General features: G+C 40.5%; 1 protein-coding gene across 6 annotated transcripts; it reads left to right on the top strand.

Moving 5' to 3' along the window:
- The first annotated feature begins 22,480 nt into the window (after positions 1-22,480).
- CHL1 (cell adhesion molecule L1 like) lies at positions 22,481-213,072 on the top strand. 6 transcript variants are annotated; one of them, XR_012640166.1, is made up of 29 exons: positions 22,541-22,795; positions 69,086-69,167; positions 133,633-133,817; positions 136,551-136,656; positions 138,549-138,739; positions 147,682-147,804; positions 149,220-149,390; positions 152,580-152,627; positions 155,986-156,106; positions 159,231-159,415; positions 166,005-166,136; positions 167,669-167,806; positions 168,818-168,929; positions 169,359-169,525; positions 171,370-171,535; positions 172,534-172,658; positions 176,901-177,002; positions 177,234-177,431; positions 178,539-178,609; positions 182,202-182,424; positions 185,949-186,064; positions 186,225-186,429; positions 186,808-186,930; positions 188,384-188,563; positions 198,880-199,041; positions 199,757-199,888; positions 202,417-202,489; positions 202,603-202,681; positions 206,524-206,643. XR_012640166.1 is itself a non-coding variant. In XM_074957512.1 (28 exons), exons 3-28 carry the CDS (start codon positions 133,727-133,729, stop codon positions 206,738-206,740), a joined length of 3,678 nt encoding a protein of 1,225 aa, XP_074813613.1. In that variant the 5' UTR covers positions 22,481-22,497; positions 69,086-69,167; positions 133,633-133,726; the 3' UTR covers positions 206,741-213,072. The 6 variants fall into 6 exon arrangements, 5 of the variants coding, with proteins under 5 accessions (XP_074813613.1, XP_074813615.1, XP_074813611.1 ...); XM_074957512.1 differs by lacking the exons at positions 22,541-22,795; positions 202,603-202,681 and adding an exon at positions 22,481-22,497 and having other exon boundaries at positions 206,524-213,072; XM_074957510.1 differs by lacking the exon at positions 202,603-202,681 and having other exon boundaries at positions 206,524-213,072.
- Positions 213,073-288,358: the final 75,286 nt, after the last annotated feature.

Raw genomic sequence — 288,358 nt, forward strand, 5'->3', positions numbered from 1 at the left:
TGGTCCCTTCTGACTTTATAATCTATAATTCTATATTTCCCCTTATTATTAGTGAAGTTATTAAATTCATCCCTTAAAACTTGTTTTCATATGCCAACAAAGAACAACCTAGTTCTATGGTCTGGTTTGTCACAAGTTCTGCCAGTGTTTTATTGCTGGAGGCAACCTATTTGTCATATTTCTAACAAAATCTTTGTGTTCTTTGCTTGGTCTGTGCCAGCCCCTTTATTTACAAAAGTGCTACAAGAAGTAACGCCCCAATCACCATCCATTTGACCAATGTAGCTTTATAACCCATCCCATCCCTTCCCATAGCCCCTGAAATAGTGCACAACAGACGCTGCTTGTAGGCAGGGAAGAATTAGGATTGATTTCTGCTGTCTTGGCTGCACACATGGATTCCCCTATAATTGAGAGAGATCTCATCCACAGTAGAATTAAGATGATTATCCTGAACAAAGAAATGTTCAGTTTTTTTGCCATTCAGTCATCCATCCATATGAAACCTGTCCACACATAATTATTATTTGTAGTAGCATAACAACTGAGATCAGGGCACCATCATGCTAGCCACTGTTTAGACACATAGTATGAAACGGTCCCTGCCCAAAGAGCTTGCACTCTAAGTTGAAAAGACAGACAAAGGATGAGAGCAGAAATAGAAGCACAGAGAGAAATAACTTGCCTGAAGTCACGGAGCAGGCCAGAGGCAAAGCTAGGAATAGAACACAGGTAGGCTGGCCCCCAGTGTTGTGCTCTATCAATTGGACCATGCTGTCTCTCTACACCAATATCACATGGACTTTCCCCACTACTTTAATCTAAAAATGTCCCATGTCCATATTGTCTTTAAAGACTTTGCTTTAGGGTTATAGGTAGTGGATGAATAATGAAAATCTTTTTTTAAAAAAATAGATACCGGTTTGCAGACTTGGTGCTTCGGAAAGGTGCTAAACAAAGCTCTTATTTCGCTGAATAATGCTGTCTCTTCAGTATTGGTGAGGTGAAATCCCACAATGCAAACACAGATTAAAAGAAAGCTTTTTCCATCATTTATTTGGGTATTTGAAAGCTTTACAGTAAATGGAGTTTTGCATAAGCTTCTTATGTGAGACAATGCCATTGTTATTTTCTACATACATTCTATGATTCTATGATTCTATGTGAGGCTTCCCCCCCCATATTTAAATTTGGATTCACGTTTGGGGATGATAAAAAGGTTCAAAATTAAGCCGTTACTATGTTAACTACAGTACCTTGTTTCAATTAGGCATTCAGGCATTATAATAATCCTTATTCAAAGACTATGCCTCTATTTAAATGAGTGATTATAAGAAAGAACATCTCTGCTCCCACAATGTGTTATCCTCCCAATATTTTCATGTAATACCCTCCAGTTTATTAGCACCAAGTTCCAGTTTTACCCCACCTAAATCTCTCAGATGTAACTCTCTGATGGAATCAAGGGCAGTTATGAATATTTCAATACAGTTGTTTCTCAGTTAAATGTTAGTTACCTTTACTGTTCTCGGCAGCACCAGAGGTGTGAAAGTTAACATGATGAACAGGTTAGAACCAGGATATAGAAAGTAATCCAAGAAATGTTGGGCAGTTCTCTGTGGTAATCCTTATTTTGTCAATATTCTGTGGCGCGCGCACACACAGACGCCTACTGGGAACATGAGACGTTCATTTAAACTTAACACTGGTTTCTTTGCCTATTTTAGTTTAATACTGATCAATAACAGGCATACACACAAAACAGATATAAAATCTTTAAGTAAACTGAGACTGCTGCTTAACTCTTAAGTCCAGGCCCTGGCTTCTGGGGCAAGCAATCCTTTTGCTGGAAAAGGGAGCCTGCTTGGGTTCCTGCTATCACCTTGCCCTTCTCCCCTGCTGTTAGAAGAAACTCATCACGGTGCACTTGTAACTCATACTAGGAGAGAGTGTGTCTTTGTCTGCCTCTATTGGCTGTTCCACATGTACTGACAACTGCTCCTAATTCTAGCAATTGGTCCTTTAGATCAAGTATTAGCAGCTCATATTACTAGTAGTGGCTGGCTAGGGTTCAAATCCTGTTGTTGGCCCATGCAGGAGCAGTTATATGTTTAACCATTTTGTGCCTGTAACAGGGAACCTGTTCCTTTGTGGGCCAGGAGGCCTTGAGACATCAAGGACTTTGCAGTTAACCCTATCTGTGTCATGATTAGCTGCTTCTTAGCCCGAGGAGGTAGGACTAATGGCATCCAGTGATAATATGGTGAACACCTGAGCCTCATAAACAGGCTTGAGAGAACACAATTAGGAATAGGAAACTGTAGAGAGCAGAGGCTGCTGCAAGGAGAGGACCTATAAGGTTCTGTGGGAGATCCAGAGGGAAGGTTTGTAAGAAGTGTGAGCTCCCTGGAGAAGCTGCTAGAGTCCCTGCTGAGTGGAGGCAGTAGGAAACCTGCTCGGAAGAAAACAGCCTCCAGGGAGAAAGCTTGGAAGGTAGCTTGAGAGGCAACGGCTGACTCTGCAGAGCCTGGGAGTAGGGACAAAGAGCAGGGAACTTCAGGGTAGCCCAAGACTAGATGTTTGGATTTCCAGTGGGACTTTCCTTATGGTGGAAGGGGACTGAAGTGGAAGGGTGAACTGAATGGAGGGCTGGGCCATGGAAAATGCAGGCTGCTGCAGAACCAGATTAACTGACAAAAGCAGGTACTACAGTGGAAGAATCCTGGCTTGAAGGGTTGCTCTAATGAGTTCCCCTGATGGCTCCCCCTGGCTGAGGCTTGTCCCCAGTGAGCAGCTGCAGAGAACTTGAGTGTCACATTCCCAGACCTCACAAAAGTATGGGGTTTCTCAGGGCTGTCCTGCTTTGACACCCACAACTCTCTGTCCTGATTGAAGGGGAACTTCTTCTGCATTTAGAGCTACTGGATGCAAACAGTTTGGCCCATTGTTCCCTTCTGTAAATGGAGACACAGAGGTAGACAGGCCAAACTGACTGGTGGTGAGTCCTGCTGTAGCCAGTTGGAAGGTATGCATTGTAAACATGGGGAACCCTTAATAGAGAAAAAGTTTGGGCAGCTAATGTCGTCTTAGCTCCTTAGGCTGCTGCTACACCAGATTGAATCTCTTGTCTTGCTGAGCCTGAAGGAAAACTGAGGCTGAAATTTAAAAAAAAAAGGGAAAAAAAAAGGTTCCCAGTGGAGGTGTTGACTGGGGAAACTGAGGGAGGAGGTGGAACCAAAACTCTTTCAGATTGCATGCCATTTCCTTGATGGACAGCAGAGGAAACATCTATTCTCCCCATTGGTTCCAGCTAAGCATATAAATGTCCAAGTACCTCACAGTTCATACAATTCCTTAAACAAAGGCAAGTACAAAAATCTTTGTACACGTTAGAAAACAACAACAAAACCCAGCCTTCCCTCTGCTGTCCTCACCCTCACGCAACTCTGTTCTCTCTTCCTGGCTTTTGCTCTTTTCATCAGTAATCATTTGCCTCAGCTCAGTCTATTTTTATTCATCTCCTTACTCCAAGACACCAGCTGTTGAAAACTGATTTCTGCAATTAGTACAATCTTGCTCGTGCATGGTAATCTTTTCTCCAAGGTGCAGGCTGCCCTGTGAAACTGGCTTTGAAGGAAACTGATCCTCCAGTTCCATTCAGATTAAGTTAGGACAGTGCTACTTTTCAGGAGCAAACACAAGATTACTCTGCTGGAAATTATAGTCAGGTTTTCCTTCTCAGATTAGAGGCAAAAAGACAGAGGCAGACTTGAGAATATTAGATTCCACTGATCCTGCACTGAAATTCAAGCCCTGTTATCGCTGTAAGGCAATAGAATACCATCTCTTTGTCTGAGAATTTTATATTGCTGCCCATCCCTACAGATCAGACCCCAATTCACAAAGGTACCTAGACACCTAAATCCACACCTAGGCTCCACTGTGATCCACAATCTCCCCTAGCCTCCCAAACCTTCCTAGGCACCGAAATTCATGCACCGCCTAAAGATACGTCTACACCGCAATGAACGCTTGGGATGGAACCCAGAAGCTGAGAACCAACCCCCTTATGGGGTTTCGGTCCAGCCTGCGCCTGAACGTCTACGCTGCTATTTTTAGCCCCGTGTTATGAGCCCATGTCAGTTGACGTGGGCTCTGAGACCTGCTGCTGCAGGTCTTTTATTGCAGCGTAGGCATATACTAGGTTTTCAGGATAAAATGTCCCTTAGTGCCTAAGTTTCTGCCTCTGGGCATGTGCACTGGCTGCCTCACTCTCGATGACCAGATTCCTACCTGCTGCCTAAGCCCCAAGTTAGGCATTTGCCTGCCTATCACCCGAAGGGCCCAATCCACTAGGCATGCTCAGAGGGGCCCTACTGGATCAGGTCCCATTCTAAGTCTGGTAGGAGCAGGTGATGCTGCCACCACCCACCTTATAGTTCAGTGGTTAGCACACTCAGCTGAGATGTGGAAGACCCAAGCTCAAGCCCACTCTCAGACAGAGCGGGAGAAAGGTTTTGAACAGGGATTTCCTACCTCTCAGTAGAGTGCTCTAACTGTGGAGCTATGGGATAGTCAGAGGTAGGGCTTCCTCACTCTCTTGCCTGTTGAAGCTTTGTTTAAATACTTAAAGCGTTACTGGAGAAGCAGGAATTAGATCCTGGGTCTCCTACCTCCCAGGTGTGTGCCCTAACCACTGCACTGTAGTGTGTGTGTGTGTTGTCCCCAGAGTTCAGACACACCTCAGGATCCAGCCCTGAAAGATTTTTTATCAACCATAGCTCTCCAGGGCCTGGAGTGAGTTGAAGTCATTCTCTCAGACCAATTTGTCATGGAGAAGCGTTCACATAACAAAACCACCCCCAGAGCTGATACTAATTGTCACACTGATTAGCATTTTCTGCAGAGAGGCTGAGGATTTAATTGGTCTGCAGGATGAACTACAGGTACTCTCATTTTACTAACATAGTATGTGGCTCATTAGCAGGATGGTGCTGGACAGCTCATCCTGCCTCTGCTGTGTTATGGCATGATAGTGGACTCCAGTGCCCTCAAAACAGACTTATCAGGCTGTGGTCACTGGAGGGTGGCTATACCAGTCACCCTCCTGATGCCCAGCCTCACCCCCGACCCACCACCGATTGTGCTTCTGATTCTCATCTCCCTCTCTTTTCTTCCTTCCTGCTCTACCTCTTTCCCCAGTCTCCCTCCCCCATTAACCACTCCTCTACCTTACTGCAGTGCGCCCTTCATTTCTTAAAGCCTGAGTGCATCCCCATTTCAGAAGACAGCCAAGAAACTCCCACTAAAGGGACATTTTTTGGTAACACAAACAATATGTGAAAAACAAATATATTTTAAAAAGACCTGGAGCTACTCTGTGATGTGCCTTCACCACCTTGATCCCTTTGTATGTTGTGTCTCTTTCCCCCACTCTTTGTATGATATTTGTCTTCTCAAAGTATATATAGAGTAGTTGTAGCTGTGGTGGTTCCAGGATATTAGAGAGAAGGTGGGCGAGGTAACATCTTTTATTGGACCAACTTCTGTTGGTGAGAGAGACAAGCTGTAGGTTATAAACTCTTTGGGGGTAAGGGCCGTGTTTTCCTAAACTCCGTTACAGTGGTCCCCAAACTGTGGGGTGTGCTCCGCCACCAGGGAAGCACAAAGAAATGCCTGCGGCAGGGCGCATGGCAGGGCCCAGGCCAGCCCCCCGCGGGTGGGCAGGGAAGGAGCACCACCCAGCCCCTTTGTATTCCCAGCTGTGCTCCAGGCCCACTCCTGGCCCCAGTCTCCAGCCCCTGGCCCCCTTCTCCAGCCACAGCCCCACTCCCAGGCCTCAGGCTGCAGCCGTAACTTGGCCCCTGGCCATGTCTCGGTGCTCAGCCCCCTTCCATGGCCCCTGTCTCCAGCCATGGTCACCTGACCTTGTCTCAGACCATGATTCCACTCCCGGCCCCCTGGCCACAGCCCCACTCCCGGCCACGGCCCTGGCTCCATCCACAGCTCCACTCCTGGCCTGTCATGACTCTGCTCCTGGCTGGGGCAGGGCAGGGGCATGGTCCCATTCCATTACTGGTAATGGGGGGCATGAGAGGAAAAGTTTGGGCACCACTTGCCTAGAATAACAGAGCCCTAATGGTCACTGAGGCCTATGGTCATTACTGCAATATAATTGATAATACTAATAAGTAACTAATAATTTTGTGTGTCAAATGAAATCATGTAAATTGGCACTTGAAAAATTGGGTCTGTTCTTGGGCAAATTTAAAGGGCTGTTTGTTTCCCTCTTGAAACAAAAGGTATGTGTTCATTTATGCTGCAAACTTAAGCCTGATTCTGATCAAACTTGTCGCAGTTTTACAGAGATGTAACTTCAGTGGAGTTATTCCTGATTTACACCAGTGACAGAGAAGCAGGCACAGTTCCCCTTTTTTTCCCAGCTTGACTTTGCCCTTTTAGGGATCTGCAGTTCCTGGAGGAGGAGAGCATTTTATGCAGTTCAGATGAAAAGGGCTTTGCTAATTAAGAGCCATTATTCATCATCACTCCTACATGAGATAAAGAAGGTGCTAGTATAACAATTAATCTTATTCACTACCGAGGTCGCAGTCCAAGCTACTAAACTCATCAGAATAAACACCCATAATCATTCCTTATCCACTTCATCACAATTCAAGCCATATTTTGCTCTCACTTGCCTTTCAGTAGCATGCACTCTGAATACACTTTGTGAATTTCTCTGTTGCATTCCAGAACTTATCACAATGGCTTGCATACATCTCAGCTGAGGAGCAGGTTTGTCAATCCAGACAGTTACTGAAAATGTATGGCCTTTCATATTTCTTCTGGGTAACTTTGTCATCTTCTGCACGGTAGAGGTAATACTTTCCTGGGGACATTAAGGCTCACATTCTCTTGGGGATGGCAGGTTGACCTACAATTGGGATACAGATTAACAGCACATCCCCAGATCCAAATACTTTCTGTAAACCAATATAGCAGGGAATATATACTAATTATTTAATCTGTATCAATATTGTAATATTCATGGTGCTTGTTCTGAAATAATGTACACGGCAAAGATATTTTAAGGAGACAGCACCTGCTATTTATAATTTGGTCATTCTATTTCTCTTATTAGACTGTGTAAATGGATAGTACTTTATTCATCATTACAGATGCTCATAAGAGCCTTCTGACATGTTCAACTTGAAATACAAAAATATTCAAAATCAGCCTTGTTTTGACCACTCATAGACCAATGGCGGTTCATCATTAGAATTTCTGTGTGTCCAGAAAGTGTCTGTTGATGCTTTTTGCAAACTCATTGCTCTATCGCAATATCCACAAACATTTTGAGGCTCCAGTTTACTGGTGAATTTTAAGTTCAAAGGATGTTCACTGGTGAGAAAACATGTAGGTCCAATCAGATGGCATTTTCCCATGTGGTTATTAGTCCACTTTTCATCCCTAGGGTATTCCATACAAACTTGTATGAACCAAAGAGAATGTTCATAACTGCATTTCTTGCTTAGAGGTTTCCAGTAAAAACTTTTTGAATTTCAGGATGTGGGAAACACAATTTTCTCACCCATTTTCCATTTGAAATCAGAAGCATTGAGACATCTTTTATACTCCTTATCAACTACTCAAATGTGTATGGTACACTGGTTTCACTGCTATTTTTATATATACATTCTATCTAGAATACAATTATGGTACAAAACTTTTATCTAATTCATAAGGTTTAAAACAAAATGATTTTAATAATCAACAATGATACTAATCTGTAAATTGAATTTGAATATAAGTGTTCAGTTATGTATCATCTTGATTTGTATGTAAATGAAATAAAACATGCAACCAACACATCCATACAAACAAAAACATACACCCTGATTGTATTATTAGATACATATTTACAAGGATCTATTTCACCATAACTAAAGTAAAATGAAATGTAAAAAAACCCACTTGATGCTTTGGGTTGCTTGGTCTATCTGTTCTCAGTTGCTCTCAGAGAGCCCGCTGAAGTAAGCAGAAACATTCCCATGGTCAGCAACTAGGGTCTTTGTGCAGCAAAAAGAGGCTATCATTTGATTCAATCTGTGAGCCAAACTACCTCCATGATATGAGGAGAGAAAGTGTAGCTATATTAAATTTGATTATTTTTAATTGATCTCTTACTTGTATTATGTCTGATAGCATGGGATATATTACGTTATGGGCCAATGAATTGGGACTTAGGACTTCTGGCTTCTATTCCCTGCTCTGCCACTAACCTAATGTATGCTTTTGGGCAAATCACTTCACCCCGTATCCATCTTGCTTATTTAGACTGTAGGCTATTAGGGAAGGGACTGTCTCTCTAAGGGAATGTCTACACTATGAGCAAGGGGCCTGATTTCCAGCTGACGTAGACATATTCATGCAAGCTTTCATTGGAGCTAGCATTCTACATAGTTGTGTAGCTACAGAACACAGGCAGCTAGCTGCCCTGCATACACACCTGCCTGAACCCTGTGGGTATGCACCTGGGGTGGGTATGCCCCTGCCACCGCTGTCCGTCCTTTCATGGCTGCACTATTATTTTTACCATGCTATCAGATGACAGCTGGCACTAGTAGATCTGTGCAAGCTGGGAATCATGTACACAAATAAAAAACATCATATTGTCACAGAGCTTGCCTAAAATTTTCTATGAGCTGCAATCTATTCTCATTCTCTTTAGACTGAAAGCTCTCCAGGGGAGGGCCACGTCTTCTTCTGTGTCTTACACAGTGCCAAATAAACTGTCAATCAGTAATAAATAAAATAATAATAATTAATGACGGGATGGACGCCAGAGATGTTTGTGGACAGTTCCTGGTTTAGATCAAGTTGATGAGCATGGCACTGCAACAGTTGTAAATCTAGTCCCTTATTGAGTACATTAGTGGCATTAGCAGATCGAATAGCATTAAAAGACTGAAATATAGGGCCAGATGTTAGCCAAGGCACTGATCTTGCACTGATTTCAGTGCAGTTTTGTGCATTCCGTGGGGTCCATCAGGATGCAGCAGTTGCAGGGTCATGGCCCATCCTTGCATCTGTGCAGAGCGCCATTACTCTGATGCATACTGGCAGATTAATTTGCAGTTGATAGCTCTTGTATTCTGACTCCCTATCTTCAGAGACTGTTCAAGTGGATACCTGTGACTGGTTTAGCTTAAAAATGGAAGTACTACTTCACCTGTAGATACCCAAACTTTAACAAGGACACAAACTCAAACCAGCTGCAATTTTATATACTGTAATCTCTCTCTGTCTCTCCATCCCTCCCGCCTTCCCCCATGGATAAACAGGTTATCTTGTGGAGGATTCTTTTTTAATGGCTTGTACCTGTTTCTGTAGGGCTTTGGTCTTACCGCAATTGCTGCATTTAACATCCCTGCCTCTGAATTTTCACTTGACTCCAATCTCTTGGGAATCAGGGTTGAAAACAAAGTCATCCATCTTCAACAAATACACAAGATTACATCTACTGACTGCAGCAAGGAGAGAAACTGTGATGCTTTCTGCAAAATGGGAGGACAATGTAACCACCAAACCCTGCAGGGGGTTTATTTATTCTGGAAAGGGTTGTGATCATGTGGGCAGAAAAAAAATACTTAATGATTCTGTATTTTATCTGTGCTCTGAAAATATTCTAACTGGCACATATTAAAACCAAAGTTCTTTGACATATTTAAGCACATTGTGGCAAGGGAATCACATAATACTAGCAAAGGATGTTTATTCCAAGAAAGGTAAAAGGAATAAAAAATGGTAAGGGTAACCACACAGCTTTTTACATGAGAGAGAGTATATCCCATCTATAGACAATTCCTTTTAGGAAAGGTCCCTATTTTCTGTTGGTGCTCACTGTCATCAGAGCAGAGTTATGGCTTTCTTGCATTCCTGTCCAGAGTTTGAATGTTGGCATGGGGATTCCTTTCTTTATTGGTCATACGATGGATGTGTGCAATTCATCAAGTGTGGAACATATGCTAGGCTGTGTTCACAGACCTTTTAAGAGGTTGGTTTTGTCAGCAATCACAATGAATATCTCGCAGAGGAACTTGCAGCCGAAAGTAGATGTACTATTTCTTTTTTTTTGCCATTACATCTCTATTCATTTTTCTTATAAAATACATTTAGCTCATAAATGAAGCAAGACATTTTAAAAGTATACAGTCCATTGTACCATTCAGTACAGTAATATATTTTACAAAAGCACTGTCAGGGAATACAGATGAGCACAGCAAGAAAGAGGATCACAGAAGGATTGAGAGAGCAAGTGCAATGAAATTAGAAAAGCTGTTGGAAAAGTCTATAGGGCAAATCCTCAGTTGGTGTAATTTATTATAGCTACATTGACTTTGAGGAGAACTAATTGGAGCTATGATCATTTAGACAGGCTAGGTATCTGCCCCATAGCTTTAAAGCACTATGGAATGTAGCTCAACCATGCAGCCCAGAAAGTATTGTCAAACCCAGCACCAAAGTAAACCATCTCATCCAGCTAGTCTGCATACACAATCATAGAATCATAGAATATCAGGGTTGGAAGGGACCGCAGGAGGTCATCTAGTCCAACCCCCTGCTCAAAGCAGGACCAATCCCCAACTAAATCATCCCAGCCAGGGCTTTGTCAAGCCTGATCTTAAAAATATCTAAGGAAGGAGATTCCCCCATCTCCCTAGGTAGAAATACTTCAGACCTATATCTTCTTAATACTGGTCCTTGCACTATATCCACAATCAGTGTCACAGGAATCTGCTTTGTTTGCAGATTCATAGATTATAAGGGCAGAAGGGATCTTTGTGATCATCTAGTCTGACTTCCTGCATAACACAGGCCATAGGACTTTTTTGAATTGATTCCTGTCTGAGCTAGAAACATTGCCAATCTTAATTTAAAAATGGCCAGTGATGGAAAATCCACCTTGGTAAATCGTTCCAGTGGTTAATTACCCTCACTGTTAAAAATCTGCACCTTATTTCTAGGCTAAATATATCTAGCTTCAAATTTGAGCCAGTGGACCTTGTGATAGCTTTGCTAGACTGAAGAACCCTTTTATTATCAAAATTCTGTTCTCCATATAGGTATTTACAGATTGTGATCAAATAACCCTTTACCCCAGTGTTTATCAAATGGTGGGTTCTGAACCACCAGTGGGCCACAAGAAGTGTCTAGGTGGTTCTCCCCATGTCACTCCTTGTCCCATGCATGCCCCAGAAGCATTGCCCCTGCACTGTCACTTCTTCTGGTCTGGTGCAGCAGGCAGTGGCATGGCAAGTGGGATCCGGGCGGCAGCAGTACAGAGGAAGCAGATGGAACTAGTGAGCAAACTTAGTGAGCAGCCTCGTAGTGATTATGGCCTGGGGGTGGGGAGAGAAGGCTGTGGCTACAGGAGGGGGCCGGGCTGTGAGAGCGAAAGCAAGGGGTCTAGGGGAAGCCAAATAAAGTGTTTGGGGGCTGGGTTTGGGGTGGGTTGAGGAGGAGAGTAGGGAGCTTAGAGTAGCAAAGCTTTTGATATGGTCTCCCACAGTATTCTTGCCAGCAAGTTAAAGTATGGATTGGATGAATGGACTATAAGGTAGATAGAAAACTGGCTAGATTGTCGGGCTCAAGGGGCAGTGATCAATGGCTCGATGTCTAGTTGGTAGCCGGTATCAAGCGGAGTGCCCCAGGGGTCTCTCTTGGGGATGATTTTGTTCAACATCTTCATTAATGATCTGGATTATGGGATGGATTGCATCCTCAGCAAATTCGTGGATGACACTAAGTTGGGTGGAGAGGTAGATACACTGGAGGGTAGGGATAGGGTCCAGAGCGACCTAGTCAAATTGGAGGATTGGGCCAAAAGAAATCTGATGAGGTTCAACAAGGACAAGTGCAGAGTCCTGCACTTAGGATGGAAGAATCCCATGCACTACTACAGGCTGGGGACTGACTGACTAAGCAGCAGTTCTGCAGAAAGGGACCTGGGGATTGCAGTGGACAAGAAGCTGGATATGAGTCAACAGTGTGCCCTTGTTGCCAAGAAGTATAATAGCATATTGGGCTGCATAAGTAGGAGCATTGCCAGCAGATAGAGGGAAGTGATTATTCTTATTATTATCTATTCGGCACTGGTAAGGCCACATCTGGAGTACTGCATCCAGTTTTGGGCCCCCCATTACAGAAAGGATGTGGACAATTTGGAGGGAGTCCAGCAGAGGGCAACAAAAATGATTAGAGAGCTGGGATACATGACTTACGAGGAGAGGCTGAAGGAACTGGGTTTATTTAGTCTGCAGAAGAGAAGAGTGAGGGGGGATTTGATAGCAACCTTCAGCTACTGAAGGGGGGTTCCAAAGAGAATGGAGCTAGGCTGTTCTCAGTGGTGGCAGATGACAGAACAAGGAGCAATGGTCTCAAGTTGCAGTGGGGAATGTCTAGGTTGGATATTAGGAAAAACTATTTCACTAGGAGGGTGGAGAAACACTGGAATGGGTTACCTAGGGAGATGGTGGAATCTCCACCCTTAAGAAGTTTTTAAGGCCCGGCTTGACAAAGCCCCGGCTTGGATGATTTAGTTGGGGTTGGTCCTGCTTTGAGCAGGGGGTTGAACTAGATGACCTCCTGAGGTCTCTTCCAGTCCTAATCGTCTATGTTTCTAATACAAAATCAATATTGCTGTTGCATAGTTACAAGATTTTTTTAAAAATCTGTTTATATATCTTTGTTATGCTAAGTCGATTGAGCTTGAGTCTTTCAGTATAAGGCATGTGTTCCGATCCTTTGTGTTCCTCATTTTTATGTGCTTTCTCTGAACCCTCTTCCATTTTTTAAACATCAGTCTTGAACTGTGGACACCAGAACCAGACACAGTATTCCAGCAACAGTTGCATCCATGCCAAATACAGAGGTAATATACCTCTCTGCTCCTACTCAATATTCCCCTGTTTATAAAACCAAGGACTGACTGCACAAGCCTCTTTGTCTGCAATTTCGCACTGAGAGCCCATGTTCAGCTGATTACCCATAATGACCCCAAGTCTTCTTCAGAGTTTTTGCTTCCTGGGATAGAATCCCCCATTCTGCAAGTACAGACAACATTCTTTATTCTGAGGTGTATGGTTTTACATTTGGCTGTATTGGCATGCATATTGCTTGTTTGCACACAGTTTACCAAGCAATCGGGATTGCTCTGGATTAGTGACCTGTCTTCTCCAATCTTTGTACCACATCTCCAACCTTTGTGTCTTCCGCTGTAATGATTTTATGTTTCCACCAGATTATTGATAGAAATGTGAAATAACGTAGGGCCATGAACCAATGTTTGTGGGACCCCACTAAAAATTGCTGAGTGGCAGATTCAGAACCTGTATCGGGACTAACAGATGTAATTTCAGGCATAGGCACAACGTCTGGCATGTTGCTTTCAGCCTTTCCAGTATTTGCTATGTTTTGTTAATTTAGCTTGAAGGAGTTTCTCTGGGCTCCAATAATATCAATTTAGAGTTGCATTTTGAGAAAATCTCCTCGGTAAAGAATTGGAAATATACTTGACTTTTTGCTAAATGTTTTCCAGTTATTGTCAGATATATTCATAGTTCTTCTTCCTATTTCTCTGGAGTCTAAGGTTCAAGGGCTCAGAAAAGAGCTAAGCCATTTATATGTGTTCTTTGCTACATGAGAATTGCCAATATATTTTTTTAAAGTAAAACTTTAGTTGAAAGCAAGTTACTGTGCACTATTGATTTCCTGCTTGTGTTAATAACCTTGCATGACTGTTGATACATTGGACTGCATGACAAAGACATTTCATACTTATTATGTAGATTTTGAAGGCTGCCAGTTTCCTGAAGATCATAGGTCTTTTTTTTTCTATATCGTTATCTACCCAGTAGTCTTTGTAAGAGTTCTGAAATTTAATTGGAAAGTGTGGATTGTTCCAGGTAGTAGCTAACAGCAAGTTGTCTAGATTGAATTTAGCTATGTTCTTGACATCCTAGATATGGAGGTCAGGGAAAGTAGACATGTGAATGCAAGAGCTCCAAATGGTTCAGTCAACATCCTATCTATTCTTATCCAAACTGGGAAAGAGCTAGTTTTTTAAAAGAATCAAGCCACTTCGTGAGAGGGTAGGTGCAGAAAGCTAAATGGTACAGGTGATCACATCTGTCCAGACAGCTATGTTTGTTTTTTGTTTTTATTTATTTTATTTTCTTCACATCTTATGAGATCAGTGAAGTTGTTTCATTTCCTATAGAAAAACAAAAGAATAATAACCTTGATCAGTCGCCTGCAATGCCCACATGTTGTGGGATGTTGTGCCCACACCTTTTCTCCCAAGTATATAATTTCTTTGTGTATATAGGAGGGTAGCCATGAACATTGTACAGTGTAAGTCTGGCCTTTTGGATGTATCTGTTAAGTATGAATTATTCCAATTTAGAAGGAATCTCAAATATAGAGGAAAATGGATCATTTGAATCTAATAAAAGTGGAATTAAAGAGCCTGGATTATTCGGTAGACAGAAAATATCTTTTCAGAGACTGATATTAAATTATGTTTATTGACAGGGATGCCTTTAATTTTTGGCTGCTGTCTTATTCAAAAGGGTGATATCATAATACCAATAATTAAGATTGATGCAAATGGAGAAAGTTTTCTACGCATGTTAAAAAGACTGGACTGAATCCAAATTTTCTTAGCACTTAAATTGAATAATATTGTTTGATCCTGTCAAAGGCCTCATCAGCATCAAGAAACAAAGCTATAGCTGGAGGCTGGGATTTTCAAAGGGCCTAAAGGAAAAAGGCACCCAAATCCTTGAAGCTCAATCGGAGCTGAAAGCCTAATCCCCTTGGGCCCCTGTGAATATCTCAGCCAGAATTCCTAACAGTTGTACCTGGTCCATTAAATATTTTTCATGTGTTACCCTCTGGTAGCCTTTGTTTTACAACCCCCACCTGGACACCACATATAAGTATAGGAGTAACCTCAATAAGTTTTGTCCCTTATATTTTGTCTGGTGTCTAACCTTCCATGTTCAAGAGGAAGATGTGTTGTAAATCTCCACAGCTCTCCCCTTTTTATCTTTCTTATAAGTAAGATCAATGCCATACTCATGTCATGAGACAGGATTCCTTTTCGATAAATGTCCTTGATTGCTTTTTTTAGGATTAGTACCAGCTGTGCTTGGAATGTTTTAGCAAAGACAGCTCCAAAGGCACTTTCACCTGGAACTTTTCCTGCACTGTGCTCCTGTACAGTGTTCTCAGTCTCCTGGAATGGTTTAAACCTGTCCAGCAGATGCATCTGATCTTCCTGCGACAGCATGTTGACCTCAAGTTTCTTCATGAGGTTCAAACCTCCATATAACTCTGTTTGTAAGTGCTATTAATTAAATGGTTAAAAATGGTAAGAAATTGATGGATGTATTAACTATGGTGGTTTGAAAACTATTAATCACTGGGAAGGCCAGGTAATAATCAGTGTTTGAGTATTTCTGTTCTCTTTTTGCAAATGGGAGCACTGATTATAGACTGTAGCCACGACACTTGAAGTTGTCTGTTTTCACCCACAAGGCATCATTTGACTGGATCGTTACTTGTAAGGAAGACCCTTACAAGGGAAGCAACGTAGAGAGTATAATAGTTGCTCTAATGCCCCAGTATGATGCTGCCTTGCATAAGACTTTTAAACAAGGTTCTGACTTCATGTGGTTATGACATATCCACGGGCACTTCTTCACAAGACTAAGAGCTCTTGTGCCTTAATCCACATCTGGGAATCTGGCTATCTTCTGATTATGTAAAATTCCCTGGTAGTGTTGGTTAGATAAAAGAAAAAAGAGAGAAAGTGAGGAACTCCTTACACAGAGTCACGTGGTACTGTTACTGTTTTCTGTGGTGGTTGAAGAAGCAGTGTTACATTTTTGCTCCAGTGTGTACAGTTTATAAAGCTCTTAGGAATCTATTAGGATGAAAGATACTATTTTAATGTAAAATCATTCTGTAAGTTTCATAACGGAACACCTCTGTTCAGAACTCTGCCTCTTATCTTTATCGTACAGGAATCGTATTTTAACTTTCAAGTACATTTTCCCTACATCCACGTTGTGCTTTTTAAAAAAAGAGTGGAATTCCTCTAGGGCCAGATCCCGTTCCTATTACTGACAATGGAGTTTTTCCATTTACTTCATCGTAAGTTGGATCAGGCCTCCTGAAAATGCCATATGATATTAATAATCAATGTTAAGCTTAGGGCTTTATCAAATCTTGCATCATCTGATAAAGTGTTTAAGATATAACAGTTAGATATATGCTTTTGAAATAAGCAACATTTCTCAGCAGGAATCTTACAGGTCCAAAATATTATTCAATAGCATTTACCAATTGATATTTATTCTTCTCCATGCTGCCATATTATGAAACCCTGAAATATTAGCCTCAATGTTCTTTTGAGGTTTCAGAATAGGATAGTGGATTAATTCCTCTTGGCTGTTTCAACATATTAGTATTATTAACATTATTTTACATTTTAAATTGCATTTTGAGTGTTATATTTTAAGCCCTGTAGCTTTATTTATTATGCTTTGCTTTCAGATGCTAATTTTGGATATTTTGCATTCTAGCCAGCAAGGAGTGAGTGAACTATAATTTTAATTATCTGTTCTCAGCCATGTAATAATAGTAAAATTTGGATCTGAAAGGAGTGTTCTCAGACTGATCTAACTGGCCTGATCACTATGAAAAAGTACTGTACTTAATTGGCCTTCTGAACTAGAATCTTACTATCAAACAATATAAAATGCCAATATTATGCTAAAATGCTGTATCTAACACTATATTTATGCAAATGAATCACATTAGCAAAATATCAGTTTAGTGTTCTGATTTCAATATGACGGTATTACTTGGCCATCACATTACAGGTTTTGTATTCTAATGGTAGTATTCACACTGCTGTTTTTTTAAGGGTATGAACGTTTTTTGGGGAAGGAGGAAGTCTGTAGTTTAGCTGTCCAAATTGGTTTCAGAATGGAATCACATAAGGATACAGCATTGGGGTAATTTTGTTGTTTTAAATTTCAGAAAAAAATCTGCCTGATTCCTCTGAAGTTATAAAATGGCGACAGAGACTTTTTCAGATTGTGTGTGTGTGTGTGTGTGTGTGTTTTCAACTTGTGTTATTCCATAATGGCTTTTCTTTATAAAGTGAACTTGGCCCATTCAGAGACATATGAATAGGCACACTCTGTTCTGGCACACGGTTGCCAGGAATCTGTATTTCCATTTCAGACCCTTGGTTCTGTAGTTCCATGCTAAAAGCTGGCAAACACCAACTAGATAACTGGGCAATGCACCAAAAAGAGGAGTCTAGGGTGGAGGGACTAACTACATTGAGGCAGCAAGCCTACCCTTTCAACACATGCATGTACTTGGAACTCATACTGTGGAGTTACTGTACCGTACAATTTCGTATTGAAGTGTTTTGTTGGGAATGTCACTATTACTCAGTACAAACCTCCCCCTCTGCCCCCCAGAATGTTAAAGGTCTCACTTACCCCCCCCCTCAAAAGCCAGTAATGTAACATACTGTAAATTACAACCAAAGACTTTTGCATTAATGCAGAGAAGAGCCTTACAGACAATTCTAGTGCCATCACCAAATGCCCTGAGAAAATGAATTTTACTTGAAAGTCTTCTAATTAAGGGGATACCATCATCTTAAAAGTCACACTTCTTTCTGCCTTCTATTGTTACAAGTGATACCTAGAATCACTGTAAGTGGAAGAGATGACAAAAACAAATAATTGTTTCTTTTTCATAAATAACTTTATGCATTGTGCAATGCTTTATGCAATTTTATTTAGCCAATTTCACTGTTTCCCCATATAATCAGTTAATTAACTTTTGCCTCTGTTTTTTGTGGGGGTTTTTCATAAGAGATTAAACATTTTTAAAAGTAGGAAAATGTGACTATAAAATCACAAAAAATTGGCAACTGGACTCAAGTAGGTGTAGTATCACCTGAAACTACTTTTAATTCATTTTAAAATTGACTAGATTCAAGTTGATGGTATCCCTATCAGTAAAAATCAAATTTTTGAATCAAAGTCAATAGCAGGACTAGAACTTAAGTTTCTTAGCTTCCCTGAAGGAGCACCAGATTTGTCAGACAGATCAGACCATTGGTCTATCTACAGTAGCAAAACCCTCTTGTTATGCACCTAGTCAATTGTGCAATCTTGTACTCAGTGGTTAAAAAAATACCCTTCATGACCCCCTCAAGTAATCAATTTATGCCCTGAAGCATGAGATTTGATTACCCTCATTATTGTTTTAGCTTGCATGGCTACAAATGTTATTAGCAATCATAAAATTATCTGGTGTTTAAAAAAATGCCCTAGTTTTAAAAAGCCACAGCATTTGACTTAATGACCTCTGAAGACTGAATTCCAAGGGTTGATTGTAAATGTGTAAAATGGTATGTCCTTCTATTTGTTTTAAATTTGCTGCCCTTTAATCTCATTGACTTTCCCCTTTTCTTATTCTGAAGCAGGAAGTAAGCAGTTTTCATTATGTCCTGCTGTAACTTTCACTATGCCAATCAAGACCCTTATAACTTTCTGCCTTTCAAAGATAAAGGTGAGTGCTTTATATTAGCACACATATTTATTTTTAAAAGGAACTCATAAGATGTGCACCTTGTTTTCTTTGCTCTATGTTGTACCTCTTTCCCTGTTCCTCCATCTGTGCTTTTCCTTTTAAGATTAAAAGCTCTTAGGGACAGGGGATGTGTCTTTGTATGCATTTACAGACTTCCTAGAAGATTTTGAGTGCTTCTGTAATATTTTTAATAAGAGCAATAATAATCATTTGAATTGGTATAATGGCTACAATTGAACTGCACTTCATTGGTTACTCTCAAAATTCTGCAATTCATGCGACACTCTGAAATGCTGGGCTGAAATATAATTTCCAGAAAAAAAAAGTCATTCTCATAAAACGTTTGTAGGCATGATGTTACTTAAGCCAGCCGATAAACTTCTCCATCACCACTATGTGTTTCTCAGAAATGTTGCTTTTGGGAGTAATACTTCTAGGAATTACATCAAATTGTGGCTATGTTATCAGTAACAAAATGCATTCAGCTGTTGGTGTTCCTACCTACTCATACACCTAAATGTTTCTGAGATTGTTTGCACTCAGAAATACATAATCTTTCTTAACAACTATACATGACAGTTGTGTATGTATTGACAATTATGGGCAGAATGATTCTTCCGCCAAAGAAGACATTATCCAGCTGTTCTTTTGACTCAAATACCGAGCACTCACCCTGGGAGCTTGAAGATCCAAGTTCTAACCTCTGACCCTCCTATATGACTTTGAAAATGGCCTTTTTGAATGATAACTTATTACATGAAAGTACTATCTATTTTTAAAAATAAAGTCAGATATAACTCGACCCTCTACAGCTCTGGGTTCCTTTGGCGAAACCCTGAGCTAAATTACTCAACCTTTTACTCTGGCATTTGATTTGGGAAGATGATATATATTTAATGTGTACTGTATTTTTAAAATGCAATCAATGGGCAAAAAATCAGCACCTGTGAAAATCAAGCCACTTTTATGTAGGTGTTTAGTATGAATGCCAGAGCCTATATTTAGGCACCTGGGTTTGACAGATTTGGCCAATGTCCCTATCTGTGTCTCTCTAGCCAAACGGATGATATTTTGAAGCACATCTTTTATTTTCAGGCAAGCAATTCAGGGAGAGAGGAACCAGCTGGTTAGAAGTACCCATGTTACTGAACTGTCTTTGTGTTCCTCATGTGTCTTTGTTTTCCTCCCATATTAAGAATGAATTGAGTGCATGTAACATTTGTTCATTTTCATTATCCACTGAAGTCCGAAGGATGATGGAATACGTCTATTTACACCACATCTAAGAGAAACTGTGGCCTCTAGATAAGAGTTTTTCACTAGTGTCTTATCTTAGTATTAGTAACAACGTATTTTGCATTATAATTGTAAGCCAATTATTTATTTAGCTGAAGTATTCTTGATTGTTTTACATCCATCTATCTGTTTTTTTCCGCAGGCAAGGGAAACATAGGCTGAAACCCAGAAAAATGAGCAAAGGAGTCAGTCCTCTCAGTGAAACTGTGAGTTAACACCGCAAAGCTGGGGCTAGATTAACCAGCCATGTAAGTGAAGCTCTCAGAAGTCAAAGAATCAGCCCACTCCTGGCTTCTGCTGGTGTATATGAGGAAATGGCTGGTAATGGGTACAGTCTGCTATTTGACTCCAATGCTGATACTGGGCCGTGCGGCTTCACAGCGCATCCATCGTTCAGGGCCCTAACACTGATAGAAAATTGCTTTACTAGTATCACCATTGATCCATTCACATTAGTTTGCAGAGGTTTCTTGTGCATAAAGGTGTGGAGACCCACTGCTGAGTTCTCAGCTGCTTTGGAGAGCAGTGCCATGTCAATGTAACATTTTTTCCCCACTGTGTTTGGACTGAATATACTCACAACCAGCAAATAGACTTAGGGTTTAGCTGTGCAGGCCGGATCCACTGTCCACTTTAGTCAATGGAAAGAATCCTGTTTCCTTTGCTGGGCTTTGGGCAAGGCCCTAATTGCAGATAAATCTAGGAATTCAATATTGTGACTTTTCCAAGCAACCCGAACTTAGCTCCCTTGCACAGAGGTAGGTTTTCCCCCTCTGCATCTGGTTGTAAATTTCAGCAACCGTATAGTCACAAATTGGCTGAGTTACAGTTACTGAGAAAATTCTGACTGTATATTGGTTGATTTTACATGATTGAAATGTAAACCATAGCACTGACTCAGTATAGATTTTTGCATTCAGTTTCCTTATCCAAAACAAATATATTAAATTTATACTACCATCTTTCTTATTAGCTTGCAGAATTTCTCTCCTATTACCTCATTTGCTTTAAAACATCTTTTCCCAAGCCTAATGTGCCATTTTATTCACTTCCTGTCCAAAAATAATCTCACCTAAACAATTTTGCCGGAGGTGGACAACAATGGTTCCCTGGTACATCAACACTTTCTAATTTTAAAAATGATTTTAAATTTATTTTAAAATCTGTAACCCCAGTGGTAATAATCCCCATGAGTCCTAGCTCTTCACTCAGTCTGGTGTTATGGTTTAATGTGTGTTTATGATCATTTTTGTTCATCACGTCAGACAAAGCTCAGAGGGGAAAAAATGGAAAGGTCACATTTCCCAGGTAGCAGTGAAGTAGGAAACTGTATGAGAAATCCAAGTACTCACAAAATCCCCTCCCCTCTTTCCTGGGTAAAGTCTTTTAAGAACATGGGTGACAGATTGGTGATAGTGTGTCTTCACCTTCCTGCCTAACACAGGGGAAAATTCAATCTTACTCTATGGAATAAATGGGTTATTCAAGGAAAATACACAGACGTAAAAGCCAACCTTTCCACTCGTTCAATATGTTCCAGAGATTCCAAATGCTCACTAATTCAAAAGAAGTTAATTTGGCTAGGTGGGGAAAAGAAAGGTAGGGGAGGTGGAGAAAAACAATGCTGAAAGGAGTCTCAAATGATGTGGGATTAATTAACTTTCAGAACACTCTAATTTAACGAATCTGCTATGGTAATAATTACTTACCGCACCTGCCTTGTATAGGGAGGGTATAAAGTTTTGTCTCTGGTGGAAAACAGAGAGGTCTGATTTAGATGCAAGAAAAGAGTCTGGTGTTTTATTTAGTCCCATTGATTTAATTAACTTAGATAGTGGGCTCTCTATGAGCACCCTTGGCCCTTCAGTTCCTTATTCCAAGGGTCTTGCCAGTAGGGTGCTCCCCCACCCCACTATTTAACCATTATTTTCCTTTTCTTGATTTTTGCCCCTTTTCTTTGCAGTTTTCAGTTGTGCCATCCATGGGTACAGTTACTGAAGAGGGATGAACCACGTGCAGTCAAGAATATGCTATTTTGTCCTGTGTCTTTCCAAAGTGCTCTATTGGTGGTCTCCGAGGCACCGCATCTCAGGGGCTTCCGAAGGTGGGTCCTTAACACAGGCCCCAAAGGTCCTTGGCTGTGGCTTTCAACTCTTGGCCCCTGATTATCAGAGGGGTGCTGGGGCACCCCCAGCCCCGTGCCCCTCCTCAGCCACGCTCCCTGGGATAGGGGTGCTGAGGGTTCTGCCGCATCCCTGGCTGGAACAGTAATAACAGCCACCAAATAGGTGGTCTCCAGCAGCAGCACCCCCACTATAGAAACTGTTCCAGCACCCAGGGAGTTTGGAATCGCTGTTCCCAGCTCTCCACGCGCTCCCAAGCCTCCAGCGTGGCGGAGGAGGGGGGAGTGGAAAGTGCGAACATGCTGGGACGGCACCCTGCGCTCCTCGCCCTCTGGCAGCTGGGGAAGGAGACGGGCACTTAGCTGCAGCCCGCTGGGAGAGAGGGGTGAGCCTCAGCCGGGGGGGGGAGGGGAAGAGCCACCCAGCGCTAGAGCCCGGGGAACCCCGCCTCGCTCTGCTCCTGCGCTGGAGAAGACCCCGATCTTCCCACGCGCCCCTGGGCTGGGAGCTGTGCGGCTCGCTCCCCACCTCAAGGGGCTGCCCTGCCGCGGCTCAGCCCTTCCGCTGATCCGGATTGACGCGACCCGAGGGAGCGGCTGCATCAGGTGGGAGCTCCCCACCTGCCTTTGAGTTTGGGGGTCCGGCTGCCTTGCCAACTGCTCCCCACCTTGCAGCTGAATCAGGTGTGTGTGTGGGGGGGGAGGAATTTGCACACACGCACGCACCCCTTTTTGCAGGGCTGGCTTTTGCTCTGCTGCTGCCCCCGATCCCCCGGGAGGAAGGCAGCAGCTTCCAGCTGCGGTAGAGGGGCGTGTGCCGGGGAACTGCAGGCTGCCGCCCCTCCCCGCACCTTCCCCAGCCTGGCTGGGTTGTGCGGGTGCTGGGGAGCGCGAGCTGCTTGGCCAGCCCCAGAGCAGCCGCCGCTCTCTGTGTGTGTGTGAAGCCGGGGGGAGATTTGGGAGGTTTAGGGGCTCGTTGCCATGGCTCCCGGGAAGCTCCGCCGAAGGAGATATTGATGCCAGTCACGGAGGGAGCCTTCTTCTTTTCAGCGCGTTCCCCCTTTTTGGTGGGGGGGAAGGCGAAGCGATTAATTCGGAGCGCTGGGACGGGGGAGCCGCTGCCCAAGAACCGCAGCTCCAGCCGGGCGCTTCTCCCTTCCCCCTGCGAACTCCGGGCTCTTCCCAGCGAGGGACCTTAACCACCAAAAAGCAAGCCCCCTCCCCGCCCGCCCTGAGCTGGAACCAGCAAGCCCAGGTACTGGTTGGGTAGAGGTGTGGTTGGATGAGGGTAGAAGGTGGGAAGTGGGGTGGGAGGGGGGTATTTTTCTTTGATAGGGGGTTGAGGCCAGTGGATTTCTTGCTTGCAAAAAAGCCGCTCTGCCCAGGGGAAACATCAGATCCTATGTTGGGGTGGGGGGAGGCAAGGCGATAGTGGGAAGCTGAGGCAGACATGCTGAGGCAGGGGGTTTAAAGGGCTCGGAAGGCAGCTGATTGCACTGAAACCTCATGCCTACGTGTGTATGTCAAGCAGGCTCTCCCTGGAGCAGAGCGGCTGGGCTGGAGTTAAACCCCCAGCAGCGGCGTAGCTTTATGGATGTGCCTAGTCGCTGGATGCAAACTGCAAACGCTTTAATGCTCGGTGGAGCCTTGGAAAGTACCCAGGGAACTCAGATCAGTACTATTGTGCGAGGGAGCTGGGTTGGCAGGTCTTAGCTGAGCTCTGGAATCTTTTTGCTCTTTGGCTTCGCTTCGCAGTGCCTCTAGGACAGAGATCGTCCCCTCACACATGTTTTGGGGAGCAAGACCCCAATTAGTCCTTCACGCATTTTCTGAGTCCGAGGCATTTTGAGATGGTCTGTCCTTATTGTTCAGGCAGTTTTGATGCAGTTTTCTTAAATGCATGCTGTGACACACCGTGCAAAACTGTTGTCCAGCGAAAGTTTGCACTGCAGGGGAAATAAGGGGAAACTTTCAGCAGAAATAGCAGGCGAAGAAGAGAAGATCTGTTTGGTATCTATGTAACTAAGATCACAAACATAAATAGCTTGAGGTGACTGTTAGTTTTAGGATTGTTTCTTCTGAATTCACATTGTTTTGTGAAAGTTCAAGTTTGCAAGCCTCAATTTCAGTTTCCGTTGGGGATATATATTTTCAGATTCTTGTGGTGGGGTAGGGGAGCGAGTGTCGTTTTTCAGTAGTCATCTCTTTTTCTTACAGATATTTAACATCTTTTATTAAAGTTGTGGTAATTCATTTTTGCAGTAAAATGTAGATGAACTCACCAAAAGTAGGGAGAAATGCAAGAACCTATTGGTATTAGTGATGTATGGTAGTTTAATGGTATTCTCATTGTACAATCCAAGTTATTAATCAAAAGATGCATCTGTTTATAGTTTTGATAACCACAAAGTTTTATTTAATAAGTGGTTCCACTTACATTTTCTGACTGCATAATTTCAGTAGGCTTTTATGCAATGTAGTAGAATAAATTAACAAACAGCCCACAGAAGACTTTGCACCAGGAAACAGAGGTTGCCTTTTCACACACAGCTCATCACTAACATTATTTGGGTCCAGTTTTTGACATGACATATATTTTAGGCAGGTGGACAGAGAAGTTGTATAATCATGTCTGAAATGCAGTATGTTTTCATACATCATTAATAGATAAAAAGCCACATATATGCATATATATAGCCATATATATTTATTACTGGTCCTTAGAAGTAGTGTAATCTGATACATATTGTTGGGAAATTTCTCAAGTGATTTGACAAATCTCATTTTGTTTGACTGTGCAGTGCTATTTTATCTGACAAAGTTAAATTATGTTGAAAATAAGTGTTAATGGAATGGTATTTGGAAGAACTTCATAAGCACCACTGAGCACTACTGAATAAATAGTATGAATTGACCCCTAGTGCTCCTCAAAGAGAGAGATTGTGATTTATACATTTAAAAAATCTCCCTTAAGGAAAAATATAGAATATTCATTTTAGAAGATGGTGACCAAATTTGGAAACATTGGAGCAGTTCATATGATCATTGGCACATTATAACCCATGATCCTTTGCATGCAGATCTTATTTACTTAACAACATTTTGTTTCGAAATTTGGTCACCATCTTGTAAAATAAAAATATAGAATATTCATTTTAGGGAGGATTTTTTTAATGTGATATATCATTAATGTCCTAATATGACCTTTTGTGGTATCTTCAAAGTACTGAATGATTTGCCCTTAGAAAGGCAATTTGTTTTTAATGAAATTGAAAAGGCTTGTGAACCAAGCTTCTGTATTACTTACTCAAGCAAGGGTCCTTTTGTTGTCAGTGGGAGTTTTGCCTGAGTAAGTTGATTACAAAACCAGGTCCTATGATAACAAGAGCAAGACATGGGACAAAATAATTTATGCAAGGGAGAAAATAACCAGGATTTGTATGAAAATTCTGGGAAATGTCCATGACCAAAAAATTATAAGCAAATTGGTCTTGTAGCAGTTTTACCATAAATATAAGCGCAGCTTTTACATTCACTGTTTGAAATTTGTAATACAGTACAACATTTTAAACAATCAGAATATGAGGCATTGAATTCTGAACCAGAGACTGAAACAAGACAGTAAGGATACTATGTTTTCAATTATGTGCATTTTGATTACAGTTTTATCCTTAACTCACTGACTGTCTATAGAGAAAGTAAATGCCCATAATAATTACAATGTGCCACATTTGTAATTAAACTTAATGAGTGAAGGCATAATAGTACATCCCTTTTTTCCAGAAAGCCCAGAGATAAGCATTCCTTTTAAATGAAAGATTATATTATTCACAGCCTTTTAGGTCTACCTAGTGTGGTTTGGACTGCAGACATTTTGTTTGCCATTAAAAATGTAATTTATCACGTATCACTGGAAAAAATAACAAAAGCTAGCTGCAAATTACATATAGTGATGTTTGTGGACAATTGTTTGCATGATAGGGAAGCTTCCTTCTTCATTTTCCCAGTGGGAGAGGATAGTGACTCCTTTAAGCAGTACTAATTACTCCATTTTATCTTGCATGTGTTACAATGATGTAGTTAGTTAATTAAAGCTTTGCCCATTAGTAGTATGTTAAGAATAATGAATTAACATATCACATTTCATCAAAAGAACATCTAAGTTTATCTTCTAAGAATGAAAATGTTACTGTGTTGCAGGAAGTCTCTGTGGCTTTCCCAAGGAACAAATTTGTTGGAATTCCTTAGCATGGTGCTTCAGAGCCTGATGAATGACTTGAATTGATCACAAACAAGTGACACTGGAACTATTGGTTGCTTAGCAACCCCACATGATTCCACAATTTTCTTCTGGTATTTGTCCAGTAAACTAGAAAATTCTGTTTTAGTTAAAGAACATTTTTTGCCAGTACAAAAGCCTCACCATAACTAATTCAGATTATATGTTACTAAAAATGATGTGCCTTACTCTAGTATTGAAGCTCGGTAGCAGAATGTGTATGGAAAAGGGGGAAAGGGACAAAAAAACGCATTACTACCATTGCTACTTGGAAACTCAGAATTTGATATGCTCAGTGTTTTATAATAAGTTGCAATTAAATATTTGTCCTTTCTCAGTCAGACATCTGTTGAAAGGAAACCATCAGTGGGAAGCATAATCCCAACAAAGAAATTCATCCACTCAGTGCTTTTTGTCATGCTGTCTTGAAATGTGAGGTCCTGATAGGTCATGTTGAGTTACATCATACTTCATTATGAGTAAATGGAACATAACATGGAACATGCAGTTTGATGATTATCTGAATTATATCAGGGCAGTTTGGCACATCCTGTAGTTCATATGACTGGAGAACTTCGCTGGGCAGTTCCCAGTAGCAGAAATTTGTTTTATTAGATACATTTTGTGTATTCTTCATCCAAAGGAAATAACAGATTTAGGACTCAGCAAAGTGAAAGAAAGATAAACACAGGTAGCCTAAATTACAGCAGAAAACCAAGATATAACCGATTTTTAAAATGTATTGTACGGTTAACTAAAGAATTGCTTTCCTGTCAACATCTAACAATAACACTATGATATAGTTCCTCTCAGTAACACTCACAATCTGGGCCAATATTTTTGAAGAGTGTCTATAAGACAATATCCCATGTTTGCTTGATTTTTGGTATCCAAGACTCCCATAATTCCAGTTGGAGTTCCTGCATCTGGAATAATAGCAAGATGCAGCCTTATACTCGAGATCCATATTGCTTCATATGGAACGTAGAAACTGCTTTGTGTATCATTTTTAAAGATCAGAAATGACTTTTACGAATTCAGAACAAAAAGGATTCAATGTAAAACTACAGTTCAGATTTTGATTGAAGAGAAGTCGGGGAAATTCAGGGTGAAGGGTTCACCACAAAAATATTTCTGCCCCTTTATGTGTATTGATACAGTAGAAACTCAGAATTATGAACACCAGAGTTATAAACTGACTTGTTAACAGCGTACCTCATCTGGAACCAGAAATATGCAATCAGGCAGCAGAAGAGAAACACATACACGCACCCACTCTCCCTGAGGTGAAAGGGGGTGGGTAAGAGGTGGCCGCCGGTACAGGACCGTACACAGCCGACGTTAAACTTTGACGTCCCCCTTCCTCTCCCTCCCCCCACCTGCAGTCGGTGGCCCTGCCAGTAGGGTCCTGTTGTGGCAGCGTTTTAATGTCACTGCCCCTCTTGCCCTCCCTAGGCTGCCGGGGGGGGGGGGGGTGCAGAGGGGGAGGGCAAAAGGGGAAGCTTGCTCAGCTGCAGCAGCCGGAGCCCCGGGCCCTTTAAATCGCCACCGGAGCCCTGGGTGGTGCGGGCTGGGCAGCGCTGAAGGGCTGGCTGGGGGTGGCTGACCCCAGCCCTGCCCCTTCTGCCCGAGGCCCCACCCCTTCCAGGGGCCCGGAGCTAGGCCCTGTACCAGTAAGACTTTAAGTTACTTTCACCCCTGTGCCAACCCCCAAATACAGTACAGTACAGTGTTAAATGTAAACTACTAAAAATAAAAAAGGTGAAGTTTTTTAAAAAAAATTGACAAGGTAAGGAAACAGTTTCATTTAAATTAAGATGGTTAAAAGCAGCATTTTTCTTCTGCATAATAAAGTTTCAAAGCTGTATTAAGTCAATGCTCAGTTGTAAACTTTTGATAGAAAAACCATAACGTTTTGTTCAGTTACGAACAACCTCCATTCCCGAGGCATTCGTAACTCTGAGGTTCTTCTGTATATGGCCTGATTCTGGCTGTCTGTGTGCTTTTGCACACCCCGTCAGCCAATACCTAGATGTAAGGCATCTTATTAATAAAAGTGTTTGGAAGTTAACTGAATGTATTATAGTCTCCCCACAATTATGTTCACCCACGTCAGGTATCCCATAACACTTTGCATTAGTTGCCGTAAGCTTTTGGCTTAAGTAAATGGAAAAATGGGTCTGGATCAGGACATAAAGTGTTTTCCCCACAGGAAGAGGTAGGGAGTTATTCTCCTAGGACAGTATTTGAATGTCCCAAAGGAAAAGGCCAAGATATATGAATAGTCTACCCTGGTACAAGCCTAGGAGGTGTCCTCATGCCCCTTGGTACTAGGATTGTATTTGTTCATAACAAAGAGATAAGGGGCACACTGTGGTACCACAGAAACAAGGTGGAAAGCTGATTGGTTGAGTTTAGTTTCAGATGTCGCACATCTTTTCCTTGTGAACAGGTTGGATGTAAAAAGACGACTTTAGGGGTGTAAGTTTGAGGGCACACCTTCTGTGTAAGGCAAATGTGAGACAGCATCCCGGAGACTGGTATTGTATTGAACCTTTTCCCTGTACTATATTATTATAATCTTGTAGCAATTAACCTGACCGATATTATTTGGTCTCTTGAATATATTTCATAATGAACTAAGGTGTGGTCAAGCAATTGACTATTCAATTTATCAACAGTGCCAAAACCACGTCGTACAGGGTAGAATGCCGGGCAGACACTTGCTGTTCAGATTCAGGCGAAAATCATAAGCTGTAGAGAGATCTCTCCACGTGTGGCCCCTGGCTGGAATTGTGGAGAGATTTTCCAGGGTGGAGTGTAGCGATTTAGGATGGTAGTGGTCATATCTGTGTGAGTATGTGTCCATTGATCTCAACATGAATTGCACATCCCCCACTATCTATCTGTGTACTTATGTCGCTGTTATCACTGTGGGTTCTGAGCACCCCTGCTGATCGTTCTTGCTCCTAGTAAAATAATCCATGTAGGGGGGTATTGAGGTGAGAGTCAGGGATGATGGTGGCTACAATAATGTTGCTTTTGCTTAGAGTGAAAGCTTTTAGGTGTAGGGGTTGTCTTTTGTTCTGTTTTTACAGCACCTAGCACAATGGGGTCCTTGTCCATGACTGCGGATCATGGATTCTTTCACAGGATACATAATAATAACATTAATGTCTACTTGTTTTGGGTCCACTTCCATGGTGAACCAGAATCTGACCCCAGAGTGTGTAAATAAGAGTTAATAAAACCATTCTTGCAAGAGTGTATTACAAACTATGTGCGTGTGGTCATGTTTCCAAACAACCTAGGTGTATGCATAGCATACTGGCATCATTCTGCTGTTAGCTCTCCCCTCAAGGTCAGTGGGAATTTCAAAGATAGGCGGACAGATCTGAACTCTGCAAAATAAAACGGCTGTTAAAAAATAATCACAAAAAAACCCCCCACACTGCTGTAACAACTTAAAGCCCCAAACCAGTGAAAAATCACAAGACCCCAGATCATACTAGTCTTATGTGGATGGATATGGATATTTTTAGCTCATTAAAGCTTCTTATCTTTATTGTTAAGGGGGAAAAAAATCCCCTCAAAACATGGCAGTCCCATCTGCAGAGCATTCCTTGTTTATGTACAGAACTGCTGTCTGTTCCTTTGTATCTGTTATCTCCCCATCCCTGGAACAATTCCTATCCCTCATGTGACTTCCTGACCAAGCACAAAGTTACACATTTGATGTCAAGAACCTGATGCAGCCAAATGGGCTGGGTGCAGTAATGGAATCTGGCCTACTAACGGAGGTGGCAAATAATGCCTAATGTATCATTTTGTGACAACCAAAGAGCAGGGCTTTTTTGTGCATTCCCCTGAGGAATTAAGAATAGCCCCAGTAACCTAAAGTAGTAAAGGAAGGTACAATACCACTTAAGGCATTTAGCCTTATTGTCCATTACTGGGACATGGATGGTTGTTCCTGCTGGTTGGAGCAGGCATTGGTAGGCAGGAATCAGAGGCCAGTGTCAGAGCCAAGGGTCCCAGCCAGAGACAAGAATCTGAGCCCGTGGTCAGAACCAGGTTACCTGGAGGGAGGCAAAACTGGAGCTGGCTGGGAACAAACAGGCAGAGGAGTTATCATAGCCATAGGCAAATGCTTTGAGTAGTTGCTGAACTGCAGCTTGAGAGCTGGTCTGCTGAGTCTTCCAACCAATCTGGCAGTGCATCTAATCCGGCAGCCTGCTGCACTCCTTAGGGTGCTGTGAGACTGGCTCTGCTGCAGGCCTTGATTCCTGACACTTATTTAGAAAAAGTATTACTTACATTCTAGGAAAAGCCCATTACAAACATTTCTGACTTAATGCTAGTGCTGTCTGACATCTGAGCATCATTTAAGGTTTGATTTGTTTTTTATTTTTCTCCCATGAAGCTGTGGCTCAAAGACAAAAATAATTTTTTGTTTGCTCTTTTTTGCATCTGATTTGTGCATGCACTTACGTAGACCATTTGCATGCACAAATGCCTAATTTATGTATGCAGTGGCAGTAATTGCCTGTGTATGTTAGGTGAATGTGCATGGTAAAAAATGGTGCTGACCCAAGGTCTCCAATTGGTTTCCCTTGCTTCCTCTGGGTAACTGTACCAAACATTCAACATAGTTAGAAATACAATGGACTTTTATGGTATTTTAATATTTGTTGAGGATTGTTTTGTGCCCTGCACTGTACATGTGGCTTCCAAATATTTGTTTCTCTTTCTCCACCCTATCCCCAAGTATGGGAGATTGAGTTTGAAACTGGGGAGGGACGGGGGGGAAGCCATACATTATAAATGGTCTCTACCAGATCAGCATTACTGTTTATATCATTATACAGTGTTAGTTGTGCTAATATTAATCAGCGTAACTCAGGCCCCGATCTTGCAAGCTGTTCCATCCACCAGGGCCCTCATAAAGCTTCATGGAAGTCACTAGGATTTTGCATAGATGCAGACAGAATCACCAAGACTTTAGTTTAGGTGTTTTTAGGTCTGTGAGTAGTATGGTGACAACACTATTTTTCATCTGAATTTCCTTGTATTCATGATACTTTTAGACTAAATGATGACGCTTTCATATTTCCCAGCCTATTGAATTAGCTGAATAATTTGTGACTATAGTAGGTGAATCATGTATTTGAACAATTTTGTGACACTTTTTGAATACAAAAACAACAAGGAGTCTGGTGGCACCTTGACACCCTGAAAGTTTTTGAATACAGTATTTGATCAGTCTTAGCTTTCATTATTTGCCCAGTGCAAATATGGGTCACCCCTGGAGAGGCTAGTGCTCATTTGAGAGCCAAGGGAATGTTGCTTTCTGTCATGAGGTGTACAGACCCCATGCTGTACCACCTGCTAAAGGGTTAACAGGGGGGATGAGCTGCCCCCTCAGCTGGGGCTAATTGGTGGCCCTACAACAGCTGAGGAGATAAAAAGGCTGCAGGTTGGAAGGGAGGGGTGACTGACAGAGAAGTTGAGAACCACAGAAAGCAGGCTCATTCAGCAATGGACTGGAAGGAATCTGCCTAGGTAACTGGACCTCTAGAAAAAAGAGGATCATGGAATGTGAGTCTGGGAAAGCCTACAAGAGAGGCATGGTAGAAAGCAGTAAGGGATTGCGAAAAACCAGTTCCAACAGCTTCCCACAGGGTCCTTGGGTAGGGACCCGGAGTTGGGGGTGGGCCTAGGTTCCCCTACCAACCCAGCAGAGGGGTTAGTAAAGCCTGAAGGACAAAGGCAGCTGAACTCCAGGCAAAGCTAATCTTAAGGTAGATACTGTTGGTCCTTTGCTAGGGTTACCAGCCTCCTGACCTACCAGAATTTTTACCACCCCAAGCGGTGAGAGATTATTAATGATCCTGCTGGAGGGTTGATGTTATAGGGAACAACCAGACATGGGATTAAATAGCAATTGGCTGAACAAAGGGGCAGCGACCTACTCAACCATGAAGGGGTGCCAGTGGCTGAAAACAGCCTTGGATACCATCCCCTTAGGATTCTCAAACTTTCAGAATGTTTCCTGGTACTCAGTCCCTGGGCTCTTCCTTCCACCTGATGAGAACCCAGCAACTGTTCTTTTCAGGTAGTTTATTCCTTCCAGGGAGGAAAGGCATGATACTTGCTTGATGTAAAAACAGCTCAGAACTGAGGAAAAATTAGAGTTTGTGGCCCTGGGGTTTCTGGCAGGTACCCTCCAAATAAATGCCCTAATTGCAGAAGTCAGGCCAATGTTGAAGAGTTCCCCCACAGCTCTTTCTACCTAAGTTTTGTGAGAAAGAAAAAGGTGACTTGCAGCCTTGTTATGGCCTCTTCAGGGAACCTGCCTCCAGCTTCTCCTCTCCTCCAGTGTCTCTCTGCCTGGGAATTCTGAATAGTAAGGAAGAAGACATTCCTCTGCTATATGGGTGTTCACATCTCTGCAGCTGTGGCTTCCTTTTTGAGCTGCCTTTTATTGACTGCTCAAGGATGGTCCCTTCTGTAGCTGCTGGTGCTTCCTCCATCCTCCAGGAGCAGGAGGCTACATAAGGGTCACATATTTATGGAATAAGTTCATTTGTAACCATTGATCTTGCTTAGAGGTGGCAACATTTTTGTCTCATGGGGGACACGGTGATTCCATTTTAAGGGTATGCATTTCACTGGCGGTCTCTTGGGTAGGAAGTAGATGTGCACATAGCATGGAAGTTCAAGCCCAAATCTTCAAGAATTTGGTCTTAGTAAAATGCAAGACAGGGATGAGATTTCCAAAAGCACCTAGGTGACTTAGGGACTCCAGTCTCTTTGACTTTCAATAGCTTTCTATGGGACTGGTGCTGCTAAGTAATTTAGGAGTTTATGAAAATCGCACCCCAAATGCCTATAAGTAGCAATGATCATTAAAAGTCAGTTGTCTCAGCATGCACATTCCACAGGTCAAATCCTACAATCTACTCAGGCTAGAATTCCAGTGAAAGTCAGTGAGGTTACTCTTGTAAGACTACTTGAGTGAGTTGCAGGATTGGGCCAACCTCCCTTTCACTCTGCTTCTTTCTCCCACCCAGCTGTATCTCTCCCACACCTCTTACTTCTGCAGGTTGACAGCATTTCACTGTCAGACTTTCAGCCAGTTAACACATAAGAAGTAATCTCAAATGCTGCTTGTTGTGCTTCCAAGGCACTTTAAAAGGAGAGAAAAGGAAGGGCTGGCCTCTTGGGACGTATTCCTACAGCTTGAAAGAGCACTTTTTAAAATGCATCATGCAGCTTGTCTCCAGCATGTTGCGTTGTTACAAGTCTGATGCATCTTTAAAACATTTCACCTTGGGTTGTTATTGCAATTGCCATATCTAGTTACCCAAAGGTGTTAGCTTTAATGAAGAATTGGCCTGCTCACCTGAGTAAGGAGAGTTTGCCCTGAGAGTCCAGAATAAATCAATGACTAATTTACAAATGCTAACAAAACAGATACTTTTACATTTGGAATCTTTCATGTGGGTTGCTGCTAATAAGAATTAGCACCTGTAAAATTCATCAAGAATTTATTATTGATAACTCTGGTGCACTGTCTTGTCTAAATGGTACACGACAATTACACAGAGTGCTCAATGTGCTCCCAACCCCGCTTGTTCCCAGCGCATGTTTCGGTAGGTCTTTATTTGCTCTCCTCTCTAGGACCTTGCTGAAGCAAGGTAAGTGAGCCCAAGAGTTAATTGTTTTGATTTTTATCAGGACTACTCGTGTATTTAAGTATCTTGCTCAGTTAGGGTCTAGTTCTTTTCTCTTAGCTTTCTGCTTCATTTCTTCATCTCTCTTCAGTAGTGATTTGGTCCTTCCAAAATGCCATTACTGGGGGATGATCTTATGAGTCTTGCATTTTGACCTGAACATGGTCCAAACTACGCTTCATCTGATCTTCTCTGGTAAGATGAAGTTCTGCTACTGAAAATACTCTACTACCTGTACCCAGGTGACTTATCCTGAGTCAATCTAGCTGAAGTGTCTGTCAGGAGCATCATTGCTGTGGTGTTTACTGAATTTGGTGGTGGGGAATAATACTTATAATGTCATTCACTTAAATTGCAACTATAATTATATTTATGGACGGGGGGAGGAGAAGTAACTGGATGCTTGTTCCCAGTTCCATATTAATGCAGAATAAGTTTATTTTATCAGACACTTAGGGGAGATGGCAGGGGTTCTGGAATAATTTTTATAGTGAGGATGCTGATGATGGAAACCATGTGTTTGTTGTTACTACTTCAAGCCAGGGGTGGCGGCAGTGCCCCTAGTTCCAGCACCACGAGGAGATGGAGTTGTGGAAGTAGTAAGCATGGTAGGCATAATGTAACAGTGGCTTATTTATATGACTTTTTTCAATACTTGTATTACACATGGAAACTGAAGGTACAACTATACTGCAATTAAACCCCCACAGCTGGCTCAGGCTTGGGCTGAGAGGCTGTAAAATTGCTGAACAAACATTTGGACTTGGGAAACCACAATGGGGCAGGGTCCCAGAGCTTGGGCTCCAGCCTGAGCTGAAACATCTACATGGCAATTTTTAACCCTGCAGCCCAAGCTCTGTGAGCCTGAGTCAGCTGAACAGGCCCAGCCGCGGCTGAGCCCGGGGTCCTTTTTTCCAGTGTACATGTACCTGAAGGGTGAAAGCTTGGTCTTATTGAGTCAATAGCCAAACTCCCATTATCACTTACGCTAGGACTTCAACCCAAGACCAGTGACAAAATATAACTTACAATTTGAGCAGTTTGAAAAATAAACATAGTGGTCCAGACTCTCAGCTGGTATAAATCATATAGCACCATTTAAGTTGATTGAGTTGCACTGATCTACACCATTTGGAGATCTGCCCACTTGTATCATGGATACTACGTTAGTCTCATCACATCTGAAAGCATTTTGTTCATTCTGCATTTGAATTCTTATTGTAGACTGACTTTAAAAAAATACTTGTTGTGTCTGTTCTGTTTTGGTTTAAACTTGCATCCTGTTCCGACTAAAAATAAAATATTCACTTTGTTTTGTTTTTTTTAATGTGCGGTTTTTTACTGAGTCAGATGAGTAACTACACTGCTGTTGTGTGACCCATAAAAATGGTTGCGATTAAATCGCTCTCCCATATAACAAAGCCAGGACCCATCCCAGTATTCACAGGACTCCCACTGAAATCAACAGTAGCTCATCAAACGGAGGCTTTACTACATTTGTGGCAAACACACATTTCCATCCACTGATTGAGTCAGTTTTCACTCAGGTTTCAGAGTAGCAGCCGTGTTAGTCTGTATTCGCAAAAAGAAAAGGACTTGTGGCACCTTAGAGACTAACAAATTTATTTGAGCATAAGCTTTCATGAGCTACAGCTCATCCAGTTTTCACTCAGACTTTTACCTAAATCTGGGATTGGATTATCCCTGATTATACTATTGTTTGTATCTGGATAATATGCTACATGCCCTGCTGGAAGGTGCTTTTATGGTAATACCTACTCCAAACCGAGCGCACCTGCTGGGAGGCACTGTAATTGGAATGTTGAGCTTCATTTCCTGTTACATCTTAGTGAACTGCTGGAAATCAAAATCAATTTGAGTTCTAATACAGCACATAGTTTTAATAAAGAAGCGTAACTACAGAATATACTGGCACTCACCAAAAAAATAAAAAAAATGCAGAGTCCAGTCCTGCACCCACTTTAGTCCAAGGGATCTCTCTGATTTTACGTCAGTGAAAGCATGTGAGCCTTGTATCTAATTATCTTATTGGCACAGCCAGTTTTCATCATCAGTCTGCTTCATGATTACTATGCAGAGAAACCTCATGTAATTCCAACTGCACATAAAGATGAAAATTTAATTCTCTGTGTATTATAAATATGTGTGGATGTATTTGATGGGGGTAGGGGGTAGGGAAGAGAACAAACATCAAGTGTTCAGCTGTCCTCTGAGGACTGACCTTCTGTATCAGAATATATTGAAATATCTGTATATTCACAAGGCAAGTGACAGCCTAAATTTTAAAAAAACTCTACTAGGATCCTGCCTTCCTCCAAAATGTACGCTAAGCGTGCTTGTAACGGGGCATGGTATGACCAAATATTTTATCCTTATACAAATACTACCATGGAAAGGACTATTTTTTTCTCTTCCGTTATTTATACCATGCACGTACTGGAATAAACAATGCACATGTGAACTCCTTTAATGTTTAGTCCATAGTAAGGTGTTTGGCCATTTAGAGTTTTATGCATCTTTCAACCCAAAATGCAAACTCAAAATGTACCTGAGAAAGGGGATGGTTCTTGGAACATTTTAGATACACAAACTAAAATTCAATGCATTAAACTCATCTGTTCATGTGCAAGTGTTTTGTTTCTTTTTCTGTCTGGGTCAGGTACAGTGTCAATAAATGAACTATAAGTCCAGTACAAATAAGTGGTGTAAGCCAAGTTCGTTTCAGGGTGGGACTGCACCCTGGTTCCACAATTTGTATCCTTCATCTCCTAATGTTTTATCCCTTTGGGAGAGGATGATGTACTGTCCTTTCAGGATCACTGAGTGTTGCTACTTCTGTTAAATTTCACAAGTGCTATTAGTGTTTCATGCTAAGAGCAGTTTGAGGCTGATATTTTTAAAAGTGCTGACCGTTGGCCTAGCTCAACTCCCATTCAAGTCCTTCGGAGTTTCACGATTGATACTAATAGGAGTCCTTAGGCCAACGGTGAGTGCTTATGAAAGTAGGATACTCTAGTAGCATCAGCTTTCATATACAGCCTCATGGTGTGACCAAATATCTGGTGATTGTCCTCCTTGCATTTGCTAGTGCTTCTAGCTGTGAGGTTTGAGAGCTTCTGCAGTTAGTATTTACTGCTAGAAGAACCCCTAGGAGGGTGACAGAACAGCTGGGGTAAGAGGATGTAAGTGGTGGTGGGAGGAGTTAGAGATGACCAATGGGGTTAGAACAGTGGAAAGGGAGAGGACAGGAAAAAGGAGGGAAGTCCAGAGGAGGGGAAAAAAGGGAGGTAGAAACTGGCTGCTGGAACAGCGCCTTCTGTCACTGTTATATGGAAAATAGTCGCTTTAGGAAAAACTAGTTCTGGGTAAAGGCAAGAGTGTTGGGGGGAGCCTGAATTGCCTGTTTCATGCTAAGTAAAAGCACCAGGGCAATTTTAGACCCTACCCTTTGTTAATGACGATGGACCGTATCCCAGTTTGACAAACTTCTGGAATGAATCCTATGCAAAACCATATTTTCACATTGTTTAACTTCTGGATTCTTCCATGCATGAAAGAAGGCAGCTGAATCAAAATTGCTTGCACATAATGTAAGGGGAGGGTTGCATCATATCTTGGGATGTGACATATCCCACCATGAACCAGAACTGAAGGGCATGACACACATTGCCTGGAATCTGTCACATGTAGCTTTTTCTGCTGTGGCCTGCCATTGCTGATTCTGATGTGCCCTTCATTTCATCGACAGAAATGCTACATACCATGACATATTGCAACTTCTTCCTGATTTTTTTTTTCTTCAGAATGTGACTTCTTGAAGTCATGAAGAATGAATTGTTGCAGAACCCAGAAAGGAAACTGTTTTGTCTGTTTGCTCTTTGGCATATGTTTGTCCAGCTCCTATTATGAAATTCACATGAACAGTGAAACCTTGATTTGTTTTTGGCAGAAGCACAACTGTGCTTCAGGTCATGATAGCCTCAGATGGGTGATCGTTATTTTAAAATTGCTACAGAGCTGCTTCTGTGTTTGGAAACCAGATTGTAAGAAAAGAAAATGCTTAGGTGAAGATGCAAGATACAGAGCTAGTTACTGGTTCAGTCCTTGTACTTTTTCCACACAGGCAGTTGCCCATTAAGTCCTTTAAGAAAGCTGTATCACTTTATCAGGGCTTGTACTGTAAAAGTTCTCCTCCTCAAATGGTGGATACTCTAGAAATTTTTTCACCTGTACGTTTTTTTCTTCAGTGAAGGCAAGCATTATTGCCTATTTATTCTTATAGCAGCTAGACAGAGAAAAATAACTAGAATCTTTCATAAACCTAAAACATAGCGAATACTATAATGTTTGGCTGACTTGTGATATTTCTTACATGAAAGCTTTTTGGTTTTAAAGATGGAGTTACTGCAGGATCTTTACTGTGGAAATAAGTTACATGTTTTGTGTGAATTGGCTACCAAACATGGCATATAATGTATTAGAACATTTGTGACTAAGTAGGACATTGAATATACTTGGTATACATAGAAGAGGCAAATAATATGAGTGATGTTGGCATGAATATAAATGTATTGGTTGGTGGCCAGAAGGTGGTAGCTTTCAGTACCATGCTAGAACTTGGGCTCATGATGATGACACTCTGTTGCATTATTACAGGAGTGGTATGTTGTTAGGTTGCTTTGTGGAAGAAACATTATGACAAACATTCCTGGCCATGTCTGGTATCTGATCAGCTGGCTGGTAAATATCCCATGTGGAACCTTGTAACCCAATATCCTTTCTCTGATGGGTGACAGCATCTAAACCTGTGTGAAAGAGATTGCTTAGCACAAAGCTGCACTACCCGTTTTTAAACGCATTACACTGTGAAGTGCTTTGGGAATGTAGAGGAATTACCATAACGGATCTGAATAGTGGACCATCTAACCCAGTGTCCTGTTTCTGATAGTAACCAATACCAGGTGACTCAAAGACAGCGTAAAGCCCTCATCATGGAAAGTCATGCAATAACATGCCTATGGAGGAAGTTTGCCTTAACTCCAACCACTTAGCTGCTGGCATATGTCCTTAGTGTTTGGTTTATGAAACACGCGGGTTATAACTCTTTTACATTTTTATCCTAGCGAGTGAGGGTATTTTGATTATCCATATAAAGCTCTAATTCTTTTTGAATTGTTTGTGTCTTTGTCTCAGTAATGTTTTGTGGCAGTGAGTGCAGTGGGTTAATTAGTGTGAATTTATTTTCCCACTTAAAATTTGCTATCTTCTAATTTCACTGCGTAAACAGAGTTCCCATGTGACCTTGCCTATACCATTCATTATTTTATATTGATCAATCATGGGACTTCTTTAAGGCTTTTCTTTCTAAACTACTGGTCCTAATCCTATTGTTTGCCTCTTACAGAAATCTTTGCATACTGTCATGTTTTGCCATCCTTCTCTATTTCTACTTTATCATTATGGTGGTTAGGTGAACACAGCTGAACTCAGTATTCCAAGTGAGGGCCTATCATTAGTACATATAATACCATAATAATTTTTATTCTTCTCTAACCCTTTCTTCAAGCAGCCTATTAGCTTGTTTGCTTTCTGGACCATCAGCACTTCTGCTGCACTGACAGCTTTCCAGGGACCCAAATTCAATCTTTTAGAAATAAAATGCAATGGTTCATACAATTGCCAAGAAGATGTTCAAAGTGTAATAAAAGTTTGACAGATATTTCTGAAGGTGAAGTTTAAGAAATTTCAGTGATAGAAACAGTGGTTTTGAGCCATTGAGTCTTGTAGGTTCTTCTGACCCTATATACAATTGAAAATAGTTAAGGGAATCTAATACAGTCCTCTAAAATTCTCATTCTTTAGCTCATAAATCAACCTCTAACTAATGGGGTTTGGGAACAAATTTCCTTCTGGCAGATTATGCCATAACTGCCTCCTGCAAGGTTTCTTACGCTTTCCTCCAAAGCAGCTAGTCATGACCACCATTACAGACAGGATACTGGATTAGCTGGACCACAGACCTATTAAAATACAGCAATTTCTATATTAGATTAATATTTTTAAGTAGCTTAACAATTACATGTGTGTGGCTCTTCTGGGAAATAGTGTAGTTCCAACCAAAAGAAAAGTAGTTGGGGAATAAAAGAAGCAACACATAGGGCTTGATTACTAAAGAGGCTTTGGCACGGTGACATTCAGCGTCACAAAGCCTGAGTTAGGTGCCTAGGCTCCTTGTTGAATGAATTGGGTGAGGCGGTGCATCCGAATGGGATTCACAAAAGCCAGCACACTAGAAGGCTCCCTGACTAAGGTAACAAATGGGAGATGTAAGCTGAGGGGGGTGTGCTAAGCTGCACCGCTGAGTCCAGACTGCAGGGATCCCAACTGCTGGGGCTGAAAAACCTTCTCTTGGCATTAGGCAGCTGCAGTTTTTACAAAAACTAGTGGGAGGTGAGCAGTTAAGGACCTCCCTCGTGAGCAGCGTTTAGGGTACTCGCCTGGGAGGAGGGAGACACCTGGTTCAAATCCCCTTTCCATCTGAGCAAGAGAAGGGATCTGAACAGGGATCTGCTACCTCTCCGGTGGGTGTCCTAACCCCTGCACTATAAGATATTTGATTGTGGAGTATCCTCTCTCTCGCTATTCTAGCTATTTCACTATGGCTAAATAATTTTTTAAAAATTCCATTTTTTAAAAATGGAATATGGGGTACTGGATTCTGGGTCTCCCAGCTGAGTGCTCTGAGTACCAGGCTACAGAGTCTCTGTCTCCCTGTCTCCCCCATGATGCTTTCATATTTAGTCACAGTGCAACATCTTCACAGAAGGGATGGAGGAAGCCAACACCCACACTAAAATATCCTACAGATCAGTGGCTAGGGCACTCACCTGAGAGGTGGAAGAACCCTGTTGAAATCCCTTCTTCCACTCAGGTGGAAGAGGGACTTGAACACTGGGAGGCTCCCACATCCCAGGTGAATAGCTTAACTACTGCCCTAAAAGTTATGAGGGAAAGCTGCCTTCTCTTCCTGCTATATAAGCTCACCTACATGGGCTTGATCTAGTAGGTGAGATCTGAGCATGCTTACTAGATTAGGCCTCCTGGGCAAGTTAGGCAGAGGCTTGTCCCTTTGTTTGTTTGTGCTCTGAGTAGGGTTGCCAACTTTCTAATCACACACAACCAAACACCTCTGCCCCGCCCCCTCTGAGGCCCCACCCTCTTTCGCTCCATCCCCCCTCCCTCCCTCACCTCACTCTCCCCCACCCCCACTCACTTTCACTGGGTTGGGGAGCGGGAGGGGGGTGAGGGCTTTGGCTGGGGGTGAGGGCTCTAGAGTGGGACCGGGGATGAGGGGGTTTGGGATGTGGGAGAGGGCACCGAGCGTTCTGGTCAAAAATCGGATGCCTGGCAACCCTAACTCTGAGGCTTAGGCTTCTGGAGATCTGCTCAGAGGAAGAAATGTAGGCACCCAGGGAATCTTTTCAGCACAAATTTAGGCACTGAGTGAATTTAGGCACCAACCCGTTTGGTTGCAGCTGAGCTGGGGTTTTGTGACTCTCACTGGGGCCTGATTCTGGGATTAAGGTGCCTAAATCCTAACGTGAATTTAGCCCAATTTAGTTGACATATATTTTCCAGATTGTTTTGCGCAGTGTGCAGTGGCTTGGCTTTTGCCTCAGGGTCCTGCATATGATATTAGCTTAGCTTCCTGGAAAGTAATCTGACTACTGGCAGCTTTCTACGTGACTGAAAGGAAAACAAACAAAAATGAAGAAACCTGATTTGGAAGCATATGAATTTTTTAGATCTAATCCAGGTGTATGCATTTGTATGACCCTTTTGAGGAAAAAAAAAAAAAGCTAGTCCCTGTATCTTGTACAGAAACACCAAGAAGCGGTGGAAGATTATAACCTCAATTTTGGCATTGCTGGCTGATAAGTGCCTTCTGACCATCAGTGTAATGAAGTGGTTCAGTTATGCTCGGTCTCTTAAATTGCTTCCTTTTGGATTTTTCATCTCCATGAGAGGGACTGTACAAAAGAGCACTCCTGCGTTTGGCGGTAGAAGCTCATTGTGGCAGATGTTATGACTCAGACTAGACACACTGAGATTCAAGCTGTCTTTTTTTTTTTTCCCCATAAGCGGCTTGCCCCCAGGCATGTTCTGACAAGGAGGATATGATTTCAAATTAGAAAGTAAATGTGAAGGGCTAGAAACCATAGCCACAAATTGCAGAGATTTCTCAGCATAACTCAAGGAAAAAAAAAGTCTTGAGCTTGCTGATCATTTTCTATAGTGGTAGGGTATTGCTGGGGCTGTGTGATTGTGGGCATTAGAACAAGTAGTTTATTGCTCTGCTACTGACTTTTGAACACTATTTCCCCTCTGATTTGAAAGCCAAAATTTCAACCACAAGAGAGGCAGTGTTTATCAGTGCACAGACCCCTCTCTCTCTCACTGGTGATAATTTTATTTAAGCTGCTCACTGCTTTGGCCGCTTTAATTAATATTACTTGTTAAAACAACGAATACAGTGGGAAATTTTTAACCAACTCAAATAAGATCGTTGGAAGAATTTGGGCAACAAATACAGCGCACAAAGCAAGAAGCTTCAGGAAATACAGTATGTAAGAAACAGGAGAGCTTCAAATTTATATGGGGCAAAGAAATAAAATAGCGAGTGAGAAGCCCAGTAAGATGATGCCAGTGTCTCCGAGGGCTGAACAGTGCTTCTGTTGACCCACCGTGTTAGCTAGAGTGAGAACCCAGTCGAAAGCTACTTGGTAAATTCTGCTGACTCATTGTGGCAGGTTGTTAATGATATGAGAGGCTGGTGTGGCCGTTTGGTCAGAGGGAAATAGTGAGAGACAGGGAGGTCCTGAAAGAAACTATTGAAACCATTAGGTTTGGGAAGGAAGATCAGGCTGAGGTTTATGTTCTGTTAATATTGTTAGTTAACAGTAAAGCCAAACACAGGAAGAAGGTAAGAATGACTTTTCATATAGTGTGTAGACTCTATTTGGAGCATGCTCAAAGGCTACCTGTTCAGAGATCCAGGTACACAGAAGAGACTGCTCCCTCTGCTCTGTGCTTATTATTTTTACTATCTGAGATCTGTGGCCAGTGTTGGATTTCTTGACTCTACAGTTCAGATATTTCATTGGAAGTGGAATCTTTCCAAAAGAGGAGAATTCTCCTCCTGTCTAGAAACAGCTGAAAGAAGAGACCGAAAGTTGACAAAGAATCACCTAGAAACAGGTGACGGACTGACCTAGAAAAGAAAGTGTCAGTATCAAAATAAAATAACAAAGTGTGTCAAAAACTGGATTCCTAGTAGCTCGTCAATAATTTACAGATTTCAGCGAGGTTGAGATTGTGACCAGTGATAGGAAATTGCGCTTTCCATACATCTTTGTTCATGGTAGAGATTTATAACACCATTTAAAATGCAGGATTTTTATTTTTTTTTTTAAATAGGGCAAAGAATCCAGCCTAGCAATGTAAGTTTCATGGAAGGTTCTGTCTGGAAAACTTTCCAAGTGGCATAATGAGGGTATTGTCGGTATCAAGACAATTCTTTTTACCTTTTGGGTTTGAGAGATTCAATGTGCATAAGAATTCTTGTCTAGCTAGGTTTCCCTTATCTCAGGAAAACTTTAAAAAGGGTAATCCTCTCTCTGTCTGAACACTAGTGCTAGCTTTGTTAGCTATCAGGTTTCATCTGTCACAAGTCCAACTATTAAAATTAGAACTGGTCAAAAAAAAAACCCACAAATTTTCAGAATGTGGAGTTCTTTCACAGGATTCAAAATAGACATTTTATTTGTTTTTGTGAAACTTTTTGATCAACATTTTTATTAATACCATTATCTAAATGGTTATTGATGTTATGTTTGGTAAAAATGGCTTTCGGTATCCGGAAAATTTCAAAAACTCTTCAGTGAAAAACAAAATTATGTGAAAAATCTTAGAAAAAACAGAAAATGCTTAAAAACTCCAGTTTTTCAAGAACTATTTTTTGATAAAAGGACATTTTCAATGAGAACACACATTTGAAGAATTTTGACTTTTGTACATATCTTGGATATTTGTTTGTACATAGCATAGCTCTAAAACCTCTGTTATACATACTATAGACATTGTTTATTAGTTCTGTTGCTGGAGCACCTGGAATCCACAATCTGAGATCAGGACCCCATTATAGCAGGCACTAAACAAAGAAGTAAAACATGAATGGCCTTTGCTACTGGGAGCTCAGAGTCTAGAATTTTAAGAGGCAACAAAACAGAGAAATGGGGAGGGAGACAAAGCAACAGTAAAGTTGGATATGTTTTCATGAGAAGCTGTCTCCCGCTAGTCAAAGTATCACTTTTTTCCAACTCTTGCAACTTTATCATAAGTCTTGTTTATATTTCATGTTTTTCGTAAAGCCCTAGGAAATGAGTGATTGTGATAAAAATCTTTCATTTAAAAAAAAAAAAAAGAGTCTAGCCCTTACAGTGAAATGAACAGCCTGAAAACATGAACCCTAAATGGAAAGAAGCCAAGTAAAAATAACTCAACTTTATTATGCAATTTCAAATTTTTTGATGCCAGACTTGATTTTTTTAAAGTATTTGGGTTTGGCAGTAAAGAAGTCATACATGCCAGTTAAGACACTTGGGCAGAAAAAGGGCAAATGGATGGTGGTTGGTGATACTGAAGCCTCAGCAGTCCCTAAGTCAGTACTCTGTATTTGAAGCGACAGGGAGGCTCTTGTAAGCTCAGAGAAAGGGAAAGCAAGAACCGAGGGACCGAGCAAGCCCTTAAAGCCAGACAGGCTAGTAGGCTTAGCACTAGCACCTTACTATTCCTTTGCACTCTGGTAAGGGCATTGCACTCTGGATTTTTGAGTTTATACTCCAGGATGTATTTTTGATTCACTCTGCCCTCCTCCCACCCTCTGTCATATAGGTCCACACTCCTATTATGACCCTCCCTCACCATGCTTCTTACCAGCATTCCTTCCATCCTTTTTCCTTGTGTTTCTTCTCCCATCTCCCCTTTCAGTATCCCTCACTCTGTTCATTTCATTTCCAATCCCTTTCTTCTTTTAACTCACATCAACTCACCTAGGACACATCCCCCAACATACAAAAAATACATAACTGTGAAACCAACTTGATTGACAGCCACCACTATGATCTCTTTGCTTCTACAGGGTTTCCCTTTCTCCCACTATTTTTCTGTGTCCTCTTTTAGGGCCTTATTTAGCAAGGTATTTAAGTAGTCCTATTGACTTCCAGATGGAATAGGGAGAGTGTTGTCAGATTAAATGGGACAATTCCTGGCTTAAAGTTAGGCACGTGCTTAGGTACTTTGCTGAATCAGGGCATTTTATATTCAGCTCTTCAAAGCAGGTACCATATCTTGCCATGCATTTGTACACTACCCATTGCCATAGGTTCCTAATCTTGACTAGGGTCTTTTAGTGCAACAGTTATAATGCAAATAATAAATATTAAGAAGAAGAATCTTGGCCAAATTCTGATCTCATTGACACTGCAATACTTTATTGACTTCAGTGGTGTAATATTGACTTACACTAATGTGAGCTCACATACTGACTCTTTGAAGTCAGCTGAGATGAAGATCAGGACCTCTGTTTTTTCTCCATTATTTACAATTTCCTATAATCTGATTCTTGCTATTCCCCCTTAGGGAGACATGGTCTTCTATTTCCTTTGTGTCACTACCTTTCCCCTGCTTTTCTACACAGAGGTAGAGGATAAGAAAGGAATTAAAGAGGGAGCTTTAACCCTTAATAGGCCTGCTGTCCTGGGGGAGTATGGAGATTAAAGAATCAAAATGCTCTAGGAGATTGTCACTCAGCTAATGATGATACTAGCCTATGGCAGTTAGGAATGATATGGCTGATACTTAGCAGGGGTTGTGAACCAATTAGTCTGCTGAAATAATACTTGGTCTGTTGGGTGAGAATGTTAAGAATATTTATAGGACAGGGTACAGAGTCCTCTAACCAGAAATGTAGAGAACCTCTTAAGAACAGGTTATCCCAATTCCTCTTCTCATTAGACAATGTGGTTAACAGAGAAACAAATGTTTGTCTGTGTAACAATTAAGATTTGGAGATTATACTTGAATTCTCTATTTCCAAGGATCATGAAATCAATTAGGGTCACTTAATGCTGTGGCAAATTGCAGGTACAATTATGATGGGTCCTGCACTTCCTCTTCTGCGGGGGGGGGGGGGGGTGTTCAGGGTGCAGTTTCCTGCCCCTGAACTAGGGTATCTACTGTCCCACCACTAACCCAGAGAAGGGTAGTGGAGAGGGAGGAACCCAGGCCCGCCCTCTACTCTGGGTCCCAGCCCAGGGGCCCAAGGGATAGTGGTAAACCATTTGAACTAGTGCTTCCTTCCCCTGGGATACTTCCCTCTCCTGCTCTTCAGCTTGTGGGGCTTCCTGCCCTCTCTCTCTCCACAAGATGGGTGTCTCTTTACCTAGGGTCTTGGTCTTCTAGCCAGCCACGGCACTTCTCCAAACTCTCCTCTGCTCCAACTCCTTCAAACTGCTCTCTGCTCCAACTCCTCCTGGTCTGATTGAAGCAGGGGTTTTTTATCATGTGACTGGCTTCAGGTGTTCTAATTGGCTTCAGGTGCTTTAATTAGTCTATAGCAAACTTTCTTCCCTCTACAGGGAATAAGGCTCCCTTCTAGTACTCTCCTGCTGCCCTCTGGCCATGCTGTATCACAATACACATTTAGATGTGTTGCTATATTGAGAACTGACTTCCACAGAAACACACGTCCTAGGTATGTATGTACCGCAGTCTAACATGCAGAGCAGTTTGCTTACAACAGGTCTGAATTTAACCCAGTGTCAAAAATTCACCTGTTGTTACTTCTGGTTGCCCTGCTATCGAACGCCAGCCCCTTTGGAAGCACTTTTCCTCCGTTAGTAAGATATCTCTTATAGGTTTGTCCAGTTAGTTAGCGTGATGGTAATAACCATGAGATGGTAGAGTTCAGGATCCTGACAAAAGGAAGAAAGGAAAGCAGCAGAATACGGACCCTGGACTTCAAAAAAGCAGAGTTTGACTCCCTCAGGGAACTAAAGGGCAGGATCTCTTGAGAGGCTAATATGAGGGGGGGACAGAAGTCCTGGAGAGTTGACTGTATTTTAAAGAAGCCATATTGAGGGCTCAGGAACAAACCATCTTGATGTGCAGAAAGAATAGCGAATATGGCAGGTGACCAGCGTGGCTTAACAAAGACATCTTCGGTGAGCTTAAGCACAAAAGGAAAGCTTACAAGAAGTGGAAACTTGGACAGATGACTAGGGAGGAGCATGAAAATATTGCTTGAGCATGCAGGGGTGTAAACAGGAAGGCCAAAGCACAATTGGCGTTGCAACTAGCAAGGGATGTGAAGGGTAACTAGAAGGGTTTCTACAGGCATGTTAGCAACAAGAAGAAGGTCAGGGAAAGTGTGGGGGAGGCAACCTAGTGACAGATGATGTGGAAAAAGCTGAAGTACTCAATGCTTTTTTTGCCTCGGTTTTCACAGACAAGGTCAGATCCCAGACTGCTGCACTGGACAGCACAGTATGGGGAGGAGGTGAGCAGCCCTCAGTGGTGAAAGAACAGGTTAAGGACTATTTAAAAAAGCTGGACATGCACAAGTCCATGGGGCCATATGCAATGCATCCGAGGGTGCTGGGTGAGTTGGCTGATGTGATTACAGAGCCATTGGCCATTATCTTTGAAAATGTGAGGTGATCGGGGGACGTCCCAGATGATTGGAAGAAGGCAAATATAGTGCCCATCTTTGGAAAAGGGAAGAAGGAGAATCTAGGGAATTACAGACTAGTCAACTTCACCTCAGTCCCTGGAAAAATCATGGAGCAGGTCCTTAAGGAATGCATTTTGAAGCACTTGGAGGAGAGGAAGGTGGTCAGGAACAGTCAACATGGATTCACCAAGGGCAAGTCATGCCTGACCAACCTGATTGCCTTCTACGATGAGATAACTGGCTCTGTGGCTATGGGGAAAGTGGTGGACATGATATACCTTGACTTTAGCAAAGCTCTTGATACAGTTTTGCACAGTATTCTTGCCAGCAAGTTAAATAAGTGTGGATTGGATGAATGGACTATAAGGTGGATAGAAAGCTAGCTAGACCGTTGGGCTCAACGGGTTGTGATCAATGTCTCGATGTCTAGTTGGCAGACGGTATCAAGCGGAGTGCCCCAGGGGTCAGTCCTGGGCCTGGTTTTGTTCAACATTTTCAATAATGATCTGGATGATGGGATGGATTGCACCCTCAGCAAGTTCGCAGATGACACTAAACTGGAGGAAGAAGTAGATATGCTAGAGGGTAGGGGTAGGATCCACAGTGACCTAGACAAATTGGAGGATTGGGCCAAAAGAAATCTGATGAGGTTCAACAAGGACAAGTGCGAAGTCCTGCACTTAGGACAGAAGAATCCCATGCACTGCTACAGGCTGGGGACTGACTGGCTAAGCGGCAGTTCTGCAGAAAAAGACCTGGGGATTACAGGGATGAAAAGCTGGATATGAGTTAACAGTGTGCCTTATTGCCAAGAAGGCAAATGGCATATTGGATGGAGCTAGGCTGTTCTCAGTTGTGGCAGATGACAGAACAAGAAACAATCATAGAATATCAGGGTTGGAAGAGACCTCAGGAGTTCATCTAGTCCAACCCTCTGCTCAAAGCAGGACCAATCCCCAACTAAATCATCCCAGCCAGGGCTTTGTCAAGCCTGACCTTAAAAACTCGAAGGAAGGAGATTCCACCACCTCCCTAGATAACGCATTCCAGTGTTTCACCACCCTCCTAGTGAAAAAGATTTTCCTAATATCCAACCTAAACCTCCCCCATTGTAACTTGAGACCATTACTCCTCGTTCTGTCATCTGCTACCACTGAGAACAGTCTAGATCCATCGTCTTTGGAATCCCCTTTCAGGTAGTTGAAAGCAGCTATCAAATCCCCCCTCCTTCTCTTCCGCAGACTAAACAATCCCAGTTCCCTCAGCCTCTCCTCATAAGTCATGTGTTCCAGTCCCCTAATAATTTTTGTTGCCCTCCGCTGGACTCTTTCCAATTTTTCCACATCCTTCTTGTAGTGTGGGGCCCAAAACTGGACACAGTACTCCAGATGAGGCCTCACCAATGTCGAATAGAGGGAAACGATCACGTCCCTCGATCTGCTGTCTCCATGGTCTCAAGTTGCAGTGCGGAATGTCTAGGTAGGATATTAAGAAAAACTATTTTACTAGGAGGGTGATGAAGCACGGGAATGGGTTACCTAGGGAGGTGGTGGAATCTCCATCCTCAGAGGTTTTTAAAGCCTGGCTTGACAAAGTCCTGTCTGGGATGATTTTGTTGGGGTTGGTCCTGCTTTGAGCAGGGGATTGGGCTAGGTGACTTCCTGACTCTGATATTCTGTGATGGGCCAGATTCTGATATGATATTCTTCCAACCCTGATATTCTATGATGGGCCAGATTCTGATATTGTTACTTACATAGAATAGTCACTTAATTTATGAGATGTTCTATTAACTCTAATGAGACTGCTCGTACTATTTAACATCACTAAGGCTATCAGGATCTGATCCAATTTAATTAGTAAAAAGAAGTGTGAATAGCAAACTTTCCTCCAGTATGTATGACTAGGGGGGAAAATAGAGTATTCAGCTATCTAAACAGATATCCCTTACAGGTGTATAGGTCCTTTTTTAAAAATATTTTTTATACCATTTCATTACTATTTTAAAGGGGGAGAATCATTTTATTTCACTTGTGACTTCCCCAAAAAACTCCAAGGCATCACTGAACATTTTATTAGAAAGGTAATATGAAAATAAAGGTCATAAGGCTTAAACTGACTAGCCTTTCAAAACCTCAGAGTACCGCTTGCTTTAATTTCAGAGGTAAATTTGATGCTTGCATATTTTGTGGAGAAGTTGCAAATAGAAGCAGGTGAAAATGTGGGATTTAGTGCTGCTATTTCTGGTATTACCACTACAGCACAATCAAGATATTCTGCTCCACTATTTTACAGCATATAGTCAACTTGAAATACAGCCATTTTGAAGTCAAGACTGTAAAAGATTCATTTTAACACCTGTTTGGAAAATTAAATTTCAAGCTAGGGCCTTTATTGCACATGACATACTGTACCAATTCATGTATCAATGTCTGCAAGAAATTAGAACCTTTTAAAAATATAAATTAAAAGTTATGATGTAGGCAATGTCTGATTTTTTTCTTTTTTTTTTTTTGTCCTGGTGCATTATGCTCTTCTTTGTGCTGCTGCGCTGTCAAATGCTGCTGACTGTTCTTTTTAATATGCACATGGTATTTCGGATGGATCATATATGTTGAAAATGGCATAATGTCTTTTTGATCCTGAAAAGCACCATACTGATTGGTACTGATAATTGTTTTAATAGCTTGTTTTGTTCATGTGTGTGTGAGATATAACATAGTGGCAGTTAAATGGGGTAAAATGTTCTTTCTGAGAAGAAGATCCAAGTCTGTATAGACTCTCCAGGGATCTCATTAAAGTGCTCTCTCCTTAATATAGTGTACTGCAATAACAGCTATTAGAATCCCCACAGTGTGGTTTCCTGATAGGTTAGTTTACACAGAATTAATTGTCTAATTTTGCCAACAACCAGTGCAGCGAACATTGATTTTTGTATTAGCCTTATGTATTGCTTTCGTGAATTCTGCTTCCTATTTTAAGGTAGTTTTAGCTCTCAATTCTCATTAATATCACTTTGTCAGCACATGTATTGCACATAAGGTATGATTTATTTACATTATTTATTCTTTTTTTCCCTAATATTTCAGAGGAAATTGGCTAATTTAGAGGATTCTTGCATAAGTGCCTGAAAAACATCATTTGCCAAAGGACCTTTTGCAGAAAAACAAATTCAAACTTTCATGGGCTTATGTGGCTTAGTTATTATGTAGCCTAATGTTGATCCAGGAATCAACACAATTGATTTCACTTGTTCTGAGAGTTCAGATTCCTGTCTTCTGTAGTGTAGAAAACCGGAATCTCAGGAGAAACAGAAATCCCCAAAAAGAGCAACAGAACCCTATGTTGCAGACAGTCACTGGATAGAAGAACAGAGGAATCCACCTAGAACAATATCTTAATAGATATGGTGGAATTTTTGAGTGCACAAGAATTGCAAATGTAGAGTCATGGAAGTCCAATTCTGCATGTTAATTACAGACTTTCATTCCACTTCACAACTGGCATCTAGCTATACCCAGAAAGGGTCCCACTATGTATGGACCATCATCAGGCACAAACTGCTGGGTATAGTGATTCAGCTCTGAAAACACAGCCTTGTTTGTAGACATTACAGACCGCATCCTCAGCTGCTGCAAACTGGTGTAATGGCATTGGAGTAGGCAGTGGGAGTTGCTGTCCAGGCTGAATTAAGAGTGATGTATGGTGTCTAAGGATATGCTTATACTGCACACTCCTTATGGTGGCTATAGAGTACACACATTGTACACCTCCTTAGCACAGGTATAAATTGCAGTGTAGATGGTGAGCTGCTGCTTATGTAATGCTGACAGACCATGGTTGTTGGCGGGCAGGATCGAATAGGGGATGTCTGGATCTTAGTGTATGAGCTAAAAGCCAACTGGCTCTTAACTAAGACTGTAGAGCAGGCTCATTTAACTCTCTCTCTAAGTGGTCTCAGTGCCACTAGATGGGACAGAACACCACAGCCAGGAGGTGTGTGGGTTACGCTTAGGCCAATAAAGACACACCTGAATCCTCAGGGAAAGACTCAGGCAGTGGGTAGAGGCTCAGACAGTGGGCATCCTGCCCTTGCCATATTCCTGGAATATTGGACATTCTGGGACTTCCAGGAATGGCATGACCATGCTCCCGCTGACATGACTCACCCCTGCTGGCATGGTTTTGTATGCATGGTGCATGTGAGGTCTCACTGTGCAATGCTATCCCACCCCCGCTGGGGTGACCTTACATACATGGTGTATGTGAGGTCTCATAAGTGGGGCTGGGGCGATGCACTCTCCATCATGGTGTGTATCAGACTGGTGGGGGGTTTTAGCTCAGTACTGGCTGGGGGACAGAAGTTACAAAAAAGGACTGTCCAGTTCAAAACTGGCTGAGTGGCCTGCCTAGGTAGGGGTGGAGGCAGTGGGCCTGTTGCCGGAGCCTTTCCCCTCCTCATTCACCCACCAGGGACTTTGACTGATGCGTTTAGCCAAACACTGCGTTGTGGAGGCTGCCAGCTTTTCACTGTGTTCTGAAGCTGCACATACCCTACTTGGTGCTACCGGTGGTAGATGTAGCCTAAGAGAGCAAAACACAGTGCCTTGAAAGTTGATTTTTTTCTTAAAGAGAGACTTCATTGTAGTGTAAAAGATATCCTAATCACTACATCTGATTGCTTGTGTTGTGGGAGGGCTGGACTGGATACGGGCTGGATGCTTTGAAGAGGGGACTAACTAATAGGCAGAGATTGAGCATAACTGGGGTGTGGGTTTGAGGAAAGGTGCTTGGTTTCCCAAGCACCTGTGAGCTCAGTGTGATGGGGGGTGGAAGAAGGTGTTCACAGTCATAGCATCTCCTCTGATGTCAGCAGTGACTATATTTTTAAAATTTCTCCTGTCTCTATAGGATGTAGCGGGTGGGGGGGGGCGGGTGAGTACTATGAGGACTTGTGCAGAAGAGGAAGTTAGATTCTCATAAAGGCGGGGTAGCACGAGAGGCAGAGCTTGCTTTGTTCAAGGAGGATAGGAGTCATGGGTAAGGTGGTAATATAACTAGAATTCTAGTGGATTTGAAAATAGATAGCTGAAGCCGTTGGAGTTTTTAGGTGATGGCCGAGTCAGGTGCTAATAATGGCCAAGTGAGCAGGCAGTTAGGCATAGTTTATATTAAAATAATAATAATTAATGAAATCCAATTAACAAGATGTGCCATCACCGGCCCTGTCATCTTGCTTATATGTTGCAAGTTCTTCTCCTGTCTTTCATCTGTCTTTTTTCTACTTTTTAGATTAAACATTTTTCCAGGGCAAGGATTATGCCTTTTTCTGTGGAAAGAACTTGGCACATTTTAATCCAGGTGTTGGTGTGGTCTAGTGGTTATTTCCACCACTGCTGTGTAGTCTGACTTCAAGCAAGTATCTTCACTTCTGCATTTCTATTCCCCCCCCCTTATACTTTATCTGAGCTATTTAATCTGTCAGTCCCTGCCCTGCAGTGTCATCTGTTAATATAGCATAATGAAGTCTAGAGCTCCTAGGTGCTATGGTAATACAGTAATAATAATAATAATAAGTGTATATTGCCTAGCACCATGGAGCAGCCATCTCAGTTAGGTTCTTTAGGTGCTACCACAATATACATAATAATCTAATAGGGTTGCTTCTATCTCTAAACTCTAGGGATGAAATCCTGGCACCATTTAAATCAACAGCAGTTTTGCCATTGACTGCAATGGGGTGAGGATTTCACCCCATGGTTTTATACCAAAAGTAAATCACTGATTAAAATGTAATTGTGTCTGAAATAAAATGGTAAATAATAATTAACAGTGAGATATTAAACTCCTCTCCTGGTAATTTGATGCATAATAGAACTGAGCACAAGTGATATGTCACCTTGTGAGTGGGCAAAATGGTCCTAATGGATTAACATGAGTTTAGGCAGCCAAGAACCAAAGTATGAAAACCAAGTTTAAGATGAATTGTGGACAACACATATCAAAATCAGAGTCCATATGGCCTCCAACACCTACCATATAGTTTTAAATTAAAGATTAAACTGGATTAACTTTGGGAAACCTAATGAAAACAAAACCACATAAGGCAAGTTTCTTTTTTGTTGAACTGAGGTTAGTGTTCTGCAGAGGAGTCTGAGTGGTATTAAAATGAACGTTGCATCCCTTTCTGGCTTGTCAAATGGACCTTTGGAACTGGTTACGAAATGGTTTTGATTTTGCCAGAAAGACAATGTGAAAGTCAAAAGGGTGAGGTGTCATGTAGCATGACCTTCTGCAGCTTCCATGTGCTACAACCCATGAATCACTTCTTTCAAACAGGCACTCTGCTTAGAGTTGACCAGTTGAAATCAACACATTGAGGGCCGGATCCTCATCCTGGTGTATTAGACCAGCTGGAGTGAGGGACAAGGTTCGGTACACTTGAATAAGTAATCGCCTCTGTGGTCAAAGATCTGCCCCTAACTGTGCAATAATTCACATAGAAAACAGAGAAACAATCAACAGTAGTTCTAGTTAAGAGTTTCAGATCATGTTTGGTCCTAAAGCCTTATTTAGCTTTGTTAGTTCTGCTCTGTAATAAGATAAATACAGCTCTGTAATACTGTGGCTTTTTACTAAGTCTTTGTATGCGTTGTGATAGGCCAAGCGATGGACTCTCTATTCTTTTATGTTCTTTATGTTCTCTTTTGTTTCGATGTTACCATGAAGCGGTGTTACTTATGCAACAAGAGAGTACTTCAATATAATATGATCAAAGGAGATGGAGGAACATAGGGTCACAAAGAATATGTGTAGAGCTCTGGGTGAATGATAAGTTGAGTTTAAAAGCTTCGCAGGCTGATTAATTCCATTCTTAGATCGCCTGCTTGGAAGATTCTGGTGCCTCCAATAGGCAACAATCTTCTTTTGAATCTTTCCCTAGGAGGTTGCCTGGGAGAACTGCTGCTGTTACTATAGTTTGGGGCCTAAAGAGGCCACCCCAAAGGTCAGACCCTCAGAGATTTCCTCAAAGAGTTATTGATTCTGCTGGATGTCTGAATTGAAAAAGACGACTCCCTACCAGATCTGCTACTGATACCAGAGTCTCCTAGCACTGCCTACACAGAACACAGTAGCAAAAGCATAAGTGTAGGGAAAGCTGTCACAAAAACATTGTAACTGAGTCGTACAGACAGTGAAAACTCCAGTCTCTTTCTCTGACATCTTAGAGTGGGTGATAATATTAGTTACTGCTCAACGAAGACAGAAAGGGTTTTCTTATTTTATGGATGTTGAAAATGGACTATATTAGCAGCAAAATTGGACAGAGTAAAGATTTAGAGTCAGATCCTTAGCTGGAGTAAATTGGCAGATCTTCCTTGACTGGAATGGAGCTATACTGATTTATACTAGCTGAGGATTTGGATCTGATTTTTTCACACATTTTAGGTTCTTAAATGTATGTTTGGGCAAAACTCATGTACAATTGCTGTGACTAGGTGTGCAGATTTGTAATGTGTGTAATCCGATGAATTGCACACAAAAATTAAGCATGCATGTTGTGCCCACCTAAGTTGTCTGAAATGTGGCCTTATAAATGGCCAAAATGCTATAGGTAGCAGTTAGCAAACTATTCAAGTGGATGTTTTCCTCAGCCCTTCTATTTATATTTATTACCAATTCTCCCACTCTGTCGATGTTTCTATTTGAATCATTAAAAAAGGGTAGCCTATTTCATGGTATAAGAAGATATTTGTTGGTTGTACCTTTCTTGATTTGCAGGCATTTTTATAGCTCAGTAAAACTGAGCTGAAATGAAACCTGCACATTCTGAAATTTTGGATTGTTTCGGCGGGGGAGGGCTCAGGGAGGGAGACGATTCAGATTAATAATTTAGTGGATCTGTTTATTTAGTTAAAAATAACAACAAAACCATTAAGATCTTTTAAATTCCCTATAACACAGTATTGAGAGTGCACCAGTTTTTTTTAAATAGCTTAGGACTCCAGATTCATCTATTTTGGTAAATATGTTCTTAAAGCTGTCACTCATCCTCCATAGTTTCTTTGTGATGTGAGGGAATTGTAATGAGAATGAATAATAATGAATGCATTATTCAGTATCTATACATATCTGTTGAGTAATTGATTTTTATCATAATTTGCTATATTCCCTATGTCAGCCCAAATGTGTCTGCAATGTAATTTAAAAAAAAATTGAAGTCATGTTTTATTAAACTGTAGCTATTCGTTCAGGAGAAAGCTTGCTTTTTATGATGTTCTCCTAATGAACCCCTTGCTTTTGAAGTCTGTTAAATATGCATGTGCGCCATTCTTTCTCTCTCACTTTCTGCTTTTGTACTGAAGTGAAGATGGCTATCTGTGACTAAAGAGTTGAAGTCTTTTTCTTGCAGCAATGACTCTTTGATACAGTGGAATCCAGTTACGAGAATCAATTTGGGCATCTTCCATTTTGATCGTTAAATCTGTATTATGATCACGTGGGGTGATCTCCATCTTGCAAAGAGAGGCAAAGTTCAAATAGGCATGTCAGTGTCATGGAACGTTGATCGGGTTTAATTGGTTCTAACTGGCATTCCCACAGGCTGTGTGGTATTCTATACCTGCAGTTGTGTGCCCCTCAAAAATGTATGGGGGTTTTAATTGCCTTTGAAGACATTATACAGACTCAAAATAATTACTTCCAAATTGATCCTTACAACTGAATGCCCTCTGATCAGGACAGGTGATTGGAAAGCAATCTGAATCATTAGTCTTTCCTCCACTGGGGTGAGAGATTTTTGACCAAACTGTTTGTTCTGGGCAGACATTTCACCTGCTTGTAATCCTGTGGAATGATTATACCAGTAGAAACGTATAGGTTTTTTAAGTCTATAAAGCCCCAGTCCAAGATAATATTTAACAATGTATTGAATTTTAAGCATATGAATAATCCCATATTTAAAGTTAAGCATGTGCTTAAATGCTTTGCTTCATTGGGGCCTATATATATAAAATATGTATTTACCCCTGTGCTGAAATATAAAGAGTAAATATTATGCTTGCAGTGATAAAGGGAAATATAATGCTACTCACTGGTCTGCTTTTTCAAGGATTTTCAAATGATTTTCATATTATTCCGTCCTCCAGCTTTTCAAAAATTACAAAGCTGAGGGGTCCATCTTTACCAAGTATCACATTTTGCGGTAGTAAAACTCTCCATGAGCATATCTTGTTATAAATAAGAAGGGATCTGAGTATCATATCACGCTTGGAGCTGGGCAACTGATTCATAACAAACAATTTATTCAAGGCATTTCACTGTTTTTCTCTTTGCAGATTGTTTTTAATTTGTCCATGAACAAATCTCAAATGTCCTTATTCTTCTGAATTATTTGTAATTGTCCTCATAGGATAATTTTTAGTCTATAAATCCCTTGCCAGCAGTGTTTTGGAAATGTTCTAAAATTCACACTCACTACCTAACTTACATGTTACAGTTTCTTTGGCCTGATCAATTATTGTCTGGCTATGCCGAAAGGACAGGAGACATTTAACATGGGTTTAATCCAGCTGCAACTTTATTATTAGATGTCTGGGACTACCCAGCAGATAACCGTGTACAGTGAAGGTAACCCCATGTTTATTCTGTAATTACCTGGGGGGCTTTTACCAGCTCCCTCTCTTTTTCCCTCCTGGCCCCTCCAACAAATCCATTGCCAGGACCGTACCATCCACCCCCGCCCATAGGAGGGTTAAGGTGGGCTATAAGAATGGGGGGTTGGCTCCCTGCTGTACCAATCATAGGAGTCCCCAACCACTCCCCGTTCATTCCTTTAATGAACACCTCTTTTTAAGTCCTTTTACAAGCCATTTATCCGGTCACTGTGTGCCTTTCCTATGGAGTACCTGCACTGGACATCCGCCCTACACTTAAATAATGAGTTGCGATATATGGCCTACCACCCGTCATGCCATGCCTGAACAGAGCCCTTCCTGAAACCTGGTGTGGGGAAGGTGAAAAAACCCCAACTGCACCAAAGCCAATCTGGTGGTCAGGGAAAAATTCCTTCCCAGCCCCCTCCCACGGGGCTGCTAGTGTAATGCCCACAGCAGGTGTTGACCAAACCTGGTATTTTACCACCTAAAAGGGAGGGAGGGTGGGTCCTGGTTCAGCCTTGGTCCGTGTAAAAAGGAAGGCTTTGGGCGCACAGTTGCCTCTTTTAAACTCTGCATTTCCAAGGGGTAAGTCAGCAACCACGCTGTCCCTTTTTGCAGCAGTTTTCCTCTTCCCCCCCCCCGTCTCCTCCCCCACCAGCCGTAAAGCACTGTTCCCTTCATTCAGCCATCCAGCCAAGCACGCACGCGTGCGCGCACACACACACACGCTTAAAGGGCGGTCATTTGTGTAACTGACCAACAACAACATTGTTACAATTGTATATTCCAGTGTGAATTTTCAGTTCAGCATTGAAAATTTGCAGTGGTCGGTGATACCATTTGGAATTCACTTTTAGTAAATATTCAAAATTCAGTCTTACAATTCATTTTTGCTTAAGTCCTTGAACTAGCACAAACTGTTCCTTCACTAGAAACACCACTCAACGTGAACATGAAAGGGGTGCTGACACAGTGAAAGCAAGTTAGTTGTATGAATAAATTATTTGTTGATATTTGTTGAGTAATAAATATCTGAATAACCTTTTTAGATATTCTTGAAAGATTACAGTTTGATAAATACTGTAAAAGGAAGACAGGATGGTGCTTCAATGCAACTATATAATAGGTATGAAATAGTTGTCATATGAATTACGTTTATGTTGGAGATGTGGAAAAGGGCAGCTCAAACTCATACAGTTCTGCTTAGTTGTTGTTTTTAAAGAAATGGAAAAAGTTAGAGACCCAGTGCCTCAGCTGGTGTAAATTGGTATAGCTCCACTGAAGTTCAAGGGAGTTATGCTGATTTATGCCAGCTAAGGATCTGGCCCAGAATATCTACTCACAACTATATATTTAGAAATTGTTGTAATCTTCAAAATACAAGAGTGAATTGTATGAATTTTTTTCCCCTTAAATCCCAAAACTTTGAATATAAATACATATACACTGTGAAAAAATTGTTCTCCAGCATCTAATATAAAGTTGTAGCATACAGCATTATGTGACTTTATATTACCAGCCCAGAGGGAATCCTCTTTTTGATATATATAAAAGAAAATGCATATCATTCAATTTGCATATACTTTATTTTCCAAAGGAGTTCAAGGAAAGGTAGTAGCAAAGCAATAACAGTAGAAATGACTTATGGTTGATATGTTGTAAAAAGCACATGGAAGTGTGCCCAATACCACAGGGACTCTAAATGCAAAATCATTCTAACTAATAAGCATATACTAAGTGTGCCAAATCCTACCCTAAGGTGTACACAGACAACCCTAGTGCTGTCAATTGAATTTACTGACTTTTATTGACTATCAGGATTTATTGACCCAGGAGGTAAATATTGACAGCGGTGATTCCTACCAGTCAGAATTTTCCTCAAGAGACCATAAATCTTGGTGTTCACTGAAATTTAAAGTCAATACATGTACATGTATCATAGAATTGGGTTTAATTGCTGAGCACTTACCATGATCATTAAATATTGTTACATATCGGGCATGAATTTATTTACCCAAACCTAATTTACGTGGGGGAAAAAAAACACATGTACCTAGCAAGTAAGAAACCTAAGTGACCATATGCTTAAATAAATATTGTACCTGATTTACTTCTGGTATGTGTCAATACAGCCTTATTTCTGATTATTGGTCTTATTATTTTATCAGCCAGAATCTGGTCCAGTGCATTGGATTGACAAAATATCTTTGTCCTGCCTTATTTTATTGGTACTATAAATCCTAGAGACTGAGTTTAATTTACCAATTTCTGTGTATTGCTATTACCGATTATACAACTAAGTTGAGCACGTCAAGATTCTCTTCACTTTTAATAATGCTCTTGGACAGAAATAAGTGGAAGATTTTAGATACTTAGCTGCTTTGAGAGTTAGTCTGTATTCGCAAAAAGAAAAGGAGTATTAGTGGCACCTTAGAGACTAACCAATTTATTTGAGCATAAGCTTTCGTGAGCTACGAAATCGGACTTCACATCCGATGAAGTGAGCTGTAGCTCACTAAAGCTTATGCTCAGATAAATTGGTTAGTCTCTAAGGTGCCACCAAGTACTCCTTTTCTTTTAGCTGGTTTGGTTTTTTGCCATAGTCATTAGAAGTTACTGTATTTTCGATTATTCTCATTTGCTACATATCAGAGTTTTCCGTATTTATCAACTTTTAGTTCAGTTTAGGTAAGAGTAAATTGGTAACTTGTACACTTTAGAGGGTAAAGTTTGTTGAAAATAGGAATTTCTGTCCCATGGGATGTTCCAATATTTCATAATTTGTTTTCATCCTGAATTGGAACAAAAAAGAAATTTTCAAAAATTTCCAAAAAAACATAAACTGGAAAACGTTGAAATGCTTCACTTCAACATTTTTGATAAAAATGAAAGGGTCCAACATTCCTGAATTGAAACATTTCACTTCGGCTTGTAGAAACAAGTTGAAATGTTTTATTTAGGCTTTGTTTAACATTGAACTGCATCCATCTCCATTCTGAGAGATGTTGTTCGGGTGTCCAGTGCCACCATTGTCCTCTGTGGTCAGAGCTCCCTGGTCAGACTTCATCTCCCATGAGGCACTCATAGGAGTTCTGGGATTCACCACACTGGTTGAAACAGAGGGGAGACAGATGTATCACAGTATAGGTAGTCCAGCCTGAGAGCCTGGTCTGTAGAGGAGATTGGGTGTATGAGGTACTGTGGCTGCTCAGGAAGACAGATTGATGCTGGACTGATCCAAAATACCATATTTTTTTTAGATGACAATTGAAACATTTCAGCAGAATAGACATTTTCCCATAGAATATTTCAATTTTGCAGAATCTACAATTTCTGTTGAAAAACCATTGCAACAGATTGTTCCCAACGAGCTCTTCTGGAGTAATGTAGAGGAGAATATTTCACCCCAGCAGTAAATTAAAAATAAATAGGTCTTGGATAGAATCCTACCAAAGGGTCTCTTATTTACCAAGGAGTCTTCAACAACAAATGAAAGAGTCAACCCTACCCCTTAATATGCCCTGAATTCATGTGCACTTGTTATATGATTTTGATCCACAGACTTCATTTTCTGACTTCCGTCAATGCTAATAGATTACCTAGCAACTGTTTCATGTCACTATTTTAAATCTTTTGCTCAAAATATTTTACAGAAACATCACAGCACTTGCATACAGCAATTTGCGTTCAATGGGTACATTTTATAAGACTGTTATCTCTAAGTTAAATCTGTGACTTTGAGAGAACTTCTTGTCTGATTTGTTCTGTTACAGTTTGTAATGGAAAATGAAAGAGTCCAAAATGAAGAGTTCAACGAAAGCAAATCTACTGATATATTTCTTTTTTACCACATTCTGCTCATATTGACATGAATGGCCAAACCCTACATTGAAAGAGAGACCCTTCAAAATAACTTTTTTTTATTATGAAGTATATTTTTTCAATATTCATGACTTTGTATAAAAGTAGCATGACAAATGTATAAAGGGTAAACCTCAAAAATGCTTTTTTGCCAGTGGACTTGCAATTGTGAAGAATAATCCATCTTTATTTTTACATTGCATGTCAACTAAAATGGATGTGTTCATTTTCCATTGTTACAAAGTTAGCTCTACCCCACTTTTTAAAGATTAAATAATTAAAAATGAGAAAACTTTTACTCTTAGATTGCCATCTATGTCATCATTGCAGTTATGGCATGTCTTGCGTTCATTATATAAGTGGATGATGATTATTTCTAAAACTTTGGTTTCATGTTTTTATTTTAAAAGTTAAAGCCTCTTTTCTTTTTTTTTTCTCTCCACATATGAACTTTATGGCCTTTGAATTAAACTGTAGACTTAATCACAAATTTCTCTCTAGTTCATTTCTCTCTTACGTGGAATCCAAAACACCACTAAAATGCTTTGTCATTTCAAAGACAGTGACTTTTTGAAAGGACCGTGGTTTATTCATGTGATGCTGCACTGTTTACCAAGTTGGTTCATAAATAGTTTCCTTCTGTGACTACACCCTCACCCCCCAAAAACTTCTTTATTAATATGCAGGTGTCAGGCTCATTCCTTACTATTACTCCATAACTCTTACTAAAGTCAAGGCCAAGTAAGGACTGCAGGATTTGATTCTTCACTCCCCTGTTATACACAGAGCAGTGGCAAAAGTTTCTATGGTCCACCCTGTAGGACGTCCTCTGGTCTCGGAGTGTCTGGTGTGAGGAGCCAGATGTACATGGCTGCATGAGTGAGTTGGGTATAGAAGTTGTTTACTGCAGCCTAAGCAACAGGCTGATATTACCTTTGGCTACCACACCCCCATTCATATCTTTACACTTTGTTAACCCTTCAGTGCCAAAGCCTAGTCGTCATTTTCTTCAATAATACAAAGCAACTTTGTGCCTGGTCTCCTGGGTGCACAAAGCTGAGAGGGACGGTGGGACTACTCCCTCCACGAGCTCCTGGGAGCATCCATTGACCCAGAGGGTCAGGAAGAAAGTAGGGCTATGTCCCTGCCTTGTTTGCTCAATAGCTGGCAGAATAGGAAGGGCATGCAGGGGCATGATGCCCCATGTGTGGGATCAGGCATTTAAGGAGATTATCTGCTCCTGGTGCTCCTTCAGGGACAATGCCATTCTGCCCCACCCCAAGAGCAGTGTTGGGGCTGTCAAGAACAATATAACTCAGCACAATGATGCCTTGCCCTGGAATGTTAGCTTTTTATGGAGGATCTCACAGCCATGAGTAAGACTATGGGAATGCAACAACTCAGAGTTCCACAGCAGACCAAATACAAGCAACATTTAAAAGTTCAGATTCCAGTTAGCATAATGTATCTTACATGAGTCGATACTTATCTGTGGTACAATAAAACACCATTTGAAGTGTCTCAAGGTGGCAGAGATCCAGTAATACAGCTCTGTTGCCATCTGTGATGTGGCATAGGGAAAGGGGGTGTGGCCACAGCAGAGCTGCACTCCTGCTATTCCTGGCTGCTGGAATTGCCCCTTGAGACCACAGGTGGCTAGATTTTAAGTTGCAGCAATTGGGCTGCTCTAACTTACACCAGAGGTCGGTCAAACTCCTAGCTCGCCCAGGAATAGGGGAAACACAAAGATGGATTCAAGCCACCTTTGTCTCTGCTCCTTTTTCAATTTCTGCACCAAGCATAACTCAGCTGGAACAGAGAATCACACTCAGTGAGCAAGCAGCTGAAATGAGTAAAACCCTCAAATGCTCAGTCCCCTGGTTGGAAACAAATCTAACCCCTTTAACCCTTTTGAAAATTGGAAGACGTGAAACAATTCTAGTAACAGTAGTAGTAATTAATGAAAAGATGCAATTGCAAAACAGGGAGCAGAAGTAGCAGTGTGAATCTAGTTAGTAACACACACACACTATTTCCTGTTTTTATTTAATCCCTGTAGATCTAAGAAAGAGGTGCATTTCATCACTTAAAAATATATTCTAGCCGCAGCAAACCTTGAACAGTAGATGTGGTTAAAACGTAAACCATTTCCCCCCTCCTCTTTAGCAACTGGGGTTCAAAGACCAAGACAAGTTTTTAGCACAGTACAGCACACATTCATTTCTATCAAGGAATATATTGTTCCAGTAATACCGCCGTTTCTAGTAGCACAGTAAATGCAATCACTTGGACTTTGCAGCTGCAAACTCATTGCAGCTCTGAATCGGCCATATGGCTATTGATATGCACAATGAACACTTATAATAATAACTGTCCTCTCCCCATTTAAGAAACCATGCGCCCACAGCACCACGTCTCTCACAAATCATCTCCTTTAGCCCTCTGTAAAATAGGCACTTGACTTTTAAACGCAAGCAGCTTTTTAAAGATATTTATGCATTTCCCTGAGCAAAGGAAAACAGCAGCCTGTCTATGCCTGCTAGGTAACCCACGCCTCCAGGAATAACAATCATGCTTTTCTATGGAAAGCATCATTCCACACTGAAGAGTCTCAGAAATAGATCACAGAATAACATTTCAACATTTGGGTGACAAAAGAGACACAGGAAAGCATAATTCAGTCTCTGCTGCAGACAGGTGCATTCTTGTAGACCGGTACATTCCTTACAATATTTCAAGGAATTCAACTCATCTTCCCAATGAAACAGTATAAGACACAGTCCCATATTCCATCAAGTGCTACTTGATTCACAGAGAGGTTGAGGTGGGCGAGAGGCGGAGTGTGTGAAGTAGGATTGCTTGAAGGCTGCTGAAACCTGAGGATGTCTTAAAATGGACACCGTTGTAAAAATCTTAGGGCCAAATTCTTAGCTGGTGTAAAGTGGAACAGCTCTTTTGAAATCAATGGAGCTATGTTGGTTTACATTAATGGACAATTGTGTCCCTTCTTAACGTTAAACATATTTAGAGCCTATCTCATTCTGTGTGTGTGTGTGTGTGTGTGTGTGTGTGTGTACACAAAGGCCAGCACAATGGGGATCCAATCTCAATGTGGCCCATAGGCATGACTGTAAGTGACAGGGTAAATAATAAATTTCCATTACAGAATCAATTCCTAATCTCACATTCCTTGTCCCTTTAAATATCCCATTGCTATACGTGTGAGATTTTTGGAGGCACAAGGAATGTAGGATCAGGTCCAAAGTCACATTCATTTCCCTAGGTTATGAAAGTAAACTCAGTGTACTGTAACAATAGAGAAGCACTGACTGATTTCTAGTGGTGTCTCTGGCCTCTGCATATGGGTACCTGACACAAATTAAAAAGAATCAGAACATTAAGCAAAAGCCATTTAGCATAATACTTGCAGATCTAATATAATAAAATAATGGATATAGTTTCCTCATATACTATCATGCATTTGAACCTAATTTTATATTAATGATAATGATTATCCCCTTTTAAGAGCATCATTGATGGTAATAAAGCATAATAACTATACTATTATCCAGAGTTACTTTAGACTCCTATACTTTGATTCTCCACTGCCTTTCATCTTGAATAGTCACTTATGCCTAAGCAAAGCGGGTGCATATTGGTGCCATTCTCATAATTTTACATCCACTTTGCACAGGTGTGAATGGCTTCACCAACCCTAAGCTAGTTATATCTTATGACCTTCTCTGGGATGACTCTGCTGGACTAGACAGCATATTGGGGGCACAGAGCTAAGGCCCCACTCACTTAATGGGATGGTAAATATTGGCTCTTGCTCTCTGCACTGCGAGCAGATTAGCAATGCAGATAGCCCAAGCAAAGAAGTAAGGAGGCTCACTACACCCCCTTACTCCCTTGCGCTGATATGAAAGGAAGCTCGCAACTGACAACTTCACTTTTTTTTTTTTCATGAGTCGTAGGACATGCTCTCCTCATTTCAGGGATCAGAGGAAACAAAAACCTAGCAGAGCCCTAGAGTGGACTGAGGTGATGCTGAAAAAGGAGAATATCCACCTCTGCAGCTTCGTTGTCCACCTTTCCCCCACTCCATGGAAGCTCCTCCACACAGGGCTTTGTTGTGTAGGCATAGGCAGACTAGGGGCCATCTGCTGTCTTCAACATTCCTTCCCCTCAGATTCTACTGGATGTAGCAGAAAGGTTAATGCCGACCCTGTGTGCATTAATTTACGCATTGTCTCTTCCATCCATATCACCAATAGGAGGCATTGTAGGCATAATGGGGGAGTCAATGTGCAACATGGCTACAACAGAACTCTGTATCTGAATCAGGCTTTTGCACACCTGGTGCTTACAAAACACAAAAGAGTAGGGGCCTAACACTAGATTGCCCTGCCCCTTGGGTGGCCATTTAAACCTATGGAGAGTGGTAAAATGCTACTGAATTACATTGGACTACACGGAGTACAAAGCAGCATGGATCCCGGCCCTTCAGTGGTGACTACAATGGAGATAAGGCCACTCATAATCTGCAGAGAATTGCTAAGGAGGGAAGAACCTATTTTAAAAGCATAGTGCTTGGATTGGCTATGTCTGGCACGTGGTTTGTTGCCACTTGGTTTTTTACATTTTAATTGTCATGTCATTCTATATACAGGGGACCACATCCTCAGCTGGTATGAAATGATATAGTTTATGGTTTTCAATAAGCCGGAGCAGATGGTTCGAAGTGGAAAGCAGGGTGCTAAGAGTGAGTTTCTAAAGGGAAATGATGGCCTCTCACCTGTACCTCTGGTGGAATCCTCTGTTGGTATAAGTTTGTCATGAAGTGGGTAGTCATTTTCCTAAACGTTCCTTGGCAGCCCTCATTATCTCTTTAACACCATCCTTTCCTTCATTTCTATTACCTGTTAACTGAATTTGCTGGAGAAAAGGTTAAGGCCTTCCTTCAGCAAATGTGAATACTCCTACAGAATTCCTTTATATCATTCTCTGGTCCTTTCCTGTCTGCCTCTCTATACTCTTGTCATGGATGACTCTGAGTTAAAGGTTGATTGATAGGTCCAGGTGGACCTCACTTAGTTATAAAGGAAGCAGAGGATTTGTGAAGATGACTTTTTTTTTTTTAATTATGGTCTCCTGTCAAGCATTTCAGTTACTTTTCTGTGTGAATTGCAAGTAAGGTAAAAAAAGAAAAACAACCCTTAATAGACTCAAGCAATAGGCTGAAACCAACAACCTGGGGTGTGAATCTGTCACGCTAGCCTGCTATGCATTAAATTGCCATATGGACCTCCTACTATGCACTAAAAGTTCCATAGTATGCTTTGATGTACTCGGCTTCCAAACAGTGGTACCTTACAGCAAACTATCAAACTTTTAGAGTGTGGTAGCAGGGTCCATATAGCAACTTAGTCTAGTGTCCTGCAGATTTACACCTGAGCTTGCCACATACTAAGTATCTATGTATATTTAAGGGCTTGTCTACCAGTCAGTCCATTGTGTCAGAGCAGGATTACATTCTTCATTTTGAAGCAGAGATTGATGTATGTGTTCTGTGTATGATTGATTGATTATTTTAAAAACCTTCTATTGACTATAAGGGGAGCTGGATCAAGCTCTTAAATAAAAAGGCAACAGACTCACCATCAGGGCTTTGAACTTATTGGTCTCTTGCATGGACCTACGATGCACCAAATGAGGCCAGCTAGATAGACATGCCTCACTGAAGTGTATGTGTGTATACAGAATTTGGCCATGCATCTCAAAGATGCTAACCCGTATTTAAAAATGTAGCCATCAGTTTGAAGTACTAACGTACGTGTGTGTGTGTGTGTGTGTGTGTGTGTGTCAGAGGCTGGGATTTGTTTGTGGGGAAATAACAGTCTGCCTCTAACTCTATTGGAATAAGGCCAGATAAAGAGATTATCGAGTAGTATCAAGGAAGAAAAAAGCTTAGCTGAATTTCCCTTTATCACTTTTTTCCCTAAAAATATTTCATTGAATATCTTGCCACTCATGCAAAGATTCTTGATAGTAAATCACTTGTAAAGGTGACCTGCAATCCTTCTTTTTCTCCTTAATGGTATATAGAAATAAAGCCAGAAATGTATATTATGGTTGTTCTCCCTGATTAAAATATGGGACTTGGGAGAGGTGATTTTAAGTCACCTTACTCTTCCCCGTTTCCAGGGTCCAGCACATATTAGAGAAGCCTGAGGGTGCAAAGCGGTGGTTGCATCTGTTAACGTGGCCCAATGTGTGAAATATCCCTCCAGAAAGAACTCAGTAGTATAAATGCTAAGGGATAGGCACAATAGCAAAGAAATATCACACGTGTGTAGTGTGTGTATATGAGATACAAACAGGTTAATCACTGAAGATGTGCTTGAAATGGAGAGAACACGACTGAAGAAAATAGCTAAGAATATTCCCTTATATTTTTCTTGATCGTATACTTCTTTTATATCACCTTTTATCTATTATTTTAAATGGAACACCTTTCAAGCATGCTCCAGATTGCTGAACTGAAGTAGGAGAGACAGGAACAATATATTTTTGACACCTTGTCATAGTCAGAAGATCACAGGTCTTCCAAACCATTCTTTTTGACCCTTTTGAAATCTAGATATCTTAAAGTTATTATGTAGATTGAAAGATAGAAGCATGAAAAAAGGAAATTCTACACTGGGGTGATTGACATGAATCTCCCCTAAAAATACACCTTTCTAGCAATATCAGAAAGATTGAGAGAGGTTTTCTATTTGGAATAACTGCAACAAATTGAGTATAGACAGATGCCTCACAGTTTGAATTTCTAGTAGTACTGAATGTGACAACTAGAGAGGATGGAAATTTTTTTTTTCCCAAAGCAGTCTTAGATGAATAGTAGAAACTATTTTTTGCCAAAATGCTTATGATTTCATTATGGGGTTCGATCACCTCTTGTGGCTACTAAGTGAAACAACAGTGGACAGGATGATTCAACAAGTCTTTTCGAACTCTACCAGCTAAGCTTCTTGGAATCATACTTCGTGTTCCATAATATAGTTCAGGCTGCCTGTTATGATAGGTTGGAATTAAAACAAAAGTAACATTTTGATCCACAGCTTCAGAATGTATTATTGCATTTTAGTATGATGATATGTTTATATTGCAAAAGCATCTATAGATTGCAATGAAAACTGAGGCCAACTCTGCTCCAAAGAGCTTACAATCTTAAGTGAACAGTGCAGATTGAGTGAATAAGGGAAACTGATGCACAAAAAAGTGACTTGCCCAAAGGTCACAGAGCAGGTCAGTGTTAGAGCCAAGATTGGCATCCAGGTCTCCTGACTTCCCTTCCAGTTCCCTATCTACTGGATCATGTTACCGCTCTTATTGTAACATGGAAAATCAGCCTTCTTTTCTAGTTAAATGTAGGAGAAAAGAGGATGAGATCAGAGACAAACTCAGTGATCTGATGAAACGGGATAAGAACAAAGAGAAGTTCTATCACTATAAAAGCTGTGTCTACATAGAAACAAAGACTGATATATTCCTATGTGTGGTATTGCTTGTTTTTGAAGTCCTTTTTTATTATTCAAATTGCAACTTTGTGTTTGTCTCCAGATGCAGTAAAGTGGGAAGAATGATCCAGATTTAAAACTGCAGATTGTGGCAGGAGTTGATGAAGAAGGAGCTGAATTCACAGGTTAGCAAACTTCTTTTAAATAAAGATTTGTGTCTTGCATATATTTAGCTAATATTTATTTCTGGAGCATACTAAATACATGGCTCTAAGTTCATTGAAACAATTTACATATTCTATACTTGTATATAGTAGTGTGCTCTCTCTCTCTTGTGCTCTCCATGTATAAAACTTCTTGCATAAATAGCATATCATTTTAAAATGATTGGAAATCACTGACATTCAGAGTCTGAAAGATTTATCACTTCAGAATAAAAAGTTTCATGCTGCCAAAATCTAGTTCACAAGTTTGTTAACCAAACAAATCACAGCTACCTTTGTGAGGCGAAATGACCAAGTCAGGACTTCCATCCTATTATGGCTTTTAATTTGTCAAGGGATGGGAGTTTTCCCTGAAAACCAAATTTTGCTGTCTGATTGGCTGAGCCCTGCAGTGATTTGGTGTAATTCTTGAATGAAAGTCTACAGTTCTCTCCTTTTAACTCTGCTAATGGTTGCCATGTAGACAAATGAGTGACACATACAGTATTCCAAACACCTGAGAAGACTGGATCTGAAGTGGTGGCTCTAGGATTTTACAGAGGACTCCTGGGACGTGCTGAAAGGGGAAAGAGTCTAAAGCATGTCCTTAGTGATGGCATTGCCAACAACTGTAGTTTAATGAAAGAAGGTACTGAAGCCACAGAATTATTTCTGTCCTTGGCTTCTCTAGGATACTCCCATTTTCATAAGATTTCGGAACCCTTAATACAGCTAAATATGCTACTGAACAAAACATTCATGCTGCCAAAAGATATTTTTCTTTCTTAGCTTTGAATTTAAATTTATATTTTTGTTGACATTTATATTGTGACTAATTAAATAAAATAAAAAAGAAATTGGGATTAAGTTTTCAGTATGAAGAGACTTAACTGTGCAACTCCTATTCACCTTAATAAAAGCCATGTGGCAAAATCCATGTATCATATCATATATATCACATATCATGCTGATGATTTACCCCTTAACTTTTGAAATGCCATTTATGGGATTTTCTTTATTCAACTCCCCAGCCTTCGCTAATGCAAACAATGACAGAGAGAATGAGGGCTGAGAACTCGCTTCTTATTTGTCTGTTTTGAAGCTCACTTTCTCTACTTTAGTGAACTGCAAAATACTTCATTTGCTGGTAACATGCACTTTGTCTTTTTAAAAAGAAACCAGTGTTCATCATATGAGTCAACCCATTGACAAACCTTTGATCTTTCCAGCCAGTAAATGTCAAGTCATATGCTAAATAAAAGCTACCCCTTTATGTTAGAAGTCCAAAATAACTATAGTAGATATAGGACCAAGCTGCAGAGCTCATTTCAAATGCTATCTGAATCTGGACTTCAGCAAAGGTTAGGTATGTTCCAATTCTGTGTCTTGATTCAGATAATTATTAAAAAAAAACAAATAAGAGGTGTGAGCAGTGAAGTTCATTTCCTTTCTTTGTTTGTAAATTAGGCTGCAAATTAGTCCTCATTCAGGACTAGCCACCTGGAAAAGTCATGTGTAAAGGCTGGCCATAATTTGGTTAAGCAAGAATAAAGAGCATGACATTTTTTTTCTGTCTTTATGATTGGAAAATATGTTCTATTCCTCCTGATGTAACTCAAAAATGTATGAATGGATTTTTCTGAACCCTTGATGATGAAACCGAAGCCCAGTCTAGAATGCTTCATCTGAACAAGAGAAATATTTACAAAGTTGGAGCAGGTGACATTGGGAAAGAATTCCAAGTGTAACCTTAACTATATTTTTTTATATTCTAGCTCTTTGAATGTTAGGTAATTGCAAATGTTACCTAACTTTATTGTCCATGTACCCAGTCATACACCTGGGTCCAACCATGAACTTGGTTTAGGATGTCAGAAACATGTGTTCAGGGAATGCTCCACTTTTCTTTTTTCTCTCCTTTTACATTTTTCATTGCTCCTCTCTCTCTTTTATGTGCCGATTCCCCAAATTGTGTTTACGCTGTTTTCAATGCACAATCTGATAAGTGACCCCTCTGCACTGCATGACCACAGCATGAATCCGTGTTAATATGTGCTATAAAACCATGCCACATAGGGATATATATGTTCAGACAAACTCTTTAGGGGTTTTTTTCTATTTCTGTTCATAGTAGTTTAGTAGAATTATAACAGGGCTTTTGATTCATTATAAATGAAAGAAAGCATGATTGTAACAGTTTTCCTTTTATTCAGAGTTCACGATGCTAATCTCTTTCAAAAGGCAGTTGTTAATAAACATTTGTAGTTGACAGCTTAAAAGTTAGTGTTCTTTCTAAATCAGGGCAGTGGTTCTCAACCAGGGCTCCCTGTGGGGGACCATAAGCAGGTTTCAGGGTGGCCTCTAAGCAGGGCCAGCATCAGACTCACTGGGGCCAAGGGCAGAAAGCTGAAGCCCCACTGCATGGGGCTGAAGTCCGGGGCCTAAAGCCTAGCCATCTGGGGCTGAAGCTGAAGCCAGAGCAACTTAGCTTTGCGAGGCCCTCTGTGGCATGGGGCCCTGGACAATTGCCCTGCTTGCTACCCACTAATGCCAGTCCTGGCTTTTGTATACAGAAAACCAGTTATTGTGGCACAGGTGGGTGATGGAATTTTTATAGCATGTTGAGGGGGCCTCAGAAAGAAAAAGCATGAGAACCCCTGAATCAGGGCATGATTCATGTAACCATATTTATGATGTGAAATATTGATATGTCCTTTTCTGCATGCTTAAGAAAGCAAACAACTTGCCTAAGAAAGTGAGTAGCTTTGGTCTTGGGAAAAATGGCTCATTTATTAACACCCCCTCAACCCCTTCAACTGATATAGGGCAAATTGAGTTTAATTACCCTGCATAAGGTTATCATAACTATAATAGCGAATGAATTAAGGCATTGAGGGAAAAATCCTTCAGCCGGTTCTTCACACAGTTATCTTTGAAAATTGATCTCATTGAGATATATCATGTGGGCTAAAGACCTTAAGTGATGCATTCAGGATTCTTCCACACTTGAAAATATGCTTAAATCCATATCAGTATTTAATGCGAACGCCTTAAGACAGTAGTGAAATGACTAGGGCTGTTTAGTGTTTGCAACCCAAGAAGAGGTTCTCTAATCAAACCCACCGGTCTTCCTTATAATCCTAGGTACTGAGCTATCTCAGGTGTTGGTTGAACACCTGACTACATGCTGGGGAAAAGTAGATTTTCTATCCCATGCCATTGTCTATCCTCAGCTACATCAGAACAATGAGGATGCATATGTGGTCTGAAGGAATTTGATAAAATTAATCTGCCCCATCATACACACATCTCTCCACACACTTGGATTTGAACACAAGGATGTCGAAGATGGAAGCCTTTGGGTGAAATTTATACCTGCACAAGATCATAGCCATATACTCCCTCCAACAGCTGAACAGTGGAGATCATACAATTTACAGTCCTAAAAGATGGTGTGATGAATGCACTCCCCAGGGAGACCAAACCCCTCCCAAACTACCCCTGGAGTAGCACAAGTATGAATCACACCGGTCCACAGTTGTGCCCTAATTGCACAGATTGGCCTGAAATGTGGGGCTGTAGTGGTGCATAAAGCCTTGTGTAGATCATTTGTACAGGGAAAATTTCACCCTTAGCTATATAAGATGTTGGGTCAACATTTTCAAAAGCACGTAAGTTGCATTTTCAAAAGTGATTTAGGCTTTAGAGATCCTATGTCTCTGGGACTTTAGGCACCTCTGAAAATTTTACCTTAGGTTCCTAAGTCACTTAGATGCTTCTGAAGATACCTGTTATCAGGAGTTTTGTGAAAGGAGATGTTTGTCTAAGTTACAAATCATTAGGGAAGTTGTTTTTAGATTAAATATGCAAGAACATTTGGGTTTCATATGCAGAATACTGAGGAAATGTCTTTCCACTATATAACACTAGAAGTCACATGTTTTATGTACTCATTCCCACTTACACCTGTCGACCGTTCACATATGCACTTGCAAACAAGTGGTTTGTGCTTTCACAGTAGATGTATGCACAGCTACCCAACCTGCACGTGCAAGTGTTGAGTTTTGCATGTGCAAAATATGAGAGCAAAAGAAATGTTGAGGGTGCGTTTTGGAAGAACTTGAAAATTTAGCCCAGTGAGCTACTTTTTTTAAACAAAAGGCCTCATTTGGCATTAAAAATCAAACTAAAGGAAAACATAAAAGATTTGCCTACCAATGATTTCCATCAGGCAAGGACTACAGCCCATGGCACATTGTGTAAGTTTGAACATTTATATATGTTATATATATTTATAACATTTCAAGGACATTGTACTGGGACAAGGGGCATTATGCTGATCAGCATTCTCGAGGCTTTATCCTAGGACAAGGTTTTATTTGGCTGGTAAAGTAACACAATATGTGACCTGGTTTATTTGCTGGTAAACATGATAGAGTGCAAGCAAATAGTTGTTCCAAGTTATGAAAGGAGGTATCTATCCGCTTACTCAATATAGAGTCTGAATGCTTTTATTTGACACACAACAGCTGCAAAAGTACATTGTCAAATGAGTGAGTGAAGTGCTCTGTTGAGATACCAAACAGTTATGGATCAGACAATAAGAAAAGGAGTACTTGTGGCACCTTAGAGACTAACCAATTTATTTGAGCATAAGCTTTCGTGAGCTACAGCTCACTTCTCATGAAAGCTTATGCTCAGATAAATTGGTTAGTCTCTAAGGTGGCACAAGTACTCCTTTTCTTTTTGCGAATACAGACTAACACGGCTGTTACTCTGGATCAGACAATGTCAGTCCAAGCTTCCCCACACTGCACCAGCAAGCCAGGCCTGAAGGGACTAATGAGGGTAGTCCAAAACCCCATTCAGTTTTCAGCCTCTATGCTGAGAATTCCAACAAAGGTGCCAGCTAGCACAAATTGTGCTGTGGCAAGCAGCTATCCATTAGAAACTGGACTAGGATCGCTAACATCCACCACCAAGCAACTTTCAATCACTACCAGCCTGAACTGAGTTTGAATTGATGACCTTGAGAAGAAAGACACTCTCTTATTATCAATCTCCTGAGCCATCAAGTTTTTAATGTGCCGTATAAAATCAATTTTAAAATGGCATTTATGATTATTATTTTTATTAAGTATTAATGAGTTTGATATATTTTATTATTAGGGTACATAATGGGTGTAAATTTTTAACAGTGAGAGTAATTAATGATTGGAACTACTTACCATGGGACTTGGTGGATTCTCCATCATGGATAATTTTTTAAAATTAAGATTGGATATTTTGTCTAAAAGCTTTGCTCTAGGGATTATTTTTGAGGAAGTTCTATGACCTCTTTTATACAGGAGGTTAGACTAGATGGTCACAATGCTCCCTTCTGGCCTTGGAACTTATGAAAGAATAGCATTTTTGTGTGTTTTTCCATAGAGATCTGCACCAGATAGATGCATAAAGAGAGACAGAAAGTAGATTGCTAATATACTATAAATCAAATACATAGATGTTCGTGAAATAACAGAAAAATACAACTGCCAAAATATATGAAACAAATCCCCTGAAAGCTTGTATGTTGTTTTCAAAAAATTGAAACCTGGAATCCTATTTAGATACTGAAATAAGCATGTCTCTAAAGAACCATATGGAAATGTTGAATATTTTGGGGTTAACCAAGAAAAATCAGTAAGAATATGCAACACAGCAATACAAATCACCAGAGGAAAAGTCAATGAAGAAAGCAAATTACATACCCTCTCACTGGAATGACTTTTTGCCCTAAGGAAATCCAGAGCAGGCCATGCTAATGGAAAATTCCAAAGAACAGCAGTTTATAACTCTGCCAAATTATTTTAAAAAAAAATCAATTTTTAGAAAAAAAAGCTTGTTGTTGAGCTGAATGAGTCTTTAAGCCCTCAAAACCCTAACAACAAAACAAACAAAATGGGGTGTGTGTATAGAACAAAGAATTTAAATGAAATAGGAAAGGCTACCAAGTAGATCAAATACTCATGGGGCAAGTAGCTGATCAAACAGTGACTATAATAAATCAAAGCCGCTGATCAAAGTCTAATACATCCTCCCTCAAATGAGCAACTGGTAGAAGTAAACATCAGAGTTAAGTACCTTTGCACCAAACAAAAGAGAGTATAAATGAAATATATATAATCAAAGCAGCCTTTGAGAAACACATCACATATTGCTCTTGCTTATGTGTATTACATACAAGGCAGTGAAATTGGAGATGAAACTTGTTCTTTTCTTCCTTTTTTTGAATGTGAGTATCAGTAAAATAAGACTGGCAACGTTGATTTAAGAAAGACATTTTGCACACAGGTGCTGAGCAAACTCAAGCACAAAGCTCTAATAATACATCTCTGATCTGAGCTGCAAAACACCTACCATGTTACAAACCTAGCACTATGTTGAGCAGAGACGGCCAGTTTTGCTTCATATGATTTTTTTTTTTTAAATGCTATGTTTTGCACGAGAGACAGTCTTGATGAGACCACTAAAATTTTTTTCTCTCTGACTTAGGGCATATTTCAGCCCAACTTTTAATGAGCTCAAAGCTAGTCAAATGAATTAGCTTACTGCCTCCTGTCAACCTTAGAATCACACTTGTTTTAATCAAAGTCGTGAGGATGGAAGCTGCTAATTAACTGGATCAAAATAGCTCATTATGAGGCCTTGGCTCTATAAAGAAATGAGTTTATGAAGGGATGTATCCACTTCCAAAAAATATATGCAGACTGTCCCATAAAAGAAAATTCAAGTGGAAGCTCTTAGGTTCCTTTTTTGCATTTACCGGTAGGTATGGTATTCCCTCTTCACTTAGAAAGCAAAATACTGCTAATATCATTTATATTGCTCCCTTCTCCTCCCCCCCACAAGAAACTCTATAAGATCCCCTGCTATTCATGATAAATGCACCTAACTTTCTCCTCCGATGACAGTCAGTCTCTGTTCTGTATATTCAGTCACAAATTAGAATTTGTGCTCGGCTCTGTGCTGACGTACAACTGGACTGGAGCACAAATGGGGTTCAATAAGTGCAGAATTTGATCCTTCATGGTTAAAAGAGCAGATCCTGCTCTTGTTTTATAAGGGGCTCTATTAGCACCGTAACTCTTCGTAGACTCTGCTTTGACCTGGTCTGTCCTGAAGATTAATAGACTAGCGCCAGCAGACAGAGCCACCGAGCATCTCAACACTAGTTTTGCGGTCACAATCCAGGGAGCTGATTTATGGGGGTGCTAACTAATACAAACATGCTTCCTGTGCCAATTGCCAGCTCTCTACAGGTCCTTCCCTGCCTTCTTCCTTGTGGAAGTCATGTGGGACTGGAGAAAATATCTCTGAGGTCACTTAGATGGAGCGTGAAGAAAGAAAGTAGGGGTAGGGAAAAAGGTGGTATACAGTGATTGTGCATGTGGGAAGCTGGAAGGTGAGCAGGGGGCATTGCTGTGACCACAGCCCTTCATTTTCCTGGGGCCTGGGGAAATGCCTCACTCAAGCTGAAAGCTCCATTCTGTACCTGTTGGCTACTATTCCTATTTAACTCATAAGTGTCTAGGGACATTTGATTGACAGTCAATTGCAGTGACTTTCCCCCCAGTTCCAGAGAGTTGGAGTGGCTGTGTGTGTCGTCTTAATCTCCTTTGGTGACAAAGGGGAAAGGCAGCATTCAAGGGCCATGTAGTCACTTCACAGCAACCACTGAGTAGGGAAGCTCCCCCAGCCCCCATTTCCAGTTGAGCTCTATGGCAATGGAATTTGAATATTCTGTGGAACTCCAGAGGGCTCTGTTCCATGGAGCATAGTGGAGGCAGAAGAATTCCTTCTTATTGCTGTATTTGCTCTCCCTTCCTAGATGAACAGGGGTTTTTCTCAACTGGTACTGTACACATTTTTTTCTGCCTGAATTTGTTGAATGAAATAGAAATTTTTAAACAGTAAATTGACAGGAGACATAAAAATGAACTATGTGTAGCTGTGCCTATGTACTTAGATATTAGTGCTGGCCAACATTTTTGATCAATATTTTTGTACAAAAACTGCTTTTCAACCAATAAAAACATTTTCACAAAAAGTATGCACGGGGTGGGTGTGTGTGTGCGTGTGTGTACAACGGTTCTCAAGGTAGTTTCTTTTAATTTACTGCGAAAAAATGACTCTTTGAACTAAATTACTATCTTTTTAAAATTAATTGTAGTTAATTCATCCACGGCAAGGCTTACATGAAATGCTTTTTATCTCTTAATTAATCTTCATTAGTTGAATTAGAATGAGGTTTTTAGATTTGTGTGTGTATATATAAACAGAAAAACTACATTAAAACAACATTATTGAAAAGTCAAGCACTCAAAAGTTAGGCAATATCAAAATTAAGGCCACCTTTGCAGCCATAATCTGGCTCCCTTGAGCATATGCATTATGACCCAGTATTCAGTGACATGATCATACTATTTTTTTTCCACAGGACCTCTGCCTCATTCAGTGCACAGGATGAACTGTACTCAGTTAATGAGCAGTTATTCAATGTTTTGTTTTATCCTTGTTGATCTCTATGTGGCCCTTACTGCCTGCCTGCTATTCAAACCCTGTTCTGAAGAAAGAATTATTACTTTCCTCAGTCTATAGTGCTCATTATTATATTATTTAAGTACTTCATAAGGATTAATTTATTTATTTTCACATCCCTGTGGGGGATGATATTCCCATTTTACAGATGGGGAACTGATGCACAGAGAGATTAAGGTCATTAGGATCCACTAATTTTGGGTGCCCAATCTGAGATACCTGGGAATACTTAGTACTATAGCAATCTCTATATTCAAGCCCAGCTCCCACTGATTTCACTTGCAGTTTTGAATGCTCAGATTGACTTCAAATCAAGCCTGAGGCATCTCAGGTTGGGCACCCAGAAAATGAGGAACACACAATTAGTGACCAACTCAGGAAAGCTTGGTTTCAATTTAAGTGACTTGATTAACATCACACAGGAGTTCTGTGGCAGAAGCAGGAATAGAAGCCAATTCTCCAGGGTAGCATTCAGTTGTCTTATCCATGAGAATGTCCTTTCTTCCTGAGGTCCCCTGCCTTAGTTACTACAGACCTTCCAGATTCTGCAGCAATGAGGCAGGGGTCCTACAGGAAACAGGCTCTTTCAGTACACAACCCTAATTCACCCCCAGAGCAGGCCCTTCCTAGGCATTGAATGAGGTAGGGGTCTTGTTGTGGGGGGCATGGGAAGAAGCCAGTATGTGATCATGTAATATTAGCTCTCATTCCAGGCTCCAGAGGGGGCACAAATTCTTCTGGCTGTTCCTCCCAAGCTCAACCCCTTCTATCCTATTCTTTCCAACCTGTCTCTGGCCCAGTCTTGTCTCTTCCCCGCCCATGCTCCTTGTCCCAATTTCCACGCCTCAGGCTTCTCATCCCAGTCTCCTTGTCCAGCCAGTCCTAGTCTCCCTCACCAGGCTCACTGTTCAAGTTCCATTCTCCACACTGACTTCCCGTCTCATTTTCCCAACACCCAGGCCAAGTCTTCTTGACAAACCAGTCCCAGTGTCATTCCCACACCAGCTCCTTGCCCCCAATCTCCTTGCCCAGCCAGCCCCAGTTCTCCTTCCTGGTCCCTTGTTTGATATATTTCTCTCCGTTTCCCTTTCATTGTCTCTCAGCCCTAGTCTTCCTCCCTATGCTCCTCATCCAATCTGTCTAGCGCACATGCTCCACTTGATTCCTTCTCCTAGTCTTTTGCCTGCCAAGTTGCAGTTCTTCCCCAGCACCCCAGCTGCTTTTAAGATCTGCCTCTCCTCCCCTGCAACCTACATTCTCCCCCACACTGGTTCCAAGTCCTAGTCTCCTTGTCTGCCCAGTCCCAGTTCCCCACCTTCCCCCTAGCTTTGATCTCTGTGTCTCCCCACCAGCCAAGTGCTCCTCATTTCATTCTCTCATTCTAAGTTCCAGCTTACCCTCCCCCTGCACTCCCGGTTCCAGTCTCCTTGTCCAGTCTTTGCTCACTGCACCAGCTCCCAGTCCTAGCTTCCTTGCCCAACTAGGCCCAGTCCACTTGCCAGCCAGACTGTGTCCCTCCTCCACCTCCCATTCAGAGTTTCTCTCTTTCCCCTCCCAATATCACCAGACTCCTTGTCGCAATCTGCTCCTCTCATCTCCCCCAACCATTCTGATACAATCTCATCTGAATCGAGGGGATAAATCTCCTCTCACTGCTGCCTGGCCACCAGCTAGGGGGTTATTGAGAGCATCGGAGATGCAGGCTTTATTCTGTTGGTTCTAGGGTCTGGCCCTAGCCCAACTTGTTAAATTACTAGGAAAAGTTCTCTGGGTCCCTGTTGCCCTGGGCTGGAGCATGCTCAGTAGCTCTGTGGGGATGGGCCATGTACAGTCTGGTCCACAGTAGGAGATGTGAGGGGATGGAGATGCCCAGTTGCTCTGTGGGGATGGTGCACGCAGCGTGATCAGCATTAGGACCTTTGAGTAGCTAGACCTTTGTACCCATAGGATGGTATCGTCAACACTTTTTCTGTGAAGTGCTAGTAAGTCTCTGTTGAGACAGTGTGAATGGCTATTTTTCAATGGTGTAGAACTTGTTTGAATTTGGGTGGATTTTCATGGGGACAGCACATCCCTGACACACAGGCCATGCCCCGGACCAATTTTCAAGTCTTCTCCAAAATATGTGGGTGCTAGAGTATTTCAAAGAACATTTGCAACATGGGCAAAACAACATATTTTCCCCTAGCCTTGTTCTTGGAAATGACTGACTGTTTTGGCTGAAGTTTTCTAATAATAATAATAAATCTGAGGGAGACAAGCAGCATGGAAAATTTCAATCCAGACTGGTACTTTTGCAAAGGTTTAAGAAACTGAAAACAGGGTTTTATATTGGGAAGCCGTGTGTGTGTGCGCACACACACCTAAAATAGACTGGGCTGATAGCATCATCTATAATTAAGTTTGTCTGACACTGCCCATTGCACACACGTGTACATATAAATAATAAAATAAACATTGGCATGGCTCAGGAAACCTCTTAGCCATTGTTTATTGGATTGTAAATATTTGTTTGGCATTTGTAAATCTGTCCTTAAGTGGAAAAATAAAGGAAATATGGTTTGTACAGTTAGGAAGTAATGAAGAGCCATTAAAAATAACTAGTGCTAAAAAGCAAGAAAGGGAATGCTTGGAAAAGCTGAACATTTACATATACAGTTGGCTCATCTGGATGATTTGCATCCTATGGCATTAAAGGAGTTAACTAATAAATTTAACTTTGACAATTATTTTAGATAAATCCTGAGGCCAATTTATGCAACTCTTTCTCAACCAAAAGACTGACTGACGTCGTCCTCAGAAGGTTATTTAAAGGTATGCTCTAATTCAGGGGTTCTCCACCATTTTCCTTCTGAGGCCCCCCACCCCTGCAACCTGCTATAAAAAACTCCACAGCCCACCTGTGCCACAACAGTTGTTTTTCTGCATATCCAGTAGATTGAAAGCCAGGGCCAGGGTTAGGGGGTAGCAAGCAGAGCAATTGCCCAGGGCCCCGTGCCACAGGGGGCCCCACAAAGTTAAGTTGCTTTGGCTTCAGTTTCAGCTCCAGGCGGCAGGGCTTGGGCTTCAGCTTCCTGCCCTCAGGGGCCCCTCGCTGAGAACCGCTCCTCTCATTTATCTCCAGGTTTGCTGGAGTTTTTTCCCCCAAATTATGGTTGAAATGGTGAGTTGTTAAACAGTTTGAGAAATGAGCAAACTACAGTCTGAAAAATGGGATACTGTAATTTTCTATGAATGATGATAGTAATAAACAGGGAAGAGACTTACATAAGAAATTTGATTATATGAACAGAAATGCTTTGTAACCTAAATTATTATTATTTTCAATATTTTTTTCCATGAGGCGTCAGGAGCTTTTCAATCTTTAAATTATGGGAAATTATTTTGTTTTCTGACGGTTTGAAAACCCATTCTGACTGCCTGATGCATTTCTGATTGAATTAGCTGAACTGACATTTTCCAGAAATGAACAAACAAAACATGCTGGATCAATCTGATTGTGCCGTTACAGGCAGTGTTCATAATTGCAGCCCCTGTGCACTGTGGTCAACCTGGACCGAGGCAGTATGCCAGCTCTTGTTAGTATCAGTCCTCAGTTTGTCCTTTCCAATCGCTTGTGGTTTGCAAAAGTGCTCCTGAGTCCTGACTCCATGTATAGCAAATTAAATCAGGATTTTATCCAAAAGTTACATGGCTTAATATCTGTATAAGTGGACACTTTGTTTTCCTCCTTTTTTTTTTATTTCACTGTTCATTGTTTCCATATGGATTTCCTCCTCCTCCCAAAGTGTAGGCTTTTACAATAGGAGTAGTAATAATAAATCATCTGTAGATAGAAGCAGACAAAGATTTTTGCTGTCTTGTGGTAATTGTGACTACTGTACATTAATAAAAAAGGCCTCAATACAAAAGGTCACATCTGCAGTGATTCACAATCTAAGGCCTTGTCCATGTACTGATGTTCCACCAGTTTAACTTTGTTTTTAAACCGATGCAAACCTCTGTGTATACACTCATATGTCAGGTTTCAGAGTAACAGCCGTGTTAGTCTGTATTCGCAAAAAGAAAAGGAGGACTTGTGGCACCTTAGAGACTAACCAGTTAATAATAATAATAATAACCAATAAACTGGTTAGTCTCTAAGGTGCCACAGGTACTCCTTTTCTTTTTACTCATGTGTCAGTTCAGCTTTTTATTGGATGAATCGAAATTAAAATAATTGACTTACAAACTTGCACTAGTTTCACTAAAAACACATTGTTCGTTAAAGTGGTGCAAACTTGTGTGTCAAAAAGGGTCCAGTAAGTCTTAGTAATTTGAATAAAATGCCCTTAAAGAAAATGTCTATTCACATGCAATGTGTGCTGTGAGATTCATTGTCTTTGGAAAGCGAACATAGCATGTCCATCAGTACAGTCAAATATTATAATTTGTCTAGAAGTGGCCCTACAATCAGCAGCTAGGAGCCAGTCATCCAAAGCTTCCTGTGTGTGCAGAGCTCTCCCACTGAAGACTATAGGAGTTCTATGCAGGGAGGATTTATCCCTTAGAATCTGGCCTAGTATTCCTTGCACACTCAAAGCTCCCATTGGTTACACAGGTATTTCTGGGTGCACAAAGAATGCAGGATTAGGCAATTAGGATTTACCTTTCTGCTTCCCCACCTGGAGAAGAAGAACGAAAGATGTAGGTGCAAGAGACAGCAGTGGAAACGTGGAAAAAGCAGTTGTTTTCCTGTCCCTTTATCCTCTATCCTTTATAAGAATTCTGTTTGTCCCTGTGGGCTAGTGATAGCCCTGACCCAGCTGAAGCACCTCAGAGATCCTGAATGCTTGGAGTGAAGGGGCTCCCAGGCGCATGGAGACTGCTCTTTCATTGCCACACTCTTTCGTGGGTTGTAGTTTATTTCACTACCTCATATGCATAAGGGAGTAGAGCTATGACCTGACCTACACATGACCCTCCTTGCCCTTTATGGGACACCAAGTGTGCCTAGGTGAGGAAGGACATAGGATCCCTGTGTTCTCCTGAGAATAGGAACTGCAGTTGTGCCTGGCCATTAGGTGAACACACAGACTGGGGATGGGGCAGTCTCCTTATACTCTTCCACCCCTCTGCTCCTCACTCCCCACTGCACAAGTGCGTGAAGGCCAATAACTTAATAGGAGTTGGGTACCTAACCTGCTTAGGCACTCTTATCAATTCCATTAGGCACACATTTGTCTCGTTAGGTGCCTAAATACCTTTGTAAATCTAACCCTCAGGCATTTTCACTCCTAAGTCACACTGAAAGTTCAGGAGGAGTCTTTCTCAAGCTCGCCTGTTGAAGCTATTCCACTGCGTATGAAATACGTAAATATTGATTGGAGAAGGGACTGGAACTGGAGAGAGTGGGATGCAACCTCACATCCTAGGCCACCTACCATATAGCTCAGAGGTTAGGGCATTCTTAGGAGGTGGGAAAGGTGGTTCAAGTCTCTGCTCCACCTCAGGGACTTGGAGGGAATTGAACCTGGGTCTTCTGCCTTCCAGGTACACTGAGATTTTGGGTATAAGGGGTGGGCACCACCAGCAGCTGCTCTTTCTCCTTCATTTTTTATGAGAAAGGGCTGGCCTGGCTTTGGAGCCTAACCCCTGGAAAGCATTCATTGCTATGAATCCCAAGCGGCAGGAGACACCTTCTGTTAGATACCTTATTCCCTTTTGGGGTGTGGCTTAAGTCCTACCTTTCCCCTCAGCATTTCCCTCTGTAGTATAGGCAGCTCCATGCTCAGCATGCTGGCTTCTGTGAATCCCATTCTTAGGTTCCGAATTCTTCCCATGCATTGTACTGGAGCCTAAGAGTCTAATTCAGGACTGTGGATTCTCCTAGATGGAAAGGGGCCTAAAAGTTAAGTGTTGTGACACTACCTTTGAGTCCCCTTTGTGGCTCTAGCTCCTTAATGTCTAAGTATCTTTTGAAAATGGGACTTAGGCGCTTAGGATATTTTCCATTGTTGTTTGCAGTATTGTTGTAGCTGTGTTGTTCCCAGGATATGAGAGAGATAGGGTGGGTGAGGTAATATCTTTTATTGGGCCAACTTATGTTGGTGAGAGAGACAAGCTTTAGAGCTATACAGAACTCTTTTGCAAGTCTGACCTGAAGCTTGAAAAATTTCCATATGAATACGTTAGAAGTGAATTAGTTCCTTATAGACATGTATTAAGAGTTGGCCCAAAGTGATGGTACCTCATTAAGTTGAAGAATTTGGATACTATTATGATTCCTCCAGCTATAATAGGTGGACTTTCTCGAAAGGGTTGGGTTTTTGTAATCTGCTGCATAACATTTAGAAGTACTTGACCGATGATCCGGGTATTCTTGCATGTGATCAGAATTGTTGCCTTGCTAAATTTAAAAGAGGGACTATTGGAAAGCCCTGAGATGTGAAAACAGAAAGATAATACAAAGGAGATGTGTGCATGTGCTGAGAACTCGGAAGAGGCTGCTATGAAATGAATAGTTTCTGGTAACCAGTCATCTGACAATCTCTGGTGTCTGGAAATCACCACTTAGCTACTCACCCTGTCATCATAAGAGACATCTTGGCTCTCTGCTCGTGGTGAGAAACACACCCAATAATAAAGCACTCAGCATTATATCCTGAATGTGCCATACTGGAAAACAAAGGCATACTGTTTCTGCTCAGAATCTATTGTTTGAATATTAATGAACAAATGGGGGCCTGTGAGCATGGTGCCTATGAAACCTCTCATATTAGGCAAGCATTTGTTTCCCACTAAGTGATTTCTGGTTAATGATTAAGTCTCCAATTTGAGTCAGTCTTTGTTGCTGGACACTGGTTATGGGTGAACTAGTTGGGGAGATGTATGCTTTGAAGAATGCTTTATGAAGATAGTATAAAAAGTGTTCAGTCTTTCACTTCCTCTTAATTTTTTAAAGGTGGTATCATAAAATCATGCGAGTTAGAGATGGAAAAGACCTACATGATCATCTAGTCAATAGCCCTGCCACTGTAGGATTGTTCTTTACAGTACATTGATATTTCTTTACATTTCTGTAATTCATACTTATGTAAAAGATATTAATATTGCTTTGTTTTGATTTAGACATAGAGTAAAGCAATAGCAGGCTGTAGGAGCCTCAGCATAATTAATAATACAGTCCAATTCACAAAAAATAGCCCAATTTTCTCCATACCACAGACGCCCTTTTAAGTGAAATTTTGTTTGCCTATCTCAGAACTCCCCAAAAAGAAATCCCCTGAGATAAAGATCCACATTCCCAAGAGAAGTCCTCAGCCTTCCCCAACTACCCGCCCCAATAGATAAGATTTTCAGCTTACTCTAAAGTCAATGAATTTGAGCTCAGTCTGAGCAAACACAGTGAGTGAATTCCAAAGTGGGAGGGCCCTTGTAAAGCATGCTAACATAACAAAGGAGCGGCAGCTTTCAGTTAGCCAGGTCCTATGTCATTTAGGGTATGCCTACGCTGCAGCTGGGAGAGCGCCCCACAGCCCAGGTAGATGGGGACACACTGGTGGGGCTGGAGCTAGTGAGCTAATAATAGCTGTGTAAATATTTGCAAAAAGAAAAGGAGTACTTGTGGCACCTTAGAGACTAACAAATTTATTAGAGCATAAGCTTTCGTGAGCTACAGCTCACTTCATCGGATGCATCTGTAGTTCACAAAAGCTTATGCTCTAATAAATTTGTTAGTCTCTAAGTTGCCACAAGTCCTCCTTTTCTTTTTGCAGATACAGACTAACACGGCTGCTACTCTGAAACCTGTGTAAATATTGTGGCTCCAGCAGAGACTTTAGCTAGCCACCTGAGCTCAGACCCAGAGAGTTGGGTGGGCTTGCAAGCCTGAGCTGCCCCATGGGCCACAACCATCTACACAATTACATTTAGTGTACAATCCTTAGCCCCACTAGTGTGAGTCTGTCTACCTGGGCTGGGAGGCTCCCTCCCAGCTGCATGTAGACTTACCCTTGGGGCCTGATCTAACGCCCACTGAAGTATATTTCAGTGGGAGTTGGAAGACCCATAGGGTTTAATGAGTCACAACCAACCCTTTAAACTCCACCTGGAAACTAACAGACAGCCAGTGAAGATTTTGGAGTCATGTGCTCATGGCATGACACACCACTTAACAGGCACACTGCCACCTTCTGCACTAGGTTCAGTTTCCAAGCTGAATGAAACTGCTGCTCCACAGGGTATGTCTACAGTGCAATCACAGGGTGTGATTGCGGTTTATGTAGACATAGCTGAGCTAACTTTGATCTAGCTGGCTTGGGTGCCAGAGCAGTGAAGTTGCAGCAGCATGTGTGTCAGCACAGGTTGTTCAAACCTGCTTGCAATTCTGGGTAATGAATTACGGAGGCTGGTCCATGATGAAGTATGCATTGCTGTAGCTTCACTGCTCCACTACCTGAGCTAACTAAATTAAAGATAGCTTAGGAGTGTGTCCATGAGCTGCAAGCAGTGTAGACATACTCTCAGTCAAGAAAGAGAGGAGATTTGAGTTTAATTTACTAAAATATAAAACTTTTCTTCTAATATGAAAGAAAGCTAAATCAAATCAGTTTCACTAATGTTAATCAACTGGCTTCAGAGGAGTTACTCTGGATATTCACTGGGGAAATGGAAACAGTCTGGCCTTTGGTTGTTAATAAAGCATAGAGTTTAAAGTCTTGTAAATCCTTCCCAGCGTGGTCTATTATAAGTTACTATCATAACTGAAAATAATGTCCTTCAGTGGTTTTATTTATTAGGAGTTTGCTGCCTTTTGGTAGGACACAGAAGCAATGAATTGAAAGTACAATGGGAAGGTTGCCTATTAAAAAAAAATGGAAGTTTTTTTCAATTAGGTATTGGTTTAAAGGGGCTCGGCAGTAAAGTTTTTGAGCTCAGTCCTGCTTTTATTGATACAATGGGAGTTTTGCCATTGATGTCAACAGGAGTGGGATTGGACCCTTTGTTACTCGTTAAAAAAATCTTTTAGAAAGTGCACTTTTATAAAACATGTAGTACAGTTCTTATTACTACAGAGGAAACATTTAGAGGCACAAAAATGGCAGCGTTAAGAAAGTGCTTCCAAAACTTTTCTCATTTTTACACAGTATGCCACTATTAACAAGTGAAACCAGCTCTAGATGCCAGTCATTATTAAATGCTTTCTTCAGCAAATGGGCTTGAAGACAAGCATAGCCACTCATCTCCTTCTATAATACTAATGCATTTGACATTTTTTTGTCGTTCCCATGTAGAACTGTAGCCAGTGGACTCCTTGTAGTTTACTGACAATTCGTAGACCCAAAATTTAATTTTTTTGTTCTGTGCAAAAAGTATTAAAACGTAGGGAGGAGGGCGAGGAGGTTAGGAGGGGATTGTTCAGCATTAGATTTAACTTGAGCTTAATTTTCCTCTTCACTCTGGTCCATTTTGTGTTCTCACACTTTGAAAACAACTAAACTGTCTTTTCAGTATAGGGAGTTTGAATGAATGAGCCTGCGTTCACTCCCATTGAAGTCAGTGATCAAAGTCCAATTGCCTTCATTGGGAGCAAGAGGGTGCCCTGAGGAAGTGCATACATATAAATAAAATGTATTTTACTCTCACTCTATAAAATATATCAAAAAGAATCACTGCTCAGCCAAAGTAATAAGAACTGGAGAATATGGTTGAAGAGGGAAGGTTAAAGAAATTGAATGTATATAGGTTTTTGTTTGTGAAAGGGTGATAGATATTTTTACTTCATGCTAGTAGTGACACAAGGAGTAAAGGATTTAGGTTATATGAGGACCCAATTAATGCCCTGAATTCAGTTGTTTGACACACATTAAAGGTGCTCTTTACATACTGTATATGGGATATCAAGAAACAAAGATTGGTCTGGGGTGGCATAGGCATCACTCCAGCCCCCACCCCATAGTCTGAAGCAAACTCTGAAATGATAAACACAGGTTCATGTTTACTCCACCCTTTATGTAGTGCAGGGGTCTTTGAGCTGAAATTCACCGGCTCCTGGAATTAATAGACAATGGGTTTCCCCTCCCCTGGTGGTAGCTTGAAAAAGGAGGATTTGAAGTGGGTCATTTGTAATCCCCAGGTACTTCCTAAGAAATCCACTTCACAGGTATGGTTCCAAAAAGTCTTTTGGAGTTCCTAATACCGTCCAGATATAATGCACTACACAGTTGCATTCTTAATACTATGGGCTCCAAAGATGTTAAACTTAATTAGATAAAGTTCATTTGGGATATTGCAAGTTATTGTCAGTCTGTCACAATAGGTTCGGTGCTGATTCAGCTGGAGGAGCGACACCTACTGAATCAATAGCCACACTTCTATCAGTATGTTTGGTTTTGCTTGTAGGTAACGCAACCAAATATTGACCAGCACCCACCATTCTTAAGTTATGAAAACTAATTTTAAGACCCAGGTTTAAGTGGATATGGCTTTATAGTCAAGATATCCGACTTTTTAGGCAGTGTATAATACAGGACATGAAATAGACAGTATATTTTTAATATATTAACAAATGCTTGAATAGAAAAAATATAGTGGAGTATTTTGTACAAGACTCATGTAATATCTTTTATTTGGCCCTGACTTAGGGAGGGAAAGGAGGAATCTCCATAGCAATTGTAGAATTCTTTATATTTTCAGATATTAAATCACATCTGTCTCTGATAACATATATTTCACTTCCCTGTTTCACAGCCTGGAATTAAGATATTTATACAGAAGATAGCTTTACATTCTGAAGATGTATGTTTACCATAGTACTAATAAAGTATTTCCCCCCTGCAAAGTACAAGCAGAGCAAATTGCTTCAGATACATTCTTCTTCATGGAAAACCCAATAAATGATGCTTCAGGGCCTTAATCTCAAGATTTAAAAAATATTTCTAAAGGTTAGATGTCAGTAGATTTTCACATCTTAGCAGAACTGAAAGCAAAATCAGCAAGAATAATTTCACTTTATAGGAAACTGAAGACAGAGAGGACAACCTCAGAACATCTGTGCACAAAATATTCTGCATTATTTTGCTAGTTTGGGCAAAAGTAGTGTCTGATGAAACCTCCAATCGTATAAACAGAAGCCAAATCTTTGGATCACATCTTCTCCAGTACTTGCTGGACCTCCCTACCCAATCCCTATGAACTGCCCCCCACTCACTATTTATTTCCTGATTTCTCCCCCCCCCCCCATGTATCTTTCTCCCAAATCTAAAGTTCAGCACCATCTCAGACCCTCTCCTTAAGTCTCATTCTTTCTGCCTCATAAGATTGGGAACAAGGGTGTTACAGCAAGTCTGGAAGCCTCACTGTCGGCCAGAATACACCACTTACTGTAAGACACAACTGCCAACCCCTGAGGCCAGGTGGGAAATCTTGGGTACTGTGGGGATTTCCATGAATGTTGCTGTGCAAACAGCTATCAAGTAGCTGGGATTTCAGAGTTTTGTGACTGGTATTCATACCCCTCGTGGGCACACACTAAGTGGTGAAGTGGTTAAATGTGAGTTGGCATAGAGTTTGGCATTAGAAGGACGAGGCGTGCTCGTAGTAATGTTTTTTGAGTGTGAGATGGGCTCTGTGTCCACTGGGATCACATTTGAGTTCCCAAAGGGTGCAGGGTTTGAGGGGACTCTGTGTGTGTTTGGGGGTGTGGGGGGAGGAAGAAATGAAGTTCAAAAAAGAACTAGATAAATTCATGGAGGATAAGTCCGTCAATGGCTACTAGCCAGGATGTGCAGGAATGGTGTCCGTAGCCTCTGTTTGCCAGAAGCTGGGAATGAGCGACAGGGGATGGATCACTTGATGATTACCTGTTCTGTTCATTCCCTCTGGGGCACCTGGCACTGGCCACTGTCAGAAGACAGGATCCTGGGCTAGATAGACCTTTGATCTGACCCAGTAGGGCCATCCTTATGTTCTTATGTTAAGTGGTTTCTGCAGGTTCTGAGGTTTGGCTAAGCTGTACGTAATCAACCAAAAATTTCATCTCTTTCTTTTAATTTGTCAGAGCCAATTTTAATCTCTATCCACGATAAATGACCTTTGATCTTCTTGCTTAGTTCATGTAGTATGTCTCTAGCACTGTTCGGGGGAGTCCTTGTTCCTGTGAGCTACGGATTGCACATTTCTGTGACATTTTCAGCGGGCAGCCTCACATCCTATCTAGGAGAATAATCACCTCTTTCTCTGCATTAACATTTTGATATGCAGTATCTCTCTGTGAAGTCAAACTTACTAGATGTAAGGCATAATACAGCATTCTAGCACAACTAGGGACCTGGATGACATTGATTTTTCTTATGCAACATTCACAGGGAGAAAAAATTGAGGTTACAGATACAGATCGACAGAAGAGCATGTTATCAATGTATAATTAGTTTGCATTTCTTTGTGTTTCTCTTTTAGGCAGGGGAATTGCATAACTTAATTAATGTGAGTAATACTAATTATTTTGGATCTGTTAGTGCACATGTGATGATGAATAATACAGAGACCACTTTGACACTAACTATATGTATTTTTTATTTTTTTCCTTTCTTTGCCTGAAAAATCTGACTTGAATTCTTATGAAATCGAATGACATGTCTAAACCTATATTCCATAATTGCTTTTTATTGTAATAGCACTTCTAAAAAACACTGAATTGTGCATATTTCTCAGTGGAAAAATAGTTGTCAGTTTTCTGTTATTCCTATAAGTTTAATATTATGCTGACAATTCTCCACTGAGACAAGAAGATGCAAATGGTGAGAAGTTTCTTTGAAATCTTATGCCTAGGCACATATATGTGTGCACGCTAATGGCCTGATCCTGTACCATTGGATTAATAGGAGTCTTTTGATTTACTTCCATGGAAGTAGGATGAGGTCGTATGGCTAAGGAAATACCACAAAAAATGCCATGACTATTCAATTGATTTTCTTAAATAACTTTGCTTCACTTTCCATGAACATTGGGACGATTTTCTTCACATGACTGCTTGTAGAAAGCAAATTTAAGCTCGCATGTGTGGGTATTCACACTTGGTATATTTTATATGGCATGGGGACAATGCTTGACACAACAGGGTTCTCAGCTCCCCTATGCACAAACCTATGCACAAAGTCATTTAAACATATAGTCATACAGAGAAGTTACAATAATGTAGAATCCTCACACTTTTTTACATGCTAAGCAAGCACAGTAACTTAATGATGTACAGAACAATAATGTAAAAATATATGTATATATTCAGGTTGGTTTTCTGAGTTAATTCCTGGATTAGGACAGATCTGGACATAGCTAATGCAGTCCAAATCTAGATTTAAAAAAAAAAAAAAAAAGCAAAAATTCCCCTTTGGGCATTTGCATCTTTTGTTATAAATTTAACATTGCTTGACTGCAATTTTTTTCTCTTTGACTGTTGTGTAATATAAAATTGTGTGGCTATGGTTTAGGGGTGCCTATGAGCTTTGTGGGAGATTGAAGCCAGGGAACTTCTGCATCAGGTCTTTTACGAGGTGTTTGTGACTTCTTGTGAACTCCATTTGGCTTTCCAAACTTCATCAGGTTAAATGCATGGGTCCAAAAGGGCTTATGTGACTTCAGGCAGTGGTGAGGGACATTAAGGTCCTGGTGGATGGGAAGACATTCATCTTCCACTGTCCTCTGGAATTCCCAAAGGGTTGCAGTATCATGGCAAACAGATGGGGGAGTAATGTGCGACAGCACTGGCAACAAAGATGTTGGGGTTGACTTGCGGGTTCCAGTGATGCACCACATTGCAGTATGTTGAGTATGGCTATTTCTCATCCATATTGGTGCACAATATTCGGCTACAATACACAAGGGTCACCGCTGATGTCCATAACACTGATACTGATGCTCCTCAGATTGTGCTTGCCAGTTTCTGGACCAGGTTGACCCTTGTCTTCATCTTGGCAGCTACCTTCTTCAGATGGTAATGGAAGGTTAGCATGCAAACCCAGCTTCACACCGAGATAGATAGGAGTCATGTTGCACATTGTTGCCACAGAAGGTCACTTTTAGGATGATTTGGCTGGAATGATTTAGTTGGGGATAGGTCCTGCTTTGAGCAGGGGGTTGATGACCTCCTGAGGTCCCTTCCAACCCTGTTATCCTATGATTCCTGTTCTCAAGATGGAATGCGGTGACTGTTGTTTTGTGAGGATTTGGCTTGAGCCTCCATTTCCAGAAATATTCCTCCCTGAGGAAAATAGAAAAAAAATATTAACGTATAATAAAGACCTTGATAGAGTTATGTTACAAATTTAGCTAAACACACATCCATTTAAAACAAAATATGTAATATATTATCTATTATTTCTTCTGTATTAAATGGGTGTGTGTCAACTGGATTTGTAACATTGCTCTACCAAAGGCTTTATTATACAGTAATAAATTCCTTTTTTTTCCTATTAGTGGTTTTGTAAACTAGAAGTTTACTTCCTTTGGCTTTTTTTATAAGGTATAATTACAGACCTACTTTTCAGAGACAGTGCAGAATTTTCTCTAAAGTGTGCTGCTTTTCAGTTTGATAGTAAATTTTCAAAGCACTGAAACATAAATATCCATATGATTAAATGAAATATGACCTATCTATCTATATTTAAAAGAGAGATTAAGGACTCAAACCTATGTGACCTCTCGTAGTTTTATTGTTATAAGGACTACAGGACTGGGTTTAATTAGCATAAAAATGTTACTTAGGCTATTAGTGTATTAAGAAGTATTTCTCAGAGAAAAACAGAGATTTAAGCATTAAGAAATACAATGTAACCAAATTTAAAACAAACATTAAGGAAATGATATGCAACAGCCAAAAAAACCAAACATTGATTCAATAGTCTGTTAATACAAATAAAATAAATTGTTAGGGATTAGAAACCAGTTTAGTAAATATAGAATCCAAATGTAGAAAGCGTTCTTGAATTGTATTACTATTATGTCTTATACTCATCAAGCCTGTCTCCTCTGTTGAAGCAATGAGATTCTCAAGGGACATTTTTGGCCAAATTAGTCCATAATCTCTGGTAATATTCTCTCTAGAGGGTCTTATTACTAAATGCTCTTGCATTTAATGGTATATGCAAAATAGATCTGCACTCCCAGGTTGTGCCACATAATAAATGATCAAGAACTATAACTGAACAGAAGTACAGTACCATAAAACCTTGATTACCTGAACCAAAGTTACTGAAATTCTTGCTAATCTGAAATTCATTTACATCCCACAAGGCTTGCTTATCAGCACAGCCTCTGCTTTTTGAATGGCTCTTTGGATCAGGTTCCATGTAATTTTTGTTGCTGGGGGCCTGGGCAGGAAGGGGAGGACAGAGAAAAGGCTCAAGAACTGAGGAACAGCAAAAATCTTCACTCTGCTTGATTGTCAGAGCAGAGGGTGAAAGAGACAGTGAGGAGTTGCTACGTTATCCAGGTTCCCAGAAAGCTATTCACTGAGGGCCAGAGGATGATACCCTTACTCATCTCTGGTAGTACCTTATTCCATTAATAGGCCTATTGACATGAATGGGATTTAACAGTGAGTAAGGTGCAGGCCAACGTGAGTACCACCATGTGGTTCTGAGGAAGAACATGTGAGATAGGGAAGAGAGAAGCTCCTGCCATCCCCCCTGATTTTCTGTATTTCCCTCCTGTCTCCTCAGCAGCAGTGGCTCCTTCAGAAATCAGAACCCCCTAGACTTTCAGCTAAGCAGTGTCCTGCTACATGTGTATTCATAGTCATCCTTTAGCAGCAATAAGTATTAGGAGCCTGAGTGGATGGTCAAGTATATCTAGTTTTAAAATGATTTTGGATAAGCACTTCCAGTCACACTTGCTGTAAGAGAGGCCCAGTACAAATTAAAGGCTCCTGGCCCATGAAAGTGATGAAGTTTCAGAAGCTACTCCTGGTTTAGTACCCACATAATGCTGCATTATAGTCATTCCACAGTTGCTTCTTTGCCAGTAGTATACAATCTGCCCTCCTATGGATGGACGCTGGTCTCTGGGGAAGTGGGAAGGAGACTGAGGTACCACTTCACATGCTGGAAATAAATGGTAAGCTGTATTGCTCTTTTTTTTCAGGAAAATTCACATTATTGAATATTCTTAATTCTTCTTCTTCTTGCTTCCAACTCAGTACTCTCTTCTACAGAGCCACCTGTTTACAGGTCACAAAAGAAACACAGACATCAATCAGCCTTTCTTTAAATCTCCTTGTAGTGTTAACAGCCTGTGGCAAGGATGATGTCATGATGTACATATGCCAATATTTTAACAAATGTATAAAATGTCATCCTTTTATTTGAACATTAAAGAGCCAGATTTTCAGAAATGGTAGGCTCAGGATGAAATTCATGAGGTCTATACACCACTTAAGTCCCATTTAATTAATCAAATAAGGATGAAGTGGGACTTGTGTCATTATTATGTATTATTATTATTTACAATGGCCCCTAAGTGTTCCATTGGAATTATGACCTCATTGTACTGGGCACTCTACATACACATAGGGTATGTCTACCCTGCAGCTGAAAGGTGTAATTCACAGCTTGATTAGACGCATATATGTTAGTTCAATCAGTGGCATGATCACAACAGTTCAGGCTAGCTTCTCAAGTATGTATCTAGCATCAGTTGGTCACACTGTTATTTTTAAAGTGCTACCTTGATCATAGCTAGCATGTGTACATTTACCCAAGCTAGGAATTATACCTCCTTGCTTCAGTGTAGATGTACCCATAGTTTAGAGACAGGCCATGTCCTGCAGAGCGACCAATCTGAATAGATAAGACAAGCAAAGGGTGGGAGAAAGGTCTATAACATGCAAGCAGAAGATGGGAAACTGAGGCTCTAGGAGAGTAAAAGACTTCCAAAATCACATAGGAAGTCTGGGTAAGAGCAGGTAATTGAATTCAGCCTTCCTAATCACAGACTATGCCTTAGACACAAGAGGTAAAATCTTCAAAAGCACCCAAGTGACTTAAGAATCTAAATGGGCCTTAGACTCCTAAATCATTTGGGCATTTTTGAAAATTTAACCCAAGATCATCCTTCCCTGCAGTAGTCTTGAGCAGACAAGCAAATTTCACCCATGCATAGTGGATAATTGCACTTGCGAATGACCACAGCTGGATGCTTATACATACAGTTACTCAGTCCAAGAAGAGCATTTGTTTTGGTCCAATGTACAGCCTTTCTGCTTGCACACCACTTATGTGATTAGGAATTATTGGACCAATTTCCTGTTTCATTATAGCCTGTGCAATAAAACATTAAATGGATTGGAAATCTTGAATATTCAACTTCCTATGTTATATTAAAAAATCCTATTAATATCAGTAAGCTATTAATATGCAGTATCTTGAAAAATCCTCTTTCTACTCCACATTTCTCTGACTTTGATTTACAAGTTAAAAGTATGATGAGTGTCAATTCTGGTCCATTCAGTCCCCTACTTTCTCATTGAAGTCATAGACATGTATAGGCTTGTGTGTGACTACATATTTTGTGCATACAATTAGAGTTCTAGATGGAGAGGACTATGTCATGTGGTCGCCTAGGTCAAACCTCCTCCAACTGCAGGGCTTTTCCCTACTATATATCTTTGAGAACTATGCCCAGTATAAATGTAAATGGCTTATGTGATGGGGCTTCTAGCAGCAAATCTGGTGACATCGGAATGTGAATGGACAACTTGGCATAGCGGAACATAACATAGTTTCTATGTGCATATGTAATCAATTCATCAGTTTGTCTTACATGAGAGGGCCATGCTGCATATTAACCAGTGGGTTAAAATATAGATAGATAGATGGGATAGGAGTGATAGTGGCATTGGATGGGGAGGACAGTGCAGTGCCAAAATGACTCTCCAGTCCTGGTGTTCACACCCTTTAATTATATATGGACAGTTATCTCAGTCCCTGCATTTCTTCACAGCCATATTTCATTTAACTTTTCATCTTAAATCCTTCCCATCAGATTGTGAAGGTTGTTTGATATGAGGTATTCATGTTTGTCTATATATGAGTGCAGGGGAACAGACTGTCCTATTGTGTCAGATATGATACAGTAAACATCTGTACAAAGTGACTTGGACTACAAAGTATAGTCAAATGCCACCTACAGTTTTGAGGCATGTTTCCACAAGATGTAAGCAACAACCATATAATCACATGCATCACAGTCTTAGTCAGTTCTGTAATAGCCTTACTCAGAATGCAGTCATAACTAGTTCTTGGCTATTTGAGACTAGAATAGCATGATTGTTCATTTCCTGAGCTGTCACATCCTGTGTTTATATATGTTTTTAGTTATACTGGTGTAAATTAGCAGCAACTCCATTGAAATCAGTGACATTACATTGAAGTAAACCCTGTGTTCATGAGAGGACAATCAGGTGCATAAACACAGGACTATTTTCCATAGATAGTCAAATAAAGGGTGAAATCTTGAAATTCTCGTTCAGTTTTTTTTTAAACCCTTTCTCCAGCATTAGTTCAGTGGGAATTTTGCTAGAGAAAGAGCTGAATAAAAATTGAGTAAAGACTTCATGATTTGATCCAAATCACGATTAGGGAAAAATATTGTCCATTGATACTATGCAAGAAATAATTAAACATTAATGCCTGAAGACTTGATTTATATGCTATATTTTCATTTAAATTTTGATACAACATAAGGATTCTGTTTGTATTCAAGACTGCTTATCATACAAGATATACATTTTGGAACTTGGAACTTCAGCTGTAGCAAGCTGAAGAGAGGAATAAGTAAAGTTAGCAACATGTCACCTCTCCATCCCCCCAAACCTGAGGCTGGCCAAGGATTGGCCGGAGCATCATGCACTCTAGCTCTGCTGCCCCAACATGTCTCCTCCCCTCCTAGCTCTGGCCTCCAAACACACTTTTATGGAGGGATTGGGTTGAGCCCCCTATTCTAGCTTTACACCATCTGTGTAATTCCCTTTTGCTAGCGGAGAACAATGATGTCTCTTTAGGTCAGCTTTCCATCCATTTTGCACTGCTGGGTTCACTGGATCTGAGGATCTGGCCCTGAATAAACAAAGGTCACATTAACTTTCAAATGATCAATCTGAATGCAACTTGCAGGCCTGGAACTATAACATTATAAGCATTGGTCTTACAGCATTTTTTTTCATGCCTCCCTGTTTCTAAGCATATCTGAGCTTCACTTTCCTCATGTCAAAGTAAAAAAGAATTTCTTATTCATTTTTTGATCTCCATGTAGGGAGATTGCACATATTGCTTTCTGCAGTGAAATATTTCACTACTGTAGAGCAAACTAACAATTAGGTTTTGTACAACGATTTAACTGCAATACTGCAGACACGTAACGAGGCAGTTGATTCCTTTATTCCAATGGTCTGATTTGCTTCTCTGTGTACTAGTATATCAAGTGGTAAAATTAATTAACTTGTCACTATTGATATATCCTTAGACTTTTCTGTAGAGTGGAGGATATATTCTTTCCAAGTAAATTGACCATCCACAGAAGTCTACATTTTTAATATACACCAGAAGCAGCAAATACGTACTATCCAGCATGGTGTTTACTACCACGGGTAGTGCTATTGACAAATTAAGTTGGCTTCAGTGGAACTATTCATGGTAGTAAGCATTATGGCTGGTAGTAAGCCATAATAACAGTACTTCTTGAAATAAGTTATATCATTTGATGAAAAATACAATAAATATTCAACTATTAAGGGTTCTCAGAGATGGAGAATTAATATTAAATAAGTAAAATTTAATTTTAATTTTAATAAAATTAATCATGTGATTACATATACACTATGGAGGCATGATAGCAGCTCCACAGTTAAGTCTGAGTCTAGCATTTTTGTAACTCATCTCACTTATATCATCCAGTCTGACCTCCTGTATAACAAAAGCCATAGAACTTCCCCAACATCATTCCTAGAACATGTCTTTTAGAAAAACTTCCAATCTTGATTTAAAAATTTTCAGTGATGGGGAGTCCACCATGACCCTTGGAAGTTGCTCCAATGCTTATTTACTTTCACTGTGAAAAATGTACAACTTATTTCCAGTCTGAACTTGTCTCACTTTAACTTCCAGCTTTTGGATCGTGTTCTAGCTTTCTCTGCTAGATTGAAGAGCTCATTATTAAATATTTGTTCCCCATGTAGGTACTTACAAACTATAATCAAGTCACCCCTTAACCTTCCATTTGTTAAGCTAAATAGATTGAGTTCATGGAGGCTTCATGTGTTTTCTAATACTCTAATCATTCCCATGTCTCTACGCTAAACCCTCTCCAATTTATCCACATCCTTCTTGAATTGTAGTCACTGGAACTGGACTCAGTATTCCAGAACCAGTTGCACTGGTGTCAAATATATAGGTAAAAAAAACTTCTGTACTCCTATTTGAGATTCCCCAATTTATGCAGCTTGGGCATTCCTGGACTCCTAGATGGGGAATATCCTGAAGTAATATTTGGCTGACTAAGTAGAAATAATATCTTATCTCTTTTGGTAAATTTCCTATACGATTAACACATCTCTGGGGATAAGTCACCATGATAGATGTTCGTACTGCCCTAGTTATCCTGTTTGCATGGCAATGTAATAAAAAGGTAATAAATGCAGGGGGAGCCCCTCTTATATATGAGCCAGACTGCCGCACATGTATCAATTTATCAGATATTTCTCCTCTTTCCCTTTAAATCATCTTCCTATCAGTGAAAATACTTCAGTTTTGAAAACATGACTTTTATGCCCCAAGCCTTTAGAACGACTTTTTCCCCCTCCAGTCCTCATGTCCACTACTACTTTATTTCAGCTCTAAAGAAGAATTGCAACATTTTAGACATAAAACTGAGTCTTTTATTCAGCAATTCCGCTAACCTTCCTGAAAACAGGCCAGGAAGAAAATTTGGACTTGTGAGAAGATCCAAAGAGACTGCAGTGTTTTGCTTGTACTCAAATGCCACTGATTTCTGGCATCAAATGTTTCATGCCTTATATTATCTGCACTTCCTACTGTAGCTTGGTCATGGGGGTACGTGACTGGTATGTCGTTTGTTGTGGCTCGTGTTGCAATGAGTTATCATATATCATTTGCAAAATACACACTGAATCACTGTAACTCTAAATGCTCACATCTAACATTCCATCATCTAGAATTAAGACCTTTTTGATCTGAAGTTGTAAATACTATTTCTTTTACTGTGGCAGGATATCAGGACATTGGGAAGTGGAGATGGTTTGAGGGAGAAAATGCAGTGAAACACAGAGATGGCTTTGGGGGATAATACTGTTTTCCTTATTATAATAATGTTCCTTGTTCAGTGTTAGAGGAAAGTGACTTTTTTGTCAGGGTTTTTTTGCATAAGAGTCCTATAAGGAAAGGACTTTTTTTGAAACTATGAATGATGGGGGAAGTGGAAGCATGTAGCCTGATAAAGCACAGTAAGGCATGTATACACTATGATAGGGGTGCGATTTCCCCGCTTGTGTACACATTCTCGTGCTAGCTGGTAGCAGCAGTGGACACATGGCTGAGCCATGCCAAGTACATGCCCACTGGTTTCAGGCGAGCTTGTACTTGGCACCTCTGTTATGGCAGTGCACTGCTATTTATACTTTCACTAGCTCAGTGAGAACTAGCATATTTGTGTGTACACGAGCAAAGGAATCACACCCCAGCTCGTAGTGTAGAGGTAGAGTACTTGGATGCAATGCAGTATTAACATAACTGGCTATCAGACAAGCTAATTTATTCTGAAATTACATGCCTATGCATACATAAACAGTAGATAAAGATAAGCAATTTCTTATATCTTTGATTTGTAATGGGCTTACATGCTGGAAACATTAATGGAATAGTGTACAATAAGATATGAAGAATTAGATGTATAATATGAAGATTAGGTTTAAATGGCAATTAGATTAATAAAATCTCATGGTCACTTCTGTCATTTATTAAAGTTTATGCTTTGCATTTTGAAGAATCTCAAAACCAGGCAACAGCCCTCATTACAGGTCATGTTGAGATAGTGGTGAAAACAAGAGATGGATTTATTACAGTCAAAAATAAAAGAAACAAAAAACATTCTTATCTCTTCTGCTTTTAAGGGACTGGATTAGAGACTAGTGGCACAGCCCCAAAAGTTGTGGATTTTGTTGTTGTTTTGTGTCTGTCTGTGCACGCCACAACATTAGAATGCAAAAGTCTCTTTATAATTGGAATATTGAAACCAAATAATTCCCAATTTTTATGCCACTGCTCACTAGATCTAGTTAGAGAGGCAGAGAGAGTCACAAGTAGCCAATGGCATGAAACAGTGGAATGTTTGCCTCCCCCCCCCCATGTAAAAACATAACTAGTCCTAATCAAGTTTCCTTCTAAGGAGGAAACAGAAGTGTGGAGAAAAATTCCCAATCCCCTTTGAGCAAATGGAGCACTTGCAGTATCTCACTGGTGCACAGGAAAGCAATTAGTCATTTAAACAGCACTGCAAAGAGACAAGATTTCAGTAGCTCTGCAGGGGTGAGCTGACAGCAGGGATTAGTTGAGGAGTTATTTTCTCTTTCTTTAGATGAATGCAGCTGTTTATTTCTGTATATTTAATATATGGCATAGGTGGATGGGGGCTGGATAGGCAGCTTACTCAATGATGAGACAAATCGTAGTAAATGAATAAACCATCCAAGAATCACCTATTTTAAACATAAGTTAGTAATATAATAGTAAGTCCTTTATTAGTCAAGGGAAATCTTCATCCAGTCCTGCAAACTCCCAATGAATTTACTGTTGAGTCTTTGGTGAAGATATCCTTATGTTTTGTTGTTGTTGTTGTTTTCCTTGTCAAAATTGCCTTCTTTTTGGTCTGGAATGTCAGGAACTTGGAATTTCATCAAAGAAAGTTTTGACATTTTGAAAAACATACAAGGTTGTTCTGAGGATAGTTACACATTGAAGTGTGTATCTCTTTTTGGGTTTGGGTTTTGTTTTATAAAAAAAAAAGCGGGCTGTTTTTTTCCCTGACATGTCAGAGTGTTTCCTGATTGTACCCAAATTGCGAAATGGACTTTCATTTTTGACATTTAGATAGGAGGAGATCAGTGAAATATGGTCTTATCAGGATAGTACAGTTTAAGGAGTCCCATAATATGGTGGTGCTACAGCAGGAGCTGCTAATCAGAAAAAGAGCAGTAAGCTGTTGATAGGCAAACTCGTAGAAAATAGTCCTTTATTTCACCTTATATTTTTGTTCTTTGGTGGGAGAAAAAAAATGCTTCCATTTTTATGAACAGTCTTCTCCCTTGAACAGGCCATGACACGCGTGCTGAGATGTGCCTACTTATAGATTCTTCAATTTCTTTGAACTTTCATATATTGATTTGATCTTTTCAGATGTAGTTTAGTTTATCTCCATCATAGCAGTTGCTTATTACATGAGGGCCAGGGCTAGGTGGCAAAACGCATTAGTGCCCTACCCCGTCTATCTTTTGGAAGTTGAGATCAATCCTTAATTTTGTTCACAAATGAAAATGAAACCGGTTATTTCAATCACACATACACACAAATTTGCCTTGATCGGCAGTTCTAGTAGCCTAGAGCTGTGCTAGCAAGCCTGTACAATGACTTTGTGTGTGTGCCTAAAGGCAGTACTGTTAGTCCTCTCGCTTTAGTAAGCAGTACATTTACTCACCAAATTAAGAAATAAAAATAAAATTGTGTGCTTTCTATAACTTGGCATTAGTTAGATTTGATGCACATTCTGAATTAAATATGCTTTGTAGTGGTGCATCCTACATTAACTGGCTAAGCATATACTGTAGCCAATATTTTTTTCCAAAGATGGATTTATATTGTATCACTGATTGTAAAATGCCAAGACTTTTCTTGGTCACTCTCCCACTAAAGCTAGTTAGAGTTTTGTATCAATAGGGACTAAGACAGTCTTCGTAATTGGGCAGGGCTAAAACACAGAGATTTATTCCTGAAGAATGTGTTTCCTAGAGAGTTTGACTTTGGAATAATACAGGCCTTTCTAATAAAAAGAGTCGTATCTTCTTTATGAAGCCAGCCAGTGCACAAGCCATAAAGAGCTTGGAGAAAAATAGGTGTATGTGTGCACTAAAGAACAATAAGTATTCATACCCCATTGCAAAAGTTAGGGTAGTTGCAAATTGAAGAGTGCATATGTTAACACTGGCTTGAGTCAGAAACATCTTAGGCTATGTTGTGCGCTGCATCCCCTTCCCCCCAATCCCCATATGACTTCAATGTATGACTTCAATGTAGTTGCAAGATCTTAAAGCAGGGCAGAATTTGACCTTTGGTTATGTAATTCTGTTAGATATTAGCTCCCCTTTACAGCAGCCAAACATTCTCAGGATCATTGTTTCTGAAGGGGAATTAACTTTTCTTTATCAATAATGTAGTTTTGTGGCTAGCGTCACCTTGCTAGTCAGAAAATGTGGGGGGAACCCCATTTTGAACACTCTCTGCCAGCAGAATCTCTCCCTACCCTCTGTTTTACTCCAATGAGAGGTCAACATCGGTGTGCACTTGCAGGAATTGGGCCCCAAGTCACTAAAATATCCACCCTCTGTAGTCTAATTGCTAATCGCTGTGTGAAAAAAGATTAACTTTAATGTGTAAAGATCCACTTAAACCAGCTTACTGGACACACTGATCAAACATTCTGCTCACAGGGAAGACGGGCTCCTGTGCTATCCATTTCTGGGACAAGTCTCCAATATGGAGCTTTTTCTAGTTATCAGAGCAAGCACTTGGGTACTATGGTGATGGATGCAGGTAGAGAATCCAAAGAATAACGGAGATTTTAATAAAATGAGCTTAATTGAAAAGGGGGAAAGGATGATCTAACGGTTAAGGTGGGTATTAATTCAGAGGGAATATATGGGCCCCAAGTGTCAGAGGTGTTAATGTGAGCCTGTCACTGTCCAGCTTTAAACAGTGTTAAATGAGGTTCTAGGTTTGATATAGAGATCTCAGCCTCTGTGGTATTATGGCAAACACACCATTCAAATATCTTTTTAACCTTTTATTAAAGATACAGAACAAGGAAAAACAGTTAAAACATTGAAAATGTAAAATATCAAGGCTTTCATTTTGACAACGTCTTTTGTTCTCTTTCCCTTCAGCTGGAGAGGTTTTTTTTTTCATCTGTTAAAATTGTATATAATCTGTTAAAATGGTATATAAAAGATGGTAATATTTGTCCTTCTGTGAAAAAGAGAAGAAGTTAATTGAGGTGGGCGGGCACAGTCGTTGTTGCTGCTGTTGTTACAGACCAATTCCTTTTTCTAGGAGGAAAAACAGGACAAATACACTCGGAAGGAGGAAGAAAAGAGCAGCAAAGAGGAAATGCTGCTACAGTTTTTAGTGTTGACTTTCACTTGCATTTACTGCTGGAAAAACATAGACACCGCACATGGTCTTACCAGCCACTCCAAAACCTGGCAAACTTGTGCCAGCATTGGGCCGTTTAAGGCATTGCATTTAGTTGCCTCTTTCTTACAGGAGTTTTGCCCATTGCTGCTCTGTATAACAGGCCCTTAGTCTCTGTATTATATGTACACTGGGGATACTAGCAATTCCCTATCTCACATGGTTGTTTATAAGGATAAATATATTAAAGACTCTGACAAGCTCAGTGTGAGTATGTGAGATAGTTAAAGTTACATAGCATGTTCTCATTTTAGGAGAAATAGGATGGCTCTTAACAGTTTGCAAAAAGAAAAGGAGGACTTGTGGCACCTTAGAGACTAACCAATTTATTTGAGCATAAGCTTTCGTGAGCTACAGCTCACTTGCATCCGATGAAGTGAGCTGTAGCTCACGAAAGCTTATGCTCAAATAAATTGGTTAGTCGCTAAGGTGCCACAAGTACTCCTTTTCTTTTTGCGAATACAGACTAACACGGCTGTTACTCTGAAACCTGTCTTAAAAGTTTGTTACTGAACACTGTTTTTTAATGCAGTTTTGCATTTGGGAGGGGGCGTTTCCATCAATCTCTCAGAGCTTTATACAATAAAGAGCTGAGCAGGAAACTGTTGTTGGGAGCATGGAGAAAGTTTGGAAAGTGCCTCATTTCATGGTTCTGCTTCCACACACCACAGACAAAATACAGAGGACAAAACAAATAAGCTGAGATTTTCAAAAGCATCTATGCAATTCGGGTGCCCAAACTCCCATTTATTTTAATGGGAACTGGGTGTCCAAATACCATCAATATCAGGCCTAATATGTTTCCATTTAAAAATTGGTAAGCTCCCTCATCACACATCTGGGGGATTTGGCCACCCTTAAAAAAAAGTCCTTTAGAGCCTGCTGCTGTTGATTTTAATGGAAGAAGAACCCTCTAGGGTCTGATTCAACAAGATACTTAAACATGTATTATAAATCTTGCTGAGTTGGGGTCCTAGAACCCAACCAAGTGCCCAGGACTTTGAACCCTGCACTATATTAGCCAAATAGATTAGAGTCTTGACATCTGTTCCACCTTTCTGTCACTTGACACTAATAACATCAGGTGCTTTGCCGCTCTCCAAAGGTCTCCTTACATATTCCATCTGAATATTTCACTATCTCTATGTTTTAATATACTTGATCTGGCATAAACCGTTCCAGACTGTTATACATTAGGGCATCGGTGCCTTTTTTGTACAGTTATATGTCGCACGTCCTGTTGGTCTTTTGATCAGTACAGTGGGGTGTTTTGGAATGGGGCGAGGCATGTTTGTGCTATTTTCTGCAGAATTTTTACCTTGGAGGATGCTCATTTTATTTTCACTATTTCATTTTTCTTTGCTATGGAACTGATCTCTTAAAAGACCAGATCAAGTCTGAGCCCCAGAAGTGTACCTTGAAACCTGTAAAGGTTTAAATCAGGATCTCAGAATGATCTGGTTAGTATCATATGCTTAGGTGAAGGTTTTCAATTATGATAGGTGTAATTGCCCTACTTGCTGGTTGTCCAAGTCAGCTGTAGCGAGACTGGTAATGCACTAAGTTACAACACATTGTTTGTATACTGTATCGTAGACTTACGTCGTTGGAAATTATTGCACACTCTATTAGTATTCTAGCTCTGAATAAAACCAGGAAATTAAATTAATTTAGGTAAAAAGAAACCACAGATAACTGAAAATTCTCTTCTGAGATCCAGCTCCTGTGCATCACTCAGCTGGCATAAAAGCGCTTGATTGCAGCTGAAAATTGCCAGCGAAAAAGTCCCTTGCCAGAAAGGAACCTCCCTCCTGGTGTATCTGTGCCCATCTCCTGCCTTGCCCCTTTCTTCTGTTTGAGGTGGGGTGGGGATAGGGATGTGGCAGAGCTCCTTAATGGACATTAAAGAACTAATGCAACTTAGAGCAGTCCAGCAGCTGCTCTGGGTCACATCATGAACAACCTGGCTCTGAGAAACCGCTCCCTGATGCTCGGGCCATCCCTCTGTGCCCACTGGCATTCTAGTGCAGGAGACAATCTGCCCCAAAATCTCTATCGTAAATCTGGAATACATTTCTTTCTGTCTCATTTTAATTGTCCTTTACTACATGGCTAGTGTCAGAGACCCCAAAATGCTTTATCAACTGAGTTGACAAATTACATATGGTTTGTAGGAAATCACTGTGACATTGCACCCCATAATGCTTTATAGAAATATGCTAGGAGTGTAAATATGACACAACTAGAATATATTTTCTGCTAAATATGCCATGTAACATATCTTTGCAAAGGTGATGTTCTACTGAATGTATTCATCCTATTCATATGCATGTATCATTTTTATATGTGAAGTCATGAATGCTGGCTCTGTGCTTGTATTTAAAAGTGATTGCTGTAGGAAGCACATAAGGAAGTTTTGGTCAGCATAGTGTGAAGGGGTTATTCAAGTAATTGGGAGTACTTCGCTAACAATGGACCTTGAGAGACGCCAATCCACATCTGAGCTTTCCTGGGGACGTTCAAACTGACACATAAACAATGGTGTCGGCCTGTAAAGAACTGAGTCATGCATGGACATGTGACTTGCCTATGTGACTCTAAAATTCCATCTTGTAGCTGTGATTCTGCACAGGAGAACACAGGTTTCCACCCACAAAAGAAAGACTATATAAGGCCCTGGGAAACCCCTCAATTTTGTCTTCAGCTGGCTCAAGAGATAGCCTCTCCACCCCAAAGAAATGCCTGAAAGAAACTAGAACAAATGACCGTAACTACGGGGGTGTGAGTGGTTGCTGGACCCAGACTAGGAAGGACTCTAGTCTGTCAAAGAAGCTTATTGGAACATCTCTGAGGGTGAGATTTACCTGCATTTAGTTTCCTACTGTATTAGGCTTAGACTTGAGTGTTTTGTTTTATTTTGCTTGGTAACTTACTTCGCTCTGTCTGTTATTACTTATTAATTAACCCAGTGCAAGTAATTAATTCCTGGGGGAGCAAACAGCTGTGCGCATATCTCTGTCAGTGTTATAGAGGGTGAACAATTTGAGCTTACCCTGTACAAGCATTAAACAGAGTAAAATGGATTTATTTGGGGTTTGGATCCCATTGGGAACTGGGTATCTGGGTGTTGGAGACAGGAGAACTTCTTAAGCTATTTTCAGTTAAGCCTGAAGCTTTTGGGGGACGTGGTTCAGACCTGGATCTGTGTTTGTAGCAGGCTAGTGTGTCTGGCACAACCAGGCAGGGTACTTAAGTCCCAAGCTGCCAGGAAAAATGGACATAGAGGTAGTCTCAGCAAATCAGGTGGCAGTCCCAAGGGGGTTTCTGTGACCCAACCCGTCACAATCACTTTACCCAATACTGAAGTGCAGCCACCTCTGAGGTGAAATGCAGTAGCTGCTTTAACAGCACTTTGCAGTGCCTATAGATCTAATCAAATAGATCATTAATAAGAGAGCCTCCTGATTACACTGGATTCATGAAGCTATTCTTTAGAGTAATACTTCTAAAACCAAATTTGCTGCATATAAAACCTTCTAAACCCATTCTGTTTGCTTAATATTTTGACAGCAGATGAAGAACATGCAGTAGCTTTTGGCTTATGCTTTGTCAAAATGATTGTCAGGGAGCTTAATGAGCTTTATGCCAGACCAATAGCTTTAGTAACACATGTCTCCAGAAAAAAAAAATCTTACTCATGCTGGCTGGCCATATAGTACTTCTCAGCAGGAAAGCAGTATCTCCTTGCTTAGCTTATAAATTTAACCTTTAAATGTTTCAAGCTACCTATTGCAAGCTAGGACTTAATCACCCTTGAATCAAGCCAGTCCATTAAAAAAGCTGTTCTGTACTGAAGAAAAATTGGAAGTGATTTCTCATGCAAATTGCTTGACGAGAATAAACTGCCTCTTTTTTACTAATTTGAACTGTCTTTTCTTGCATTCATTAACGAATTCCCTTAAATTAGCAGATACTGAAGTCAGAATTTTGAAAATTGCACCTTTAAAATAAAAACTCATGAAAATGCTTTCCTGCTCCTTGCATTTTTCACAAAGAACAATTAGTAGATTACACAGTAACTAATTTCAAGGCAGAACAATTAGTCTACAAGTTTGCAATATACAGTAATGTGCTATGTGGTCACTGTTGTAATTTAAAATGGATTGTTTTCCTGAGATGTAGTAATTGCAGATTAAGTGATATATAATTTTGTGAGCTACTTGATAATTCTAGAATATTATGAAATCTCCTGGGCATGTAACTACTACAAATTTTTACTTGACTTTACCACATAGTATTAGTGCCCCATCTAGTATGATATTGCATAGATAGTTGAGCCTGCTAAAATAAGGTAATGATGCAGGGGTTACAGATGAAAACTGCAAAGCGTCAAAACATTAATGTTCTCCCTGCAAAAATAAGCATTTTTAATCCATAACAAATGGGAAGCTATGCTAATGGGGTTTTTCCTGACATTTTCTTATGTTTTGTTTATAAGCATTTATTCTATCTCCCGCTGATACTTTGTTTTGTAGTAGTTGTTTCACACATGCAATTTAATTCCCTTTCTCCAAACATTGACAGTGTTACAGTCAGCGCGTCAGCAGTCTGAATAGCAATTCTCCCGACACGGTTGAGTATGCTGGGAGGAGGATGGCATGATTGACACATATTTTAAGCTTTTTTTGTGCCTTAGGATTAGTAAAACATTAACAGGAAAATCTGTTCAAATGAATAGTATGCAGGCTTGCAGCCATACCACTTCATGCTGTGATCGTCTCAGCTTTAAGAGCTAAGTGACCTTGGGCTTGATACCTGGATGGCAGATCTAGAAGGCCAAACCTAGGGGTTTCACAAAGTGGTTTTGTGATTCACTAGGTGGCATTCTTCCCTGCGAGTCAGTTCTGAACCAGTGCTCCAGTGAGACGTTTGGGGGCAAAGACAAGACTATCTTTCTGAGAAAACTTAAAATCAAGGTCCTGACTAGTTGTAATTAAGGAACACATGACATTCTTTGTAAATGTGGTGGTTAGTGAGAGTTCTGGCCAAATTCCAGCACGGGTCAGTATCGGCTGGCTACATTGTTCTTCTCTCTTTCTCCTATTTTGTGAAGCATTTCTGTGTGCTGCTAACCAGTTGTCATGTTTATATTTTATTCCTTCATGATGCAATTCCCTGTGCATAGTTTAAATGCAAGTTTTTAACATGCGCTAACCTCCTTTACAATGAAAAGCGATCTACAATTTTATTGTTATTTCTATGGCAAGTCCAGTAAGTCTAAAAAGTGTAAATATTTGTCTAAATTAGTGTTAAATGCATAAAGCCTAGTTTTGATGTGAAACAATTTAAATAAATGGAACAATATATTTTCATTACTTGCTTATGCTGTTGTCATTCCGAAACATAGTTTGACGCATGATGACACTTACTGGGTGGAGACGGTAGCTGTTTGGTACAATAATATAGGTATCCCATGGAAGCACTGGATCAGACTCTCCTCTCACAATGGTGTCAGTCAGGAGTATCTACTCTGAAATCAAAGGAGATGGGCTGATATAAACTTAGAGTAGTCGAGAGCAGAATCTGTTCTGTCTGTGTGTGGATTTTGTATACATTTGTATTTTTCACGTAGCCTGCTTATATATACACATGCATCCAGCTTGCTACAACTCAGCCTTTCTTGCAAAAATGATTATATAATATATCTGTCAATTTGGAGAGCTTTAACCCTGTGCGGAATGCTCAGCTGAATTAAACAATCTGCTGCTGTGCTCTGCTTCAATGAACGCTCCTTCTCTTTGGCTCCTGGAAGACCTTCTGTGTTGGGGACATTGTTACTTTGAGCCCTCACTTCTCTCTGCTTCTTAATTTCCTTTTAGTTCAACTCCAAATGACTCTCATTGCCCCTTTCCCTCCAAGTGACTTACCTGCTGTTCTGACCTTACTGCTTTTCCTCTTCCCCCACTCAGTCTGTACAGCCCCATGCTTCTAAATGAATCTGCCTCTCCTGCCATTTTGACCACTTCAGCCAGCTTCTGGGACCTGCTCACCAGCTCCCTGTCTTTCCACATCTAATTAAGGCTGCTTCAAAGCCCTAAAGAGTAGAAGCCACCTCTGTGGTCTCTGCTCTCATTTCCTCCTGCGGGCCATCTGGCTTCTTCTTTACCTTCACCGCCTTTTCCCATTCTGAATCATACGCTCATTAATATTGCTTTATTAAAAATAAGCTTAGGGGGTTTTCATGCAGGTCCCCACATCTGTACCCTAGAGTTCAGAGTGGGGAAGGAACCGTGACATGGTGAAAGGGTTTTTCCTCTGGCCAGGAGGGATTTAAAGGTGTTTACCCTTCCCTTTATATTTATGACAGCTTGGGAATACCTTCCATACTTCAGTGTGCCACACATCCTCTTTCCTACTTTCTGATTCCTCTGTTAAATGACATCATGGGTTGTTAGTTGTCTCTCAGGGTCCATAACCAGTCATTTTACCAGCAAAAAGACAAAAAAACAAAACACAAGAAAACATCCAAACTGTCCATCTTGCAGACAGTCTCTCTAAGAGACAAGACAGGGTCCTTCCTTCTTTCTCCCATGCCATCAGCAGCAATGAAGACTCTGCAGGCCAAATTAGGACCCAATCAATACCTAGTCAATCCAGTTGCCTTCAGAGGTAATGCTGACTGGAACATAGTAACCAATTGTGCTGATGCATGTGGTAGTCCAGTCATTTGTAGCTGGGTTATCTCTGCAGGCCTAACAGGAGCCAAGAAAGTGCAAACCTGTTTGTCTGTAATTTAAACAGATGTGATTTTAAATACACACAGGGCACCAATCTGCTGAGTAAGAGTGAGCTATTTCTGCTTAGCAACTTTTCAGGAGTAGAACCATGTTTGAAATCCACTTCTCACAGAAATGCTTCCTCTCTTGTTCCTGTCACATCTCTATGCTTCTCTCCACACCATCCTGCTCCCTAAACTGTCGTGTCTCCATGTATTCTCTTGAATTGTTTGTCTAGTCTAGTTTATATGGTAAGTTACTTGGGGAGAAGGAACACATTTTACTCTGCGAAGGGTTGTGAAAAGGTACAGCACTGTAGAAATGATTTGTAATAATAATTAGCAAAGTTTAATTATGTAAGAGACATTTATCATTATTAAATTCAGACGAGTTTTGTTTCTTGTCCTTCGTGTTGATAGATTTCTCTGGTAGCAGTTGACGTACTGCATATCGTAAGAGAGAGGCCTTTAAGGCAAAGCTAGAGGCTACTTGACAGACCTGTTATCTTCACAAGAACAAGTGCTGTTTGCAAGGAAGAGGGGAATGTGGGGGGAGAGGCTCGGGTGAGAGAGAGAGAGCACCTTGCTCAGCAGCAAATATTTAATTAAAATTGCTGCCTAGGCTGACGAGTCATGGCAGCAGCTGCTTAGACAGAGATTTGTCCTTTAAATAACTTCAGTTAAATAAATGAAGGAAAAAAGAGGAGTATAGATAGAAAAGCTCAATGTAATGGAGAAGCCTGGCCTTCATGCCCATGTAGCAATAGCTCTAGCAGTCAATGGCTGCTTTTTTTCCCCAACTGCTTTCATTCTGTACTGGAAGGTGGGGCCCTGGGCTGCAGGGAGAGAGTGAGCTGCCTGCTGCGGTCTCCATTGTGTAATCTTTACATAAAAAGAATCCATTTGTTAAGTACAAGCGCCTGTGGACAACATACTTCCATGGCTACTTATAACTCACCAGTGTTGCCATGAGTCTCCTGATCATTATGCATCCGATGAAGTGGGTTCTAGCCCACGAAAGCTGGTGCCCAAATAAATCTGTGAGCCTTTAAGGTGCCACCGGGCTCCTTGTTGCTTTTGTGGATACAGACTACCATGGCTACCCCCTGATACATGATCGTTATTGCCTTCCTTGAAGCCCCAACTCCTGGAGTCACGTGGATTATGTGATGATTTCAGCCTGCCTTCCTTAAAGAAAAAGTAAGTTTTTAGCCCTTGTGGCTGTGGAGATAGCTTCAGAATGTGACCCCTGTCCACTTTAAAGGCTCAAAAAGCAGAAAGCAAATAAAAAGAACACCAAATCTATTATTTTTTGTATATAATCTCATTGTTTTAAAGCCAATGTCATGATTTTTTGTGAGCCTGACTCATGATTTTTGAACATTTGGTGTTGGCAACACTGCTCACTTTACCGGATGCTCAGAGTGTTTTTGGGCCAGCCCCTCCAAACTGTTCAACACCTCCTGGAAGCGTATCCCTTCCCATTAACTTCATTTGAATCCAAATAGAAGAGAGTGTGGTTGGTATCTTACAGAAGGTGCTAATCACCTTGTAGGGTATGTGTTAGGATGTAAATGTGCAACCTTGCAGCCTGATACTTTGAGGAACTCAGCCCAGGCAGCACCTTTGAAGACAATGAAGTTGTTGGCATTCAACATCTCTCAAGATCAGAGATAAATTAAAGGTCTATTTGTCTCACGGTTTTTTTTTCTCATGTTTTTTTAGGGAGGTTCTCTGAATGTCTGATTGTCAGACATTCAGACTTGGGCAGTCATGGCACACGAGTCATGCCTACCATAGGCGCCGACTCCGTGGGTGCTCTGGGGCTGCAGCACCCATGGGGAAAAATTGGTGGGTGCTCTGCACCCACCAGCAGCTCCCCGCCCCATCCCCCTGCCCCAGCTCACCTCCGCCTCTGCTCTGCCTCCTCCCCTGAGCGTGCCGTGCTTCCCACTTCTCCCCCATTCCCTGCCAGTGCTTGCGCCGTGAAACAGTTGTTTCGCGTGGCAAGCCTGGGAGGGAGAGGGGAGGAGGAGGAACGCAGCGTGCTTGGGGGAGGAGGCGGGGCCAGGGCGGGGATTTGGGGAGGGGTCCAATAGGGGCAGGGAGGGGCGGAGTTAGGGCGGGAACTTTGGGGCGGGGCAGGGGGAGGCACGAGCACCCATGGGTGCAGAAAAAAGTTGGCATTTGTGATGCCTAGGGGTTACAAGTGGAGTCAGACAGGAATCGGTGTCTAGGATCAGAGCTGGAGTCAGAGGTGAGGAATCTGAGCCAAAGTTCCAAACCAGAGTCGGAGGCCATATTTAAAAGAGTCGGATGTCAGGAATTGGAGCCAAGGTTATGTAACCCACACACCTCCTGGGTGTAGTTTTCTGTCTCATCTAGTGGCACTGACACCACTTAGAGAGAGATTAATGAGTCTGCTTTACAGCCTTGGCTAAGACCCACATGGCTTTTAGCTCATGCAGTAGAGGCTCATGCATTTAGCTTCAGAGGTCCCAGGTTTGATCCCACCCACCGTTGACTGGGGGTCTGACGGCATTACGGCTAGGAGCTGGATTACTGGGAGTGAATCAAGGCAGGAGCAGGGCTAGAAATAAGCAGGCACAAGAGCTATTGCATCGAGGGGCAAATGCTGATCTGGTTTGCTGGTCTGCTGACTCTTCCCACCAATCAGACTGCCTAATGCAGGCCAGCTGTCCTGACACTGACAATACTCCAGAGTTTTTCCATTTACTCTCCCACCTTCCATTTCAGTGCACGCTGCATATTAAGAACACCATCATGCAAATATGGTAACATCCATGTAACATTAGAATAGGATACAATCTAAGGACTAGATTCAGACTTTTGGAAAAGTCCTGAGGACGGGGATGTGAAAGCTACACCAACTGTGGAGTAGTCCCTGAGTCCCTTGCTAGGGTATGTCTACACTACAAGCGGTATAGTGGCATAGCTGCAGTTCTGCACTTCGTCACTGTAGTGCAGTAGTGTAGACACGTACTACAACAGTGAAGGAGGGGGTTTTCCCATTGCTGTAATAAATGCAATTCCTTTAGAGGCAATAGCTAGGTTGATGGAAGAAGTTTTCCATTGATCTAGCGGTGTCTCCGCTGGGGCTTAGGATAACTTACCTTTTCACACCCCTGAGTGACATAGCTAGGTCAACTTAAGTTTTAGGAGTAGTCTGACTTTCAGTTCCATTCCTGCTTTCTCCTGGGAGCCAAGGGTTTACTCCTGGCCCCTAGCAGCACCAATCCCCCATGCCAGCCAGCAGGGGAGTAGAGTTAAGGCTCTGTAAAATCCCCTCCCGTTGTCTTCCCTTCCCTACCCATCTGAACCATGCAGCGGGTAAGCATGTGTGTCGCCCTATGTGTTTCAGAAAGTTTCTGGACTCAGTAACTGGGTAGTCTGTATAGTGCATTTGACTTCCTCTTAATCCTTTGTGAGGGCAAGTAGTCTGAGTCAGAATCTAATAGTAAATTTAATAAATAGCATAAAATACCTTGTATGTGAATATTCATACATACACACACGTATACAGGATAACAGCACCTGAAAACAAATCAGTCACTGAAAACATTTCACTTCCAACTCTTAGTGGAAGGGGGCGAATGAATAGTGATCCAGTCAAATTATTTATTTAGAGAAGCAGAACTATGAGCAAGTCCTTTTCCTTTCTCTTAAAGATACTCTGTTCATATTTCATGGAAGTCCACCAGATTTCTTCAGCTTAACTGGTTGATATCTGATACAGTACTCTGAGGGCAAAGGCATTAATGCAGAGCAATGTTGGTTGTAGTGGGTAAATCAGAGTAAGTTTTGGAAGACACTTTCATCATTAAAGTGTTAAACAAATAAAATAAAATAAGCCTAAACAAATAGTTACTACTGCTGATGTTCAGAATTAATTTTCATCTTATCAACTATTCAATTCCCCTGAAAGCCTCGAAACAAAAGATTTCCATTAACACCAGCTATTGAAACAAGATGATGACCTGATAAATTGTAATATTATACTACTTAATCTAATATCTCAGACTCTTCCATTAAGATTGTATACACTGTGCTCTGCTGAGATGTCTGTTGTACCATAACACTTGCTCATATACCTCCTCTGAGATCATAATGGCTCTACAAGAAGATAAATGTGATATAATAGTGTCATGCACTCCCATTATGTATGGTTATTTTTCTTCCTCATCCTTTATTTTTAAGTTTTAAAGCTGCTCCGTGATTTAGAAAAATAACTTAAGCATCTAACTGACAATCACAAGCAAGGAAATGCTAAAGCTGAGAATCCATCCTTCATTCAGTACAATATTACATGTAGGTATTAAAGATTTCTTACCTAAGAAGTTGAAACCACTTGGGCAAACTTGCCCAAATTCTGCATTTTTTACCCAAGATAAAATTCCTTATATTTCTGTATATTGCAGCACTATTGAGACGAATGGGAGATCCACTCATAAAAGAGAACAAGAATCTCTTAGTTGGGCTCTGACATACTATTTGAGGCTGGCGGAAGTGTTGATGGGGAACAGGATGCTGGCTTGGCGTTGCTCCTCATTCAGACAAAATTTACTGGGATTAGCCTAAATAAGGAATGAATAAGGACTGCAGTATTTGGCTTAATGTGATGAATCTGAAATTTAACCTACACCCTTAAAATATTTTTCATATGATTTATATGGTTAAATATTTAATTTCCACCTTATTTTGTTGAGTTACTCCCTCATATCTCTTGTAGTGTAAGAAATGATGGAAGCTTGATGGGTTTGACTGATCAGGAAATGCAAGCACTTTAAAAACCTTTATGAAGCTGGAAAAGCTAATCTTTCATTACATAGGGAAGGGGAAAAATCAGAGGAAAGAAGTAAAGACATAAGAGTCTGTTGTCATGAAACCTTCCATTGTTATGAGTGAGTGAATGCAGTTTCAATTAGATCCACATGGTGTCTTGGTGGTTTTCACTTTCCAGTAACAGCACTATCTTTGGATATAAGAGTGGTATCCATATAAGCGGATATTTGTGCTGACTTCTGATGTTAAGGTCTGCTTTGTTTTAAGATTTCAGAACTAGAAACAGCCAGCATTTTCCTCTCAAAATCCTCGGGGAATGTGCTGAGCTTGCTTATAAATATATTTCGTTAGTGGGAGGGGGAGAGAAATGTTGTGAAAGCTACTTTCATATTCCAAGACAATAAATTCAGACTCAAGACTCTGATATAAAAGGCAACAAACAAAACCTGCCGCCACCGGAGCAATGCACCTTGCGGATGAGTCTGCCTTCCTGAGTTACATCAGAAACAACTAATATCTAATGGATCACATGGAATAATAGCTATTTTCTATGGTTTATAGAGGTAATTCATTTCTAATTAAATACCTTTTTCTCCTATAGTCAGTGTCATCTAGTTGCAAGTGCAGGGAACTCTGGCGTGAACACAAGCCCCATGCTGAGAAAATCACTACACAGAATGGAAACCTCATTGCTGTACAGTGGTTACTACCACTGAAGTCAAATGATTTTCATGGCATCGGAATTGTTTCCATACTGTGAGCTGCTATGTATTTTAAATGGAGAGCATATGTATTGCGCTTTGCTATTTTATTGTTTTCATTTACTACCCGATAAAGTACAATGTTTGTCTTGTGATGAACTTACAATGGATAAGATATATGCATATGAGAGGAGAAAGTATGCTATTTTAAACCAAACTTTACACTGAATGAACAATTAAATCTGACTCCAAGCCTGCAAGGAGTTATGCACAGGTAGACCCTTTTCACCACAGGCACCAATTTGGTCCTTTCCTGGGGGGTGCTTGATTCCTGCTCTGCCCCAGGCCTCACCCCAACCCTGCCCCCTCCCCTTTTCACTCCTCGTCCTCTTCCTGCCCCTGCCCTGCCTCTTCCTGCCCTGTTCTTCCCCCTCCCCTGAGTGCACCCTGCCCTTGTTCCTCCCCCACCCACTCCCCCCCAGTGCCTCCTGCATGCCGCTAAACAGCTGATCCGCAGCAGGCAGGAGGTGCTGAGAAGAAGGCAGAGGTGTTGATTGGTGGGGCCCGCTGGCAGGTTGATCAGGGGTCAGCCGGTGAGTGCTGAGCACTCACCATTTTTTCCTGTGGGTGCTCCAGCCCCGGAGCACCCACAGAGTCAGCACTTATGCTTTTTGCTACATTGTGAAGACACTGGAGCACTTCATGTCTGTCTGTCTGCCTAGTGAACATCTTGTGGGGTATGGGTCTTAATGGCTAAAACAAACTCTGGTAGCTTAAACCCTGCTCCTCTGACTCATGCACAACTCCAAGTAAAGCAGCATGTTACTTCAATGTAATATATTTATTTTTAACCATAGAAAGGTTGCATTGTCATAATTCAGTGCAATTAAATGTACTGTGTTTTAAAAAACAGAGAGACTGGGGAGTAGGAGGGGACAATAAGAGAAAATGCCCTTTGTTAGAGAGCTTATTCCTTCACTTTCCCACTTCCCTGGTCCTTCTCGCATGAACAGAGAACAACAATACCCGAAGTCCAAAGGTGCAAACAATTTGATGTTTATTGGGGTGAACTTCCAGCAAGCTTAAATCCAAGTTCCTTTTTCCTTATTTTCGAATCCCAATTTCCTTCCTGTTTGCCCCTAATTTATATAGTCTATACCTTAACCAATCATTCTACTGAAATTTACTTAACCAATCCTAACATATTGTAACATGATTAGCTAACCAATTATATCCCACCATCTTAGTTAGTTTACACCCAGCAAAATTAATTATACAGCAGACAGAAACAATCACAGAACCAGACAGAGACCATGCAAATAAACAATAGTAAAGAGGGAACTATAATGATAAAACAATACAGAAGTGAGGATTTCACAACTACAGCTATAAAGACATAAGGGTTTCCCAGCTGTGTCTATTGATAAGTGAGTTCTTAGCAAACAGAAAACTATCAAACTAAATTTCCTTTTACATCTTCTAGGCTCTTCCCTTTTTCTGGAGGTGATAGATCAGATCACCTTTCTAAGCCCCAGATTGCCTTATTTCAATATGACTGGTTTGGAATGTGATGATGTGACCGTTCGCTTCCCAGCTTATGGCTGCCTCTGCTGCTTGGCCAAAGGCATTAGCCTAAGAACAGGGCCTCAGACTGTCACAGTGAGAGAAGGCCCTTACACAGATTCTTTCTTTTATACTTCTATAATTAGCTAAATGATAAACATAGACCTAAATTCTTAAAGTATAGACCTTTTCAGACAGGCCTGAATATCTATATCCTAACTCCCTTGACATAAATTTATTTTCCGATCATGATAATTTGCATCAATTTCATTTGGGAAAATCTGTTGTTAACCATGTCCGTTGGAAAACAAACAAACTGCAAACTGCTTTTATTGTCTGTGTACTGTTGACATTCCATCATTTCTAGTCATCATGCCCTGTTGATGCTTTGCTTTGTATTATACTTCACGGTTGACCTATGAGATAAAATGCTAGTCGCTGTTGAAAATTTCAATTAACATAAAACTAGTTTCAGCCAGAAATGTTGTCAGCTCACTTCCTCGATGTCATATAATAAGTCAAAAAGTAATAGCAAGGGAGTAATAGAACACATGTATATTTTTAAAGGTGTAATATGCTCTCAGTTATACACACAAAGGTACAATTAAGGCTGCGGTGGTATCACTGCAGGCACAATCTGACCGTCCATTATTTGTAGGCTTGTGAAAAAGCCAATTATGACGAGGTCCCTAACAGGATCTCTGGGGTGCAGCCTGGGACTATGGGACCGCTGTGCCCCCCTTAACTCTCCAGCCTGGGCTGTCTCTAACAGTGCTTTGCTAGTGACAAGCAGCAAACCCCTCCAGGTGCTGTTATCACAGAGCACAACAGCATGTGGAGCCCCACACCCAGCTGGATTGCATGAATGCTCCCAGAGCCACGCATGAATCACACAGAGAAAGGCACTAGCCAAATCCCCCCAGTTTCCAGCCTTGTACCTCAGGAATATACCATCTTGAACTGCTCAGGATGAGCAGTGCAAATTTATTCATTGGTTCACCACTGCATGAATGGAAAGTGGATGTACACTAGCCTTTGCAAACCTGAGCAGTTTTACCAAACTCTTCAGGTAAACTCACGGGTAAAGATAAACAGTAAAATAAGTTTATTGACTACAAAGGATAGATTTTAAGTGATTATAAGTGATAGGCAAAAACTCCGAGTGGTTACCAAAATAAAATAAAATATAAGCACGCAGTTTAAACTCTCAATCTTATTAGGCTGGACCACATCTAGATTAAGCAGTTTTTCTCACCCCACTCGATACTGCAGTTCATAGTACACAGGTTTCACCCTTGAAACCTGGGCTAGTCCCTTCTGTTGGAGTCTTCAGAGCGTCCTTGTTTTCTTTGCAGCATAGGTGGGGACAGGAGAAAGGCTAGGCATGTGGCTGCTGTGTTCTGTTTTATACCCTTAGTACATGTGCTTGGAGATCACAAGTCCAAGCATGTCTGGTGGGTATTGCTGAGTCCCCAGGCAAGGTTGAGCAATTTCTCTGATGTGGCCTTGTGCAGGTGAGTCATTGAATTGTATCTCCCTTGCTGGACAATGTCTGTTGATGGTGGTTTGATACGCGCCCAGACGTTAGTTACTTTCCTTGGTATTGTCTCTGGAGAGTTAGAGTCTTGGCAATTCCGAAACCCACAGCATATTTTAGTGACAACCATAAAACACATTCTCATAACTTCATATTCATTGATGATGTACATATTTAGATGGAACAGTGGGTTTCAGCAGATCATAACCTTTCCCATGATACTTTACTTGTCATGTTTTATATTCAATATCACAATTATATGTAAATGAGGAATATGGGGGTTACAGGGTGCTCTCCTAAGGTATAGAATGTCACACCAGGTTGATAATATTCCTTTTTTAAAAATGTTCTCCAATCACCTGCTCTATTTTTCAAACAGAATTAAAAACTCCATGCTTGTACATTTAAATCTAATGGGCCATATTCTTCTCCAATGAGTTTCACTGCTTTTGACAGAGTTACACCAAAAATGAACTTATCACAATATCTTTAAAACAATGTGATACAACAGATATGCTGTGTATAGTATAATTAATTTACAGATGAGAATTATATTTGTAATCATGTATATATTTGGCATGGAGTAGGTTTTTTTTATAATAAGTTGTGTAAATACAGGTAAAATGTATATTGTGCTTCCATACTATAATTTAAAATATCTCACAGTTACTGTACACTGTGTCTTTATTTGAACTGGCTTCAGGTACCCTAACACAAGTGTTAATCAGCTGAATACAAATCAGCTACAAACATATCTATCAGAAGCTGAAACAGGTGCATGGGTCCCATTTACTCAGTTGTTCAACTGATTTAAATGGGACTGCTTAGTCACTTAAGTTTATGTCCATGCTTAAGTACCTTTCTGAATAAATGTCTCTAATAGCAGCAACAGGGAGAATTTGGCTGCAAAATATTACTATATTTCAGTATAATCTTAATAACTTGGATATCTACCTCAGTGGAGGTACACTTATTTATGCCATTTACCACCTGGCCTACTGTATCATAACTAGTGTTACATGAAATATTCACAGTGAACAATGTATTTCTCAATTTTTACCATTATTCCGGTCTGTGAATAGTCCTAATACAGACCCTGATTTCCATGTGTTTGCTCGTTGTTTGAAATTATTCAGGGAATGTTCTATGTTGACATGTTTAAGTGAATGGATTGGATGTGCATTGTTTACCGTGTGTATAGCTTTTACTAGGTGATGCTTCAAATTCAAGCTGTTGTGACTGGACACAGTAAGTCAAATGTTGTTCTTCTGATTCATGATAGCGCGTGTGTTACTCTTAGAATTAGGTTTCCAGTGTGAATGTCCATGATTGAAAATTTGACATTTGCTTTCAGTGAATGTGTAATACATGGTTAAAATGTTCTGCTTTGTCAAACATTCTGGTGCCCAACCTTGCTGACAAGAATATTCATGGGAAGTAAACATAGAAGTGGGGGAATTTATTTAAAATCAAATTGAATGACTGTTTATTAATTATTCTTAGCGGTATTGACCCAGATCCAATCATAATACACTTAGCATTGTTTGGTCAAGAAGACTGAGAGGCCCAAATCAATACTGACTGGTTTTCTTTATAAAATTATCATCTCAGCAGTGATCATGTGTCAACTGTTGCCAGGAATGTTGCCTACTGCTGCAGTTCTTAGGGACACAAAACCCCATTGACTTAAGAGGAGCGAGCATGTCATCACTGAAAGTGAGCAAGCTGAAAATAAGGGGATGATTTCCCACCGAAGGGGTAACTTAAGTTACTGGGAAAATATTCCAAGCCTTTGTCATTTTAAGACCTGGTCCGAACCCAATTGAAGTCGATATAAAGAACTGCAGTGGGATTTGGATCAGGCCTGTAAAGAGAAAACAGTTATTTTGGCAAAACCAAAGGTTGCGTGCTCTTTTGGCACATGCACTCCTAGTCGCTAATGGAGACTATGGATTGTCAATTTATTGTAAATATGAAAAACCAGTCCATTAGTGACCATTAGAATTCATGGTTTCTGAGTCATTTCTTTAGTTTTCAATCACTACTGGTGTGTAAAAGGTATGAAAGGCCCTAAAAAATAGGGCCCTTGTAGGTTGTAATTTAGCAGTGCAGTGATTCAGCTCATGGATGTCCCAAACAAATTAAATCACAGAGACTGTCAGAGCCAATCATAAGGGCAGAACAGTGACCACAGGAAAATATCAACTACTGTAGGCCGCTTTTTAGCAGATTGGAACCATAGGTTACAATATACTGTGAGCCTTTAATAAGACTTCATTTTAGGATTATGTGCAATGAAGAGATTAAAATGCACAGCAACAAGTCACAACCATATTTGGCATGGAGTGCCAAACTACTCCATGCCAAACATCTCCATTACATAGTCGATGACTATCAACAAGATATTTATAATTTTTTTCCTAGAGACTTGAGATGAGTAGGCAGTCTCAAAGTGAAAAAACTTCAGGAGTGCTATATGACATTATCTGAAATAACTAATGAACACACTAAAAGGCATTGAATTTGCCATGGTAAAATGTATTTATGGACACAGGCCCAAATTTTCAACCCAGTCTAACCTGGCCTCTGTTTTTGTGCCTGTGGTTTGATTAGCACAAAGTTGATTGGCCCAGATATCTAAGGCCAAGATGTGCAAAAATGGGTGGTTAATAGAGTTGCCAACTTTCTAATAGCACAAAGTCAAACACCCATGCCCCGCCCCTTCTCCGAGGTCCCGCCCCTACTTGCTCCATCCCCCCTCCCTCTGTCGCTTGCTCTCCCCCACCCTCACTCACTTTCACAGGGCTGGGGCACGGGGTTGAGGTGCGGGAGAGGGGGGTGAGGACTCCAGCTGGGGGTGCAGGCTCTGGGGTGGGGCCAGGGATGAGGGTCTTGGGGTGCAGGAGGGGGCTGGGGAAGTGGATTGGGATGTTGGGGGGTAGCGGGCTCTGGGAGGGAGTTTGGGTGCAGGAGGGGACTCAGGCTGGGCCAGGGGATTGGGGAGTGGGAGAGGGTTTGGGGCATGGGGTCCCGGTGTCGCTTATCTTGGCTCCTGGGAAGTGGCCGCCAGGTCCCTGTAGTCCCTAGATGCGTGGGTGGCAAGGAAGGCTCCGTGCACTGCCCCTGTTGCTGCTGCCCCTGCAGCTTCCATGGGTTGCGGTTCCCGGCCAATGGAAGCTGTGGAGTTGGCCCTTGGGGCAGGGGCAGTGCGCGGAGCCTCCCTGGCTGCCCATGTGCCTAGGGGCTGCAGGGACCTGATGGACGCTTCCAGGAGCTGCGTGGAGCTAGGGCAGGCAGGGAGCCTGCCTTAACCCCAGGCCCGCTTTGCACCATCGACCGGACTTTTAATGGCCCTGTCAGTGGTGCCGACCAGAGCTGCTAGGGTCCCTTTTTAACTGGGCATTCTGGTCGAAAACCGGATGCCTGGCAACCCTACTGGCTAATGCTAGGCTCCTAAGTCCATATTTAGGCACCTCAGTAGATGGCCAGAGTTTCAAAAGTGTTGGGGCCTTCGTAGCCCCCAGTGAAGTCAATGTAAAGCTATTACTTACATGTAAATGGCTTAAACCATGCCTCTAAAGTGCGAGAGTAAAAAAAAAAAAAAAAAAAAAAAGCAATGTTTGAAAATCAGGTCATTGAATTCTGCTTTGAAAAGTGACCATAGTAAAATGGCACAATTAAAGTCTGCGTGTGCTGTGCAAGGTCAAACTTACCCTTTACATGTGGTTTGACTTTACTGGTAACCCATGTAATAATTAATAAATAGCCATCTCAAAACTCACCACCTTCCATTCCAAATGCAAGGCGCATTTTGTGTTTGCCTTTTTTAACAAACATATAGCAACATTATATATATTTATTTTAAAAATAAACAAAAAACAAACTACTCCAGTGAACATACTTCTTTGAGAGAGAATGAGAGAACAAACAACTCATGATAGACATTAGTCCCCTCAATATACTATTGGAAAGTTCTTGGCTACTATGTGACAAGCATGGTTCAAGAGCCTAGATGGAATAAAATTGAATAGAATAGCTTAAGCTTTTTCTCCAACCTGACTGTTCCTAACATTTCCTGCATGATCTCCCTCTCTCTAAGAGGCCATTATGTACAACTCAAGTATCCTGTTGGAGTTAACAAGTCACACTTGCCACAATGAGTCGTCAAGAATTTACAGAGAGGTAGGATAGCTTTGGGGAGAAGATACCCGATAGGGATTTAGGAGATCTTTGTTCAGTTCCCAGCTCTACTGCAGACTTCCCGTGTGACTCTGGACATGTCTCTTGATCTGTCTGTGCCTCTGTTTGCCATATGTCAAATGGAGATAGTAATACCTCCTTTCTTTCACTCTTTGTCTATGTACATTGTAAGCTCTTTGGGGATTGGCCGCTCTTATATGGGAAACTCTCTCATTGACTTAAAAGAGCTTTGGATCAGACTTAGCTGGGGCTACACCTACATCCATCTGGAAGCTGAAGCTTGTGAGAAATGTGGCAGACATCTTCGTAAGCAGTGTTTTTTGCTGTAAACATGTGGCAGTGGTGTTCTGGGATCTGCATGGGCTATGCCTTTTGGCTGCTGGTAGAGGATAAAATGTTAGTTTTGACTTATAAAGCCCCAAATAGCTTAGGACCTTCATAAGTCAGAGACCTTCTCTCTCTCTCTATGGCACTCTACTTGAGCTAAGATCAACGAGGTGACTTGGGCTGGGATGCCTCTGGCATAAAAGAGAGAAGGTTTCTTAGATAATGCTCTGCAAGCGAGTCCCTTCCTTTTGGAATGCTGTCTCTCCTTGGTCCGAAAGATCCCAGAGTCATTGATTGTCTGGGTATGTTGCAAAGCCTGTCTGTCTGAGGGGGCATAGGTGGAGGGAGGGAAAAGGCCTCTGATTGTGGGATTTGTCTCAAATGGGAATTTGTGGTGAGGGTGAATGTTTTAAGTCATACAGGTCTGGTGAATGGCAATTTAAGGCCAAGATTTTCAAAAGACAATAGTGGTGTCTCAACTTTTTAATGCTGAATCAGAGACAACTTAAATTTTCCATTAAGTTCTGGGCATCCACTCTGTAAAAACCAGTCCCCTTTATGACATCTCAAACTGGCCACTGAGAATCACTAGTCATTTTTGAAAACCTTGGCCTACATAAGGAAATTAAATTACCTCCTCCTTTAAATTAAAGCAAATGTTCTGCTCCTCTATACACATCTTCAGTTATATTTATCCATCTTTTGCATATCTTTCCCAGTATTTGTCTAGCTCCTCAATTGTACTTTAAATGCATAAGTTATGAAAGAGCTGGATAAGGAGTTTGCTAGACTGTTAATCTTCATTTCCAATAAGACTTGGAACACTGGGGAAGTGCCAGATGACTGGAGAAAAGCTCATGTTGTGCCAGTACTTAAAGATAGTAAATGGGATGGCCTGGATAATTACAGGCATGCCAGTCTGACATTAATCCCAAGAAATTAATAGAACAGGTGATATGGGACTCGATTTGTAAAGAATTAAAGTAGGATAATATAATTAATACCAGTCAACATGGGTTTATGGAAAATAACTTTTTGTATGATATTAGAAGTTTGGTTTATAACGGTAATAGTGTTGATTTAGTATATCTAGACTTCTGTAAGATATTTGATTTGGTGCCACATAATATTTTGATTAAAGAAACAGAAAGATATAAAATTAACATGGCATTCATTACCTGTATTAAAAGATGGCTAAACAATAGGTTTCAAAATGTAATTGTAAACAGGAAATCATCGGCAACTGGTGTGCTTCTAATGGGGTTTTGCAGGGATTGGCTCTTGGCCCTATGCTAATTTAACATTTTTATAAATTACCTGAGCAGGGGAAAAATCATCACTGATAGTCTGCAAACAACACAAAAATAGGGGGAGTGGTCACTGACACAGAACAGTCTGGTTTGCTTGGTAAGCTGGGTGCAAGCAAACAATATGTTCTATTATGGCTAGCTCTAAAGGTATAAATCTAGGAACCAAGAAAGTCGGCCATACTTAGATGGGGTACTCTGTCTTAGGAAGCAGTGACTCTGAAAAAGATTTGGAGGTTGCGGGGGGTTAGTCAGCTGAACATAAACTCCCAGTGTGACGCAATGGCCAAGACGGCTAGTGCAATCCTTGTATGCATAAACAGGGTAATCTTGAGTAGGAGTAGAGAGGTTACTTTGGTTATGTATTCGGCACTGGTGTAACCATTGCTAGAATACTGTGTCCTGTTCTGGTGTCCACAATTCAAAAAGGATGTTCATAAATTGGAGAGAGTTCAAAGAAGAGCTATGAGAATGATTAAAGGATTAGAAAGCATGCCTTATGGTGATAGACTTAAGGAGCTAAATCTAGTTATCATAACAGAGAAGGTTAAGGGATGACTTGATTATAGTCCATACATACCTACGTGAAGAACAAATATTTAAAGGTGTGTTCTTCAGTGCAGCAGAAAAAGGTATAACATGATCCAATGGCTGGAAGTTGAAGTTAAACAAATTCAGACTAGAAATAAGGTGTACATTTTTAATAGAGCAGTCAACCATTGAAACAACTTTCCAAGGGTCAGGTTGGATTCTCCATCACTGAAAAGTTTTAAATCAAGACTGGATGTTTTTCCTAAAGATATAAATGAATTAATCTGGGTAAGTTCTACTGCTTGAACTATGGAAAGTCAGACTAGATTAGAGGTGAGCAAACTTTTTGGCCCGCCACATCAGGGTTGCGAAACTGTATGGAGGGCTGGGTAGGGAAGGCTGTGCCTCCCCAAACAGCCTGGCTCCCGCCCTATCTGCCCCCTCTCACTTCCTCCCTCCCCGACTGCCCCTCTCAGAATCCCAGACCCATCCAACCCCCCTGCTCCTTGTCCCCTGACTGCCCCCTTCCAGGACCCTCCCCACCCCTAACCGCCCCCCAGGACTCCACTCCTTATCCGACTCCCCTACCCCCTGACTGCCCTGACACCTATCCACACCCCCGCCGCCTGACATGCCCCCTGGGACTCCCACCCCCTATCCAACACTTCCCCCGTTCCACATCCCCTGACCACCCCCTCCAGAACCCCCGACCCATCCAACTGCCCCCTGCTCCCCAAACACTGACTGCTCCCCTGGAACCTCCTGCCCCTTATCTAACCCCCTTCCCTCCCTCTGCTCCCCGTCCCTTTACCATGCCGCTCAGAGCAGCAGGACTGGCTTATCGGAAAGCCTGAGAGGTGGGCGGGTGCAAGCCGTGCTACGCTCGCGGGGGAGGAGGGACAGCAGGGGATGGGATGGGGGCTAGCCACCCCGGCCGGGAGCTCAAGGGCCGGGCAGGACGGTCCCGCGGGCAGTAGTTTGCCCACCTCTGGACTAGATGACCAGAATGGTCCCTTCTGGCCTTGGAATTTATGAATCTATAATAAGAAAGGGTGGTAATTTTTTATTTAAATATAGAAAACATAATATCTTTATATATTCTAAATTTATTGTGCCAATTTTGTTAAATCTTAAAAAAATGTTGTTTGGGTAATTGTTCTGAAAACTGCTATGATGTAGGCGGAGACAAATGGAGTTTATAGGGCCACCCGGCAAAACAGTTTTCTAAGGGTTAAGTCATGCATTGACTCTACGCTCCAAATCTAGCGAGAAATCAGTGGCCAAAAGAAAAAAAATGTCACTTAAATACTTAATTCCAGGAATGACAGAGAGGATCCTTGGTGCTTATGGAAATATGTTCTCTGCCTCACACACTGGACTATATTTCTGCTTTAGAGGAATATTTTAACCTCCACGAGCATTTGCACAGTGAATTGTTTTCAGAAGACTGGCAGTATCCAAAATAGGCATTGGATATAGTGTCAAGGGAAGGTTATTTTTCCCTAACATTGACATTGGGATGTCTGAAAGCTTTCAGGGGAAATGGTCCCTATGATATTGACAGCTGAAGAAAAAGAGTCCGCATGGAGCTCACCTTCCACCTTTGCCAAATGTTCGTTTTTTTTAAATATTGTAGCTACAGAACACAGTAAAATCCTTTCAGCTGTTGCATTACAATACAGCCAGTGCTTTGATAGCATAAATCTCTCTCTCTCTCTCTCTCTCTCTCTCTCTTTTTCTCTCTCTGAGCTAATGGGAGCTCACAGGTGAACACATGAAATCTCACCTGCTCACTGCATGGAAAAAATGCCAGGTTAATGACCTACACATGCTCAATGGAATTCTTTTTTCCAAAAGGCCCAATCCCCAGTTATGGAGAGTAGTGGTCGGGCAGAAAGTCTAACATTTTATTTTTAGTTACTCAGACTCATTAGAAGGGTTGGCAGTGGGGGAGAGAAGTAGGCCTATGGAGCAACTGCTGTGGAGACTATTTTTGAATAGGGGTCATTATCAGTAGAATTAAGCTCTGTGTCCCCCTGAATCATAGGCTTTAAATATACTTGTTCTGAGCAGCTAGTTTGTGAACCAGTGAGGGGAAAGTCTTGCCCAGTGTAAATATCCAAACGTCTTGACTTACTGAAATGATCCAAACCACTTGGATTGTCTTCAAGACCAGATTTATCCCTCCCGCCACCACCTTTCACACAACAGGGTTCATGCATGAGGCCTTTTTTCCCTCCTCCCCCAGCCTGTTCACCAAACATGACCCACTCCCCCAGTTGTTAGTTCTCAGCTAACCTCGGGTCAGAAATCGTGGAGAGAAGGGGAAAAAGTGATTGGGGCAGGACCAACATTGTATAGTGTGTGGCAGAGGTCAGCTGAGAGGCAGAACAAGTGGCAGTGCAAAGTGCAGGGAATGTGGGACAATTGGACCATTTTGATGGGTGGAGTGGAGCGGAAGGATATTTCAGGCACTTCATGAGGGGAATTGTGGAGGGAATGGAGGCAGAGGAGCTCTTTTGTTAAAGTGAGGAATAGAACAAGAGCTAGGAGACTGGGGGTGGGGGGTGACTGTTTGAGGATGCAAGCCATGGAGAGGGAACATTTGTCCTTAATTCATTCTAAGAGGTTGTTCAAATCTAGTGTGCTCTGCGACTATTCTCCTTAAGCACATGAGATTTGAGGTAAATGGTAGTCGGGGCCCCATAGAGGGGATCCCAACGTTGGTGGGGTCACAAAGAGATACCCAAAAGATATGAGGAGGAGACTATATATGAAAAATGTCTTCTAAAACTAGCCACGGTGTAGGCAGGGTCTGTGTGTGATTTCCCAGCACAGCTGTGCCACTGTATTTGCCATAGCTGAAATTCAGCACCAGTTTTCCTTCGAGCAGAGAATGCTACTGGTTTGTGGCGTGGACAAATGTTGGGTGAAGCAGCATTTTTCATCTCGTCTGTCTGTGGAATGCCTAAGAAAGAGCATCAGTAGCTCATTAAGCTCCTGTGGTATATAGTCCCTGTATCTTTCCACATATTGTATAACTAAATAATCAACTTCCTTCCTTTCTAAAACCCAAAAGCTGCTTTGTGTGTGAGGGTGTGAGAGAGAGTGAGAGAGTTACTCTCCCATCTTGTATCTGGGGCCATGCCCGAAGGCTGTACTTTCTAATTACCAATGACTTTTATGTATAAACCTTTTAATATATAAATTACTGGTAAATTAAATCTGAACCTGGCTAACAAAAAGGTCATCTCTGAAATTAACCGTTACTAGGCTTTGGGAATCCAGTAGTTTCATTAATATTGGCTGTACTGTACAGAACTTACTCAGAAATGGAAACTCAAGCATTTTAAGAGGACACAAAATTGCTGGGCTGATGATGTATTTAGCTGCACAATATAACTTCATTTGGTAGCTATAGAGCAGTAATCTGAGTTTTTTTGGTGGTCACTCTTCGTATTTATGAACTATTTTGATACAGTAATTCCATGTCGTGAAAATTGTTCCCTAGGTTTAGGAGACAAATGGAAATGTAATATTTTCTCTCCTATTTGATTGCCCAATATTTTTACTACATGCTCTTGGAAAGGGTCAGACACAGTACAGGAATCTGACACTGCATGGTTCCTGAATAAAACTGGTTATGTTGAAAGATTTGTTCACTCTAAGTAAAGGACATCTCATTAAACAAACAAATGAGCTGTCCTTAAAGCAATCAGTATTTACTATTAACTGAACAGCATAATAAATAATGAATTGCAGGTAAAGAACTATGGATAATTATCGGAAGTGAATTCAAATTACCTGCTTGAAGCCTCAGGCCGAGAAAAGAGAAAATAGAGGGAGACAGAAAAGAGGATAAGTCATAGAATATATATAATTCCTATACAGAGCATTCATATTGTATTTTGTTGTGAAGAAAAGTAGCTCTAGTGCAGGGGTGGCCAACCTGAGCCTGAGAAGGAGCCAGAATTTACCAACGTACATTGCCAAAGAGCCACAATAATACGTCAGCAGCCCCCCATCAGCTCCCTCTCCCAGCGTCTCCTCCCCACCAGCAGCCCTGATGATCAGCACCTCCCCGTCACTCCCCGCACCTTCCAATCAGCTGTTTTGTGGCGTGCAGGAGGCTCGGGGCTGGGGGGGGGGAGAGGAGTGAGGGCACAGCACGCTCAGGGGAGGGGCCGGGAAGGGGTGGAGTGGGGGCAGGCCTGTGGCAGAGCCCGGGGTTGAGTAGTGAGCACCCCCCGGCACATTGGAAAGTTGGTGACTGTAGCTCCAGCCCCAGAGTCGGTGCCTATACAAGGAGCTGCATATTAACTTCTGAAGAGCCGCATGTGGCTCTGGAGCCACAGGTTGGCAACATCTGCTCTAGTGGATTTAGCCCTTTTTTCTGTTGTAACAAAATGGATTCCTCTTCCCCCAATGGATTACTCAGCCCCTTCAGTGCAGAATCCTGCCTAAAACTCATCACAAGGAAAAAGGGTAGCATGACACCACTTTGACAAAAACACATTTCCAAGGCAAGCACTTTGGGGCTGCTCTAGCTACCAGCTCGGTGAATTGAGCTGTTAATTTTACCAAGTCCTAGATTTTGCAAATCCTTGCTTGGCACATTGCAAACAGCATGAGATTGTTGTACTTTGGCACAAGAATAACCAAAACCGTGCACATAGCTGCCAGTTTTGTGCAGCTATATGTGTGATATATTATGCAAATTATTTAATGCGCTAATCTTCACATTTACAAATAATTTGCATATGACAGATTATGGTGGGGGTCAGACACTGTGCTGCACAATACTTGTGGGTAAGCTGGAGGGTTTCTATGGGTGTTCTGTGACCTGGAAGTTTTCAGGGATTGCTAGCTTAGGTGGATGGGTACTGGAGTGTTCGGGTTGGTGGGTGCTAGAAGGTAGGTGGGGAGGGGCTGATGATATCTAGCGTAGCAGTGGGCCTGAAACATGACAGGGCTGCTTACTGCATGACATCCATGCAAATTGCCTAATACTTGGCAGCCTGGTCTACTTGGCAGCTTTAGTAAGGTGAATCATTTGCCCCCTCGCTGAGCAGACATATGTCCTAACCTCCCTGCTTGACCACTATCTTACTGTTCAGAGCTCAGTGCAGAATTGGGCCTGGCAAAGATGGAGAAGGGCATGTCTGAGAAGACATGCTTTTAAGAGCTAGCCCTGTCACACTGAGATACTTAGCTCTTGATCCTTTCTTAGACTTGACACCTGCTACCGTGCAAGAGTGGCTACAAATAGGCAGCGGAACGGAGTCAAATTCTTCACCCCTAAGGAGCACCTCACCCAGGACTAGGTCATCGCTTTGAAATCTGCCTTAAGCAAGGGGCAAGGCAATTATATTGCCCCAGGAGCAACCCAGGAAGCCTACTGTTACTTGGAGAGTCAAAACCTGCCTCCCCATCTTCCCCCACCTGCTCTGGGGAAGAAGGAACCTGCTCTAGGCCTGCACCCAGCATGTCGGCTCAGGTACGTGAGCCAGCACGCTGGAGAGGTGATGGAGCCAAGGCTGTGCTCATTCCTAAGCTCCTCTGATCCCTCCCCACCCAACCTGTGCAGGGATGTGAGGAAGTGGCATCGTTACGTCTCCTTCCCTGCACCCTTTGGTGTGGGTAGCTCCCCTGAAAAAGTGGCAGGGGACACTCTATGCTCCTTTACTTCCTTGTGTGAGTGTATAAAGATAGTGACAGTCTAGCCTAGTGTACTTCTTCCTATATGTGAAGGTCTGATAAGCCTTGAGAATCAGACACACTCCCAGACTGAAATCAGAATTGAGTTTACAAGGATGGGAAGCAGTTTGGTCATAATAGTTTGATAGAAACCACACACAGCACAACTAAAATAATGTCGCTGTTACTCTGCCTGTTGATGGGTTACACTTATTGCCTCTCAAGTATCTTGCCAGATACTTATCACTTGGTAAATATGCCTGAAAGACGCTGTTGCTTAATTCACAGCTCAGCTGGGTTTTACCTCATACAACAAAACAAAAATGACAATGGGCTCAACACAGCTGCAATTGGCTATTGCCTCAAGAAAATGTAGCACCATCCATCTCAGTGTGTTCACTAGTTCCCAGTGCTGGTGCAGGCAGCATTCTGCATTAGTATTCAAAACAGGAGAAGAGAGAGAAAGAGAGAGCTAGATGAACCAACTAATTATAGTGGTCTGGAGAGAGACAAGTCGTGATAAAAGATCATGTCTGCACTCTAAACCTTGCTGTCTGTCTCTCTATAAAGAGTAGTATGGTGAGCTAATGGGCTAACGGAAACCACCTAAACCTTAGCATCTTCCTTGGATTTAACCTGAAACTCGATTAGATTTGATACAGTTCAGATAAAGGGACACCTCCTTTCCATGTCTCCCTCCCAACATGCTACCTCAGTATGCTTCTGCAACTCTGGCTCCTCTACTTTGGACGTTCTCCCAGATGTCAATGAGTTTGTCATTATGGATACTGGACCTTGAGAGCACTATATGCAAAAGTTGGGGTTTGTTACCAGTAACATACAACTGGCAAGCAACTCTCTGGTTATATGTCTGTGATCATTGTGACAAAGGCATACCGGAGAGCTACCACAGAGTGGTGGAAGGCAGATATATCAGCCCTAGAATGGTAAAGGCCCTCTTCCTCATGAGCTGAAAAGAAGTTACCTCAATTAAGGGCTGTCTGTGACCTTTAAACACCTTCCAGGCCTAAAGACTGGTGCTGTAGGTCCTAATGGAAAGATGGGAATCTCCTCTTTCCACTGATTTAAAGATTCCATTCCTAGCTGCAATGGACAATAAGTGATCAGATTTTACGGCTGTTAACACAAGACTTAATATTGCTCATGCTGTAATCTGTAAGCCCCTGTAATCTGAAGTAAATTTTCACATTTGAGAGAAGAAATAGAGATTTTTGTGGCATGTTGATTTAAAATATGGTGGCTTGTTGAAGCTTCTCAATGGTTTGGATTGTTAAAATAAGTCCCTGGAAAGACCAGTTAGTGGATGTAATATAAACCCTTGTCATATAAATATTTAAAAGTGGCAGTGTTCAAGTCCTGCTGGAATTCTCTGGGACCCTGTTCTGGACCTTTTTTGGGCATCTTGCAACTATTCTGGTACTCGTTTTACAACTATTCTGGTACTCGGGTTTTGGCACTTCTTGAATTCAGCACATCCTCTGAAAAGTGGATCTCTTCTGCGGAAGAGTGAGACTGGAGGATTTTGGCATGAGGCTTATCAGTCAGCCTCTTCCTTTGTCTCTCTCATGCTGCTGATAAACTGGGGAATTCTCAAAGATTATTTGAAATGTGAAACAGCAATTCTGATTTTCAGGGAACTTGTAAATTTTGTTTCCACTTTCATTTTACCAGCATTCAAACTCCCTGACTTTCACTTCCAAATTATTTCCCTCCCTCAGTCAAAATCTCTACTTTCCACCTAGCTTTCAGTCAGAACCTTACAAAGCTGCTGAATTCGCCACAATTCCCACCTTGTTATAAACCAGTGGCTTATGACACCTGCCCACAGGTGTTGCAGGTCAGTCAGCTATGCCCCTTTTCCCTCTTGGGCTCTTTAAGGCTGGCTGGTTGGCTTTCTTCACTATCGTCTCTCTTTGGGTAAGAGAGGAAACAGATTGTCAGCTTCTTCCACATAGGGGAAACCTCTGCAGGGGAAATAGGCTATCTGTCTTTCCTGCCGTTTGGCAGTCAGCTGCTGCTGGTTCCTGAGCTGGCTTTTACCTCATTCTTGGTCATTTCTTGCCTGAAAATTGTCCTGTCTAAGTAATGTTGACATTTGATATCTGGCATATAGTGGTGATTGGTTACCCTATAAATACCACAGATAGAGATACATAGATAGCTAAAAAAACATATCAGCCTGGTGTTGGTTAATATTTAACTGAGGTGCCACAAGCACTACTGACCATCAGAATTTTCTATACACCTGCATTTTCAGAACTGTCTCTTTTTACTCCTCTGTGAATAACAGTTAAATGCTAATTAGAGATGAAAATGTTCTCCTTTTGGCAGACTTCTGACATTTTTGCCTTTTAACATATAACCCTAGGATGGATAATGGTGAGGTGTGTGTAAAGCTGGTATGTAATCGTATTGGGATTATGGAAGAAAAGCAAAGGTTTCATAGGATGGTCCTTAGTAGTGAATCAAATTTGTTTAAATGTCCTGTTTTAAGCATAAATGAAAGATAAAGAACATATGAGATTTATGAATAGGGTCATTGGAGTACAGAATCTCTCTCATTAGATGTGTTACACTGCTTTCCAACTAGCATTATTCTCAATTAGAAAAATTTATGAACTGGAATGATTACAAATATACCCATCCCTGCTCTCAAAATCAAAGCAAAAAGTAATCAAATTTCTGTGGTATAATTAATGTGCTTATATTTTTTCTGTTGCTATAGTTTTATTATAGTACCTTTCAGAAGCAAAGAGGGGAACTGTACAATTTAATACACCTTTAATATGTTTACATTTTTGCTTTAGCTCTGAACCCTTGAGCGTTGCTTTAATTTACTAACCTCATTAAAGCCAAGTTAATATTGTGTGCTAATATGGCTTTCTCCTCTTTACTAGATTTGCAAGTTCACATCCTTACGTCTCAGTTGAACTGAAGGTGGGAGAAAAACATTCTTTCATTCTGTTTGGACTCCCTGTTTACAGAAGAGAGATGGAGATACTATTAAGCACAAAAAGGATCAACATATGTTTGCTTTTCTTTGTATTAAATTGGGCAGAAGGTATTGAAATACCATTATCAGGTGAGTTGTAGCTATTTACTGTAGCTATTTATTACTATTTACTCTGCTTTCTTCCCCCCTGAAAACCACTTTGCTTTCTCCCCCGTTTCAGGTGTTCCGTTATGAATTTTATTCTGCCTTAACATGGCCTTTTGGGAGTATATACATGATACAATTGTAATTTACTTTCTTCAGGCCCATTTAGATGCTGCAGTGAACTTATCTAGATAGCACATCACTGACCTTTGAGATCCTACCCTCTGTTCTGCTCAGAAGTTTCAGTTCCGTCCTTTGCATAAATCTCTCCTTTTGGCTGTTATTCTTTCTGCAATTTGTCTGATATACGTATCCATTTATTTATTTATATGCAGCCTGCTGTTTCATTTTCAAAAGGGAACATATGTGGATCTGTCCGAATAGTTTTATCCCAGGAGAATATTTCCCATCATTTGAATGCCACTTGCAGGAGCACCTACTTTACCCATGTCTGGCCATGGTACACATCAAACGGCATAGCTGGTTCTTCTTCAGTGCATGTGTACAATATGTAATGAAGCTCATAAAAGGCCAATCCCATGGAGCTGACTAAAGGAGCAAGGGTGGAAGATTTAGCCCCCAAACTACATTTCATCATAGGCAAATAAATAAGGGTGATTACACACTACAGTTTTCTTTTGGAAAAAATCTCATCCCATTTAATATTTTTGTTAGATGAATTGTCTCACCAATTATTCATAAAAAAATAACAAACCTGGCGTTTTTTTTCTAGGCATACAGGGCCCGATCCTCAAACATAGTTAGGGGCCTAACTCACATGACCTCAATGGGAGTTAGGCCCCTAAACTCCTTTTGGGGATCTGTGCCTCAGACACTGCAGCCAGAAGGGTCCTATAAGTAGTTTCAAAACATGTTAGGTCTCAGCTATAACTTTAAGGCACTGGCCCACTTTAGGGCACCCCCCGCCAGGCCCCAGAAAGAACTCTGAATGACCCCGTGCCTCCCAGCAATCCCAGCTGCTATGGAAGAGTACACTTACTAGGAGTTTCAACATACACTCCCTTCCATGGCTGGGTAGCTCTACATACCAGTGCAGGGAGGCAGTGCCTCTCCTTCCTTCGGAAGTGGATAGCCCCAGTGGATAGCCAAGAGGAGTCCTTGCACTCAGCTGTGTACAAGACTGCATTTGAAGCCAAGGATGGAACAGGTTCCTTGTGTATTCACCTAAATGTAAGCACCAACTCTGGGAACCATCTGTGTCTTAATTTATTTGAATAGAGCATTTTATATTTTAATAAAAAGGAATTCTGTCTGAATATTTATAAGCTAGTGGGAAAGGGTGGACACAGTAGAGATGCAAGGGATTCAGCATGACATGGTGCAGCAAGATACTACATTTTGTTTGAGCTTTGAGCTTCATGGCCTGTTCGACTTAAAAATGAAACCAGAGAACATGCTAATTTTCTTGTTGTGTGTAAAAATGTGATGATCTGTTATCCCAGCTTACAGTGCAGAGCACATTCTCTGTTGTGTGTCTCTTACTCAACACTTTAATTCCCATAGAAGAAAAGTCAGTGAAACATCATTGATTTGCTGTTTGCATAGTAACGATGCGCACTCATGCCACAGATGAAGGAAAACACTATGTATCCATAATGGATCCAATGATGTACCATGTAGTGTATCTATGTGTAGTTTAAAACACGCCAGTCTATTCATTTACTCTCCTCCTTAAACTTGGTAAATTTGGGAAAACATGAAACATTAATGCTCTCACAAGCAAGGTGTAGGTATTGACTGACTTCTGTGGGAATATTTCTGTTCTGAGTCAGAGCTCATCATTTCTAATGGCAATAAAATGTATAAAATGTAATATTAATGGCTATGTTCAGAAATGTCATTACTGAAATAGATGGCATGCTCTGGGAAGTGTATAATCATCCATATTCCAGTTTATTGAAACCTGCATGTATTTTGCACATATTTGATTTATCTACAGATTCGCCACCTGCTTGATTCATTAGGAGTGAGCAGGGGGAAAGTATTTTCTTTTAGTCACCTGGCTTTAAAAAAATCACTTACAAACTCTCAGAAGAAAAATCAGAGCTCAGTACAATCATGAGCATTAGAAAGTTAGCCTCCACATTTGCTATCTTTAGTTTATGTTGGAAGAGACAGTGCTCTCTATTATGGCTCTATGAGCTGGAGCCATGCAGGGACGTGGAAGCAGGAACACCAGCTATGTTGCAACCTCTTGATGTGTTATGCTTTCAGACAGGAGAACAGGTTATGATGCCTTAGAGGAGAGAACACAGGAATGGCAGAGTAGAATTTTTCTGCTCATGCAGCCCCCATCACTGTTCTACTGGAGTCTGATCCCAAGCCCATTGAGATCAATGGAAAAACACTAACTGACTTGAGTGGACTTTGGATCAGGCTCCAGGTGAAGATCAATGTCTGAGGAGGGAAGGACAAGAGCCATATAATTACTCCATCCCATTATACTCCCTCCATGTCATGGAGTGCTGCAGCCAAGCACTGTCCAACCTCCCGTTCGGTGCTGAGACACTTGGAGCATTGACTTCAGAATACTGACAGTGTTTTCATCATCAGGAGAATATGTATAAATGTATAAATCTGAAATGTTTGCTGGGGTAATGTAATGGGGTCTGGCAACCTTGATCCCTTTAAATAATCTGAACTGTGTTTAGTTTGGTTTGAATAGTACTTGATCTAATCAAATTGTCCTCTGTTCAGTTGCACAGGTTCCAACAATTACAGACCAATCCGTGACCCAAGTTGCATACCCTTTTGATGAAGACTTTACAATTAAATGTGAAGCTAAAGGAAATCCACAACCCACGTAAGTGTTTCTTTAAACTAAAGGAGTAATCAAAAGTTTGTTTTCCTTTTCTACCAGTTAACTGCTGCCTAAACGTTGTTCTTACTTGGCAGGGAAAGGGAGAATTGATGCACACTAACCAGCTTTGAATCTGGGGGATAGGTTAAGCTTTGTGTTCCCCGTTAGGTCACCCAACTTTTGTTGCTTGATCTCTTCCACTCGCTCCATGAATAGGCATTAACATGCCTTTTCCTGTTTGGAAATGTTTCATTTCTCAAGTATGTGCTAAATTTACCCCCAGGTTCACACAAGGCTGACTCTGCAGTATTAAAAGAGATATGAGTTGTGTAATGTCAATCAAAGGGTACCAGCTGTCCACTTACTTTTCACACTGCTTAGCCTTCCCTCCCCCATGAAAATACCAAACTCATTAAACCAAGTGCCAAGTATTCACATTTACATTTAATTTGATATTTTGTATGTGCCTAATATCACAATAGTTATCTCAAAATAAGCACAAGATAATATTTTTCATCAAATATTTTTAATATAAATTTATGGGGTTTGTAATAAAATATTCTGTGAAATTTTACCAGTCAGGTTGTTTGTTCAACATGGATTAAATTATTTATTAACTAGCTGGAGCTCTGTGCATGTGTGATTGTGATTGTACAGTTTTGATATTCATTACTCCACAAAGTGAACAAAGTTTAAAACTTGGTGGTTTTTTTTTTTTAAGGAGACAACTGTCATTTTAATATTAAATAAGACACAGTCATTTTCAAGATGGCTCTGACTGAAGCTCTGCAGCATGTTAACAACTAACTTGCCCTGTTTCATGTTTGGTTACGAACTGAAAGGTCAGCCTAGGTCAGTTGTTGCCAAGGTTTCCTAACATTCTGAATAGGGCAGGTCAGAAAACCGAATGTCCATTCACTGAGACATTCTGACTTTTTATTTCTCATTCTGCATTGGAGTAAAAAGTCAAAATTTCCCACAAAATTTTGATTTGGGACCATCAAAACTTTTTGTTTCAATAATATCAAAACATAGTATAAAATTTATAGAGAGAGATAGATATATCTCTACACATAGTATTATATAAAAGTCTAAATGAAACATTTCATTTTGATGTGTTTAGTTTTCCACTTTATAATTTCAATTAGTTCTTAACACTATTGAAACAAAATGAGAAAGTTGAGAGACAACAATTTCTTCAAAATAAACGTGTTCCTGCAAAATGTTTAGATTTCAATGAAACTGCTTTTTCCAATGAAAAACTGTTCAAATGGAAATTTTTCGACCAACTCGACTTCTGAATGCGCCTGCCCCAGTTTCAAACCGGCTTGGATTGAGTTATGGGTAAATAAGGTAGGTAAAGTTATGCGTTTGTGTCAAAATCACACCCAAATTGAGGTTTGTGTCAAAACCAAAGGCCACTTGAAGCATCTCATGTTTATGTGGCAAACCAAGGGAAATTCAGTGGATTCAACTAAATTTTTCAAATCTACATAAGACAGAACCAGTGAAATTGTTTGTTTGTATGGACCCCTCCCAACGAACAGCACCAAGTTTTCTATAGCTTTGGTTCTAATCCAAATTCTGTAGTTCCTTTCATTGTGGCCAGTATTTTGAGACTGTGACTTTCATTTATTGTCCTTGCCTTCAGCCCTCGATTAATATTTTGTGTCACAGTCAGTGTATCTCAAAGTAGCGTGCTCAATAGGAGAGATGTGCCCCATAGCTAACATTAGCGACATTTCCCTTGGGGCCTGATCCAGCACCGTAAAAGTCAAAGGGAATTTTGCCATTCACTGTAATGAGTCAGGAATGGGTCCTTGATTACCATTATGCTTATACTAGAGCACATTATTTTCCAAGGCCTTATGTTTAATGTTTGTATTACCTTTCAGTTTTAATTGGACTAAAGATGAGAAACCATTCAGTCTACTGTCTGACCCCAGGATAATTGCATCCAGAAATTCAGGAACCTTTGTGATCCAAAATCAGGGGATCATAGCTGATTTTCAAGGGAAATACCGTTGTTATGCTTCAAATGAACTGGGAACTGCCATGTCAGAAGAAATCGAAATAATAGTTCCAAGTAAGTTTCTCAAATGAAATGCTGTGTTTCTTTTTATTGATAAAGTGCATAGTCAGTTGCTTGACCACACTTTGGTTCATTATTTCTTCATGAAATATAATCGAGACCAAATAACCAATGTTAGTCAGTTTTATTAATATGGTACAGGAGAAAGGTTTGATATGATACCAGTCTCCAAAGAACAGTCCCGTGCAGTGATGTTGCATTCACCTTATGCAGAAGGTGTACTCCCCAAGTTACACATTTCAGCTGATATTATTTAAATGATTTTATAAATTTACAGCACTAAAACCCAACTCATCAGTTTGTTCCAGTTCCCTAACCTTTTCTTCTGTTCCTTTGTTATCTTTGTTTTGGATACTAGCATTCCAGGTAATAATCTGTGAAGGTATATCCCTAGCTTGTACTAAGACACAGAACAGATGTATCTTGATTTTGACAAGTTTCCTAGCTGCTTGTGCCAAGTGCTTTGTTCAGCAAATACAAGGTGTTATGGGATACTTAGCATAAGTGAATAGGATTATGGTACAGGCTGGTTTAGGCTATATCACTGTTACAGTATTCGTGGTTAATATTATTGGTGCTTAATGCATTTTGATTGATTGATTGATTGCCAGCATATATTAGTCAAAATTTTAATGAAGGGAGAGAATATTAGATGCTATCTCAGTATAACAGTGAAGGTGGTTGTCATATACGGCGTGCTATATTTATTTATTCTAGTGTGCCATGGTCATAGCAGCCTAAAAAGTGAAACTGAAAGCTATAGTTATTAATTTTCAGAAGTCTCATATTTCCCCTACTGTCCTCCATATCTCTTAGGGAGCCCTAAGAAACCTTCAAGGTTTTTCTCTGTTTAACCACAAGACTTCCTAACCAAGACTTCCTGTGGAGCTAAGTTAGCCACAGTTGTGAGTCAGTTTGACAGGCCCTTGCAATGCAGCATTCTGACATTTTAAAGTGCTGTCATCATGTTGTGCCCAAGCACCACCATGCTGCAACATAATGACATTGTGTCTAACCATCATCCCTCTTGAGATATAATGTCCCAATGTGATGACTTTGTACAGGCCTCAGAACTGATTTCAGAATTTTTAATAGCAGGTCACCTCAAAAAACCACCTGTAATCTGGGAATCCTGATGTGGTAGTCCCGCATATCCCTAACTACTTCGTAATCACTCCAGCCACTTGCTATTGAGTGGTATGAGGCACTTCTGTTCTCCCCACTAACTCACTAAGTTTGTTCCACAGCATTCCCAACTCCTGTTTGCTAGTAATTAATTACCAAATCTGAGTAAATAGCATGGAAGTTCAAGATATTACCACTGAACTGTCAGTACCTTCTAAGTTTTCTAGTACAAATACTAAAAAACATTCCCCAAATACTTTAATTTACAAGGAACTGGGTAAATTGTGTACATATTTTCACAGCTATATTAATTTGGAGAGCATTTATTATTCACTGATACTTGCTGAATAGAATTCACCATGCTTTATCTCCAGAGAATAAGCCAGCAGGGCTGTTAGTACAGGCTTTTTTAATGGCATCCTCAGGAGAATTGAGTGTTTGGTGGCAGAAAATGATTTGCTTTGACTTGACTATTATTTCTCTACTGAGGCTATGAAAATAAACACCTTTTTAATGCCTTCTCTTTTTATTTTTCACAAAATTCATAGCAGTTTTTTTGTACTGTGTTTAAAACAGCAGTTTTGCTCATTCAATGCCACCAGTCTTAGTACTTTGCATTTCTACAGCTTCCTCTATCAAAAGATCCCAAAGCACTTGACAGACATAGGGCCAATGGGTCCTGCTGAGATCTGCATGTGATGGAGGCCCTCCAGATGCTGATTTCAGCCTTTGCCATGGAAGGGAGTGGTCACCTATCTCCTTGGCAGTATCTCTGGCCATTTGAGTACAGAGGTAGAAGACAATAGGGAACATGCATCATCCGTCTACCAGCCCTGTAGAAAAGTTTATGCAGCCTAAGGCTATTTATTTTTCTGGCATCCTCCTTCTGTGCCATGGAACATCTCCTGAGAAGTGATCTAAAGGCAGCTATAAATAGGGGAAAGCCTAGCAACGTGGCTTCATGGGAACTGTGCGGTCACAGAAGCTTAGAAGGTCTGGGAAGGAGAGCCAGAGCCAGGACAGAGAGTCCACATAAACTGTTCTGTGTTGGGGCAGATCCCCCAAGATACACAGGGAGCAGAACCTCTTGACCTTTCTGTGGGGACAAAAAGTTTCTTTCTCCCTGTCTCAATCTCTATCTGTCTCTGGTTTTATACTGCTGCTTTTACCCATAGTACCTGAGCACCTTCTGCATAAAATCAGAAACAACAGTGAAGTCCTTGGTGGACTTCATGGAGTCTGTGGAACTTCTTCCTTTTCAGGGAGATTCTTTCCTGACTGTGTACTCTGAAATGAAATCCATGAGAGGAGTCTCCCAGGGTTTCCTTTTTACTGACCAGCTTTTATGGATACTTTTTTTCTTGAGAGGTGTGCTCTATACACTAGCTAGCCAGTTAAGCCTCATGACACACTGGCCACAAAGGTCAGGTGTGTATATATAGGAATTACTTCACTCATCACTAAATTTCAGCAGCCTCTAGGGGTGTAACTCATCAGCACTGCACAACAGTTTGACTTCAAATTGTATTTTCAGTTGAACTGAACTGAATGTCATGGTGTGAGTTAAAATGACCTAGTCATTACTGGAGGGGACACAGTAGTTGTTTAATGTCACCCAATAATTTTGGGCAGAGTGAAAAGAGCAACATTGCCATTCAAAGCTCTAGGCAGAACACAATTATTCACTTTGGAATCTGGCCAGGGCATTGGGGTGATACCACTACTCATAAGAAGACTGCCGGGGGCCCTTTAATTTCCCAAATGGTGAGGATGTCAGTTTTATGTCCCTTCTAAAGTATGTCACCTCCAGCAGTACAAAGTCTTCTGATATTCTGGTGATCCTTTGACTTTGATTCCAAAAGAAGAACTACTTAAATATATAAAAACAGAACACTTTTCTTAATTGATGCCTGTTTCTTGAATTTTGGAACCTGTAGTTGAGGCAGGACATGTGGATAGCTTGATATGTGCTGGACAAGACTTCCTTCACTGCAATACGGGTGCTTATATTAGAAGTAGATTTCCATTCCCTTTATTGTATTTAACTGAATTGACCAAGAACTATAGTAGAATCTCAATGCATGTTTATCTAAGCATATGTGTATGATTAGTGTCCATATACAATTAAGTGAAACAACAGGCAGTGCAGATTATATAGTGCGACACATATTAAATGCCATAATAAGACAAGGATGCAGACAACAATCACTGTACTACTGAACTTATAATTCTGCTACTTTAATTATTGAATGTGCCCAATGTCAGAAGGAGAAATTGAATTAGGACTAGAAATTTAAACCTTGTATTTAATTGATCACAAAGTACACCGCCTCCTTGGTGAAATGTACATAAGATCCATTTAAAGTATATTTATAGTTACTTTCCTTAAAACACTTAAAACTACAGAATGAAAGCATAGCATGAAAATAAATCAACCAAGAAATAAATTCACGGACAGTATCTCACGTTATCGATTGCACAGTCCACCTAGAAGGCAAAGCCTCTATCTAAAATTTGAAAAGGCATACTGAATTCTGTAGTGAAGAGACCAAAAGGATTCTTGAGTTGAGCTAAAATAACAATTGGCATTAAAGCACTTTACAAAGGTGAATGATCAATATTATCCTCATTTTACAGATGAGAAAACAGAGTGGCTAAGTAATAAAGCAAAGTCACACAGCAGTTCGTGCACGAGCCAGGAATAGAACCCAGTCCTGTTGGTCACCCAATTTACCAACTAATTCACTGTGATTATTCTGACAGTCGCCAAGTCATTTATGGGGATAAATGCCCTTCTTCTTGGGAAAGGGTAATAGCGAAAACCTTCCATGTAGGCAAGGACTAGCATCTATCCCATAGTAAGATACCTTCCTAGATTGACAGCCAGCCATTACATTAGTCAGTTTAGTGTGGAAATTAGAAATCATTCCATAAATTAGCAGAATCATCCTTTGTAAACAGTTCAAAGACTGTAATGAGAATTGCTAATTTAACTCCAAACGGCACAAGCCAGAACTGAAATTGATACACTGAGACAGATCTCAGGCTGTGTCCAAGCTGTGCTCAGCACAGTGCAGGTGGAAGGAAGTTATAAGTCATATTTATGTCCCTCTGGTTTGCTGGCCACTGGGTTGATCCCTGGCATAAAGAAGATCAACCTTAGGGCTGCTCTAATTACTGCTGATTATCAATGGCCAAGGAATGCTCTGGGTATTGGGGATTGCCAGAGAATAGAGATCTCCTGGCCATTGTCCCCTTAGCAGCTCTTATTCAAGACTGGGCAACAACAGTGTGTGTGTGTGTGTGTGTGCGCGCGTGCATGCTCTCTCTCTGTCTCTCGCTAGTCTGCTGGTGCAAGTGGGTATAAACCTGGTGGAGTCAGCCAATGAATGAGTCCTTCTATGAAGGGAACATATATAACCATATACCTGCATAGAAAGACTCATTCACTGGCTGAATTGCGTCTGAGAATCTCCTCAGTGCATGCTTCTCCAGCACAGCTTCCCAGTGCTAGCTTCCCTGACTCCACACTGGCTTCAAATGCAAAAAACAAGCAATGGGCCTTTCTGATTCTCTTCTCACTTACACAGGTGTAAATCCACAAAGTCAGTGGAGTGATAACCACATAAAACCAGTGTAAGAGAGTAGAATCAGGTACCTTAATTGCATCCTTCTCTAAACAGTGGGACAAATTCTACTGTCAGTTACACTGAGAATTTGTCTACACCATGAAGCCTATGTCAGGATATCTATGTCGGTATAGTGCCTAGTTTAGAGAGCGTTCTGCACCAACAGAAGTGTGTGTGTGTGTGTGTGTGTGTGTGTTGGAATGCCACCACCCTGAATAACGTTAGCCAAGTTGACAGAAACGCTCTCCTGTCAACACGGCTGCTCCAACGCTGTGGATTTTTTCAGCATGGCTGTCACTAGGTATTTGGTTTTTTTCACACCCCTGACTAATGAAACTATGCTGACATATCATTAAGTGCAGGCTAAGCATGAGTAAATCTGGACTAATCCCACTAAAGTTTGGAGTGTAGTGAAATGACCTATGTAACTTCAGGTTGATACCAGGGAAACGGAACAGATTCAGGCCAAGTATCTATACTAAAAACACTCGTTAGTTTTAGCATAAGATTACATAATTCCCCCTTCTTCCTAATTTTTCATTGAGATTTTGAATTTTCTGAACATGGGAAAATAGGAGCAGGGATCCACAAGACAGTTGCTGAATTTTTCCTCTCCCTTGTCCCATTTATCAGTGGTATTTCAAAACATTCAACTCTAATCTTGAGTTTTCCAGTTGTGTATGGTCATTAAATCTCAAGTCACTCTAGGGATTGGATATACCCAGGTTCACAACAGTGAGAGGGCACTGAAAACAACAATTTGTCACTGCTTGGGTCACCATCAGTCACAAGCAGAGAACTTGGGCACAGACCAATATAATTTTGATCCTTATATGTCTCACAGTTTAATGACACTTTGGTATTAGAGAACTCAAGATATTACTTCGGCAGGAATTAAAATGTGGCATGAAGAACCATTCCCAAGACAATTCTGAGTGTGTTATATATCACAGTGTGCTTTGGGAAATGTTTCCATAAGAGACAGAATGCAGGTGGATAATTTTTCATCATGTGGCTCTTTTTTTTTTTTCCTGCCAATGGATTGTCTGAGCCTTGATAGGATCCACCTGCTGGCATTTCAACAGGTCATTCGGAGGCCCATTATACAAGTTTGTTCTCCCCCTGGGTAATGAAAATGTGAGATGGAGTACCTTGAGCTATGAAAGATTGTCTGGCCCTGCTCTTTATGTCCATGTGTAGGCAGTTGCCTGTAATATTGACATGACCTTTTTTTGTAGATGTCATGGCAAACTGATTGATTGATTTCCAATTTCACATTATCCATGTGCTGTATGGATAACTCCGTGCAATTTCAAAATCTATCATGAAGCAGTATGTCTTGCATAGAACTCAGAACCACTTACCAGCTTAGCTCAATTATTATAGATTCTGTGATCAGCCACAAATTAGTAGCAATTGATTACATAATATCCAAGAATTAAAATGATGAATACTGCAAAAAAGTTGCACACCTATATGCACTTAGGAGTATATAGCACAGCCCGTTCTTAAGATAATGTTATGCGCAGAGGTGCTGGTGGCTGCATAGATCACGGAGTTGATGGTTGGGTTGATGGGTGTACTAAGCAACGTCTATTCAGGCTAAATGTGGGAACCATTCAATACCCGGGGTATGATGATAAATGAAATAATGGAAACCAATGCCCAGGGTCTGCACCAGCATGACAAGCCTAGGCAGTGGTCTGGCCAGGCTGACTAAAGCTGATAACAAACACAGGGGCAGGACAGTGACTGGGGTAAGGTTGTGCATGTGTGCATGCACCAGACAGAAAAGCTCTGATAGTGTGTCCCTGAGAAAAAGATAAAAGAGAGCTTCTGGCTTAAGTGCTGGCTGAAAGAGTTTCCTGGCTCACCGTTCCAAGCCTATCTCCTGTTGTTTTCTTCTTGTATCAGGATTGCATCAAAGAAATAACGGACCATCAACAGTTTCTCTTAATAAAACAACCCACAGGGTCCCAAATTTGAGTAGCTGGTTGGGTCACAAAGGGGTAACAATATAATCAGCTTTTTTGGTTTTTAATAACTCCCCGAACACAGAATGTAGGAGAATTTTGCCTTCCAGCTGATTAGACAGAGTGGGCCTCAGCAAGAGAATCAGTTGGAAGCTGACCTAAATTTCAGCCTAATATGTGTACCTGGCAGGAACGGGAATTGTCACTGGGTGTACCTTGCAGGACTTAAGGAGTGAAGAAGCTATGGGAAGGAAGCTAGCTGTAGTATTCTCGCTGTTGTCCTTCATGAAGTGGGTGAGATTCATGGGATCTCCATTTTACTGCTTGTTAGGGACCCTTACTCTGTTTATAAACTGGAGATTTTTAAAATTGTTAATCTCTCTGCCAATAGAAGACTGATAGATATAATTTCTCATGATCCATGGTAGGTGTGAGAACATTCCTTCCATTTTATCTTATGGCAGAGTAATGCCTTCCTTTCGGCCAGTAATATCCATACACAATTCTTACTCAAGCAATCAACATCATGTTGTAATTGTTCCAATTCAGACTAGCTAGTGTTACCACAGAAGGAAATTTAAGAAGAAACTGTAACTCAGAAACACTTTTTGGAGCCACAGCATGCCAGATCTGTTGGCATACATGTTGTAGGGAGGTGGCCCCACATGACCCACGTGCTTCTCTTCCCTAATTCCTCCCAGCTATTTACTCAGAGTGGGGCAGGAAGTATCAGGCACACAGCCTCTGTTTTCTCGTCTGCACCCAAATTTAAGATGCAGGTAGGTCCTGCATCCTGCTTCGTTATGGAACTACACATACCAGTCTCAATCTGTCTCGTAATATTTGTATGTAAAATCCCCAATAATCATTCAGTTCCTTAATTGTAACCTACTCCTAGACCATGGGCCATATCCTCAGATGGTGTAAATCAGCACAACCCATTGAATTTGGTGGAGTTATACTGATTTACATCAGCTGAGGATCTGGCACAGACGAGCTTTGACATTTAAACGTGATATAATATACAGTTGCATTGCACTGGAGTTCACATTAATAACTGGTGTGCAAAGCTGGCACTTTTTAATATTTCCCTTTGGCTCTTGATAGCCATGATTATTTCATTCTTTTACTATTGCTTAATTATGTATTGAACTGACAGAATTGCACCTTCCACCAGTTTTAACTTGCCTCAAATGTAAGCAGGATTCAGTGTCTGCCCTGAAGCAGTCTCAACTTGGTTTGCTTAAAGAGTGGTTATATTTAACAAATGAATTTGTTTGTTGAGTTGTGGCTTCTCTAGGCTCATTCCAGGATCAAATCTTACTCACCTTACTTGTGGATGTAGCACCACTGCTTTCAGTGGGGGTGCTCGCATGAGACTGACAAACAAGATACAGTCCTTTGTTTCTGTTTGCAGCTGGGCTGGTTGCTGTTCCCGTCCTTTATACGCAGTCCTTGTGGGTTTCCATTGACTTCAGTGAATTTTGGCAATTGAATCAGGTCCTAAACTATTGGATCAACTGGTCTATATGTAAGAGCTAGATCCATTAGCCCTTGTGCATGTGAGTCAAAAGGACTGCTTATATGTACAAGGATAGCAAGATCAGACTCTAAAGATTATGTAGGGTCAGTCTGCAGCTGTGCCACAGCAAAGCTTGCACACCTGAGAGAGGGGGAAGCAAAGATCACCCTAAGCTACCTTTCTGCCTCTTCTAATTCTGGGGCTGACTGAGCACCAAGCCAGCCCCTTGCACAAGTTATAGCAGCTGCCTAAAGGCTGCTCTAAGTTGCACTGCCTTATAGTTCCCTGGGAGCCATTATGCCAGCGAGGATCAACAAACCACAGTCCTGCCCTTGTTAGCCTTCAGCATGCCCCCTGAGTAGTGGAGGATAGAGGAAAAATGTGTACCAAGATGGGCTGATGTAGAGTCATACATACAGATTTTATGCCAGACTTCCCCTTAACATCACTATTACTTTGCTTTCCGTTACACTAATTCCTTTGTTCTTTGTGTATTACAGACTCTTTTGCTGGGATCTTGTCGTCTTGCTCTTTTTTCAAAAAATGCCAAGCCAATTTTTGCTTTTATGCGCATAATAATATTACTTAATACAGAGAACAAAAGGAAGGATATGGGGTAGATGTGCTGTTTGCATAAAAGGGGGCTAAGGATAAGAAAATGAAGGAAACTGTTTGTTTTTGTCATAGGTGTACCAAAATTCCCAAAAGAAAAGATTGAGCCAATCGAGGTAGAGTATGGTGATGCTGTGGTTTTGCACTGTAATCCTCCCAGAGGAATTCCACCTTTGCATATCTATTGGATGAATATTGGTAAGTAACATTTGATGACACAACACATAACAGGCCTTTCTTAAAATGCCTATCAAGATCAGTTTCATTACAAATTCATAACTGATGAAAATTAAAAGTGTAAGCACTAAGGAAAAATATATGGATGGCATTGTAGGCAACTCAGTGAAAGCCTCTATTTAATGTGCAACAGCAATCAAAAGAACAAGCAGTATTATAACGATTGAAATTCAGACCCCATGAAGTCACATGGGACTTTTGCCAGAGTTTTTTAAAGAATGGGATATAAATCAATATTTAAAATGTTATAATGCCATTACATAAATCAAAGGTTTACCCTCAATATGAATATTTTGTTTAGTTCTGGTCATTCCATATCAAAAAAGGATATAGCAGAGGGATTTAAGAGTTAGGTAATAAGAATGGTTAGACACATGGAAAGGTACTGGTAATAATGGTACAAAAAGGTGAATCAGGTCATCTTCTGCACCTTTCATAATGTACATACAATGAAACTGAAAGGCAAAAAACACTGACGTTGATGAAATAAAATGCTTTTTAACATAACACTTAATTAACCTGTGAAACTCATTGCCACAAGATAACACTGAAAGCAAGAGCTCAACAGGGTTTTAGAAAGGGCGAGACACACACAGATAATCAGAACATTCAGTTACAGTAAAGTGGATAAAATATACCAGTAATATAAACCATCCTGCTTCAGAAGGCAAGCCAACCATTAACTGACAAGATTAGGAATAACCTTCTTCTGTTGTCTGGTTATTGCATAATTGGCTCTTTTAGCGGATTCTGTCACATTCTTCTTTAAATGTCTAGGGTGGAATCTTGGCCACGTAAAAGTCAATGGCAAACTCCCATTGACTTTGGTGGGACTCAGATTTCACCCCTAGGAGTTATCACTATCAGAGACAGGATTCCAGACTAGATAGATAGACAGCTGCTCTCATTCTACATTTGGCTGGTTTGACAATGAGACAACACAACCTTTGCATGGTCTAGTAGTTACATCCTATAAGGTGTAGTAACAGGGAAGATAAGTTGGGGTTCTGCACAGTGGAAACCTAGAAATCAAGGCATCCGTGGCAGTGTTGTAAGCCTTTGTAGCACTGAAACTTGGTGGGATTTTCACTGCATCATCCCCTAGTAATTAAGAATTAAAGTAAATGAACAAAACTGACTTTCCAGAGAATTCATGCTGTTTCTGTAGAAAGTTTACCTAGGTTCTTGTTTCATAAACTCCCATTCCCATGGCTGTAAAAGGACACAGAGATTATGGTTATGTTGCACCTCCTTCCTCTTTTGCATCAAAGTTCTATTCTGCACCTGAAAGCAAACACATGACAGGAAGTGTAAATCGTCATATTGGGGGATGGCAGGATATCATAACCATATTATAATATTTTTTTTCTTGCTAGATTTACAACACATTCCACAAGATGAAAGGGTCTCCATGAGCCTTAAGGGAGATCTATACATCGCAAATGTGGAAGAAAATGACAGTCGAAGCGATTATTGTTGCTTTGCAGCATTTCCCAGGCTGCGGACAATTGTACAGAAAATGCCAATGACACTGATGGTTACACGTAGTAAGTCTTTTAAAAATTGTTTTAACTCTCCCTTGTCACTGAATGAAAATATGTGGCATGTGTCTAACATGATTCTCTCTGAACAAAATACATGTTAATACGCTTATTCCTATATTTATAAGCCTTACTCTGAGAGCTAGATCCAACTGATAAAAAGCTTCTGCAGTTGCTGGGCTGCAAAAGCACTATTGTCTTCCTTCTGTTCTCCACAGCTATGAAATCTAATCATGATGCATCAGGGAAATCAACTCCCTTCTCAGCCACTGAGTGGATGATTAGGCATTCCATACTGTCTCTTCCCCCGGGCATGGGTTTGCCTGGATATGGCAATTGGGCTCTGGAGAATGACGTTAGGGAGCTGCAGTTAACATGATCAGGGAGTACTCCAGGTGTCCTGTTATGCAACAAGGTTCTTGCTTGGCTGACTGGGTATTAGAGAACTTCAAAATGGCCATAGCCTAGAGTTCGTGGTTTGTATCTGACAAGTCTGTTCCTGAGCTCAGCCATGGAGAGCCAATGGTACCATTTGTCTTCACTTCTATTAATAGTAATCAGTATATTACTAGTAGTGCCCAAGCACCAGCCAAGGATGGTGCCCCACTGTGAGAGGAACTGAACAAACAGTAGAAGATTATCCCTGCCCACTTTTGATAGGAGCTCAAGAGAAGGTAGAATCAACAGAAGTCATGAATGGTCCCTCCGTCTCTAAATGCACAAAATCACCTGTTGTTTAGAAAAAAGCCTCATAAACCCCATTATTTTATAAGGTACAAAAGCATCAACTTTCATACCTTGGGAGAGGAGAACTAGGTGTCAATGCTTTCCCAATCATAGGAAATGTATTCCTACTCTAGAGCAAGAGGAAAACTTGTTTGCATGGCTGCCTCTAGTAAGAAGTAAAAAGCACAAAGGAATTGAGCATAATATGCCATGCATTTCCTGATTAAAGGCTGAGTAGGGGACATGGAGCTGTTCATTTTCTGACTCGTGGGCATTGTAGCTACCCAGTTTTTTGCAGATTAAAAGAATACCAGATACTTCAGATCTGTTCAGTTTCCAAAAGTGAGAAAAAGGTCGTTTCAGATACTGTACCTGCACCTAAGTCCCACTGCCAATGTCATGGTTTTACATTTACATTTTCCTATATATTTATTTTGCTTACTCTTTTTGTGTATCAAAGTTCAAACCAAACAACAAAGGAAATAAAGTGACACTATATACAGAATGTACAGGAAACAGTGAGATTGTGCTTTTGAAAGAAGTCAAACAAACAAAAAGAAAATCAGAGAAAATATGGTAGGCCACATTCGCAGGCTGAGGTAATCAAAGCTACACTGAACTCAGTGGAGCTATGACAGTTTATACCAGCTGAAGATCTTTCCCATTTTGCTTGACTCATTCAGTTGCAGTAATTTTAAGTGTCACTTGCAAGAATAAATATGTTAAAAATCAATTGAGAATATATATTATTTTAAGCTGGCTGTGCCCTTTAAGTCACCCTTCTGGTTTCAATAATATCTGACTTTGGGGGATTTATGTTTCCTGAAAAATCAGGGATATTTTCTTCCTAAATGAAAGCCTCAATATTTAATTTACAAGTGGTATATTTTCTTGTTGGGGTAAACAGATAAATAATTAATAATACTAAGTTCATATACCTTAATACTTGGTTAATCCATCTTGAGGCCTCAGATGGAGTATTGTGTCCAGTTCTGGGTGCCACACTTGAAAAATGATGTGGACAAATTAGAGAGAGTGCAGAGGAGAGCAACAAAAATGATAAAAGGTTTAGAAAACCTGAATGATGAGCAAAATTAAAAAAAAAAAAAAAAAACCTAAGCATGTTAAGTCCCGAGAAAAGAAGACTGAGTGGGGACTTGATAACAGTGTTCAAATATGCTAAGGGCTTTTATAGAGAAGATGGTGATATTTTTTTCTCCATATCCACTAAACGTAGGACAATGGTAATCAGCTTAATCTGAAGCACAGGAGACTTAGATTAGATATTAGGAAAAACTCTCTAACTGCAATGATAGTTAAGTACTGAAATAGGCTTTCAATGAAGGTTGTAGAATCCCTGTCATTGGAGATTTTGAATAATAAATGAGACAAAAACCTGTAAGGGGTGGTGTAGGTCAGTCGGGGTATGCAGAGACCCATCTAGAGATTTGCCTAGTTTTAAAACAGGCTACATAAAAAGCACTAACGAAGTCAGTAGAAACTAAAATTTCATACAATGACTAGTTTATACTATTCTATATACTATACACTGAAATGTAAGTATAATAGTTATATTCCAATTGATTTATTTTATAATAATATGGTAAAAATGTGAAAGGAAGCAATTTTTCAGTAATAGTGTGCTGTGACGCTTTTGTATTTTTATGTCTGATTTTAGAAGCAAGTAGTTTTTAAGTGAGATGAAACTTGAGGGGGTATGCAAGACAAATCAGACTCCTGAAAGGGATACAGTAGTCTGGAAAGCTTAAGAACCACTGATCTAGGTATACTTGATCCAGCCTCAGCAACGGGGGCTGCACTAAATGGCCTTACAAGGTCCCTTCCAAACCTACTTTTCTATGAACTATGGTGCTATGTTTTAGGATATTAATTGTAAGTAAAATATCAGAAGTAGATATTGCATTCTACAGATGTTTAAAAGTCTCCAGTCACACACACATTAGAGGACTTCATCCTGCAGGCTTTGGAACACTCTGGCCTCAGGGCAGCAAACCACTTAAGTACATGCACCTTACTGTTGAAGTCAATGGGACTATGTATGTACTTAAAGTGAAGCACATGCGTAAATGCCCCTACTGAGGCATTGTGTCTGAGAGCAAGAAGAAGCAGATAAATAACAAAGGAGAAAGGATTAAGGATAGAATCTTTTAATGAATGCTAGGAACCTATCAATCTTATTCGACATAACTGATAAAATCGCTTTCTAGTGAATCTTTTCCTGAGTTTTACATCTTTTTATTGTTTTCTTTATACATACAGAAATTCATTGTCTGTGTTGATTTGCATTATAGTCTTTTGGTGGTTTTATATAAAATATATTTACATTTCCTTTAAGAAAATATTTTGTGTAGTTTTTTTTTTGTTTGGTTGATGTTTTGTTTGTTTTTGACCTTTTAATCTATATCAACTATTCCATTTGCATTTGGTTTTCATTTTTGTTTATTTCAGTTAAACATACTAATGACTCAAGCTCACCTAATGCTGCTGTTACTAAGGGTGAGTTGAATGTACCTGTTTGTTTCTTTGCCTTTGAATTCACAATGAGAATACTGAAGAGCTACTTAATGTGTTGGGTAATCTGAAATTTTAGAAAATGAAATATTGTATCAATGTAGATGAAATACTGTTACTGCTTAGGAAATACTTTTAACATGTTTGCTGGGTATAAGGAATACATGCATCAGTATTGACTCAGTCTTTACTATCTTGACTGAGGTCTGAAGGATTTTTAACATTACTGCATCTCTCTTCCATGTGAAATAAAGCGTTCAGAGAAGTGGTCCTGACAAATAGAAAGTATTTTTCAGAATTGGCAGTTTTGCTGATCAAGAAAGTGATTTCAAGGGGAGGAGCTTCAAGCTAGATGAATAAAAAAATCACAAAGGAACTCTGATGACCAGATAGTGTTAGAATATGCTGTGATGTTTCATGTAACAATAGCAGAAAATATGGATAGAATTGATAAGGGTGTGTAGCTAACAGAATATATTTGGTTTCAGAGTAGCAGCCGTGTTAGTCTGTATTCGCAAAAAGAAAAGGAGGACTTGTGGCTCCTTACAGACTAACCAATTTATTTGAGCATAAGCTATCTTGAGCTACAGCTCACTTCATCAGATGCATCCGATGAAGTGGGCTATAGCCCACAAAAGCTTATGCTCAAATAAATTGGTTAGTCTGTAAGGTGCCACTAGTACTCCTTTTCTTTCTGAGAATACATTTGGATTCTCAACCCAAATACTAGAGCTTGTTGGAAGATTTTAAATGAAAGTTTTCTACTGGAAAATGCTGTTTTGACAAAACTGAACATTTTCACAAAATCGATTGATTTTGAGGAAATGTTGTTTGTTTTTTTAAAGGAAAAAGCTATTAAAATGTTTAAATGTCCTGTTTTCATAGTTTTCGATCTCGAAGTTTTGTTTTTTTTTATGTATTATAACCTTTTTTTTTCTAAATTTACTTTATTTTTTTCAAATTGAACCATAAAGTGTCAATATAAAAAAAAAGGGGGTGGGGGGTCCAGTTTAGTGAAACAAAGTGTTTCAAGTGACTCAAAATTATATTTTTGGGCGGTATTTCATTTTATGAAAAAAATCAAAATTGTGGCTTTTTGTTCCAATTTGGGTACAAAACAAAAACTTTTCATGAGATGGAAAATCTATTTTCCACCCCGTTCTACCAAATACCTTATTTTTCCCCAAACATGGTTATCAAGAGAGAATATATTTTAAAATTAAGTCCATCATTTCCAAAACTAACTAGTGATTTTGAGTGCCTCAGTTTCTGGAGTGCCCAACTAAGAACACCTGAGAGGGACTTGATTTTTCAGAGGACTAATGCTGGACAGTTTCTGAAAATCAGGCCCTTTTCAGGTATCTCATGCTGGACACCCAAAAATGCTATTCATGTCTGAAAATCTAGGCATATGTGGGCAAACATTTGTGTACAGCACATGTACTCACTGGTCTGTGTAGTACATACTGTACAAAGAGACCCAAAGCAATTAAAGAAGGGGAGAAGAAAACTGGCTTGTAAGATAGAAATTATTTATTACCAAATTATCAGTAAATAGCTTTTCTTGAAGAATCAGTAAACATTTGAATGACATATTGGCTATTAATTATTACTGAATAGCCATTTAACAATATAAATGGTTAAAATGTATTGTCAAAGAAACAATTGATTTTTTGTTGACAGTCTAGAGTAAATGGTTATCTGAAACCCAGGACAGTAAAAAGGAGTTTTGTTATGAACAGTGGTTTGTTTTCAAGCTGTATTCCCAAATGCATTCGTGAGTTATTGTAAATTCTGCAACTGTAGAGGGAAGGCGAATTCTAAGTTGCTGGCAAAGGACAAAAGATATGATATCGGCTGAGATTTAGAAGACGATATAAAGTTAGTGAAGGGGAAAGACATGAGGAAGGCTGTTCCAGATAGCAAGAACAGACAAGGGAAACGCTCATTCACCACCATTGGTCAGAGTGTGTGGGTGAGGGGAGAAATAAGGAAGCAGAGAGGAGGCAAATACTAGCTGAGCAGGCATGATAATAGAAGAAAGGTCCATGAGAGAGGCTGGAGCAAATCCACAATAGAGTTTTTTCAAGGCATGGCAGGAAATTCTGAACTGGTTCTTAAAATTGACTGGGAACCAGGGAGGTTGTCTGAAGATGAAGCACACTTCTTAGGGCATGTGAGGTGGGAAGCTGAATTCTTCTTAGGCTGTCACCTGGAGAGATGGGACTTGGATCTTCATTTGGAGGGATTAGAAGAGATTTCAGCAGAGTTGGAACAGAGCATCTGGCCCAGCCACCCTGTCACCCAGCTTCTTCCCAGCTTCCAAAAACTCGCTGCCACACCCAGTCTCCTTTAGGATGGTTTAGCCTCTTACCATAGGCAAGTAAAACAACAGAGAACAGCCTTTTAACTCTCCTTTTCTCTCAGGCTTCCAAGCCACCTCTCATTGGAGTCTCTGGTGCTCCTGTTCCTGGCAGCATCCCAGTCCTTGTCAGCTCTGCTCCCTTCCTGGAGCAATAGCCCCACGGCTGCTGCCCTGAGACCCTTGCTCCAAGGACCCATCACAGGAGTTAGGTGCACTCCACCATGGTTTTCCTTCCTTTTCTTAGGCATGGCCTGTCCCAGTCATTCCCTTCCATCTCCCATTTCCTCCCTTCTGGTAACCCTTAATAGGCACTTGGGATAGCTCAGGTCCCTTTAATTGGCTCACCTGCTCTGACCCAGGGGAGTTGGGCCCAGTTCTGCTCAGAGGGACCAGCTCCCTTGTGACACACCTCTTCACCCTATACCATTTGGGAGTCATACTAGTGCAGCTGCAATTCTGGCCCTTTTAAGAGTGACATCTCCCAACCAACATCGTCAGCAACCAGGAGCTCTTGTACCAGCATAATTCAGGACTAGCCTCCCCCTGAACATCTTCTGGGTTGATCTGCCTCTTTAAGACACCAACAGTAGCAGCCAGAGAAAGAATCTCCCACTGTTGTATGATTCTAGCCTAGCCACTGCCCAGCCCTGAAAGCTGGATGGAAAGGAACTTCATGAGTGTAAAGTTGTGTATTTGTTTAAGGGTTTGCAGGTTCAGGGCTCTGGTTTTGAGGAAGAGAAGGTTCTAATTTTATTCCTGTTACTATAGTTGTGTTTTGAATGTAAGTAAAAAACAGAGCCCTAGGTAGGTCTTTTAGAAAAATACCACAAATATAAATAAAATGAATGAATGAATATTCCAGAAATCTTCTCACCAAAGCAATATTTTTAGCACTGGTTAGAGGGTGCAGAATGATTCAGGGGCATATGTTATCACCTTACTTCACAAAGTCTGACCCTTTTCTTTTCTCTTTTTTAGCTAATTTCATCAAGGAAAGAAAACCCAAAATACTGTTACCACCTGAATCTTCTGGTAGCAGCTCATCAGTTACTGTCATCAAAGGGGGAGTTCTACTACTTGAATGCATTGCTGAAGGGCTGTGAGTACTGGACCCACTTAACAACCTTCTGAAATAAAGTTAGAGTAAAAGGAAGCACCTTTATACATTCTCCAACAGAGTATATAATTTTACACCAAATTTCTGTTTAAATAAATTGTACTTTTTGAAAACTGGCATAGAGTTACAATGGAGAAAGTTTCCTGTTGGCGAGTGAGTCAAGTACAGGTTATAGACAAGTATAACTAAAGAATCAGCATTTACCATAGTAACTGGCATATCACAGTTGTTTATCCATCCTGTGATCACTGGTTTTGCAGATGTTCCAGTATGGTGACCACTGAAAATTATTATTCTTTTGAGTGTATTAGGAATTGATTCAACTTCCACAGTTTGGACTCCAAAAAAACCCACCCTTTTTTTCTTTTCTAGCATGGCCAGTTCAGAGTATTGATTAAGTATCAATAAATTCCTGAACTTTTCCACCTTCAATGAGATTTCAATTTCCTGAGCACCATCGTACAAGGATTCTTGCCTTCCATGATGCCCATTCAGAAACAAACCCAACAACAGAGTAAAAGACTAGGGGCATTTTGATTCAGGGCTTTCTGTTTGGCCCATGATAAAGATAAGGGACATCTGCAAAATTAGACATAGATTTATATTTGGGAGTGTTCAAGTTTAATTTGGGCCAATTTCAATGCATGGATGCAGGCATAACTAATCCCTAGGCGTAGCCCTCTGCATTGAATGGAAATCTCAAACCCCATTATTATTAGTATTGGTAATACCATAGTGCCAAGGAGCCCTAGTCCTGGCCCAGTACCCCATTGTGATTGTCACTGTACAAACAGACCATGCCTGCCACAAAGAATCTATAATCTAAGACAGGATGCAACAAATAGATACAGGTAGGGGTATGCCATCTTTCTTATTGTGCAGGATGGAAAATGAGTGGGGAATGGGAAAGTCTAAGCAGACATGATTGAAGTGCAATCCTCATGATGATGATGTGGCGTTTAGCTGTGAATACTCCTCTAAGCCCTGATTCCTCCAAGTGGGCAGGGGTAACTTGGCAGCCGTACAGCAGTACTTTCATCAACATGGGATCAGGTTTACCTATGCCCTCCATCCTGATCACTACTTTTTACCTTGTACTTATGTGTGCAACTTTCTACCCAAAAAGAGTTGTGGGAGGAAAACTAGGTAAAGCTTAAAAGCCCTCCAACCATTAAACTTAACAGGGAAAACACATTTGCTCCTGGTTGATGTGTGATAGAGCTCTCTGTTGAATGGGTGTTTAAATCATCATGTTTACAACCTGTATTGTTGAACTCCACATCCTTGTGTGCTCACTGTGGTTAGTAGATAAATGATCCATATTAAAGCATGTGCAATTATCTCCCATTATAAACCGCAAAATCAGGGTGTTTATCTGCCTGAGCAAACATGTTCAGGGCATCTTGTTTGTCCATGCTTGTTTGAAAGGGCATCACTCACCCTTTGACTAGACAAGATTATGACTTTGCAATTGGTTGCCATTTTCTGAGAGCATGTGAGCAACTCATCTCTGTTGGATTCATTCCAAGTAACTGTAATGGGTTCTTGTTCCTTTTTGCAATACATCCATGTCTAGTTCACTGCCACCTGTGCCTGTGAACTTCCTTTTTATCCAGTCGATGAATTCTTAAAAAAAAAAAAAAAAAAAGTGTGTAAATTTTATGCTCAGGAATGTAAGGAACCGATCACTTTGGTTGAAACAAGGACAGTATGTGGACTTGTTCTGCAAATTTCCTCATAAAACTTTCCCTGTGTAATAATTAAAGCCGGTAGGAGAAAGGGAAAGTGTACTTCATAAACATTTTAAAAAGAAATGAACACTTTACATTTACATTTCATTCAAAATTTCCCATGACATGGGAGAAAAAGTACTTCCTCTTTCAAGTATACAAAAAAAGTTGGGGTGGGGATGAATTACAAAACAAATTTACATCAAAGCATGAACAAATTAGGCCAAAATGGAAAAAAAAAAAAAAAAAACCTTGTAGTCGAAAAGGTACTTTTCTTTGGAAAAAAAAATGACAATTTTTCGACGGACTCTAAGTATATTCCCCCAACCTACCTCCCCTTGCAGTTCATCCCTTCAGTTCATCCCTGTTCTATGCGGTGAGCAAATGTCAATGAGGAACTAGATTGGCTAGATTGAGACAAGTTTCAAACTCAGAAAATGAGGACCAGTCAATCGAAAAATAATTAATGGAAATAAATATATTGCCACTTTGTGATCTCGGAGGATTTTACCCTGATCTTGAAAATGGCAGGCAACCTCCTCTAGATGGTACAAAGATCTAAACTGGTGTTGACGAAATGTAAGGGGTTTCATAGTGTCGGTGTTTCAGTACTGTATCAGGGATGAACTCTCTTGCAGAAAATGTGACACTTGAACTATTATCCATGCTGCTCATAAAGGAACATAATTTCTCGGTACCTGGGGCTTTGAGTAGCTTGTGCCTGGGCATTTTGCCATCTTAACAGATGGACACAAGAGTAAGCAGATATGACACTGTGTATATGCATCATGTATGGTGCTGGGGTCAGGAAACCCAGCTGGGAATGTTCAGACAGCAATCTGTCCTGTACTTCAGTGTCTCTGGTTCTGAGCACGCTCCTAACTTTCTAAAAATATAAAGTAGCTTTTTCAGCCATCTGTGACATGCGGTTAGCCCTGTCTAATTAGGCAGAGTACAGAGCGGAGTTATTTTAATGAAGTCTTTACCCCCTTGTCTGTCTGCAAGAAGTCCCTATGGAACAGGACAAAACAAGCTTCAGTGCCTCTACTACAGTTCATGCCACTATGTTTACAAGGGATGCAAACCTGTTTTGTGACCCACTGTCAGCTGCAAAGGATTTGTTGTACACAGGTCGCTTTTAAACAACAGGCAGTAGCTATGGACCATATCAAACCTCCAGCCAGGATGTTTCAATGAGTAAAATGGGTAGCTCTGCACACAAAGGAGGACCATTTGGAGAATTCTGAAATCATGATCTAGCAAAGGGAAATGTATAAACTTCAACATTCGGTAGTTATACTGATGTGAAATGTTACAACTTCTTTCTTTCTTTTTTTTTTAAATTAAACTCAACATCTTCTTTCTTTTTCTGCTAGCCCAACTCCGCATCTTAACTGGATCAAGGCTGGTAGAGATTTGCCCAAGGACAGAGCAGTGACAGAAAGTTTTGGAAAGGTTTTGAAGATAGAACAAGTATCTGCAGCAGATGAAGGAACTTATGAGTGCACCGCAAGCAATTCTATGGGGAGAGTGAAACATGAGTTTCAAGTTCACGTGGAAGGTGCCATTTATATTTTAATGGGTTTTAGATTTTGAATAATAAACAAACAGGAGTGTCAGAATCTCTGCCGGTGTAAATCAGCACAATTCATTGAAGTCTGTGGAGCCTCATTGATTTATACCAGCTGAGGATCTGGCCCTATGATTTTATATTTGCACAATGTAGCATTAAATTTCATGTAAAATGATTTTTTTTACGAACCATGAAGATTTTGTAGAATGGGAAGTAAAAATGGTAATATATGCAAAAACAGTAATCTAAAATATAAAGATATGCTTTAGTCAAGCACAGGTTGTTGGATTAAATTCTGTGACGTGTTATGCAGAAGTCAGGCTAGGCAACCTAATGTTCACTTTTGGCCTTAAAATCTATGAAACTATCAGAGGTATAATTTACTTTTTTTTAAATATAGTAACTTTGACTGGATCTTGCATGCTTTATTCAAATATAACTCCTAATCTGTAGAGTAAAGTCTGTCTGATAAATCCAAAGCATCTTGCATAGAAAGGAAAAATTAGGGGAAACAATCCTGGCCTCCATAATGGGAACATAACGTAGTCACAAAGAGTCATCTCTGTGGTTTTAGTTATATTTGCCACCATTTGAAAGGTGTCAGTGATATCTCAGCTAGATTACTGCAGTTTTCTTTCCTCGCTCCCCTCCAGGTTTCTCAAAATATCACAGCTGAACAATCTGCTTCATTTCCTACCACATTGTATTGAAACGTCTCAGCCGCACTTGCAGGACTCTGCTGCTACCTATGTTTCTGCCACTGTGGTACACTCCAGTGCTCATTTTTTACTCTGCTAATTTTGCTCATCTTTATGATCCCTTGGCCTCATCTTCAGAACCCAAATTCTACTGTCACACTACCCAACACGTCTGGAACCACTCCTTCCTCTCCAGTGCACCTGGTGATTTCATTCTTCTTCTAATCCCTCACCCATGCCTACTTTTTTCCTGCCATCGCTGATCTTCACTAGAGCACTTCCCCGTGACACTCTCATCCCTAAATGAACTTACCTTGGGTCATCAAAAGGGATGGAGCATCCATGATCTTCAGCGTCAAAAGCAGAGGCATGAAGGAGTAATTTCATTAGCTGGTAGAAGTAGCCGAAGGTGAAATGACACGAGCCAGTGTCTCACATGACAAACCTTCACAACTTGTAATATGAATAAAATACTCTCAAAGTTAACATAACAGGACAATTTAAGTGACTGTAACTCTTGACTGCAAAAGCAAACAGTCTTCCCCAGGAGCTAAGGAACTCACTATCTTCTTACTTTTCCCTACTTGCTCTGTTTTATAACCCCTACTAATCTGTCTCCCAGCAGTTTTTTATATCCTCACTCATTAATGTTATCGTTACTCCTGTACTATCTGTGTACGTTAGCCTGGGGGCCTGTCTAACTTTAGATCTGCAAACTGTATCTCTGCTTCCACAAAGGCTAGAGAGGCCAGCTCCTACCAGTAAGATGCCACCACAAATTGCTGTCTCCAGCCCTTCACTAAAATAATACATTGTTGAACAATTGGTCTATTAGCGTCGCCCTTGCTGACTCTGGATAGCTTTGTTGACCTGTAGTGGCTGAACCACATAAAGGTTTTTATGAGTCTGCTGCAGCATTTGGTTAAGAGACCTGGTTCTTTCCACGCAGACCATTGAGGCTCATGCTTTTAGACCAACATGTCCAGGTTCTATCCCCAGGGACAGCAACACCCCCCTTCCTGCCCACGTGAATCATTTTACATGAGCATCACATTTGAAGTTTCCCAGTGTATTTTCTGGATTTACTTAGGTGGTAAAGTCCATAGGCCAAGGACACTGTCAACTCTTAACAAACCATGATTAATAATAAAGCACAATGCCTTTCTTTGCTTTTGCAAGGCAAATAATAATATGATGATAGCACCTAGGTACACAGCTCAAGAATTAGGGCACCACTGTATAAGGCATGGTGCATACCCAGGAAAAAGTCAGGAAGCTCAGGAACTTACTTGTCCAGTACAAACCAAGAACTAGAGGCTTGTGGCTCCTTTGAAGTTCCCTGACACCCAGTTAAGCTTGCAGTGTATGCTATGACAAGACGTACCATTTGGATGAGATAAACAAATGGTGGCGGGTGGAGCACAAGTTAATGGAGCAAACTATGACACAATAAACAGAAGTCTCAGCTCACTGCGTACCTAGCCATTGGCAGCTAGCACTTCTTCATAGGCATCATGGCAGAGATTCAGTCTTAAAATAGTGACTTGTATCATATCACATAACAGCATAACAAAGCACATAATTACTCCAGTGTAACTCTTTTGAAATCAGTGGAGCTTGCACAGATGTGTGCATTTTCCTATCCGTTATTATTATTTTTTATTTATTTTATTTACTGGCGAAGGTGAAACTGAGTGATAAAACCAGCCAGTGTAGTATCTTACAATAGGCATCATGCAAACTGGGTGGGTTAGGTAACAATGCAAAACACTTCCATTGTAAATCAAAAGTGAGAAACAATCTAGGGTCAAAATAAAGTCTAGAAAAGCATCGCCCCATAGTTACACAGGGGATGAGTAACAGAATGAGTTTGTAGATAAATGCCTCTTCTTCAGAGTTAATAGGGCAATCCAGCTGCAGGACAGGGCAACGTGTAATGTTGCTGCTTCAGGAATAGAGTAGCAACAGAATGTGAAAGTCACAATGTGATTTCTGCTTCCCATTGCTCCAGGGCACAGGGAGGTGGACCATCCCCCTTTCTGTAGCAGGTTATTGCTCCATGTGTGCATTGGGGGACCCACTCACCCACCACCTGCTCACAGGGGGACTATCAGCCTGCTGGCGGTTGCTCTTCCTCCCTCAATCACTAAGAAAGCTCCAGGGATGTGGGTAGCCCATGCAGGACCATGTGGTGACTCCTTACTCCCCCCGTATTGCTGTGTCCAGGCACACAGCAGGGCTCACAGTTCCCCCCACAGAGTAGAGTACAACATTTAGTGATATTATCATTTTGTAATGTTACTATCAGCCATGCTAATGTGGCTGCTATTTTGGGTAAGACACCCAAAATAGCTCTGGAAGGAAGATACTGAAACATAATTGAAAGACTCAGCAAAAACATTTTTCACTTGCCACGACTAAAAAAGAGACTCCACTTTGCTGAGAGAAATGTACTTCTATGCTATTAAGCCATCCACATCTGCCAGCTGCTCGATTTTAATCTTCACTTCCCCGTCTCTCCTCACTTCTCCATAAGCAGGCACCCAGAGAGGAAGAACAGCCTTTCAGGTATCTACACAGCATTTTGTCATATGATATGACTGATCACTCCCTGTCATTTGACACAACCCTGTTTTGTATAATATTTATTTCTCTTCCTGAAAGTGGGGAGGAATGGGACACCACGGCCTGGAGAAGTTTCAAATGCTCCTGTCGTGGAAGTTGCTGACTCTTAGAAATCATTCCAGATGGTATGGAACGTCTCTACAGTAGCTGAATATTTTAACAATCTGGTCATGGTTTTCTCAACTGTAAAAACTGAAGCCCTCAAAGCAATTGTAGGAGCTTCAAAAAGTAAAATGCAAAGGAAATAACATTAATTAAGTTGTTCAGTATGTTGACCACAGATCTCTACAGGGATAAAAGCTTTGTGATGAATTATTGTTTCTGTTCATTAACCAGCAAGTCCCCAAAAACCTAGAACCGCTATTTCCATGTAAAGAATGCTTTTTATGAGCGCTATTAAACCCCTCTCCCCTGCATAGAACCAATGTCGGTTGATGCCACTAATAGGATTTAGATCTATTAGGAGTCTCCTCCCATGCAACACGTTAGGCACAAGTGAGCCCAAATAGTCTCCTTTTCTAGAGTTTCAAACCAATAAATGTCACTAACATCCATCACAGAGCCACATATTCAGTCTCATTCTCTCTCTGCGCACATGACGGGGTCAGCTCCTCAACTGGTGTAAATGAGTGTAGTTCTATTGACTTTGGTGGAGTTACGCCACTTTATAGCATCTGCGGATGTGACAGTTTTTCCTCTATGAATCTGTATAGGGAGAGAAAATTAAACAAGTAAGAAAAATTACTCTCCATGCCATTAACTAGTGTTATATCAACAACACTGCTCTTCTGCCCATTCTCTCTCCTATTGCTAGAGTATAAATCAGAATCTAGCTCTCATTTCCACGTTGTGTCCTCTTGCTGATACTTAAGCATGTCCAAACAAAACCCCAGTCTTCATAACAGCATTCTCAAGCAATGGCTTTTGCAGGCAGCCTATTTACTAATCCTACAATAGTTTGAGGGCCAAGATTCAGGCAATTATGACAAAGCATATGGAAATGTTCAGCCAGCAAATTGTTTGACTGCTTGAACCTTTTAATCTCTCTTTTTGAAAAGAGATAGAGCCTGGAACATTAAAATGGTGACAGAAAAAGCCCTGTTGTTGCTGTTTGAGCAGAGAGAGGTTCTTTTAAAAAAAAACAAAAACAAATTGTCATGATTTCAAACACTTTTATTTATTGAATATAATCCCCCAAAATGTAAAATGCTTATAACCTCTGAAGCTTTTAACTAGCACAATGCCTGGCATCATAACCCTGATCTTGGTTGGGGTGTCTCATCTTTATTGTTAGAATAATAGTAATTAACAATAATAATATAATATAACTGGGGCATCATTTAAAAAAAAAACACACACGCCAATTGTAATCACAGCCCCCAGATTCACAGCTGTTTTAGAGGGGTGAATTGCCCATGGAGGTGGCTGCCTTTACTCATCTTGCTCGCACAAATCAGCAACTTGCTGGCATAAATGTGGGATTTTGCAGATGCAAGTGGTGCATGTTCATATTTGATGCCACATCCATTGCGTTTAATATATTAATAGGCAGCACAGCGCCTCTTCCTAATCTAGAAGGGCTTCTCTAGTGTCTTCATGGTGTGGACTACATTTTAATACTGAAATTGTCTAATGGACACCAATAGACTCACAATTGCATAACATCGATGAGGCAACTCTAGCAGTTTCTTACTTGAAAAATGTTAGGAAAGTACTTAAGCTGTGTATTTTTAGCTCTTCTTTAATTCAGCGGAGCAGCAGGAGACGAGGAGCTAGCACCATGAGGCAGGCAGCCTCTTTTGGACTATCAGCAGTTCTCCATCAAGAACCAGTGATCTTGGGGTACATTTTGGGAACCTTTGTATTAGCGTATTGTCACCATCTCATTTCTGTCTTGGTCCTTATCTTCAAGACCTTTAATGATCTGGGCCCTGAATATCTAAAAGATTGCCTAAAGCTCTAGGATGAGGACTGTGGTTAACAACACCACTTCTCAGTACAGCTGGTCTATGCAAGAGACAGAGCTTTGACTGATTCCATACTGTGGAACAAACTTCCCTAAGAACCAAGGATCTCCCCACCTTCTGCTCCAGGTGCAAGACCTGCTGCTTTGACCTTCTCTAATGTGAACACATAGCAGTGTTTACATACTTAAGAAAGAAAAGGAAAACCATACCAAAACAAACACCACACTACACACTCTATTCTCCTCATTAACATAAACATAGTGTTTACTTCCTGTTCGAAGAACAAGGAAAGATGTCAGTACAGCACTGCATCTCTGGCACCACCATGTGGACAACTTTTAGCACTGTTGACTTTTGAGTGGTAACTGCTCTATCTTGAACATTTAGGGCCTGTTTCAAAGCCAATTGAAGGTCAATAAAAAGACTCCCATTTACTTCAGTGATCTTTGGATCAGGCCCCTAGGATCCCAGTTGTCTGGCTATTGTGAGGATGATGCAAAGGTGTCAGAAATCCCAGGAAACCTCTCTGCTCCATGCAAAGAGATAAGCTTGGATTCAGTCCCTGCATTCCCTGAGTCACCAAAATATTCTTAACTCTGCAGGTTCTTCCGTCAGAGACTATATCCAGGTCCCATTGAAGACAATGGAAGCCATATGATTACATCCAAGGGGAGGATTTGGGTTGAATAGATATTTGCATTTTCGTTACATTGCATGTCTGTTGTTAAGAGTTCCATATTGAGGGTGTTTCTGAAAATATCAAACCAAGCAACCTTGCCATTTTCACCAGCCTTCCTGGTGCACAAACATTTAGCTTTGCGCTTACAGCTCGGCATTTTCACTCAAAACACTGTCCACTTCCGACAACCTCTCCTTGGCATTTAATTTCAACAAACACCATCTAAATAGAGGAGAATGGTGTATATTTTATTTTAATTTCTCTGGTAGAATTGTTTTATAAATCAAAATAAAATAAGACAATATATTTATCCTTTAAGAGAGAACCTGCTCTGCAATAATGACAGGTTTCAGAGTAACAGCCTTGTTAGTCTGTATTCGCAAAAAGAAAAGGAGTACTTGTGGCACCTTAGAGACTAACCACGAAAGCTTATGCTCAAATAAATTGGTTAGTCTCTAAGGTGCCACAAGTACTCCTTTTCTTTTTGCTCTGCAATAGTTGATAGTGTGTGCCATCTGCTGGAAGACATTAGTGATAGCAACATCTTCATGAACTTTTATTCCTACTCGTTGTAACGTCTGCTGAAATGTTATTTTCTTTCTTAACAGAACCTCCTCGGTGGATAAAGAAACCCACAAGTGATGTTTACAGTATAGAGTCAACTGCTTTGCTATTGTGTGAAGCTACTGGCAAACCTGAGCCAACTATAAAGTGGAAACGTAATGGGATGCCTATTGATAGTAAGTAAGGATACAAAATAGTGTGCTCATGCAACGCCGAAAGACACCGGTTTTTGGTGGGTGGGATCAAACCGGGGGCCTCTGGAGCTTAGTGCATGAGCCTCTACTGCATGAGCTAAAAGCCAACTGATTGTTAGCTAAGGCTGTAGAGCATACTCATTTAACTCTTTCTCTAAGTGGTCTCAGTGCCACTAGATGGAACAGAACACCACACCCAGAAGGTGTGTGGGTTACACTCAGACAGCTGGACAAGATTAGCATATACTCCCAGCACAAAAGTTGGTGCATAAATCCAAATGCATCATATGACAGTTGATTTGTCTGGTTTAGCCAAAGTGAATACTTCATGGTGATAATGAAGGGAGTAGAATTAAAGCAACAATAATATGGAAGCTACAACTGTAATTTAAAGCCTATGTCCAGTCAGTGTATGTTTCTCATCTTTAGGAATATGGATCAGTCTCTTACAATACTAGGGCCCCACTAGGACTTATAGACTAGCACAGAGAGAAGCCACAAAGTGTCTGAAGAGTAAAGGCCCTGCTCCCTCCTTGTTCCTCCACTGGCACTATCTGTTTGAATAAGAGTGGGGAAGGGTTAGGCCATATCTCTCTCTCTTTCTCACAGATACACCTGAACTAGCCAGCATAGCAGGCTGCATGCTGAACCCCTCTAATGAATTCTAGCTGAGAAAATCAGAATTCCTCCCAGGGTGAGGCAATCTGCAGCATGGCCCATCCATTTTCACTCCAAGTTATCCAGGACACCATCTACCCCAGGGATCGGCAACCTTTGGCACGCAGCCCGTCAGGGAAATCCGCCGGGATGGTTTGTTTACCTGCAGCGTCTGCAGGTTTGGCCAATCGCAGCTCCCACTGGCCACAGTTTGCTGTTCCAGGCCAATAGGGGCTGCGGGAAGCGGAGGCCAGCACGTCCCTCAGCCCACGCCGCTTTCCGCAGCCCCCATTGGCCTGGAATGGCGAACCGCAGCCAGTGAGAGCCGTGATTGGCTGAATCTGCAGATGCTGCAGGTAAACAAACCATCCCGGCTGCCAGCGGATTTCCCTGACGGACCACGTGCCAGAGGTTGCCGATACCTGGTCTATCCCATCATACTGTGTATATAGGTGTAAAGAACATACAGTAATACTGAAATTCAAAGTTTTTTTTTTTAGGTGATTTGGACATTCTTTTTAATGAGAACTGGGTAGTCGGATGCCTTAGGTGCTTCTGGAAATCTGCACACACACATACAAAATATAAACCATGCTATTTCTGTCATTGATAAAATGTCTCTGGAGATAAACATGTTACTGCAAGCCAAGTTATCCACTTCTTTTTCTCCATGGGAATGATGACATGTGCAATGCTTTAGAGCAGCTTTCTGGTGGTTGGGGAACTGTTAGCCTAATCCTGAAAATGCAGCTTGCCCTTTTGGCATGCATCTTAAATGGAAGCAGTTGAGAGATGCTCTGTGAACTCAAAGTGCTGATCATTCCTCATCCTACTGACATGGTTTGATTCCTTTCAAGAACGGACCTATAGGGGCAGAGTCTCTGCTGGGGAGATCAGCATTACCAACCTACAACTGCAGGACAGTGCAGTGTACCAGTGTGAGGCAACTAACAAGCATGGTGCCATCCTTGCCACTGCCAATGTGAATGTTTTAAGTAAGTACCCCACAACATTAGATCCTTTATGGAAAGGATGCTGTTGCCAAGGGACCCAATCCTGTTCACCAATCACTGCTTGAGGATAAATCATGAGAGTAAAAGTTTGTACGATCAGGTCCACAGTTGTTAATGCTTTACCAAAGCTGGCTGTTGTTCTATGGCTTTCATTGTTAACCTCAGGATTCTAACAAGTTCATTGTAACTTTGCATTGGTCCAAAATATGAAGAGATGCAATTTATTGTGTAATCTGATTCAAAGAGCCTTGTGTCACATGCACGATATTATACATTTAGTGGAAGCACAGAATGACTCGTGTACACTCTAGTTTAAGAACTGTGTCTTGCTCAAAGACTTCTATTAAATAAAACAATAACTGATAGTTGAGTTGAGACCGATGGTGTGGAACCGGGATTGTGCCCTTAACTGTACAATTATATTATTACAAAGATCATTAATCTGGAACTTAAATTTTTATTATCAGTTTGTTCATTTAAGAAACAATCATAATGCTGGGAATTGACTTAGTGGAAGCGATCCCCATCGGCAGCAGAACCAATGTAGTTTCCGCATCCAGACCAAGATTTCTGGAGCATGTCCTAGGCCCTACAGCCCCGGCATGTCATAGAACCATCCTCCTGTTGTGTTTACAGAGTGGTGCTTGAGAGGGAAGCCAGGGACTAGCTACAGAGAAGGAGCACAGTATAAAGAGAGAGAGTATGGCAATGAATTTCTCATTAAGTAGATACACCAGCCATCGACCCTTATGAGCTGGTGGCAGTAGATGTCAAAACATCTGAGCTGCAGTTGCACTGAGCAGTGGTAGGACAGCTGGAGGGTCCAGAGTTGGACTGATTCCTCATTGTGCAGTTCCCTCTTGCACCAGCCCAGTTACTTGTACTTGTTGTGGGGCTAGTGGCAGGGGGGGCGCTGGAAAGAGGATCTGAGAAATAACATGTTTGAGTCTAACTCCGAAGCATAACATAACTGATTTACATTCTGTTTTGCAGATATTGCTCCATTAGTGCTAACCTCAGACGGTGAAGACTATGCCACAGTTGTTGGTTTCAATGCTTTCTTGCACTGTCAAGTTTTTGCTTCACCTCCCGCTGTCATTACTTGGTAAGCCATTGATAACTGTTTTAAATCGCAGATTTTATATTGAACATGTTATTTAGCTGTACAAACGCATTGAAACTTTTCAGTCATCATGTTTGAGTTAAATTTAATAATGAATAAGATAATATCAATATGGTGGACTTAAACAAGCTTTTTATCCAAGGATCTCAAGGCATGATGCTGTACAAAGATTAGAAAACCCCACAACATCTGTTTGAGGAAGGTATTATAATATCCAATAGGCTGGTAAACTGAGACATGGCTAAAGTGACTTGCTCAGAGATATTCAGCCACTCCGTGGCATAGCTGGGAACAGAATCCAGAAATCTTCATCTTATTCCTTTGCAATAATCGCTAAACCTAAATTCCTCCTGGTGTGAAAGCCTGGTTCCAAGACTTGAAAATAATTGGTAACCATTATTATACTGTTAGGATGAGGGATGACAGCACAATGCCACTTGAAGGTCTGCGGTACACTGTATATGAAAATGGCACCTTGGAGATCAGAGAGACAAAGAAAGAAGATTCTGGATCGTACACTTGTTGGGTGACAAATTTGGTTGGAAAAAGTGCAATCACTGCCAATCTGGGTATCAGAGGTAACTTCTCATTTTATGAATAGACACATCTTTGAAACATGTTAAAGCTTTCGAGAAAATCTATTCCAAAACAGAGGTATATTCTGCTTCTTGTAATTGCATCAAAAATTATCACATGGTTTATGAGCAATACTTGATTCAGAAGGACCCAGTCCAGCAAAAGAAGCAGCATCATGTATGGATGATGCAAGGGACAACTATGCAAGGTTTAATGAAAGAAATCTCCAAGAATCAAGACAAGGTATGCACTCTTGCATATTTTGTGCATGGTCCTTTCCCCATGAATGGATGACCCTCACATTGTCCTGGGCTCTGCAAAAAGAATGACAAGGCACAAGGAATGCGGCTTAACTAGGTCACAGCTTTATTAACTAACACATCTGGGAACTATCTGGCAATAACTTGTCCAGTGCAGATCAAACTTCCTTCTGTAATCCATACCACCTTGTGGAGCACGGCCGTCATCCCATCCCCTTCCACACCATTAACCTGGTCCCAGCAGCATTGCTGCAACCCCACTGCCATTCCCCTCTTTTGATTGTTGAGGGCATGGGTATTGGGCCCTTGTTGTACCAGACATTAGGAACCTCCCACCCCATTCCCCACTTCTTTAGGGGTTGTCTTCTCCAAACTCTGCCACCAATTCCAATTTGTCAGGGGATTGGACCCCCTAGTGCATGAGTACCTTCACTGGGCACCTGCCAAGTTGCAACAACATGAATGATAACCCCCTCTACTCTCTCAGGTTAGAGCAGGATCTGGGTTTGGGGCACTTGCTGTGGGCATTATACTAGTAGCCTTTTTGAGACTGGGAAGGAGTTTTTTTCCATATTCCTATATTGGCCTGAGCACTGTTTAGGGGAGGGTTTGCTTCTTCTCGTCAGCCCTGAGACTCAGTGGATATGCTGGATTTGTAATGTTTGGCTTTTGGGATATTTATAGCATTCCTGTAATGTGTGTTACCTTTAAATTACTGATACGTACTCTCAGCTTTAACTCCATTTTAACACAGGTTTTGGGGGGTTTTTTGTGTGTGTGTGTCTTGAAATGGAGGATGGGGTTGGACAGGTACAGTTGAGAACATAATCTAAAGTCAATGGGTTGCACATGTTACAGAGGGTTTAGTGTAGCCTGAAGAACTGCTAATGATGCATGAGTAGGAAAGACTGCAGTTTGACTGAGCGAAAGATGATTTTGCAGGTTTTGTAGTTAGGTTTTGTTTTGTTTTGTTTTCTTCCCTTTCTTTTTTACTTGTCAGATGGACACAATTGTTTAGAAATTAATGAGACACTATAAATATGGGAACACACAATGAAATGTTCACAAAGCTACTTTTCACTGTATGGCAATGTAGCCAATTGCTTTCCATTACTTATTCTTCTGTTTCTTCATTCAGATTGATTTTAAAATAACTAACTTGATTGTGATATTTTTTCCCCACTTGACTTTAATTCGTTTGTAATTTTCTCTGGGTCATTGCCAAAGTCTATTTGAAATAGGATTGGGCATAAAAATCGTAGTCAAGTTTTTCTATCTCATTTATTTTGTCATATACTGTAACAGACCATTAGCTAGGATGTTCACTTGTGATATTTTCCTATAAACTCCTGATTGGCTGTATGATCCTCTTTGATATGAATTGAACTCAAAGGAAAATGCTTTTATAGTACACTAAATGTTAGCCCAACCACAAATCAAAAATATTCCTCCTTAATTTGACTAGTGTGTAGAAAAACTACAGTATATTGCTCTTATGATTATTTTCTGCATTTGAATTTCTTGGTGAAAATGTAGGACAATCACCTGTATATTGCTAATCAGAATATCTTTCTGTGATCAACCAGATGCTACAAAACTTGTTGTTACTCCTGAAAACCCACAAGTGTTGAAATCACATTCAGTTTTATTGAAATGTCAGTCTGAATATGACTCACACTTGAAACAAAGTTTTAAATTATCCTGGAGGAAAGATGGAGATGAGTTGCAAATCAACAGCACAGAAGATGGCAGGTAATCTTGAGAAAAAACCTCTCCTTGTTTTGACTCTGAAACAATACTGTGTTATGTGTAGCATGGTTAATTTTGTTCCCTACGGACAGGATATTTTTTATAGCTTTAAGCCAAGTCTGTGCATATCATAGCTGTTCGTGCAGTGCATTTCTTTTTGTGAATGCACCCGTGCTCTTTCAAATATTTTAAAGCTTTGATTTTTTGAACCAAGCTTTGCAGGTAGGTTCATATATACTTGCTATCCAGTGGTGCAGTACGTCTCATTTGGCAGGCACCCTACACAATGAAGTATCAAACTTGGCTGCCTACCCTTCATCCAAGTGTGAAATACTGGCTCCACTGCAGCCACTGGGAGTTTTATCATTGACATCAGCGGAGCCAGCATTTCACCCCAGTTGTTCAACACTGGGGTGCTAGATGGTTAGCGAGAGCAAGAAACATGAGTTTAAATAGTATACATTAAAAGCAGTGTGTTTCTGAGTGGTTGTGTCCTAAGCATAGGAATGAATGAAATGAGGGCTGAATTTTGCTCTCTGTATGGTTTTGCCGTTGAATTTGATATGACTAGGATTGGGCCCCTAATCCTATGAAGTGTCCAGAATGGACAACTCCTTTATTTTTTGGTCACGGAAGAGGTACAGGCCCCCACGCTCCACCACATGACTGAACACATGCATAAAGACTGAGGGCCAGATCCTCATTGAGAGGTAAATCAGTATAGTTCCATTCAAGACAATGAAGCCATGCCATTTACACCAGGTGAGGATCTAACTCTGAGCTCTAAATTGCTACAGAAGTAATATTCTAAAGTACAATGTGTAATATATCTGCAGCTAAGACACAATTTTAAATAACAGACATACACCACCACTGTATTATTCCAAATGTGTCTGTTATCAAAGGCGTGCATGAACGTCAGGAAAAAAATGTCTATCAATAATATGCTTCTCTTCCAATTCTCTCTCTCATGCTTATGTAATTTCTTTTTTGTCCTGAAGGATAATTACTGAAATGGATACGTTGTTCATATCAAGTGTGACATTAGAGGATGAAGGCGTTTACACCTGTGTGGCTAGTACATCTCTGGACAGTGTCACAGCCGAATCCCAATTAATTGTCCTTGGTAAGTAATTTTTTCCCCCTGGTTTGCACGCTACATCCAAAAAGTTAAACAATGTTGTAATTCAGACCAGTTTTTCTACACACTCAGTTCAATTTATAGAACATCAGTGGCCTGGTTTTCAGAGATGCAGAGCACCTGCATCATCTATTAATTTCAGTTAGGATTATGCTTTCCAACATCTGTGAAAACTGGGCCCCAGAGCACAATATTCTGATACAACAACACATATAATAATGTCCTTGTTGAGCGCCATTCATCATTTTCTTTTGTGCAAGAGGCAATCACACCAGCTGTAGGAGCTGTTGAAGGCTGGAAGCTCTAGTTGCATTGGTGGAAAAGTTATGCTGTCACTTTGCAACCTCAGGGGGGAGGATTCCTCCATCCCAGCTTCCATAGAGATCTCTGGCATGCAGCCTAGCCGCTTGGACTATCTTGGTTCCAGAATATGGTATTACAGGGGCCGGCCATGAGAATTTATCAGTTTTGACTTAGCTATATACATAAGTCTGCCTTGCTATTTGAATACACCCTATGCACCCCTTCAATTATGATTGGGAATATCTTTCCTGCAAAATAGTGAGACAGTTTTATTTTGTTATCTAAAGTCCTGAAGCTAAAGTACATATATGTCCCCCACTACCATAGTAACTGAGTGCCTTATAGCTTTAATGTAGTTGTCCTCACAAAATCCCCTGTGAGGTAGGGATGTACTAGTATCTATGTACTAATCAACTACTAAGGGCTATTGTCGTATTTGCTACGGCTAACAGAGTCTTTTAGTTCAAGCATTTGAGGCTCATGCTTTAAAATCCTGAGGTCCCAGGTTCAATCCTTGCATCTGACAGCTTCGGGCTCATCAATCTCTATATGTGACACAACCATCACGAGACGGGGACAGAGCACCACACAGAACAGGTGCAGTTACACCCCCATTTTACAGAAAGGGAACTAATTAGGGCTTGTCTACTCTTGAAATGCTACCGCAGCATGACTTATGCCAACGGGAGTGGTTCTCCCACATCAGTGTAGGTAGTCCACCTCCCTGAGAGGTGGTAGCTAGGTCAATTATGTGAGTCTTTCACATCCCTTAGTGACATAGCTAGGTTGACCTAACATTTTAGTGTAGACCGGACCTAAGGCACAGGGAGACTAAGCGATTCACCTAACGTCACACAGGAAGCTAGTGGCAGAACTGAGACTTGAAACCCAGCTCTCCCAAGTCCCAAGCTGGCACCATAACCACTGGAGAAGCCTCCTTTTCTCTTGACACTGCTATGGACTGCCTGCAGCTCTGCCCACGTGAAGCCCTATTGAAGTCAAGGGTGGGTGAACTGATGCACCTACATGCAATCCATTGCAGAATCAGAGCCTAAGTACCTATCCAAGGGAATTGGATATTAACAGGAATGTTATTTTAAAGCAGAGGTGAGCAAACTACAGCTCGCAGGCCACATCTGGCCCACGGGACCGTCCTGCCCAGCCTGTGAGCTCCCGGCCGGGGAGGCTAGCCCCCGGCCCCTCCCCTGTTGTTCCCCCTCCCTCACAGCCTCAGCGCACTGCGTCGCCAGAGCTCCGGCCCACCGCTCCTGCCGGGCAGCGTGGCTGGCTCCAGCATGGTAAGGGGGCGGGAAGCAGGGGGTCCCGGGGGGAGGTCAGGGGACAGGAAGCATGGCGGGGGTTGGATAGGGGGTGGGGTCCCCGGGGGCGGTTAGGGGCCTGGGTCCCGAGAGGCGGCGGTCAGGGGACAAGGAGCAGGGGTGGTTGGATGGGTTGGGAGTTCTGAGGGGGCAGTCAGGGAGCGGGAAGTGGGAGGGGGCAGATACGGGGTGGGGGCCAGGCTGTTTGGGGAGACACAGCCTTCCCTACCTGGCCCTCCATATAGTTTTGCAACCCCGATATGGCCCTTGGGCCAAAACGTTGCCCACCCCTGTTTTAAGGGCAAGATTTTGTTTTTGTTTTAATTCAATCCATTTATTTTCTTGGCAGAGGCTGCAGCAGGACTTAAATCACTCACCCTTCAGGGTTTTGTATTTACTTCATGTTTGAATGATAAATGCTGGTTTTCAATAAAAAGTAAATTAACAACATGACATGCCTTTTATTTACAGTACTGTACATTTATACTACTGTATAATTCAAGATGTTTGTTGACTATTTGTTGTACTACTTATGAAAATTCCATGAAGGGCTATATTCCCTTTTAAAAGTTGACCTGCTTGGGGGAAAAAACGGTCTTGATCCTTTTTTGTTTTTATTATAATGTATAAGCCAGATGGGGATTTAAAAAAATCTGTTTTTCAAACTAAAAATTCAAGCCTTTTCTGTCCTTGAAAACTCTATGGGGACTAGAGAACTAATTTTGCTAAAAGCAAGACACCACAATTTGAGCAGGAAGGAATTTTTAATTGGTCTGTTTAAAACTGTTTGGTTTTGTTAACACCCATCAGTGACTAATGGACATACTGGAGAACATCTCTGTTAAAATAGAGGATCGCTGTCTCTCCAAATAAGATCTAAGAACTCACAACAGACATGCTCTGAGACCACAAGAGGGCCACTAGCAAAACTTAGGGAGACCGTACCGGGTATTTCTGATATTTCAAAGGTGTAATACAACTGGGGAGGAGAGAAGAGGTGAAGAATCTTTCTAGCATTTTTTACACATCATAAGCACGGTAAGAAGGCACAAGCTCACTTTTTAAAAAATCCTGTGCCTTTACCTTTAATTTAGTTTACATGCAGTGTCAATCCTAGTTTTAGCCAATAATACAGGTGACTTGATTGAGGCACAAGGAGGATGAAGACTTGCTCAAGGCCTCAAAGCCCTACTCCTTAATCACATTGCCTTAGATTAAAGTGACTCCAGGAGTTGGAACCATTTCCACTTTGAGGTTTGAAGAATATGTTCATAATGAAAATAATTTTATTTTTAACATGATTTTTTTAATTTCTTTCATGGGTTTTTATTTTGTATTTAGATGTTATTTCAACAAACATACTGCCCCACAATACTATTGTTATGAGAAACTGTTCTTTTCCCTCAGACCATGTCAATTTCGTAAAACGGATGGCAAAATTGACAAAACAAGTCTCAATAACTGCTGAAGATAAACATCTGTCAGTCTGAATGTGCCTGTATTAAAGGCATTCACTGTAGGATATGTTTCAGAGTAGCAGCCGTGTTAGTCTGTATCCGCAAAAAGAAAAGGAGGACTTGTGGCACCTTAGAGACTAACAAATTTATTTGAGCATAAGCTTTCGTGAGCTACAGCTCACTTCATCGGATGAATCTGTAGGATTTTCACAAATATATGTTATCCCAAACCATAGATCATCTCTAGTGCCTCTTATAAACTTGTTGAGAAACACAGGGTCATTCTGCAAACATGTCTGTCCTCCCATGCTGTTTTCCTGCTCTCCTGCTGGTTAATCCATCTCTGTATATGCCGTATTAAAGCTTTACAAGTCAGATTCTAAAGTCCTGTATTGTCAGACCTCATATGTAGCTCTGAAAATCGGCTCTGACACAGACAGTGCATATGATGGAGTAGTAGTGGGGTTGGAATGACCCTGCTGAGAGATTAAAAGTCACCTTCGTGGCACCGAGATGAGAGATCTAGCCAGGTTGTTATATCACACTCACCATCACGGCATCTGAGCATCCAACTGGCTTTTGTCCTAGCCTCTAGATAGATGATGAACTGAGTAGCTGGGTCATGAACTTTCTTCTCCACTCACACAGTATGGGGTTAAACTGGGAATCCACCAGGGATAATGCATTTTCTCCTCTCACTAACATTATAGGGGCGTAGGTTTAATATCTGGGGAAGTTCACTCTTCTTCCCCCATCACTGTGGTTTGGACCACAGTAAATCCAAGTGAAGCAAATGCAGCTTTCTATTAAAAACAAAACTGCGATATATTAATTATTGTATAGACTTTATATTGATGAAGAAAAAATAAATCGATTACATTAGTTATTACAATAAGAGTACATGAGATTTCCCTGAAAAATGAATATAGCCATTCATAAAATCAGAGGATTCACTTTGTGTTTGTATAATAAGGGTGGGATTTTTAAAAGTGATTGTTGCTGGCCTAACCAAGTCGCCATTGAAGTCAGTGGGAGTTTTACTATAGCGTTCAGTTGGAGCAGTTAGGGCCAATGCACAGCACTGTTGAAATCTTACCCGAAATACATACCACTCACCACCTTTCTGCTATTTCTTCTTTATTTCTTAGATGTTCCTGACCCACCAGAAGAGCTACTTCTCTCAGAAAAACAGAACAGAAGTGTTAGATTATCCTGGAAAGCAGGAGGCAGTCACAACAGTCCCATTTATGGTATGAAGGATTCTAGTACCATAGTCTTGCATTTATTTTTTAGAGTTACAGTGTGTCATTACCACTAGAATAAACAGACAAGGTTCATAGACATACTTAATTGTTTTTATTTTTTAAACACCTTTGTTGTAAATTTGTTTTCTTCTGTGCTTGCCATTGTATTTATATGGGCTTTAATGCAGAGTTATGTTTTTGGTATTATCTCTCTCATTTTTATTTTTCCCCGTCCAGAGTCCATTGTAGAATTTGAAGTGAATCGTTGGGAGCCTGGGAAGTGGCAGGAACTCACAAGAATCCCAGGGAACAACACAACCGTTGTTTTATCTTTGGCTCCTTATATGAATTCCCAGTTCCGTGTTATATCCGTTAATGATGTTGGAAGAAGCAAGGCTAGCGCATCATCAGCACGCTATGAAACACCTCCCACTGGTACATACTGTCATCTCATTTCCTGGCTATATATTTTCTAGAATAACATTTAATCCTATTTGTTCCATGAGAGTTTGAAATCCAACAGGGTTGCTTTCAGCCCAGTTTAAGTCATCTGGGACCAAATTTTTACACTCTTGCAAACCTGAATAACACATTATTACATGATTCGTCCCACTGAAACCAAATGGGGCTCTCTGAAGATGTAGTTATACTCAATAGTCTCTGAAAAGAGAGGCCAGAGCTGTGACCCACACCAGCCAGAAGAGCTGATACCCTGCAAAGGGGAGCATATGCCACACATTTGCCAAGGGTGGCACAGCAGCAGTGCTCTCCTGCACGCTCTGAAGCTCTGGAGGACAGCATACTAAGTTAGGTACGATGGTCCAGGGGCTCCGGTTGGTTCTGTTGCTTAAAGCCCCAATATAGCCCTTTTACATACAATCAGTTGCTAGATAGGATCTTTCTCAAGATTTATGGTGAGTCTCCCAGCAGCTCTGAACTTGTCACAAATCTCCATTCACAACACATTTCTCATTGTAACACAGAATGACTGGTTCCTGAAAGTACTTGCAGAGGCCAGCTGTTCAGCATTGCATAGTAATTTACATTGCCCCAGCTTTATTTTTGCTTTAGGGTTTTTTGTTTTTTGGGTTCTTTTACATATATTGTCTCCGCTTCTTCCACAGCTTTTCAGCTCTGTGTCACACACTAATGATACACCTTCTGTTTTTCCGTTCCCAACAGGGAAAATGTCTCTTCAGCATAATCCCCCTACATCTGGTACTCTGAAATCCAAAAAGTCATCTTAGAGATACTGACTAAAACTAACCAAGAAGGCTGCTCAAGATCAAACCATATAAACTACATATTTGTTCACTAACTCTCTGTTGTGTCAAGTTATTATGTTTAATCATGAGTTCTTTATTTACATGTTGGTTGGTTGCAACAAAGCCAAATCATTTGAAGTAAGGAAATTAGTGTGGTGCTTTTCACATCTATCTGGTTGTTTTGTGAAGATGTAGAGCATAGGGGGAGAGGGGAAAAAAGACAGGATTAATAAAGGACAGATGGCGTAAACTAATTTTATTCGTTCTACTGTTATAGCTCCAGACAAGAACCCAGAAAACATCCGAGTCGAAGCTTCTGAACCAAATGAAATGGTTATGAAATGGGAGGTAATTTAAAACTTCCTGTCAGTGAAACTGTATGTGAAATGGTTTCTCCTTTCAAGCTGAAGATCCTGAAGCATTACTGAAGTTATCAGGATCATGTTAAGACAGTACTCACATTTTCAATATGGATTTCATGGGTTTCCTCCTGCTATCTGTCTTGTAGCCACCATTAGTAGACTCCGTGGCTGAAATCTGAGGACCACTGAAGTCAAAGGCAAAGCCTCCATTCACTTCAATGGGGAAAGGATTTCTTTCCTTCCTCTCTCATTCAAAAATACATTTTTGACACCTGTGTGACAAATGCTATGGAAAAATGTAAGAAGGCCTGAAATACACAAGTATGTAGTGGGAGAAGAAATCCCATATATAGCACATATAGAAAGAGCTGGAGAAGGTCATTAGCACACGTGTCAAAGGAATCTGTAGAAGTGTTGAGGACAGAATTACAGCCTTCAGATTTCCAGACTGTTTGTCTGTAATTTATGTGCCATCTGTTCAGAGGGATATATTTTCTCTTCAATTCCAAACAAGTTTTAATAATTGTAGAAGGAATGTATTTTGTGTAACTGGAATAAATCACATTTTGCATTGGATTTGGAAAGATTATTTCCCACCCTGGTTCTAGCAGAAAAGAACCATAAAAATTTCCTCAACCTGAATTTTCATTTTAGGTAGGGTGGAGCCCAGAAGTGAATGTGACCCTCTAAGTCTATTGACTATTACTTTATTGTGAAACTTCATTCTGCAAAATATTCCATAGTCAGTGAGAACAATTCTATTTTTATAAGCAGTTACAGAGAGGCAGCTACCAACACAGACAGCGTAGGTTGTTGTTAATTATTTGTACTGCTAGCTAGACGTATTCTCTGCCCCAAAATCTTACAATCTACAATTCAGTTGTAACACAACATTTAAAGGTGAGAATGGAGTGGGACTGGATAGGTTTAGATAAATAAGAACAGATAGTGATTCTGGGTTCATTTAGACTATTTTTGGGAACAAATATTTTTATTTAGTTTGCTTCTTGTAGGCTTTGCAGCAGATATTCTATGCCTGGTACACACTGAATGCTTTATTTCCAGCAGACAAGGGCCGGATATGTACACACACTGATTCTGCAAAATGATGTTAATCTGCCTAGTTTGGATTAACAGATCAGATGAGCATTAGCAACAGGATTTTCAGCCAAGGCTTTGTTGCATTAAGCAAGATCAAAATAATAGTCAAGTGGGGCTGAAACTTAACCCTAAACTGGAATTTATTTTCCAGCATTAAATTTTATTTTCTTATTTTCCTTTTAGTGCATTTGTAAACGATCAATTTTCAAAGTACCGTTCAGGTTTTAGTCAAGGGGATTTACAAAATTAAATCCCTGTGTAATGCTTTGGCAATGCAATGAAGAAGTCAGAGTTTAAATAACAATGATCATTTTCATCAGTCATGTGCTCCTAAATGTTATGCAAAATTGTTAATAAATGACAATTCAATTAATTGCATTATTAATGCAGCTAATTAAATAGTAATTCAAATTAAGTCAATTTAAGATGTTATCCAGCAAATACTTCAAATATAGAGTTCATGTGATTTGTTGGTTGGAGCTGTAGTGTATTTTTGAATGCTTCTTATGTATGGAAAAAAATGTTGATGGAATTATTTTTTTTTGCTTATGTACATTACAATTAAATTCTAAAAGTAGTTTATAAAAACACATTGTTTAAGTCTAGATCTGAGCAAAATTTTTTGCACAAAACTTTTTTTGATGAAAAATACAAATTTGGCGACACTGAAACATTTCATGAATTCCTGTTAATTTTGCCAAATTGTTTTGGTCGAAAAGATAACCTAAAAAAATTCTGAAAAAAAATGTTAATGTTTTGATTTTTAGTTTTTTCAAAAGGGAACATTTTGATTTTTTAGGTCAAAATGAATTTTCCTTTCAAAAACATTTTAAAATGGTCAAAACTGAAATATTTGAAATTGAATGAAATATTTTTTGTTCAGCCTGTTTTGACTTTCCGATTTGCCCAAAATTTCAGCAAGGAAATTGTCATTGTTTCCACCACAAACGTTGTTTTAAAAAGTTTTTTGGAAATGCCAGTGAACCAAAAAAACCCCAGAACAAACCATCAATGTGACTTTTCCCAACTCTATTCAAATCCAACCCATATTGGTTTGTTACCATGTGATGGCTAGTTGATGGTCTATGTGAAATGAATCTTGTGCCATGGTGGGCAACCTACAGCCCGAGGGCTGCACGCAGCCCATCAGGGTAATCCACTGGCAGGCCGCCAGACCATTTGTTTACATTTGCACGGCCTCTCACAACTGCCAGTGGCTGCGGTTTGCCATTCCTGGCCAAAGAGAGCTGGAGGAAGCCTGGCTGCCACTTCCTGCAGCTCCGATTGGCCTCAAACGGCGAACCCCAGCCACTGGGAGTCATGTAAAGTCGTGAAAATGTAAACAAATGGTCTGGCAGCCCGCCAGCGGATTACCTTAATGGGCCACAGGTTACCCACCATTGGTCTAGTAAGATGAGTGATTAAATCCAGTTTGCAGGTATGCACATCATAAGACTCACAACTGGTAGCTTTATTGGCAGTCTTCACAATGAACAGCTATGACCAATCTGATTATCAGGCCTCTACCGCTGCCCCATCATTTATTCATCTCCTCAGGTGCACTCCCCCACAACAACGGAAGTAAATGGCAGCCTTTCCATTGACTTCAAAGGCTGCTAGATCAGACCTTATAGGGCCTGGTGACTGAATTATCCTATCAATAAGGGCTAACACCTCAGCTTTTTGATGAAAAATGGCTTGTTTTTTGTAAATGAAAACGTTCTGTGAAACTTTTCATCTCTTCCTAAATTTTCTGATTTTTCAACTAAAAAACCGTCAACTGAAAAAAAGCTATAAAAATTGAAAAGATTTTATGAAAAACAAACAAACAAACCAGTTCTTTCTAAAATTTCTACAGAAAAGCCATACCATTTTCCAACCAGCCCCAGCTGACTCCATTTCATAGATTCATTCTTGCCTTACATCATGAAGAGTTTCCTCAACCAAGCAGTAAAAAAAAACAAAATTGGAGTACAGCTATTTATTACCCATTAAGTGTCTAAATCTAGTTGGGTGGAGTGAGTAAGTGTGTGTGTGGAGGGGGGGGAGAGGAGTGGGAGTCGGGGAGGTTGGTGCATATTTAAGATTTTACAGGATAATCTAAATGTTAATGACCCAACTTGCTGTGCCACATAAAAATTTGAGATAATTTGTCTTTTACTTGTAATGAAGATTACGTATATTTATATTACCATAAAACTAAGAAAACGTGTCGCAAAACCAATTAGTGCATTGTATAAGTAGAAAGATATGCTTTAATAATTAACCTGTTTTAAATCCAGCTGTTATTCCCGCATGCTGTTCTAAGAATCATAACACTTTTCTTATAGCCATCTTAAAAATAACATGATGGGGAAGGTTATTTTTTTCTTGCAAAATATTGCAGTGTACTGCTTCAAAATTATTCTCCACTTAATCTGCCATTTTATGATCATAGCAACAAAGGCAGCTCAGTATCCCTTTAACTTCTTTTGTAGCCTTTGAAACCCATGGAGCACAATGGACCGGGACTGGAGTACAAAGTCAGCTGGCGACAGCAGGGAGTAGAGACAGACTGGAACGAGGAAACTGTAAAAAAACATTCCTTGACATTGAGGAATACTCCTACTTTTGTGCCTTATGATATCAAAGTCCAAGCTGTAAACAATTTTGGATCTGGTCCTGAACCAAATGTTACCACTGGATATTCAGGAGAGGACAGTAAGTAACTGAAACATTTCTGTAAAAATATATGGTGTAGATGATTCTTACATTGCAATATAAATGGATAACAAGTATTATTTGATCAGCTCGCAATTAAAAATGCTTAAATGTCACTCACTAGTGATCAGCATGTTGGAATACTAAAAGAAACAGAATTATTGTGTGTCAGTTTCCTTACTATGAATTTTAGCTATCAAGGGCTTCATTTTCAGAAAGGTCAGTTATGCTTGCATATACCAAAATGAGTGTACAATTGCTTGTCTAAGTTGTGCACCTAATCATGGCTCCAATCCAACAAAACATGTTTAATGTTAAGCACTTTAATAGCCCCATTGACTTCAGAAGGACTATCTACATGCTTCAAATTAAGTATGTGCTTATGTACTTTGCTGGGCTGGGGCCTAACCCATTCATCTCAAACTACAGGGAGTAAAATGCTCTACAGGCAGATGCACATATTCAGTTTGTGGGCATTTTAGAATTAAAACAGAGCATACAGACCATGCAGCTTTTGTATGCCAAAAAGAATGCAGGAAATTGCAAAAAGAAGTGATGTATGCCCCTTCAGTGCACTCCTGGGGTGCAGGGTATCCAAAGGCAGGAAGAAAGAGGATGACTATGGCTCCTTGACACAGTTTACAGAATGGGCCAGCGACACTGAGGTGGCACTATCTTTAAGGATCCCCCCTGAACATTGAGGAATGTGTCAACACTAGAGTTGCAGTGTTTTCCAAATAATATCACAGCCCTGCATGTGCAGTAGACACCTCAGTATATTTTACATTCCATATTGTGAGCACATTTTTGTCCATGATACCAACACACCTATCCTTTCTGTATTATGCAAGAAACAGAGTACTTTCTCATGAAATGACCTTCACAATCATCCCTTTCAAACTGGATCTATTTGTACTGCTTCTAATTTGTACAGTTTGCAGCCGCACCAATATTCCACTCAATATTATTGCTTTTTATAGAAACTACTCTTACAATTGTGAGACACAGAGTCCCCGATTTTTAAAGGGATCCCAAACAGGTCTCTAATTTTGCAAGTGCAACTTTGATCTTTCAAATAACTGAGGATCGAGTTTTGTTCCTGTCATAACTGGAGGCCACTTCTCAAAGTGAGGTCCACCATTGATAAAAATGTTCTTTCCAATGTCTGTACTGTGTCTTTCTTCTTAAATGACTGCCTTGATACAAGCAATCAGCATTCGTGTCACAAACATCTGTTCATAGATTTGAAGCCCCTAAGGGACTGTTATGATGTTTTCCCCAGTTTCCCACATAAGCATATTTCATACTCTTTTGTAATATCAGCATCAGCTGTGATACCAGCAGTCTACCCATACCTGCCAATCCCTCGCACCACAGTGCTCTTTAGTAATCATGTTCCTCCAATGAACACTAATGCAAAAATGACAACACTAGTGCAGGGTCAAAGCTGGTGGAGTTAATACAAACATGCTTCTGGCTACTGTAAGATTGTAGAAATCCCTGCTACAATATCTAGACTATTGGACAATAGTCCCTCCAATCCCCCCTGACACTATATCATAATTTTTTCTCCCTTCTGTTGCTTAGAGAATCAATGTATAAAAGACATTGGGAGGATTATATGTTCCCCAGCTGCAGTGATGAAAAGCCAAGATTTCCTTCAGTAGACAAGCCAGTTAAGCAAGAGAAGCAAAAAAATCTTTTTAGGATTTAGGGATTGAAATCAATGAGGGAGTAAACACCAGTGTAGCCAGCTAGCATAGGGAGCCAAGATTCCCTGATATAAATAACAAATGCCCAATGCATTAGTCATTAGCAGCAGGGGCTGAGGACTGCTGGCAAGCAAGGGTCAGAAGTGTCTACAAATTGTATATCTTTCAGATTTTGCAGATTAATTTTATTATGTAAAGTCGGGCAGTTTTCATCCCATGTCTGAAACCTTCAAGGTGTTTCCTAACAGAAAAATAGATGGCCAGCTTGAATGGCCTACAAAAAAGCCTGCAAGGGATTAGCCAACTAAGACAACTGTTTACTTTATCACTTATTCAAATGGACAAACAACCAAAATCCTTCTTTAATCCATCATGCTGTGCACTAGCAACTGCTGAACTGAATGATCTTATAGATGTTACTGTTCCTTCAGCCTCTTTACTCTGACTGCCTCTTGACATGAACTTAGTCTGTGCCTAGCCCCAGTAGGTGCTATAAAAGCTATCATTATCATCATCCTAACATCAAAAAATGGCCCAAAGAGGAAACTCTTATGGACATTATACAAAGAAACTAACCCTCAATTAGGTTTTGTTTACAGATTCCACTGAATGACGTGTTCTAAGTAGATGAGTTATTAATGTTTGCAAAATAGGTCTTTTACATGGCCTGCAATTTTTATCATATTTCATTTTTCTGATAGTTTGTTAATTGAAGGCCTGACCCTGTAAACACTTACTACTGGGAGTCTAAATGAGATTTGTTTATGGTAGTAAACAATACCCATCCCCTATTCCCTCGTAGTGAGTGCGGGGTTAGGGACATGTGGTTTTTCACAGTCACAATATTAACACTGAACATCATATCATCTGGTAGATAGTGAAAGTAAGTAAAAAGGGAGAATTCTCTGCATGTGTTCAGTTTCACTTGCAATATGCTTTCTATGGACCTGATCCTGTATCCACTGATGTGCCATTGACTCTGGGTCTAGGTATTTCAGGTTCTGGAGTAGATTTCTTGATGTTCTGTGGTGATTAAAACCCTATTCTTTAACCAGTTGATTTAGTTAAAAGAAAATTGCTTCCAGAAAGAACTCTAAGATTGCTTTTTTGAATGAGGCGTTAATCATAATTCTTTTTTTTATCCTCACTGATACAGATGTGACGGCCTCCATTTGGAACTGAACTGGGGGAATCTCCAGACTTAAAAGCATAAGTCTCTATAACTTGAGCCAGGTTGGGTAGCTGAGGGACGGACACTATGATCTTGTCTACACTTGCCTATCTTTGCTGTTGCGTGTAGGATACGTGTAACTACACGGCACAATGAAAGGAAGGCTACATTCACACTGCCTGCAGTGTGTAGCTACACGTGACAATGAAAGACACTGACAGTGGGGAGGCAGTGTGGAAAGACTCTGGGGAGCTGCCAAAGACTTTTCCCTCTGCCAGAGACTTTCACTGTGGCAGGGAAAGATTCCAGCACTCCCTGCAGCTGGAGCCTTTCTCTGTGGTGGGGAAAGGCTCTGACAACAGGGAGGCTGTGGGACACTACACTGCTAAATATAGCAGTGTAGATATCAGAGACACTGCTTTGGCATGTAGAGACCCATGTATAGGGCACACACCCTAGATTTCAGGCATGTAGGGCACTCTACTCACCTGAGCAGTGCCTCACCATCTGTGCTGTTGTTTCTACCCATGCTAGCTGGGCATGCGGTGTCTGTACTCTACACGCCAGCATAAGTGTAGAGCTACTCTTTGAAAATAAATCCTAGGGAGTATCCTTAGTATGTAACACCTACATATTTACAGTTCCAGATGCTGCTCCTTCAAGTGTAATGGTGGAAGTGATGAATAGTACGCTAGTTAAAGCGATCTGGTCCAGCATTCCAAGAGACCGAGTTCGTGGACACTTAAAAGGATATAAGGTTGTCATAATTTATTCTTTAAATAATCAGATGTCTTTTCATGCTGTGTTAGGTGAATCCTGTCTAAGTTTAAAGCAATTGCTGTGAGGTTGGGGGAAATCAATGCAGTGTTCATCCCCATAGAACTTAATCTGTTACAGAATTGCCCTTCTCAATACAGGTCATTTGGTGGAAAACAAGGAGTTTGCTGGATGGAAAACAACATCACCCAGATAAACACTTCCTAACATTTACAGGAGACAGAAACTATGGCATGATTCCTGGTCTAGAGCCATTTAGTGAATTTCACTTAACTGTTTTGGCTTTCAATGCAAAAGGAGCTGGACCTGAAAGCTCTCCAACTGTATTCCAAACTCCAGAAGGAGGTAAGAAAAATTAAAATATGGGGGTGGAAGAAATTAAACGAACATCTTCCTTGAAATCAGACCAATTAATTCTACTAAGAACTCTGTGTGACTCTATATTATTATGCTGGCATAAAAAAAGTGTTTAATATGATTATCCAATAGAAGGGTCCAAGTCTATGCAGTAAATGGCAGTTAACAAGGCCGAGGACTCTCAAAAGGTGTTTAGCAAGCATCTTGCTGGATCAGACCCTAAGCATCTAGCATATGTTGACTGAGAATGGAGAATTGTACATATTGGATGAAATTATATGCCATACTAACAGGAATGTATGGAGACTGAGCTGCTAAGATATGATCTACATTCAGTGACACTAAGCTAATTCCTATGTTTTCCAGTCCCTGAACAGCCACGTTTTCTAAGATTACTAAACGAAGATAAGGATTCTGTCACTTTGTCATGGGGACTTCCCAGAAAACCAAATGGCTTCCTTACTGGCTACATTTTGCAATATCAGATAAGTAAGTACATGTTCTACTTTGATGTAGACTTTTAGCAAATAGATCATATTTAAATCAAACATTATTTTAATATAAAGTTATTTAAAATAGACAGTAACTTAAAACTAATCCTTTTAAATTTTAAGTAACAACTTGTTCATCACAGAAAAAATGTTCCAAAATTACAGATTTTAGTTTAGCCTGCTGGGGGCAGGCGAATTCCATTTTCCAAGGAAAAAGGATTTCAGCATGTTCTTTTTCTGTCTAGATAAGCCCAAAGTGCAATCATGATACATTCAAAGACTCTCAGACTAATCAAATCATGTAATACATGTTTTCAAATTCACAGATAGTTAACCCAATAGTTAAACAGCACATAGAATATTTATAGCTGTTTTTAGAAATGCACCTGACTCTTCAAAGAAGAAATAATTTGTGATGATAATTCATGAGTCGTGTGCATAGGCTTAGAATCTTTAAACACGCATAGTTGGTACAGCTGGGCAAATAATGCAAACTTTTTCTGGTGAATATTTATTCAGATTTTTTAATGATTTCTCTTCAGCAAATTCTCTCCCCCTGTTTGTAAAAACCCTACATTTAGAGTCAGGGTAATTACTGCTGAGTCATGATCAGGTGGGTCCAATGATACGTAACCAGGAGATCAAGGAAATAGAAATGTTTCTTTGGGGCCAGAAGGAGCTAAGGAGATAGAACAGATATGGTTCTGGAGCAGCCAAGGTTAGGGAGGAAAGTTTATGTTGAATTATTGATTATGAGTTACCAGTACAGCCAGACACTGGGGGTAAGTTTGGACACTAATTCAATGTACTCTGTTGAGAATGGAGTGGGCATACAACACACGTCGCCAAAGAACTTGTTTGTTGTGAACTTTTTGCTCAGCACTGATCCTTACTAAGGCAACTGCACTCTTACTTTTGTAGTACTTTTATAGGGGTGGTGGTTGGATGCTCTCCATTTTTGGAGAGGGCCAGCTATGGGTGTTCAAATGGCCATTCCTTAAATAGCAGCCAGCTACTATACTTTCTGGAAGCACCCCATAAGCTTGCATCGTGACTGCAGGCCTACCAAAGTTTAAGGACATGGGCAGATGTTTGGGAGCAAAATGAAAATCCAAGAACAGTCTCAATTAATGTGCATTTAGGGTTCTAGACAAACATTTTGCATAGCTCTAAAACTCAGGCCTTTCTCTTTGTTCAGTAACTAGATCTCTAGAATCATAGAGCCTTTTCAACTATCATAATACCCAATTGTGTAGTTGATTGATTTAGACACGGTAAATCCCATTTGAAGACTCACAAATGTATCAGGGTAGTAAGATATACATTTATTTAAAGTGCCATCCTTCCAGCTTACTGTAAACTGCATCTTCTCCATCAGCTTTCTTGACACATTTGCATTTTGGTAACATTTAGCTGCCATGCTTGACTGAACTCTATTGTTTCTCTTTCAGTAAATGAGACAGATGAGATTGGAGCACTGAATGACGTCAATATTACAAACCCTTCGACTTTCAGCTGGAGGATTTCAAATCTGAGCTCGAGCACCAAGTATAAATTCTATGTGAGGGCCTGTACTATAAAAGGTTGTGGGAAACCAATCACAGAAGAAGGACTAACAATGACAGAAGGGAGTAAGTTAATGGAGGTATCATTTGATGATGAGGAGTTTTAGTGATAATGGAAAGTCCATTGAGACTACTCCAGCTTTGACATTTTCCTCTCTAATTAGAGGAAATTGTTTGCTTTTAAATTTGCTTTGCCTTAGCACAATCAGTGAACTTTTAAATGTAGGAACCCAGATACTCCAAACACACAAAAAAGGTTTAGCTATTGCGTGTCACTATACAGCAGCTTCAACCAACCAATCAACTCAGCTGATTTTTATCAAAACTAGCAGTTAGCTTTTAGTAACCACTAACAGGAAGTTGGAGAACAACAAAAACCTGTTTTCAATAATGTTATATGGCTATATTCTGCCCTTAAATGGACATTTTGGATTCCAAGAAATATTAATGGAAGCCATGTGTTGTCATTTGAGGGCAGAATTTGGGAATCCCACAAATCAAGATTAACATAAGGCTAACAGTAGTGCACTTGCTCCATACATAGCATTATTTTCCCATAAACTAACACAGTGAAATACATTTGTAGGCTACTTGCTGTCCTCCTAAAGCTCTAACATTCGATGATTTACAAGAAAATTAGAAGAACAAGCCAGTCTGTCTCATTCAGCTGAAATCAAATACACTCTGCTCGGGAACTCTGAAAGTTCTACTGTACCAATGAACAAGTTCCTAGATATTAATCAACAATAATTGCTTTTGACATACCACAGGAAAGGACAAAGAAAATGTGATAAGCAGAAATGGCCTGGCTTCATCATTTTTAACACTGATAACATTGTAACCATGAAATTTAATATCTTAGCTGACTTTCACCCTGCATAGTCTCTTCAGGTGCTGAAGTCAAAGCACAGTTCCTGGCAAAAAATGATTCTTAATCCAGCGAATGTAGCAAGCCTGATTTCAGGATCCAGTTACTAAGAAGCGTTTAAGGCCCCGTCCGTGAAACAGAGACACCCCATTGCCTTTTGCCTTCTTCCACATGATTTAATCCTTAATGAATTTTTGTGCATAATGAGACCTGGTTGTGCATGCGATGCCTCTCAGTATCCTTCCGAATCCATGCATGGATCTAAAGACAAATTTCCCACTTTTGCATCCCACACAGAATGTCCAAAGATTGCCTATCCAATGGTGAAATCAGCAGCTCATTTAATTACATCTCTCGCACGCACACACTCTCTCTCTCGTGCTCTCCTTGGACTTCAGAAAATCTCCTGAATACCTGCATACCTGCAGTCTGTGAGAAATTATTTCCATGAATCAACCTACCCAGACCAGAGTACCGCGTCCAAATCTGGGTCCAGGATTCCACCTCTAATTCCACACATAAACATATTCCCTTGTTCATGAAATGATTCAGGACAGCTCTTATGATACCAGCAGATACCAAGGTGCAAAATATTCTATTATTCTCCCTTTGTAGTTCATGTGGACTCCCATCATCAAAAAGGCTTGAATGATAATGCTGCCCTCCCAGACCCAATACCTGATAGGTAAGGTTTTCTATCACAGACCAGATCTTATTTCATTTAAGCGACCAGACTCACCCTAGGCTGGGTTATTCTGCCACCTTCTTCCCCTTAGGTAACTGGCTGTGGTTGTATTACTATATTGATCATAAGGCTGAACTGATGCCTTTTCACTGATCTAAGTCAAGCCCACCCATACACTGCATATGTCCTCCAAAACCACTGTACTGTGCAGCTGTTTCAGGGCCAAGCAGAATCTGGTGCTATATTAATAAATGGCCTCTACTTCCAGCATCCTTTTCGTTCCCCGTTTATTCTACTATTAAGGGAAGTGTGACTTTTTTTGCTGGTAGATGAGATTAATGGCTAAATTGAAAAAGATAATTTAAGAAATCAGATTAAAATGGGTTAGAGTTTTGTCTTTGACAACATAATTTATATATATATATATATATATATATATATATATATATATATATTATATAATTTTTTTTATTTTATTTTAATTTGATCCCAGAAAAATACAGTGCTACTTCATTACCCATTTATTCTTGTATTCTTTGCTGAGATCAGGAGTCCTACATTTGGTCATTTAGGATGTTGTTATTAATTTGCATGACCCTGTGTAACACTCTAGGTTTTAAAAGGATCTTTGTTGGTAACGCTGTCAGTAACGTATGGCTAGGAAACATGCAAAATTGGAATTTTGACTTTTTAATTTTCCCATGTTTTCTTTCTTTTCTTTCAAAAGATGTTGTTGGCAATGGCAGCAAGGGATTCTACTGAAAGTCAGAGTGGCAGATTGCACATCAAATAGAACAGCATAATCTCTGTAAATTCTAAGGGTCCTAATCTGCTGTTACTTTTGTGCCCTATTACACAAATTTTTCAAGTAATCTAAAGGAGAGCCACCTGATAGTACCAATGTCCATCCTTAGATACAGCTCTCCTGCTTACATTGAAATCCCAAAGGAGTTTTTTGTAATTATCTGAAGGCTAAATTTGGTCCAGGCTCATTTAAAGTGTGCAAAATCTGTGCCATCTGGCTGAGGAAATCACACACATTTCTGTGACTTTCTCATTTTTTTGAGGTGAGGAATGGCGGGCACGCAAAATACAAAAAGGATGATAAAATGTGTAACTATCTCAGTTAAACAAGTTACACAGTCTCTCAAAAATGGAGTGTTTTCAAAAGTCAAGGCATATTAAAGTTGCCCAGATTTAAAGTGGCAGATTGAAAGTGTGGTTCTACTGTGGAAAGAGACTCTATAAAATAACATTATCGGCTCTGGTTTTTATTTTGTCTCTGTGATTCCCATATTCAATGTGCTCCATTTTCAAAGAAAAATGATCTACCTCCCTTATCTATTTTAGGGCTTCTATAGCTCCCATTACTCTAGTATATCCAGCTGTCACAGGCTACATTGTGGGCTTTGTAAAATAAACTGTCCCAGAGAAGTACAGCTGTCTGGGTGGGTTGTGGATATGTATTCAGTCATGTTTGGCGCCTGGCATATTTGACCTGACTTTATAATAGCTATATTAAAGTAAATACTCATTTGTTTTCCATTATAGCTGAAGATTATTGAATTTATGCATTTTAACCTCAGGGGAGTAGGTTGTGCAGGTTGTCCTGTAAAGAGTGGCAGGTCCCAAAGCTGCTTCATACCACAGTTCCATGGTGGACTTCTGCATCACAGCACATGGGGAAGTGGGAAATGAACAGGCTGGGCTAGGGGCAGGAAAATCTTCCGTGTTTTCACTCAATGGGCTAGAGCAGCTTTCTGCAGTCATTGCATGTCCTGGTGTGGAGAGAATTCCCCATCAGCCCAGAGCCTTGCTTGAGTCGGAAGGAGCCAGTTCTCCATAGTTCCTTTAAAATGTGGTTCTCCTCTGCAATGTGTGTGTGTAGGGTCAAATCCAGTACTATTAACCAATGGTCTATAACAGGAGTGGGCAAACTATGGCCCGCAGGACCCTCCTGCCCGGCCCTTGGGTTCCTGGCCGGGGAGGCTAGGCCCCGGCCCCCTCCTCCGCAGCCTCACCTCGCCACGCTGCCGGCGCCATGCTCTGAGCGGCAGGGTGAGCTCCTGGGGCAGTGCAGCTCCACAGCCCGGCCTGACCCGGTGCTCTGTGCTGCGTGGTGGTGGTGGCGGCGGTGTGGCGCCGCCAGCCACCGGTGCTCCAGGGAGCGTGGTTACAGGGCGGGGAGTTCGGCCGGGGAGTGTGTGGACAGGGGTTGGGGTGGTCAGAGGGCGGGGAACAGGGGGGGTGAATGGGAGTAGGGGTTCCGGGGGGGCAGTCAGGAAGGAGAGGGGGGTTGGATGGGGTGGCAGGGGGTAGTCAAGGGTGGGGGTTCCGGGGGTAGTCAGTGAGAAGGGGTGGTTGGATAGGGCAGTCGTCCTGGGGGGGCAGTCAGGAATGAGAGGAGGGGTTGGATGGGGTGGCGGAGGTCTGGGGGCGGTCAGGGGACAGGGAGCGGGGGGGTGTAGATGGGCAGGAGTCCCGGGGGACTGTCAGGTAACAGAGGGAGTTGGATGGGGCAGGACCCCTGTGGGGGGGTACGGATAGGAGGTGGGGGCCAGGCCACGACCCCCTCCCCTATCCAGCCCTCCATACAATTTCTGAAACCCGATGCAGCCCTCAGGCCAAGAAGTTTGCTTGCCCCTGGTCTGTAAGGAGCAGGTCCCAAAGGTAATCCCCCAGGCCTACCCTGCATGTCACTACCCTAACACCAATAGCACTAATAACTAAATCCAGTATGTAATAAGCAGTCATTAGAGGGGAAGACTTCTTAAATCAGCATTCTAATGGAAGTGAATATTTAGTGGCAAAACCCAGCTGAGATGCTGAGGCAGAGGTGGTTGAGAAAACACTGTGCAGAACTTGTGCCTACTGAGTTGTATGGAAAAGTCATGGGGAACCACAGGGAACACTCCATTTGCACAGAAGCTCAGATTAAGGCCTTTCATTACTAGAAAAAGATGACTCACAGTCGCACTTGAAATGAATCCTTTTTGGGTTACCGTGGGTTCTCGAGTTTCTTTTTCAGTCACCTAGAGAAATTATTATTCAATCAGTCAACATAGAGTTAGAGGGGTTTGTTTTGTGGGGGAGGAGGGGCCGGGGGGGGGGCAAGGTGGGAGGGAGGTTAGATGTAGAACAGGGATAATTTTGATTGGAGAATTTTTACTAATGGTGGAAATGACTGCCGCTCTGTAACATTTGCATTACATTGCAAAATAAATTTTAAAAAAATAAAGTTTCAAAGTTAAATTATATTTTCAGTTTGATGTTAAAATGAATGACTGGAGATTAGCAAATTGTTATTAAGGATCAGCAGTTTTTCCTCTGCTGTGAGAATTATGAACCCTGGAATTTATAGCTTTAATGTTGTTTAGCTTTTAGCCTTTTTTTGTATCTTTAGAGAGAGCTGATTAAATATTATGGGCTTATCTCAGGCTTAACTCCATGAAAGAATGTGTGCTGTCTCTGTTTAGAAAATGATTATTACTTCTACCTTTTTTATTCAGGTAGCATTTCTTAAACTGCCCCCAAAACATTGACATAAGAAAACCTGATGATCAATATTGCTATACGTGTAGTTAGCCACCTGAAATGATATACAACATAACATTAATATATATTTTAAATGGAAAGAGAAACTCCTAAAAAAAAATAGAACTAAATCCCCCTCTGATATATTGTCATCTGACTCAACAATCTTTGTTGCCAAATTTCATACTATCCAGAGCTACCAGTGAGTTGCAGCATTGACAAAATACAGAATTATGTATGTTACAGTGATTACTGTACATACAAAAATCCAAGTGTTAATGAAAAATCCATGCATATGAAACAGTAACTATCACTAGAATTTTCAAAGGAGCCTAAGGAAGTTACATGTTCCAATCTCATTACATGTTCCAACCCCTCAGACAAACACCTACAAGATCTCTATCAAGCGTTCTTACAACTACAATACCCACCTGCTGAAGTGAAGAAACAGATTGACAGAGCCAGAAGAGTACCCAGAAGTCACCTACTACAGGACAGGCCCAACAAAGAAAATAACAGAACGCCACTAGCCATCACCTTCAGCCCCCAACTAAAACCTCTCCAACGCATCATCAAGGATCTACAACCGATCCTGAAGGATGACCCATCACTCTCACAGATCTTGGGAGACAGGCCAGTCCTTGCTTACAGACAGCCCCCCAACCTGAAGCAAATACTCACCAGCAACAACACACCACACAACAGAACCACTAACCCAGGAACCTATCCTTGCAACAAAGCCCGTTGCCAACTGTGTCCACATATCTATTCAGGGGACACCATCATAGGGCCTAATCACATCAGCCACACAGAGGCTCGTTCACCTGCACATCTACCAATGTGATCTATGCCATCATTGTGCCAGCAATGCCCCTCTGCCATGTACATTGAGCAAACTGGACAGTCTCTATGTAAAAGAATAAATGGACACAAATCAGACGTCAAGAATTATAACATTCAAAAACCAGTCGGAGAACACTTCAATCTCTTTGGTCACTTGATTACAGACCTAAAAGTGGCAATTCTTCAACAAAAAAACTTCAAAAACAGACTCCAACGAGAGACTGCTGAATTGGAATTAATTTGCAAACTGGATACAATTAACTTAGGCTTGAATAAAGACTGGGAGTGGATGTGTCATTACACAAAGTAAAACTATTTCCCCATGTTTATTCTCTCCTCCTTCCAACCCGCTGTTCCTCAGAAGTTCTTGTCAACTGCTGGAAATGGCCCACCTTGATTATCACTACAAAAGCTTTCCCCCCCCCACCCCCGCTCTCCTGCTGGTAATAGCTCACCTTACCTAATCATTCTCGCTACAGTGTGTATGGTAACACCCATTGTTTCATGTTCTCTGTGTATATAAATCTCCCCACTGTATTTTCCACTGAATGCGTCTGATGAAGTGAGCTGTAGCTCACGAAAGCTTATGCTCAAATAAATTTGTTAGTCTCTAAGGTGCCACAAGTCCTCCTTTTCTTTTTGTGGATACAGACTAACATGGCTGCTACTCTGAAACCTGTCATTATAATTCAGTGGCAGTTGGGCACCTACTTCCCTTGGGCTTCATTTAATATCCCAGCCTTAGAATACTAACCTTTATGACATCTCTCAAGATCATGATAGTAGCCTCTCATAACAAAGGTATGATCCAACTCAATTCTCTTTTGCCACCCAACATTCTGACAGACTAAAAACACAGTTTTCTTAGCCGTATAGAATAACATCCTAATGGAACTATTTCTTGAACTATGACCAACTGATTGACCGGCCTCCACCACTACCGCATCATTTATACAACTGCTCAGGCAGCCCTTCTGCCCTCTCAAGCCACACTGCTGATCTGCACATGTACTGGGAGCAACTCTGCAAGCCCTGGTGTACATACAAACTTTTCCTGAACCGGGGCACTGGTGATCACCGACTGCTATTCTGAGCATCACAAGTATTACCTACTGAATCCTTTCTATAGTTAAATACAGTCACACCTATCCCACCTGTTACAGCCAGTAAAACTGTGGCCAGGAGCAAAAGGTAAACAGAAATGGTGGTAAGACAAAATGAGCTAGCCTCTCTTCTGTGCTTTGTCCAAAAGTCCAACAACCCAAAAGTCAAGGTGGATGGTCTAGGTGTCAAGCTAAGCAGGATGGCCTACTAATTTTCATCTAATGGATTCTAAGGATGTGAGGGTAATTGTAAATTACCAGTAAAAAAAGATCCTTCCCAATCAGCACAAACTACCTCGTGGAATACAAAAGCCCAGAAGGTAGAGTGTAATTATGATGCATATTTATAAGCTTTTAATAGCCATTCAGTGGAGGAAAACTGATGAAAGTGTAGTTTAACTTTCCATTTATTCCAGGCAGATATATTTAGACAGGTGCTGTTATAAATTAAAATATTACTTACAATTATAATTCAACTGTAAGATTGCCAATCTTTGTTTTTTAATAAGTGAGTTTCATAACAGATGTGCTAACTTTTGGAGAACTAGCACTATAGTACGTCTTTAGGGGAGATTTATCTTGTTTTCCCATTATTCCATAGGCTTCAATTAAAAAAAAAAAGTATGTTCCATTGTTCTCATAAATCTCTAAACCCAATAGGAATATTGTAAAATTGCAGTTCAGTGTTTAATGTTCATGTGAATCCCATGATATGGCTGATAAATAGTCATGGGGAGATGACAAATGCTGGTGGTATATATATTATTAAAGCTTAAATATATTACTAAAGCTTATTTCCTGTATTGTAGATTAAAAACCTAACCTAACTGCTTTCAGTTTTCTGAAGCTAATTTCTGCTGTGCACTGACCTTTCAGTATATTGAGTAAACATTTCCTTACCAGTACGTCTTTGTTTCCCCCCCTCAGGATTCTAAACTATTTTTTCTATTCCCTCTACCAACCCTTCCCCAGTTACGCATTATTTCTTTTCTATGGGTATTGTACAGTGTTTAGTTTTATAATGCCAACCAGATTTACATGGAAAGAAATCACACACACACAATCTCCACTCGACTCCTATCTTACAGTTTAGGATACAGAAAATCCTTTATACAACATTGTGGTGCCAAATATCAAAAGTCCTGCACAACTCATGGTGTAAAACTTTGTTCCCAATCAGGCAAAACCCCCAATCCCTGATCCCGCAGAGCACTTAAGCACATAGAATCATAGAATACCAGGGTCGGAAGGGACCTCAGGAGATCATCTAGTCCAATGCCCTGCTCAAAGCAGGACCAATCCCCAATTTTTGCCCCAGATCCCTAAATGGCCCCCTCAAGGATTGAACTCACTTAACTTTAAATAAGTGAGTCATGGCATTAAAAAAATTGACTTCAAGGGACAACTCACATGTTTAAAGTTAAGGGCAAATGTAAGTGCTTTGCTGGCTTACGATCTCAGTGTGTAGAGCTACAAGATCAGACCTATGCTGCATACAGACTGGAAAATATGACTACTTTGTCTGGCTGACATCTTTAAGTGTTTTATGGCGTTTACTGACCAACAGGATTAAAGTTCATATAGCAGAGCTTTATTTCTTTTTACTTTATGGGTAGCTTTTTTTATGAAACACATTGTTCTGACATCCTGATTTTACAAAATGTAATTAAAATGCACCTGTAATGTCTTGTTGCTGAATTTGCAGTTTGATTAAAAATTATACCTTAGCTTCATGTAGTTCATTTTGTAAAACGTACCTCTAGATGGATTAAGTTATGCTAATACACTGTGCTTCACCATCCGCATTATTCTAATTGAACATGTTCTGTCTGATTCCCAGTGGTCTACTAATTTAGCTACTTATTGTAATATATGTATACTTGCCTTGGAAAACGTATTATGTACAGCTCCTTTAACCATGTCTGTTCCTCTCTTAATCTCTTTTTTTCTTTTCCTTCAGCTATCAAGAAGGGCTAATCACTCAAAGCTTTTTTGTTTGCTTGCTTACCAGTTTCAATAGTAATCAGCATTGCTTTACTGTCCGTGTTATAAGCGCAAATTGATCGAGCCGTTTTTGAGCTATGCTGTATGTATGAGTAACCATAAGATCCCTTTCATGAGTTAACTTTAGAATGTTCACCAGATAAATTAAGCAAATGAAGACACTGAACAGAAGTAAAAAGGCATATGTTTTAATGCTTTCCTCCAAACTTTAGTGTCTAATACTAGACCTGGGCACCGTTCAATCTGAGGCCTGATTTGAAAGCCCATTGACATCAATGATTCTTAGCCTTTCTATAGACTTTAACGGACTTTGGATCAGGCCCTAAATGTGGGTGCTGTTTTATATTCCTTGTGTAATTTTTAGCAAAAGTTACTGTTTAAAATCCTGAAAGAGAGGAACAGTTATGATTCATTCGTATGATTTATACTACACTGTATCCAGGATGAGGGCAAATCCTGCTATCTTCACTGCAGTGAATAACAGTTGCTTCCTTTTGCAATTAGCATGAAATACTTTTTTTAAAAAAACATACATAATAAATCACTTACCCTGCAGTCCTGGATTCAGGTAAAACATCTGTTCATGTCAAGGAGAGTCTTGAAAGCAAAAGGAGTGCAAGACTGACTTTGTTTGAAAACCATAGAAAAAAATTGATTGCAAATACTTTTCATATAAATAAATATCAGTTGGAACATGTAAAGATTGTATATGAAAATCCATTTGAAAGAAAACTTCAGGTATACCTAAAAGAGAGCTTTGCTTATAGCTTCAGTACAAATGTGAAATAAATGGGGACAAGGAGATTTATTGTCTAAGGAAAATTTGAGTATAAATCCCAGTGTAATTGTTCCTATGAGAGATGTAATATTATTTCAGGATAATATGGGCCTCAGTCCTGTCCCATTTACTTCAGTTCAGTGGAAGATGGATCAAGTCACAGATTGTGTAAATAAACCCAGGCCATATTCAGGTTTTTTGTTTTTTTTTTAAATTAAGCATTCATTAGTTAAAGCAGATCTATAGTCCTATATGTCATTCCTTCAATATTTACTTTCATCCTGCAAATTTAAAACAAGCCCTTCATAAATCTCAGGATTATTTCAGTTTGACACTGATTTTATCCTGCAGAATATCAAAGAGCAAATACATAAAATGCTTTTCTACTTTATTTTCTTGTCTACCTTAAAAAATAAGATAAACTATCCAAAGGTAAATGTTAAACATATCCATGTATGCTGTTCTATTATCACTTGTTATTTAAATCATTTGTAACTGTGCATTTCAGAGTCCTGCTATTGAATTAATAGAATTAATCAATGTGACTTGACTATGTACATTTCATAGGTAAAGGGATCGGGAAGATTTCAGAAGCAGTAAATCCCACCCAAAAGTTTCACCCCATTGAGGCACTTGAGCCTGGTACTGAATATACAGTTCGTCTAGTGACTAAGAATTGGGTTGATAACAATAGCATTTTTGAAGATGTAATTGAGACGAGGGAGAGAGGTGAGAAATGAAACTGTTTAGGGTGATAAATCCATTGTGATAAAACAAGATTATTTTATTTTTAATATTTCAGGAAATACTGACATTACATATTATGTTGTGCAATGAAAGTGTAACAGTTAAATAATGAAATCTTAGCCTCGTCTTGCCATTTACGTCAATAGGAACACGAATGAGTCCATCATTTTTCAATTCAGCCTTGTATTTTGTCTTCCCAGTAGTAAATAATGACACGTAAATAATTTCCAATACATATTATATACAGGTTTTAGCTACTATGCCATTTTAATAGGGTAGGTGCTGTTACATTTTACATCTTCAGTGTAACTAGCTGAGCAGTTTGCATGTACCCTAAACACTTTTAACACTATTTCTGTCGCAAAACTGCTTGCATGAGAGGCTATCAATTTTCTGTCCAACTTTCCTATTTGGCATTAATCCTCTGAATCAAATGCTCCTTTGGAATTACTATGTATATTATGTTGCGGACACTTTATTTACTTAAATGTGAACATTATTCCTCAGACCTATTATTTCTGTCCTGTATTTTTTCGTTTTTACATTGAAAATGTTAGACTGAAATCAGTAAAGCAGCAAATAGCGATAGTTTGGTGTGATTCAGGTTTAGTTCAGAAAATATTAAATGGTGGGTTTTTTGGTTAGGATGGTCTATTTTCCTCTTGTTAAATGTTTTTACTTCTCTCCTTTTACAAAGCTTATGCTGGCATTTATGAGGGAATTTCCACCCAAGGCTGGTTTATTGGACTGATGTGTGCCATCGCTTTGCTTACCTTATTGCTGCTAACTATGTGCTTTGTCAAAAGAAATAAAGGAGGAAAATACTCAGGTAAATGACGTCCTTTTTGAGATATGTATATAATAGCAGTCCTTCTTCACACCAATAACTTCTTATTTAAGTGGAAATGCCTCAATATTTTGCCTTCGGTCCCCTAAAGGTTGAACTTATACCAACTGAAATACAAAATTTGTATTTGTGACTTTTAATAAATATAACATTGAGTGAATTTAAATAAACATTATACTCAGCTGATGAGATTCTGTGCTCCATTTGTAAGAGGTGCAGCACAGAACACTCAACCAGAGGAGGAGGCACTATGATGGCTTTAAGCCACCTTTGAACCTTCCTGATCCTGGGCTGCTCCGGGACTCCTCGGTGTAATTGAGACAGCCATGGGGGCCTGTGTAAGTTACAACATCCTCCCCCTGTTGCTTTGTGTGCTGCTGCACTGCTCAGAATCTCCATGGGGCTGTGATACAGCCCCACTCCTAGTTCTGCTCCCAGAATGCTCCATGGCTTGTGAGGGGTCATTAGGAGGCATACTGATGGCTGCTCTCTGTACTTCCAGTGTAACACCGACAGACCCCGGATGTTGGTGGGCGGGATCAAACCTGGAACCTCTGGAGCTAAATGCATGAGCCTTCGCTGCATGAGCTAAAAGCCACATGGCTCTTAGCTAAGGTTGTAGAGCAGACTCATTAATCTCTCTCTAAGTGGTCTTGGTGCCACTAGCAATCTTGTCACTGGTTAACATCTGCTTATGCCCCAGAGCGACCCTACGGGTTTCATTGTTTTCATTAGTGAGGGTATTTTACGTGTGATTCAGGAAGCAACTTCTAACAGGGCAGGTTTAGGCCCTGATCCTGTATCACTAAAGTGAGTAGGGACACCAAGTTGATCATCATATTGATAGACGGTCATTTTTCATTCAAGGTCTCACACATGGAAATTTTAAAATTATGCCCTGGCAGGTCCACCCAGTTGTCAGTGATTTGATATGAATTGTAACTTCTTAAATGTCCTCTGACTAGATCTAGTCATTGCATTACTTGGGTTGTTTGAGCTGTGCAATTAGAAATCTCTGTTCTATTTTTCTCCAGATTTTGTATTCCAAATTAAAAAATGGGAATATTAGATATACGATAAGAGCTATGGAAGTGAAAAGTAAAGGCTGTGGGAGTTTGGTAGTATTAGACCGGTGGTGGGCAACCTGCGGCCCGCGGGCCACATGTGGCCCATCAGGGTAATCTGATTGCCGGCTGCGAGACATTGTGCTGGCGTTGACCATCCGCAGGCACCACCACGCGCAGCTCCCAGTGGCCACGGTTCACCGTTCCCAGCCATTGGGAGCTGCGGAAGCGGCGGATTGCCCTGATGGGCTGCATGCGGCCCATGGGCCACAGATTGCCCACCACTGTATTAGACACTACAATAATTTTCATTATACCTACAGGCTATAATGTTAAAATGCTACATATTGCCCCTTACTCAGGTAGGGTTACAATCCAGCCCTATATGTTATTGTTTCACAGTAGTTGTGCTAATATGTTTTTTATTTCATTGAGCACTATACAAACACAGGGAGCCGTGCTAGGGGATCCAGTTGCAGAACTGGGATCCTAACTTGTACACACAGGGCCAGATTTTTATAAAGGTACTTAAGGTGCCTAATTCCCATTGATTTCAGTGGGGGTTTGGGACCAACATTTCTTAAAAGATCTTGTCCATATTCACTAGAGCTGCATGTGTTTATTGGACTAAAGTCTTCTAATTTGCCTTTTTTGGGCATGTGCAGTTACCTATTTTATATACCCAGTTACAATAATTGTGTTCCCACAATGTTTTTTTTTTCCTAAATCTAATCTTAATTAAACTAGCTAAGATAAAGTAATAGTGGCTGTAGTACACGTTGATCGTCAGCAGAAATCAGAAAGAAATTTCCCACATGGTACTGCATAATTAGGTTTGTAAACAAATTACATGGATTTACATAGGGTGACCAGACAGCAAGTATGAAAAATCGGAATGGGGGTGGGGGGTAATAGGGCTCTATATAAGAAAAAGCCCCAAATATCGGGACTGTCCCTATAAAATCAGGACATCTGGTCACCCTAATTTTACACCTTCCTTGGAAACATCCTGAATTACCAACTGATAGAGGCAGGATACTTGACTAGATGCACCTGTACATCTTTTTTTCCAGCATGGCAATTTTTAAATTCATATTCCAACTAAATAGTATTATAATGACATATACATTATGGTTCCAGATATAGCGTGAATTACACAGGAAAGAAATGTGTCTTAGTAAAAGAAATTGTAGGGGCTGCATTTTCAAAGCAGTATACAAGGATTTAGCTGCAAAACTCTGACTAGGGTCCTTGGGAATTAGGCAGCTACCCCATTCTACACCTCTTGAAAACATACTCCTCTGTGCAATGCAAAACACTTAACTAAATTAGTTGCCTTCCAGCTGTAGATAATGATTGACAGTTTTCCCATAGAATCTGCCAAAAATAAAATTGATACATGAAACAGCATGGTGAACAGATCTATTCTTTCTTTCATTTGTACAGTGAAAGAAAAAGAGGATTTGCATCCAGATCCTGAAGCTCAATCAATTAAAGATGAGATCTTTGGGGAATATAGGTAAATATGATCTACTACATCAAATGTTTTTTTTCCCCCAATATCTTCACAAGTATTTATTTAATGTGTTTTTATTATAGCATGCAAGTAACACTATTTTTTCATTTTCAAAGCAAACCCCATGGGAGTGGATGATAATATGAATGTAAAGATATATCCAGAACACTTTAATCCACCCAAGTTATGATATAGGTAATTTTTGATGGAGTAGCCCTATTTTTCCATCTGTTTCTTATTTAGCACCTTTTATATATATTGTTATATAATGTTTATACTGGGCCTAATCCAAAATCCATTGAAGTCAATGGAAAGACTCTCATTGATTCCAATGGGTTTTGATTGGGCCCTTAGTAACATGGGGGTTGTTCATTCTGCAAAAGAAGAGAGAAAAATTAAAAAGACAGAAAATGGCAAATAAATATCAGTACAGTAGTTTCTGTATAAGAAGTAAAATAGTTACACTTGGCTGCATTCAAGACTAATGAGGCTAATTAATTACATTATATATTTACATTACATATGAAAATACATCGTGGTATGAGCCATATTTGAATACTGGTTAACTAGCTTTTAAAACACAAACGTTGCTGGCTAAATCCGGTATGTATACTAGATTATTTACCAAGGATAAGGTTTTTTCATGCATAATTTCATCTTTATTTAATTTTTAATGCCTTCTAATGGGACAGATATTTAGAAAGGTAAGAGTGTCATGAGGTTAGTAATTTTCACCCCCAACTCCAGCCTGTATTTTCTAGAAATACAAATACTGTATATGGTAAAATGAGCAAGAAATCTTTTGTATATTGATTATGAAGAAACAAATTTGGGGGCCAGTTACTGACATCCTTATTCAGTCAACATTACTAATAACTTCAGTAATAGTTTAAGTGAGGATGGCGGAATTGAACTTTTATGTTACTAGCTTAGAAACCCAATCTTTGGCCCAACAATTTGGAAGATTTTTGTAGCATCTACATCTACTTTCCATTTTTCTTTGGTTATTTCTTTTCATGATAGATGGAAACATACTTGAGATATTTTTATATCTCCTGATTCTAATGACCTTCAGTCCCACTGAAGTCAATAGAGTGGGACAGATTAATGTAAACTAACAGGCCAGTATCTTTTGACCAGCCAACAAAATAGCAGGTGATCCTATGGCAGTGTGAGCACCTCCTATGAGGTGCTGACCAGTTTCAACTCCCCCTGAAGTCAATTGCAGTCAAAAGTGCTGATCACAATTTGGAGGAGATGCTTAAGACTTCAAAGCGCTGGTCTGAGAGTGGCAAATGTGTGGTCTAATGCCTATCCTGAATATCTGGTCTTGGAACAGTCCAATGTATGACAGTCTCTCTATACCATTTATATGGAGCAAGAGTGAGAAGACAGCTGGGTTGTTAAGGCTGCCTGGGCTCCTAGAGCTGCAGTGTGAGGGGGTAGCCAGCAGGCAGTGCCATTGCATTCACATCTTGAGAGGTCGGTGAAGTTGTGCACAAGTTACTCAGTTTTTATGTGCAACTACGGTAAGTTGCATTAATTTGTTGGTTCTCCTGAAATCACTTTAATAGAACCATCTAATTGGATTCTCTCAGTCTCGACCATTTTCTGTTTGGATATGTACGTAAGATGATTTACTTCAGATCATCACTGGCCATGAGCATCTTTCTGGGAGACATAGATATCCTAGAGATACACATGGCTGTACTCTGCTGTCACCTTCTTCATTGTAAAGCCAGTGGAACTCCACTGATTTCAGTGGCTTTACTAGGCATACATTGGCATAAATGAGAGCAGGAATATGGCCCAGAGCAGGAATATGGCCCAGTTGCCTAATATTTTAGGGATTCCAGTTAAACTTGTAACATCATGTCTTTGACTAAAAAATGCTATTGCTTCTTTGCCCATTTTTATTAGTATAAGAATTTCTAGTAATTTTACTTATATCTCGTGGCAGTTGGGAAACTTCTGTGACAGTCTTTTTTTAGACCAGAAATGCTGGGCTTTCCAAAATATACAATAACAGGCTCTCATTGCAAGATCTCATGGGATTTCTCATGCCATTTCCACTGGAGTACCTTAGTCAGAAGATACAGTTTCCTTTAGGCTTCACTGTTTCCAACGCATTTTTTCGTAGCAGCCTTACACAGGTCCTCATTGTAAATTGCCTCTTTTGACTCCTTCTTAGTAATTAGGTGTTGTGTCTTCTTTGCTATTTTTGCTATGCCTAATAAAAAAGGATTTGAATTAATATAGATTAGCATAAATTTGTTCAAAATAGCTTTGCCAAATAACACTAGGTGTCTTTTAACACTTCATTGAATCATTCCTTCATATACATATGTAAATTCAGAGTTTGAGGCTGGAGATGTAATGATGTAACCAATGTGCAACTAAGCTGTGATGCTGATAGGTTCCACAGAGCTAACTAAAAAATGGAACAGATCCTTTGTGAAAAATGTTGCAAAATAACTTTCCCCTTTGTCACGGAAAAACTGGGATATCTTTCAACCAGCTCTGCTGCAAAGGGAATGGCCCAGAGCTCTGGGCTGCTAAGGGTGTATTTGGCACAAATCCAGAGTCTGGGACCTTTGTGGCTCCCTAATCCTTAGGTAAAAAGAAAAGGAGTACTTGTGGCACCTTAGAGACCACAAGTACTCCTTTTCTTTTTGCGAATACAGACTAACACAGCTGCTACTCTAATCCTTAGGTGTAGCTGAAGAGAGCACAGCCTGCCAACACAAGGGTCATTCCAGCAATTAAGGATTAGCCATACACGGGTGTAATCCAGCCACAAACCCTGCATGGGACTGGGGAAGGCTCAATGGTGAATGGTGAATTAAGTGCAAAGCCAGAGCAGCCCAAAACAGATTTGGAGACTCTTCCCAAGTAATTCTAGAGCATATGAAATGATGGGCTCTTTGTACTGAATACAAATGGTATGAAGAAGTGAGGTTTGGGCCTGATATTTCAGAGATGAGTCAAGATCCACATATATTATGGCATGTGCAGTGACTGCAATTGTATGTACAGATTGGTATTTGGGGCACACAGCTGTTTAGGGGCCTACCTGTTTGTGCATATAAATTACCCACTTTATGTAATTCTGTGCCCCTGGATGGGTCTTCAGCACTGAAGTCAAACCTGGCACCTCTGCATCTGAAAGCAAAAGAGATCCAGCTCTCTTACCCAAGGCTGTAGCAGGCTCATCAGCCCCGATAGTGTGGCCCAGTTGTCCCTAGATGGGAACAGGGTGCCGCACTGAGTGAATGTGGATTATGACTGTGCAGTTGCGAAATAGATAGACATGCAAAATATATTTTTATTTATTACTCAGAATAAATAAAAGTGCCCACCAGCATCATGCCGATCATTTAAAGTTACAAAAACCAAAGTGCTCACCCCTTCCACCAAGCAGCAGGACACAATAAAATACCAATACCCCCAAACATCAGCCTTTACCTCAATCCACCTACTCCACTTCAAAGGCTAGGTGAAAGAAATGGACCCTGCAATGGGCAATACAAATGGCTCTTTGCTTTGTAAAATCAGACTCTTTATGCCTCTCTTTAAGATACAAAATAAGATACAATGATGCATCAATAGAGTCGGTTTTCAGCTTTTTTGTCTTTTCCCCTTCCTCCTCCCTCCATTTTCAATGGCAAAAGAAGGAAAAGGGACAAAAAAGGAAAAATAAAAACTGTCCGCAATCCATTCTTTTCAGTAATGTTTGCATGTTTTGGTTTTTGTTTTGTTTTTTGACCTATTCCATTAAATTCAAAATTACAAAAAATGCAAAATGCAAACAATGCACAGAGCAGAGTGTATTAGCGGCACCACATCCATTGACTTGACTTGGAATCAAGTGAGTAATGTGTTGTGTGCAATGTTTTGAAAATGTATCCCAATCAAAATGTATCTGATTCCCTCTTCCCTCAGTATGTCTGTTTATTTTGACAAAGGAAATGAACAATTGCTTTTGTAACTGTAATACAAAGCTAGATTTTGGGAAGATTTTTTTCTTTATTTCATAGTGACAGCGATGAGAAGCCACTCAAAGGCAGCCTCCAGTCACTTAACGGGGACATTAAAGCTACGGAAAGTGCTGATAGTTTGGTAGATTATGGAGAAGGGGACCAAGGGATGTTTAATGAAGATGGTTCATTTATTGGCGCTTACGCTGGATCTAAGGAAAAAGGATCCGTTGAAAGCACTGGAAGTTCTACAGCAACTTTTCCTCTCCACGCATAAAATATTAACATAAATGATTCATTTCAAATTTCCATATTTATCTTGACTAGTAATCAACTATTACCATAGGTGATCAGAAGTAGATTGCAGAATGAATCAGTCAGAACCCCAACCTCCAGGTAATATGGGAATTAGTCGCTGCTATCAAAACATGACTTTTGAGACTTTTCAGTCCTGATTGTTCAGGTGTTTTCATTCATAAAAACAGGTGAATAATACTCTCACATACCATATATACCACTCAGTCTGACCAAAACCATAGCTTCTCAGTGTTACATATGTATATAGATACTTGTTACCCTACATGTTTCTCTATATAACTTTCTATTTCTTGTATGCTTTGTCACTTTGTATAGACATTTACATCCAGTATTCCCTAATATATAATGACCTTAGCATGGTGGAAGTCAGAAGATAGTGGGGGTGGGAGAAGGGAGATTACTTTAAAAGTTAACACCAAGAAAAAAATAATTGAAAACACTATAGAAATACATTGCATATATTATTTAATGTTCACGAAGAAAAAGAAAGTCCGTTTAAGTAATTCTAGAATTAGTGGCTAGAGCTGATTGCAATTACTTAGCGACACAGCTTTATCCAAAAGTAATTTGATCTCAAACTTGCTCTCAAAAGAAACCAGTTCCGATCTGGTATCTATATCTTCTCTCCAGTAGCTGTCACTCTTTCCTTAAACAAGTTCAGTTACACTAGTTTTCCTTTGGCAGAGGATAACGAGGCTCATCCTACATCTGTTTGATGTGTCAAGGAAGCAGGATCAGGTCTTTAAACTACTAAAAAGGCCACCTGAATCTGCCACCCAAGATCCTTGAAAGCTGCATTTCTAAGCAACTGTGTTTTGTCTGCCTTCTGTCTGTATATCTGTATGCGAGCATACATTTCAGGAATGCATTGTACATATTATTTACAGTGTTGCTGTAGTGATGTTGGTCCCAGGATACCAGAGAGCCATGGTGGGTGAGGTAATATCTTTGTTTTGTACCAGTTTCTGTTGGGGAAAGAGACCAACTTTTGAGCTACACAGAGTTCTTCAGAAGAAGACTTTGGTCCAATAAAAGACATCCACTTTGTCTCTCTTGTACATATTATGTTAATATTTACATAATTGAAAACACAGACTGGTTTTAATTTGAAGTGAGAAAATGATCCTAGCATGAGTCTGTATTGCTATGTAGAAATAGAGGGACTAATTGGGTATGAAACAGTCATATATTAGCTTTTCCTCTTTCTTTTGGATAATACTTAAAAATAATTGTTTCTCTCTCCAAAAAATAAACCCTGAATAATTAGGGATTTTTAAAAAAAAAATATTTTCACATCCTGCATTGTTACTTTTTTTAAAAAATGGATTACACTAGAGTTTCTTTTCTATATGGTTTACTGAATAAGGTTTAAAATTCCCAATGGAGCTGTTCCTTTCTTTGCTACTCATTCCTTTTTATATTTGGTCTCCCAATTATTTTTAAAAGTTTGTTGGGTTTTTTTTCTTTTATATTTTGTTAACTTCAGTACAGTGCAAATGTTCCTTGTAGTTCTGTGTTGTTCTTTTAAAATGGTTGTATCTGCATAATGACAATTTAGCCATTGTTAGAAGGAGAAATTTTACTATATACAAGCTAATTCCTGCAAAATCTTTTATACACGAGTAGTCCTTAGGCAAATAGCTCTGTTGATTTCATTGCAAGTACTTCAGTGGAAATAATAGTGTAAGTAAAGACTATTCCCATGAGTAAGGGTTTGCAGGATCAGACCCAGAATTACAACTTTATGAGCTGCACGATGCACATTGTTAAATAATCATAACACTGGTTTTAATTTTATACAATACCTAAGGGACCAGCTCCCATTCATGTACTTAAATGAAGTGGCTTGAGTTTCAAAAGTTCTCAACAACAACTGAAAACAATGGTAGCTGTTGGGTGCTGGCCCTAAATCTACCATCTATTTGGAATAAAGGCCAATGGGACTACTTATAGGTGGCTTGTAAGAGAATGATATGGTCATAGGTTAAAATAGTTAGCACACTATACTGTATTATTAGCACCTCAGATCCCTAAAATTGGGAGAATTTGACAAATGTCTCACTATTTGTACTGTATATTTTTTTACAGTTAATTCAACTTGATCACTGAAAAGGGACTGGTCAGCTTGGGGAAGGGGGGAAGGGTCTCACACCCAGAGGTTCTGGCAGGAAGCTGAAACCTTACATCCTGTCCCAAGTCACACAAGGTGACTTTTTTCAGGACTCCAGACAAATTAACCGACAGGATGAATGTCCACTGACACTAGTGCATGAGAACCTGAAAGTGAAATAAACTGAGAATTGACCAGACTTGTATTACAATTTTCAATTTGTTGCTAGTCTATTCCTAATCCATTTCACTTTGAGGGAGCTCTGCACTAGCACAGGGGAGCAATGTTCGGCTAGCAGAGGAAAGTTTCCTTGCCTTCTCAATTATTTCCACTGAATATTCTTTTTTTTTTAATTGAAATGTTTTGATTGCCTTGGATTTTGTAAACATTAAATTTATTCTCTTCATCTTTTCTCTTTCTACCCTCTAAAGAAACTCTTAATAGGACAGGGAGAGCCCCTAGTTAGCCTTATCCAGCAAGATGGAGTAATAAGTCCTCAACCACCACTGCTCCCATCCACAAATTTACTAGCCTTTCTAGTTTGTTTTTAATGGTCCATTGAGTAGCCAGAGCCTCTCTTCTTCTCCCCTACTGCTGTGCCAACTTCTGTAGGTGCCACAAATCCTCAGAGAGAAATCTGATTGTGGAGGAGGGAAAGGTCCAGACTAGGGTGTTAGAGTGTATTAGGTAGGAGCTCAATTACAGAAATCTGCCTTCTCCTTCTACTCCCCATAGCTACTAAACAACTCCTCTGTTCAAAGGGTTTGGACCTCTGATAGGGGCAAACCTTTAGGATTGTGGGCCACTGCCATCTGCAAGTTTGGATGGCTGCTCACACTCACACATTAGGTACGATATGAGCCATTAAAAGTCAGCAAAGGTATGCCATTTTTCTTGCACTTACAGGATGTTCGGTTTAACTGGAGTCATTGTCCCAGAAACATCTATGTTAAACAGACACAAATTTCAGACCACATTAGTGGGACAGCCTCTTATCAAATAATGAATAAGCATCCTGTGCTATGACTTGCTCATTTGTAGCTTAAAGTTGCTGATGACATTCCTGTGATGTGCTATTCATCTGTGTCGGTATGAGTACTTTTTCTATTTTTTTTTTTTATTCAGTCTCTTAAATCTTAGTGTTCGTGATTCATTACTCCTCAGGGCCTAAAAATCACACTGTGACAAAAAGATGTGCAATGAAATTTTTTTAAACGTGCACTGACTTTTTAGGGTTCTGCCCAATGAATATTAAACAAACGTCTGAAATTCCCAGAGATTCTTGTGTCTGTCTAGCTCCATTCTCTTTCTTGAGTAATACTTTTTCAGCAGGGATTTTTTTAGGCACCACTATATCTACTTTATATCCTGGAATGTGCAGAAGATTAAAATATGCTTCCAAAAGAGATGTCATTTTAAAAACAAAACAGCAAAACAGTTTATACTTTTGGAGCCAATTTTTCCTTTCATTCAAAGCAGGCCAGTTCCATTCATTTCAGTGGGGTTTGGTGTAAAGAAGGGGCCATTTTGACACTTATGTTGCATTTAAAGTATTAGCACCATAAATGTAGTACCACAATTAAGAGAACAGGTATTTCTGATATTTTTCAGAAGTGCTTGAAATCCTCTTAATCAAATAACATTTTGGAAAACTGTAATGATTTTTTATTTAATTTGTTACATACAAAAAACTCCTCCTCTATTAAAACTGCATACACTGAATGAGACAGGGGTCTTATGAAAAAAATGCCATGTGATCATGTAGTATATCTCATAATACATACACACAGGAAAGCTGAATTAAGGTTGCATATGAAACCTTAATTCTGGCCTTTCCTAAATTTTCTGATTTGGACTTTACAACTGTAACTAATATTTTTAAACATAGATTTTTGTCTGTAATTTCTTAGGTTTCTTTTAAAGGAAAAAGTAAAAACAAATTTAAATTATATGCAAATGCAATAGCTCCCCCTATCATACATCATCAGTCAGTTTGAATCCTAAACCTCCAGCACAGCTTGAGGACTTAATTACAGTAACCATTTTAGTTAGCAGTAAGAGAAAACTGATATTCCATAGACAGGTGTGACTAGGTTACTGGAGTCACGTGCTGGGTCTAAGGAAAATGAAGAGATTACTATGAGTGTGGAACAGCTCTCCTCTTTTCAACCTTCTGGAGGTGAGGGAAGCTCCTTCCCCATGTGGTACTCCTGGGGGAAGCAGAGGGAAGGGGTTTTAGAAAGGAGAACGGCTTGGCTCTCTCTCCCCTCACTCCTGTTCTGTCTGTTGCTGCTTTGATAGTGGCATGGGATCAAGCTCAGATTAGAGTTAATTCTATTATTATTTTGGCATGCTGCCAACATTTTACTGGCAGCACAAGTCACAGAAGGGTAAAGTTGATTTTCAGAAGCTTATATCTCAGCCACACCTGAATGGAATTTCATCTGACAAAGAAAAGGCACTTCTCTGGTTCCAGGGATTTCTCCCTGATGAATTTCAAAGGCCCACTTTAAACAATGGAGGTGATAGAGGTACTCAAAGAAAAGGTTGCAAAAATCTTTTATAATGAAAAGTCTTAGGTAAGCAAAATACAGGGGGTTACTCCTCCCTGGTAATAAGGACCAAATGCTTTACTCATGTTGGATAATCCTAGCCTCCACTAGTATTCCCATTTACTTTAATACTACATACTCATGGAGTATGGCCTATTCAACATGGGTAAGGGCATTAGAATCTGGCCCTTGTATATCAGAGCATTACATTTTAAAATATGCACAATCCACCCAAGAAAGAAAGCTTGCATAATATTGTATTCTTCGGAATGGCCCCCATCTCCAGTTTAGTCTCTGGTGGTGTTTGTGAGCTCAAGGGCACAAAGTTCAAAGGAGTTTATGCATTTTAAAAACCGTATTTCCATCTCTGTGCATTCTCCCATTTACATCAGTGGGATTCCCCAGGAGGCTTTGATACTGGATTCCAATACAGGATAAGTGTCTTGGCCATGTATCTGCTACCAATAAAGACAATAGACAAGTTATTTTCCCCTATGAATAAATCTATATATATATATATATATATATATATTGGAACATAGACTACAGGATTGGAAGGGACCTCCTGGGTCATGGAGTTCAGTTCAGCAATCCCATCATATAACTCCATTAATAAATTTATTAAAATTACAATGGTTAGGTTGTTTAGTATATATAATTAATAAGAAATTATATCTTCTGTAGGTCAGCTTTCAACATGATGCAGTGGTTCAATGATTTGTCACTTTGTTTTGGCCTGATCATAGAAACTCTTATGAGTACCCCTTATTCAGATGAGTACTCCCATGGAGCTAATGGGACAAACCATATGAGCCAATGATTCTCGTGTAAATAAAAGTTTGCAGGATCAGAATTTTTCCCCCAAGTGAATTAAATAAAAATGAGCAGGTTGCATCTTTCCAGGCTTTTGACAATAATTTTACACGTAGCTTTGGAAAACAATGTTAGGTAATTGGGTACTTTTATTCTAAGCCTTGTATACATCTGAAGAGGCATTTCACTGTAATTTCAATCATGCAGTCATAGTTACACAAATAAAAAGGATATTTAGACATGCTGTTTATAGTGTATCTCAATTATTTTAAATAACAACCATGTAAGGAGAGAGAAATTGAAGGGAAATCATTGTTAGGGCTTGCTGGCAGAAATTCCATTAACTTGACAAAAGATCATGCCCTCAAAAGCATCTTTTTTTAATGTTTAGTGTTTCCGAATAAAGTATATACATAATGTTTGCATTTGATCTCCTGACTATTGGTACATGTTTACACTTCAGCACCATATCTTTCATGTAAAAGTTTTGACTATCAGATCAAGCTTTGTTATCTGCAGTAATTCAGTTTTCATGCAGGAACCAATATATGGGTATGAGCCAAAGCATACTGTATTTTTTATTTTACACAAGATATTTTGTTACTTCATGTAAAAAGATCAAGACAAATGTGGTACTAAGTTCACACCATTCTTTTTTTACTAGATGAATGTTAATGTAAATTTATTAAGGTTTAGAAAAATGTGTTTGTACTGTAGTTGCTGTTTGTATCATGTACATGTATGGTTTTAAAAGATATTTTCATTATACATGGAATTCAACTTTGCTAATAAAAGTTTGACTTGATGTGTTCTTCAAATGCCTAACTTGTGATCAGCACATTTATTTTTTCTGCTCATGTTTTTTTTTGTCAGGAATTTTGTTTTGATTTTAAATTAAGGCCAGATCCTCAGCTGGTGTAAAGTGGTGTAGTTTTATTGGCTTCAGAGGAGCAAATATACTAGCTGAGGATCAGGCCCTAAAAAATCTATTGAATTTACACATTTGAACATATGCATGCAAGCCAGGGAAAACAATGCATGTCTCAACAAGAGGCAAATTCAAAGTCATAACTGTGCCTTACTTCTATTGTACATAGTAGTACATTATACAGTATTATAAATGCACTGTAAGTTGTTAGGATTAGGTACAAGAAAATGTGGTCAATGTTTTCAAAAGAACTGAACATCAAGAGAGTGAAGGGACATGTGGTGTGGGGAGATAAAGCCATTAATTCCTAGCTTCCAGCACACAGGGCAACTTTTCTGTCTTCTCATCTTGGGCCTAATTTCTTGGTGTTTAATAGCTGCATCTTCCATTGATTCCAGAGGTGAGCTACTCAAAACTGGAGATGAACCTGAACCAGAAAAAAGCATATCTATTCATTCCTGAACTTCAATGGGCTCATTTAATTCATAATGCAACTTCAGGAATGGTGTCCACAGGCAAAGTATCAAGAAATCAGTTGTCACACATAAACCTAGCACATATAAATAATATATCTTAATAGTTTACATGTCCCACAAAGCACTTATAAACTTAACAAAGTGGTGAGCAAACTATTCAGAAATGTCATTTTACCCAGCACAGAAATGCATTCATCTCTAGTATGGCACGATATATCTGTTTAACAGAACATATCAGACCTACACAAGGAAGAAAAGAATATGTTATCCTTCCAGAACTGGTGGAATAGAGGTAGGCAAAATGGGCAGAAAAGTATTAGACAGTGCTTAAACAAAGTTCATTAGGACCATGCATATACACAAATATTTCTGTAAATGTTTCAAAATAAATTTGAATGTAAAGTCCACCAGACACCCAATAATTCTTACTTTCATCTTTGTATCCTTTACTCAGGAAGAAACCTAGATATTCTAAAGTCTGAGGTCCCTATACAAAGCCAACTAAAATAAATGCTCTTTCTTTGCAAAAGAGGACAGGAAGATCCAGATCCTCAAAGGTATTCAGGCTCCTAACAAGAGCCTGAATACCTTTGGGGATCTGGGCAGAAAAGACTAAAAATATTGTAAAATTTCCCAGGCCTTATTCTCTCCTATTCTGAATCACTCCATAAAGTTATCCCTACCCCTTTTTTAAAGATTCAGTGCCAAGTGGTTTCTTCAGATATTCCTCCTCAAAGAGGATAGGTCATCCAATCTGAGGACAAAAAATGTACTATATGACCTGAGTTAGACAATTACACACCTTAAATAGAAAATTCCAAATAGCAGATACGCAAAAGAGTACTAATTACTAACAGCTGGCAAAAAACTCATTGACTAATATTAATGTAAAACTTATTTGTCAAACAATTATAAATAAACCAATTAGTTAAAAATAAATCTGTTCATGAACAATGACAGATTTAATGGCGAAATTTGATTAATAAATTGCTTGCCACAAATAGTCACTGGCTCTAGTCTCCAGGATATTCATCATACTATTTTAAGATAATATTCTACACATTAATCTGTGTTTTTGATTTATTGGTTTGGTGAAAGCAAAATTCTCACTTGTTGTTTTCTCCCAACTGGGTTTTCAGTTATTTCACTTTAAGAGGAGAAATTCAGAAGTTTTTAAACACATTTTCCAGCTGCATAAACTCAGAGAGCTTTCAATGCAAATATGAATACAGCTAGGAATATAATAACTAGTATTAACCTTTCAGGAAGGTATCAAGGACATTCAAAGTTTTGTTATTATTATTCATATTCCAATATAATGAGAGTTATACTTTTTTTCAGTAACATAATGGAGAGGAAAAGCCTTACAATCATGTGCTCCACTGGAGTGAGAATAAAGATGCAACTGCCTCCCTCAATGTATAAGCTACAGATTTTGATTCACTTCAATGCACTGATGCCAAACCTGGAGGTCCTTAGCACAAATTAAAGGAGAAAAAGGAGGAGAAACTATTTTTATTAGATTTGTTTTAGGTTCAGAGTAGATAAAGTGGCAACCTATTAAATTAGAGCATGATACCTCAATTCCTTCAATGTCCTGTATAGCCAGGCTAAAAGGATCCCAACAATCTTATTTCTGATCAGCGTATTCTTTCTGTTGCTCTGTATGGTCAATATTTCAACAAAATCTCACCTCTCCCGACCACTGCCATTTGCTAATAGCCTTGAAATGAAGCTCAGTCTGAAAAAAGTCAAGCGTAAGATAAAAATATCACCAAGCCATTGTGATGGATCCCAGTTTCACTGAATATGCAAGCGCCTCGGGTTTTTAAATTAAACTTCAGTTAGTCCTGGGCTGGTCCTGCTCTGTACCAACAGCCAAAACCAGAGCTGGTGTAAATGGACCTACACGGATTTCATAGATTCATAGATATTTAGGTCAGAAGGGACCATTATGATCATCTAGTCTGACCTCCTGCATAACGCAGGCCACAGAATTTCACCCACCACTCCTGCGAAAAACCTCTCACCTATGTCTGAGCTATTGAAGTCCTCAAATTGTGGTTTAAAGACTTCAAGGAGCAGAGAATCCTCCAGCAGCAAGTGACCCATGCCCCATGCTACAGAGGAAGGCGAAAAACCTCCAGGGCCTCTTCCAATCTGCCCTGGAGGAAAATTCTTTCCTGGGTAACTCAGATCCCACCCCATCTAATATCCCATCACAGGCCATTGGGCCTATTTACCATGAATATTTAATTACCAAAACCATGTTATCCCATCATACCATCTCCTCCATTAACTTATCGAGTTTAATCTTAAAGCCAGATAGATCTTTTGCCCCCACTGCTTCCCTTGGAAGGCTATTCCAAAACTTCACTCCTCTGATGGTTGAAACCTTCGTCTAATTTCAAGTCTAAACTTCCTGGTGGCCAGTTTATATCCATTTGTTCTTGTGTCCACATTGGTACTGAGCTTAAATAATTCCTCTCCCTCTCTGGTATTTATCCCTCTGATATATTTATAGAGAGCAATCATATCTCCCCTCAACCTTCTTTTAGTTAGGTTAAACAAGCCAAGCTCCTTGAGTCTCCTTTCATAAGACATGTTTTCCATTCCTCGGATCATCCTAGTAGCCCTTCTCTGTACCTGTTCCAGTTTGAATTCATCTTTCTTAAACATGGGAGACCAGAACTGCACACAGTATTCCAGGTGAGGTCTCACCAGTGCCTTGTATAATGGTACTAAAACCTCCTTATCCCTACTGGAAGTACCTTTCCTGAGCCATCCCAAGACCGCATTAGCTTTTTTCACAGCCATATCGCATTGGCGGCTCATAGTCATCCTATGATCAACCAATACTCCAAGGTCCTTCTCCTCCTCCGTTACTTCTAATTGATGCGTCCCCAGCTTATAACTAAAATACTTGTTATTAATCCCTAAATGCATGACCTTACACTTCTCACTATTAAATTTCATCTTATTACTATTACTCCAGTTTACAAGGTCATCCAGATCCTCCTGTAGGATATCCCTGTCCTTCTCTAAATTGGCAATACCTCCCAGCTTTGTATCATCCACAAACTTTATTAGCACACTCCCACTTTTTGTGCCGAGGTCAGTAATAAAAAGATTAAATAAGATTGGTCCCAAAATCGATCCTTGAGGAACTCCACTGGTAACCTCCCTCCAGCCTGACAGTTCACCTTTCAGTAGGACCCGTTGTAGTCTCCCCTTTAACCAATTCCTTATCCATCTTTCAATTTTCCTATTGATCCCCATCTTATCCAATTTAACTAATAATTCCCCATGTGGCACGGTATCAAATGCCTTACTGAAATCTAGGTAAATTAGATCCATGTCTAAAAAATCTGTTACTTTCTCAAAGAAGGAGATCAGGTTGGTTTGGCACAATCTACCTTTTGTAAAACCATGTTGTATTTTGTCCCATTTACCATTGACTTCAATGTCCTTAACTACCTTCTCCTTCAAAATTTTTGCCAAGACCTTGCATACTACAGGTGTCAAACTAACAGGCCTGTAGTTACTCGGATCATTTTTTTCCCCTTTCTTAAAAATAGGAACTATGTTAGCAATTCTCCAATCATACGGTACAACCCCTGAGTTTACAGATTCATTAAAAATTCCTTCTAATGGGCTTGCAATTTCATGTGCCAATTCCTTTAATATTCTTGGATGAAGATTATCTGGGCCTCCCGATTTAGTCCCATTAAGCTGTTTGAGTTTCGCTTCTACCTCAGATGTGGTAATATCTACCTTCATATCCTCATTCCCATTTGTCATGCTACCATTATCCCTAAGATCCTCTTTAGTCTTATTAAAGACTGAGGCAAAGTATTTGTTTAGATATTGGGCCATGCCTAGATTATCCTTGACCTCCACTCCATCCTCAGTGTTTAGCGGTCCCACTTCTTCTTTCTTTGTTTTCTTCTTATTTATATGGCTATAGAACCTTTTACTATTGGTTTTAATTCCCTTTGCAAGGTCCAACTCTACTTGACTTTTAGCCTGTCTCACTTTATCCCTACATGTTGTGACCTCAATAAGGTAGCTTTCCTTGCTGATCCCTCCCTTCTTCCACTCCCTGTATGCTTTCTGCTTTTTCTTAATCACCTCTCTGAGATGCTTGCTCATCCAGCTTGGTCTACAACTCCTGCCTATGAATTTTTCCCCCTTTCTTGGGATGCAGGCTTCCGATAGCTTCTGCAGCTTTGATTTAAAATAATCCCAGGCCTCCTCTACCTTTAGATCCATAAATTCTTCAGTCCAATCCACCTTCCTAACTAATGTCCCTAATTTTTGAAAGTCAGCCCTTTTGAAATCAAAAGTCCTAGTCGCAGATTTATTTTTGTTAATCCTTCAGTTCAATTTGAACTGAATTAGCTCATGATCACTTGAACCAAGATTATCCCCTACAACCATTTCTTCTATGAGGTCCTCACTACTCACCAAAACCAAATCTAAAATGGCATCCCCTCTAGTCGGTTCAGCAACTACTTCATGAAGGAATCCATCAGCTATCGCATCTAGGAAAATCTGAGCCCTATTATTATTACTAGCACTCGTCCTCCAGTCTATATCTGGGAAGCTAAAGTCTCCCATGATCACACAGTTTCCATTAGTATTTACTTTATTAAAAACATTAAAAAGGGCTCTATCCATATCCAAATTAGATCTCGGCAGTCTATAGCACACCCCAAGCACTATCCCAGGGGAGGCTCAAATAGTTTTCTTCCCCAATGTAATTTTTGCTCAGACGGACTCTGTCTTATCCATTCCATCGCTTCTTATTTCTTTCCATTCTACCTCATCACTGATATACAATGCTACTCCACCACCTTTACCTTTATTTTGGTCTTTCTTAAACAGCACATACCCTTCAATACCTGTAGTCCAGTCATGACTACTATTCCACCATGTTTCTGTTATCCCTATAATATCTGGTTTTCACTTCCCGCACCAGTAGCTCTAGTTCCTCCATTTTGTTACTTAGGCTCCTCGCATTAGTGTACAAACATCTTAATTTTTGCTGTTTGGCCTCACTCACATTCTGTACCCTATTAGGCATGGTCATTCTACAGCCAGTATAACCTATTAGACTGGTATCTACACTGCCCTTCCTCCTAATATACATTCTCCTACCCACAGCTGTATCCTCTCTTACTTCGTTTTCTTCCCTCTCAAAGCTAAAATCTGGCTTGGAGATTACCTGGACATCTCCCAACCATCTCCCCCAAATTCCTAGTTTAAAGCTCTCTTAATCAGTTGTGCCAGCCTCCATCCTAGAAGTCTATTTCCTTCCCTACTCAGATGAAGTCCATCCTGAGAGAACTGTCCTCTGTCCATGAATGCCTCCCAGTGGCCATATATCCCAAAGCCCTCCTTATAGCACCACTGCCTAAGCCATCTGTTGATAGTCATAATCTTGTCACACCTTTGTTGCCCTTCTCTAGGAAGAGGCAGAATCCCACTAAAGATCACCTGAGCCTCGATTTCCTTAAGCGTCTTTCCCAGCCTAGCATAGTCTCCCTTAATACTTTCCAGCGAGAATCTAGCCGTATCATTTGTTCCACATGCAGGATAATTAGGGGATTCTTTCCTGCTCCCTTTAGGATCCTTTTCAACCTCAGGTCTACATCCCGTATCTTAGCACCTGGAACACAGCACACCCTCCTATTCTCTGGATCAGCTCTGGTTATAGGCCTGTCTATTCTTCTCAGTAAAGAGTCCCTGATCACATAGACCTGCCTTTTCCTGGTGACGGTGCTATTCTCTAGTCTATCCCCTGTTCCCTCTGGCTGCAAGTTCTTTCCATTCCTATTCTCCCTTGTAATCCTCTTCAACCCATCCTGTATCCTCCTGGAGCTCATATTTGGTGTAGTCTCCGTTAACTCTTCCCCTTTTCCTATAGGACTAGCCACTCTTCTCTTTTTCCTTGCCCTTCCATCTTCAGTGATTACCTGCTGAGCCCCTTCTTCATTTTCCAACTCTGCAGACCTATTCTTGAGCTCTATTTCTCCTTCACTAGCCCATCTTTTCCTCTGCCTGGTTCTTTTAGTCACATGCTTCCACTGACCACTTTCCTCACCCAGTCTCCCCTCAGAATTCCTCAGTCCTGCTTCCATCTGCAAGTCTGAGCTTTTCCCTTCAGATACCTCATGTCTTTGCTCCATAATCTGCTCAAACCCCTTCCTAAACTCAACCAGACTTTCCACCTGCATCTTCAAACCTTGGATCTTTTCCTCCATCAGCTCTATCAGACGGCATTTCATACAGACAAAACTCTTACCAGGTGCCCCCTCCAAGATCATGTACATACCACAGCTTCCACATCCAGTCATCTTCATTGTGTCTTCCACTACATGGGTCACTCCCACTGCTGCCTCTGTATCTGTCATTGCCTTCCCACCTAAACCCTGTTAATCTGGGAAACACAAACCACACCAAAACACCACCACCCACAGCAAAAACAAACCCCAAACAAGCACCACAAGACAAACTCCCCTTTCAAACTCCCACTCAAACTCCCCTGTTTACAGCTCTGTTTGCTAGCTCCTATGCCGCTGCAGCTGTCTGTGCACTAACAATCTAGTTCAATGAGCATCCACATGAAAGGATGTATGCTTATTGAAATAATTGATTAAATGTGTTCTATTTGATTAATAGACATCATATGCTATATAATTAAATATTATTAAATACGTCCACTTAGTATACACAGTATGGTATCAGTGTTTGCTGTGAATCTGATAAAAGACAGAATTGTGAACAGCACCCACTGTCTCCTTCATCTCCCTGTGCTAAATACCCATCAGGGAAGACCAAGATCTACTGTAGAAATCCATTACAAGAATTATAAAAGTTGCATGCAATGTTGTTGTTTGCTGTTGCACCCATTCCATTTCAACTCCAGGCCAAAAACATCATGCATTCAGTTGTGGACAGCTATGCAAAGTCAGGAAAGGATTGCCAGAGCCAGATCTCAGTTATAAGAAAGATAGGAAGAGAAGGAAACAGCCACTGAGGAAATAAATTCTGGAAGTAACTCTCTGAATTTGTGCTGTAGATAGAGCATTTATCAAGAAGCAAAGCAATGCAAAATAACTATAGAAAGAACAAAAACAAAGCACAAGGCTAAATAAGATGCTAACCATGCAAGCTCTTACACATGTTCTTAACTGTATTCAAGTGAGTTGTCTCATTGACTTCACTGGAACTTCTCACATGCCTGTTTGCAGGATTGAGGTCTATGCCAGCATTCTCTTCTTTGTTGTTTTTTTATAAACACTGATCCAGCATAAACTGTCTAGGGTTCATTATTTTCCTAACTTACTATGTAGATTTAAAGCCAAGAAAGGACCATGCACATCAGTGCTGAAATATCATTGTGAAGGGACATACAAGTCAATTGTAGCAAAGTTATGGAAACAACAAATTTGTTGGAAAAGAAGCTGGAGATGGAAGTAGGAAGATTCAAGTTAAGGGCCCAGTGAACCTCTTATTCTGGTAAGTAGTTATTCATACAAGCAGCACATTGAAGTCAGTGAGATTCCTTGGGTGTCTAATTTCTCCCTATTAGGTGTAAGTCACAATCTGACTTGAAATAAAAAGCCTGGAGTTTTTCTGCGTGTTCTCCCAAAGCTTAATCACACTTTACATATGGATGGTATGAGTCCGAACAGTTAGCAGCTGTTTGTATTTATTTTATATTATTTTGTAGAATCACATTGGTTTTCTGTAGGTCATGGTGGGGAGAGGGGATAGGTGACTGGTGGGAGGTGAGAGACCAAATCAAATGGCTTTTCAGTAAACAGGAACAATGAAAATCAAGTAAGCTCTGAGGAAGAGCTCTGTGTAGCTCAAAGGCTTCTCTCTTTCACCAACAGAAGTTGGTCCAATAAAAGATATTAGCTCACCCACCTTGTCTCTCAAGTAAATAAACATTCATCCATATCAGATGCTTTTGTGGATTGATGTTCTCTTTTAGTGTGGGCCTCAGGCAATGAAGAAGGGCCAGACTGTGACTGACCCTTGTGCGTGGCAGAGTGGAGGAAGGTGAGGGCACACAGATATGTCCTCTTGGCACACCTGTGCAAAGACAGGTCACATCTGCAGTCCAGGCACTGAAGGGAATGGAGGGACTGCCCCCTCCAAGTACCACTACGGGTCATACATCATGTTAAAGAGGACAGGGTGGAATGGAATTAGGTTGGGTAATGGCTTCACCTTCTTGCCCCCACACTGAGAAGGGAGCAAACTCCACTCCAATGTAGGCTGGTTCTGCCTGTCCACACCATAGTGCACTAAACTTTCCTTAAGTGTGTTCTCTGAGGAGAGCAATGTGAGATCTAAAGCAAGTTGAAGGAGGTCATATTCATATCACTGCAGAGATGTGGACCGGTGCTCATGAGATGGATTACATGTCACTCTCTCAACACCATAGAAAATGTTAACCTGTTAGCTCTGCAGTGATGCAGTCAGACAAAAAGAGCTTTATTATTCTCCCTTTGATGCCATTATCATGTATTCAGGGTGGATGTTCTATGATGCAGGTGGTGCAATATAGTGCTGATATGCAGAACACAGAAGCAATCTGTACCTCCCACAGGGACTTGCTCACCTTTATTAGCTCTCCCCAGTATCCTTCATATAGAAACTTTTTTTTCCTCAGTGTGCCTTTCTGGAGATGGCATTTTAAAGTTTTAGAGCCAAGCAGCCCTCTAGTGGCCATTCTGCAACTGGTTGTAGTATCTTCCTGTCTTCTAGCTTTTAACTCCTGTTGTTTCCCCCCTTTTTTTTTTATTGCTGAGATGAAGGCACTGGTTCACAGGAGGTACTGTCACTGTCTAGCCACAGGACTGGGGATGTTTTCACTTTTGTTAAAAACTAGTCTGTAAAGTTTACATTTCTTGCACTGCATTATGTTACACAGCAAACATTATACAATTGTTGCACCATAGCGTTTATGTTGTCTACCGACCCGGTACCTCAGAAGATGATGGTGACAAGGCAGGCAGTGACAGCAGAGTGGGGCAGAATATGTGAAACAATTTGTTGTAATCAAAAGGGACCTATTTTGTAATTTATGGGGGATAAGGGAGTTGAACAGGAATCTGTCACCTCTCAGGTGAGTGCCATAAGCACTGGGCTATTCTCATGTGGGGCGACTTCAGTTTCTCCAGTTGAAGCTGTTTCATTTTGGATTAATAATGAAAGTTTCATTAGAGCAGGAGGAGTGGATCTTGGGGCTCCCACAACCTGGATAAGTGATGTAACCACCAGACAAGAGTCATTCTCATTCTTGCTTTCTGTCTGACCCAATAACTCTTTAATTTTTTAATCCAAAGTAGAACTGATTCAACAGGAGAGACTGAGGGAATCCCACATCAGACTATCCTATTGCTCAGTGATTAAGTTACTACCCTGAGAAGTGGCCAAGCCCTATTCAGATCTCTTCTACCCATCAGGCGGAGGATGGGACTTGACCAACTACTCGTCTAAATGTTATTAGGGAGATCCTCCTCTATCCCCTTTTCAAGCTTCTTGCAATAAACACCTTAGTCACTTGTATCCACTGGAGCATTCACAGATGAAAATCCAAGCAGAGATAGGTGCCAAACTCTCTGAGAGGGGCAAGATGTAGGAAAAACCTGTCCTATTGGCTAGCCTAGGTGGGGAGCTGCCGAGTGTGCTGGCTTTTGTGAATCCATTTTATGCACCCTCCATTTGTTGTAGGGAGCCTAGGCATCTAACTCAGGCTTTGTGAATCCCAGTAGTTTTCTAGGCTGAGAGGTGCTGTTGTGTATCTCACCCTGTGTGACTCATCCAAGGTCAAACAGGAAGGCTGTGGCAGAGCAGAAAGTTGAACCTGGCTCTCCTGAGTGCTTGACTAGGTCCCTAGCCACTGGGACATTCTTCCTGCTTCAGCTGTTAGGAAGAGTGCATGTGCAATACTTATTTTAACAAACTTTGGGGCTACTCTTGAATTTCAAGACGGGTCAGTTGCTCTTGGTCACATGAATCACATGGGGTTGTGTTGCTCCTGATTCCCTTATTGGTTGACACCAACCCATGTGATCAGGAAAGTCAGCAGAAGGCATTTTGACTCATTTTTTGCAGATGCACGTTGTGTGCTATCTAGGAGCTGTTGTGAAAATAAACAATAGATGGACTCAGTGCTGTTCCTTGCTTCTCTGTCAGGATGGGGTTCATTCCCTTCAGCCTCTTAAAGACCATTCAGATTTGAGGGGTTTTCCTTGGCAGTTCCCAAGAAATACTGGAGATGGGCAAGTGTCAGGGTTCCCTCCCCACTCTGAACTTTACGGTACAGATGTGGGGACCCGCCTGGAAGACCCCCTAAGCTTATTTCTACCAGCTTAGGTTAAAACTTCCCCCAGGCGCAAATTCTCCCTTGTACCTTGGATTAAGTAAATGCTGCCACTACCAAGTGATTTAACAAAGAATCAGGGAAAGGACCACTTGGAGTCCTATTCCCCCAAAATATCCCCCCAAGCCCTAAACCCCCCTCTCCTGTGGAGGCCTGAGAATAAACAAGATGAGCACAGACCAGCCTTGGGTTTTTCAGGACACTAAAAAAACCCAATCAGATTCTTAAAAAAATCCAGAACTTTATTATAAGGAAAAAAGGGCAAAAGAAGCCTTTGTGAAATTAGAATGGAGATGATCTCACAGGGCAATTAGATTCAAAACACAGAGAATTTCCCTTTAGGCAAAACCTTAAAGTAACAAAAAGAAAAAAAAACAGGAATACACATTCCCCTCAGCACAGAGAAAAACTCAAGCCAAAACAAAAGATAATCTAATGCATTTTCTTGCTAAATACCTACTAACTCTATAGGAGTTGGATTGCTTGCTTCCTTGATCTGTCTCCGGCAAAAGCCACATGGAACAGACAAACAAAGCCTTTCTCCCCCACCCACCCAGATTTGAAAGTATCTTGTCCCCTTATTGGTCCTTTGGGTCAGGTGCCAGCCAGGTTACTTGAACTTCTTAACTCTTTAGAGGTAAGAGGATTTTGCCTCAGGCCAGGAGGGATTTTATAGTACTGTTTACAGGAAGGTGGTTACCCTTCCCTGTATATTTATGACAGCAAGATACACCAAAGATAGCAGCAGGTTTTACCTAATGCAAATATTTGGAGGGGTAGGTCTAGGCCTTCTCAACTGATGGGGACGAACCACTGAATCCAGGCCCAAAATGAATTCTTGGGGTAACAAATGAAAAAACAGAAACAGGTGTGAGGTCAAAGGTTAAACATCAGGGAACTAGATGGGGACCCTGAGCAAAGAATCCCTCATAGCATCCATATTCCTCAAAGGCGTCCCAGGTGTCAGTGGACAGCGCCCTGGGGAACTCTGCTCGGGCATGATTTAATGTGGGACAGGAAAGAGGTCCCACAGTCACAGAGCACCCCCCTGTCTAGCTTCCACCTCCTGGTGTGGTGGATGACTGTCATAACCAGCTCCAGAGGAGGCTGATGTGGAGGTTTTGTGACTTTGTGGGGGCCACAGATATATTTAAATGAAAAGGTTCAGGGAGAAGTGCAGGTGGAACTTCAATAAGAGGGTCTAGAGGAGCCAGAAAAGGGGCTGCAGCCTTGTGTACTCTACATAGATCTGTGCCAGGGTCTCCCTCTCATTGCAGAGGGTACAGGTGTCAGAGGATTCCATGAACTGTGCCAAATACACATCCATCCTTATGGCTCCATGGAGGAGCTGCCAACAACAAGAGGGGTGTAGTAGGTCACTCTATCCTTCCCAGCAAGAAGACAATGCCAGATAAGAGGGAAGGAAAATTGTGTGGGGCAGAGGAAAGTGTGGATTAGTGGGGTGCTAGGTTCAGATAGTTTGCATAAGCTTTAAAACTCACCCTGCCTCCACCATTCGATTTAAATGGAGATCTGTAATGTTAACTCCTGGGGAGTTCTGCGCCACTGTGCAATGCAGAATTTTGCAGAAATTAACGTGCACACACAATTTCTTTTCCCACACAGAAATGAGCTGCAGGGCTGCTAGCCACCACTAGGGGCCACTGGACCCAGCAGAGCCCAGCTTGCACATAGAAGACACTACTGGGGGGAGGGAGAGGGATCTTGAGGGTTTCTGGCAGCTGCAGTTCCCAGCATGCCCTGAGGGAAGAAGAGGGTGGTGCATAGAAAACTCCATGGGACTGAGCAGCAGGCTGTTTCTTCCTCTGGATCCCAGGACTCTGGGGGATGAGGGGAGGGTCTGAGCAAGGGGGAGCCCCATAGCTAGACTTGGGGGGGGGCATGGCTGGGCTCTGGAGGAGAGGGGTTGTGGGTGTCTGGCTTCCCGGCTGGGCTCAGACGGGTGTGTGAAGGGGGCAGAGAAATAGGAAATGGGTTGTCATAGGGGTTTCTTTAACTCACTACTCCTAGGGGAATTTTTGTGTGTGTCTGTATTGTTACAGACATACTTGCTGACAAGTATTTTGAAATAATTTACCAAAATAATTGAAACTGGTATGATTATGCAGTGTTATTTCAACAATTTTGCAGAATTTTGCAGAATTTTAAAATATGTGCAGAATTTTTAATTTTTTGGCACAGAATGCTCCCTGGAGTAAATGTTGAGGCTGGTTTAAAGTGTGCTTTGTTATGTGTTGTTTCTGTTTTGGGACTGGTTTGATTCATAATAGTGCCTATGGTATAAGGGGTACGAGTAAGAATTTCAAAACCCCTTATGTGACCCAGGAGATCTTAGTCCTGTTAAAAGTGAGTGGGGGCCACAGATGGGATGGGATGTACCAGGCCTTTGTGACCCAGAGTGGCGAAGGTGGGTCCCCCAGGCTGCCTAGAAAGGCTGCATTTACTGGACCTGGGAGAGAGGACCTGAGAACTGTAATCCTAAGCTGATGTGAGGAGATAAAAGGACCAAATAGAAAGAAGCCCAGGGAAAACAGCAGCAACTAATTAAAGGAAGCAATATGTGGCGGCTGTATATAGGGTCTCTCGCCTGGAACCTGGAGTATTGAGTGGACCTGGGGAAATGGGTCCCCCACTAGTGACGTGGCCTAAGCTCGAAGTAGAAAACAAGGTATGTAAAAGAGTAAATGGACACAAATCAGATGTCAAGAATTATAACATTCATAAACCAGTTGGAGAACACTTCAATCTCTCTGGTCACGCGATTACAGACATGAAAGTCGCTATTTTACAACAAAAAAACTTCAAATCCAGACTCCAGCGAGAAACTGCTGAATTGGAATTCATTTGCAAATTGGAAACAATTAACTTAGGCTTGAATAGAGACTGGGAGTGGCTTAGTCATTATGCAAGGTAGCCTATTTCCCCTTGTTTTTTCCTACCCCCCCCCCCAGATGTTCTTGTTAAATCCTGGATTTGTGCTGGAAATGGCCCACCTTGATTATCATACACATTGTAAGGAGAGTGATCACTTTAGATAAGCTATTACCAGCAGGAGAGTGGGGTGAGAGGAAGTATTTTTTCATGCTTTGTGTGTATATAATAAGATCTTCTATACTTTCCACAGTATGCATCCGATGAAGTGAGCTGTAGCTCACGAAAGCTTATGCTCAAATAAATTGGTTAGTCTCTAAGGTGCCACAAGTACTCCTTTTCTTTTTGCGAATACAGACTAACACGGCTGTTACTCTGAAAGGTTCCTTTACAGGCTTAAGTGAAGGGCTAGATTTGAAGGGGCCAGACATGGGGCTGAAGATGCTGGTTTGGTGACTTCTTTGCTACCCTGGAAGTAGTTCATATTGACTCTGTGACTTGGCTGAGGGTTGAGCCACTGAAAACCTGCCTAGTGACGTTGGCAACTACAGGGGTGCCAGGAGCAGGAGAAAGATTGCAGCATGACACCCCGCTGCTATGAGGCACTCAGGAGATGGTTGCCCCCCATCACAGGGACTTAGACTGCTAAGTCAGTTGGAGGCTTTTGAAAATTTTACCTTGTCTCTTCATATGTGCAGTGATGACTCCTCTAAATTACATAACAGGAGCTAATGCAGGGTCGGTAAGGAGAATTACTAGTGCTTCCACTGTGGTTAGGTTGAACTACTGCACCATGTAACATTTCACGAAAAACATTATTGCTGTTTTATTATTTATGGCTGTTGTGGTAACACCCCAAGTCCTCAATCAGGATCATAGCCCGGTTGTGCTAGTTGGTATAGAAATATACAGTCTCTGTCCCAAAGAACTTACAACCAAAGACAAGATCCTGCAAGTTGGTTTAACTAACAATAGGAGGGGCAGGGACAGAGGACAAGGGTAACAATAATAATAGAAGAAGAACCTGATAGTTCTTAATCATTTAAAATTCATATCAGCGGACACTGACTCTCCCACCCTTGCCCCACAAACCAAATACTCACTAGGTAGTTGGTTTCTTGTAGAATCACAGCAGAAGTGGGTCTTGAGAAGGGATCTGAAAGAGGAAAGGATGACTATTCGAGCGTGGTCATTCCATGGGTGACAGGCAGAGCAGAGGAGAACGTGTAAGACTGGGAGAAAGGGACAAATGTGTAGCTGAGGCTGGCATCATTACCAGCATGGAAGGAAGTGAAGTGATGTAGTAAGAGACAAGAGTGGATAAGGACACTGTGATGTCACACATCCCACTATGGTATAAATTACCATAGCTGCAACTACTTTCTGTCATTCCATAGGACATGTTGCATCAGCCACTGTGAAATCATCCCCTGCATATGGAACCGTAGTCATGTAATTATCAGCTGATTTCTAGGGGCCAAATCCTGCATGGGCCAAAACCCAGGTTGGCGGAGTAAAGTCTGAATAAGGAGTGCAGGATTTGGTCCTAATTATCAGTAGTGGATTGCTAAATGTTCTAGAATAAATCTACTTTATTATTCGCTTCACGGGGAAAAAAATGGTAATAATATTCCAGAACTGGCTTCCAAACACACTTCCTTCCTCCCATTTGGAAACTGGGATTCAGTCGGCTAGAGCATGAGATGAGGTGGTAGGAGACCTGGGTCCTATTCCCTGCTCTGCTGTTGCCTTGCAAATTACTTTGCCTCTATGTGCCCCAGTTTCCCCACATGTGAATATGGGATAATAAGGCTAACTCACACCTTTCTAAAGTGATGTAACACAGAAATATTCACCCAAGCACATATGTAATAACCCATATTCAGGTCTCTCCAAACCTTGGGTGGGGAAAAATTCACAGTAGAACCAACCCAGACTCTGGTTCCAAATAAATAAATCTGTACCTAATCCCATTTACCCCTTCTTCCCCCCAAGAAATATAAATCCATGTCATTGAAAGGAAGGCCCTGATTCTGTTGGTGTCTCCAGGAAAACAGACCCTGTTGAAATCAGTGGAGTTTCACATAGTTGCGGAGTAGGATTGGAGACAAAAACATTCTCTCATGTTTCACTCTTACTATGCTGATTTTGAAGAGATGAAGACATAGGATTGCCCTGGTAATCAGAGTTTAATTTAGAGATGGCTGAAACAGCTTTTCATTAGCAGCTGGTATTCCAAATTATGGAGAGATTAAACTTAATTCACTGTGGTTAGAGATTATTCACTTCATACAAAGAGAAAAAACTATGCATCCCTCAGGTATCTAATTTAGTTCTTAATAAGGGAAGGCAATTAGAAGACTATTCCAGGACCATCAATGTTTTCTGATGGTCAGAGATTTGTAGAGTTTGTATTGTGCATTGTTTTTAATTGTGCATAAAGAAAAACAAAAACATCTTTTCTTAGAGATTTTCGCAGAGAACCATTTATCGAACAATAACAGCCAATTTTCCCAGGACTTCTATGGTGGCAAATGGGCCTTTACTATGAAAGATTCCAAATCAGTTTTGCTACTGCTGGATACTAAGCTGCTATTCAGTTAAGGAAGTCCATAATGATTTGCTTATTGTCTGCCTCTAGAACCCAATGAGTATAATTGCAAGTTCTGTGTCTCTTGAATCACCTCCCCTTTGAAACAATACCTCCAATCACTTCTTATTCCATCCCACACCTCTGTATCACCAAAATAGCCCTTAATGCCTCCTCCACACGGCTGATGAATTTCTGTTCTCTACTATTGACTGTACATCAGGAGTCCTCCTCTTGGCTGATTCTTTAGCTTCCAGTTCCAATGTACTCAGTAGGGTACTGTCTGAGTTAACAGGGACCCTCAATGATAAGTCCCCTCCCTCTGTTGCTTGTGACCTCCACTTCCTCCTCTTCATTACATACTGAGCTCACTGGCTCACAAATTCTTCATGGTTTTAGAAGGTGCTGTGGAGTCAAAATCATTAGCTATTCTGAAGTAAAGATATTTCTATAGTTGCTAACTGAGATCCCATATACTTCATGTTATCTCCAGATTCACAACTTAAATGAAGTGTCTGTTACTTTTGAGATGCAGCAGCCCCGGTGAGTCAGGGCTGTCCAGCCCTTCCTTCCCCCTCTCCCTTATGGAATACCTGAATAATGCTCCCCTTCCCCTTTATTCTGAAACTTAGGTTCTCAGTAAGTTTTTCCTCATTTGCTGAATTGTCATTGGTGGCTTGTCCCGTTCCATCCCACTGCTTTACCACCACCACACCCCTTCAGTTGTCCTGCCTCATTCTCTCTGTCTATTTTGGTTCTTCCCCATCTATACTGTGCTTACCTCCCTCCCCAACGTCTTCCCTCTTCTTTTATGTGACTTACTCTAGAATCTCCTTCCTATCATTCCTCTCTCCCCTGTCAGAACGATATGAGTGCTCCTTACTCCCCACCCCACAGAAGCCATATATATTGAATAAGAAGTATCAAGACTTGTGCCTATCACTGTCCAGGCCACTTTGTTTTCTGCACTTCATATCCTTTCTCCTCCTCCTCCTGTGTGTCTTCCCATATGTCTATGTAGCGCTCAGCACAGTGGGCACTACCGCAGTGTAAACAATAAATCCTAATTATTTATGTTTTATGGTTTAGACCCCATCGCCTGCTCCAGTCTCACAAGCTGAGATTATGATAAAGCAAAATCAGTTTATACATCAACATTTCAAATGCAACTATTTGGTGGTGCACTGAACAGACACGGCTGTAGGGAATATACTGTACTTTGCTAGTTTTTTAAAGGGACATTTTACAATCACCATCTTACCCTTCTTTGCTGACAATTATCTGAGATGTTACCTACTTTAGCTATTCATTGCCGGGTTAAAATTAACTGAATAAACATATTAAGTTTTTTTCCTAGCATGCTGCATATCATTGCTGCCTCCTGGTATGCTGTGTACCACTAGATTGTCTGCATGCAGAATTCATGTAGGTGGTTCTTGACTGACACATTAAGGGGTTTACCTGAATTTTTGAGATGCCTGAGCCAGAAGTGCCACTGAAAGTACCTTTCTTCTTTGTCTTCATTTTCTTTGCTGCTTAGGATATAACCAGAGGTGGAGGAATTGCCACTGCTAAATGCACCAAAAGGATTTGCTGCCCCTCTTACATTGCTATTTACAATATAGGCTGCCTAGCTAAACCCATTATTGCTAGATATGCTGGGTCCTGACCAGTTCTGGAGTGGCCACTCTAACCCACTCGCCAATAGGTATAAGAGATTCCAGTGCTGCATTCAACGCAGGTGTTCAGGACATGGCTCCCAGCAGGGAATGGACTGTCCGTCCAGAGTTTGTGCATCTACTGTACGGTTAAGGTGATAGAATCTGTTGCTAATTCAACTTTGGGATAATGAACATTTACATGTAAAAATAGTTTCAGAAGAGGGAGACAGACTGGGATAAAATGTCTATCTGAATGGGAGAACTTACCTAAGCAAAATGCCCTCTATCAAACCCAAACTCTGTGATCACATGGTGGGAGACAAGCCTATCAGGAACACAGGAGATGCTTCATGTGACCTCTCTTTGAGAGAACATCCACAAATAAAGAGCCACTTCAGACTCTTCAGCTCAAGGCTTAATATTTTGCACAACTCTAATCCTAGCTCATTGTTCCAGGGAAGGTGAGAAGAATCCCCACCATCACTGGCCCTGCCAATGGGGGAGATTCCTTCCTGAGTCCTGATTTGGTGATCAATTTAATCCTGTGCATGTGAGCAAGAATAAGCATGGTTAATTACCCCTCCACCTTTTCTTCTGGTGGCGTGTGTGATTTTTTATTTTTGAAGAAGCTGAACCTCATACATTTAAACCTTCATCCAAAATAATAGAGGCGATCCCAAGTGAGTTTTTATCTATTTGAATAGTTGCATCTATTCTCCCTGTCTCTTTAGTCAACAAATAGTGGCTGGGCCATGATAACTAAGTTGTGAACCATCTCAAGTTCTACGATACAACTGCATTTGCTCCATCCCCTCAGACAGAGGCAAACGCCTACAAGATCTCTATCAAGCGTTCTTACAACTACAATACCCACCTGCTGAAGTGAAGAAATAGACTGACAGAGCCAGAAGAGTACCCAGAAGTTACCTACTACAGGACAGGCCCAACAAAGAAAATAACAGAACACCACTAGCCATCACCTTCAGCCCCCAACTAAAACCTCTCCAATGCATCATCAAGGATCTACAACCGATTCTGAAGGACGACCCATCACTCTCACAAATCTTGGGAGACAGGCCAGTCCTTGCTTACAGACAGCCCCCCAACCTGAAGCAAATACTCACCAGCAACCACACACCACACAACAGAACCACTAACCCAGGAACCTATCCTTGCAACAAAGCCCGTTGCCAACTGTGTCCACATATCTATTCAGGGGACACCATCATAGGGCCTAATCACATCAGCCACACTATCAGAGGCTCGTTCACCTGCACATCTACCAATGTGATCTATGCTGTCATGTGCCAGCAATGCCCCTCTGCCATGTACATTGGTCAAACTGGACAGTCTCTACGTAAAAGAATAAATGGACACAAATCAGACATTAAGAATTATAACATTCAAAAACCAGTCGGAGAACACTTCAATCTCTTTGGTCACTCAATTACAGACCTAAAAGTGGCAATTCTTCAACAAAAAAACCCTTCAAAAACAGACTCCAACGAGAGACTGCTGAATTGGAATTAATTTGCAAACTGGATACAATTAACTTAGGCTTGAATAGAGACTTGGAGTGGATGTGTCATTACACAAAGTAAAACTATTCCCCATGTTTATTCCCGCCCCTCCCCACTGCTGTTCCTCGGACATTCTTGTCAACTGCTGGAAATGGCCCACCTTGATTATCACTACAAAAGTTTCCCCCTGCCCCCCCCGCTCTCCTGCTGGTAATAGCTCACCTTACCTGATCACTCTTGTTACAGTGTGTATGGTAACACCCATAGTTTCATGTTCTCTGTGTATATAAATCTCCCCACTGTATTTTCCACTGAATGCATCCGATGAAGTGAGCTGAAGCTCACGAAAGCTTATGCTCAGATAAATTTGTTAGTCTCTAAGGTGTCACGAGTCCTCCTTTTCTTTTTGCGGATAAAGTTCTATAAAGTTCTACAGAATCTAGGATGAAAGATGTGGCTCTGGTGGCAACCTCCATTAGATGCAGTCCTTCTTTATTCCCACTCGTCACAAAGAATTGTCTCTCTATGGGACCCAGTACTATTGCAGGGCTCATGGATACCCTTCTAATTGTTTGTAGCACTCTCTGTTGCACAATTAAATTCACTAGAACATGCATCACACTGCATCTCTGGTTGGGCACATGGTATCTAAAGATGTTACTTCTGTTTTAGAGTGAGTTTTTTTTTGATGATTTGTTAAATAAGTGCAAATACAGTGTCAAATAAACAATTGTATAACAATTGCTTTATCCTTTTTGGGGAAGTTATTTCAGGTAGTCATTCTGTGCATTTATTTTTCTCTGACCAGCAGTTTATAAAACTGTGTGTAATATATAAAAATCACTAAGCTATTTAAACTGACAATCTGGTAGTAATTTACAAAAAGCATAAGTGCTAGCTAATTTTCTAATAAACACATTAAATTCAGCGAAACTCAGCATGGAACTGAGATGCCATTAAGTAAGTAAATCAACCTAAAGTGCAGTGAAATCAGATAATTTTACACACTAATTCATATAATTTGTAACAACATAGAAACACTGGCAAAAATTGATTTAACAGCTTTCCCCCTCCTCTGTCCCTCGTTACTTGCAATCATGGTACAACTCCTAGCTCTGACACTGTCACGATTGCTGCTAAAGGGACTCTAATTTTCTGTAGCTTACACCTTTTTCTGGCCCAAGAAAATACATCTTAGACCAATGTATACCTTTATTCTCCCTTAAGCTTACGTCAGTGGCACTACTCATGTGAGTAATGGTTCACCAGTGCATTGTTGCCAATACTCAGAGTTTTATCACAAATATTGCAATATTCATTGGTTTTCTTAAATTCCCAGCTTCTTGAGTCTCATGATTCCATGAGACTTTCAGATTTCATACTAAAAAGAAAAAAATATCTCCCTCATGACTTCAGAGAAAACACTGAAAGTATGAACTCTAAAGGCTCAAACTGGAAGGCATATGAAAGAACCCAAAACTAATTTTTCTAAAAAAATCTCATGATTTAGGGGGGCCTGACTCATGATTGCTGAATGCTTGGGCTAGAATATATTGCCAATGTTAGCGAGGGGTACACAATATGACTCAAATTTTGCAAAATACATTAAATATATACACTTTTGCTAGTCCCTCTACATGTTTAAGTAGCTTTTGAACAGCTCTGCTCTCAGACAGCAGTGCTTGCTGAATGCTAAAAGGCTCTCACATCTCTAATTTAACTTCCCAGCCAAGGAAAAGAAACTTTAAACTTTGTCTCATTTCATCAGCCCGTTTTCAACCCACACTGTATTTTCAGGTTCTAGACAGCTTGACAAGACATAGTTGAATCTTTCTTCTTATAATCAAGATGATAACCACTAAAAATGGGTATATTTCACTTCAATGGAAAATGCAGATTAATTCTTGCCAAAATTATCAAGTCTTCACAGAGTAATTGCATACAATTATCTGTCTGCTGTCAAATTTATTTTAGTAATTGACTGCATAGTCCAGGAGTTAGAAAGACAAACTTCGATTATTGGTTCAATTAGCCTTAAAGCATCATTCCTTTTCTTTTAAAGACATTTTAGTCTCCCAGGTGGTCAGGGAAGTTACCATGAATACTGATAAATGATACTCATTTTCTTAGACTGCTTGATAGTTTGATTTTTAACTGATTTAATATTTGTCTTGATGAGGTTTTTGATGTGAGTATTGACAAGCTTTATGCTACTTCTTAGGCTATTTACCCATCTTTCTTCCTTCAATGTAACTTTCCTTAAGAAAAAGAGCCTGTTAGCTTATTAGAGCAAGGATTACTGCTGACACAATCATGTGAATTTTAAAAATTATATCCCACTTTAATTGCAGTCTTACTAAATGATATCACTTCCTAGATGTGACATTTTCCATTTATATATCTGCATTTATATAATCTTTTTGCACAGCAAAGAATCCAGTTTGTCAAAGCACTTAGTACGTGCATACATGCTCTGCTGAACTGTGGCTTAGATATCCAGCTCCAAGTCCCTGTTCAGAGACTGGCTCTTGGCTCTGGTATTGTAGGCACTTACACATGAAAGTAACCTTGTACATACAATGAAGAGTCCCACTGAATTCGCTGATGTGGGTAAAGTTGCTCATGAGCATAAAAAACAAGGAGTACTTGTGGCACCTTAGAGAATAACAAATTTATTTGTGCATAAGCTTTCGTGGGCTAAAACCCACTTCATCAGATGCATGCAGTGGAAAATACAGCAGGAAGATATATGTACACAGAGAACATGAAAAGATGGGTGTTGTCATACCAACTGTAATGAAACTAATCACTTAAGGTGGGCTATTATCAGCGGGAGAAAAAAACCTTCTGTAGTGATAATCAGGATGGCCCATTTCAAACAGTTGACAAGAAGGTGTGAGTAACAGTAGGGGGAAAATTAGCATGGGGAAATAGTTTTTACTTTGTGTAATGACCCAGTTACAGTTGATATGGCAACACCCATTTTTTCATGGTCTCTGTGTATATATATATCTTCCAACTGTATTTTCCACTGCATGCATCTGATGAAGTGGGTTTTAGCCCACAAAAGCTTATGCACAAATAAATTTGTTAGTCTCTAAGTACTTAGCCACAAGTACTCCTTGTTTTTTTTGCTGATACAGACTAACACGGCTACCACTCTGAAACCTATCGTCATGTGCATAAGTGTTTTCAGGATCAGAGTGTTCTTAGACCTTAGTTAAGGAGTATATTTTAGTCACAAAGACTGACTAGTAAACTGATGAAAGAAGAAAAATAAATTGCACAGAATTGGAAGAGACCTCAGGAGGTCATCTAGTCCAACCCCGTGCTCAAAGCAGGACCAGTCCCCAATGTTTGCCCCAGATCCCTAAATGGCCCCCTCAAGGATTGAGCTTTCAACCCTGGGTTTAGCAGGCCAATGCTCAAACCACTGAGCTATCTCTCCCCCTGCTACCCTTGAGTCTGGTCAACATTGGCTCTCTGCCTGAGAAATCAGGCCCAATCAAGTGCTGCTAAGTGCTATCAGCTGTCACTGATTCAAACTCTGTGTGTGTGTGTGTGTGTGTGTGTATCTGTGTGTAAGAGAGAGAGAGAGAGAGAGGGTGATGGTTCTTAGCACTACTTGATTGTGCACTCTGCTTCACAAGATCAGGCCCAGCATTTGTCAGACTCAACTTTTTCATCCTCCATTTTATGTGTCTGCATGTGTGTGCATACACAATGGAGGAAACAAAATGGGTAGAGTGAACACATTTGTTTTCAGCTTTTACCATAGGATTAATTCTACATGGGAGAGAAAATAATTAAAAGAAAACCCTAGCATGGAATAGATACCTTGACACTGTCATATTTTTAAAATAATTCTTTAATTCAGACTTTGTCATCAAGTCCTGCCATTTGTCTTGCCTTTTTCAGGAATTTAATCCTGAAGCATCGTCAGGTTACATTTTTAAACTCAAATCTTTCTGAAGGTAAATAATGAGCATAATGTGGCATATGTCTATCCTCCACTTAGATTTCTGCAAAACAAAACATTTCCTCGTGATGCAAACAGCAATCTCTTTTAGCTTCTTAATTTCTGATGCACTAACAACTTTAAGGTTTTCTACTTCAAAGGAGAGAGAAATGCAAACAAACTATGATTTGATACCTTCCAATTCCCTAATAGTCATCTTCAGTTCCCACAAATTTATTTCCAGCCATTCCAAACCCCTTCTACTCTTTTGCCATGTACAGCGGAAAAGAGAGTTAGTTAGTTTAGTTACATGGGGCAAATAGTCATATGTGTGACTCTTCTGGAAAACGCTTCAAGATAATTACAACTACTGATTGTGTCAGGTATATTGCTTGTTCCTGTGCCATTATATATAATAACAACTTGTATGATCTCCTTCGCTATGTCCTCTACAAAGATTTAAGGGCATATTGATTGTAAGAAATCACCTGAGCATTATTATTTTCCTGTGTTTTCTCCCCCTGGATTAAATTACAATGTTTCCCATCCATAATAAAATGTGTTCTAACTCTCTAGTCTCTGGTTGTTGGGTTTTTAACTGTACCTCAACATCTATTTTCACTGTCTTGACATTTTTGCTTCCAGACCATATAAGGATTTGGTTGATTTATTTATGCAATTAGTTCCATTTATTTATTTTATTTATTTATTTACTTATTGCAGTTTTTCCTCCCCAGATAGCTTAGCCCACACTTCACATGCTCTATTGTAAAGGCATGGATCAGAGCTTCCAAATAAGGTTTTATACAGAAAACACATGTTTAAACAGTGCTCCTAGATGATAACTTCTCAACAACTTAACAATCAGTAGGGAGGAGAAGTGGGAAACATATTAGCGTTTGATGAGTCTCCGACTGAATCCCTCTGTGGGAAGTAAGAGGAACAGGGCCAGAATCTCCTGTTTGGTTGTTCTGAGCTCTCCCATTGGCTTATTCTACTCTAAAGCCAGTGTAACCAGCCCAGGAATCAATCCCATGTAAGCTGGATTTTCAGAGCCAGCATTGGGCCTCTTATACCAAACCTTCTCCTCACTATAGGCATAGCAGGGAAAAGGGGTTTGGTAGGAAGAAAGTGGCCATGGTTAAGTTTCTCCTATGCTGTTTGGCAATTTCTGGCCCCTTGTGGTCCATTGCAGCTGATATTAATTAGAGCTACCTGAGGGTAGCTCCAACACAGGGTCAGCTCTACAGAAAGCTGCAGCAGGCTCAGTGCAGTGGGAAAAAAAGAATTGTATGCCGTCTTTGCATGAAAACTCCTTTAACTGGGCTCTTGTGAGCCATACTCCAGGATCTAGCCCAGTAATCTAAGATGGAAAGAGTTGTGTATGGAATGCAGAAGATTCTGAGCATTGTTGACGCATGAGAGTTCATGTGAAAAGCTCTACCCTAAGAGACAGGGAACTGGGTTCTGATCTTTCCCACTGGTCTAACACCAGTATAATTTAGATGGAGATGCTTCTGATTTACACAATATGAGCTTGGAATCTGGCCCACTGTCTGTAAGTCACTTCATTGTTATGAACACCCTAAAGGGAAACAAGTTTGCTTCCACAAGTAACTTAGAAATCACAGACTAAGTATAAAAAACCAAAACTATATTTTAAAGTCAAATGAAGTCAGGTGCTTAAACTGAGGCTTCCCTATTGTTCAAAGTAGTGATGTATGACTGATGAACTTACACAAGCTGAAATTAAAATTTATATTTCGATTTATACAGCTGACCCACTTCCTTGTAAAAGTATTTTACAGAAAAGGAAGTTTTCCCTCTGAGATTTCTAGAGCTGTTTGGATGAATTTTACTTGACAGTTTCATGTCACTTTTATTTTAGGACTCTCTTCAAATGAGTTAGAAATAATTTACCTTTGTGCTACCCATTTGTCCTATTTTCATAGGGAGCCAAACTCTCTTTACGCTTCTCATGAAAAGTAAAATGTGATGACTTCAATTTCAAGCTGAATTAGACATGACACAAACCCCAAAGAAATGCATACAGTACACTACATTTGCACTGCAATGTCATTGTCATACAGTGCAGCTCAGCCCAGGAGTGTCTGGTTTTTTTCCCCAGTAGTTTTGCTATCATTTCCTGGTCACCGTAGGCTTCACGGTCTTTTTTACTAGAAGACTGTAAATCCATGTGAACTATACCAATCAACAATAAACTCAAAAATAAAGAGATGCTTATTTTTGACTTCATTTCTTTAATTTCTATTACAAAAACAAACACAGAAGTGAGGAGGTTTCCAATAATGAAGTGAATGTTTTATCATTAGCTTTTAGAGGTACAGAATAAAATGGGAGATGGAGCACTACCCAGGCAGCAGTACTATTCCTTCAGCCTTTTATTGTATTGCATTGCTTCATGCACCTTATGTTCCTCCCATGATGGTGGCCTTGATGTCCCACTCATCTGCTTCTCTACAGGCACCTCTATGCCTCTTTTCATGCTGCTTTCTATAAATGAAATACCCTTCCTGAGCTGGAAGATCAGGTCCCTCTCACTTAAATACCTCTTGAAAATTCACTTTCTCCATGGTCCCTGCATTGAGCAAGTTAATATATAATATTCTTTAGCATCATCTTTAGTTAGCTTCCTCTTCCTTGGCTTTAGGAGACAGTGGGGCCCAGTGGAGAGTACTTTGATAGGCACTAAGGAGCCCTGGATTCTGCTCCTAGCCCTGTCACACAATCTCTGTGCCCCAGTTTCTGCATGGTAAGGATACTTTCTTCCCTCGTCAAACACTTTAAAATCCACAGGTAAAAAGTACTTTAAGACCCAGCTATTGTTCTTTATTATAGAAAAATAGTAAAATTTTCTCATGAAACATATATGAGCGGAGGGGAGGATATTGACCATGTCTATAAGATACATCCAACAAGGAAACAAACCAAATGACAACCAAGATGAGCATGTTTTAAACTGAATGCCCACATAGAATCATAGAAATGTTGGTATGGAAGGGACCTCAAGACCATCTAGTGCAGTCCCACATAATGAGACAGGACCAAGTATATTTTGACCATCCCTGACAAGTGTTTATCTAACCTGGTCTTAGAAACCTCCAATGATGGAGATTCCACAATCCCCTTGGTAATATGTATCTTGCCTTATATAGTTAGAAGGTCTGTTTGTTTGTTTTTTACCCTGGCATCTAACTTCAATTTCTCTTACTGCAGGTTAAGCTGATTACTACTCGTCCTACCTTCTTTGGACACGGAGAACAATTGATCACTGTCCTCTTTATAACAACCTTCAGCGTATTTGAAAACTGCTACCAGGTTCCACCCCCCACCCCCAGTCTTCTTTTCTCAAAACTAAACATTCCCAGTCTTTCCCCATATATCACGTTGTTGTCTAAACCTTTCATCATTTCTGTCACTATTGTCTGGACTCTCTCCAATTTGTTTGACTTTCTTAGGGTAGTACCCTAAACTGGAGACAGTACTCCTAGATGAGGCCTCACCACTGCTGAGTAGAGCAGGACAGTTACTTCCTATGTCTTACACACAACACTCCTGTGAACAAACCCCAAAATATTAGTCTTTTTTGCAACTGTCACCAATATTCAATATGTGATCCACTCTAACCCTCAGATGTTTTATCACTATTACTGCCCAACTGATTATTCCTCATTGTGAATTTATGCATTAGATTTTTTTCCGAAGTATTTTTTTTAATTATTTCATTGTGTTAATTTCAGACCAATTCTCCAAGTTTGCAAGGGTGTCTTGAATTCAAATCCTTTTTTTCATCTTTTGGGACAGATCTCGTATTCCAATAAGTTGTTGAAATTCTTTGACCAAACTTCTAGGGTTTCACTTGACACCCATTGTAGTAAATGGCATTTCTGCAATTGACTTCAATGGGAGCAAGATTGAGCCCACACTGTTAGGAGGCATTTTTCAGTGTTACTTGTAAGTATGTAGTGACTAAAGCATGCTACAGAGCTACAGAATAAGACAGTTGCTAGCATAGCAAGTTGAAAAATGCACATAACAGAAAAAAATATGTAAAATTATAAATTGGTCTTTCAGGTTCAATAGATGTTGAGTTTGACCTCTCAGATGACACCTACAGATGCTATTTTATTCATTATAACTGTCTAAATATCCATCCCTAATATAAAAATATTTTGTGAAGCCATTGTGTAAATCTCATTAAAATCTGTATGTATTATTTCTCACTAGGATTTGGAGAATGCTGAGGTATTTGTGGCATTTACCAAACAGTTAAAAATTTGCAGAACTCTTCCAAATTGCACAAAATATAATTTCTCTTAAACTTTTCTGAGGGAAAATTTTAACAAAACAAAACCCATAATATTTTTCTAACTAAATGGAAACCTGTATTGTGCAAACAAGAATGATTCTTGCTACAAATTAATGTGTTGCTTTTCTTCTAGGAGTCTCCCACAAATAAAATAAAGAACTGCAGCAGCTGAGAATAGCTTTTGTGACTAGAGTCAAGTGGGACTCCAAATTTGAAAGTTTTTGAGTTTAGTTTCTAAGTTTGCAAGTTGTGATTTTCATACACATTATTTGTGTAGCACAATGAGTCCTCCCTACCTCATTTACCAAATATAGCCCCCAATCCTGCTAACAGCTTTGTATGTGCTTAATTTTACTACCAGGAGTTACTTGGGACAGTAAAGTTAAGCATATACATACATTTTTGCAGTACCAGAGGCCTCAATAATTCTGTCTAGGCAGCTTGGAGATATCAAAATGATTCCAGGATTTGGAATATAAACGTTTTAAAGGCTGATGGTTTTGTTTATTTGTGTTTTTGAAAAGAAAAAGGGCTTCATGGTTACCACAAAAAAACTTTCAAACCTACAAGACAGAAAACTAAATAAATCCCATTCAGATAAATTACTTCTACTGGCAACATGAACACCACAAGCATAAAGAATGCAGGAAGTAAAAATTGAGGAGCAAACAAGGTTTGGGAGTTCGTTTGGGACACCTATTTCCTCTGCTATGCCTATTCCTCATGGTAGAGAGCTGACCACTTGTCGCTCTTCGACTTTCCCTACTGGAAAAAATGGTGGAGAAAAAAATATTTTACATTTCCTACCAGTACCCATCAGAAAGGTAGCCACAGAGCCCTGAATAAAGAAGTCAGTATTGAATGTGTTCATGTAGTACAGTGTCCACTCAGAGATAATGGATCATTAAGAGAAAAGAAATTAGTTCCCAGAGCTCTACTATATGCCTCTGGGGAAGCTTTCATATTGACACAAGCTCTCTCATTAAGTTATCCTACCTTTCTTCACCTCTGCCATGTTCCTTGCAAAACGGCACATTTCTCCTCCTTCATTTACTCCCACTCTGCCAGTTCTGAAGTCTTCTGTCCGTACCTTCCTCCCTTTCAGAGCACAGCCTGACGAGATCAGTCAAACCATCCCTCTCTCCCATCCTCACCTACAAGACTCTCTCGTCAGCCACTGAGGATTCTTGCATGGTCTTTATCTGTAACTGCTCCCTTAATCCTGTTCCCTCTGGCTACTGACCTCCTGTGCACCCACTCAACTCCTTACTCTCTTCCTCTTACCCTCTCATCTATTATTCCTCGATATAAAATCATACTCTGGTCTCAAAAAAAAACTCAACACCCCTTGATCCTACCTGTGTCTCCAATTATTGCCCAAGTTACCTCCTTATTTGACCTCTAAATGCATTGAATAAGTTGTCCACAATGTCCCCATTGGCTTCCTCTCTGCCAGCTCTAGCCTAGATCCTTTCCAGCCTGGATTCCAATCCTCTGTCTGTGCTCTCAAGGTATGGCTTCACAAAACCCGGGAGGTGTGGCTCTCAGTGCGGAGAGACGCATGCTCACTCCACTCAACCTAGTCCACTCAAGCTATCAGTGTGGCATGGGCAGCAGCGCAGGCTAGCCGTCCAAGCACAATCCTGCCCAACCCTTTGGTAGGTACTCAGATGGCTAGCCCTAGCTGCCACCCATCCTGCTTCAACCACACTGCTCTTTTTAGGCACCAACGTGAGCAGAGATAGTATATGTATGTCTTCCTGAGCTGGGAATTACAACTCCTAGCTGCTGGGTAGACATACCTTTAATGCCTACTCTCAACTCCATGCTTATTATTCATAGATCTTAAGGTCAGAAGGGGCCATCTGTTTGTCTAGTCTGACCTTCTGTATATCACAGGCCACCAACACCATCTGGCCTCTACACACTAAAACCAAAAACTGCAATTAGACCAAAATATAATGGCCCACAGGATACTCAGTACATGCCAGAGGGAGAGAATAGGAGGGACCAAGGTGCATCGGTGCCCAAGACCTTGCAATGGCAGGGAAATTGTCAGATACACCCAGATAATCCTGGCAAGTGACTACACCCACATGCTGCCAAGGAAGGGAAAAAACAAAACCCACCATCAAGGTCACTCCCAATCTGACTGAGGGAAAATTCCTTCCTGACCCCTCATATGGTGATCAGTTAGACCCCGAGCACAAGAGCAAGAACCAATCAGCCAAGCACCTGCTAGAGAGAATGTCTGTGCACCTCAGAGCCCTGGCCTTTCCTGCCCAATGTCCTGTCTCTAAGCACAACCATCCTTGATCACATCTCTAGTGCTTTCGACACTTAGATCATGCTCCGTTAATGCAATCTTGATCTCCCTTAGCTTTCATGACATCGTCCTCTTGGTTTTTTTCCTGTCTCTCTGGTGATTCTGTTTCCTTCGGTGTTCTCTCCTCTCCTCCCCACCATCTGTGGGAATCCCAGAGGTCTCTGTCCTTTTCTTGAATAAATGTTGACCATCCAAATACTCAGTGAATAAATTGATGGCTCAAATCAGAGCAAGCTGAACTTGGAAATTTTATATACTGAAATAGCCACAAATGAAGATTTTATTTATTATTTTTACTAATTATTTAGCCAACTCTAATTACAGCTATGCTACCACTAATTATGCTGCAGGATACAAATGACAATTTCTCTATTTAGTCATATCAATTCTTTTATCTGAGAAATCCATTTCTGTTTGTAATATGTAAGTGCACACATTATAAAGAGACTGATAGGTATTAGAAGTAAAATAACATGCTAGCAAGTGGTTGCTGACAGTAGGATAGGTTTGATAGTCAATGCCATTTTGAAATCTCTCTGCAAGAAAAGTAGAGTTTAGTCATGTCAGTCATTCACTTTCCACCCATTGCAAATGTACCAGCATCAAGCAGTAGCATCAGTCTACACTGGCACACAAATTATAGTACCAATGTCACTATACTTCCTAGAGAAAGGTGAAGCAGATGGGTGAGGTGTAAAATGAAAGCTGAAGAACAGTTCACAGTAAGGGACATTTATTGAAAAGCAAACTTATAGCATGGGGGAGAATATAATGAGTGCCCACATGAATAAAGTACTTCTGTACCATGGAGAAGAGAGAAGCAGAAGCTAAACTGGTCCCCATGGGATGACATCTAGATTCCATGGGAAAAACCAAGCTGCTGTGAAAGCATGCTTCACATATAAAATTAGTTGAGGTAGGATCAGAGGAGCAATCTAAGTTCTCTGAATTTTATGATGAGGGATTTTTATATGCTGTTGTGCAATATAAAGGTCTCCTGCTGAGTTTCAATAGACCAATGATGTCTTCACCCTAAGCTACAACACGATGCCCTGTGACTTATAAAACTGTACTACCATTAAAAGCATGTTAGTACACTAAGATCCCTAAGCATATCAGACAGTCATTCTTGTACACAGGTTTATGCTTGCAATGTGCAGCCTCTGACAGTTTTGAAAACTCATTTTCTAACCCCTGCTATGCCCCAGTTTACTTTTTACTCCTGCCCCTAGAATATATTTGCTTCCAGAAACTCTAATTTCTTCAGCTTTTCCTTTGATTTTCTTTTCCTTCCCCCAACATATATTTGTATTGATCTTCTCTGATTAGCCCGTGAACCTTTTTTATTTAGCTGGGATGTTTCTAAAGATATAACAGAGGTTATTGGAATTGCTTCTTTAAGAATCTGCAAGTAATACATATCCATAACAAGATTTTTATGAGAAAGGACACCAGCAAATATATATGGGGCCTGATTTTGTTCTCCTTTACACCTAGTAAATCAGTTGCCATGCAAACAAAGTCAATGGCCCTGCTTCTAAGGTCACTTATACTGGTATTACACCAGTGAAACGTCACTGACTTCAGTGGAGTCATTCCTGGCTTACATTGGTGTGACAGCATAATCAAGCCCTAGAGGGTAAAATTGGTAAGGTGAGAAAAAAATCACTGCCAGCACTATAACAGTAACAAAGTGATCCTTTGTCTGTGTGAACAATATTTCAAGAAGTACTAAGATCAAGAGGACTTGTGAATGTTTTTCAGAAAAAAATATCTGTCCCATTTTTTTCATCTGTTAACCATCAATGTTACCTTTTTAAGGTCTCTAACATTTGCACTATAATTTCTAGGAGTGTTTGGTAGCCTGTTTCATGGTATTTGTGTATATGTTTGCCTTTATGTCTTAAAATGCTATTCTTTCACTAGGTCTGTTCCATTAGCAAGTGCAGAATTTGTTTAATGAGATCAACTGCATTCTTAACAATTAGACAAGAATTTATAGACAGAGTGTAAGCCAAGTAATAGCCAAATTTGAGTTTATGAAGGTAGACATTTTAAGTCCTGTTCACCATCTGACATTTATCTTGTCCGCTGCCTCTGCAATTTCTGAGAAAGATCAAATGTTGTTTTGCCGTCTTAACGTTTGTAAATGTGCTTTTCACAATTGAGAAAAAAAATCAATGAGAAGATAACATTCAATTTTGGCTGAACATATGGAGGTTACTTTTTATAGGGTCTCTAATGCAGGCTTCATTGTTATAAAGTACGTGTTTTGAATGTACAGCATGTTGTCTTCCATTGGTGTTATCACTAATATACCTTAGTTAGCATGTGACTATGAGTTATATGGAGCTATAATTAAATTTCAGAGTTCTGGTGCCTACATGAATCAGTTGTGAGCAAAACACCAGAATCCTGATGTGGAATTTTGATCTCATAACTCAAAAGTTTCCTCATATTTTGTTTATTGGAATAGACATGAGGAACTGCATCCCAAGCCAACAATTACAACAGAAATGTGTTGGTAGAAAAGTATGTTACTATCAGCAAATAATTTTAAGAGGTATGTAAATAACGGGAATGTAGCCAAACCCTGCTAGCCCTTTAAGACAGACTACAGGCCCCAGCATAGCTCTGGTTTTGGTTCAGACCAGAACAGTAGCATTTGAAAACTTGTAGTTGAGAGAAACCAGAAGCAGCAGAGAATTGCAAGAAATGATAGGAAAGAGGGCATTTGTATATAAAATTCCTTTGCTTGTATAGAGAGTGCTTGGGAAGGAAGATTGTGGGTCTCTCCTGCTCCTTGGTAAGTGCAAGTTATGGGTCTCTTCAGAGTAGGATGACCAGACAGCAAGTGTGAAAAATCAGGATGGGGAGGGGGGGGTAATAGGAGCCTATATGAGAAAAAGCCCCAAATATCAGGTCTGTCCCTATAAAATTGGGACATCTGGTCACCCTACTTCAGAGTAGGAGACTGGGAAAAGACAGAATCCATTGGTCTCTTCAGTGAGAGAAGGCCAGTGCAAGATCCTAGGCATTAACTATTAAGAGAGCTGGGTAGGCTCAAGAAGAAACCCAGGAGAAGAGTTATTTAAGGTTTTTGTTTAGGAATCCCAGAGAAGGTGAGACGTGATGGGAATAAATGAAAGAAGACACCTAGGGCAAGGAAGCAGAGTGGGCTTGAGGCCTGGATTGGACATCTGCTTTTTTTTTTGAGGGGCTTGTGGCTGGAGCTTCTAGGAGAGGGTTGAATGCATATTTACACAGACCTCAGTGGAGAGCCTGTGACCCAGAAGACTAGGAACACGTTTTGTCTGTTTAAAATGGACTGCGAACATTCCTTACCACGGGCAGGGTGGAGTTCTTTTTGTAGAGCATAATCTATTTCATTTGGTGAGAGGGAAACTGAGGCTAGGGCCCTGTTACCATGGTGACAGTAAGCATGGTGACAGCAAGATAGTTTTTTTTGTCATTTACCTTGTCTGTAGTGCTGATCTAAATTGCCTTCTGTGATTCTCAGTAGTTGAAGTCATCCAGCACTGGGGGGGGGGGAGGGAATCAGACTATTGACAGATGCCATTTTCAGAATAACTGCCTCCTGCATGATATTAAAGTACAATATGATATCCAGCAAGAATCCTAGCATGGGGTTTAGTTTAGCAGTGGATGGGTCAGGTAGCACATGGTTCATAAACTACCTCATCTCTAAAAGGCAAATTGAATTATGCTTCTAGAAATGTTATTGATTAGCTTTCACTGTAAAAAAGTAGGTGTGTTTGTAGTAGACATGTTCAGCAGCATTGTATATTGACTAAATGTTTTAATGATAGATAACATACAAATAAGTTAGGCATATCCTCTAATCTGAGATAATGACCTTCATTAGCTTTTATATTTATGCAATAACATAAAGATTCAGGTAATAAAGCTCTGTGGCACACCCAAGAGATTAATATTTGAGTCTTATAGCTGACTGATATCCAATGCAAATTTCCCATATGTATTATTGTCATATAACATGTTTTACACTGGTCTGAGGGACAGTTTATTCAATTGAGTATCGCTCATAGGGAGAAATACAAAACGCGAAAAAAAATGTGTGAAATCACTTGCCATTGAAACTGCACTCTGAAACATGTTTCCCTTTAGTGATCCTTCATTATTAGCTTAGCCTTAAAACGAGCTTTTAAAGTGTGACATTTGTGGCATTTTGCACCAATCTTCAATTGGCTGCAATTTATTATTGTGCAACTTGTAACCCACACTTTAACCTAGACTGGTGCTGAGTGGCCTTAACTTCTGTCAAAGTGCAGGAGAGCTGCATGTGTTTGAGCTCTTGCAGAATGTGCTCAGAGGATCAGACTGCTAGTTAGTAACTATTATAACAATACAGAACAAACCATCTTATCCTCCAGAAACCAGTAGGTCTGGGCTTTCTTGTGTGCCGTCATGAGAGGATTTTGTGCACTTAATCGCTATCAAATCCATTTTTCACAAATTCTTTCTATGTTGATCTCCTCACCTATGATTTCCTCACTGCTTCCTCTTCCAGAACTTTGGTCCTCTATTTTAGTTTGTCTGTAAGGGCTTGATCTGCAAACTCATGCTTCACAAGTTGTCCTGCTGATTACTTGCATGGAGAAAAAATTACTTATGTGAATAAGATTGCAAAATCAGGGTTCTGGTCTGGATTCCATTGCAATCAATTGCAAAACTTCCATGAACTTCAGTGAGAGCAAGTTCAGGCTTTGAGTTCCTAGGCCATTGTTTTCTCAGGACATAATTTTGTCTTATTCTATGGCTTTTAGAACACTGTGCATGTTTACTCTGGATTTTATATGGATATTTAATCATAGGAAAATGCATTGTCACTGGAAGGAACTAAAAACTTGCTCATTCTATATTTAGTTTGTCCTACATGGCACTGAGGTGGTTATGGAAGCACCTACCCTTTAAAATCTACAAATTATTCTACAAATCTACAAAATCTACAAATTATTCTATCTATCATAAGATGCTTTTCAGGCTAAATACTGTGTCTATTCAGAGTATGATGGCAAGGTCTTAGTCTGTGAACAACACATTTGGCTACCAAAAGCTTAGAAGTATTCTTCTATACAAAATACGTGAAAATTGCAAATTTTGTAATTGCGAAATCTGAAGCATTATTATATACATATTAATTGGTGTCTGTGGGATTAAAGGCCTGTTTATCACCTATATAGGCTTTGAACTTACACAGAGATCTTCAGGACAGAGTTCTTTAGGACAGAGTTCTGTGTAAATTCGACAGCTTGTCTCTTTGTCAACAGAAGTTGGTCCAATAAAATATATTACCTCACTGAACTTGTCTCTAATATCCTGGGACCAACACAGCCACAGCAACACTACAAACAGTATATTAAGTCAATCATCTCAGCTATATTGTTCCACGTTTCTTTTTGCCATGCTTGCCTCAGATTTAAGGGAACTTTATGGCATTTCTTATTAGGGGAAAACATATATCAGGGATGCTATATGAATTTTGATGAGAAAAGGCAAGAGTTGAGCTTTCCAGAAGAAAATACAAAAGGTTGTACTTTATTTATTGTTGTGTACATCCTCTGTGATATATATTAGCAACTTTGTCAATATCACTAAATATCACATTAAAGGTTTTGCCACATGGACACGATCAAGTAGACATTTAAAGAAACCCACCAAAAAACCCTTAATACGTCAAGTATACTACTAGAACCTTTAAATTGAATGAGCCTAATTTCCTACCCATGATACCAGTGTTCTAATGGTGGAATTCTATACGTTCTATGGGACAGAGACAATCTTTTGGTCTGTGTTTGTATATCACTTAGCACACTGGTGTCCAGATCCATGACTAGAACTCCTAGACACTATGATAATGCAAATAATAAATATAATACTGATAAAACTAGTTGTGGCAGGGTCGGGCCAGATGGCTATAGGAGAGTAATAGAAGGCAGATATATTAGCCCCAGGCTAAGTAGGTCCCTTTTCCCTGGGTAAGTTAACAGGGAAGGTTCCAGAACAATCAGGAACCTTCTGGAGACAATTAAAACAGGTTGATTAGCACACCTGCAGCCAATCAAGAAGCTACTAGAATCAATTAAGGCAGGCTAATCAGGGCACCTGGGTTTTAAAAAGGAGCTCACTTCAGTTTGTGGCGTGCGTGTGAGGAGCTGGGAGCAAGAGCCACTAGGAGCTGAGAGTGAGAATGCGGACTGTTGGAGGACTGAGGTGTACAAGCATTATCAGACACCAGGAGGAAGGTCCTGTGGTGAGAATAAAGAAGGTGTTGGGAGGAGGCCATGGGGAAGTAGCTCAGGGAGTTCTAGCTGTCGCACAGCTGTTCTGGGAGGCACTCTAGACAGCTGCATTCCACAGGGGCCTGGGCTGGGACCTGGAGTAGAGGGCGGGCCCGGGTTCCCCCCAAATCCTCCCAACTCCTGGTCAGACACAGGAGGAGTTGACCTGGATTGTGAATTCAGAAAAACAGCCAAGCTGAGAGCTGCCGTGAAGCTCCAAGGCGAGCAAATCTGCCAATAAGCACAAGACCCACCAAGGTAGAGCAGGAATTTTGTCACATAGTGTAATGCATTGGAGAATCAGGCTCATAATATTTCCTTACCAATCGTGCCAATTTCTTCTTGGCAAATGTTTTTTTTTTAAACTATTTAATTTTGAGCCCAAGCCTATATAACTAAATTTACCTTTTGTTTTTTGTGTGTGTGGACAAACATTATTAATTAGGTCAGCAAGTTACTGAAAATAATGGACAACCAAAAGAACATATGCTAGCTGAGAAGTGGGCCAAACATCCAAGTTCTCCCTTTTAATATTTGTTTTCCAAAACCAGAAAAGTGTTCCATATGGCTTATTAGACCACAATTCATTCTGGAGAAAGTCCATATGTGCATAACTTTTCAAATTCAAATAATGAATTAACTACAAAAAACAGACCAATAATAGATCCTGTTGCCATACATAAATCTCAAATTTATCTTTTCATGATATATGATAAAGTGATTTGAAATCAAAGAGAAACATTTATACTGCATGTGCACATCTATCTTTTGTCCTACCAAAAGAAACCTCAGGGGCTGACAAAAATTATTTGCCTAATGAAGAAAATCTGTCTATAAAGCTGGAATGAAATTGTATTCAAATCATTTGGGGACAGCTGGGGTGATCTGTTAAGTAGTTTGCTAAATAAAATTTTCAGCAAATGTTATATTTTTGGATTCATAAAGTATTTGCAAATCCATCCCATTATTTGGCTATTCGTTCAGCATTCCTTATATTCACAGTATCACAAGCAAATCAGTGGTGGTCTACAGATTATTTACAATGACTACACTCTTAATATTCAGTACTTGAGCTCCAAAATTGATCCCACAAGTCTCCTTGTGGGTATAGCATCCATACGTGACGTTGAATTAATATCTATTATTGAATACACATATTCAGGATCAAGAGTATGTATAGATATAGTTGAATATCTCTATCTGTCATAATCATGCTAACCAGTTTTGAAGTCCCACATATTCACAGGTACTAAAGGGCCTAAACATCAATGCGTGAAAGTGCAGAACTAGTACTTATGAATATTTTCAATATTTCTCTAGTCTTTCACCTTCTCTACTCTCAAGACAAAAAATTGTCTAGTAAAGTGGAACTATTTTTTTTAAAGTAAGACTTGGTTCCTATACAACGGGGATTGGCAACCTTTGGCACGCGGCCTGCCCGGGTAAGCCCCCTGGCAGGCTGGGCCGGTTTGTTTACCTGCTGCATCCGCAGTTTCGGCCAATCGCAACTCCCACTGGTCACGGTTTGCCGCTCCAGGCCAGTGGGAGGTACAGGAAGCGGTGCGCGCCGAGGGATGTGCTGTCCGCCACTTCCCGCAGCCCCCATTGGCCTGGAGCGGTAAACCGTGGCCAGTGGGAGTTACGTTTGGCCAAACCTGTGGGTGTGGCAGGTAAACAAACCAGCCTGGCCCACCAGGGGGCTTCCCTGGCGAGCCCTGGGCCAAAGATTGCTGATCACTGCTATACAACATTTTAAACAACATTAAAACAACATGAGGAGGCTAAGAAGAATGGAATCACTCCCAGGTGAAATCTTGACCCCAGTGAAGTCAAGGCCAAAACTTCTATTGACATCGATAGGTCCAGGATTTCACCCCCAAATTTATAACTGAGGAACTCACCAAGATTCATATCCATGCTTTTTGTGAAAAAAGTGCCTTGACATCTGGATTGACTACATGAGCTTGAGAGATCTGTTTGATATCTCATCTGAATAGCTCCCTACCCGTTTCTTTTAGTAACCATGCCTCAGTGGATCACAACTGAGAATACTAAATTCAGGACAAATTGCTGAGAAATAGGGCAGATACACCCCAACACTGGTGGTTATTCCCCCATAAGATATACCAAAACAGCAACAAAAGTAAACTTCAATTTCACCACACTGTTTACCAAGAAGTCAGAAAAGCAGTTTCCTTAGGTATTCCAGTTCTTGAATCACCACCAAAACACTTGACTTACAGATGAGTAGTTTCTTTAAAAACAGTTTAATCAAACAAAGGGTTCTTCTGATCCGAAAGGACCAGCCACACACCCAGGTCAATATATCACTCAGATCTTACCCAATAATCATGCTGGTGCCAATCCTTTAGTATCTAAAATTTAAAAGTTTATTTATAAAAATAAAGAAAGAAAGGTGAAAGTTAAAATTGGCTAAATTAATTAAATACATACAATAATTACAAAGTTCTTGGTTCAGTCTTGTAGCGGTGATGGAATAAACTGTCTTAAGTCAAGACTCTGGTTGCTTCCAAATCCTCGGAAGGTCCTTAATCCCTTGGTTAGGATGCTCCCATTAGAATAAATCCATTGTCCAGAGGCTTGAGCAGGAAAGAGGCAAAATGGAGATGTTTCCAGCACCTTTTATAGCTTCTGCCATGTGGAGGGAAATCCATTATTTCAAACAAAGCCTTCAGCATAGCTAGTGGAAAATTACAGGTAAAAGATGGAGTTTGGAGTCACACGAGCAAGTCATATGTCCATGCATGACTTTGCTTAGTAATAGCAAGAAATCATTACTTAATACCCCAGACAGAACATTCACAGGACAGTCCATTTAGTGTAGATGGGCATCTTCTACTGTGTGTTAAGTGTTCTTTTGATGGGCCACTTAACTTGAATAGTCCTTCAAGATGTGGAGGCTAAATACCTTGTGGGCGTTACCACAGGAGAAAACCTATTTGAAGTTATGAGCCTTGGCTGTATTTCAAATACAAAAACGATACCTGCATACAAATAGCAAAATTATATTCAGCAAATCATAACCTTTCCATAGACACCTTACTTGACAACCTGTGTACAAGATTTGTTGCAATTATATAACAGTGGTAGCAACAATGATCTACATAGTCATATTTTATCCGATAATGTCACAACGGGTGCGTCCTTCCCCAAGGTATGAGAATGTCTCTGGGCTTGGCAGAACAATTTTGGTCATGGAGATGCATGCTGGTCTCAAGAGTGATACTCCTGAGAAGTGAAAAGCCAGGACAGACTAGCTTAGCTCAAAAGGGACACAGGTTCCAAAATATATTTCTGATCCTTTGAGCAATTCTTTCACAGCTAACTACGTCTCTTTCAGCTTGAAAATACAAAAAGATTATCCGCCTGCTGATTTTTTTTCCATTTAGCTCGTCTTTACTGAATTTTCCTAGTAGCTGACAGTGAATGCAAATCTAATCAAGCTGATCATGGGTTTTTGGGCATGACTTTTCAGACACAGCATGAAGTACAGACTTTAATGCAACTTTATATGACAGAGCTGTTTGGCATATTCTCTAAAGATTATCTGCAGGATTTTTAAGAGCCCTTTGGATAGCTTGGAAATCTCAGCACTCTCTGTGTTTTTCATTATTTTCCTGTGGCTTCGGTAATGTTTCCAAAGTGTCAGTGCTCAATAACAAAAGGAACCTAGCACTTCACTGAGGAGGGAAAAAGGAGTGCTGAAAAATTGATTCTCTAAGGCGAAATTAAAATAGATTTAAATTAATTGCTGAATTAATTTTAAAATGCACTCAACAATAAATTGTTAATCTGTTATGTTTATAATTATTTTAGCACAAATGTCACCAAAGCAATTTTCTGTGGTGTTGAGTAACTTTGCATTAATGACTGCATCCCTCCTTGTGTCTTTTACAATATTTACGATGTCTTTTTCATGAGTTATTTGGCATCAAATAACTTGTAAGGGGGGGCTACAGTATATAAACAGATACATAATATCTGTACTTTCTTCTATTTATTTATTCTTATGTGTATATATTTAGTGTCTTGCTCCTTTTTATCTTAGCCACAGGCTTTGTATTCCTGCCTAGTGGGATGAACCATCAATGACATAAGCCTTATTCATTTACTGATGCAGAGTGCTGCCTCAGAGTATCAAGTCCTGCAAATACGGGTAAAATTTAAAGGCTTTAATCCTTGAACTGTCAATTTTCACTATGTTACTGCCAGATGGCAGTGGTGGAATGAGACTCAACATAAAAATCTTGCAAGTGCTGCTCACAGAGTTGGTTGCTTTTTTTCTCGAGATGTGCTGAGGAGGGCACATACTGCTCACGGTTTTAAAACCACTGGGCCAGATTCTGATCTCTTACACCAGTGTAAATCAGGAGTAACTCCATTGACTTCAGTGGAATTACAGCAATTTAAAACTTCTTTTGGTTAGTTTCATGAAGGAAAACCTGAGCGTGAGGATCATAAAAAAAATGTTTTTAACAGCAATTCTTTCAATTTGCATTTATCACTAAATGACCTAATTTTAAAAGAGCATATTGTTTTATAAACATGTGTAAGAACTGAAGGAATTGAGGTCAGGCAGGGAAGCAGGGCATTTTAGGAAGCCCTCTGCTGTGGGGAAGCAAATTTAAAGGTCTGAAGTTTTTCCACAGATATCATCTTTTGAAATCTTCTCCATCCGTTCTCCACACATACCAATTTCAGTTTTATAACACCCCTTGCTGCGCTAGTCTTGCAGGAAACTTGCCTATCTTGCAGAGCCTTGCATGAATAATTCATTTAAATGTCATGCTGCTTCTCTTTGGAGGACGTGTTTAATAAGATTCTTCCAAACAATCAGAAAAAATAGCTTTGCCTGTCTTTGGTACTGTCTCTCTCTTGAAAAGTTTTGTGCAATGAAGGATTTAATTAATTGAAAATCAAAACATATGGTAGACCATTCTAGCTATTTGTTTGTTTGGCTGATGTATAGTGATGAGGCTTCTTAATTGGGGTCAGAATCTTGGATCGGTGAGATTTAAAGATGTAGGTAGAAGTTCAAGAAACTAGGTACAATGCTTATTTGTCTTCTTTTGTTAGTATAATCTTTTGTATTATACTAAATGGCAATGGAAAAAAGACAGCAGACAAAGAAGCACCATTTCCACTTTTTTTTCAATCCTGTTGAAGTATTGAAAATGCTACAAAACTCCAGTAAAATGGTGTTGCTCTTAATGTTTCCCAAACGTAGGGGGTCCCAGTCATTTTTTTGCACCGTGAGACTCGCAATCCCATGCACGCTTCATGTAGCTCCACTCCCAGACTCACTCTAAAGAGAGACAGAGATCTCTTGACAGCTTTCAAAGATTTATGAGCATATAAAACCTACACGGAGGGTTGTCCCTGTTAAAAGGAAGTTTTTAATGCTTCTGCAGAGGCTTCCCATCTCTGAGGGAATCCAAGATGATGGCTGGGAACAGGAAGTCTCTCAGGACAATGCAGGTGTTGTGTTTGTTGTTTTGTTTTTTTGATTGGTTGGTTGGTGTTTCTTTTAAGCTTTTGTTTCAGGACCACCACACTTCTTGGCGGATAGCACTTTCCCGATAAAAAACAAAAGCAGTCGATATAGTAAGGTGGAGTGTTTCATTGACCTAGTTGAGGTTCCCAGGAGCACTTCTCAGTGTGAAACTGGCAGCTGCATAATTGGATCTACAAATGCTCTGCACAAGTCTTAGGGAGAAGAGACTGTCTGCAGTAGGTTTATTTGATATGAAGAGTGTCGCACAAGAATATATTTTGGTAAATACTTTATTCTTGTCATTGTTATCGGACACACTGGGACAAAACCTTGGTGTAGTTTGGGCACTTTGTGCCACTCCATTGGCAAAATTTGGCCCTAAATTTAAATTAACTAGCCCAGGGAGGATCAACCCAGCACATGTGTGATCATGCAGTAGTGTGAAGCTGACATAGGAGTTTGTGGGTTAATAGCAGTAGCAAGGTAAGACAATCATGTGGATAAGGAGGCCTGGCCAGAGCACCACTACACCATGGGAACTCTATGCTGTTGTCTTTTGCTACCGGAGGTCATTCAAGGCTGGTGTGAGTTAGAGAAGTCTGGGGGCTGCTCTAACTCAACATAGGGGAAGCTGCCATGCCCAGATCAGTACCACTATTATGGCAGTGCAAAAATGAATTTTTTTAAAAAAAACTTTGCACAGCATCCTTTGGCTTGCATTATACAGGTCAGATCCTTAGGTGGTGTCCACCACCTAGGCTCCATGGACTTCAATGAAGCTCTGCTTAGTAAAGCCAGCAGAGGATGGCCATGTGTGTTTTTCTTGCCATCCTTGGGGATCTGGCCTATTTACAAAATTGTGGCTTGGCAGAGTTGAAGACTCTGACATTCATTACCACTGAAATGTCTTCCTTCACCACTATTGCTCTCCACAGTGTCTTCCAGGGAGCTCATTTAAGATTATAGCGGGGGTGCCGTGGTTTGCTATGTATGTGAAGTAGTCTTCACAGTCTGACTCTGAGAGCTCAACTCCTTAAACTAGTTAGTGTTTTTCCACTTGTCATTTAGATTAAATTAATATTGTAATTGCTTTCTCCAGAGACGCTATAACTCCATGCAGTCTCATTTATGGCAAGAAATATGGATGATGGGTGACTAATGCTGCTTAGTTAGGCCTTTTTAATAAAGATGGTATATGTCAATCCTTTCTCTGTCAGACAGAGAAACAACTCCTGATTTCATTCAGTCTCTTCCTTCAGGGGATTCTGTCTAGGAGATTGCTATAATAGGCAGTATTATGGGTTTTGACTTCTTTGGGAGATTTCACACTTTCCTTTGCAAACAGCCTTCCAATTTTCATATACCATCTCTAACGGACCACACATGATCCCCTAGAAGCAAAACAGAACTAAAACTTCTCAGAAGAACTTTGACCACAACATTTCAGGTCCTTAGCCTAATAGTTAAGAATAAAACCCCCTCAAAAATGCTAGATCGTCAGCCAGTGTAAATCAGCCTTGCTGCAATAAAATCAATAAAGCAACATGGATTTCAGCTGAGGATGTGTCCCTAAAATGTAGAGAACCGAGATTAGAGTGGGAGACATCTGTTTGTCTGTCTATTAATCTAGCCAAAAATGTTCTCTTCCATTTTTCATCAGAATTCTCATTACTGATGGGTGAATTTGAAAATTCAAATAAAATATTGAGAGAAATGTTCTGACAGGTCCTCAAGAATCTGACACTTATAACAATCTATTTTAAATTTTAGAGGGAGAAAAATATGTTAGAATTGGGGTTTGCTGCAGGAGCCCTTTGTGACATTACCTAGGGTACAATCTGGACAGGTGTGTCCCCTCAATTCTCCAGTCTGGGATGCTTCCTACACTGTTTCACTGTGAAAGGAACCACTCCTGGTCTGCTTATATACAGCCCCCAGTGTGTAAATCACTCCCAGCTGTATTGTATAAGTGCTATAGCCAGCCACTCATGAATTACATTGCAGGGTAATACCAGCAAATTCCCATTCCCAGACTTTTCCCTAGAAATGTGTGTCTTGTACTGCCCAGCACCCTCCTAGGCAATACCAGCTCATATATAGACAGTCATTTCATTAACAGAAAATGATATGCACAAAGACTGTTACCCAAAATGGATTTTCCCAAACACACATTTAGATAAAATAAGTTTAATAATTACAAAAGGATAGATTTGAAGTGATTACAAGTAATGAGGTTTATATGTCAGAACTGGTAAAAGGGAAAATATAAATAATAACTTAACAAGCTAATGAATTCAAAGCAAAGGTTTCTATCACCACATGCTCACTGACTGGATTCCTTTCCACCAGCACCCCTCCCTCAGCTCACTGTTACTTCCTTGTTCTTCAGGTGTTGTTGATGATGTGAGAAGAGAGAAAAGAAGTAGTATTTTGGAGCATCTGTTCCCCTTTCTTACAGTTCTCTTTTTCTCTTACAGTGAAAATCACCCCCAGCTGAGGTTCAGGAGACAGAAGGTCTGGGAAGGGGGAGGGGAATTGCCAGCTATTTATTTTCCAAAATGTAGATTTTTCATTCATGCTCTTTTTCCTTCTGAAGAAGGACCACTTAACCAAGTGATAGTCCATTTGATTTTGTTGACACCTGGCTGAGGGATCAGTTTGCCTTTTGTTTTTGAGGAACTGGTTTGTACCTGCTTTTCTAAACTTGGAACATGCCTCAGTAATGTCATAAAATAGAATTTTATAACTTAACATACAATATTGCCACACATATTTAACTAGGACAATAATGATCAGCAAATTATGAGTTTTCAAATGATACCTCACGAGGCATACTTTGTACAAAATCCATTATAGTTTTGTAAAAAGGGTGAGCATAGGGACACAGACTGTCATACCCCTCTCTTGGCTAACATGTATTTTCCTCCCCAGCCTCCTTCCCTTCATGTGAGCAAACTTGCTATCCAATATTCAAAATAAATAAATAAATAAATAAAATAAAATAATCTGATCTCCAACTTTGCCAGGTCATGAACTTCATTTTAAACTCCTGTGTTTAAAAAAGGTATTTTGGAGGGACAACAGAAAACCTGAAATGTGAACTAATTTGGGCTAGATCCTGTTGTTGACCTCCCTCCACTTATTCCAATCTGTCCTTATGTTTTCTGGTTTGTTTTATGCAGATTTGGATTCTCAATCTAACTCCTCTTCCCTCCCCCACCACTTTTCTCATTCTCTCAGTGCTTATGCCTTCTGCAGCTGTAATACAGAGTCTGATTACTGCCAGACTTGCCCCAGGCTCACCTCACAGGTTCCTACAGCAAGCAAAATTCACATTCCAAATAAGCTAGCTCCCCCTGAAACAACCTGCGTATTCTGAATATTGTATTTATTCCAGCATTTCTAGATTGCTAGTTGCTTTCCAGGTTATAAACATTTGGAAATCAGGCCAGTTCCAAAATGTGAAAATTATTTCTTCCCCTTCCCCCAAACTATTTTTAGTTCTCAATTGGAGTGAAGTGGCTACTTTTCAGCTTGTGATGGGGAGCTGTGGCCTGATTTTGAAAATCCGTACTTAACTCTTCAGTAAGATCTCTCACCTGAGTAAAATGTGGGTCCCAGGTCTCTAGGGTGAATGACAGCATGCAGAAAACTAGCTGCAAACCAGCAGAAATACATACTAACTATTTTAGGATAACTTCCTGGCCCTATTGAAGTCAATGATAAAACTATTTGATTTTGGTGCACCCAGGATTTCACTCCATAGAAAGTGAGGAGCCTCCCAGCAGCAGCCTGGCTGAAAGTTGGGAACTGGGATGTGGGGGACAGCCTGGCTCTGAGCAGGGAGCCCAGGGGACAGCCAGGTTTTAGCTGGAGCCCCCACCTGCCCCATGAGGAAAGCCGGGTTTTCCTGTCAATTTCACGGCTCCAGCACAGAGCCGTGAAATTGACAAGAATAACAGCCAACAGCCAATGTAAGCAACACAGTGTCTACATGGACACTGCGTCAACCTATATACACTAACATAAGCCCCACACCTCTTGTGGAGGTTGAGTTATTATGTTGGTGTAGAAGGGCACTTACAGTGGCAGAAGCAAGGCTGTAGTGTGTACACTGACATACTTAGGTTGATGTAAGCTGCCTTACCTTGACCTAACTCTGTAATGTAGACCTAGTGTTTAGACTGTCATGCAGTTAAAGTACTGCCTCTCAGAATCTTCTTCAAAATATCCCAGCTTACAGAGACCACAGAAACCCTCCTACAGTTCAGTTCCCTGCAAGTCCCTGTGAAGCACCCACACATTGATAACCCCTGTGATGCCTACAAGATGGCATAGGAGGCTTGATGGTATAATACCTTGCTTTGGCATTTTCTCGGCATCAGGATGGAATCACTCTAGCCCCAACTTCTCACTCTGTCTGAATAACAGATTTTCTGGTTCACTGAATTGAAAAACAAAATGACCGAAGACCAAAAATTGTTTTAAATTGTTGGTGAATTGAAAAGTTGGAAATATTCATTTGGGGGCAATCAAAGTATTTTGCTTGAACTGAAAAAAAAACATTGGGTTTTGATTTCAGGCCTTTTTAACTGCTTTCAAATTTCATTTGCTTTTATTTAAAAACAAATAAACCAACAAAGGGCTAGCTTCACAAACCCTAGGAGGAGGAGGATCTGTTTCCTCCCTTATACTCATTAGTTCAGTTCACTTACCTGGGATGCTGGAGACACAGGTTCAAATCCCTGCTCTGGGGAAGGAACTTTAACCCAGGTTTCTCATAGCTGAGGCAAGTGTCCTAACCACCAAGTTATGGGGTGTTCTGCAGTGGGGCTAAACTCAATCTCTTCAGGTGACATTGTTCCTGTGTATAGTCATTGGAGCAGGGTCTGGAACCCTCTTCCAAGATGAGTCCTCTGAGTCCCAGCCTATAGAGACATTCTCACTCTTTCTCTCACCCAATGAATATTTAAATATGTCATACAAAGTGGAACAGAATACTCAATATACTCAATAGCTTGGTGAATACAGCATTCATGGGGATACAGGAAACTTACATTCAATTCTGCTTTAGTGGAGGGATTCAAACCTGCATCTCCCACATCTTAATTGGCTATCCTAACCACTGAACTACTGGGTGTAAAGGAGGGCTCCTCCTCAGTTTTGTGAACATAGCCTCACATTTCTGATTTTTTTTTTTTGGACCGAAATAATTTGTTGAAATCATCTTGAAGTTGCAGAATGTTTTAGTTGACCAGGATTTGCACTTTGGGAGGGGAGGGAGGGGCAAAAAAATGCTTCACCCAAAAATTTCACCCAGCTCTACTCCAGACCCCATCCCGACACCTTCTTGTGTAGGTCTCACATCTCCTCCCCCAGTGCCCACTCCCTCTCCAGCCCAGGTAGAGGCTTCATTTTGAGAGTGGGATTGCCCGAGACATTGTATCACAAACCTTAGTAATAGACCAATATGTAACATCATCTAAATACCTTCACTCATTAATACTGTAGTTCTCTCCGCCAAAAAGGATTGTTTTGGCAAGATTAATTCTGAATTCTGAGACCTGCTTATTGCTGGTTATGTAACCACCATATTTATTTTGCACTTGGGTATGGATTGTGATTTTTGGGGAGGAATTTCTCTATAAGAAGAAGCTCTTGGTTAGAAGACCATATATTCCAGGATCCCATACTCAGGACCATATGGTAAACTAGCTGGTCGCTTTACAAATTCCTGCACTAGTAAGGGAGTGGGACTGGGAGGCTGGAAGGAAAGAGTAATAGAGAAAGGTCAGGGGATGGAGGAAAGAGGTGCGCAACAAAGGGAAGGTAAAGAGATAAAGGACAGCTGCTTTGACTAAGGCTATGTCTACACTATGAGGTGGGGGTGTGATTTTTTCCCTTGCTTCTGTACACTCATTTACACTACCTCTCATTGTACTTGGCAAGCCTCTGCTGTGCTTCTGCTACCATTACCCATGCTGCCACAGCTATACTGCTGTTTATACTTAGTGTGAATACGCTCCTACCCTGTAGCATAGACATAGCCTAAGAGGCGGAAGATTCCCCCAAAATGATGCTCTTAGGCCCATATAATTCCCAGAGAGCCCACGTGACCCAAGCAACCTGTTTAAACACTAGAGATTTTCTTTGAGGATGTGAGGGAATCTACAGCAATGAAGTCACATCACAGCCACTACCATACCCCCAGGCACAGGAGCTTTGGGTACATGTGCTCACCCTCCAATGTTATACGAGCACACTCCTAGGACCTGGGCTCTGTGTCATGTATATAGGCTCTCCAAATCTGCCCCACTCCAGAACCACAACACAGAGATAGGGATCAGGTAGAGAAAGGCCTTGAATCTGGGTCTCCCATGTGAGTCCCCTAGTAGTACACCAAACTGTTAGCTGTTCTGAGGTAGGTCTCCCACTCTCTTGGCTTTATTTTTTCACAAAAAGACTTTGAAAGATCATTTTTTTTATCCTGATAAGGAATGGAAAAAAATGTTGAAAGCTCAAAATTTGTAACAAAATGGAAGTTTTTCTAACTGATCAGCCCTAATTATTAATAGGAATAGAAATTAGATTACACCCCACACATTGTTAAACAGAGCATAGGAGCTTGTCTGCAAATTTTGTTAACAACTGGGAGGATTTATGTGCTCCTGGACCGGGCCCAACATAGCAGATTATAAAACAGCAGCACAGCACAAAAGAGGGCTGCCATCCATTAGAGAGATGCCGGTACTAAGAATATCTACTACCTACATCTACCCATGGCTGGCAAACTTCTTTCTCTCTTTCTGGCAGGAGGTACCTTGCCAGCAGTACTATTGTGCTTAAATATTAACTCCCAAAGGCAACACTTCCAGAGGAGAGACTTTCAATACCACTGAATTACTCATTTCATGTAAGGAAGTAGGAAGACTTGTGAGGAGGTGTCATTTTAGAAGTGCCAGTCAGCCCAATGACAGCGGAGTAAGAAAAGGATGTGGCTAAGAGAAGCTGAGATGTTCACAGGTAAGTGAATCTCCCTGGGGATTCACAATCTCTCTTCTAACCTGGTAAAGACACTGGCCATTTCATTCCAGCACACTGCTGCACAGCTCAGTTAGTCTCTTTGAGCCAATAAGGCAAAACTCAATGCAATTTTCAGCTATCAATAATTTTAATTTAAAAAGAAACTTTCTTGTGCCAGCTTCAAAATTATAACTAGTTCAGGGACAAGATTTGGAGAAAATTAATGGAGTGGCATTAAAAATGTCTTCTGCTTATTGCTGAAAGCATCGATTCCCATTCTGCCTCACATGCGTCAACAATTAGGACTCTGCACTAAACATTATCTCTGGGCACTATTTGTATTATATTGCATTAATGTTGAGAGGCCGCATGAAGTTTCAGAGGCTGTGCTAGGTGTCACACGAATGTTGAGAAAGCCAAGGTACTGCCCTAAACACCTTATAATCATGCTTTGCACATTTTTATGTATATTTGCATGCTATTTTAAATTATTATAGTCAGACTATGTAATTATCAGCTGTCTGCCTCTGCCCCTCAACCAAGCCATCATTCATTGTTTGATTATTGGATGAACACTGCAAATGTTTATTTATGATATATGCATCTAGAGTTAATAATGCAGAATGTAGAATTGTGCCAACTGACCTGCTAGAAATGCTGTACAAGTGTGGCTAGCTGGAGAATGGAAATATTCATGAATAATATGAACATGAGCCCACTCTCCATCTTCTAGCTAAATTTTAAGATTGAATACCTTTGAGGATAGCCAGGGACATTCAACAGACTGTGTATAAAGGACTCTGCTTTGAACATTGTAATATGTTACTGATATCATGGCAAAATGGATTATGTAGCTTCATGCTACCAGGCTTTGGAACACCCTAAAATGAAATGATGTGTCATACTCCGAAACACTCATCAAGAGCCCAAATTACTAACTAGAACTAGAAGAATTATATATATAAAATACACACACAACAATTTTGAAGATGTTTTATCGCTAATATCCATAGAAAATATGGAGAGTTGAAAGTCTGAGCTGAATTCAGTAATGCAGCCTCCAGTATTTATTTTAAAAACTTTCTCCCTGACAAATAATAATGATCTCTCTTTGCTGTCATCCATGTCATATTTGAATGTGCTGGTCACATTTATATGTTCCATGTGATCTGCCAGGCTGGAAGTTTAAACTAATGATAAACAGAAATTAAATCACATAAAAAGATCCTCAAACAACAATGACAACAACCTGCTACCCGTAGTTTTAAAAATCTTTGTGGTGCAATTGCCTCTTCCTTGCAGGCAATATCTGAGCATATGCTATTGCCCTTCTCGTTCTATAGTTCCAATTTCTCCTCTCTTAACGCTCCTGGTTTCTTGCATCTCTTTCTATTTTTGGATAATAAAGCCTTGCTCCTACAGCTGGCTTCACTGGGGCTCTGGGTGGTCTCAGCATGTGTTGTCACTTGCAGGATTGGGGCCAACTTGTGCAGGCATCCCCTAGCATTACATTACCTTTTAGCTGAGATATTGTCAGTCTGCATCTAAAGTATTAGATGATGTAGCATGTAAAGATACCTGAATATCATCTACAGAAAATCTTCCACCAATGTTACCACTATGTTTAAGCCAAACAATGATATCAACTGTATAATACTTGATGGGTACAAAGTTATAAACGTGGACGAACCAATCCTGTAAAGCAGTGGTTCCCAAACTTTTTCATAAAACAATCCCCCACAGCTTCGTTTTGTCTTGTTTTGCAACCCCCTCAGGGTCCAAATTTGTAGCCGGGGCCACAAAATCGTAGGCCAGCATCCTCCTCTAATGACTGTTGCCTCCTCCTTATCACCCTGCCAAAGGGGACACAGACCATCCACAGCAGAACCCTCACCCCAGCAGCGCAACCAGAATCTTGACCTGGTGCAGAGGGGTGTAACTGGGGGTGTGTGAGTTTAGAGGGCAAACTCACCCTGCAACAGCAACTCTCCTATAGGGCAGGACCCATCTCCCTGCTTTGGGTGTTGCACAGGGCTGCAGGTTTGGCCTGGTCACCCCTCTGTCATAAGCGAGGTGTGGCTTGGCAGAAATGGAGTGAGTGGAGCTGCAATCCTGTGAGCCAGGTCAAAACACCTGGAGCAGGGAGCTGGGCCCAGTCGCATGGGACAGAAGCCACTGCTGTGGGGTGATTGCAGGGCAGACCAGCTCACCAGTCCCCAACCGCTTCCCATAACCTATCTACAACATGCCCACGACCCATTGGTTGGTTCATGACCCACTGTTTGGGAAACACTGCTGTAAAGTGCCCTGCAATTAATTTACATTTTGCCTCAGTCAAGAATAAAAGGAGATATGCAACTACCTTCTAACTGAGTTCTTGATCATTTATTCCTATATATGGGACTCTGGTATTACTGTCCTTTAATTTATTCACTTAGGGTTTCAATCTGCCAGTCATACTCACCTTGAGTGGTACCTTATTCCATGAGTAATCTGACTGTAATCAAATAGGACTGTTTGCAAAGTAAGGAACACCTCATGGTGAGCAAGGGTATCAGAAGCTGACCTTTTAGCTTTGATTTCATTTCCCCATATGTACTCCTAAAATGCTAAGATTGCATCTTTTACTTTGATTATTCACAGAGAGAAAAACAAAAAATTTCTAACAATGAGGCAGCAAGCAGAAGAGCTTTTGCTGCTGCCATAAATTTCAGCCATAATATGTGTAATGTGTAACGAGCTGTTTTCTTTCTTCTTAATTAGCAATCTTCGTATATAGCGTTGGCCCCAAACTTCTCTGTAATTTCTGCCAAAGAAAGGGGGATTCAGGGTTAAAAATGAATAAGATTTCTTTCTCTAACATTCAAGTTGTGCCCACTCAGACTGCATTTGGGATTGTGAAGCAGTTGCTGTATTAAATGGGCACAGAGACCTTGTGTATAGTTTAATCTAACAAATGATCAGTAGAGGGCACTGATCTAACATTGGATGGAATAAACTCAGCATGTCATCTTACCTACAATGTTGTCAAAAGGGATCCTAGATTAATCTGTTAATATCCTCACATTTTTCTCTCTCTCTATCTACATTAATTGCCAAAGCAGTGACAATTTTTCCAGTACATTATACTGGCACTCAGCAGCACTGATGTAGATACAGTTACTAGCAAATTAATTAAAAAAACCCACAGGAAACTCAAGAGTTCATAATGTTGAATAGGAAAATATATACATACTGTGTGGGTGCAGGCTGCAATTTAACCTAGACTACATACAATTTACAATAGTTTGTATACTGAAAACACAGGGAGCTGGAGAGGTCATTTGTCACTAATATCTTCTCTCCTTTTTCATCTGGAGTTTTGCTTTTAATATAGATTCTCCACTCTGTTTTCCTGCCAAAGGTGTTTTCTCCCAAGGGTTTTAGTTAAAGAAAATCAGGAAGTGTTAGCAATATACTTACATGTGTTGAAAGCAGCTGGTAAGAAGCCTACAAAATAAAATGATGTTTGGGTCTCAGCTGAGGTAGCAATCACTAACTGAGCCTGCCATGGTGTGGGGGAATCTGACTATGCAGTGCTCCTGAATTCTGGTTGATAGGGGGACCACTGTGTGTTTGTGTCAGACTGCAAACTCCATTTTGAAGATTTTTGACTATTTCACTCCATGCGTCCACTGAAGTGGGTTCTAGCCCACAAAAGCTTATGCCCAAATAAATGTGTTAGTCTCTAAGGTGCCACAAGGATGCCTCGTTGTTTTTGCTGACACAGACTAACACGGATGCTCCTCTGAAATATGGAGCTTTTTTGTCTCCTCTGCTGTCTTCTGCCTCCACAGTGAGGTAAAGCCCACAGGAGACATTCTTGCATCTGACGTAGGACTAACAATGGAGGGTTATTAAACTTTGACAATTGTCCATTCAAATAAACAGCCTTAGACAAAGAGACAATTGCCATGTAGAGTAAAGGAGTTTTTTCAAGTCTGAGCTGCCTGGCAGAAGGGAGATAGTTAAGCAACAGATAACCTGGGAGAGACTTGGATCACCTGCCAAGGCTGACCAAAGGGTCACCTGACAAAGGGGATGGGAGGTTAAAAAACAGAGGTGCTCTTATCTGCCATTTTGGGGGAGAGAGCAGAAGGGTACTGGCTGCAGGGGTTAGAGAGACTCCCCGATTTAGAGGAGAACCCATGAGGAGGGAATCCAGGATATTCCAGAAGATTCTGACCTAAGCCAAAAGAATCCTCCAGAGTGGTGAAGAAACCGGCAGGGAAATGCACAGAGGTGTCTTATTATTTTTGTCTGGAACTGTGCCCTTTGTGCTGTTGAAAGTAAAGAGTAAATGTATTTAGAAACCTTGCAATGCCTGTAGTGCATGTGGTATGTGATGTGGCTGTGTGACAGAGACCTATAAAAGAACAGGGTAAACTGGATGGAGAGGAAGATAAATGGCCTAGTTGAAAAGGTTGGGGCTAAAGAGGCAAATATTGAGCATAAACTATTGTGTTTCATTACTAGCCTTTACTTGCATTAGCAGTCTAGGTAACAAATCTTTGGAACTGGAGCATGGAATAGTCACAGCTACAGAGAGTAAGATAATCTACTCAGTAAAAGTAATTAAGGCACCTGGGTCTGGAAAGTGGATTGACAACAAGGGGTCTATAAAATTCCAATCTGAGGAATGAACGTGTTCTAAACTTTTAAAGCCAAACTCTGCCACCATTATGTGAACGAATTTCCCACTAGGGTGAATGGAAAATAGGTGTATGTCAGGACTGTAACAGTAGCCACTAGTTTTTGGAAGGACCCCTCTCGTGTGATGGAATATAACCCTTTATAGCCCTGACTTAGGTCAGATGGCTGGGTTCAGGAAATAAATATCAGTCCTGTGCCAACAGTCTCACTGTCATACCTTTAGAAGTATTAAGGTTATTGCCCAAAAGAATTAGTGTTCGGTAGATATCTGAGTCTGGTACTGAAAGCAAACATTGGCTTGTTAGACAAGAGGCTCCCGTTGTCTTTGTGTTTGCATCATGAAATGCATTATAGTGCAAACATAATTACATTCTGCTTCATTAGAAGATGTTGGCTAGTTCACTGTTGTCAGCACCAAAAAATCCCACACTAGGAGATCAACCCTTTCAGGAATCTGTTACAGGAGCATCAGTAGTAGGAAGCAGTATTTTAGGGTTCTGCATAGTCACTGAGCAGAAGCAGAACCTGAACCTCAAGCCTAGCTTATGGTGGCTTGTTCACCTCCTAATACACGCTCTTGTAATGCCCAGAAAAGATTGCCTCTATGCACCTGATCAGGACAATAAGAAACTAAAGTGGACACATCCCTTAAAGAACCTATCGGCAGAACCTATCAGGTGCATGCTGTGAAGAGGACTTTGAGTGCTTTGTCCTCTTTTTGTAGATCTCCTATCCAGCTGTAGAAAAAGGATGCACCTTTACCTTGGTCCCACTTCTGTTAACCTGTTTTCACACTAAATTGTATCTTACTCCATGAGTATGAATATGACTGGCGAAAGTGGTCCTTTTGTGTTTAATTAGGTTATGTACTTGATCCACCAATGCCCTTCTAATTGAATACAATCATTTATAACAGTGCATGTTAACGGTCATCTGACTTCAATTCAAATCAGAAGTGGACAGGACTTATTTGGTGGGTGTCTTTTTTATTTATTTTATTTTATTTTAATTCTGATTCAATCAACCTCAAATCAACTTCATTAGGTCATCTCAAGTGATATCAGACAAAGTTGGTTGCTCAACTGAGTGTCTATTTTCAAACACTTCCTATTAATGGGAAAGGGAACGTGGATCAGATTGCCGCCTAAAGCTTCCGGTAGGTAGAGCAGAAAATGGCTATGGTTCTATGATAGTTTCCTAGTTTTTAAGGTCTTATCTAAAGACAGATTTCAATTTCATGCTACCATACTTAGTTAACATAGAGGCATGAAGGGCTTCTCTGTTCTGGTGGGATTTGTATCTCTGGTTCCATGGATCCCAGGTATTTCAGATAGGACAGAACCTCCAATGAAGAGATCGGGTGGGAGAGTAAATACACAGCAAATATTGTGAAAAGTGGACTATTTTCATAATATCTAACTGAAAATCTTCTCTTCTCTATAAATATAAAATCATACAGTGGGTGTCATGCCACTAGAATATTGTGGTTCCCTGTGGATATTCTGCTGAAGAAATGAAACTAGAAAATTGGATGGAATTCTGTTCTGTCTAGGTTCTTATATTGTCCTTTCCATACAGTCCTCATTATCATATCTGAGTGCTTTCTAGTTGTGTATTAAGCAATGTGACTAACATCTGTCATGTGAAATTTGTTCTTTTCCCAGATCCTTTCCCCAGGAGGAGAATTGTGTGAGCCATGGAATGTGTTACTCTGATCAGGTTTTGTTTTTGTAGAGACAAAACACGCACGAGAAAAAAATATGTGCCGATTTTTCACATTTGATATCTGATCACCCTATGTGTTTATAATAGAGAAGGCAGGTTGCAGAAGCACACTTCACACTTGGGGCAAAAGATGGTGAGGTTTGTATTGGTTCTACAGGTTGGCTGGCCCCTGAGAAAACTCTGTGTCCTGCACACAGATCCCCTTTACCCTTATAGTAGAAAGTTGAACCTGAGGAATAGAACTGTGGATCACCATCCTAATCACAGAACTTTTGTGATCTTTTAGATGTTCTGGGCCCAGGCCACCGAATGCCTTGAAGATAAGGACTGAAATGTTTAACCTGATATACCAGAAGCAAGTGCAGAGTGGAGGACAGGGTTGATGTGCCTGTGTTATTGAGGAAATGTGCTGCCACGTTCTGTTCTAGTTGGCGTTACCTAAGAGCAGAGGTGAAAGTAAGCCGGTACGCCCCGGTACAGTGTACCGGGACCTGCTTTCCCAGATGGCAATTTAAAGCCCTGGGGTAGTGGCGGTAGGGCTCTGGCAGGGATTTAAAGGCCCTGGAACTCCAGCCGCCGCTACCGCCCCGGCCCTTTAAATCCCGTAGCGGCTGCTGGAGCCCCAAGCCCTTTAAATCTCCATCTGAGCCCTGCTGCTGAAGCCCTGGTGTAGCGGTGGCAGGGCTCTGGCGGGGATTTAAAGGGCTCTGGAGCTCCAGCCCCCACTACTGCCCCGGGGCCCTTTAAATCCCTTCCTGAGCCCTGCTGTCCGAGCCCTGGGGTAGTGGCAGCGGGGCTCAGGCGGGGATTTAAAGGGCCAGGGCGGTTGCGGCGGCTGGAGCCCCAGGGCCCTTTAAATCCCCGCCAGAGCCCGGCCGCCGCTACCCCAGGGCTCGGGCAGCAGGGCTCAGGAGGGGATTTAAAGGGCTCGGGTCCCAGGCCCTTTAAAGCTCTGCCAGAGCCCAGAGCCCTGGGGTAGCGGTGGCAGCCGGGAGCCCCCAGGGCTCCTCAGTGATTTAAAGGGCCTGGGACTCCATTGCGGTAGTGGCAGCTGGAGCCCTGGGCCCTTTAAATTGCCCCCGAGCCCTGGGGCTCCCAGCTGCCTCTGCAGCTGGTAGCTCGGGGGTGATTTAAAGGGCCCCGGGCTTCCAGCCGCCACTACTGCAGCTGGATCCCCGGGCCCTTTAAATCAAGATTTCAAGGGCCCGGGGATTTAAGGCCCAGCCTCTTCTGGTTAGGGCTATGCCTCCTCCGGTTGAGGCCATGCCCCCTGCTCAGGACTCCGGTGTACCGTTAAGTCCTTTAACTTACTTTCACCCCTGCCTAAGAGCTTATGGCTCTGATTCCAGATATAGAGCCTTGCTGTTGACCAGATGAGAGGCAACACAACATGTATAACAGAGGCCAGGTCATCTTTCACCAAGATGGGACAGTCTCTTAGCAAAGTGGAGATGATAGAAAATATTATTCACAGGCCAGGTCATCTTTCACCAAGATGGGACAGTCTCTTAGCAAAGTGGAGATGATAGAAAATATTATTCACAGACGCTGCTGTATGAGAGGTTAGTTTAAGTGAGGAATCCAAGAGCCCTACTAAACAACAGACTGAATTGGCCAGTTCTGGGTGTGTATTGGTTGAAACTCTGAATTTCCATTCTATAGGAAATTCCAACATTTCAGGTTTTCATTCTGATTTGGAACAAAAACTAAAAAATTTGAAATTTCCTGTGGAATGGAAATTCCAAAAGGTTTTTATTTCAGAAAAAATGACCATTTTGTTTAGATATTTCAGAAATGAAGTGGAGCAGTTACCACCCTAGACTCTGGGGGACTCAATCCAGGGCTTCCAGGATCTCCACTACAGACCAGGGAGCCTAGACCCTGAGATCCCCTGCTGGTGCCACAGCTTCTGTGCTCCTGCCTCTGTGGCAGAGAGCCTGGAAGGCCTGGAATCCCTGACTCTGACCCAGTCCATGTGGTGGGGCTACCCCAAAGCAACAGACTCTGGAAGCTCTGGGGGCTTCAGCAGCCTCCCAGGCAAGCTTACAGAAAACCAAGCAGATTTCCATTGGAACCCTCCCTGTGTTTCCAGGGAAGTTAATTGAAACCAAAACCAAAACATTTAGATGAATTAGCATTTTCAGATGAAAAGAAAAATCCCGACAAGCGCTAGTGTTGTACCTTGAAGCAAAGAAGACTGCACTGTGGCTATAAACTCTTCAAAATGCATTCTTCTGCCCACCAGTGTAACCTTGGTCCCACTTAAATTCAGCTTCAATGATCTGTTCTTCATCCATAAACTGATCCTGTCCAAGCACTGGACTATCTTGATGGTATGGAATGGTCATATGTAGTGAAGGGTAAATAGAGCTGTATGTTATTTGCATACTACTGGCAAATTGGGTCTGTGCTATCTATCAGTTTCCTTAATGGCTGCATGTAGAAAATAAACCTATACAGAATTGATCTTTGTGGGACACCAAAGCAAAGGGTCTAGTGGTGGATGCACAGTTTACAATTACTACTCCATGGGGGTAACCCTGCAGGAAGGACTTAAACAAGGAATGCGCAAAAGAAAGGGAAAACTATAGCTTATCAACATGCTGCAGATTCTACTCAGTGTCATTTTTGATACAACTGGATTCTTTGGAATGGAAAAGTCATCTTTCTTTCCCACCCCTACCGTTCTATTGCTGAAAATGAAGAAATGCTAAAAATAATTGCTTTAGCCTTTAGTTCTGAGCACAGGTTTTTTTCCCCCGGGTTTTAAATGAGCCAAGCAAACAGCAACATAGTAGCTTATGACAGGTTTCAGAGTAACAGCCGTGTTACTCTGTATTCGCAAAAAGAAAAGGAGTACTAGTGGCACCTTAGAGACTAACAAATTTATTTGAGCATAAGCTTTTGTGAGCTACAGCTCACTTCATCAGATGCTTAAATAAATTTGTTAGTCTCTATGGTGCCACAAGTCCTCCTTTTCTATAGTAGCTTATGTAAAACTAGACCGAGCTATCTGAAAAGAAGAAAAGAAATTCAATAGAGATAGACATCTTTATTTCTGCCCTGAAATAAAAAAAATATATATTTGATCCATCTGTGCTAAGATTTTCTTTTCTATTCTTGAAAAATGTATTGAAAAAAAACCCACCTCTAATCAAAGTTCTTCAGTAGAACTTGATGCTGTTATCCTTCCTTTTTTATTTTGGTTTTTGTTTTCTAACAAAAATTGATACAAAATGTAAGTCTGTGTATTGTTGAAGGCAGAACAACAGACTTCCTATACACCTCATTTTACAGTTTGCCTTGACACAAAGCAAGAAATAACTGTGCACAACCTTTACTACGATAATTGGATTTTTGCCATCAGGTGAAGCTTGTTACAATTGTATCCTCTGAGAAAAAAAATACTCCTTTTAGGTTTAGTTTTATAGAATCCATTTTCTGTAACCCTAAAGGTCTTAAATTCCATTGAGAAATGTGTTCTGTACGGTGGGGTAGATCCTTAGCTGGTACAAATCAATACAGCTCCATTGAAGTCAATAGAGGTATTCCAGTTTACACCAGCGGAGGATTTAGCCCAGCGTTTTCAGTCTTATTTATGTCATGGTAGAAAAGTAGCCTAATTCTAAGAATAGTTTTGTCTTCACTGTTTTCTTCATTGCTTCAACTCTTGCTGAATGTCAAAGGATTTTGATTCTGCATATAGCTTTCCTGAAGCGAAACTCAACTAAGCTATAAATTATATAAATCAGAGATAAAATTTAGCCTCTAAGACCCTAATGTTTAAAGGTATTGAGGTGCCTAAAGATGCAGATAGATGCCTAGTGTGATTTTCAAAAGTGCCTAGATGTCTAATTCCCATTTATGAGCTTTGTTGTCGTTCCAGATACTGTGGAAAATCCCACCAAATGCCTAGCTGCATCTTTAGACCTTTAAATACCTTTACAACCTAGTCCTAAAGCCCCAATCCAAAAATGTATTTAAAGCACATGCATAACTTTAAGCATGCGAGGAGATTTGTTGACTTCAGTGGGGTCATGAAATAAACATCTTCAATAAAACTTTAATGCAATTACTCATCATCATAATAGAGGCTCTGTGATGCTGTTGTAGTTCTCTATTTCATACTTTTTTATTGTTTTACTAAAATTAACACTCTGAAGCTTGATTTATCTTTTTAATTATTATTTAGCTCAAGTTCTAATGATGTCCTGATTTTGATAACCTGACGGTATTGTAAACTTAGGCTCACCAGTCACACAATAAAGTATCAACAGTGGTTCAAGCAAGGGGTTTGATCCTATAAGCCTTACTCACAAGAGGAGGCCTCACTTACACAAATATTCCTATTGAATTTTTGTTGTACCATATTGCAAATGAACTAAAAGCAGAAGAAGAATAAAGTTATTATGGAGGGAAACAGTTTTTGCCATTATGCATCCCTATATCTCCTATTCAAATCACTGCTCCTCACAAGCTTCCTGGTTGACCTTGGGCAAGTCACTTAAATGATTTCTCTCTCCATTTCCCACCTGTAAAACGGGCATAATATTTCCTTTCTCTGATCATTTGTCTATCTTGTCATCGGATAGAGAGTATATTTTACTATGAATACATACACTGAATAGCATAATAGGGCTCCAATTTTGGTTAGGAGCTCAAGGTCCTCCAAGTATTTCTCCATCATAAATATCGCTTCTGATCTACATGTGAACAGACTATATTTTCCATCATTTTAGCTATCCTTACATTTTAGAAGGGAACATATAATTGCGATGTTGGTGTCTTTTGGGATTTCAATAACTTACTCAGATCTTAACATACAGATTCCTGCTACATACACCAAATCCTTGAGCTCAAAAACTGTAATTCTGGGGTGAAAGATATTATTTAAAATGTCCTTTTCATTTGAGAGATGGATTTTTAAACATGAGATTCTGGAGGCTTGTGTGGTAGAACATGGATTATTATTTTTAAATGTAAATCACTAATAACTTCACTTAGAAATACAGCTACTCCATGCAAGGAGTTAACAGAACTAGTGAGCATATGTGAACTGGGGAACAAAAACATCTAACTGCACAGTATCCATTAACACAATGGGCTATAGTAACGTATGAAAGTGGAGAATGTGAGTGCCTCATTCACTTCCATTATGATCATCATTTCTTTGAGGAAACCATTTTGATCTCAGTGTGATTCTTTCTATTAAGATGTTGACTCCACAGCAGTCCAGGCAATCTCAAAGGGTCTTAAATCATTCTAATAAAACATTTCAGGGTGTAAAGCACCAGTATGATTTCAAATGTAGTATCAAATGTACTTCTGGCCACATCACAATGGTACTAGAGAAGAAATATCAACAAATTGCTGAAAGAAGACAAATGTTAGTGTCAAACTCCTCCCCCCCCCCCCGCCCGCCGCCTTTTATGTTCTCAATAACATTACAAAAGAGAATTAGAACACAAGGAAAAATGGGCATGTCTACCCTGCAATTGGAGGTGTGATTGCAACGCCAAACTAGCTTTAATCTAGCTAGCTCAAGTACCTATAGCAGTGAGTAGCATGGACCTCAACATGGGCTAGCTGCCAAGTAAGAACCTAGGGACTCAAGCAGGCTTCCCAGTGCTGCCTCAGCTTCCCTGCTATAGGTGCTCAAGCTATCTAGACTAGCTTGGATATGTTCACTCATGCTGCAGTCACACCACTCAAATGCAGCAGAGACATACCCAGCTTTAAGTTATTTTGACATTAAGGATTTAACCTACATCTATAATAAATAAACAGGAAGGCATTCCTTTACACAGAGCTGTTTTGGGCACTAATCTTGCAAGTAGTTATGCACTCAGTTGGACTGACTATTCACATTTGCAAAGTTACTTACATGTATAAGTCTATGGTGTGCCTAGGGTCTAGGTAGTGTCAGACATCTATTGTAGGGCATATTTATATTTACCTGGGTCATATTTATATCCCCCAAATTAAAAAGACCCTATTCCTAGAGCTGAACAAATACAGTTCTCTCCCAGCTGAGCTAATGGAAGATCTCTAGCTATAAAAAGAACCTTTGAATTCTTTCTAAGTTGTAACAGACCATGTAGTGTAGAACCATTGGGATCAGTGGGAGTGGACAGGGCCCAGAACTATCCACAGCAAAAATAATTACAACCTAGGTATTTGATTCTAGCCAATGTGTAAGATGAGAAGTCTGAAGCGGTACTAATGTTCTATATTTGGCGACAGAGAGACAAACAATAGACAAAAATAAAAATTTTGCATCAGGGTAATTTTTTGTAAAGCTTTGTTAACTCAAAATCACTTTGAATTTCCTTCAGACTTTGGAGAGACATTCTCTTGAAGTCTGTCCTAGTGCTGTGATGGACTCTGGAAGACAAATCAAAAACATCCAACATAAGATTATGGATTCCTTAAACCTCTTCAATAGCAACCCATAACCACTGTGTAAGTTACAGAGTGAATGAGTGAGAGCTTTGAATTTCAATTTCCTTCATTTTATCACCTTAATACCTGTTAAGAATTACATTTTTATGTGGTGAAACATATGTTACAACCCATATCGTTTTGCTATTATTTTACTTTTCACACAATATAGTATGTGTTAAACAAGTAGACACTCATAATGACTATTTCTCACAGATCTACCAATTCTGGTCTTGTACCTTATTAAAGATTTTCCTTTTAGTTATACTAGTTTTAAAGGGCATAAAAATCTAAAGCTGTGATTTGGAAGAGTACTTTGTTTAGGGTTAGTCTGGGCATTTAACAATTTCCATATCAGTATGGGGATAGTACTGTCTCCAAAAACAATTCATCCGGGAGGTAGATGGCACATTACATTGCTAACAATGTGGGTATGTTTCCTAGAACTAACATGGCTTTCTGACTCGATACCAACCACAACTTCCCCCAATATATGTTTGAACTACCCACAATTGTGTATTTGGATGCTAACATGGCAATTGGTATTATATCATTTATTTATTTTTCAAATATGAGCCCAAATTTGCCCTCACCTGCGCCTGTGTAACTGAGGTAACAATTGGGCATTATCCTTAAATATTGCTTACCTTTGTGATTTTTCTTGTATGAAGGACAGAGCTGTATTGCAACTTTTGCTGAAACCACTCTTACACCTCACTAAGATAGAGAAAAACTGAGACTTCTTTATAATGATTGTGCACTATGAAACAAATTGCTTCAGATTATGATTCCCTCCACTTTAAATTGTTCCTTTGTTTAGACTGGAGTTTGTTCATTTATCTTCCCTGTGCTAACACTGTTGTGAACATGTTCAAGGCATTAGCCTTGTTCAGATTTGTCAACCTTGACCTTCTCCCACATTAGTTCATGGCAAACCTGACACTCTTCATTTCTCAGCCCTACATTTTTCCCCCAGAGTTCTCTGAGCAAGATGAGGTACTTCTGTTTGTATGAGAGAGATATGAACCGGTATCAAAAGCTGATATACAGTGTTGTATTCCTTACAATGGGATCCCTTATTCAATAACCTGTCCTTTAACTGGACTGCTCAGAACATCTTGATTAACCAATATTTTGCTTTTCTTGTGTACATTAAAATCCATAGCAGGAAAGTGTACCATCATTTACACCAGTTAATCACACTAATGACATTTGATTGCCATCTTAGCGGTAATTTATTTTCTAGGCTTCTGTGCAATTTTTATTATTTATTATTTGGTGGTGCTTATACAATATAGCAGCCTATCCTTGGATATGTCCTATTGTAATTAATAATAACTTGATGGCAATTGCTGATTAACTATCAGAATGAGGCTACATTGTATGGCATGCTGGTTGTTTTTCTTGAAAAATGGGCTGAAAAGTCATTGTTCAGCTCTATATCCAGACTTAATTTCAGCTGAGATTTAATTTGACAGTGTCAAAATCTCATGAGCTAGTTTCACAAGATTGCAACCAATTACAGTAAAAATGGAGGTTAGCTTGCCTCTAGAAATTGAAAGATTAAGCATTGGATCTCTGATTTTAATCCCAACCAGAACCAAAATCACAGAGGTGACTTCAGCTCAGGAAACTCAAGTATAACACATACCCCCCTTGAAATGTAACCAGTTTCTTGATTCAAGGTTTACATTCTCACTCATCTCTACTTTTCTCATATAACAGGAAAATCCACACTGAAGACATTAGTTTATAACTTTCTAGAGAAAAACCAAAATAAGAGAGAAATTCTTGCATTCCTCTTAGATATCTGGTGTACTGCCTCTAGATGTATAACAGACTAATGTTTAAGTAAGTATGTCAGATATAATCTTATGCTGATGAGATTATCTCATCTTCATTTTATAGAAAATAAATCTTAAAGGTTGGGGTTTTTTCCTGGTTTGGTTGCAAGCAAATCTTTGTGGGTGAACTGGTATGATCTCTGTGGTTTTCAAATAGTATTCAGTTATAATTTAAGGTCAAAGTATTTGTTCCTTAAATGAGCAAAACTCCTATTGAAGTCAATCTGAATTTAGTGTGATTTAAATACCACAGAATGTGGCCCTAAATTAATTAAATTGGGAACTTGCTGGAAACTTAAAAATTGGCCCTGAAGGAGTATTTTTCCAGTGGTCAGCACTATGCTTGATATAGTGATGGACATCCAAAATGAAAATCAGGGTAATCTCCTTTAACTTGAACTGTGTTTTCATAAATCATTTCCCTTTATGGTGCATTATTTCTTAGTGTATGCTGATCTGACAAAAGGTAACAAGACATAGCGATAACTTATCTTCACTGACAAAAGCATACAGGGGAGCAAAATCAGCTTTTAATTAACTACTTAAATTTTGATTCATGTGACAGTTCTCTTAACCCACACCATCTTGCAGATTTTAGTTTTTTCTGAAAGTAAACTTCAAAAGAGGAAAAAACCTTTTTAATGAAGGCTGGTATTACACAGCCTTGTGTATGTCACCAATATTGGTGCTGCATTCTTTGGGAGGTGGTGATTATTGTTGGGTTTTCTCTTAATTTTGTTTGCGGGGTGTGAAACAGGTGAACATATATAGGTTGACAATGAGTGAAATTTAAAAGAGTGAGTATGAATAAATATGAAGTTGGCAGGAATACTCAGAAGGGAGCTTGAACATTGTGCTTGACAGCTGATTCTACAGTGGGTCAAATATCTGTGAGCTGAAAGTTGTCACTTTCAGGGTATTCTGTCTATAACTGTTATTCTCAGCAATTGCTAAATGCTTAAAACTCATTGCCAAAACCTAGAACTTTAAGTAAAGCAGGGACCACGTCTTTTATCTTCCTAACACAAAATTCACATTTTCCAAATAATAAAGTAATATTTTGCCAGGAGCATTTGCCAGGAAGGATTTGAAGTTTTGAGTGGAAATCAGAAAAGCGGAAGTTTATTCAAACCCTGAACGCAGACTGAAATTCAGATGGCACAAACTCAATACAAACCAAAAGCAAGGAATTTCACACATCTCTACAAAAGCCATACAGCTACAAGTTCTCCATGATACTCACCTAAGCCACACAGGGCACCTCCTCCCCCTGTGCAGTCAGATCCCTTCCGCAACACCTATTCTGCTGGAACAGCAACCGTGCAGCTCCATGCATAAGAGGCAGAACTTTCTCAGAAGCTAGCCCACAACTGTGGAACCCTGGAAGAGATTGGAACCACCTCAAATCTAATGGCTTTCTAGTTGAAATTTAAAATCTACTTCCTTCATTTGGCTTCCCTCCTTACTAAAAAAAAAAAAAGTATTTTTTAAAATAAAACAACAGAAGCATGTTGGAGAGAAAAATACAAAGATTCAAGAGGCTGGATTTTCAAGAGGGTTGAGCTACCATCTTGACTCTTAAGTTAAGGCCAATTTTTTTCTAGTGTACCCAGATGAACTCTTTTGGAAATCTGGCTCTACTATTTAATATCTTTAGAATTCTAAGATGTTCAGAATGCCTACCTAGACAGACATGCATTCATCACATTTATGAATTCACCTTTGTGTTTTGCTATTGCTGTCTTTGCCTTTTCCGAGAATTATGGTTTTTTTAAGAGAAAATTATTTTAAAATCTTTTCTTGTTGTTTTATGAGAATATAGAACAGGGCTGGCCAACCTGAGACTGAGAAGGAGCCAGAATTTTTCTGCATTGCCAAATTGTGCATTGCCAAAGAGCCACAGTAATACGTCAGCAGCCCCCCATCAGACCCCCACAGCCCTGCTCCCAGCGCCTCCTGCCCACCGGCAGACCTGCAGATCAGCGCCTCCCCCTTTCTTCCCGCACATCCCGATCAGCTGTTTCGTGGCATGCAGGAGGCTCAGCGGGAGGGGGAGAAGTGAGGGCATGGCAGGCTCAGGGGAGGGGGTGGGAAGGGGTGGAGTGGGGGCAGGGCCTGCAGCAGAGCCAGGGGTTGAGCAGTGAGCACACCCCAGCACATTGGAAAGTTGGTGCCTGTAGCTCCAGCCCCGGAGTCGGTGCCTAGACAAGAAGCAGAATATTAACTTCTGAAGAGCCGCACATGGCTCCGGAGCCACAGGTGGGCCATCCCGATATAGAAGGTAATACTGAATTATGTGAAGCCCCATGTGTGGCCCACTTTAATGGCTGCTGGCTTGCCTTTTTACAGTGTGTGACTGTGAGGAGGAGGACTTTTGAAAGCTGCATTACAGAGGAGAATCTTACAAGGAGAGGGAGCTGGAAGCAGAATGTGGTAGAGACCCTCTCCGGAGCTGAACTTAGGGCTCAACATTCCTTTAAACTTCGGAGATTGAAATCAGGGCCTCATTGAGGTCAGTAGCAAAACTCCTATTGATTTCAGTGGGGATAGGATTTCACCGTTAGTGCCTCCTGTCAAGTTCTGAGCAACCCTCAATTCCCCATTATATGATGCACATAGTTTTTATTCAGAAACAGCACTGGTAACAGTTCTATTACCACCAGATCATTGCACGCCTGCAAAAATTCTGGGTAGGATGAGGACTGCATTAGGGGAACCGCCCTGATAATAATTCTGCTACCACCACATCAACTGCAGGGATTCTGGATTGGAAGAGAACAGTCTCCTGCATTTTTACTTGGGCAATGTTAACTATTTTTGAGTAGATGCGATTTTGATTCTGACACTGTATCTAATTCCATTAGAGTTCCTGCAGCAAAATCCAAAATTTAGTGGACGTTATATACTTCACAAACATGAAAAGAACAGCAGTGTTTGTGGCACCTTAGAGACTAACAAATTTATTTGAGCATAAGCTTTTGTGGGCTACAGCCCACTTCATCGGATGCATAGAATGGAACATATAGTAAGAAGATACATACACGCACACACAGAGAGAACATGAAAAGGTGGAGTAAGAGGCTAATTAATTAAGATGACCTATTATCAGCAGGAGAAAAAACTTTTGCAGTGATAATCAAGATGGCCCATTTAGACAGTTGACAAGAAGGTGTGAGGATACTTAACATGGGGAAATAGATTCAATATGTGTAATGACCCAGCCACTCCCAGTCTCTAATCAAACCCAAGTTAATGGTATCTAGTTTGCATATTAATTCAAGCTCAGCCGTTTCTCCTTGGAGTCTGTTTTTGAAGCTTTTCTGTTGCAAAATTGCCACCTTTAAATCTGTTACTGACTGGCCACAAACATGGTGTTTATGTTAGTGCTATTCAGTGTTAACAACAATTTATCCGGCTTGATGTTTGAGTCTTGCTGGTACTGGCCACTTATACCATTGTTTTTTTTAGTGATTTTATCTACCTGTGAGTGAGTTGTGGGACTGGTATACACTCACCAGATTCCACCTATGTATCTCCTCCTATCATGAGCAAGCGTGAATAACATTCCAATTGTTTATCCCTATGTTATTTCAACTCATACATAGGAAGAAATCACATGACATTAAAACCTCTCTTCTACCAAAATGAAAGTTGTTGAGAGCTGTAAATTGCTGGACCACAGGAAATAAAACCCAATGATAATCCCTTTTTCTAGCACTCTTCATCAGCAGATCTCAAAGGGATTTACAAAGCAAATCAGTATCATTATCCTCATTAGCCAACTGCTCCTTAAATACGTTGTATGAAAGCTAATAACTATAATAAATGCTCATGGTAACGTCAGTTCAGTCTAAAATGATAGCTCATTGGGTTGTCATACATTACATGTGTAGGTGTTCAAATATGTCTAAAATTCATAAAAGGTGCTGAACTGTGTGGAAATACCAAGAAGACGGTATTAGTAAGTTGGGTTTTCTAAAACAAAAGCAAACAAAGTATTTTTGTACAGCAAGCTCCATAACCACTTTTTCTGATTGCTTAACCCGGAAACAATTGAAATGTCATTACTCTTTTTTCCCCTCAGTATGGAATCAAATTCTAGTACATCACTAGCGGAAACCCTAAAAAAAAAGTTTACTTGATAAAAACCTATTTAAATGGGTGGCATTAAACTGAACTGTTTCAACCAAAATGTATACACCAGGGAAAAGCAAGATCTTGAAAATTCACATTACAGCTCATTGAAAAGGCAATGGGCTATGCAACAAGATTGACAACAAAGGGAAAAATTATGAGGGAAATTGCCTTACTTATCTGCTAGAGTGCTCTTGACTGCTAACTGTAATTTTATGGTTCATTATATATATATATATATATATATATATATATATATATATACCATTAATGTTAGTACTTGTGTATCATAATCATACAAAGAAGAAAAAAGTTAGTTGAAATGTGCTCCATTTTTAATCAAGACACTATAATTGTGTGTTTTTCAGGCATCATCAATTTCCATCAATTTTACTGCTGCAAAAGTAACGTGCCACAATAGTTCTTGTAAAGATCAATTTCGGTATGACATGCATCAACTGTAGGAATGTAAACTGTAAATAAACAGTGACACGATTTATCGTCTACGTTATCTCTTGATGCACCGTGAGCTTTCAGTGAGGAAAATGGAATCACTGTTTTAAAATTCCCATTGCATCGAATAACTTAAAAATAACAGTAACTTCTGTTATGTGAAATGTGATGACCAATAGTAGCATTATGGTGGAGAAAGACCTATGTTTATTTCTCAACCTGCCTGTAATATTTTTGTGGTTTCAAAATTCACTAGTCAAAGCAGATAAAATCTACTGAAGTAAAAGGAGGATATCTGTAATAATACTTTGTATGTCAGCTTGACTCAACCATCTGCTGATCTCAAAGCATTTTCATACCTGAATGAATTATGGTTTACAACAACAGATGAGGTAGGGAAGTATCATTATCCCAATTTTTCAGCTGTGGCAGGGAGCTGCTTAGTAATTTGCTTGCAGTCGTATAGGAAGTCTTTGATAGAGCCAGGGTTAGACCAAGATCTCTCAACTTCCACTCCTTTGTGGTACACGGTGCTGTACGTCCCCTGAATAGAAATACGTAATCCTTGGATGATGTATACCTGATGGTTGGATGCTTACATCTTTTTATTTTGTGACTCTACAAAAGGAACTGACTTTAAGGGGTGGTTACACTGGATTACCAGGAGTGCTCCAGCTGCTGAGTCCAGGTGCTCTATGTGCCTTGCCAGTGTGGACGTGTAAGTGCATGGGACTCACCCCTGTGGCGCCTACTGCTGGTGTCCTGGGAATTAGCTCTACTTCCAGCCTTGGAGCACCCTCTGCAGGCCGGTGTCCCACTTACACTAGGCCCCTGTGTCCCTCCCAGACCCAGTGCCCCTTGTCCACTGGGGTGCTGCCCTCTGGCAGTAACCCCTCACTTGCAGGGTCTCCCCACCCAGGGGAACCCCCTATCCCCACCTCGCCTCAGTCTTTGGCTACTGCCCAGTCACTAACTAGCCCCCGTTCACTGTGGCTGACTGCAGTATATAAGCCACTCATCACAGGCAAGGGGGGTTTGGACCTGCTGCCTCTGCCTACCCACGGGCTGCCCCCTGCAATCCCAGTACCTAACTGGCCTTCGACTAGGCCACAGCCTGGGGGGGTTTCCAGGCTGGAGCTCCTCAGTTCCCTTGGCCTTCCCCCAGCCCTGCTCCACTCTAGGCACTTGGTTTAGGCTCCCCAGCAGCCAGGCCCTTCTCTCTCTACAGCCAGAGAGAGTCTGTTTGGACTCCTGGCTCACAGCCTCTAATAGGGGCCAGCTGGGCTTGATTGGGGTGTGGCTCCAGCTGTTGCTGCCTTCCCCAATCAGCCCAGGCTTCTTGTCCCCATCCATAGCCCTCTCTGGGGCAGTTCTAAGCCCCTTAGGGCAGGAGCGGGTGTCTACCCTGCAACAGGACACATCGGGAGTTAGGGTGCCCGGGGCTGCTTTCATGAGCTCTAACTTCAAGTGTAGCCAAACCCTAAGAAACTATTACCATCTTCTGTTGGGAATGTGCTCTGAGTTTTCAAGGCATTTTGTTGTCTGAATTTTAAATTGTTTAGGCATGACAATTGACCATACATAGCCTTGTTTTAGTCATTTGGTATCTATCCTCCTCCTATTGGTTTGGAATACTTAGATATAAGTAATGAATATTATGTGCCTAATTCTCACCCAGTCTAATTCCACTGTATTTGGTCCCCTCCCTTTTTAAAGAGGTTTCCCATTCTAAGAACTGGTATGCACCTTTCTTTTCCTGTCCATTGCTGTAACCTGAGACCAAATTTCTGACAGACACTGGTCTGTGTTTAAATTCCAGGAACTGAGGGTTTAGTTGTTTTGCTGTTACTCTCTACCCACAGCTTAGATGCAGACTTTCAACTGTGGCCACACAGAATATACCAAAGGCAGCAAACCTTGGAACAGGGAGGGATGGAGATAGGATAGTCTGATGAGAATGGCTGATGGTTCCATCATTAGGTGGATCACAAATCAGTTCTCCACTCAGGGCTGCAATAGTGGCCTGTAAAGATTCTGCCCTTCTACTGAATCCACCCAAGGATCCCTCCTGCATCAAGCTCAGCTACTTTCGTTCAGGCATCAAGGGAAGGCTCATCGAAGGGAAGACAATTGTCCTCTTCTGAAGCAGTGTATCTCGAGTGGGAGATGGTGAGAAGGGGACTTATTTATTCCTCCTCAAAACAAGGAAGGTGAGGGCTTTGACTAGCCTCAAAATATTTGACCACCCTGCCTTGATAGAACTTAGCAAACTCCCTACCAATTACAGTATAAACATATTTTCTCTCCTAGGCTTGTCCTAAAAGGATCCACAATATAAATTTCTTTTAAATAAACCTTGAAAGGCACATGCGAAGAGTTTCTACTAGCTAGCTCATATTAGTGCAAATATATCAACAAAGTGATGTTATTTTGATGATCTATTAGTGCAACAATACTTCATCTCTACTAGTGTAATATACCATCAGACCTGCGTTGCTTTGATGATGTATTATTTGGTAAAATAAGGTCAGATGTCAAAAACCTATTCTAATGACTGAGGCTCTGAAAGTTTTGTTGGGGGTGGGGGGGAGAGGGGAAGAGTCCCTTCTATTCCTAAAGAATACATTTTTCAATATAGCGAAGGGAAGGATAAGACTGACGCTGACAAAGCATACAGGATCTGGCAAGTCATTTAAAAAACTCATTATAGCCAAAATGGCAGTGCCCAGGGCAGTGGAAGCTAAGTCCAATATTAGCTGTAAGCTGAAATTTCCACTGATGTCGAGCATTAGGCCTTATATAACTAAAATATGTGCAGTATTTATGCCACGTTAAGGTAAATATCACAGTGGCCATGATCCTTTCAAATTAGGACCATCCAGAAAAAAATCCATTTGGTAGGAGATCCAGGACACTGCCAAGTTTTTTCACTTAGCATGAATAAACATCTGGAATGATGCTTTGAAAAATCTCATTGTAGAACATGATGAGTCATAGAGTATGATTATTCATCTATGCATCCCTTTCTTTAGATCTGTAACAAATGTTACAGTGTAGAATGTGATAATATATTCTAAAGTGATCTTTAACACTGATATTTAAAAATCTGTTCCTAAATATGCAGAGTTGAAATTCCATGTCTGCATGCATCAGACATATTTTTCTGATTTTCAGCATCACACCATATAGATAAAACTGTTTCCCCATGTTTTTCTTTAATTTTATTTTTATTGATTATGTGAATCTAAACACTACTTTGGTCAGCGAAGGATAAAATAAAATAGTTCTAAAGCAATATGTGCTAATGCTCTTTTTTTTTTTTTTTGGTAAATCCCAACACAAATATTTAGATGAATACATTCTTATTTGTTTTCCACTCAGTACTTTGTGACATTTTAGTAAGCAGTCATAATAAAAAAGGATTAGTGAAGGAGCGAATGAAATTATTTCTCAGTTAGACAGCAGCCTGCTGTTATCTCTAATCTAAGACACACTGGATAGAGGTCATCTTTTGATCAATGAGGTGAATTTCATTTTATGATGCTGAAAACAGAGAATGGCACAATCGAGTGCTTTCAAACAGAAAACAAAGCAGTTGGAAAGTGATGGAGAAGCCGTAACAAAAATAAACAGATGTATTGCTATGTATAGGACGTTTTACAAGGACTTTGTTGCAGAAATAGGATGTTATCCCCAGATATACAGAATAATGCTAAATTTTATTATCGTTTTATCTGCATAGGACAATTTTCTAGGCACAGGATTAACATGGTGCATTGTAACAATCAAAGGTTTTCTCTCATATAAAGGATAAGCAATTTGGTTTGCAAGTTCAAGACCTCTACTTGTTTGCGATATGGGATGATTTACAGATCTCCCAATGTAGAAGAGGTGTGCTGTGCACTTCTGCATGACTGTCAAAATAATCTGATAACATTTGTATTTCACTACTTTCAGAAGTTCTGTCCCAATCATGTTTCGCTGATGTTGATTGGCTCGGTTGTGTAGCCTCTGTGACTGACCTGCGCTGACTCTACCATGTGTTAATACATAGCACTCACAAATATGTCTCCTGGAACACCGTCAAAATACATCCCACCTAGTTTCTACCATTTTATTTTAAATAAAGATTTTGAATAGAGATTCAGAAGAGAACAAGGTATAAGCAGGGTATCACAAAAGTGGTTGGGAAAGTTTTCTGGCACTGCCTCCCGAACACACATAAACATATTACTTATTTTTTTCATTGTATCCTAACAATTATTTTGCCTTCTATCTGACCGAAAAGGATTAACAGCATGTGCCATAGCAATAGGTTAAAAATATTGCAAACAGATGACTTGATTCTAGAGGAGGTGTGTGCATTCGGGAGTGCCATTCTAAGACTTTGCTGTGTAATAGTCTTTGTATTCCCGTGGCTTTGGGATAGCAGAGGCATTGCATGTCAGAAAGCACAGATTTTCTTAAGGTTTGCTTGTGTGTGTTCTGGTTGCTTTACCTTCGCTGGCAGTTAGAGGGGAAAAATGAAGTTTGTAGTAAAGTTACTTTCCACAGAAAAATGTCATAAAATACAAATCTGACTAATTCTACTCAAATGGGTCTGCCATCCAGGTGTGGAATAGTGTAATGAGTCTAAATCAGAGGAAGTCAGGGTGGAAAACCAGACTGAGAAGGCTAAGTGGATGGAACACAATGAAGAAGAGGAAGGATTCGTGAAATGGAGAAGAGGAAGAGATATTATACTTGATTGTCCATAGATATACACACCAGTAAATAAGCAACTATTTATCTGTCACAATGCGTCAGGAAAGCATACATTTATACATGCCTGACCTGCCATCTGTAAAACAAGTGCTGACAAGAAATATTACTTGGCTGAGGTTCTCAGAGCAGCATCAAAACCATACTTCCATCTCATGCAAATGTGTATTACTGGAAGGGTGTTCTCTCAGCCAAAGTGCTGCAAGCCGTACTGTTGTACACCCTTCTTTGTGCTCAGATCCTATGTGCAGACGCAGTATGTCTGTAAAAAGTATCCTGGTATACCAGAAAATCAGATCACTGAGGAGTTTAAGAAAACAGCTTTTCTGCAGTTACACCCTCAAGAGGATGCACACACAAAAAGAATAATTATTTTTTCCCTTTCTATTTCTTATCAAATTCTGGGTTAGCTTGAGGCATTTGTCATCAGGGCAGAGTGGGACATCACTGTTCAGCCAAACTGGATAGATATTAGCGGAATAGTGCCTGCTTTATAAAAGTACAATAGATGTCAACAAAGAACATTAAAGGTCAGATCCTATTCCTATTGACTACAGTACACTTTACTCTTATTACATTTAGCGCCTGATCCAAAGCTTATTGAACTCAATGGAAGAAGTCAGATGTGGCCTGTGTACTTGAATGTGTTCTCAATGCTACTTCTGGGGGTATAGTGGCGGATCAAAGAATACTGCATTGAGTAGCCAGTATGGAGTGCCTTTGTTTCTTAATATGATTTTCACTTAAACTGAACACATTCCAATAAGGGTTGCAGGTTTAGGTCCATAAACTGTAACATAAAAGAAAAAAAATGGGCTCAGTGCTATCTAAACAAATCAGAATATGCACAAACCAAAAGGAGCAAGGTCAGGTTAAACAATATTGAAATGTTTATTTAATATGATATTGATACAAATCACAATCAACTTTCAGATAATTTCCCCAGGATTACTTGAATGTATTTATTAAACACATCGATCAGCTTTGCACTCAGGAGGTCCCATCAGGAATTGTTCCCATTCTTCTGGATTCTGCATAAATATAAAACAAAAGACATTCCATGACATTCAAGACACAGCTAATATCATGAACTTTCTTCATCATAACATGTAGAAGAGCAAACTTTGTTTTAGAGGGCAAAGCCAAGTTAATTCCACAAGCAAAATCTGAAGAGCACAATCAATGGGATTCTAAGACCGACCTACCTGTCACTGTGGATTAACCTGGATACTCTCTGCATCTTTCAGATCTTTGTGTATCAAAACATCAGATGTTCCTGTAATGACTCCAAACATTCAGGAATTCAGCAAATTGCAAGGTCAAATGGACTAACATGTCTCCAGCTTACGACTTGCAAACTTCAAAAAGTGTAATTTTGTTGAATGTCTTTGATCTCAGTAGTGTTATTTTATTGGCTCTGATGTCAAATGCCTGAGGTTACTTCAATGATACCTTAAAGTGTCAGACATCCTGTTAATTCCATATATCCATTTTTAAGGTTTGTCATATTACCTACTGACCATTAACTGTTCCATGTTATGTGTCGATCGGCAGATATCTTTGTTAGATACTAACACTAACACAGTAACCCATTACAAACTACTGATTTAGTAGTTTTCAGAAGTACTCTAGTAAATGTTGGTTGATCTATCAGTGGTTATTAGTTTTATAGGAAAGCAATCTTTTTATAATGGTTGAGGATGAGTTTATTCTTTACTTCATTTTTCATTACTATGAATTAGCAAAGCTAATTTATGATAAAATGATATTATATCTGGAGTATAGGAAGAAGACCCTCCTGAAGGGCAAAATGTAAAAAAAAAAAAAAAAAAAGTGGAGGATGGAGAAAAAGGTTCTTCGGTAGGGTGTTGGGATTCTGCGGTCTTTGTGATTTACTGTCGGAATCCCTTAGAATGGAGATTCCAAATTTGATTGGGAGTGAGCTTCTCTTTTTTTTTTTCTCCCAGCATGATGTGAAAACCTTGGGAAGGATCTTGTCTGTTTGCCTTATAAGTTAGTTTGAGTACTGCACTTGAAGAAGACTATCCTCAGGAGTGGTGTGTGTGTCCTAGTGAATGGAGTGAGAGGGATAATCTTGAAGCTTG

Source organism: Natator depressus, chromosome 7 (genome assembly GCF_965152275.1).
Source record: "Natator depressus isolate rNatDep1 chromosome 7, rNatDep2.hap1, whole genome shotgun sequence".
Classification (NCBI taxonomy): domain Eukaryota; kingdom Metazoa; phylum Chordata; order Testudines; family Cheloniidae; genus Natator; species Natator depressus.

What these genes read in the sequence shown, in the direction of transcription:
- CHL1 (XM_074957512.1), top strand. Translation starts at nt 133,727, where the DNA reads ATGGAGATACTATTAAGCACAAAAAGGATCAACATATGTTTGCTTTTC. An exon ending in GACACTTAAAAGGATATAAG is followed by an intron (nt 186,065 to 186,224) that starts GTTGTCATAATT and finishes TTCTCAATACAG; the next exon opens with GTCATTTGGTGGAAAACAAG. An exon ending in ACTAACAATGACAGAAGGGA is followed by an intron (nt 188,564 to 198,879) that starts GTAAGTTAATGG and finishes TACATTTCATAG; the next exon opens with GTAAAGGGATCGGGAAGATT.